The sequence below is a fragment of the Macrosteles quadrilineatus genome, unplaced genomic scaffold (genome assembly GCF_028750875.1).
Source record: "Macrosteles quadrilineatus isolate MER2022 unplaced genomic scaffold, UCM_ALF_1.0 Scaffold_9__3_contigs__length_116548681, whole genome shotgun sequence".
Taxonomy (NCBI): domain Eukaryota; kingdom Metazoa; phylum Arthropoda; class Insecta; order Hemiptera; family Cicadellidae; genus Macrosteles; species Macrosteles quadrilineatus.
In genome coordinates, this window is record NW_026542602.1 from 1,823,191 (window position 1) to 2,111,548 (window position 288,358).

Consider the following 288,358-nt stretch of genomic DNA (forward strand, 5'->3'; position numbering starts at 1 on the left):
GATTCTTGTAAGTCAAACAGTTTTATAGCTTTAAATATGTGTTATATATATAAAATAAAGTAACACTTAGTATATTACGTGTTCATTAGTTGTATTGATGGAATTTCATCTAATGTAGTGGACATTAGAATCACAGCACTATTTTAATTCAGTTAACATTCATTTGAGGTATAAAAAATATACATATAAATGAAAACAACGCCATTACATAAATAATTTGAGCTTTGGCCACTTTTAAAATTACCTAATTTTTTTAGTTATTAAAATCGTTTTAAGGTTTATTTATATTCCTTGATGGATTTCTTTAAAGATTCACGACCGTAAACATTAAATTGTAAAAACAATAAATCAATTTAATGAATCATAAATAGTTCTAAGCATATTTTAAACGTGTATAAACTACTTTAATTTAATAATAAATTATCATAGATTAACCATACAATTTAACTGTAACTTAAGTCATGAAATCGTCAAAAGTTCAAATCATACTTATATAATAATAGTTTCAATAATGTTTATATATATTTTGTGATATGAAAGGTAGCTCACGTAAGGTTAAACATAGCATTTAACTAATGAATAAATCCATCAAAGCTTTGCAAACACAGGGTATGAATTAAGGTCGAGAGAATTTCAAACACCAAGTCCGAAGACTGCATTGCTAATGTAGTAGACAAACTTGGAGGCCGCGAGCAAACAGTTGAAACTCGCTTATCACCCAACTGCATTATGTATGTCTGTTCTAGTTCCGGGTATTCTTAAAAAAGATATTGTTTTTTATCTATTATATATTATTACAATTAACTAATTAAAATTTAGTTTTTTGCGTGTGTCTCTAAATGTAATTATGTTTCAGTAACAACTAAAACGAAATAGCGAATTTGGTATTAGTAAAAGATAGGTAAAATAAAATAAAATATATTCCTTTAATATCAACGAGAGAGTGCACACTGGATTAAATGTGTTGTGCTCTTAAGCCTAGTTAGATTCCAATTTTCGTTAGTTTAACAAGGCTTGTAAAATATTTTACAAATTTTTCCAAGTTCAGTCAAAGTATTTATAATAAGGGTTTAAAGCAACCTGATGAAAGCTACGACTCAAATCACAGACTCAAAGAATATTAAAGGGGGCAACTATACTTTGCTATGCCGCATATACTTAATCTTCATATCCCTTGCAATACACCTAAAAGAGGTTTATTTAGGGGGTGCCTTTAAATATATCGGCGAATCACAAATGGATTTTATCAAAGGCCCCATACGCATGATCCAAACTAATGTGAAAACGATTCCGGGCTTGAGCCCAGCGTACTAGGAAGTTAAGTTGTAACATGAAATAAATAAGCTCGATTAAACGTTATAATTTTAATTTCTTAATCAAACAGTATGCTAAAGGTAAATAAAGAATTAAATTTAAAGTCTTCTTTTTATAAAGTACATGATTTCGCCAATTGTTTTAAATATCCGTTATTATTCATAAATGGGAAATACTCATACTGGGGATTACTTTTATTCATAAACAAAATACATGCTACAGGTTTTAAAATAATTACAAAAAAGAGATTAGAAAAAGTTGAACTTTGAATGATTTAAGAATAAATTTGACTTAAATATAACACATTATTTATTTAGTTTTCCAGTTGAAATTATTCCTACATATACTCCTTTATATACATCTAGCAATTAAAAAATAAGCTAATCAAGAAAGTAGACGTATATAATATAAGGAGTTTTACTATGTAGAAAGAAGATTCATAAATCAACGATAAACGACATCGCAAATAAAATAAAGGTAAACTATGAGATATAAGAGACAAGTAAAACGAAGATTTATAGAATACGTTGGTTTATACTTGCTTAAATCTACTTCGAACTTCCAGGAAAACCAGTAAAAGCTTTAATCTGCTTCGTAAACCCACGGATGAGTTATAACACAGACCATCGCCTTAACAGCTGTTTTTACGTGATTTAAAAATATCTTTTTGCGTCACTAGTTTCATTCTAATAAAACAAATTTTGAGGTTATGAAAACCGTTTTTGTTTTTGCTCAGTAAATACTAGATAATTGTAGAGTTAAGTCAGAAAATATAATCCGGACGATACAATATAGCTAAAAATCCCTACAAAGCAAACAATTATAAAATTAAAATACAATAACTCCTTCATTGAAACACCAAACATTATGAATTTTACATTTGTTTTAACTCTTCGAACAAAAATTTTATTGAAAGTTTTTTGGGTAAAATGTGACTGACCAACTATTCAGACCTCTTTGACACTCTTGTCATGGGTGGGATATAATACTTTTAATAAACATTGAACCCAGGTTCAATTTAAGTCCGTACCACATGTTTTGTTATCGTCTGGTCAACCAGTGCTAAATGCTTTGTTTTGTGTATCGTGTTATTTGTTTTCTTTTACTTTGTTACTAAACCTTTGCCGAACTCCACCACAAGGAATATTTAAATGAAGACTACTTGACATTCTTTCAACCTGATGTGGTCGATTCGAAGCATGATACAGCTGTAGTCATAACAAAATACAAAGGTTTATCAAGGTTTTAACTGTAACAAGGTAATATAAACCACTATAGTCAATTTAAGACGATTGCTATCGTAAAGGGAGTGGAATATAAATTATATTAGGACAGTAACACAAATGTTTATAAATATCTTTTTGAAACCATAAGGTGACAAACACATGTTGATTGCAAAGGTCAAAGTCCAATTAAACAGTATAAACAGAATAAGAGAAGGTCAAACCGCAACCACTTTTGCCTTTCTGTTACGTGAAACCACTGACCAGTGTGGTTTGGGACGACATTGTAAACCTTCATGTATCTTGTTGAGGAAGAAAACTACATTAATATCAAAAATACGTTTCAAAATACTGTGGTTTAGGAATAAAACATGAACGATTATTTTAATTATACTTTTCCTAACATAGACTTTTTCAAAGTTTATACTTTTTGAGTGGCAACTTTAAAAATAGAAAGTGGACATTGTGTCTATTATTAAAAAGCAATTTGTTTTGTAAGACGTTCGTATACTAATTTCTTATGTAAGTTAATTTACTGTGGGTTTATTTTTTTTTACATTAAACTTTAACACTTGTAAGATATTAGTATTATTTTTCCCAGTGTTAATGTAATATTGACAGAAATAACACTGTTAAATAAAACTCGAGCGAGATATAAATCTGCTTGTAAAATACTAATATTGTCTAAAGGAAGCTTATTCCGAGAGTACATAAAATGTATTACTTCCGTTGTTGAAGTTTTCTGCAAGGCCTAGGCTATCTCTTATTATAATTTTAAAGGAGTTGTGAATATGAAATTGCTCCAATATTTCAACTCAAAAGGTTCCTAACCAAATCAATTTTTATAAGGTTCTTATAATTCAGTGTTTTATATTAACTTTTTTATATTAAAAAATAATAATATTTAAATCACGAAATGGATTCAGCAATATTATGGTGAAGGCGTTTTAATTAATTTTTGACTGCTTGCTGAAATATTGACAAATAAATTTAAGTGGTTATATTTTATGTAATAAAAAATAAAATAATAATTAATCGTAATGATAAATTTTGAAAAAAAACACTTATTTTAAATTGATTTTTAACGACTTAAATCTTAATTTACAGGTGTAAATTTTAATAGTATTTCATGTAGGATAGTCAGTTAAATATATATAATAAAGATGTTGCACCCGTGATGTATTATACACATGCATTCTAGTTATGAAAGTGAAAGTATCATTTTCAAAGACAAAGAGTATAAAGCTAGTTATGACCTTTGGATTCAACACGCAAAAGCAATATCATGCTTGAGTTATTGCGAATGGCAGCACCAAGATGTACGTGACTTTAACTGGTAGCTGTAAAACGAATCATGTGAATAATATATGGTATGTACGTATAAAAAAAAAATACTGTGTCAAAGAGCTTGATTATATTTGTTAATCAAGTAAAATGTACATATATCCATTGATTAATAATCAATGACACTTTTAGCAATAAGTTAGGTGTGTTAGATCAAACTTTAAAAGTTTTAACATGTTTGTGCACAAGCTAGATAATTCAGTATGATGTTTACTGTACCAAATTGAAGCCATTCTAAATTAATAGTGAAATTGCATCTTATAAATTTTTAGAAACAAGTAATATAGGCTTACACATAAAAAATCATTAGTGGATTTTTTGTGTTGGTTTAACGTAAAAAATGCTTTCTTGAAAATTTCCAAATAGGTTGGAATAATTATTAGCCACTAAGGTATTTATGACAGAACAGTTAAGTCGTCTTCTCCCACAGTTTGTCCAAGCTGTCACCAACTTCTGACAGCAACTTTACAATTACGAAACTTCTTGAGTCCTTCTGATCATAAGACGATTTCCAGATGACAGCATTCCAGAATATGTTGCTGATCTTGTTAGCAAAATTAACATGATATTCATTGATGACAGTAATGGTGTGTTATTACGAAACTTTGTGTCAGTATATTGGATGTGTGTGGTCTTGTTAACTGATGTAACATAATCTTGCTAAATGTCTTTGCCTTATTATTGGTTCGATTGATAGCCATATAACTGTATCAACACTACTAGAGTTTGTGGTATGAAAAAGTGTTTAATAATACATAATTAATTGAGTTACAAATTTCCAACCACATTAGTAATATTTTAAAGTTAGAATTAATGGACTTTATCAAAAGTGTTTACCCAACCCGCCATGATAAACTTCCCTATCCCAAGCGTGATGTAAACAGCTTCTTTACTTCACTCGGTGAAGTAAGTATCAAAAACTCACTCGGTGAAGTAATGAAACCCATTTAAATAACATTGAGTGCTCAACTCAAAAAATATACCTTTATGGAGCCAACGACGTTCAACGCTAGAAATTGGCTGTGCGCTTGAATGTTATTTGCTTTGAAGTATTTTCCTAACCTAGCTTTTGTTTATAAAAGAACGTTACTTTTAGGAGATGAGTGAAATGAAAATATATTGTTGGGCCAGGTACGGGGGTTTTGTCATCACGTTACGAGCGTTTACATAACCTAGGTGAATTATACAAATCGCTTCGCTCGTTGCACTACATTCATCTGCGTGATATAAAAACGCCCTTACTACACTTGTAACGTAAATAGCTATTATTGGGATACAGTTGTAACAAGACCACGTTTTAACCGTTCCCCAGAATATGTAAAAAACACCAAAAATGTTAATGTACAAAAATAAATTAAATCTGTAGATAAACATTTCTCAGCATATGTTAACCTTGTTTACAATGCTATCAATGTAATGGACTATAATAGCTTCGTGTTTGACCTTTGCATCGATAGGTAGCAAACTTAGTAGTCCAGTTTGAAGCTTGTCTAACTCAGTCTGACAAGTCGAACATAGACAAACGGATTACTTGACCCTGACAAACTTATCTGTGTTAGAGAAGCGAGCTTAAAACTGCCCTTGGAGGTTACAGACATGATGGAAAGTAAAAAACTAAACATCTTACAACTAAATAGTAGTTTACACAACGATTGCGTTCAGTTAGTCGAGTAGAAAATTTAAGGCACGAGCCTTGGCGAGTGCCTTAAAAACTTCTACGAGTGTCGTAAAGACTATTAACGCGAGTTGCGTACACTACTTTACCTACGATAGTTTTTTAAGTACTAAAAATCTGGGTTTTAATTACTAACAATCATTACTCATAGACTTAAAGAGGTTATGTTTTCGTTGATTGTCATTGCCACTGAAAGTGATGCACCGAATTATTGTATTATCAGCTGATTTCATGTAATTACGTGTATGTAAAATTTTGTTAAACAATACGTTACTATTTTTCAGGCAATAGCTTAATTGCTGGTATGTAATTTCATACATTTGTTTCGATTTTGGTGGCAAAAGATTAGCACAAACAATTTATGCTCTCATTTCCATCTCGTGAACTTCACTTTCACTAAAACTGAAGTTTTTAAATCAGTTTAATCTACCTTCCTTTAACCACCAACTTAGGTTAAAATTACGCCAGTATCAACAGGAACAAGACGGACCAACAATTAATATTGTCAACTGATCAGCTGATCAGCTGATTGGTTGACGTTCGAAGCATTACAATTTTACTTCTTTTCTCTCAATCATTGAACCTCATTGGTCCGTTACCCGTGTTGTTATGAGAAAAACTTTGCTGTTATGAAATGAAACTATGCTGTTATGAAAGTAAACAGCTGTTAAGTGAATCTTTTCAATTCTAAGAACTGAACTGAAATGGCTACTTTAAAAAACGGTCGTAGGTAAATGAAATTTTCGTTGTATGGTCTGATAATGTTATCGAGTGCAAGATAGTCTCTAATATAAGATTCGCTCTTTGATTTCAAAAAATTAAAAACCACAATGTTGCTATATTAAAAAAAACTATTGAAACGTAAAATAACAGTTAGAAAGTTTGGATTTCCCAAGTTTTGTACGGCAAAATTATCAGTATTAGTCTGCGTAATGTAAGTTATTTTAGTTTATATCAGTAATTTAGTTTGAACATGAAGATGTGCCTAATATAATAAACTTTAAAAAAGAATCAAATTTTGTTTTGTATAACTTAACAGTTTCTTATTTTTAAGTTTGTTTCTCACCCTTAATATATTATAACTTAAGTTTATGTATTGTAGTACAAAGGTCATGCCATGGCTAATAGTTTCTGTAAAAAGATTTAAATAAATATCTTATTTATTTATTGATTTATAATTTATAATTGCCCATATTTATTTCTGAACTGTGGCATGCCATTTCCAGGGATTCGGGTAAAAATACCACTAACTATAATGCCCTCTCTGCATGTCATCTACGATCAACATTATATATGCTGTGTTGGTTTAACTTACAGGTTTTTAACTGCCAGCTATTTTGTTCAAATATTATTATTTGTAATTAACACGCTTATTAATAATAAGTTTATTAATTTAAAAAGAGAATGTAACAAAAAGTTTGTTAGCTGTGTGTTGTCTTATGACCAAAAAAGATGTAAAAATAGTTAAAATAATGTAATTAGCTTATTGCACTGATTACTAATTTGTTTACAGTTTATTCGTAACAATTATTCTGTTTGTCTTCCTTCATAAAAACTATAGGTCTCTAAGACAAATTATATATTTTTGGTCACAATAATCAAAGATGCTACTTACAGTATTCCAATATTAATAAACTAATATAAAATGCATAGCTCTCTAAATATAAAACAATAATATTTTTATCTCACTTCCAAATCCCGTGGTGGAAAGTTTAAGCACGTATTTAATCAATCTCGTTGTTGTTGAAGCAAGGTCTTCGCTAACTTTTGTCTGTAATATCCTTTAGCAAGAACACTACTGTAGTCTGCGACACAAGTTTTCAGGATATTACTAAAGTTTAAGAGTGCAGAAGCTCTACTTTGGAGATTGATATTTTAACTTTTTCTTTGTTTTGTGATACACATACCACATGAAGTTTTAAAATTCAAATAAAATTTCTTTGAAATAATTGATACTTCATTTTTAAAATCAAAAATAAAAGTAAAAACCCCCCTAGTGTTGCATCTAATGGGAATTGGTAATTTAAACATGTTAGGGCATTAGAAAATAATAGAGGAACGTAGTAAGGAAATTGCCAAATTTACTCATGGGGCTACTATAAAAAGTTATGGTAAAGTTAAACTACCAAATACCATTGATTAATATGATTTTAGTGGTGTTTTCAAGCTGTTTTAACCCCTAGTATACTTATTTGGTGAAGATAATTGCGATCATTATGCCTAAGCTGGGGACAAAATTAAACGATGCAAACCCGTAATTTTTTACTTTATATTTTTACTGGGACAACTCTGATTATTCAATTGTACGAACTACACCACAGACTGGTGACCGTTGTGTGCGTAAACACATTTTCCCACCACTCCCTAAAAACAAAAATAATTCAAGGGCAATGCATATTTAGTTTCTTGGGTCAAAGACCAATTAAATCGTGAAGAAGAGGAAATAAGGAACTGTCAAACCACAACTACACTAGTCTCTGTTAGTGAAACCACTGAGCAGGTCAACATTGTAACTTTAATGTATGAGGAGTAAAATCTTAACAGATTGTATAATGTTTAGCAAGGTTCTATATAAAAAAATATTATATAGTGGATACGAATCGTTTATGGGAAAACATGGTTCTTTATTTTCTCCTTATACCAAATATAATATCAAACTACACACATCAAACCATTTGTCGGGGTTTGATGCTTTATTTACTGGACACCCCGTATTATACATTTATTATTTTTACGTTTAACTTACGTGTCACCTACGAGGATTGATAATTTTCCATCTTGCTGAAATCAGCCATCCTGCAAAAAAGATAATTATTATTTATTTTTGTGTGCTGTAACATGAAATAATTTAGGATTAATCTTACACTTTTACCAGCCAAAGTTCAAAATAGTTTATATTCATATTATTTTAATAGTTTAAAACTAATTAAAAAGTCTCATACTTGAGAAACCCAATAACATATACATTACAACACATAGGCTTATTATTTGATTATATTTTCAAAAGTAAAATATCTTTCAAGACATGATTAATTGTTATTGCAAAGGTTTTAAAATAGTACGAGGATAGTATTATTGAACAATATTCAATATTGAGACGATTGAACAAATATATTATATAAACACAATCCGTTCAAGATATAAATCCAGAAAGAAAATACAAGGCTTCTGCAAAGGAAGCTTATTCCAAGAGAACATATTTATTACTTCCGCTGTTGACGTATGTGTTTCCTACGAGGCTTATTCTTTACTTTGTTGTAAAACTCATTCTTAAAAGAAAGTAAAATTAAATGTCCTGAACTACTATAGATTATATGGTTAACAATATGGTAATTATAGGGTAATAAAGCATGGTTAACTTTTTTAAGTTAAGTTTTAAAGGTGGAGGGATAATAATGTAAAGGTTTCAGTCATTATGGTATGATTTCATAATATATGTATCCAACTCATACTCTTTATAGTTATTTACCATTACCGGTACCTTTTTTATAATAGTGAAATTATATTTAGTTACCTAAATATTCAAGATCTTCTCAAGGTGAAAGTTATCAAGTTGAAAAATAAAAATAAAAAAGGACGATAGTAAAAAGACCTAAGTTCTGTTCGTTTCTTTAAAAACTTTAAAAAAATGATAATTTCTTTAACATGCAATATGCATATGCTTATACCTTTTGCATATATACCACCAGGAAATATACAATTTAAAGATATATACTTTTACAGATTATATTTTGTTGTTGGAAATTTGTCTTTTTATTATCTACAAAATAACAATACAATAATTTAAAAACTATATTAGAAAGATTTTATCTTTAAATAGTAGCCGAGTCACTCATAGCCATGAGTTTAACGCAGTTTAAAGGTTATATTTTAAATAATTTTAATCTTATTTTTTTATTATTTACTAATGAAAGGTGGGAGTATTTGAATAACCATAACGTCTACTATCTTTACATGTAACCAGTGTATAGTCAACTTCATATCACGTACCAAAAGTTATAAATCACAAGGGATCACGTTTCATATATTGTTATTACGTGTTGTGAAATTGGCTGGTCACTCTGTGATGCTGTATTCCAAAACAAAATGGATTTTATGGCTCACAAAAGTTATTATTTTTGTATTTAAATGTTTTTGCATTTTGGTTACATTTGACTCCAGGTTCACCAAGTTTTCACCAAGTTTTCCTTACAATCGTGGTTTAGTTTTTTTTTACTTTTCATTGCGTTTACGCATGTATTTCCCAACACAGAAACATATACACTAAACGAAAGAAATACAATTAATCAAGTCGAGTTTTGTGGAGGCTTCAACTTTTGTAATATCCTCAAAACTTGAGTCGCAGACATTAGTGTTGCTCTTGCTAAAGGGTATTACAAACAAAAGTTAGCGAAGTGCTGCGCTTCAACAACGATGTTGTAAAATAAATACGTGCCTGGCTTTCCATCACGGGATTTTGAATCTAGGAAAATTGATAACTTATTTAGTAAGAATCTGTTGTTTTATTTCTTAAATAAAAATAAAACATGAATTTTATTATTTTATAATATGACCCTATACTATTTATAACTGTAAATCTCAAATGTTGGCTTAGATGCGCAATGATGGAAATATAAATCATTTTTCTTCATGCAGAGTTTGTATTAGAAAAGGTATGGTAATTTTGGTTTGAAGGACACTTAACTCTGAATTAAACTGTAAAGGATTTCTCCCGTAGACCTTTGCAGGTACATTACATGGGACATGAAGGAGTCATGCGGCATAGCGAAGTATATTTGGCTTCTGTTTAACTATTCCCTCAGACCTGTGATTTAGGCCATAGCCTGCAGTTACCTTCTACATGTTTAAAATCCTTTTGATAAATATTCCAGCTAAACTAAAAGGGATGGGAATGCTGGATAAAGACTTGTAAATTTTAAAATAAAGGAAGTTGTAAACGTGAAGTAATAACCACTTTAAATAGTTGATATAGTCTTACCAGAATTTATTTAATACCGTCAGTAGCTTTAATTGCATACTTATTGGTACTACCACCTTAGAACGAATCATCTAAAAATATATTTGATACTCACTAAATATAAATAATTCAGCCAGTAGTTTTACTTATAAATAACTTCTTTATCAGCATCTTGTAATTAAAGAACCTGAAAAAATGGAAAAGAAATGTGTCTAATAACACTTATAATAATATATTTACAATTATAATGTTCACTTAAAAGACGGTAAATACATATAAAAGAGTGTAAGTGGTGATCAATTTCGATTGGGCACTTTAATCATCATCAGCCCAAAAGGAAAATGACATATTGGTCCAATCGAAATCAATTCACTTACCATCATCTATTAAATTTATTTACCGTCTTGTGACTTAGATAACTGTATAGTCTAGTGTTAAGAGTTAGCATTAAAAGAAATCCAATAATATAGGCATCCACTTATGATTTAATGCAAGAATGCTACAAATTAGCTTCCTAATTTAAATACTGAATAATTAATTTATTATTTATAACAATATTCTATTAGAAATATCCGGAACTAGAGCAGACATCCATAATGCACTGGAGTGATAAGCGAGTTTCAACTGTTTGCTCGCGGCCTCCAAGTTTGCCTAGTACATTAGCAATGCAGTCTTCGGACTTAGTGTTTGAAATTCTCTCGACCTTAATTCATACCCTGAGTTTGCATAACTTAGATGGAGTTATTCGTTAGTTAAATGCTATGTTTAACCTTACGTGAGCTACCTTTCCTACCACAATATATATATAAATGTTTGTACAATTTAAACATAATTGAAAATATATAAGTTATGTACATTAGCAATGCAGACTTTGGACTTGGTGTTTGAAAGTCCTCGACCATAATTTATACTGTTGTTCACCAAACTTTGAGGTAAAGTAATTCATTTGTGTAATACCAAACTTAACAAAGATTAACTCGTTGTAGCATTGATTGTACTGGTGATAAACTTAGTCGGGGAAATAAGTAGAATCAGGTTTGAAAAATTTTAGTTACTAGAAGTTTGATTTTGTAAGAATACTGAAAACCAGCTTTCGACATAAGCTATTTTTAAATACATAAGACTCAATAACACTGCATAAAAATCATTTGATGTATTCCTCAAACTAATTTCAACTCTTACATTTGTAAGATTAACAAAAATGTTTTGTAATGTGGCAATCAAGAATCACAGAAGCTAAGAAAATGACATGAGTCACGAATTTAACAATCAATAGCCAGGAATGGGTTTGTATATTCATGAGTTTTTTAACCTTTAATTATCAGTCAAGGGGATGTAGCGAGAAACAGCTCAATTGCTCTAAATTCACTTTACGAAATTGAGAAAAAAATTTAATTTTTTCTGAAATGATGTACATACGTATTTAAAAATATATTTAATTATTTATGTTGCGTCATGTGGTCGAAGAAGTACAATTTAATTTAACATACAACATTCGATATAATAGAATGTTCAAAAATTGTAGTATTATCTTCGACATTTCAGTTATAGACATAAATAAAAGCACACAAAAACATTTTATGTTTTAAATCCACAATAATCGGAGGTTGTATCCGAGAGCAAGCTTTTGTTGTTATTCCAGATGGTTCATTGTAAATATCATTGCATTGCTTCCTTCCCCAATTACATTTCTGTTTTATATTTTGGCATCACTTTACCGTTGCCTTTTATAACTGGTTAAAATTCCATTAATTTATAACTTAAAAATAGAATGTATAGCAAAAAGGTTTGATTATTTAAGTATACATTGAAATGTGTTAAATACCTATTCAAACCTTTATTTATAAGTTATAACTTTTATGTTCCTAAGCATTGTTAAGAATCTTATTTTTTATTGGAATCTACCAAAGAAATAAATGCGATTTGATGTTAAATTGTTAAATTATTAAATTGGTATATTGAGTGTCTACATGTATAGTTTTTTTCTACAAGAATATAGTTGCTCTAGCTAAAACAGAGGATTTGCAAATGATGTGTCAAGTCTTTCACCTCAAGGTGTCACTCTTAAGGTGACACCGTAAAATGGAATATCTTTGTGAATAAGAGAAAGATGTAATGCTTTATAATTTCATTCCTAAAGTACGTTTTTAGTTTACTTTTAAGCTCTATACTCAATTGTACTAAAATTTTACTTGGTTATTAATACATTTTCTTAACTGATGTGCTATTGATATTATTTCTCTTTTACTTTTATGTCTTTGGCATTTAAATAAGGTGACAGTCCAAACCCTGGTCTTATATCAAAATATTGTGTTCGGTAGCATAATTAATTAATAGACAAATGACAAATCGTATCTTGGTTTGGACATGGTTTGGAATTGAACCAGGAGCATTCAGATTTGGAGGCAGGAACTACATCCACTAGGAAATCCCTAAAATATGTGTTACTTTCAATGTTTTGTGCAAAAACTATTATCCATTATAAATGCATTTAAATTAGGAACCCTAAATAAGGGTTAAGTACTAAAGATTTGATTTTATGCTAGAATGTTTTTTATAAATATCACAGTTTGAGTTTTTTTTTTATTTTACAAAGTTTAGTGGAAATAAAAATGGTTCTGCTAATAAAGAGTTTAGGTTATGTGTGTACAGCTTTCTTTACGATTATAACTTTTATAAATAAAGTTTCAGTAGACAATAAAAAAAACAAGATTTTAACCCCGGTAAAATAGTTGAATACCTAAACTTATTTTCAACCAAAATAATAAATATTGAAGATAAATGAATTATGTTGAAATTGTCATGAAAATTATGTTTCTGCCATGCGTTAACTTTATTTATATGTTTCACAATAGTGTCCTTTCCGGAATCATTTTTATATTTAACATTTTCAGAGTTAAATATAAAAAAGACTAACTACAATTAAACGATTATTTGTTTACTGATGAATAAATATAACTTTTTTATTCCAATTTCAGTGTTATATCAATAGTACTTTCTAAAATGCATACATGTATAAAATACATTTTAAATTAAAATGTTTCAGTTAATAATAAGACATAAAAAATAAAATAATATAGAAACAATTTAAACACTGATGGTTAACAATATGTATCACTAATACTTACTACAATAGATGACTCGTCGTAAGTAGCTCGGTTAAAAATATATATTTGAATTTTTCTAACACTTTTTGCTTTATCTAACTAAAAAGATATGCTCACCAAACTCTTAAAAAGTAATTAATTTCCCAGAACCAAAAGTTCCACCAATGGCTTGACACTATGATTATTGCTATAAAGTGTATAATTATTTTATAATTTACTTCTACCAATCATTTCACTGCCGTAAATAATAAAGGTCGAATGGGATGATGTATGGTACAATTATAACGTGTTAATCATCACCGATATCTCATACATTGCATGTTATTAACGTTCACATGAGGAGTAATTTACTAGATCCTGATTATTTTGATTATAAACCCCATCACTTACATTTCTATTATGTATATTTATCGTTATAGATCGTTATATAGTGTATCTAATGAGATGCATGGTTTTTTTATAATAAACTTATCGGAACGTGTATTTCGTTAAAAGTGTTATCGTAATATAAACAGGTTAATTTGCGCATTACTTCCATCATATCTTATATTGGGACCAGTTTGCATTGAATATTTCCCTTTTAAAACAAATACCTTACAGTTACGAAGAAAACAAATATATTTTATAAATACATAGTTTAGGAAATGAGATACAATCATAGAAAAACGTATAGTTCAAATGCCATGAATAAAAATACCTACATTTCGATGATGGTACTTTAACCATAGATATTAATTAAGAAGTGTGAACCAACAATTTGATTAATTGTTATTGCGATAAATGTGAAATTATTTGGATCTTGCAAGAAAATTTCATTTTGGCGATGGGTACTAGATATGTGAAATTTGCATTGTCTAAGGCATATTTGAACTTTAATATAAAAAGTACAACGTGTTTAGGTTATAGTAATCATCTTCTCGAAAGTTTAAAGTTTACAGTGATTTTTTTATATCGAGATTGCTTTAAATCCTGTTCAATATTAAAAATCCTAGTGTATAACTTTATATCATTTTTTTTTATTTATTTATTTTTTACATACAAAGCTTTACAGGAATATTTATTAAAAACCAGGTAGACATTAAAAATGCCAAATTTTTCTTAATAAAATTGAACCAATCTTCGCCAAAACATTTTAACTTTACAAAAGATCTAAAAGATAAACATTTCATTGTACAAATTTTAGTTTTCAGGTATTTTTCAACGACCTTACTGTCATACCTACTTCGTTGGTATTTACAATATGAGCAATTTAAATAGTTTAATAAATACAAAAATGTTTTACTGTACGGTGAAAAAATTAATTTAATGTTATTAATGTTGAATAAACATAAGTAAATAGTTATAATGGTATGCTATACAATACAAAAATGCTTACACTTACAAGTGCTTACACAGTGTAAATAGGTGGAGGAGGGTCAAGAAATTATATTCATAGAAATTAGACTAAATACGTGCAAATAAATTCAGAATCAACTAAACAATCCAATATGAAATTCAGTGTATTCGTAGTAAAAGATAAATAACGTACTCATTACTCTCAATAATAGTTTCTGTAACTGAATATTTACTCTTTATCAATGCTTTTCAAAGGTACAAGTAAATAATTACATGTTTATGTTTTCATAAGTATTTTAGATTTGTGTAGTCTCATTAAACCATTTTGTAAACAAACCGTTTTAGATATCAATTAAAATAATCAAACAGAACCCCCCGTGGGTTGTTTACAATAACCCACACTTTCAATTGGAACCTTCCAAATTTGTCATTAAAATTATAACCTGTGTTAGGTTTGTTTTTGGACGTTCATAAAATTCTCGGAAATATATAATTAATCATCAATATAATTTTAGTGAATTTTATTTTATTGGATGTGTTGAATTTTATTTGATTTAGTGAAGTCCAAAGAAGTTTCAAATTATATTTTTTATCAAAATGTTATATAATTTGTTTTTAAAACCAGTTGAATATTTTATTACCTTCTACAATAATACAGTTTGTATTAAAATCAGTTTCACTTCTTAAGATTGATTTTGATTTTATACTTAGTGATTATATAAAATAAATACAGGATTACATTTTTTTGCTTATTATGAGAACAAGACATGACACATTTCAACGCTAAGAAAAACAATAACCTTATTGTATTTGCATGTTGTAATTATATTTGGCTGTAAATTGCAATAGTATTTACTAAAACACCATCATTACAATAGCATTTTAAATCACGAAGAAGTGAGATTCAACGCTTACAATAAACTCTGATTTTTCACAACAATAACAACTGATTTCACGCTCTTCATGTAAATTTTTCAAAACAAAAATCTTCTGCTTTCAATTTATGTTTCAAAGCATACTTAATGTTTTATCCCAATAAGGTGTTTATTATTTATTGTTAGAATCTTATTTCACTTTACTTCCTAAACGTAGCAATAATTTTTTTATGTTCAAAATTTAATCTGAGTTTTATTGAAACAAATAAGTAATCAACGACTTCTTGGTTTAACATATTTTCTGAAATTAATTGTCAATATAATATTTGGTAATTGAAATATGTTTTCTCTGTCTTAATACTACATGTCTACTAGGTTAATCTGGTGTAACCATAGAATGTTTTACATTTTACACTTGAAATTTAAATCTTATATTAAATCATAACAACGGTGCTCTATGAACCCAAATTTCCCTTGCAAAGGTTGAAAGATTCTTTGCATTTTACCGTTTAATATTTACCCCTGCAACATTTTTTCACAGGTACAATCAAGTTGTTACTTATATTACCAAAATAAACATTTTTTCTTATTAGACAAAATATTCCTAAGTAGGTCTCCAGTTAAATTGAATCATTTATGTAACTTATTCTTTTATATTTTTAAAATATTTTTTCTATTGACTTATCTCTTGACTACTCCACTAATCATCAACGAATGACAAATATAGCAAAAGTTAGACAACTGCGCAAAGGGAAACAAACAAGATTTCACAAGATTTTGTTGACACAATTTATCTCAACAATACTTAAATTAATTTGCACGCTGCTAAACATGTGTTTGTTTGTTGAGTAAATACTGTAGACTTAATAGCTTTCTGAGGGAGAATCTTGTTTCTCATTATAATTGTTAGAACTTCACAGTACAAATGAAAACACGAAGGTGTAGATCCATCTTGGTTGATTCAGGTAATTTAATATGTAAACAGAGTAATTTTGTCCCAAAATTCATGTATAAAACAGCTGTTTTTTGATGGAGTATGACGAAAAATATATTCTAAAGACCTGTAAATCACTAATAAAACAATAGTGATGTTAGGGTAACAATTTAAGGTACTTTCCTGTTAAAGGGAACATTCATTATTATCGATGATTTTTTTCTCGATACATCGATATTAACAAATTAAAACATATCAGCTGACAACTACGAAAACTATTTCTTCACTATTAACAAACATTAATGAAATGAGACTGTTCTAAAAAAATAACCTAACATAACTAATCAAACTTTCTGTAACATTAAAAAATTCCGTGTTTATAACTTGCCTTTTATATTCAAACACAAACAAAATTTTTTAAATGGTACAGCAAGTTTGGTTGGTTATGTTAGGTTAGCTTAGAACAGTTTCATTTCTTAATCCATATAACAGACTATTTTAGCCTAAACAAGATCAGTTAGTTGTTGTCAATTTGTAATGGATCGGAAAACAAAAACATCGAGAAAAAAATCATCGATAATAATGAATGTTCCCTTTAACAGGAAAGTACCCAATTTAATCATGCCGAAACATGTGTTATTTATTTTACCTGTACATAAGTGTACACAATGTAAAAATTGCATGAGCTACTATGTACACAAAACAAACATTTTCGCTATCTTATGTGTGAAGCTTGTAGCCGTGGAGATATATTGACGCCATTACAAGAGAGTAGTTAAGTAGCCTCGGTGTAGCCATTAGAGAAGAGTTACATCACTTGTGTAACAGGTTGAATCTCAGCTAGGTTGAAGTGAAAAATTTATCCGTATTAGTTCATGAAAAACACTTAAAACAAAATTGGATGCGAGTAATGAAAGCGAAATGGCGATCCAAAAATGTTTAGAGGAGTAGAAATGACAGCTAAGGTTATTCAACAAGTCTGAATTCTCCATTTTGAATCACTACCCTTTTGGCTATCCTTCTAGGGTTGGGTTTGTGGAACTGTTTTTGTCTAATAGATACTATTAGTGTCATGGTGTATTGCATTTATACTATTTTTTGAGATTTATTTCCAAAAAATTGTGAATTGCCTCCATTATAATCGAAAAATCATATTCCTTCAAAAAAGTACACTTTAAGTATGCTAATTATTTGCAAAAATACGTTACATTTTTGCAAACGTTCGATAAATAAAATATCATTCCTGACTATTTATTGAGTCCTGAATTGAATTTATATATACTGCAGCAAAAATATACTAGTTGATATTTATTCAACTTTCTATAATGAAGTGAACGTTAAGGAGCAAATTATCATCTGGTTGTTGGTGGAGAGATATCTCAAAAACAAAGAAAGTTCTCTTAGCCAAGGTGACTCTCTCATTTGTTTTTGTGATAGTTTCATTTAAAACCAAGTCACTACTGAATTGGTAAAGAGCTAAATGGCATTGGTTAAATTGGTGATTTGCTGTGTTTAATTTAGCGACTCTCAAAACACTAGGCAATTCTGCAACCAATGACTTAAAATAAATAGTAGAGTGGAAATAGGGTTGAAGTGATTATCTAAGTGTTGGAAAAACTAATCACGTATTTAATAATCTGAGGTGCAACTCTTTGATGCAGTTTTCTCTGTAATATATTTGAGAAATAACGCCACTATTATTATCTTTGAAATAAGCTTTGAAGATATTAAAAAAGTTAAAGCATGCGCCAAACTATACGTGAAGTATTCAGTTTTCATCTTACCTTCGGGTCTCAACTATTTTTGAATATTATCAAAGGTTTATGAAAAAGAGAAAATAAATGTTAATTTATTAGATTGGTAAAACTTTGTTGTTAATGTACACGTAATCCAATATCCCCTTATCACACATAAAAATAAAAAAATGAAACTTTCAATCCTTTAATGTTTTCAAAATAGTCTACAACATACTAATAAGATGTCCAAAACTCACAATATTTGTAATATATTGTGCAATATTGCATTGTTATTTCAACCCAAATGTTATAATTTGATAGCTGGGGATTATCGTTATTGTGCATCAAGTTTAGAGATAATAATATAGTATTTTACTTAATTCATTAAGCCTTAAGACGTTCAGACCATTACCGTAAATGTGAAAAAAAAGGAATCAGGTAAACAAATGAGTCCTCTTGGATAATAAGAAGGTTTCTGTGTTATTTCCAAGGATTCTGCTTTGTTCTTACCTGTTTAGATTGGGTTCCCTCTTTAAGAGAAATCTGTTTTCTATGAAATTTATTTTAAGAAAAGTATAATGTAAAAAAATGTCATTTTGGTAAACATGTCATTTTTAAAAGAAAGATTTCCAGAAGAAAATTAATCATCCATTTATTATTCTGGGAAACAAAGTTTAACGCATCACAAATCTGTATTAAATAAAAAACTGTAATCGCTTACAACATAGTTAATACAAATATAACTTCTTCCATGTTAATATGTTATAGTAATTAAAGTAGACAAATGATGTAAGTAACAAAGTTCTGTATGTTGTAATGAAGTATTAATGTTCGTACAAGTATCATTGTTATACAAAGATCTGCTAAGTTAAAGAGTTGCCAATTGTAAATTACATATATCATGCATTTTTATACATTTTGAAATACAAATTTGTAATGTAGGCTATATTATTATATATTTATTGTTGTATATATTTTATTAGATTTAAATTTATATCCTGCTTCACTATCCATATTTTAACTATATTCGACATAATAGCAACCCAGCCTTATGAAAGTTATCAGTTAAAATAACATTGGAAGGTTCAGATCGAATGTGCATTAGAAACATTTGTTATCCAAACACAGCCTAGGGGATTTCGTTTATCTCATTGCAATTAAAATCGTTTTGATTGCAAATTTGAATGTACTGCAATTTAAATTTAACTACTGGTATTTATTTATCTTTGGTATGCATTTCTACTGTCCCACTAATGTACGTCTTCAATTTATCAAGAATACTATGAATAGACGATCAAAAATACGTTTTTATTCACCGGTAATACAGCAATTAGTAGTAATAGTATATTTTGTAGAAGTGACAGCTCTATTTCTTGAAAGGCCTCGATTTGTTTACTTGTTAGATGTGGGTACTGGAAATAGTGTTGTACTTAAGATATATGAAATTTAAGTTTTGAGTAATCTAAAAAAAGTAATTTTATAAAGTCTTAATGATGTCGAAAGTTTGCTTTCCGGTTGTCTTCACATTTCATGTCAAGTTCATATATATATTGTACAACCTCAACACCTAATTTCTGGCTACGTTCCCGGCCTGATGCCCGGATGCATCACATCGCATATCAATTAAAACCAAATGTATTTTTCTTATTTTTTGCAATGACTTTATTACTGGTTTTGTAAACGAAAAAACAACCCTGTTAAAACAAAATAAAGGACAAAAAGAAATTCGAATGTCATTCTACTAGCCTGTTTGAAAATAAACTTGACTTCTTTAATAGTATAATAGTACAAAATCATTATTTATGGAACATGTTGTTGACTTTTTTGATGGTCAAAGTTGTAAAGGTTTTCGTTGAGACCAGAATCACATCTTCTAGAGCAAGTTCTAAGTGCGAGTTAAGAACAATAAAACATCCGGACAAGGCAAACACGGTGAAGTAAGAGGCTTCCAAAAGTCTCCAACTTCTAAAAGAATCTCTTAATGTTACGTGTTAAGTTTTACAAAGAGATAGAATATTTTTATTGTTATATTTTCTAACGTCCTACCTCCACATTCTAGGATGCTTTTTCCACATAGTTCCATACAAGAACTAGAGGGTGTGGCATTATTACTCGGGGGAAATTGGTGGTTGCTATTCTTTAAACCCAAGACCTCAGGGACCCAAGTCCCAGGCGCTACCACTAGACCACCTCGGTCTCGCACACTTAGAGCAATCAAAAAGCTCCAATATATTCCTTGTGCAAGAATACATCGTAATCTTAGAAATGTAAATCAAGATCTTAGGTTTCATTTTATTATTTTGAATCCATTGTTAATCTTGAAGATTGTACAATAAAGAATCTCTCTCTCTCTCTCTCTCTCTCTCTTAACTTATTATATAATATTGCCACCAACCAATAAAATTAAATATCATCTTATGTTGAAATATCATCTTATTAAAATATATTTATATTACTGTTATTGTTATTATTATTCTTTTGATTTATAAATTAAATTTAGCTGCTTTCTTCTATTATGAATAGTAACATTTTATGCAGAAAAGGTTAAATTATCAATTCTTCTGAAGTTTAACATTCAAACTTAATATTTGGATACATTATAAACACTTTTAAATGGTACAATGTATAATTATTGGTGTTTGGATACATGATTCAAATAATTAAACGTCGGTTGTTAAAGATAAGGCATTTAATAAAATCATAGGTTTTTTTATAGGATAGGTAAGGAAAATGAAAACATAATAACGCTTTTAAAACTCGTAACGACACCGAAAGTAAAATATGTTGGATTATTAGAGCTCTCACTTTTTTTAAATCTGTTACTAATAATAAACTTTAGTAATGTTAGACAATTCAAAAATATTCAGAACTGTACTTTGTAAAACCAGCCCATACATCGCATTAAATAAGGGAAACATACATAACAATTCCAAATCCATAGGGCTACTTTAAAAGTAAAAATACACACATAGAGCCATGCATTATTTGTTAAAGAGAATTTAAAATTAACCCGAGTTAACCTTTCTTATCGTCGTCTAATCTGTGTTAAGCACTCCCCAGAGAAAAGACTCCATTTTCTTCCTCCTTACCTGCTTCTGTGTTTTCTAATAATGTAAAAAATATATTGTAAGTTTCATTGTATAAAATTAAGGCTTTTGTTTTGGTTCGTATATTCGAAAGTGATTTGGAATTTTTTATAGTCCATAGAATTTTGTATTTGAATTTTGTCAAAATTCTTCAGTCAAAATGTTATTGGCAAAATAATAATCTAATGGGTTTATCTTAATATTAAATAATTTTGAAATCCATGCTGTAAAAACACATGAAGAGAGAGATGTAATATGAGCTGTAACTGAGCCATCTGGAATAACAACAAAACACCCCACTCGGAAACAACATGGCGATTCACGTCGTATTAAAATAAGCCTTGTTTGTTATTGTTTTCATTCCAGATTATGATTTTAAAAATTCATTGATGCCCATCACTAGAAAAATATTCACTTTTATATCCTTGCTTTCAACCAAGTGAGTGTTCGAACATCCAATAACTTTAAATAAACTTGAATGTCAAACGAAATTTTTATTTAGTGTAGCTTTTTATATAGTTGATATTAGCTTAACGAAACAAATTAATTTTCAATCAATGCTATGCATTTTTAAAACAACTACAAATTATACAGGGCATTTTCAATCATGATTTATAAAGAAAATTGGAAAACCTCCTCATTCTAATCGTGATATAAAATGTCAACAATAAGTTATTAAATACTATTGGTATAACCATAAAATAAAATAGTATTTACAACACCTTAAATAGTTCGGGTAGATGTGCATTGTATTTTCTCTTGAAGTAATTTTAATCATGTAGTTTTCTTATTTAATGTACAATTTTACTGTTTAGAATCGTAATTATTTCGTTATATTGTAGCCGTAAATTAATTTAAGGTTTACCAAACCTTACCTCTCAGTATTTTGTATCACACAAACCAAAAAGATCGTTGGAAATTAAGTTCTAACAGTATTCAGACAATGATATACACTGTTCTGTAATTGAAAGGGTCTCTCACCACTATGGTGTTTTCTAACCTTGGTATTTTATAATTTTTTTAAATTTCTGTACGGTTTCATTTATTGTATAAAGTAAGCTCTGAACTTCTGGGTTGTATGGTACCGTCGGATGACTCAACATTGGTGGGATTTGAGCCAGAGAACCGTTCTTTCAACTGCCGAATAAAAATATTTAAACCAGTGTTTCAAGCACACCCCCTCAACATAAAAAATAAATAAAATCCATGCAATTGATTTGTCAATACAAGTAAGGAACCTTTTACAGAAGGAAGCCTCAAGGTTCTACTACTTTGCTTGAAAAATAGCTGCGCACTATAGATTATCATTGATAATGTATGCTTTATTACTAAATAATTAATGACTGCATTACCAAACAGTTTTCCCCAGCTGCTTGTATAAAGGACACCCCTAGGAGAGTCATGATAGTGACTGCAATGTCCGTCACAATATACAGATCAGTCTGCAATGCAGTGTTTGTTGCATTAGTTCTGTTCACAAGTTTAATCTAGCTTGTCAGCTATTTTGTGTTTTAAGGTTGTGAACAGCTATTGATAGATTTAAGAAAATTGATTACAAATTGTAAATTTTATTTTTTATTTACAAGGTTTAATATGAAAAATATATTTGAAAATAGTATTTAAAATTTAATTTGACATTAGTTTTCCTACAGTCATTTACAAAATTACCCTAATTATATAGGGAGATTGTATATCTCGCATTTTTATTGTAAATTTGTTCATGAAAAAAATTTAATAACATTTTTGGTTACTATCGGTTGTGGTACTAATATAAATTGTGAAATGTACGTGTTTAGTTGTATTTAGATTTGTATTTTGTCATCCATACAGTTTAGTTTTACTGCTTCTAAGTAAATTAAATCACAAACAGAAAACATGTAGCCTAAGTAAAGCATTAAAACGCAAATTTACAACATTGGTAAAATGTGTTATTCGTCTTTTGCATTACTAGATCAACTCCTAATTTACAAAATTGCAAAAACATTAAAAATAAAAAAAAATTATGAATAACGAGTTTAGAATAAAGATATACCAAAACATTTGGGATATTGTTAAACACCTCACAATATAATTTCAAGGAAAATTAAGCCAATCATTGGAGTGGAGACCTCAATAAAGTGATTGTTGTTAGGTTTACTAAAAAGACAGGTTACGTGTAATATTAATATAGGTACAGCTTGCAATCCACTTATGCAAAACTGTGATTCAAGAAACTTTATCAGGTGCCAGAGATGCGTATAATGTTACGAGACACACAAATTCAAATTACGTGTTCAATTTGATCCATAAGAAATTAACGGGTGAAGGTAAAAATTAAAGGATTAAAGGTATAACCTAATCAAGGTAAACGAAAAACTGTAGGAAACAGGTATGCCATATCATAATCTCATAATTATTAGTTTATCAAAAAAACAGGTTATTCAATTTTAAAGACTTCCTTTCAATCGACTGGGCTTATAAAGGAATGGTTGAGTATTGAATCCTTTCCTATCCTATTTCACAAAGTGGTTTTAGTAATATAATGTTCTTTTGCTGCATTTACTTGTCATCGAATTTCAATTTTAGTCTCCAAACAAACATAATAGCACAAGGATCAGTTCAAAGAGGAAAGTCACTTTGAGTAAAACTATTTCTTAATCTATAAACTAAATTGGTTACAGACATGATATCTTAAAGGGTTCTGTTTTTTCTTAATTTAAAATACTTTTTTTGCAAAGGATTTTAAAATTAACATTTTTGTTTACAAGGATATTTAAACTGAAATCTTTTTATTAAAAATATTGTTGTTGATAGTAATTTGAATGTACAGTAATCGGACAATCTTTCGTTTATATATTTAATAACAACTATTCAATTACCTTTTAAGTGGATGTCGAAAGCACGCAACGAACCAAGGATCTGAAAACGAAAAAATCACGTTCTATTTTATTGTCTATTACTGCAGACCTGACATCTGGTGTATCTTAGTTTTTCTTGATTGATTATAACTTTCCTGTAGTGTTCAGTTTGTACAATACGAGCCACAATATTTGAAGAGGAAATTAATTTTAAGTGTAAACATTTTACGAAGAGAAGTGAGGTATAACTCTCCATATTGAGTATTTTTATCGCAATGTTCCCGAATAATAATACTTTAAAATGTTTTATACCAAACACACTGTATACTGAATGCCTTTTAATAATAATCAGTTTAATTATGATATTGATAGAATACACTATTTTGAATTGTGACTATAAGCTAAACATTACAAAGATATTGTGTATACTTAATAATTAAGAATAAAATAGTCTGTTAATCACAAGACAAATTATAAAATAAAAATCATAATTCAGATTTTAATTCTCATAAAAAATAATAATATTCTGTAATTGTCGTTTCGTTCATTATTTGAGTCTTTAATTTATAAATTAGGTTCTGTATAGGCATTTTCAATTTGTAAAACTCCATCCATATTTGCACACTTAAAATTCGGCTAATATCTAACCTTTAATTCTACCAATTCGTCCTTATTATGAACTGATACCAATGTAACATTTGGTTGTATCGTAACACTTTGTATTGTATAGCAACTGACCTAAATCAGTCTTCAGGGAAATCTGGTGATAACCCCACATCGATGAATCCTTAACAGTCATAAAGATGAAATATTTAGATACTAAAGTCGGAATGATTTGTAGTTACAGTCAAAAGTACTAAAATATTGACGTTAACTGTTCATAAACATTTAGCATCCTACATGAAACTACAGAATATATTTGTAGGATCACCTTTGTTAGTCAATAACAAGTAATTTATTATGTACTGATAAATATTTCAAACGTAAATATTTACTAATAAAACAATCTCTTCAATGATAGTTAGATCAAATAATCAGTAGAACCCTTAGGGGTTTTTAAGCCTTTTAAGTCCAAATTGGAGGCCGTGAGCAAATATTCGCAACTCGCTTATTACCAAACTGTATTATTAGCGTCTGCTGTAGGTCCTGTAACTATTCAAAAACTAAAATTTTAGTTAGGGCATTTGTTTCTAAATATTTTATCCTTGAATCTAAAAACCATTTTCGTAATATTGCACTGACATCGTTTGTGTTCAATTCATGCGTTGCGGAGCTAAAGAAGTACTTTTACTCCCTAGGATGATAAAGAATAAGATGGAGTTGATGACTTAGCTGTAGATTTTATAAGATTAAAATTATTCCGCTAATTCTGCTAGAGAAATTAGCCCCAATCGACAAAACTATTGTTACAAAAATACTATTATGTTTATCATCATGTCACACTGTATTTTCCACTGCAATTTCTACGAAAACTAATTATTATAGACATGAAGACAAATCTGATAAATTTAACAGTATTATTCTATTGGTAAAAAGAAAAACGTGTGTAAATAGCATGAGGGAAATCATTTGGAACCGATTTGGTAAGGTAATAAATTAACTAAATCTTCGTTTAAGGTTTAATTAGCTTCAATAACGACACCATATACCAAAACATATTGCACCTATCACGTACTTTAAGATTTGTCCAATTTAAGACAATTTTAACGTTTTGTAACACCCCTCATCATTGTACCATTAGCTGCCACAACAACAGTAAAGCAAGAACTACTTTTCCTGTATTACTTCCATTGTTGTGTTGCAGGATCTGTAGGCTTCGCAAGATGACGCCCTGCGGAGGTCTAAGATGGATTACTTTGCAGACAGAACACATTTCTCTGATTGTGACATACCTCTAATAGCCTCTGGTTGGTGAGGATGAAGTGAAATATAGAATGTACGTTTATATATCAAAACATTATTTCTAAACACATGTAAGCGAGTTTTTTCATAAAGAAATGTTTAATTTTGGATTTTGATGGTTGAATATGTGACACATTATTAGAAATTTCTGTTAAATATCTTTAAATGCTGGAAACCATGTTAAAGATTGTATTAATTTATTTTACCACTACCAACACCTTTTTCGTTAAAGTCCCAAATCCTGGTTTCTTTGTTATTTAATGTCAACATATCTAATGTCTTTGTTGATTTCTTGTGACAACAGTAATTGAAAGCCTGACAAATGTTATCTGAGTATATCTGGGCATGGTGTATCTGGGCATGGTGTATCTGGGTATGACATATCTGGGTACGGCATATCTGGGTATGGCATATCTGGGTATGGCATATCTAGGTATGGTATATCTGGGTACGGTACATCTAGGTGTGGTATATCTGGGTACGGTATATCTCGATTGGAATCAAATCAGTGACATTCAGATGTGAACGCAGTACAACTACTCTGTGACCAGAACAATTATAATGAATTCACGATTGGTTTTTTTTACAGAAATATTTAAGTAACGAAGTACTATGTGATCTAATAATCCTAAACTAGAATTAAGCAGAAAAATACGCACCTTATTTTTGTAGGGGCATTTCTTTACCACTTATATAATGAAATTATTAATTCATACAATGTAAAATAGTGTTACTTAAATTAGCCTACGATTTTTAATAGATTTAAAAAAGTTTACTCAAATCAATACATTGTAGGTATACAAATTGTTTACTAAAACACAAACCTACAAATCAACATTGGTGTTTGAATGAACATTATGACATAGAACAAAAAAAAATTTTTCTAAATTTGTTGTAGTTTACATGTTGAGAATAATAGTCCTGAATTAAAAAATATATTCACCTAGTGGTATTTATTTTCGACTTCAACCTAGCTGAGATTCTACCTGTTACACAAGTGATGTAACTCTCCTCTAATGGCTACACCGAGGCTACTTAACTACTCTCTTGTAATGGCGTTAATATATCTCCACGACTACAAGCTTCACACATAAGATAGCGAAAACGTTTGTTTTGTGTACATAGTAGCTCATTAATGCAAATTTAAGCATTTTGTATACCAAAAAGAGGATGTTATATTTACTTTGTCACGTTCTTACCAACTTTGGAGGAATGTAATTTTCCTAAACACAATAAATGCAGAAGAAACGTACTTTTAGATTATAAAAATTAATAATTAGTATCTCGTGGTTTTAAACATTAAATAAATTTATTATGTGTGCTGTATAATGGATTATTCCGCTATTTTACTATTTTAATAAAAATGTCGAATGAAACTCTTCAATATTGTAAAATGAACTAAGTGATCGAGTATATTTGTAGAAATGCATTTTATTGATTAACGTGTTACTTCAGTCCTCAAAATGGGACTTGATAGTTCAAAATCTTCTAATTGAATAAGTTAATCCCGAATAAAGTTAGCATGGGGGACCAGAAAAATATTCTTAGCTCAAATCGAATGCACAAACGATCACACAATATAAGAAATAAATCATATTTTATTTTTCATTCTCATACTTTGAGTAAATTGAGTTGAGAAGGTCTAACGTGATTTTTGAATTAAAATTGTGATTAGAAATCAACTTGAAACAGAACGAACCTGAAATAGTTTCAAAATAAATTCTGCTACTATAACTGTAATATTAGGTTTTAATTGTCATATTGGGGCACTAGCGTTGTTTGTCATAATGACTCTAAACAAACCATGTAAGGTGCTTCCCGTATTCACTCTAAACGCATGCTATTAACTCTTAAGTGTTTGCTTGTCAAACAATGGTATAAAACACAATTACATAACATGTGTTACAAAGATACATTATACTGTTCCACATATGTAGATTGTTGTTTGCACGTCCAAACGTCATTTCATTACCCAATATTTGTGTATTACATTCAACTGAGTGTATACTTTAGTTTGAGGCTTAGTTGATTATCTTATACAATGAGAGTGTATATTATGTAACTTGTATGTATTTTGGATTTGCAAAGAATAAATGTCTGGAACAAGAATGAAGTTTGAATTGTGATTAAGTAATGATTATGTAACATTATTACGACATTATGTAACATTATGTAACATTGTGTTACGTTATTGTGTAAGTTAATGATTATGTTTCACAAAATGACTTGTTTTACAATGCAACACATAATTGATATTTCGGGATTTTTGTGGATCTGGTATACATCTATTTGATGTTATGTTAAAGACCAATTTTAAAGTGCGACATAAAAGTGTTTGGATGTAAAATATACATAATGATGTTTCTACACCGGTCGTGTTAAGTGTTATTAAAAAATCTTAATTGCTATTATTCTATTCATATTGTTATTTTCTTTTTATCATGCAATTGTGTTTTGTAAGGTTATGGGGAGAAGAGTAGAATCACTTATTGTTTGTATGAATAAGTATAAAATATGTTTTCCATTAATTTATTGTATTTTTGTTATTTTAAACTCAGACGAAGTGAGGAAATACTCTATTGGTTGCAAAGCTTGGAAATTATAATAGTTCATTTTGGCTGAATCATTTTCGTTTCAGAGCTTTAAGTCAATCCTTAAATGTGAAGAAATATAAATCAATTACTGTACATAAAAAGCCATTAAATTACATAAAGCTAAAGCTATAGTATGATTTTATTAATTTGAAATATCTATGTAGCCTAGTAGGTACTTGAAATCTTGTATTTGCTTGATTTATAGAACTAATTAAAATATTTTCGAATGTCTTGCGTTTTTAGATATTTATTTATGTACAACTATTATATGTTACATATTTTTTTATCTTGGGTCTATAAATATGTACGCAAGGTCTTTATGGCGTATTTGATATAATGACTATGCGACAGTCAGGGACCCTGTTTGTATTCTTAGTATGTCGGTCGGATAATACAATAACGTATGCATGTCTGGTGTACGTAAATAAATATAATCCTTAAAAGACTCCTAAGCATTACGTGTCTTAAAGATTAAAAAATTTGCTAAATATTACCAACGTTTTTCGTGAAGAACTTTTATTTTGATTTTTTAGTTTATTTTAATATTAATATTGTTATTTATTCCTAGATGCGACAGCATTTCTTAATTCCGTAATTTTCATTGGTTTCACTGCTCGCCCTGACAGCAATGATAAGAATCATACATTCTCAAAATCTTTCTTAGTGAGTATCGAATTAAAATTACTAAATAAAATGGACAATAACCAACCCTTATTTCATTTAAGGGCAATAAGTTTAAGGTATCACTCCACACCTGATATTGGATTGGCTATCTTTTACGATTCATTTAGGGTCCAACCTGAGGCTGAGAGAATCAAAATTATGTCTTCATTCAAACCATCTTTCAATTCTTCACCTTAGGATGAAGATTTCATTCTATATATCCGTATACAGTGTAAGTTTATATTTCATATGTAATTTATTGTAAGCTCTAATTTTGTGGTGAGTCATAGACAACATATTTAAATATTTGTTAAGAGGCTCAGTATACGGAGGAAGAATGTTGTTTGTTAACGTGAAAACATAAATTAATGTGTAAACAACACATGCAAGAAAAATCCTAACAACATTAAAAAGTTGTATTTTAATTTTAATTTTGATCAAACAATGTTTTTTTTTATAAGAAGATTTATTGGCTACATTATAATATCAAAAATAAATATGCTGTCAAAGCTCATTAGGCTACTTTAAAAAAAAAATCACGTATTTATTTGTTATTTCTCTGATTGTAATATTACATGACTTTAAATAGTCAAAATCAAAATCAATCATTGAAGAAAAATCTACATAAATAAAAGAAAAAAGTCGAATGAAAATTAAATTAGCATTTAAATGAAACATAACTATGGACTACACATAAATACTGGTCCATCTAGACAATGTATTTTGTATTTTTAACACTAATTCGTTAAATTATTGTTAAACTGGTTTTACCTATAGTCCAGTCAAGGAATGATGTGTAGAGTGCGTGAGCAGGTAACTAAGCGATTCCTTCAGAAACTTGTTCAGGGGGCTTAGGGTGTTAACATACCAAAAGTCCTGACTCCTAGGTGGTGAGCCAGGGGGTGGAGGGGGGAAAAAGGGGAGAGAAAGGTACGCATTTTGGGTTTTTTGATTATATCTCGAAAACTATCAACTTTTTGTATACTATAGTAAATTATAAAATTGAAGAAGATTAAATTTTCTACAAGAAAAGTATATAATGTGTTTATTTTGGTTCAACAGATTACGAGTTATAACTTATTTCATTGATATCTTATTAAAATACTCCTTCCATAAGAAATACATGTAAATTAGTATGCGAAATGGGGCGAATCCTATCCGCCCAAAGGAAATATAAATGATATTCTGGAAATCTTGACAAAATTTCCAGTAATTTGACACTTTAATCATTAAAATTGATCCAAAATTAAGGCGAGGGCGAGGTAACAAAATGTCGAGTTTTGGTGTTTTTTTATTGGAAATATAAAAAAAAACCTTCAATCATCCCATTTTTAAACGCTCACCCTCGCTTTAATTTTTGACAAAATTTCATGATTTAAGTGTCAAATTACTGAAAATTTTGTCAAGATTTCCAGAATATCAGTTATATTTCCTTTGGGCGGATAGGATTCGCCCCATTTCGCATACTAATTTACATGTATTTCTTATGGAAGGAGTATTTTAATAAGATATCAATGAAATAAGTTATAACTCGTAATCTGTTGAACCAAAATAAACACATTATATACTTTTCTTGTAGAAAATTTAATCTTCTTCAATTTTATAATTTACTATAGTATACAAAAAGTTGATAGTTTTCGAGATATAATAAAAAAACCCAAAATGCGTACCTTTCTCCCCCCCTTTTTCCCCCTCCATCCCCTGGCTCACCACCTAGGAGTCAGGACTTTTGGTATGTTAACACCCTAAGCCCCCTGAACAAGTTTCTGAAGGAATCGCTTAGTTACCTGCTCACGCACTCTACACCTACTTTTGGATCATTCATTGACTGGACTACTAGGCTTATTTAAATGTTGATAAATTAAAAACAAAACACACCCACAAAAATAGTGTTCAAGCAAAACAGGATTCGTTTAATAAAAGAATGCAGATACATTGTAATTGGTCTGAAACAAACTGAAAATATCTGCTTAAAAACTGCCATTCAATCAATTAATTCTCGATAATAACACATAAACCTCGAAATTGGTTGGTGTGATACCTATTGTATGTAATAAGTAGCTTAATCATTTCATTTGACGTTCATATTGAATGGGAGTTTCAAATGTTATCTTCATTACATTAACGGTAAAGTTAATTGTAATCTACAAAAGCGTAGTTATTAACTTTAAGATTGATGTATAACAATTAAAGGGAAAAAAGGTTTAACCATCGTTATATGAGTTTTGTATGGGATTACTTAAATATTTACGTGAATTCTAATTTATTTGTGTTAGTGTTTTAATGTGCCAACTTCATGCAACTCTATGAAAATAATCATCGCTCTTAAATTTTTCTTAGTTTTTTCGATGATAAAATATTGATAAAATAGCATAATATTTCAAAACCCTAAACAAAAACCAAAGAAATATGCCAAAAAGCTGATTAAATATTCACACGGGTTTGAAATAGAATTCTTTAATAGTTTGAGTTATTCCCAGTCTTGGTACAATGTCGGAAAACGTCATGTAAATATTTGCTTATGAATACATTAAAATAAAGAATTAATTGTTAGTTCGTTTAACATTAATGTAAGCAATACACTTAATTTGTGATGTAAAAAACTTGTATTTGGGGAATAAAGTCATTATTTCATTATTTCACTAAACTAGATGAAAATATGGTTAAAATTTAAAGCATCAAAAAGGTGTATATGCAGTTTTTAAAGCAACAATCTTGCTTTTCTACAATATAGTTATAGAGCTTTATAAATTTATCTGCACCGAGATTGCTTTATTCAAAGTCGAAGGAGATGGTGAAGAGACTTCTGATATTACCTACTTCCGGGTAACACCGGAAGTCATTCTCAGCATCCGTTTCAGTATTTCGCCTAATTTAAGTACCGAGGTGGATTTTGATTTGAAAGTTTATTTTGCCCACGCTTTAACGACAATACTTAACCCAAGTGTCATAAAAAAACAAATTTTAGTATGTTTTCGTTTGGAAATTTAGTTTTTGCATATCAAAAACTATCCCTAATTTTAAAATTACCATACGTTATTTTTGTCCACGAAATATTTTATTGGACTACCAACGTAGTGGGTTAAATCTTTTAATTTTTTTCAAATAAACCAAAAATGCAATTTGCCCGATTTTATACATATGTTTGTGTTAAGTAAGTTCACAGCGATATATTAATAATTCCACTATAGAAAAGTACGTTTAATAAATTAACACAAAAACCTTCAGTCACTTAAGTTAGTCGTGTTGATGAAAAATTATGTAGCAGTCAATTCTAAAAGACACTTGAAAGCAAAGAAAATTTTTTTATGCGGAATAACAAATTTTTAATGGATTACCATTGCACTCAAAAGCAACTAATTCATGTTAAGTTAAACACTTATTAAATATTATTACGTATTTAGTACGATAATGTGAAAATTTCAGCAGTAAAATACAAGGGCATATTATCATTAATGTAATATTTCAAATCATCTCAAACACATCATAAAATTACACTTCGTTTTCTTGAACCTACATTTTAGCAAAACAGTGGTTAAAGCTATTTCTTTTGTAAAGTCTAAGATCGTTCTTGAACAAGTTCTAAGTAAGAGTTAAGAACAACCAAACACCCAAACAAACAAACATGGTCAAGTTTCTTCTTAACAGTTGAAGATACAGTGTGAATGGGGGTGGGGGGTAAAAATCTTAACCTCTGAGAATTAAATTTAGAATAGTTGAGTGTAAAACATTTATTTCATATGAATATAATTAATTCACACAATCTAGAGTAGCAGTAATAGTGTGTTACTTAGTTGTTTTAAGTTCCTTTTTTTAAAGAAGCTCTTAGTCTGTATATATTTTACTACTGCAATAACAAAAATATCGTTCCCAACACGACCATAAAACAGCTATTCTAACTCTCTCTCAGTATTCTGTGTATATTATTATCTCGTATTTGAATGTGTTTTATCTTAAACAATACCTTTGGTCCTTTATTCAGGAGGTACAAGGCTTAATGATTGTTAAGAAGGGAACCAAGCTAGTATAAGTGATACATTGCCAATTTAAACTACAAAACAATAGTTTTTATTCATTAAATAGTAATCAATAGTAATAACATATTTTTACCTATCATTTTTTAACGTCCACAATCATGTTTGTACAATAATTTTACTATTTAAAACTTTCTACTTTTAAAATATTAATTTTTTATAAAAGTACTCAACTTTCCTGTTTCTGAGTCATACAACCAGAAATGGAATTATGGAATTTTAGGCTGTTAAGACAATTAATTTTGTATAGCCCAATGTTGCCAATTAAGTAGTGAAACTTGGGTGCCAACCAAACAGTTGAAACTTACTTATCACCGCACTGCATATGGATATCTGCTCTTAGTTGCAGGAGAACTTTGATGAAGACACTATACCAAAATCATATTCTTTATTAAATGCATTCTGTTGTAATCTTAATTTACAATGAACTCGTTTTAATACTGTCTAACATAAATCATTCTTTCTTGAAATTCCCCTCTTCGTAATTATAAGAAGTAATATCTCTAAGAATTAGTTAGGTTTTAAAGGTATTATCATAAAAGTATTGGACATTCTACAGTAAGCAAACTAAATAAACTATTACGATATTAAGTTTTAAAAAGAATCATTTTTATTTCATTTTTATTTTTTATAAATCAGTTCTTCAAATGGATTAAGATACTAGCCAGCAGAAGGCAGCTTGAATCACGGGCCCAAGAGAATGTTTAAACAGAAGGCAAATGTACTCCTCCATGCCGCATGGTTCCTTCATGTCCCATGTAATGTACCTGCAGAGCTTCATGTGGGAGCTCTCATATTCATGAATATTGTTCGACACTACTCTCTTTATAAAATATAATTGGTAAAAAATATACAAAAACGTTCATTAGATTCTTCTTGAATACATGTATCGTTAATTTAAATCGTTTTACAGCATTTATTACCTTTTCGGATACTTATAACCTAACACATTCGAGGAAGTGTATATTAATCACACAGTCTATAAATAAAATTATATAAATTGTTTGATGTTAAAATCCTAATTGTAAGTATATTATGTATTGAATTATTATGTAATAAAGCTTGAAAAATAACCATCACTAGTTTGCCGCTGTACATAAAGCTACCTAAAGCGACATATTTTGTTCCCTTTAAATTGTCCGTCCTCGCTTTTGTTTAGTACTTTTATTACAAAATTTTGTTACCTGTGCATTAATTTGCTTAAATGCATCAACTAGCAAACTTCGTAGTCCAGTTTGAAGTTTGTCCAACTCTGACAAGTCAAACACAGGCAAGTGGATTTCTTGACCCTGACAAACTTATCTGTGTTAGTGAAATACATAAGCTTAAACTGCCTTTGGAGGCTATACTCACCAGGAGTTGGAAAGAGACATAGAAGATAAAATGTGAATTGATAATGTCATGATAAAAAAGTATTATGTAGCTCGATTTTGTTGGGACAGCAAATTGGTAGTAGAGTGAGGGGATTCAGTCTTCAAAGTTCCGGGTTCAAGTCCCACCAATGGACTTTATGTCTAAGATAATGCTTTGACTTATGAATAGCCTGGAGTTATGTGTAAAACCTTCCCGAGCTGGAACCAAGCTTCCTACAGTTGGTGGGTGAAAATCATGTAGATTGTTCAAATGATATTTGTTTTAGTTGATATGTGCTGCAGTGAAATTATCGTCTGTAGTTTCAAATTGTTGTTTTGTATTTTTGTGATCGTACACAATTTATCGTTTTGCACCACTTATAAAGATCTTATTTAAAGCAAGGGAATAATGATCTGCTGATACCCAACTTGTTTAGTTGTACTTTTATATTTGTCACAATATACTTTATGTTGTTATTAAACCATTAACAAATATTTTAAACAACCTTTTTACTATATAGTGGTTTAAATTGCCTTGTTACTGTTCATCTTTTCCAAGATGCATTTTTAGAGAAATTCAATTTAGTAGTTGCAACAACTTCGGCCACCCTACTTTGAAACCTATTTTGAAACCTTCAAATACTCCTAGCAGTCTGTGTTGCAAATGTAGAAGACAAACTTGGAGGCCGCAAGCAAACAGTTGAAACTCGCTTAACACTCTACTGCATTATGGATGTCTGCTCTAGTTCTTGTGACTAGTTTACTATCAATGTTATTCTAGGTTTGTTGGCTACTCATCACTAACATAAATTAATCACAATTTACAAACACAATTTTGTGACCAACAAATCAAGAAATATTGATAATGCCCTCAGGAAAAAAACATACTGGAATGAATTATTCTCCTATCAATTGGCTAGCTTAAACTAAAATCTGATTGTTTCTAATGACATTTCCCATTTGCTCTATAGCCAACTGAAACTGAAATTGATAAACGGTGAAAAACGAAAAAAAAATTAGATGTAAATTTCAACGTCTAGTAGATATGGTATAATATTTCTAGGTGGGTTTTTTTACAATAGCCTTTCATATGATTAGACACAGTTGAACAATGTAATGTACTAGAAAATCAACAATGACTAGCAATTCCTGTATTACTTCCATTGTTGTGTTGTAGGATCATCAGAACATCTGTAGGCTTCACAAGATGACGCCCTGCGGAGGTCCAAGATGGATTACTTTGCAGACAGAACACATTTCTCTGAATGTGACATTCTCAGGAAATAGTCATAGAATGAAAAATACCACAATAGGCTCATTTTACGATTTTGTAGTGGTTGCCAGAGGGTTGTGCCAAATAGAAGATAATATACCACAGTGATAAAGTAAATTTTTCAAAAATTGCGATTAAATACATAATTAAATGGTTAGATCGAAACTAAAGTTATACTTTTATCAGAAATGGTTTAGTTTTCAGTTCCTTCAATTTCAAACATATCTGTAACACGTCTCAAGTTATTACCCCACAAGGGTGGTAGGTAATGAAGCATATCAAGTTCAATGTACCAAACCAAGTGTCATTACTAGTGAGGCCACTCACCTTACTCTGTTGATGGCTGTTCTTTATATGATACACGTGCGTTGGGCTTAGAAATCTATTTTTATCTACATTTGTCATACAGGGTGTCGATTCGTTCACTTCAAATAACTTGCAAAGCAGCTGGTTTCGCAAACATTTTTTTTCCGAACACTACTAAAATGATCATTAGGTACTTGTTTACTCCGGATAACAACCGAACAAAACCAAATTTAGTCAGTTTATAACTTCGTAATATTGTAGCGAAAAAACCCATGCTAATAAATGCTTTGAGAAACTAAAAAAGCTCTTCCATCTAGGGAGTAAACACATTAGCTTATTTTTAACGTCATAGTCATTGAGCTTAATCTCATAAATATATCATTTGCGTTTAGTGCATATTTAAAGTACTGTACAGATATGTATCAAAATAAAAGAAAATGGAAATATTATACATACAGTTTTGTAGGGATATAAAATGTTATCAATGCGTAGAAAAGACATTAGGTAGGTTGGGTTGGAAAGGGTAGTTTATGGTTGGTGATTTACTAGTTAGTCAAGATTCAAGATTAAAAATTCATTATTTAAAATGTACTGACCCTTACGGACATTGACAATAGTCACTAAAGCTGACAAAAACCAAGATGCATTTCCTATTAACCCACATACCAATTGGTCCAAAGACTAGGCCATGTAAAAATAAATAAAAAAATATGACATGCAGAGGAAAGGAATTTTAAAGTTTTGTAAGACAGGAAAAATACAAATGAAAAAACAAACCGGGTCACTTGAAAATACGAGCAGTTTCTTTATCTGACTTAACGTAGTGTAGTCAAAAATGTTAGAGTACGAACATTCCATAAACTAAGGTTGAAAATAACATTTTATGTAATGTAAAGACAGAATTTCCATCACTGTTTGCGTAAGTTATTATGACATTAGGCTGGGCAAAAAGATTTAATTATAGATAACACTGGGACTCTTAATTGCGTACGTATCGGTCATCTGTGACTAAACATTACAACAATATTGATACATGAATAATTTTATACTGTTTAGCGATACATTGTCATGGTAAGTTCAAAGTATATTTATTAATTACCTCAAAAAATCTATGCTTTAGTGGAAAGCGCTAGGGACTATTTTCTGCAGGTTTGAATGGATTAATTTACATTTTGGTAAACTGATGATCATTTATTAATAAAATAGTTTAAAGCTAATAATTGTAAAATTTAAAAAAAAATTTAAAAAGAAACATATCTAAAAGTTATGATTTTTAAATTTAATAAAATTATTTAAAAAAAGAAAGGTAATTTTGTTACGGAAGACATGAAAACAGCTGCGTTTATACAATGTTAAATAATATTTCAAATGTATTTACCTGTTGTGCAATAAATTTACTTCAATCATATATATTTCGCAAAGGTAAGTGGACATGGTGATGTAGTAAAGGACAAAGTTTAATCTTGTCATAAGGTCAATAGGATTATTAGGGTCTCTATTCTCATGTGTTACAAAAGAAGACCTGATTACTTGATCAATTCCGTTAATGAAAACATGTTTAACTAGAATCATACACGATGATGAACCACTTAGTTCAGTATGTATAAGTAATATCGTTGTATAAACGAATATACGAACAATCGGATAAATGGATGATCGGATGAACGGATGAATGGATAAACGGATGAACGGATGAACGGATGAACGGATGAACGGATGAACGGATGAACGTATGAACGTATGAACGGATGAACGGATGAACGGATAAACGGATAAAAAAATAAATGAATAAATGAATAGATGAGTAGATGAGTAGATGAGTAGATGAGTAGATGAGTAGATGAATAAAAGAATAAACGAATGCAATAAACTAAACTAATGAAAGCCAAATCTACTTGTACAGATTTTTAACTTAAGTAGGAGCTTTACAATTCCCAAAACACAATTCAAAGATCAATTAAAAAAACCATAAATAAATTATTCTCCATGATACGAATTTCTCAACTCCTAAGTTAAATATTTCCCTCCTAAAATTATACTATTGTCATAAAATCTCAGAAGGTATTATTTCACAAGAGTGGAGGACGTTATGAAGCTAGCAAAGTTCAATGTACCAAGCAATGTGCTTCTACATCAGGGGGCGTTCACCTTCTCTTGAAGAGTATGTTCCTTATGATACACTAACTTGATACAAAAAAATCATTATATAAATAGTACCAATGTAAATGTCATTGCATAATGCATATAACTATACGGGTTGCATTAGACTTTCTAACAAACTTTATTTTTAACTGAACATTTAATAATTTCTTAGACTAATTCACTTGCAAAATTGATGTCTATATTTTGAATTTTATTGAAGATTTATGAGAATATTTCAACTATGTACTGCTTGTGAATAATATAACACCAGTATTAATTTGAAGTTACCAATGTTAGAAGATTTGTAAAAGTCTTTACAGACTGTTTTTGGGTCTAAATTACTCCCGTCACCAGAATTTAATAGTTTACGATAAAATATGTAAATCACACGAGTTATTGTCTTAATTATTATTTTATAAATTTCAATTGCATAAACAACAAATTTCTAGTCTTCTTAGTAGTTCAAAAAAAGTACTGTAATTACAGAAAGAAAGATGGCTAAGTCAATAAAAGCAGTATTGGAACCTGACATTTTATTAATAAAAAAAACATCTATCAACACTGGAATATCAGAAAGAAAACTCGATCAAGTCTTAAATTTCTGAAGTCATTCTCTAATGGTAATCAGGATTTGCTTAAGCGAAAACCAATTGGAAAAGAATGGATTTTGTAGAATGAGGTTTCTAGCCTTGAAAATTTGTTGTCGAAATAATTTGCTGTTTAGTATACAGCAAGAAGAAGTTTTGTAAAAGATTTATATTGAATTTGTATGATTTAGGTGAATTTTACTGTCAAATGAACTGTTACACATTACCATTCTTGTCTTTAGATTTTTTTACCGAAAACTAAGTAAGAATCAAATAAAATGTTTTTACCATGTCCATATAATTATACATAATAAATGCTGGCGAAAAGAGCATATACATGTATCATTGAATTTGTAATGATTGTTTACTAACAAGTTTATTATTAATAACTGTCGTTTATTTATTCAACACAATAACTATATTGATCAATTACAAATCGAAACCACACATGTAATCACCCCAATATGCAAATAAATATAAAATGTGTTCCTAATATCCTGAAGCGTTACAATCTTTTTTAGGAGGGAAATGAAATGAAAAATACTGTTCCATTAAAAAAGAACCAGCCGGAATAACAACAAAGCTTTGCCCGGAATAGCACCGAGATTACCTTAATATCTAAGAGGGCACTTTTGTTTTTCTGAACCCATTACAGGTTCGCATTTACGGAGCAAGAATAATTTGTTTAACCCTTTTAGGTTTAATTGAAATTTTATATTGCGAACCGACTAGGAATCTAGTTAACCCTGGTTTGTGTTTTAAACCCTTTTTGTAAAATATATTTTATTTGAAAGTGTTTACTTTACAAAAGCCTAGGAATTTAAAGAATTTAGATTTTATGGTACATTAGAAATTATTTGGTGGCTAAATTTATTTCTATGTTGCCTAGCTCTTAAGGGTTGAAATAAGGGTCTGTGGGTGTTAAGATAACGATAATTTGCTAGTTTTATTTTAAACGTTATGTTATTTTCCTAGAGAAACTAGAAAATTTAGTTAAGTACTTATGTAAATAAAAAACTAAAAAATGTATAACTGAAATGTAATTACATTTAGATCTTTTAGTGTGCTGCCAATTACTTTGTTTCAAGTTAAAGTGCCTGCCACAAACCGCCATAAAAATTGTATACTGTATTTAGGAATCTTTGTTTTTGAAAACAGGGGAAAAAATTTAAACTTTCTGTTTGTTGGCTTTATGCATCAATTGGACCAAGATAATTTCTATAATAAATATATTTGTATTTGATTTTGAATATTTGAAGGCCTAGATAGATCAATAAAATATCAAACTGGAATTAAAAATCATAAAAAGTTGTTTAAAAAAGCTTTTAAATCCGTTTAAATAAACAAAAACCATACTCAGTCTATAGTGATTAATTATTTTTAGAAAAGATATTGGAAAATAAAATTTGCATATTCTTGATGGTTGAATGGAATAAGTAGTTTTATATATTACTGCAAAAAATTCCACAGATTGGTTTTAGTTATTATTTCTGTGGCTTGCCTCTTCCCTAGAGTCTCAGGGCTCAAATCCGTCTATAACCAATAGAATTAAGATATATGAATAAGCAAAGACCCTTTAATTGGGGGGGCGAGCTGGTCTTGTGGTAGAGCACGGGACCTCGGTCCTTGAGGTCCAGGGTTCAAATCACGCCAAATCACCAATGAACTTTATCTAAGTGATGAGCCGCAACCCCTAGGTATAGCCTTAAGTAACGTGGGAAACTATCCCAGGCTAGAGCCTTGCATCCTAGCTCAAAAAGAAATAACCCTTAGTACGTATTCTCCTATAAACAATAAGTTAAACTATATCAAGAAAAATATATGTATTTTAGTCAAAAAGTTATTCATCTGCATCAAAATTTAATCTCTTAACTTAAATCCGTACTGTAATAATAATCATAAAAACATACTGTTTTTGGTGAATAAAAATGGATTTTTTAAAGCTTACAATATGCAAAAATTCAATTCCATGTTCCATGACTTCAGATTTTTATCCATACAATACTGTTCGGTTAATTAAAGAAAGAACTATGAACATGTGTGTGTTTTTAGTCTAGGTTTTACGAGAGTTTATATTATTTTATTCTAGAGGTTTGTAACCTTTTATAGACCTACACATTAATCATATCTTATCAAGTCAATGCTGCCTAAATTATGACTAAATAGTTAGAGTCATTAGGGGAGGGGAGGTGCTGTACTTAAGGCCAGTAGTAATCTCCCCTAAAGTACACTCGACCCAAGTGGACAATTATGCGAGCCTCACCCTTGTGTGGGGGTGGGGCGATTACTTTTACGCTCATTTGGATCTGAAACGTGCCTAAACGTATTAACGGTACATCACTTTAAAAATAAAATTATAATTTACAACTGCTTTCATTTGTGTAATAAATCTGTACCACTATACACAATAATTTACATCTTATTATTACAAATTTTTTTTATTACTAATAGTTTAGTACTATACAGGGTGTAAATAAAGTCCCGCACGGGCTTAATATTTTCTAACCGACAACAGATGAATCAATAAGAGTTGGTAAAACAAAACTGCACCTCAAAATCTACTTTTTGAAGGAACCGTCAGTTTTCTTTCGTCCCGCAAGGAGTCAGAAGGAAATCTTAAATAGGAGCATAGGTTGAAATGTAAATCGAATTAAAGGGCTTTATTAGCAGGGTGCAATGCTGCAAATTTTAACTCAAACGGACAACCGAGTCAAAAACGGTAGCCGTTAAAAGATATCTTGAATCTGCCATTTTCAATCTTTGAACGGCTGACAATTTTTACTCAGTTGTTCTTTTGAGCTTGAATTCGCGGCATTGTAATCTAAATTTGATGTGCATATCGACCTAGTTTATGATTTTCTTCCGATTCCTAGCGGCTGCCCTCCTCCTGAGGAGGTAGCATTGCAATTCAATGAATCTTTGAACTGCTGTTATTTTTGACTCGGTTGTCCGTATCAGTTCAAATTTGCGGCATTAAACTCTGCTAGTAAAGGCCTTTAATTTGTTGTACATATAACTATGCTCTTAACTATGCTCTTATTTAAGATTTTCTTCAGACTTCTAGCGTTCTTCAGACGTTCTCATGATATGACGGAAAACTGATAGTTCCTTCAAAAGGTAGATATTTAGGTGTAGTTTTGATGTACCAAATCTTATTGATTTTTATGTTGTCGTTTAAAAAATGTTTAGCCTGTGCGGGACTTTATATACACCCTGTATAAAATTTACTACATTTTTTAAATATCTTGATAACAAGTGTTTAAACTCTATTTTATTGTCATATTGGGTAATTTGAAATATCTAACAACTATTCCCTTTGTTAGTTTTGATCAAACCATAATTTAACCGGGTTTTCCCTCTTTAAATAAATTTAATATTAAATCAGTTTTGATTTATATTTATCGTTTAAGTAAATGTGTTTAGTTTTATTCCCACAAATGTTCAATGTAAGGTATTGGATTACGATTAAGAATCAATGATTAAGAATTGTTACCTATTATATTTGTAGTAACATATTTATATTTTCAACCCCTTTTAGCAGAATTATTGTCCAAATGCGCAATGTGCTCATGATAAGCACTAGATAAAAGTTATAATTACGTACTAAAGGGCCCGCATCTCTTGAAAGAGATTACCCTTCTTTGGCAGGGGTTCTAAACTGGGGTGGATGAGGGCTTTCAGTTCTTCACCCCTTTTGTCGTGTCATAAAATATTTCATACATGTTTTACCATCTGGATTTATGTTTATTGTGCATTTTTATTTGTTCTTTCAGCAGTTACGGAAAACACGAAATATACAAAACACACATCAATTACCCTGTTGACGTAATAAGAGGCCAGTTTCTCAACTTAACATTAATATAACAAATCTGAATCAGAATCAGAAAAAATTGTATCAATAATTTATATATGTCATCGTCAAAGACTATAAATAACCTGAAAATATTCTATAGACCTAAAAAAACTTTACTTTAAAAGTTAAAGTAAAAACAATTTAAATACGTTTTATTAAAGAGTGTGCTTACTTAAACCAAGAGAATTAGGACAAGATGACCATTGGTAATATTTTTAAAATTCGTATCAATGCTCGACAGACTGATATTTTTAGTTTTGGAAAACACATTTTTTCTTTCGTTTAAGGTTATGGTTAACTATTATCAATATTACACAACATATCTAACCTATTGTCACGCTTTTAAAACCATGTTATGATTAATTCCAGCAACTTTTGATTGGTTGATTCATTTATATTTATTATTGGCTTAACTCAATTACAAACAATTACTACATACTCAAATAGAAAGTTTAACTTTTAAATTTAATGCCTAACCCGTAGTTTATAATACAAAATGTAAACATGGGTTTTTTCACTCTGAATAAAGGCAAAACATTTAGTAAAAAATCAATCAAACATGGCCGGCCTTAACAACTGAAACAAGCTTCAGATTTTCAATAGCCTAGTTTTATGATAAATATTTTAGTGGTCAGTAATTTAACTAATTTAAAGTTTATAAGATTATTTTGCCTACAAATTCTGAGAAATTTAAGAGGATTTTCATGATTTTTCAACTGCACTCAGTAAACCTCTTAATGATTCTTAATAAAGCTAACCTTAGTCTGTAGCAAAGCTATGAAACGAAACTATTGTCTTATCTATTCGACTTTTATTATTTTATCATCTTCTTGTATCAAAACCTACTTTGATGTGCTTTCTAAGTATATATAACCTAAAACTCACGTTATTTCCAGAACTATTGACAAAATATTTATTCTAAATATTTCTAAAGACAATCCATTTCATTAATAGGTTCATGTAACATTTCAACAATCAGCTGTTTAAACCTGTAAACTGTGCATACACTCACCGCTAATGACCACTTAAGTTGCCAGAAATGACATATTTGGGCAATAAGGGGCTTAATTATAGCCCAGCGCTAGTGGAACATGTTATAAATAGGCGGCGTTGAAGCCTGGCCAAGCGCGCCAGCTGTTCACAATATTCCCATTCATACCGCGCTGTAGTGATCATTTCATTCATTGTTACTGGCGTAGTATTGTGGCTTGTTATTGTTGGCATGGTAACACCGTGCAGTCCAGATGATGGAATTTTTATTGCTTTGAATATTTTAGCTGTATTGCTGTGAGCGAGGGATTTGTTGTACGGTTGGGATGCTATTGCGGGGGTTTTGTATTTTAAAACTTGTGGATTTGAATATACAGGTTTATATTACCATTAGCTTAACGTGAGTTTATGGAATATTGATTATAATCATGTTAATTTGAATATTTACATTTTCTGGTCTTGAACCACTCGTTTATTTATTTTTTTTTCAAAAGCAATGTAAAAGCGTTTTTAATAAACCAGAGGTTGTTATAAAAATTTGTTAAACAATTTGGGCATCAAAATAAGTATTGATTTTACTGAGTAGCTTATTAAGTTTAATAGCATAACTCAATAAATAAATAAATTAATTCTTATTCCAAACTATTTTAAATTATTACTGTATATATTGAAACAAAATTATACTGTTTAAAGTATACTACATTTGAACAATATTTAACTACTTAAATTATGTTGTATTTACTAACGTTTCAAAATTGTACTAAACCCATTATCTTACTGTTGTCATTGTTACAATAAAAGTATAGTTATTTGTGCAACTAGTGAGCAAAGTGAGATATTGCCTCACTCGAGAGAAATCCTTACTTATGAGCCGTAGGTGAGTGAGGAATGGTTTCTCGAGTGAGGCGATTGCAGTCGAGTTGCACATTATATTTTTCCTACAGTTACCATAAAACAAATTAATTGGTACGTGCCTTCACGTTGCAAATCTGGAGTGAGATAAAGTAATTAGAGTGAGACAATGTTAACATTGTCTCACTGATGAGCGAATTGGCCTCTTTGCTTTCTCAAATCAGTGAGAGAACATGTACGTTAGGTACATTGTTAGGAAAAAGTTTCTTTTCAATAAAGTTTTTTTGTTGTTGCAATCGTATTAAGTTGGTATTGTTTAGTTATTTGCATATCAGAATTCGAATCAATATAACCAAGATGACAATCTAAGATCCTTTACAATGAGTCTCTCTCTCATGGGTCAGAGACGTCAATCTTGTTTGAAAGATCAAAATCTGTTCAACATTTATTCCTAATGGGGTAAGTATGTACATAGGCATTTACAATGCATTTGTAAACACTACAACAATAATTTTAAACAATAAATAAATTTAATGGACCAGCAGGGATTAGAGACTAAAAGATGCCTAAGGCGTTATTAAAAAATGAAAAATTACCTTTTTAAGGGGTTTAACATAAAAAAAGTTTGATAATCAGGCTAATGCAGGTTTTATACAGTTTAAAAATGTTTTTACAATCATGCGATACACAATTTTACACCTTAGGTTCATTCATAGTTAGTTGATTACCTTAAGATGTTTGGTTTATAATATAGCATTGCATTTTAAAATGTAACCACACTGAATAAAAATATAGTCTCAACAAATTACCCAAACCTAAAATAATTACTATATACTTTTATCAACGTTAAATATTTTAAACAAAATCGAACGTTCTACAATTAATAACCATCAACCCTCTCTCTTCATGGATAAATCCAATCCAACTTCCGTTAATTAAATTACGGTAATTGAAATTTCCGTTAAAATATTCCAGAGTGTAAGATTAGCCCTGTTGTAATTGGGGCTGATGGATTAGGGAAGAATAATTCAGCGTTTAAGACAACTCGCCGGGGATTTGACGTCGGCAGCTGTTCCGGAAAAAGAAATGATTAAGGCTTTAGGGCTACAAGATTTCAGCTGATGGGTAAAAGAGGGGACTTTTTAGTGGAGGGTTGGTAAGAAGTCGAGCACTTAACAGTGGAGATAAGAAGTGGGAGCAGATAAAGGAAAATATTATTGGTGAAGTGTTAGTGCGCCTGCCTCCCCCTCCCCGGCAGGAGGGATGGGAGGGAGGGGAGGGGATGGGAGCCTGTGTCTGGAGCAGTGTACGTCCGGATCGCACCGTGGCCACGTGCTCTCTTGGATACTGTGACTAAAATAGTGCGTCCCTCCTGATGTCGCACCAGTGAAAACGGTAGGAGCCAACGTCAGAGCTGCTTATAGCTTTAGTACTTACAATGTAGTTTTCGGTTAGAAAATTCGAAGTAAACAAAGAAGTATACCTCTCGTGTTAATTTAGATTACTTTAGTTACAAAAAGTTTAAAAGGTTACTTACAGACTATAACTTAGATATTTGTAATAATCAAAGTATTTAGACAACAAAGAAAAAAATCTCAGATAAACCAGTTATAACGGAATTTTATTTATGATTAAATCTTTAAACCAACGTCGACAAAGAACCGCACGTGTTTCGTATTTAGATTACTCTTAAGAATAATGAGAATTTTCTTGGATTGCTACAAACCACTTACATTTATGGTCGTCAATCACATTAAAAGATTTATATAAAAAAAAAAAAAAAACAATAGTCTGTATATACAGTATAGTTACTCTTTGTTGAATCCTTAAAAGTCTACGATAAGAGGTGAACAGGTAGCGTATTTAGATTGCATTTGGGAATTACAAAGATTTATTTAGACAGTTACAGACACAACTGTTATTTAGCAAAGTTTTATGAAGTTGTAAATGTATTGTGACATACGTTTCAGAAACAGAAAAATACTCTTTACCGATTATTATTTTAGATATCACCTTAAAAATAAATAACACCAATAAAAAAAATTTCTTAACCTGTTACCTGTTTTTACCAAAGAGCTGTATGTACGTATTGCTAATATAGATTAGTTTAACTAAAAACAACAATAGCATAAGCTTTGGGTTATAATTTTAATTTAAAAACTATCTGCATTATCATGTGCTTTAAATACCTTCAAATTATAAGGGAAAAAGTAATTTCTGAGAATGATTATTCCCAGTTAAATCTTTAGAGGAAAAGTATACGATTTAAAAGGGTTTTCGCCATGACCTTCCTTATGACTTAACATTAACAAAATAAAATTAATCTGTAGTTATATTATCACAAAATCTGTTTAGTTCGTATAGAATCGTCATATATTTGAATACATCTGCAAGGTTTTTTTCATCCTCCGACGTTTTATATTTAGAAACCAACATGTTTATGGCAGAACGCTATTTTTAGTAGACATGGAGGAAAATTTACATTACAATGTAGGCACTATGTTTAACTTGCATTCATTTTTTAATTTTGTTTTAAACTCGTTATTAATAGAACTAAGTCTTCCGGAACTTTTTAGATGCTTAGGAGGGAGTCCTCCATGGAAACTTACCTTGATAGACACCTAGTACCATCCATAATTTAATGGATTTGTAGGGGGATAGAGGTGGGGCCTCGGAGCACGAGGTTCTAGATTCAAGTCCAGCCAACCATCAATGGATTTTATCTATGTGATAATGCCACGACCCTTTTGGACTAGTCTGAAGTAATGTGTAGAACACTTCCCGTTCAAGGGTTCTAGCATGTGAAGGTGAAATGAAATGAAATGAAAATCCTTTATTTCAACAGGTTACACTTAACCAGCATACAATGTATGCTGGTTATGATATACTGGCTAATATACTGCATAGAGTATAAAATATTACTCTAGAATAGGATATAACTTACAAAAGTTACAAAGTGTATAATATATATTATTGATTATAATTTAAAAAAACAATTTTTTTATAAATAATCAAATAACAATGAATATGCTATTTTTCAGTAGATTTTATTTATTGACTTCATATTGTATCATTGTACCAAAATCATACTCTGTAAATGTTGAAGCAAAGAGTATTATCATGTTATGCTTAAAATAGGAACGAGTTATGTTTAGAGTGCAATTTTCTGTATGAAAAGGAGATAACAGTAGCAGTTATTTCTGATAACCAGAGCTAATATTCCACTAAGAACCTATTTGTATGATACGGTTCCATTAGGAGCAGCAAATTTAAATTAAATCCCCTAAGCTACTATAATGGCTTTAACCTTTTAGGCGACCGTTCATTTATATTTTACTTGGTTTTAAATTCATTAAAATTTGATCATAATACAATCTTATATAAATTGGTTTTATTTTAAGACATTTTTTGTTGTTGTAGTTGTTGTCTAATTTGTTTGTTTGAGATGAAAGCTGTTGTCATGACACGGAATTCAATAAACCAATTTAATTTTGTCTAAGTATAGTATTTTGAATCACTCACAGTCATGCGTTTATTTTTAATTAAAATTTATTGTTTTATCGTATAATTAATTGTAGTTTTGTTCTCTTGAAGTGGAATCTGTGATACATTGTGTATACATTTTTTGACCTGTTTCGCTTTATGTATCAGTTAAACAAGTAGTAAAATAAATAAAAATAGTAAAATACTCGTTTATGTTTTACAATAGCTTATATTCGTTAGTTTGACAAAATAAAATTAGGATTTGGGAAAATCATCGCAAGACCAATCGAACTATTATATCCCATTGAAGAATCCGATTTCAGTTATAAATAATAATTGGAGGGGTCAGAACAAATAACTTACCGGAAGTGTTAGTAACTACAATATCTTTAAGCAGCTGTAATTTGCATTTGCTTAGTTTATTTAGTTAATCATGAAATAGTAAAAAAAACTTAAAAAATACAAGCAAACAAGGTAAGGATAGTACAACTTAAACTCTCGTTTAACTAGAAATCATTTAACTTATTATATTAAAGTAAAGCAGGCAAACCAATGAATTAACAAATAACCCACGACCAAACACCGTTAATTCCGTTAATTTCGTAAGAAAATATACCATAACGAAACGAATAGTTTCATACATCGGCAAAGAATGTACAATTTCACTTTGTACATTGTTTAAATTTCTAGTTTTTCTGCTTTACTGCTATTATTAATTCCATACTTTGCAAAAAATCTATTTTTAAGACACTTGACTTTTAAAAAAAATTAACATAAATTTGGAGAGCTGAAACTTTCACTATATTTAGTCTAAAAAAACGTGTTCTACGTTGGTTCTGCGTTACTCCTAATAGTAAATTGATATTTTTTTGTGTACTGACATATTTCTATAACATTTTCAAATGCTATTATTATTTATAGTTTAACAAAATAATAAAATACCACTAATGATGTTTTCCTCACAATAAGAACTTAAATATTTTTTTGATAATTTACCAAGATGCAGGTCCATAATAGAAATAGCAACATAATTAAACAAACAAGTAAAGTAAAAAAACTTTCTTATTCTTCGAGAACTGCGCGCATAAGACCACATAAAATCTGAACCGTTTTGATATGGTAAGACCTTTAAGTGTGCGAAGGTATTTTATCGTAAGAAATTCTAAAAATGATCCTATTACATTCCTAGAATGTATAGTATGATTGTTATGCCCTAAGCGTTATGGATTACAAATTATAAGAGAAAATCAGTTAACTAAAAGAGATAGTTGAACAAAATAAAACTTTTGATTTAGTTTATCGGTAGGATCAAAGTGAAGAATGCAGTTTCATCGAAATCGCAAATGATTTTCGGGAATTGCGATTGAAAAATACCGGATTAAGGGAAATCCATCAAATCTATTTTATACATATTGGCAAGCTTTACTTTATCGCTTTCATTCCATTTAGATTATTAGAGGTGGAATTTCATCTCACCAATTAACGTCATTTGCTTTTTTTAATTATAATTTTTCCCCAACCAATTAATGTTAATATCATTTCTAATGAACAAGTTATAATTTGAGCATATCATCGAAACAAGTTCAAAAGTAATTTGATTCGTCTTTTGGTGTTCTAATAGAGCTTAAAAAATCCTTACCAAAGCTTTGCAGTTGGCTGCGTACATAAATCATTTATCTTAGACAACGTTTTTAATATTTGACTAATATGTTTTAAAGAATTTCTTCATGTTTCACTTAATGGAGGAGCGAGCTGGTGTAGTGGTTAGAGCGCGGGACTTCGGTCCCTGAGGTCCCGGGTTCAAATCCCGCCAAGTCACCAATGGATTTTATCGAAGTGATAAAGCCGCAACCCCTTAATCTAGCCCGAAGTAACGCGAGAAACAATTCCAGGCTCGTGCCTAGCGTCCTAGAACAAATAAGGTTTCACAAAAACATTTAGTAATTTTAAATATTTTAGAAGGTAAAATTTATAGTGCTTTCCGACGTTGATACATATTTAATTTAGCCAAAAGTTAGCGAAGTAAAAGTTTAATTAATGGTGTTTGATTAAAGTTTAATTCTTGTTTTAAAATACAATGTTTCACCTTTACAAATATTTACCCAAGTACAAAGTGACGATTGTCAGCTCGAATCATATTGTGATATCGATATTTAAAAATAACACTATACTATTTGGGAACACAAGAATCTTGTTCACCCAGCCATTTAGCAAAAAATATCATTTACTAAATATTATTGATAAAAATACCTAAATGTATTAATTAATTGTGCTAGGAGGGTTGAAGCTATGCTGGTTGGCAAATCCTTTCATTGTGCCAAAGTAAAAAAAAACTAGGTAGTGTGATACCAATTTTAATCATCAAACATTTCTAAAATACCAATAAATATCGGCGCTAGACAACTATTATAGACCATCGATATTCCTAAACAACAATATGTAGCAAAACCAAATATTGCTACCTGTCTATCTGAAGAACGCGGACGAAAAAACCATTCTATTTTCGTTGCGGGAGAGGCTGTTGCATCAATCTCAAAGAGAACGCCAAACATTCAAGTATTTCAGGTATTTTAAGTAAATCTTCTCTCCTGGAATTATAAGTGCTCTAGAGTTGTTATAATTTCCTAATAAATTCTAAACATCTAATAATAATTAAGAAAGCAATAACAAAACATCTAAGAGGGTGTATGAGTTTTTTTAGAATGAAATGTGACATTGTATATTGCGTTCATTTCAATAAAAACATACATTATATTGACATTCAATATTATGTTAAATAAATTTACTTTAAAAAAGCTATGATTGACATTGTAAATAAACGACCTTAAAACGGGTTTTAAATAGTTTGCCTACAAAGATGTGCTCAGTTGTTGTCATATTTTACCTAAATGAGAATTAACTTTAAGTAGCTCTATATATTCCAGACTTTTGAAATCGTGGAGATAGACTCTTTGAGGAAGGGAAGCTAACTGGTCTATTAGTAGAACACCCTTTGGTTTCTACGTTCATGGCTTCAAAATCCGCCAATCATCAATTTATTTTATACAATACGAAAAGGCTTCATTTGCATTGCGTCAGGAGTTAAAAAAATACCTAACATATTAAATATGCATTAAAAAAAAATTAAAAAGGACGGACACACAACAATACACAACAAACTTTTGAGTCTGCATAGATTGAAAACTGACGACCCGTTTTGTTACTGTTTAAGTAGACGGTGATGATAATAACTGGCAAACAATACCAGGTAGGATTCAAAAGAACGCAAAATTAATGAAAGATCCTTTTCAGCTCGTGTATGGTACATTTGTAGAGTTCGTTGAATATTTCAATCATTAAAGTGAAAAAGTTCTTACTTCCAAGTTTTAATACCATAATTAAGAAGTTAGAAGAGTAACCACAATCAAAAATAATAAATTAGACCGTATTGGTTCTTTTTGATTATTATTAATAACTTATATACAGTAACATTGACAGTAGTATTTAGCCTTATTTTCTAAGCTGATAGAAAAATTAAACAAATCTTGAATAACTTGCTGATTATATCGAATCTGTGTTTTCTTTCAAATACTTCATCGAAGAGCTACGTTAAAAAATATTTAGACTTGTATAGCCACAATTTATAAAAACAAAATTTTAAAACCTATGCTCAGTTCAGAAAACTGTTACTTTCAGATCTTGACTAGACATTTGAGTAGACTAATATGATATTGAGGAATGTATATATTAATATGACCAACCTAAACTAACCTAAACTGGAAACGGTTAATTTCACCCATGATGCTCAGTGCAGTAATGAACATAGCGAACTATATTTACATTTACCAACTCCAGAACAACAGTACTAGAGTTATGCAGTTGGCTACATACATAAATTACAGAGTCTACGACTTAAGCCTTCATTTACATTGCGGGAGTGGGAGATATTAACATTTGATAAATATGCTTCAGTGAAGGGTCTTTAGGTGTTTCATAAATATTCGTATTTCCTTTTCTTAAATTTTACTCGAGTACAAATTTATGATTTTCATTTCACATGCAAATTTTTTACTTGACTACGTTTATTAAATTTTAAGTAGTCACCAATGCCGGATTAAGACTTATATTTTAACCCTCAACGACTTTTAATGTTTAAATGTTCAGTACATTTTGTTACAATGTAATTTTCAGCAAAAATATAGTGTGAAGCTTTTAATCAAATGGATAGCTTCCTAATTAACAAAATAGTCAACAATGAACAATGAAGAAATGCAAAAAAAACTTTAACACTAAACACAAACTTATACAGCTCTATTCAATTTCATCATCTACACCATGCGTCTTTGCGAGAATGAAAAGTTAATTTCAATTGTGGTAGCTAACCTGATAATGAAAGTATTTATTATAGTGATTTTCAAACTGTTAGGAGGTAGGGGGGAGTAAGTAAAAAATCATATTATGGCAAACCTTTCTTGTTTTTTTAAATTCTGTTTTTTTATGTTCAATACTGATTTGTTATGTTACTAGAAACAAAAAAAGTAAACTTAATTAATTAACTCAGTGGTTAGCATGGATGTGAGCTGAACTAGATAGAGTTCGGGAGTTCATCTCACAAGGTCCTCGGTTCAAATCCCACCAATCACGAAATAATTGTCCTCTATGACAATATTACAACTGGCTGTTTGGCCTGTTGTTAAAGCGAATCCATGCTAGACACTGGGATGATAAGGTCGGACATCAAGGTAAATAAATAGAATGGATCACATGATAAAGCACCCTTAAACCACCCTAACCAAACCCAATTTCACTTTTACCTAATATTTACTGTGATCTGAGTAGCTAGGAGAATATATCAAAGAGCATTATCACGATTATTCCCCGAGAGATGGAGAGCATGGTGAAGCAGTTTGCGCGGTGTTTTGCATTGTAATGGGGTAGTAAACGTGTCTAGCCGCCAATTAACTCTTACTGTGTACAATGCATTAAAATGATTCATCTTGACATCTGCTACCAAACATTTAACATGTCGTTTAGTAAGCTCTTTTAGACACTCCAATGAGACCCAAAAGGTGAATATGAGGGTTTGAAATTAGTAATACGATTCTTCCTTTTCCCGGAGCAGCAAACCCAATTTTAGGCTTCTAAAATGAAACCCCAATTTTATTGGACTCATAATTTATAAAACAGGGTCAAATATGATATTTTTAAATAAAAATTGAAAAAAACTAGGTAAAATTATGGGCGATTTCCTTGTGTTGACATTTTAACGCATAGTTTAACAGTAACATAAAGCAGTGTGACTTAAGCCAGGTTTCCTTATAAAATTTCATTATATTGATTTTCAAACTGCTTTATTCATGGAATGTCCCTAATTTAAGTTTATTTTGTATGGCTTTTAGAATAACAATAATTATGTTATTCGGGTTTAATCCTCAAAATACAGCACAATATTGGGATACGTATGTTATTTTTAATCCCCCATAATACAAGGGAAAGGAACTGGGAATTATATTATCATAATTGGCTACCGTAAAGAAACATATTAAAACATTGACGCCAATTTCTAAAATCATGATTTTACGGTCTCTAACCTTTGAAATATATAATGCACATAATTATGTTTACTATAAGCAACAAAATACAAATAATAATGGTTATTTGAAAATTCAATCCAATTTTTACAAGCGTTATTTAACTCGTTTAACATCAGAAAGAACCTTAACAGTCATTTACGTAAGCTAACACTGTCACTAATGTTTCCACTAATCTCACTTAAATTAACGTAATTGTTCAAACTTAATATCAACATTATTTCGATACACCTATAGTGTCAAAAGAATTTATTTTCCAAGTAAAAAAGGAATGGAAATAACCAAATTTAAAAGAGGTTAGTCTATTTAAAAAAATCTTTCTATTTAAGATACTTTTTAGTTTTATCATGCCGTTAAAATGATTATTCTGTAACCCTTTGTTTAATTTGTAAACATTTAAAACCCATCAAGTAAATCATATTGGATAGAAGAGTTCAAATTACCTTCATAAATTAGAAAAGTATGACATAATTACACTTCAGCAGCTTCAGTAAATATATTTTCATTGGCTACGGCTATAATGTTCTTTATAGTGACTTAGACAAATCTTTTGACTGGAAGAATAGTTTAATACACTTGAATTCTTTTTTGCTCACTGATGAAAATTGAAATTAAATAATTAACATCTTACAAACAGGCAACGCAAAACATTTTTCATAAAACACAAAATCAAGTCCACTATGGTTTGTGTACAAAGTTACATGATACACACCATTAATTAGTAAACAGCACCACAAAGAAAACTCGCGACACAAATTAAAACTAGGGTTTATTAATCGAGAAGTAATTAAAATCTAATTTTCAATTTCCACGTGACAAAGTATTACAATGGAAATAAATTATATTAGGTGGGATTTTTGAAAACTCAAATGTAGGATACACGTTTTAGTTAATTAACTTAGTTTATTGTCAAAGCACTGTTAATATACCCGTTTAAAAAGTGTTACATTAAACCTTTTTCAAATTGCTCTCATTATTAGGGGGGATTTTTGAAAACTGAAATGTAAGATGAATGCTTTAATTAATTAACTTAGTTCATTGTCAAACACTGTTAATATACCCGTTTTTAAAGTGTTACATTAAACCTTTTTCAAATTGCTCTAATTATATTAACTTTACATACTTCAAACCTTGCTCTTATTAAATATACGGTAACATTGAATCTCCGGTTGCAGCATACCTATATATATATTTACGGTTAGAAAAGTGTGAGATATAACGAAATACGTTAAGTTCAGCACTTAAAATGACGTGGCAAAAGACATTAAACAAAAGATTAACATATTAAAGCGGTTGTCCTTACTGATATTTCAATATCTTAGTACATTTTTAATACTAATAAACATCTACAAAACTGATTATGTAGGCCTACCTACAAAAGTGTATTTTACAAATTTTCCCTTTCTATAGCTAGATTTGGTTAGTTAAAGCATGACAAATTATGGATACATAGATTTAAAGTGTAAACTTATATATTATATTTAAAAATAATGGATCGATGGCACCGAACTGGACCAGATTATTTTGCACAATACAGACAGAATTGAAAAAATCCAAGCCTATATTAAAGTTATTATTCATATAAAAGTTTCAGCCTGTTTTAAGCTCTCGTTAAGTTGCCTTATTAAACACAAAAACTCTTTCGTTTAAAAGCCTCTCCATCACGCCAATGTTAATGGCTACTTCCACTTTTTATGACGCCTCTTAATTCATCTGTTATAACGCAACAATATCTTCCCGTAAAGTATTTTTTACTAAGACCGTCTTTTAAAGTAGCCGTTTCAGTTCAGTTATCAGAATTGCAAATTTTTTCATCACATCATTGTTTACTTTCATAACAGTTACTCATAACACCATGGGTACCGGACCAATGAGGTTCAAGGATTAAGAGAGAAGAAGTAAAATTGTAATGATTCGAACTTCAAATAATCAGCTGTTCAGACCAATTTAATTGTTCAATGGTGCAATTAATTAGTGTTTTGGTACAATGTTTCGTTGCATCATTGTCAGGGGCAATGAGAAGTTAAACGAAAAAACATATCTTAGAAGTTATAAGTAATGATTTTTAGTAATTGAAACACTGTCGTGGGTAAAGTAGTGTACGCAACTCGCGTAAATAGTGTTAACGACACTTGTAGAAGTTTTTAAGGCAATCGCCAAGGCTCGTACCTTAAATTTTCTACTCGTGTCGTTAACACTATCTTTACGCAATCGTTGCCTAAACTAATATTACCATTACAAAAATCACAGCTATAGTTTATTGGTTTGCCTTATATAAAAAGAGATTTTCTTCTTACTATTTTAGTTGTTCGTCCTATTGTATATGAAAGGAAGTAAACAATAAAACTTGAAACATACACAAGATTTATTCTCCTAAGATATCAAAATACCGTCTACAATGGGATGTTTCCCAAACTGCCCTGTAAATTTAATTTTTTCTTTAAGTGTTTGAACTATACAGGGTGTTTTTTTTTAAACTTGCATCTTTATTTATGTAAAAACCGCAATAGATAGAAATATGCAGTTTGCGGGAATCATCTATTGACGTAGGGGGCCCAATGTTTTTGAATTCAACGTTACATTCACATTCCCCCCCTTTGCCCCCCTGCCCCAACTTATTTTTTTTAAATATCAAGGTGCCCCTTGTGATATATCAAATGAAAGAGCATGAAAAAAGAAAATGTTTGATGAAAAAAATTCAAAATCGGTTCATAAATTTGTAAGATATTACCCCCCTCCCTCCCTGGAACTTAATTTTTTTTTATAGCAAGGTACCCCTTGTGACATATCAAATGAAAGAGCATGACAAAAGAAAATTTTTGGTGAAAAACATTTTAAAATCGGCTGATGAATTTGTGAGATAATCCCCCCCCTTTTCCCCTACCCATAACTTGTTTTTTAATAGCAAGGTACCCGCCCTTGTGACATATCAAATGAAAAATAAATTTCACCAAACATTTTCTTTTTTCATGCTCTTTCATTTGATATGTCACAAGGGGTACCTTGCTATTAAAAAAAAAATAAGTTCTGGGAAGGGGGAGGGGGAAATATCTCTCAAATTTATGAACCGATTTTTAATTTTTTTTCATCAAACATTTTCTTTTTTCATGCTCTTTCATTTGATATGTCACAAGGGGTACCTTGCTATTAAAAAAAATTAAGTTGGTGGCAGGGGGCAAAGGGGGGAATGTGAATGTAACGTAGAATTCAAAACAATTGGGCCCCCACGTCAATAGATGATTCCCGCAATTAGCATATTTCTATCTATTGCGGTTTTTACACAAATAAAGATGGAGATTTTAAAAAAACACCCTGTATATTCTTTGGTATGATAACTAGTGTCTTATAGTGCTACAATGTTATATTTTCAATTATAAAACATGGAGTTTCAATTTAGCTCAGAACTTACTCCTAATCTTCAGTCTCGCATGGTATCGTCTAATCCTCATATCTGCGTTGCCGCAGCAATATAGAAGAGGGAGTACTTTCTTGAACATTGATAACAAGTTCGACTGTATTCGTACTTTAAGTGATTTTAATTTTCAAACAGTTTCATTCAGGTCACTTTTATTGTCTAACAAGAGTTTTAATAAAATTATTAACACACGATAAACTACTAACCACGGAAATAGAACTTCCAGAATAGGTTTTCCACAGTAATTAGGTTAATAAGTATTTTTCTATAAGTGGTGGATTCTAAAGAAAACAGTATATATTGAATTATAAAGTTAGTATACATTTTGTGTACCAATATTTTTTTGGAATAATGTGGCCTGGGGATTTTAAATTACCGGAGGAATACTTATAATGTATTGGCCCTAGTTATATATTGGCATTGCTAGACAATACAATTGGGTTATAGGCAATTAAATAGACAGATAAAAATTAAACTCTTTCTACAGTTATTTCTCTCTAAAATTTGTATTGTACTATGTTAACAGCAAATTTAAGGCATGAAAAGTAAATTGTAACTCAACCGAGCTTGAAGTAGTTTTTACCAATTTGGCAGTGTACGAAAAAAAATGTTTTAAACCAGAACAAGTATCGCTTCATAACAGTTTTTTTATGTTAGACCTCTAGTATTTTTTCACATACATTAAAATATTTAAAAAAACACGTACAAATTACATATTAGAAATACCCAACTGTAACAACAACTTACTTTGACTCCTGTGACAATTTGTTCCTTTACTCCTGTATTCATTTTGATTGAGGGGGTTTTCTTTTTCAGAGACATGGCTTTCTCTAATTTTAATTTTTACACTAATGTTTTCTAAATAGTAGTACACGTATTAAGGGTCTCTTAGGTGAAAGGTTGTGCTTTTTTATGAGAATAAAAAAGTCTAAAAGCCATAAGTTATTAGTAATTTCTTTTTTTTATAACTCTTTGATGGTAAAAACAACTCTAGTTAGTATAGAGGAAAAAGTATGATGGGGGCAAACAACCTTCAAAATGAGAATAGCCTAATGATGTTATCAACAAAGAGGTTTTTTTTGTTAAAAAAGGGTAATGAAGCGTAGGCTTGCAAAGACCAGGAAAGTATAAAATATAAGACCGACCATTTTGCCTTGATGGGAAGGCCTAAAAGCCGGAGATTCTCGCTAATATGAGCCTAATGAGGGCTTAAACTTACTTTTAAATCAACATTACTTTACGATTTTTGTTTAAGTATAGGCCGTAATTAGTTTTTTAAAGCCTCATCAGTGGTGTTTGCTACATCATATCTTAAAATGACATCTCTACCTTTTTAAAAATACCCCCTATAATGTGTTGTTACTTTGAGTAAAAATGTGTAAAGAGTAGGTAATTGAAAACATCAATAAGTACCAGTATACATTATTTTCTGTATAAACAATTGTTGTAAATTTGCAAAAACTATCAGTGGATTCACCTTTACAGTAAAGAATAAAAAATACAAAAGAAATACAAATTCATTTAATCTCTAACAAACACTAATCAAATGCTTGATCGAAAATGGTAGCTGGCCACGAGGACGTGTTTTTTTAGTAAAGCTTATTTCCAATTTAACTATGGTTGGTTATGTTTAATATTATTTTTATGGTCTCTGTTTATAAACACTAGTATGGAGTTTTTAAAGTTTTAAACTACTTTTAAACCTTTTTAAATAATATACACTTGCAAATTTAAATATCCATTTTAATTGATAACTAATGCATTTATATATATTTTATACTAATAATTAGTAAAAATTAGATTATTTTGTTTAACATGTATGTTGCATGTTTTACACAAATGAGTGGTTGATATTAGCTTTTCCTCTATTTTAACAAAAGTGCTTTTAGGTTCTGGCACAGAAAGGTCGCCAGGGACAATATTACTTTCCGTAAATGGTGTCATGCTAATGAAAATATGTTCGAGTAAAATGTTATTCCCAAACCAACCATTTTCAGTTTAAAAGTTTATATTTATATGTATGATTTTTTAGTATAAACATACGTATAAAGCTAGATGTACTGTTTTTTTTTTAATTTTGTATCATAAATAAGATTCATTAATATATATACTGTATATTTATAAAAAAATTTTTTGTCAACGCTGATTAAAATATTGTTATCAAGTTCTACACAAAAAATCTAAGCTTTCCGTAACCTATTTTATAATATAAAAATATCCATAACTAGTAAAAAATATTGAAAATTACTAAGATAATTTTAAGTGTTGGAATTAATAATATCCGTATCGTAGGTCAAAGGTTCATAAATAACTCAACAATTCTGCAGGGATCTTGTTTTCAACGAATGTCATCAGCGCTGCAGTGGCAATTAACGCCCGAATACAGACAACAGGTTTAGCTGTCACTAGTTTTTACAATATCCTTCTTTATTACGTGCGTTAATTTGGTAAGGGATTCAACTTTTTATGTTTTAATCCCTTTAATACAATAAAAGGAATATAAATTAGTATTCCTAAATTCTTTTTTATTCATTTAAAAAATAAATATAACAGTGTATGACAAATTATAGTGTGCATAATATGCCTACTTATTGTTTCTTATTGTTAAGATAATAGCAATAATAACACTTTTTGCTTATTGTTGAGGTGGAAAGATAAAAAAAAAATTTAATATTGGGAGGCAGTATTAATAAGAAAAATATCAGAATACACTTTGTAATTAAAGGTTTTTCTTCAAATGTCTGTTTAGGAAAATTGCTAAATAAAATAATAAAATATTGCAATAGTTATTTAATACAACTAAAACTATAAATTCAACATAAATTGTATTTGTAGTTAATCAACCCGCAATGAGATTCCAATCAGTAATGCTTGAGAAATTGTTACCTTTCCATCTTCTACAAAGAACAATTTTCGCCAAATTAGTTTGCAATTGAATTTGAATGTTGTAACATATTTTAAACTGGAAATTTTATTCGTAATTCATAAAAGTTAAAACACAAACTAGAAAAACTGCAAGGGCATTAATAAATTATAAATATGTAAAACGATTGAAACATTATTACATCATATTGCAAAGCATAGAACTATAGAGACAGTAGTTGACAAAATTGGTAAAGAAAATTTAATATAAAAAAATTTGTATATTTTGTGCCTAGCGTCGTAAGACAACTCAGGTTTCATAATATTGCTTTTGTGTTATTTTGCTCAAGTTCATTCAACTTTAATAATTGCAGATAAATTGCATACTAGTTTTGTGTCAGCTTCTAAATAACACTTCTTAACGTGAATCGAAAAAAAGTGATTTTTAATAGCACTATTATTTAAGCACTTTAAACAGTTGAACTGTTTATTATAAGATATATTTAGAATTGGGTTTAAACTTACAACGACAACAAAATTGAGGTAAATATTTATTATGTTTAATCTTGAAATGAGTAAAAAATGGATAGTTCCATTTCAAATTCTACCTATTGGGAAAACAAAATGTGTAATCAATGTTATGGATATTAATTAGTTAATTAATTAAATTGATTATCAAGCGATCGTCAAAATCTAAGTACAAATAATTGATTGTAATTGTCCCTGTAACAAAGCTAGACAATTCACAAAGTGAACAATCATGACTATACAAACAAAGACCTCAAGTGGCTTCAAGAGACGTTTCTGCAATTCAATTATGTTTATTAGGGTTTGTACCGCTTCCACACGGTTTGTATGCAAATTACTGTACGTAGTCTGGGGTAGTAAGAGAGCCGCGATATAGACTTTCTGAAAGAACAAATAAATGTTATTTGCTAATTAAGTTAGTTACGTTTATATTAGTTGTTGCATTGGAGTTTAAGATCAGTATGGGTTTTTCATGTTCAGCTAAATAGGCTAAGGGTTTATTTTGTCTTACTTTTTAAAATGTAAATCTTAAACAATTTGTATAAAAATACTAGATTTCACTATAAAAGTATAACATTACTTGTATATCTTTTTATCAATGACTAGCCGTAAATTTATGTTTACTTTACCAAATAAACTTCTAGTTTATGTTACTGTAATGTATACAATATATTAATTAATTAACAATGTAATTGAAAAATGAAGTATCTTAGAAATAAAGAAACGAAGAATTTTGTTAGATGATAAGAATCGACACCTTTCATTAGTTATTTGTAAACTTTGAAACTCAATAAAGTCTGTTTACTCCCTTAAACGCTTCTTTCTTGTATAATTGCATAAATAATTTATTTAAGGAGTTTTGTATTCTAACATATTATTAGTCTGTGTTCAACTATCCCATCAGTAATATGTTTGTGGTAATTAATGTATATATAAAAATGCATAACAGTAGTTTAAAAAAATCTCTATTGTAAACAATAATATTCAATTCTTATCAGTAACCTAATTATTCTTAAAGAATAATATAAAGAAACTGTTTATTTTACATACATGTAAAAACAGCCCAAATCCATAGGTTGGTCTATGACAATTAGTATGAAAGACATAAGTTCACCGATATGTTTTCCATACCTAATATTCTTACCAAAGATTTAGCTATGCATGAAAATACAACATGAAATATATATACGGAAAAGTAATACTACGAAGCAGACATTGTGATCAACAAATTTGCTTATATTTAATTATAGTAAATTAAATTGAATCGCCCAATGAGAAGTGAAGTTCCTCCATATCATATGAGAGCTGTTGGCTCTGTCAGATGGCGCTGTCTGCAATTCAATTAGGTTTATTTAGTATCTCGAGCTACTGTCTTGTTTGTATGTAAATGTTTGTGTGAACAGTCAAGTCCCTTAATAAACTTTGGCCGAATGAAACGTTGGCTGTGCTTGTTAAGGAAACTATAAAAAATACTTAACCCTTCAGTTCGGATTGTTGACAAGGATTTGTCAAACAAAATGATAAATCTGGGGATAGTAAAAATATGACATTGAAGAATACCTTTTATACGGGATTAATCAATCTGTTTTCTCAAAGGTATAAAGAAACTGTGATGGAATGTTAATTGCTATGTCAATGTGGATGGAGTGTGTGGTAATTCCTTGATAGTATAATTTTATAGTAAAATCAAAATTAAACCGTTAAATTCTTCTGTTTACAATATTAACCTTTTCATAATTCAAATTATCAAAACATCGGACTAATTGTAGTATATGCAATTAATTTTGTTTTAAATTCTTTAAAATTGTGAAACGTATCTTCCCTTGTACATGTTCAATTTACTTTTGCTCTTTTGTTATCATTTTAAAATTTCCCTTATCACTTTAATGTAATAGTATATATGATATTAGGACAATGTATAAGTATACTATTTTATTGATGACGTTTTGAAATGAAACTTTATCAATTCTACTAAAAAACTACTTAATAAAAGTTTCAACATAGTTTTATTAAATCTAAATATATTAAAACATCTACATAAACAAAACAGAGTACAAAGTGTTTGCCATTGAAGGCAGCCCCAGTGTAATGTTGTATACTAAATGACCCCAAGGAATGTTACAGTGCTGAATGGTAAATGTTTGTTCAGTTTATAGGTCAGACTCGAAGTGATATATGAACGATAAAGTGTACAGAAAATACTCAATAAATAGGTGTATAAATACAGTAGAACCTTGAAAACAAGACTCTCATGGGGATTATAAAATAAGTCTGGTTATCAAGGTTGACTTCTTATTGAGGTTTGCAATAACATGTAAGAGGTAAAATAAATTCAAGGGGATTTGAAAAATACACTTGTTATTATTGAGTGTGGGGAGCAGGTGTTGTCGAGGGGGGGAATAACTTAATAACTTAATAACTTTTCTTATCGAGGTTCCACTGACACTAAACCTACATGGTAACCAAATGAGGAAGTAATACATTGTTTAAAAACTTTGCAAGTTAAAAAGTTATTTATGAAAGCTTACTACGTTACAACTACAATGTCTGCTGATCTTATTGCTTATCTTCTCTCTGCACATTTACCATTTGCAGTTGCAAAGCTCTTAAGCTCTTCACAACACATATTGTGATAGGTTATCATCTTAACGTTAAGCTTTACCATTTGGTAACTGGTTTGGATTTTCTAAATGTTTTTTACTCATTAATAAACAATTCGATAGCGTCACAGACTTTATATATTTTAGGGTGAATATGAATGAAAAGTGGGTGTGGTATACTGTATGTGTAGCTTTTGTTACTAAATAAGATCAGCTGCTTGATTTTGTTAGGCTTATTTATTAAAAGCTATATTATCAAGGACATCTAGGAACAGTTTTCAACTATCAAAACCAATTTACTTTCCCCAGGATCGAACCGTTGAACTTCTGACTGAGAGGCGAGCACTTGTAACCACATACCAGCCTTGCTCAATAACCCTAGTCTATTTCAGGTAAGGAAATATAAATTTCTATGTCTTTAAAAAAAAAAAAAAACTTTAAACTTATTTTAATGCCTTGTATCAAAGGAAATAAAGCTCCACAAAGATCTGTTAGGAGTAACCATTAACATCTCCCAGTTAAAGAGGCTTTTAAACGAACGGGTTTTTGTGCTTAATAAACCAACTTAATGAGTGTTCAAAGCTGCCAGAAACTTTTATATGATAAAATAACGTTTGATATAAATTTCAATACATTTTAAGTTGTATTTATTTCTCGGTACTTTCGTATCATACTGACTATACATAAATCGGTCAAATAAAACCCTTAGGTTAGGTTAGGTTTGAAATATTTTGTTTTAGAAACTAAATAAATGGTATTTTGAAGTATATTTATCGATGTGGTTGGTATAATAGGAAAGTACTTTTTCTCGTTTCATTTATTGTCAATATACAAATCAACGCTTTATACATCATACAATTTCTAAGAGGTATTAAAAAACTTACTAAATAAATGGATTAAAGTACAAAACCTTTCTGCAATACTTCCTCAAGCATAAAAAAGCTATACTTATTGCATTAACATTGTAATATCAAAAATGTATTTTTAGGCTGGTTTAATAAACTCCTGAACTCTCCGGTAATAATCTTAAGCTGCATGTTCCATTGAATAAATTTTATCAGATTACTTTTACATAAATAATATAAGGTTTCAATTTAGCGAAATGTAGAAACTCCTAATCCTTGCCTCACCCGATATTTCAACGTATAATCCCTCCTATCTGCACTGCTGCAATAGAAACATTGACGGTAAACTCGATTTTCTTTTACTTATTTTTTTTTTGTTTGCGTGCAAAACTGAATATAATTTCACAAAAAAATATGAAATACACAATTGAAGGCAGCAATGATGCAGCAAAGATTAGTTGTTTCTATGAAAAAAAAAACTCAGGAAAGAATAATAAATTAATTTACAAAAAAAAATAAACAGAGGATACACTAGATGCTTAAAAATCATCAAAATACAATTTTACCAATAAATGAATAATATAAATCGATCATTTTATTTTACATACTAATTTTATCTTCTTTAATATGTATTTAAGAAATAAAGTGTTTAAGTTAAAGTTAATACAAGTATATTATGCCTCGTTTGTACAAAAAAAATTATGTCAATTATTATAGCTTAAGGTAAGGCAAATAGCAATGTATTGAAAATCGAAAATATGTGTTATCGCTGACAAACACATCGCTCTGTTGATGAAACTTAGTTGATAATACGTAATTAGAAATATTTGACCTTTCCCTTTAATTATGTGACTATCAAGGAGGCATTTATTTGGTAAAAGGTTAATGTAGCGTAGAACGGGATTGCTTTGTAAAGGATTCGGAGACATTATAATTTCCCTTGATGGAGAGGCATAAAGAAAGCTTTGCTAATTTGTGCCTAATGAGGGTATTACATTTTATTTTTGGATACTAAGCCGATATTCATTGAAAGTAAAAGTGCAAATACAAATGAAAAGTCACCTAGGTTGAAAAATGAGCGAGAGTCAAAATTACACTCCTGGCAAGTTTAATGGTCTAATGCGCAATTATTTTAGATAACTAAATCACAAAACTATAATTTGTAGATTTATGACCTTAATGAATCACCTCTCAAAACTATTCCTACCTCCTTTTGCTGTTTCATGAGAAACTGTTTTCATTATTGTAGATGAAAAGTATTGCTTCTGAAAGAAAATTTAAAATTAAAATATATCAGATTTGTATATTTCTATAAAGGGTAAATGTCATTGTTATTGTATAAAATCATACAACCTGACATAAAAAAGTAAACATTTTTATAACAACAAAGTAATTTTATTGTCATTATTTGTAATACTTAAAAGGTAATATGTGCAGCTGATGTCCCTGATCCCAGCTGACTATTTTTTTTAGGATTAATACGCCACAACAAATTTAAGGTGAAACTGAGTGTGGGGAAAAATCGTTCAACTTCTGGGATCATATAAATCTCCGGAAAAGGTATCTAGCTATGAGTTAAAGATATATCCTTGACCTTTGTTCAACCTCTGTTGATCTTAGTAAATAGTATCGACCTATGACTGTATTAGTTAATCTTATTATTTAAGTTCATCAATGTTATGTCTTGCCATAAAGATATCAAAACATTTTCACTCCCAATTCCTCTAAATTGCTACAACTGAGACAATTTCATCCTGCTAATACAAAATCCTATAATCACGATATTGTCCTGATACAAATTTTTCGTTTTTTTTCGTTTTGTAGTTCATGGTTAATATTTAAATAAAACATCAAAACAAAGTTATGTATGTATTAAGCTGAAATAATAATAATACATTTTTTAATATTATCAAGTTTATACATTTTCCTTTTGATACACAATAGTACAATTTTAAGCTTTGTCCGATATAAAAATCAAAAGTTCTACGTGCAAGATAATTAAATACATTACTGTAATGTCTGATTCCGTTGATATTTCCAATATCAATATGACAACACTATGATAGCCAACTAATATGATAATTTTCAATTAACTCATAGCAACAGACACATTGCAGCTTAGTGTTTTGTTTATTATTATAATTTTTGATTCATTAAAAACTAAAACTAACGCAAGACCTTCCTTTGCACTTTAATGAGCACCATCAAAGTTCTGCAGAATTCATTTAAGGATAATTAAATAAAGTTTCCGTAACGACACAATTTATTCGTTTTTGTTTCTTAGAATTTTTATTTTTGTAAACATGTTTTAACAATTTTATTTCCTTAAACAGAAAATTAGCTTCTTAAATTAAATTAACTTCAGAAAGTTTAATTATTTGGTGTTCGGAATCAAAATGTGATTTTAAATTTATGCATATATTTAATATTACTAAATATTAAGATAATTACTAAAGATAATGTAATGATTTAAATATAAAGATAGGACGTCTCAACTAAAAATTATTAGGGTAGGTTAAGGAAAGAATAACAATACAGTCTTATATCATTTAAAGTTTCTTAATCCAAAACTTGAGGTATGCATACATTTGTATCACATTCAATATTGTGATATAGTTTAAAAATTAACAGGCCGCAAATTAGAAGTACAAGTGGATGTTGGATATCCCTAGTTCGTTTTATAAATTAATTTAACGTAGGAAAAAAATATTTTTTACGAATTGTTTGGTGTTTATCTCGATAGCCATTGGATAGATAACATGTCAGCTCTAAATATTTTCTTTTATGATGGACCTTTAAATTACAAAGGAAAAGATAATGTGAGAAAGTTATTTAGATAGGCTTTAATTTCCTATCTTCTCCATACTGCATTGTAAAGCTATATTAGGTTAGAGTAGTTGTTTTGTTTTTATTAGAAGGAAACGGCGTATCAGCATTTAAAACATTATCAAACTGCTATGTTAGCAATTACCAAAGAACCCCTAACTGTTTTAAATCAATTTGTTTGATTAAATTATAATTGTTTGATGGATATTGAATATAAAACGATTCACCAGGATCTTGTTTGAAACGAGCGTCATTGATTAAAGAGGCTGGAGTGATAATTACAACGCACGTATTCAAGCAGGTTCGGATGTCTGGTCTTGGTTACCTCTTTCTTTACAATACTTCAAGAATAAAACTACAAATTTTCGTTTGGATTTCGTCTGTATGAGTTATACAATTTTTAAACTACTGTATAACTTTTATTATCTTGTTTCATAACCATTGCAGGCTATTGTCACAGTTTGTTCTGATTCCGTTTACTAGTACAAGTAAGTGTTTTTGTAGTATGTGATTACACTAATTTAGATACTTAAGTAATTTATATATTACTTAGTTTCATCAACAATTCATTTCATGTATTTTTAGCGAAGTTCCCATATAGGGAATAAGCTATTACCGTAGGTCTCATGGTAAGACCTAGACCCGGGACCGATTTACTTTTTCGTTTTGAGGTCCCCAGAGGCCAAAAACGCCATCCATTCAAATTCATATATATATATATATATTTATATATATATATATATATATATATTTATATATGTGTCTGTTAGCGTGATAACTCGAGCAAAATTGATCCGATTTTGATGAAATTTGGTACAAACGTGTAAACCTACATTTATTCGAACGAGTTCGCGAACCAGCATAATCCGACCATGGGATCAGGGGTTTATGGGGGGTTTTATGGGGTAAAAATGGGTTTTTCTCATTTTTGACCCTAAAAACTTAAAATTTCTAAATTTCTCTCTAGACCATTTTGAAGAGCTTAAATAAACAAATAATTTAGTATATTGAAGTGTTTTTGAATGTTCATTGACTACGGAGAAAATTTAAAAAAATTGTAAATTTAAAATTCCCATGTTATTCTTATGGAGAATAAATAAACTGTTCTAGTTTGCTTGTTTATGGATATATTTTAATCAAATTTGGCAATTTGGTTTATTTCATACTAAGCTATCAATATTTCAATTGAAAAAACACACCTCAACATCTTCCCCGTAGCAGCAAACCTAACTACTCACTAAAATTAATGTTATTTAAATAGGAAATAAATCTGAAAATTTATAGGGAATATTTTAGTAGAAATCAAGCCGGGTAAATGGAAATTCGCTTAGTATGCAGGTTTGCTGCGACGGGGGTATTTTATTAGTATATTATTTGTATGTAATGTTTTTACTTATATCCATTATATATTTTATTCTGACAAGTTAGCTCTTTAAAAACTCAACTAACTAATGTATTGGTAACGGGTTCTTCACCTATTTCAACCAAGCAAAGTATTTACAATAATAATAATAAAAATTAAATATTAAAATACATTCAGTCAATATTTTCGTTTTTTTACAAACTTAACTCGAATACATTTACTACTATGCAACCATAATGCATTAACTTTTCCCCTATAAATAAATATATGTGGTGTTTTTGTGTCTTATTTGCTTTCCAAATCATCATTACAAACATTAAAGTGTGTTTCATAAATATTAATACAGTCAAATAAAGTTCCTGTTAAAAATACAGAGGAACTTTAGGCGGAAATAGAGCAAATTAAGATAAAGCTAAACGTGGCGACGTTCGCCGCATAATTGTGACTTTATAATTTTACGCCTCCCCTTAACTGTTGCCTTCTTTGTGTCTTGCATTTAACTGTAATGAAGCGACCTTTATGTGATCTTAAAGTTTACTTTATTAGGATTTTGTGATAATTTATATGTTTTAAAATAACTACTTATAGTCAATTATGATTTAAAAAAATATTAATGACTCGATAGCAATCCAATTTTTATAGACAATGATTCTGTAAATGTAAGAAAAATTAAGAGTAAAATTTCGAGGTACTATTTCTCAGGAACAGTAGGATATTAAAACCGAGCTAATAACCAAATACAAAGCTAATGAGTAAGTCATTGTTAAGAATTTAATAAACCGCAACATAAAACTGCATATATCTTATGAAAACAAATACTTATTTTACTTATTTTTTTTGTATTATTACAATCACATACATTTTATTGTTTATAATCTATATAATTAAAATTCATTACTAATACTCTTAATTTATATGTTAAGTTAATACAATTGGTTTATAAGCTATGCATTTTGTAACGATAATGTACGAAGACTAATTGTTTCCATATAATAATAAAGTTAAAAGTAATTAATTTTTTTTCTTTTAATCCCCGGATAGTTAAGAATGAATAAAAGACATTTATTGAAACAAATGTATGTGTATATTTAGTACGAGCATAATAGTATTTGTTTTTATTCAGAGTATATTTTAAAGGTACCTTTATAAACCATGCTATTGTGTTCTAAATAATATTTTATTCTGTTGCAGGTAAGATGGTCATTTAAAAAAATGTAAGTATAGAGCTTAAATAAATATAAGAACTATTGTGTACACTATACAAAATATAGAGTGTAGTAGTAAAATTCTGTTAAATTAGTGATTCCTATGCATTCAACTATCCTTATATTAAAATATAGATGCAAGTTCAATTTGAAAAAAATTTTATTCATACGATGTTAACAGTTAATTTTAAAACTAAACAATATTTGTCAGACAAGAAAATGTGTAATTTAAACAATGAAAATGGATTATGAAAGTTTAAATTTATGATCATTTAAAAAGTGTGAGCTAAAGTTTATTAAGTGAAATCCCTTATAATATAAAAATTAAACCCTCCAAATAATAAAGTAAATGTAGCATATTGACCAGATACTAAAAGTCGTCGCAAGTAGGTTTTAACTAATGTTATACAAGAGCAACAAGATTGTTAAAAACAAATATAATCACATACGTTGTGTTGCAACGAATCATATTATTACACCAAAATAATTTTTAAACAAACATATATATCTACCATGCAATTATCATAGTAGTGAATTACTCTTTCCTTAGTTGCAAAGCTAGACAATTCACAAAGTGAACAATCATGACAATACAAACAAAGACCTCAAGTGGCTTCAAGAGACGTTTCTGCAATTCAATTATGTTTATTAGGGTCTGTACTGCTTCCACACGGTTTGTATGCAAATTCATATATAAACTCCATTGAACTGGGTAGGGTAAGACTTGTGTTATGAAGACCATTACCGACAAAACAACTTATAAGTTATTATTTCGTTACTTAATCAATGATTGAGCTTGGAGACCCCACAAGCCATGGAATCTAAAAAAAAGAAAAGCTATTGTCCTAAAAACGTTGTAAAAAGATTATTTTGTGGCAAAAGCACAATGGCGGGCATAAAATAATTGTTTGACGTTTCCCAACAGCAAAAAAATGTAATAAATAGTTTAAAAAACATGCAAACAAAATACAATTATTTCTTCTTTTAAAAAGCAAAAAAATATTATTTTTATTATTGATTTTGAATTTGGATACGGAAATGGAGGTTAATAAAACAACAAACGTCATGAAAGAGGAGTCGTTTTGTGCAACACTGTATACGAAATGACTCCAAGGAATAACTGTTGAAAGGTAACTTATGTTCGTTTAGTATCTAGGTCAGGCTTGGAGTTATGTATGAATAAATGCTGTACATTGTACAATTAAGAATTATATTATACTATGATAAAAACAATTACACAAAGGGACATTGGGACTTCAAGTAAATCATATTATTATCAGAAGTTAAACAAGGACACACTACTTTAGTGTTGATTCAAGTTATTCTATCTTACACATCTTCTAAGATCTTAAACTATAATATATTTTTTTTTTAAGTTCATACAGAAATTGTTCAAATTTCAATTATTTTAAACCTTATATAATACTAGAACCGAAAAATGTTCCAATGCGAAAATTGTATTTTTAAAAAGTTGGTCAGTTTGAGAACAACCTTTAAATTTTTTTAGTTTGAAGTGTACAAGAAAAGTATGGGGACCAAGCTTGTCTCGTGGTACACGAGGGGATTTCGGTCCTGGGTTCAAATCCCGCCAATCACCAATCGATCTTATTTAAGTGAAAATTCCGCGACGCTCTAGACTCAAACTGACGTAATTAAAAAACTTGATTCACAGTTGGAACATAAAATATTTAAAAAAATCTAAAATCCGTTGCTGCAACAATACCAACTAGTTAATAATACATACTAAATTCGTTTGTTTAAACACACATAAGCATACGTTGATATTGTTGTTATCAAATCATGTTTTCCCTTTCGTATAATCTGTGGCTCAGCTTGAGAACACTCAACCCAGCAAGAGGTAGCCGCGATAGAATTGGACGCTATTGAAAGGATCTTACAGTATAAACTGCTTTTAGCTCAGACTGTACATTGTTAACCACAGGGTCAAAATATGATAGTTTAACAACTTTGTAGCAACAATACACAAACATACGTATTTGTAATCCCAATTGTTTACATTACTATCTTAGGGTTTTTATTTAATCTGCTAACATAAGGTAATTCGTAAAAGGATTTTATTACAATATACAATATGGCATAACTAAAGCAAAACGTATTAATCTTTTACGAATACAACGTTATAACCAAATCGAATAAGACAAACATTTTACCTTTATGCCACAGTAATAAATTATAAACATGTATAAAAATGCTTAAACGCGTTGCTAGCAGTAACTGGGTAACATATTTCCGCCTGTATGGGTTGACAGAGTTAAATTTATTAGTTCCCGTTTACGTGCCTGGTGTTACACGGATAAACAAACAAGTAAAATATATATCCCACGTCATTAGTGAACATTTTATAGCTCAGACATAAAATTTGAACTGAAAGAAAGAAAATTTGTGGTCTTATACTTTTTGCTGCGTTTTTACATATTTTAGCTTAAAACATGTTAAATAACCTGTTTTCTGTTCAGTTAATAATCAGATAGTAAATTAAAAGATAAGGATAAGAAACAGTACTCTTGTGAAATTTCGTGAAAAAGTTTTTAATCGAAGTCAAATTGCAATGCAACTGCCTGAGTTTTTATGGTTTGTACATTTTGAGATATAGGCATAGTAAATGAGTGAGTGAGTGGTATTTGTATTTAATAAATATATAGGCTTATTTCTAAGTTATCTTACTGCAATGATATATTTTCCTTTTGTAACCATAGAACTAATACTGGACTGGCTTCATAGAGGAAACAATTAAGGTAAAAGTACCCAGGACAAATAAGCTGTCTGCATTTTGTGGTTTGAAAAGCCAATACCATTCAAAAGCAAACATTTTAAAGTAAAAGGATTTCCATGCTTTCGATTTAACCAACGCGACCCAATGTTAACTTAATTATTGGTCAATACAATACTGCCTAATGTATTAATGTAGGATTTAAATTAGATTACTCAACTTCCCGATTATTAAATTCAATTTGGTATTTTAAAAAATAATTTTGCTGCTGCCTATTAAGTTTTAATCCCTCTAAGCTGTAGGCTTATCAAATGCGTTGCCTATTTTTCCATATATAGAGTAGTTGACGTGTTGATTTAATCTATTTCCTACTGCATAAGAGGCTACGGGAAGAATTCACTGTTTCTAAAGGTGACAAATATCACCGTGTGTTTGTAATATTGCTGTGACAGGCAGTGACTCACTGTCACATCCGTTCAAAGTGAAATATCACACATAAAGTAGGCATTGCTAAGTAATCAACTAGAACATGGCGTGCGTAAAGGTTGAACATGGCTAAAATGCACCATTAAGAAAAAGTTAAGTGTGATGAAATCTATTCATATTTTTATTGCACGAACTTTCAAGTTTATGATAGGACGCAGTTTAGTTTTGAAAGTTTTGTAAGGAAAACATGTTTTTTAAATAGTTTACATTACGTGCTTGATATGGTTACATAAAATTTAACACATGGAATAACAAAGTAGGTTATAACTCTAATAATGAATCAATTCCCTCTAATATTGTTCTAGAAACTTGTGAATGCCCAATTATTTATAAACAATTTAAGAGTTCATATAGTTTCACAAATACTTTTTAATTTTTTGTAGGTTAAATCAATTTGAGCAGACTTATCACTATAATAGAATATTAAAAATTCCGTATTGATTTTATTTTTTCTAAGTTTACCTTTGATAAATTTGTTACGCAACGTTTTATGGACAACAGATGTTTAATATGTTGAGCTTAGTTCCAATAATTTATTTGGTTTTATAAAGAACAGCTCGAATAAATAAAAGAAATAATTTTTGGCTTAATGTTGTTTAGGTAAGTGATAAGTACAAATATTAAACAATGTACCCTAAATTTTACTCGTCAGATTCAAAGGCTATTTAACTTTGATACACGTATAAAAAATATTTTTCTTTTAATATAATCTTTGAATTTATAATTTTGTAATCTAGTTTTCATCACAACTTATATACAACTTAAGTCTTACAACTTTAATGTTAAACGTAGTTAAAAATATATTTGCCAAATTTGCTAGTAAAACAAAGTTTTTGACCAATATAAATTAACCAACTATTTTACTTGATCTGAAGGTATACTATCAGTTTCAATTTCATTAGGATAGCTGTAGAAAAACTATAAGCTCTTTAAAAGCGATAAAGCTAAGTATCGATAGCTTAGCTATTAAATTATATTAAAATAAGCAGCTTAACAGGAAATGAAATTTAATAGGTACTTATATTATTTGTTCTTGTTGAAAATGCATTAAATATTTGTCACGTATTATTTGACATATATTTCATATTTATCTTTAGTTCTGTACTCAATAATTTAAATTTAAGTAAGTCTATGTATAATGTATATTTTATCTTTTACTGCAACTCAAACACCAATATACATTTAATTCACCGTAAACTTAAATAAACACGCTGACATATTCTTCATAATTTGTGTTCCAAAATTCATGGTTGTAGAATTTTCTATTTGCGAAACAATACTTTGCAACGACTCAAATACGCAGAAATAGTGAGACAGATCACACTAGAAACTGTCAATGCCTTCTAGACAGCCAATACCTCAGTCACATTCAATTTACCGAGACATCTCACAACTCTTTTTGTGATACGTCACCACTTGCATCTGTTTCATCTTAGAAATGTTCTTTGTATGATGGCATCACAATCGAGGTTCTGTTAACATAGTTTAGTTGAGTTCAACCTGATGTTTAACCCGCATGACAAAATACATGCGACGATTCTTTCTGCACTGGAAAACAAAATATTAAAAGTGCAGTCGTCACAACCGTTTGCCGAGGATAGCTCAGCCTACAATGGCTGGGTAAAGTTCCAGGGTCTGCGATAAGATCAGGGAAACCACTAGGCCAAAAGCCGGGTCTAACCGGTATAGGACTGGCTCATACACGGGCACTGTGAACAAGTCAAAAACAAGTCACCAAAACAAACGTGCAATAATCACTACCAGGCCTACGCCGATTCTCCACTCTCCTAGAGGGTCGTTGCTGACTACGCAACTCGGGCTTCGTCCTAACTATCCAATAGTTAAGCCCAGAGTGCCTAAAACACGGTGAGTTACACGACGACTTGCCAATAAAAACCACAACGCGCGTTATCACCAGGCGGGGTCTACTAGGCCACTATAATCCAATACACAACTCTAATGCCCAAGCTAAGAATCAAACAGTTCACTCAATAATCGTACCACATAATAATATACAAGTACACTATAGGTAGGGTGGCTACACCACTAGTAGCTGGTCTCAAAAAAATACCAAGCCAAACAAGCAAAACTAAATGGCAATTGCACTATTAAAATATTGAGCTACTTAGTAGCAGATAAATAAATATTAACTACGTTCCAAACACTAGATAAATATATTATCTGATAGCCGGTACTCCGCTATCCAAGCTACCAAGATGACGTGTTGGACTACTAAGCAAGCTGTTCAGGTTAAATTAAAATAATCAAATGAATAACCAATAACAACCCTACTACTGCTACTGCTACTACCAACTTTATGTTACTTAGCTGGGCTTCTGTTAATAGGCTAATAAAACTAGCTACTAGCCTGCTGGCCTCGTGCTTCCAACTACGCACGCTAAATCGTGCAGCCTAGGTTGGTCGGGCCTCAGAGTTATTAGTAATATAACTAACTCTAGGTACAACGCAAAATAATATCTACTACAGTCAATTAAATTATATTATTTGCGCTCTAGCACCTGCCCAGAACCGTCAGGAATATACTTTAATATTATTCCTGACTAATAAATCCTAACTACCGTCGGGCTTCGACCAGCACGGTTACAACTCTAACTCTCGCAATAAAATCAGATATTAATATATTCAAACTAATAATATCAGCTTTTAACCAAAATCAAAGAACGTCGTCCACTCACCAGCAGTGGGTCTTAACACCCAACTTAACACCAACTGTCACACCTCGTACACTCTGTACCTCCAACGTACGCCAGCCGTCTCCACAGGCACAGGACACCAACACTATCCTCACTCTACGAGATCCACCACTAGAATGTCCTTCTCGGCTATCCAGTAGTCCCAGGATACCCAAGCTTATCCGAACTGATAAGCCGGGTCAAAGGGCGCTCGCTAGCTTCACCGCCGCCGCTTGCTGATGCCAGCAATAGGTGCGCGGCTAAATAGCAAATATTTACCCCCCTAGGGAAAATAACTCGTTACATCCCCCACTTACATCGGGATGAAAAAAAAAGAAAACGGCCAAAAAGAAAAAAAAAATCTTTGAACTACGGCCAAAACAAAATACTCCAACCTCTAACCCAATGGTGAATCCTACACCACAGGTCTCAAACTTAAAACAAAGAAAAACTCTTCTACTAGCCACTACCGGCCAACATGGTACTGAAAGATTTGGCATCAGGAACCAGACGGGGATTTCCATTGCAAGGGCCTTCGGGGTCTTCGTCACCAATTGTGACACTGTCTATGCAGCCACCTTGGCCAGAACAGTCATCACCCACGCCCATTCTTACTACCTCTGTCCCACATGTCACCAATCCGAGGTCTCGGATAACATCCATACCCAGAATCATGTCTATGGTGAGAGTGGGGACATACAAGGCATCTCCTATCCACCGTCTTCCCGCAGCTTCTCCTGCTAGCCGAAACGAATACTCAGCCTTCGACCGTGTCCCATCTGCCATCCTCAGAGGAGCGGTAATCTTACAAGGCTCTATCCCCTGGCGTTGAAGATGTTCGGCGACTCCTCGCCCAACCAAGTTGACGACGGACCCAGTGTCCAGTAACGCCACAAAAACGCTGCCCATCAGCACAACTTCAACGAAGGGCCTAGAGTCCAAAGTTAGCCGGTCCTCGTCTACTCCACCAACCAGGCTGTTTAGTTTTCCGAGCCACTCGGACCACTCATCTGAGGTCGTTCGTTTTGGATGGCCTTGCCCAGTTGACCTCCTGATGTCTGAGCTGGCCTGCCGTTTCCCGCACGACATCCACACTGGTTCACAGTAAAACCAGGTTTCCCACATCCAAAACAGGAGACGGTCCTCAGTTTGCCACAACCACTGGCAAAGTGACCAATCTCCTGGCACCTAAAACAACGCACATCCTTTGCACCATCTGCAACTTCCCTAGTCATTACGGGCCTTTGTTCACGGACCCGGTTAGAGTCAAAATCTACTCGCCGCCCAATCGACTTAGCCTCAAGAGATGGTCTCTGAAAACTATGTTTTTCAACCGCGGCCGTTTCAAAACACTTCTCAGCCTTCTTCTTGGGAACATAGGCGGTTTCCAAAACCAGCGCTACGTTTGGTGAAGGAGGAGGTCGGAAAGCGGCCTTCTCTCGCAAATAGGCCTCGTAGTCTTCAGCCAACTCCACCATCTCGGCCAGGTTGCTGAAGTCACGCCGGCGTACCATCAGCTTGTACTCTGGACGCATATTATTGTAGATTAGGTCCAATCTATTATGCTCCGACAACGTACCGCTACGCCTAAGCAAGGTACTTATGGCAACAACGTAGTCCCGGAAGTGCTCGCCTTCACCCTGTGTCCTTTTCCGGATCTCCTCATCCAAATTCCTCTGATAACCAGGTGGAAGGAACTGGATCTCAAATTGACGCCGGAAAGCTTCAAAGGAATACAGGAGCTCCTTGCAATTCCTGTACCATAGAAGCGCTGAGCCTTGCAACAGCTCCGGCAGCGCTCTGAGCAGGTCCTCTGATGTTATAGAGTACGAGACCATCAGCTCTTCAAGGCGCTCCAGGAACGACACAGGGTCTCGTCGGCCATCAAACCTTAAACCCCACTTCCGTACCGTGTTGCATACTTTGGAGCAATCCTTTGGCTCCACCCTGCTGGCCTCATTTGAGAGCATATCCGAGCCTCGAGGCAGCTCCAAGCTAGAAGGCCGGGCTGGTCTCTCAGAACTATCATTGGGCCGCTGCCATCCCTCGGGTCTACTAGGTAACCCAAAGGTAGGCATTGGAGCAGCCACAACAGGGGACGTAGGGTTGGCGGGTCTTTCGAACCCATAGCCAACCCCATTACTCGGCAAGCTCCTCGCCTGCCGCACCACCGATGCCAGATGTTCTCTAAGAGTACGGGTATCGGTCTCCGAAGACAACCCAAGGATCTCTTTAACCGCCTCTAACTCCCCGCTAAGTCCGAATATCTCTCTTTGGTCCGACTCAGTGCTACCCAGTACCTGAGGTACGGTTCTCGGGGGGTCAAGAAGTCCCATAGTGGTAATAGCCGGCGGTACATATGTCGGTGCAGCAGCCCCAGCCGTACACAGCCTGTCATCGCTGTACCGACGGGCATTCCGCTGCTTCCAAAACGACGAGAATCTCTGCCGTAATTCTGCAGCAGTCCCAGTGGTCACCAAACCATACTGGTCCATCGTCCTCATGAGCTCCCCTTTCGAGAGGTCATATATCCAACCCACGCGACCGTCCCGGGGCTGCGACCCCAAGGACATAGTCGCTGGCGCGGAATAGGTCAAAGAAGTTGTCACCGTCGTAGCCACGACCGATGAAATAGTCGGCCAAACAGGCGAAGACGCAGGCCACAATGATGACGTCGTCATCACCGACAGTTCGGAGCTAACCCCAGAACTAGTTGTAACAATAGCAGACGTAATAGGCGTACCGCCCAGCACAGACGTCGTACTCGTAGTGACAACCATATTTAAAATCCAAATACCACGACTAATCCGCAAAAATAAGAGCGAAACCAATTAAAATATATTTAACACCGTTATAATAAATCAAACCAGTTATAGGTGTGAAAGTCAAACCACAAATACACAATAAGGGTTCTCACTCAAATAATATTCGATGATAAAGCTCAATTAATTAGCAAAATAATTTTTACCAACTAATATCTATGTATACAACCACTAAATAAATTAGGGTTCACAACACACCACGCTGTAACAGAAAACAGGTTAGGCCTACCCAACCGACTATAAAATCACAGCAGGTCTGCCTAAAACTCTGCTCAACAGCTCAGGTCCGCAGCCAATCTGCACAAGTCCGCAGCAAATCTGCACAAATAAAATTATTTTGTTCGGGCGCCGTTAATACGTCAGCAACTCAGCACCACTGCCAACCTCAGTCCCTGTTCGCAGGCGCCATCTTGCGACGATGCTTTTCTGCACTGGAAAACAAAATATTAAAAGTGCAGTCGTCACAACCGTTTGCCGAGGATAGCTCAGCCTACAATGGCTGGGTAAAGTTCCAGGGTCTGCGATAAGATCAGGGAAACCACTAGGCCAAAAGCCGGGTCTAACCGGTATAGGACTGGCTCATACACGGGCACTGTGAACAAGTCAAAAACAAGTCACCAAAACAAACGTGCAATAATCACTACCAGGCCTACGCCGATTCTCCACTCTCCTAGAGGGTCGTTGCTGACTACGCAACTCGGGCTTCGTCCTAACTATCCAATAGTTAAGCCCAGAGTGCCTAAAACACGGTGAGTTACACGACGACTTGCCAATAAAAACCACAACGCGCGTTATCACCAGGCGGGGTCTACTAGGCCACTATAATCCAATACACAACTCTAATGCCCAAGCTAAGAATCAAACAGTTCACTCAATAATCGTACCACATAATAATATACAAGTACACTATAGGTAGGGTGGCTACACCACTAGTAGCTGGTCTCAAAAAAATACCAAGCCAAACAAGCAAAACTAAATGGCAATTGCACTATTAAAATATTGAGCTACTTAGTAGCAGATAAATAAATATTAACTACGTTCCAAACACTAGATAAATATATTATCTGATAGCCGGTACTCCGCTATCCAAGCTACCAAGATGACGTGTTGGACTACTAAGCAAGCTGTTCAGGTTAAATTAAAATAATCAAATGAATAACCAATAACAACCCTACTACTGCTACTGCTACTACCAACTTTATGTTACTTAGCTGGGCTTCTGTTAATAGGCTAATAAAACTAGCTACTAGCCTGCTGGCCTCGTGCTTCCAACTACGCACGCTAAATCGTGCAGCCTAGGTTGGTCGGGCCTCAGAGTTATTAGTAATATAACTAACTCTAGGTACAACGCAAAATAATATCTACTACAGTCAATTAAATTATATTATTTGCGCTCTAGCACCTGCCCAGAACCGTCAGGAATATACTTTAATATTATTCCTGACTAATAAATCCTAACTACCGTCGGGCTTCGACCAGCACGGTTACAACTCTAACTCTCGCAATAAAATCAGATATTAATATATTCAAACTAATAATATCAGCTTTTAACCAAAATCAAAGAACGTCGTCCACTCACCAGCAGTGGGTCTTAACACCCAACTTAACACCAACTGTCACACCTCGTACACTCTGTACCTCCAACGTACGCCAGCCGTCTCCACAGGCACAGGACACCAACACTATCCTCACTCTACGAGATCCACCACTAGAATGTCCTTCTCGGCTATCCAGTAGTCCCAGGATACCCAAGCTTATCCGAACTGATAAGCCGGGTCAAAGGGCGCTCGCTAGCTTCACCGCCGCCGCTTGCTGATGCCAGCAATAGGTGCGCGGCTAAATAGCAAATATTTACCCCCCTAGGGAAAATAACTCGTTACATACATTCGAGCTTCATGCTTCGAGATCGGTTAGGATTTTAATCATGGTTTAAAGTAAGCAGACAAATTGAAACTTTCAAAGAGCAGACAATTTGAAACGTTTCATAGAGGAATGGTCTGTGGATGCAAAACTTAATCTTATCTTGTTCCGTCTTGTGATAAACTACGGGAATTATTTTCGTTCATGAGTATGTTTATGGTCATATTTATGTTTGTGGTTTATGTTTGTTAGTCGTAGAAATACCATAGATGAAGTAATATGAATTATTACTGTAAGTTGCAGCACAATTATGTTAAATCAAATCAATCAATCTTTATTTTAACAAGTAATAATGCAGCATTGCAATATATGATACACTAAAATTATCACATGAGCTTCTGTCTGTGCGTGATACGAGTTCTACACTGGCTGTTTATCTTGCTAATTACCTTAATAGTATATAAAAATTATAAAACCACTCTTCTTGGTCTAATGTAAATATGTATTGGTAAATATGTTGCTCTAAGCTTTCATTGGATCTTTGATCATTGTAAACATGTTACCATAAACCCGAATTGATTTGTAATATACGTATTTCAGTAAATTTTATATTGCATGAAAACTTGACATCTTACTTTAAATTGCTCTATGTAACATTGTACATCTTTCCTAGTTGTTGATGAGGTGAGGTTGTTACTGTATGTCAACGGTGACGTTAATGTTTTTCACTAATATATACCTATATTAAATATTACCTCGTTTTGGTTATATTTTAAAAATTTTATTTATATATTTTTTCGATAATGTAGTTAAAAATATTGTTTGTAATTCGTCCTAAAATGCTTTTTTGTGACTTAATCGAATTTCCGGACTTGGCTCGTCTCAAAAAAGCCTTCTTTAGGGACTAGTAACGAAAACTACTATTATATGATATAAAACTTCAATTATTGGTGACGAATCTGCATATACTAGCATATCCAAATGTAATATGTCAATAAGGATATTATTTAACAATATCATACCAAAAATTCTGAATTTTTTTTATAAATATCTACTATTGCAACATACGTCAGTGACAAGGACGGAAACTAATTTAAACTTAGAAAACCGATAAATCTTTGAAACTCGAAGCAAAGCTATTCGTCAAGCGGAAAACTATATAACTGGAAAACCTTTTATCACCATGATCAAAAATAGCTTATCAGTTAAAAATTATAAAGTTTTTCCAATGAATGGTTAAATGTTTGTCCACAAACTAAATATATCCAAAATATTTTGCTTGAACTATTATACCTTTTGGTTATTGCTTGTACTATTCCCCTTCTACTAAATATGTATGCCAATGTGACCAATAATATTTTTATCTAGTTATCGTCAGGGTGATTGTTATTTTTTTTTTAAGTAACCTCAATAATGTACTGGAATTTTCATTCTTCGTGCGTTATCAATTTATTTAATAGTTTGTACTGTATATTAATAATGTACATTTACATACAGTATTTAATTTCACTACTTATTAATTCTTTTTAGTACTATAAAATATTTTAAATATTAAATGCACGTTTTCTTTGTATTTTATTAAACGTCTCTGCTTAAGAAAGTACCTGCTTAAGTTCAAACAAAATACTGAAAACGATATAACTATGATAAATAAGTTGTTATATTAAAACAAATACATATCTATTATATAATATTCTTTGCGTACACATTTTATATTTACAGTAAATGATATTATTTTTTCAAATAATTCCATCAAACGATAACGTTATACTACATCAGTTGTATAAACTATCATTTTATTTCTTCATTACTTCAGTCTGAAGACATGTGAGATTTTTTACATTATAAACTGTCTGTAGGTTTGAACTGTCACAGCAAGTAATGGCCAACCATTTCAGGCTAAAAGTAAAGTCATAAAACTTGTTTGCCAATATTTATTGTACCACAAGTCTTATTTTGTCAAGTTTGGCGTTGGGATACACACGGAAAATAATATAAATTATGTAACATTTTTTGTACTAATAAACTTTATTTCAATATTCAAAAGGAATTGGCAATAATGTACATAGTAACATTGCAGCCATAATACTTTGAACCTGAGTTCCTAACTGCTGTTTTGTAATAAGATTATGGTTATTATCTTAATTTCCCACAGTTTATACTCATAAATAATCATCGTTTACAAACGTGTGCTCTGTAAATCACAAAAAAATCCAGTAAATTAATAGTGCAGTATTCATATGCTAAAATTTACTACCTTATAATCAGTAAAAATTTAAAACATCAGCTCCAGAAAGGAATTATTGTTTTAGCATTTGAATTTTTTATTTACGGATAGAAGACTCAATAATAGATTTATTGCTTTTATGTATTATTTCTTGAAGGAAAATACGACCTTTATCTTTTCACTCAATACGTTTTCTATAGTAAAAATACAATAATCAAATACATTGATGTGATTTCAAAATACCAAAGAAGTGTTTCTTTTTTTTCTATTGTCATTTATGTAATTTAAAAACATTATAAGACGTAGAAAATTTCCCCTTTTAACAAGATTATGAATACGATAATTACTTCATTAAACGTCATTCCCTGTTTTTTTTTTTTCAGTTACAAATTATATGTTTAAAATATCATTAGCCTCTGCACCTTAACTAAAACATATAATGTTTCCAAAACAAAGAGAAATACTGTAGCTTAAATAACTCATTTAATAAGTATAAATATAAGTCTGAGCAGTCGATCAATATAGTAATCATGCTAATGATTCAACCAGAATCACCCGTCGTTTATTCCCTTTAATTTACGTGGCTTGAATAAAACTTCGTTGATAGTCCGGATACGGTTTGATGAATTTTAATTTATTTAAATCCAACCCAGTTACGTAGAGTCCAACGTTAATAGTACAATACAACTTTATTGATGTGGATATACAATATTTAAATACGTAATGTACATAATTTTTTTCTTCTTACATGATAAGCATAAAGGTTTATTTAAGAATAGGCAAAGTTGGAAGAATCCCTTGAAAGACTCCTTGGAAGAATCCTTGCTGAACATAATTTTGGTTGTAATAAAAATACAAAAATGGAGATCGAAGATTACTATCAAACATTAAATGTTAAACAGGTAAACACTACCCTTTGAATTAACTGTGTTTTGAACGTGTAAAAGAACCTAATCTTGAATAATTTTGGTCATTATTATTGAGTTACTTTGGATTTTGCAAGCTATTAAGTGAGTTATACTTTTATATACGTAGAGTGTGAGATTTTGGAAACCTACTGTAAATACAAATTATTTTAAGTAATTAAGAGATGAATTTATGTAGTTTTCATATTTTTAAATTATTTGAGTTTAACAATTAATTATTAAAATCTTACAAACCTAGAGAAAGAATATAGATATAGTCGTTGATAATTCACTAAGAACAAAGGAAAAGTAAAGATAAAAAGTTCAAATAAAGTTAGTAAACAATACCTTGCGCTCCAGGGTCTACTGAAATACGTTTCTTATTCAAAGTTCTTCCCACAGGTTTGTTAAATGAAATTGTACATTGCACTGTGTTCACTTGTTATTAACTTCAAATAAAAGATCTTTAGTTATGCTCAGTTATTTAGTCTGTATATAAATAATTAAAACAGCTGATATTTTTAACAATTCATTTTAAATCATGTGCTTAGCTCGCATATAAATCATTTAAACAGCTGATCTTTGTCAAACAATTTATAATTTTGTTAAAACACACGTTCTTTTTTTGTTCTTCTTATTAACATGGATTATTCATTTTCTATATTTTTTTTCATCAATTACACATAAACACACTTTAAGCTATGAAAACTAATTTTAGTTATATATATTTTTTAACTTTAGTAAAATACACATTGTGTTGTATATTTTTATGTATTTACTAATGTTCAAAACATTAGTATATTATACAAGATATCTAGAATTTCCAAATTATGTTGTATTTGTTGTAATATAAATATAATCCATGTTTTGATCTGAATTTAAAATGAATCTATTATAAACTTTATAATATCCGTATTACAAAATGTATTATTAATTGAGGGGAAGGTTAATTTTCGTGTGTGAATTGATTTTAACAATACAGCATACATTGAATATATTCAACCAAAATGAAACTTTAAATATGATGGAGAAAAGATTTAATCAATAGTGTATTCCTTGGTAATTACAGGTAAAACACCTGGAGAAAAGTATATTTTATTCCTTGTGGTATTAAGAATTTCTAAATTGTTTATAGGTAATAGCATTTTCTTCAACCCACCGACATAATAAATATTTAAAAACCTATTTATAAAAAAAATTACAAACTAACTGAAAAAACGTATTGGGTATAAAGCAAACGATTAAAAAAAATATGACTATGATACCGAGGAAAAACATTTGGTGTATTAAAAGTAGTTATACTTATGGTAGTATTATTTAGTTGTTTTTTGTTTGTGTAGGCAAGGGGGTGCATTTCAAAATACAGTGTTAAGCTCTATACAATACCCGTGGGGCTGTGTATACCCATTCCACTGGTCTTATCTCCACCTCAGGGGACCAGTTTGGTTGTACTGTATTGTGTTTGTTTATAAGGTCCGGATATATAGATGTTTGAAAAATCCCGAAGAAGGCTAAGTTTTCAAAATCACTGTTATGTTTAAATACCAATCTGTTTTAAATAACGAATTTATTGTCAAAACAGTTAGCTACATGCATTGTATTTAGAGTCCATACGAGCTGTTTGCATTAACCAAATTACGGAAAATTGTCAAAACATCTGATTTATAAAGATATGTTAGAGACTGCACTCGTCATTCTTAAACTTAAATACATTCTTCCACTTGGACTAGTTTATACTTTCATTATTTAATTTAAATATCTCGTCCATTAGAAAATATACTCTTTCCTCCATTATATTACTGTATATTATTTTATAAAATAGACGATTTGAATTGAATCTAAGACGACCATTTAATTTTAATTTTCTATGTAGTAATTTACTTGTTTAAACATTAAGAAAGTAATAGGGTTTTCGATTTGTGTTATATACATGTCTTACGCAAACCACATCAATTTCCCACTTCTGTAAAACTTAAAAAACATCGTAAAAAACTGTTAAGAATTTCCAAACTCAAGATTTTAAGCAATCATCTATTTTTTCAGTAAATTTAAGTAAAATATATCATTGCAGTCCTTTAATTTATCAAACTTTCCGAATGAACATACACTGTTTGAAGCCATTCACGGTTGTATTAGTGTGAAGATAAATGGTACAGTCACAAAATTGTAAAACAAACTACCTTAATAGTTATAAAATAATTTACAAATTCATTATTACCAAGATTTCATAGAAGTTTTTTACAAAGATAACAAAAACTTAGTGCCAAGGTACCCGGGTCATAAGGAGGTTAAGTTGTCCAATTGTTATACCCAAGAAAACTTAAATAACGACCTAAAATATCAGGCTTGAGAGAATTCCCACCGCTTCCATTATCACTCTCAATCAACAGACTATCTCCCTCTATCTAATGTGTTATTGCCATAGTTTATCTTAACGGTCGTACAAGATGATAACCATATTTCACAATGAACTTAGCCTTTTCTTTTCTGTATTCTTCTTCTTCATCAACTGAAATAGGCATGCAATTTTACGGACTACATTTCTTTTTTCTATCAGTTTTATTAATTATTGTTACTACAATCAATTGTGATGGGGACACTACATAGGTGCATAGTTAACTCCAAAATTAGTGAAGAATAAGTATAGAATGCAGTGTGATGATCATTGTAGCTATATTACTAATATTAGCTATTTCAATCACCACGATCATTTATTTAAAGCCCAATGCTAGTTCAGGAACAGCTGGGTCAATTTTTCAGCCTTTAAAAAGTTACCGACTTTTTTCAGGATAGAACAGGCACCGAACCTTTTGATTGTTAGGTGAGCACCATAACATTGCCAACATTGTAGTGAATTCGTATACTTTTCCAGATTATCATTCCAGTCATCATTGTTCAATTTATAAAGTATAATGTTTCTTGCACATAGTAAAATTATGGTTCATTTGAAAAATCTATGCTAATATAAATTTAAATTATATTTTTATGAGATTTTTTATCCATTAAGTTTGACATTAGCTCAAATATTTAACATCTTTATATGTCAAATCCGAACAATATTAAACTGGAATGATCTACTTAAACATTTTATGTTGTGCCAAATGAGAAATATCTAGGAATAATGGCAACAAAGCATCTTTTAGTAGGTCAAAGCAAGCAAAAGTCAGTAAAAGTAGCCTCACCTCGTCTTACTTCTTGGCGTTTTTACTATTTATACATAGGAGTCGCGTTTTAATGTTCAATGATATACTATTTTGTTTGTAGATACATTATGTTTTTTTAATTGGTAAATGTACTAGAATTTATTACTATTGTTTCGTTAGGTTTACGCGTTTTAACACATATTTTTGTATCTACTTAAAGGGTTTAATAATTTAATTAACCTAAAAGCCCGTTGAAACAGTAGGCATATATTAATTTCTCACTCACTCCACTATACGTGAAAAAGCCTATCATTGAAGCATGATTGATAAAATACAATACTTTACTTACAAATGGACTAAAAAGCCGTAAAATAATATCCTCTTCAAAAAATTTCCACTTACAAGAATTTTATGTAATGTAGTTGGAAATAAATTATTAAAATTCCGTCAACAGTGAAAACGCATTTTTCGTTATCCATGTCCAATTTTGGAGTATAAAATAGGTTAGGTCAAATAAGACAAAATTATTTAAGAAATTGTACATTTTTATATAATTATAGAAATGCACATTACACTAATTATTAAGATTGTAGATTTACGGTTACCTTATATATTTATTATGTACATTATATTGTAAACCTGCAGTATCAAACTGTGCAAATTTATTCCAAGCCCAATACTATTTATGACAACAGTTCTTGGTATTTACATAACTGTCCAAACGACCGAATTCAGGCAGCTTGTTACTGGACAAACAAATGAATATTCTGTCCGTGCCTTCGTTATTGCGATTGCAGCATAAATATTAATTTACTGTACAAAGAGTGTTCATAATTTTGAATGAATACAAAATGTAAGATTATTGTAAGAATGACGAGGTGCAAAACAGGATACAAATAGTGGAAAGCCCATAAAATGTTCCTTTACTTTTTAAAATATGATTTATGTTTTGGATCGGTTGCTATGCTTTCAATTATAGGTTAAATGTATTATTAAAATTCGATATTGTACCCAACAGCAGTTATTAATGTAACGTATGTTTACGTTTCATATTGGATTAAACATATTTGGATAATATTATTAATCTATTTGATCAAAAACTTATTTAAAAAACTCCTTTGCATAGGATACAGACTTGCGGCAATGTGGTTGTTTTATATTTTATGAATTGCTATGTCTTATTCATGCAATTAGCTGTTATTACTTTGTATTACAAACATATTTCAAATACTATTGCTCCGTATAATATTATAGAAAGATTCAATATTGTATTTAAGTATTTAGTCTTAGTTTTTTATAGCAGATAAAATTAAAAATTATAACAAAAACAACACCATAAAATAGTAAATTAACTTGCGTTTTAAAATTTAGTTACCTAATAAAACAGTTAGATACTGTTAAGTAATAACTGTGAGCTTAAAAATTACCAATTATTGTGCATCGTCTTAAGGCAGTTCGATCACGGTCGCTTGATAACGTTGTTTAATAACTTTAAAGTTTTACTATACTTTATGGACGGTATGTTTTTTAATAAGGAGTGTAGGGTCTAAAATGGATTGTTAATTTTTTTTTGGTTTGTTTTATAAGCTACAGCAATTCACTTTAATTTTTACATGTCAAATTAACCACTTAAATTCGAAAGTTATTATCCGTAATGTTAAGGAGTGCAACCATTCAATTGGTTAAAAACAGAACAACTTATGCCTTGTAGATTAAAATCAATACATAATACAATATATAAACTTAACATAAAGTTTAAGTTTGAAATTTCCTGGTAGATCAGCCAGTCGAGGCAGAACTATACGAAGACACATCACTTGTCTTTACAACAGCTGCAAGTTATTGTGAGAAATGTCAACCCAACCTCACCTGTCTCTATTGACAATCAATAACCGAGCTTCTTTCCTTATAGACTGCTTCGTCTTAGATATACAGTAAATTTAAAATTTACTTTTATTATTTTGGTTTTGTTGATGAATAAATACTTTGTATGTATCATGTCTGGTTAGAATTTTATTTTTATTTTAACCTTCCTTGAAATATTTATATAAATATATATTATAAGGACTAATACATTTGCTTACTATTTATTTATTATCTATAACTGGTTGCTATATGCATTGGTTTAGGTGGGAGAAAATGATCTGACGACATTTTAAAATCATTTCAATTAGTCAAATTCATTAGTTTATAGTTTTTTTCGACAACTCTACAGTGATTATATTTGTAATATGTGTCATCAAAACACTGCTGCGATAATTAACGGGCAAATTTAAACAGGTAGTTCTTTCATATCTTTGTTAATTTTTTATCTATAGTGTAACGTAGAATATTACTTTCTTTACTCTTATATATCTAAGGCTTTTAAATAGCTTCAATTAGTTAAAACCAGATAGCAAATATTAGGACAAAATTAAAATAGATTAAACTAGAGTTGATTAAAACATGTTTAACAAACGAAAATTAATTACACATGGACGTCATGTATTGTTTGGTTACGGTATATATACAAAGATCTCATTAATGAATAAACACAATAGCAAACTATAATCGACCGTGTAGGTATAATTGATTGCAATTGTCCCTGTAACAAAGCTAGACAATTCACAAAGTGAGCAATCATGACTATACAAACAAAGACCTCAAGTGGCTTCAAGAGACGTTTCTGCAATTCAATTATGTTTATTAGGGTCTGTACCACTTCCACACGGTTTGTATGCAAATTACTATTTAAACTGGATAGGCCTGGATAAGATGAGAGTTGTCAAGCATAACTAAACAATATTCACCTTTTTGCGTAATAAATGCATTTTCAGGATTGACTTAAAATATTTTTTTTGAGAGGAGGTTTTCATTGTACATTAGTTTTATAGAAGAATAGTTCCTTAACTAAATATTTGGGTAGAAAAACACTTTATTTATAGTATAAAAGTAGGTTTGAACTTTATTGATATCAATAAATATCAAAATAATAAATGATTCAAAAACTTACTTTGATAAAAAGTGTAACGGTAATATTTTATTTAACACACAAAAAATTAGAGGTTTGAGAAAACACATTGGATAAAAAGCATACAAAAGAAGTAAATGAATCTGAATTTGAATAGTTTTTTTCACAACAAAACCCAGCTTTTATTCAATTTTTATTTTACTATAGGCAACTGTTTAAAATCTTCCTTGACAAGTGCATGGAATATAAATTTTTAGGAAAGACAATTTAAGGGCGAGAATACTTGACCTTAAAGATAATTATAATTTAAATGGTCTTTGGGTCGTGTAAAAACAAATGAATCAACTAATAACAACGGACCAGTCTTTAAATCCATACAATAACTATAAGTTGTAAATTTGAATATACATGACGAGGTCTCACTTAAAAGTTGAATGTATAAAACATATGTTAGATGCAGTTAAGAGAGTTTTATGTATAAAGGTGTTAGCGATACAACCCTCAGTTATGAAGAGAAAACGGTTTTCTCATTTAGTAGTCTAATATTCCATATATAGGTCAGACTTGACCCTTTCTATGTAAATACTCATATAGTCTAAAGATCTAAAGAGGTAGTAAATATTAGTTTATTTGGTTGAACATTTAACATTTCACTTTGAGACGCATATTACTACGTTTAATTGCATGCTTGAGACAATTTTGGTGAACAACATACTTTGTATATCTGTTAAGTGATTGGTTTAATAAAATAATTTACTTTATGGGCTATAAATTGTTTTTTTGTAACTTTACGCTCAACCCTTTTCTGGTTACCAATTTTAATAATATGATGATCTTGTCAACAAAAGTGTGGTGGGTACATTAATGAGCCAAACCCGATTTTACCATCAGTAAAAGGGGTTTACTTTACCCATGCCGATTTTATATTCACATTTTGGACATTTAAAAAAATATAACCATTAGTTTTACGAATGGAAACACTCGTAAGTCTTTCGTAAAACCTAATGCATAATGTTGCATCTGTTTGATAACTGAAGCCATATAACACATAACGGATCTGCACCAAACTTCACACAAACCATCCTTAAATAAAGCTTAATAATGCATGAAAGTTTCATTACAATCTGTCAAGCGGTTTTGGAGTCCATAAGATACATACATCCATACATACTGTACATACATAGTTCCTCTTTTATAGATATAGATGTGTACTGGGGACTTAAGGTCTGGTGTTAAATATGATTAGGATAACAAATATATCATGCTAGCATGCCGAAAATACATATAAGCTCTACTGATGCACAAGTAATAATTGTATAATAATACACAATTATCAACAAACATAATTAAATAAATTATACCTTACAGGAAGTAAAGTATATTGAATTAATCAAACTAATTGAAGTGAAGTTCCCCCATATCACATGAGAGCTCTTGGATCTGTCAGATGTCGCTGTCTGCAATTCAATTAGGTTTATTTAGTGGCTAGAGCTACTGTCTTGTTTGTATGTAAATGTTTGTGTGAACAGTCATGTTCCTTCTTAACCCTGACAAAACTAAACCGTGTCTGAAAGTTATATTTAAACAACAATGTTTGCATGCATCGGTTTTAATAGGAAAACTTATTTAATAATTAATACGTTTCCCAATAATGCATTTAAAATAATGCAAGTATTGCGTTGAGCTAAGTCTCAAATATTAGATGTATTAGATAATATATGAAGCCGTACATTTCAGACACACTGTGGCTCGTGTTAAAAGCACTCAGCCCAGCTTCAGGGTGGAATTGATAGAATTGAATGCTTTTGATACGCTTGTACGATTTTGGCTGCTTCTAGTCAAGTCGGCACATTATAAGCTACGGGGTTGGAAATACTTTATAGGTATAATGTGGTTAACTACTGGCCAAGAATATTTGATGAGCTTAAATAGCCAATGGTGACTAACTAATAATGAATACCTAATGATATTCAAACTGCATATTTTAATACATTTAATGTTGGTTCGTTTGAATAATTTAGTTCATACTCCAAATAATTTGCTGTGACAATCATTTTTAAGAGGGGATCTACGTGACGTCAATTCCAATTTGTAATTAAAAATCAATATAAATTATTTCTTCAATATTTTCCCTTGTTATTTTAATTCGTAGCAAAAGATAAATTCAACAATATTGAGATTGAACAAAAGATCAAACAGTTGGTAGCTCAGTCTGTAGCACCACGACCTAAGTAAGTTCAGATTCAGGTATCTGCCACAACTTTTGACCAGTACACTTCACTCTTTTACTATACCAGCTCACCCCTTGCTTTGCTGGATACTTCCCACGCACAAGTCCATAGTATATGTGGACGAGCAAATGAATGTCAAAAGCTAACTTACAAAATCACAATAACTGTTTGTTCAATATCACAATAATCGATGGTAAGTTGTTATCTTTGTTGCTGTACGTGTTTATCTTTTGGGTATTAAGTTGTAAAACAAATAACTAGCTATAAATAATTTAGTTATTACATAAAACCAATTTAAGATATCCATATACAACGGCAAAATATGATTAGGTAACATATTTCCGCCTGTATGAGTTGACAGGGTTAAATTTATTACTCCACTGTTTACGTGCCCGGTGTTACACGGTCAAATAAACAAGTAAAATATGTCCCACGTCATTGGTGAACATTTTACAGCTCAAGAGTAAAATATTTACTGCAAGGAAACACGTATAACAATTTATTTTTAATACTTAGTAAGGATTGATTTTACTTCTATAACCCCAATCATAGTTACATGCCCCATACATGAGTCATTGTTGTGGCAATTATTAAATTATATTCTGTAAAGAATATTGCTAGTGAACTATTCCACAAATAGAATGTTGTTGTGGAAAACGTGATTCCAATTTATTTGAACAGTGGAAATTAAATATTGTAAAGCTATTTACTCATTTTAACACTGACACAAAACTATTAAACCTCATAGTTTATTACGTTATTTAATTATTTAAATTCATGATTACCATTAAATTGTTTTTTTTTTAAAATATATTTTAAAATGTAATAGACAATAATTATTAAGCATTAGGCTGTATTATTTTTCATCAAGATAACCAATTTGCAATTCAAATTAATGTAGTTCCAAAATAATAATCGGGGTTTGATACAACTAACAGTGATTAATATAAAACATAATTTCTTAACACGCAAGTTCGTATTTATCTTTTTCAAAACAGTAGTTTCTGCAAAGAAAAAGTCCAACTTCCGCAGTGATTATAAGGGCTTATCTTCCGGCAAGGGTGTGAATGTCCACTGCAGATGTTTTCTTACCTCCAAGTTGAAAATCACCGTACCTTCTTACATTTATGTATTTATGAGGTATTTAAAATATATTATTAGAATTTGATAAATATTTTAATGGTTCTAAAATATTCATCAGGTGTAAATTTAAAAATGTAATGCATTATAAATAACTTAACTTATTTTTTACGATTTTTAATGATTGTAAGGTTATTAAAAAACAATCTAAAAAAACAGTTCAAGGCATGTTTTAAGTCGAAACTTAATATTATAACTGATCTTTTCAATTGGAAAGGTTTAGGTTTTAATATAACATCATTTATCAGTATGATTAGCTCTGAAAACCTTTTTATTCTAGGCCTTCACTAACCGTATTATATTATAAAAGTGGCTTATAGACTATTGGGACCAGTCTCCTGACCATAGGTCTACTTACGACTGGTACGTGCATTAAGCCATTGGCCAGTCCCCAGGTATAAAAGAGTGTCAAGAGACAGGTTCTGTCATGTAAGGAACAATACATATATTGAAATAGTTATAGTACGGTACCGTAAATCAACTTTAAGCACAACATTGCATGATATCTTAAAAAAATATTACATCGAAGAGTGTGTGTTATTTCTGTAACAGACATACAAATACATTACTTTACAACCCTAATCTGATGTGTAAGTTATTGATTGTAATAGTAATTGATGGCAAATATGTATCTTAAATTTAGTTTTCTATTAAAGAGTTTCATGATTTTGCTCTAGAGCCTGAAGGTAATTCAGTCTAGGGGTTATGTTTACCAAAATACCATTTGTTTTTGCTATCAGTTAATGATGTGTTCCTATAATTGCCGAATCCCAGATCCCGGGTCCAAATCCCGCCAATCACCAATGAATTTTATCTAAGTGATATTGCCGCGACCATCTTTGAAACTAGTCTGAATAAATGTGGAAAACGATTCCAGACAACCTAGAAAATATAACGACTGCTATTTATTACATAAACCATTATCATATATATTTTTAGTTGCAAAAAATATAATACAATTAAATGTAGAGTAAAGAATTTTAGAGAAAAGGGTTCTGGGTTAAGTAGGTAATTCAATAGAAACTGTTAAAAATATAATTCATGTTGATTCTAAGCTGTAAGTGCACCAAATGCCTCACTGTCAGAGTCAATAGGTGCCAACATGGTAAGATTGATGACCATTTTTAGCTTGCGTTTCTGTATTTAAATATTTGTATGGACTATAATCGTAAGCAGTAAAAGGTTCTTAAGAACAGCGTGTAGTTTATGTAAACAATATAATTCTGTACAACCTGAAATTAAATTATAAGCTATTAAAGCTTTGATTAGTAACGGTTTTGTTTCCATGTAATGTTATACATGTTTCGGTGTGTTGAAACTAATTTTAAATCTAAAAGCTGGAGCCAACTTAAAAACATTTGAATGTTTAAGAATAAACTTTTAACAATAATATTTTTATAAAATAACACTCATGTTTTTATGTTATTGCCATCACGACCATATTGGCATATAGTGATAATTGATATATTATACATATAAAATATATTTTATATTTAAAAATATATTGTTTATATTAATGGTAGATCCAACGCAATTGTTCTTAGTTTTTATACCTAGAATTCAAAATTGATTGTGGTAGTTTCCCGGAATAAATAGTTTAGTTGAAAATATCCACAAGTTGTCTTCATTTTGTGGTTTGAAAACCAATATCATTTGAAAGCAGACCTTTTAAGGTAAAAGGGTTTCCATGTTTTCAATTCAATCAATGTGACCTGATTGTGAACTAATTGTTAGGCTAGTTATTGTGGGATTAAGGTTAACTTAGTTATTTTTCCTGTTTATAAAAAAGCAATTATATTTCGTGAATATCGTTTATAAAATCTATTTCCTCAACTTGATATTAAATCAGAAGAAAAACCCTATTGCCTTATTCCTAAGCTACTGTAGTGAAAGTATAGTTAATTAACTGTTTTCCTTGATTCTTGCAATTAATTTTACTTATTGTAAATATTAAAAAATATTTTTCATTTTTTTTAGCTAATATCAAAACAAGGATGAGAGTCACTACAGAAATGTAAAAATTTGTAATATTTTTTGTTCAATATAATTTGTGAAATGATATTGATTTATAATTGAATATCAAATTAGTTATTATTTTAGACATTACCTTTGGTTAAGGCCTATATCAAGTTTATTAATTATTTACATGCTCAATGTAAAATGACTCACTTATTAAGTGCATATTAGTTATTTAGGTACTACATAACTATTTTAATGTAGTTAAAAGGTAGCTTTGGGAGATTTTTTTTGCTAAGAAGTGAAGAGTTCTTCAATTCTAAAATTGTTAAACTTTTTTGTATTTTGTTCCTAAAAGCCACTAATTATATAATCATCAAATTGAATTTATTTTACCTAATTCAACAATGCATATTACATGTTAAATGTAACAGGCCGCTTGCACTAACTGCCTCATAAATTTTCGTCTCCGTTGACGCTTGTGAATTTATTACTATTACTGGTGTTTGTGTCACTTGTGTTACATGGCTGGGCAAATGAGAAAATTAAATTTTAGGAGAACTTAACAATTGACAAATTTTTTTCTTGATTTCTTTTGCAGTGCAAAGACCTATTCTGATTTCATGAACTACTGTCATATGTTCTAATCGTCAAAAAATTTTGTATATGTATTTTGCTATAGACTTTGTAATTTTACCTTTTAAATATAAGGGTTATTTAGAAATAAATTAGTAACTTAGTAGGGTCATTTGTTTACTTGAACTTTTCAATGCAATTTATTTTGTAATTTAAGAATTAAAAACTTGTGACTACTGTATTTTGTTTGATCACTCAGCCTCGTTAGTTTAGACTTAATTTTAGTCTACAGGATGTCCAATTAAAAGGCTGTAATGTTTTAATAAAAATATCATATGAATCTAGAATGCTAGAGAACTTGTAATAGTTAAGTTATAATAAATGAATAAATTAACAAAAAAGCGGAATAACAAATTAACAACACATTTGTTAAAATAAGTTTTCCATCGTGATAAAAACTGCTAATAGATTTTTGGACATTAGTTTGAATAAATGCTTATGAATCAATGTGCTACAGTCCTACTTATTAAATTAATCATTGATAAAATAAAACAATTACCTTAACCAACCACAGTTGTTTGTATGATGACTAGTTTCGTTCCTTGAACGTCATCAGGTCATTTTGTTTGCAACCACATCATCAATATATTAATACATTCCGGTATTAGAATATATTCTTTTAAAACTACAGTAATTGACCACTGACATAATGATATATACTTAAAATTGAATAAAAATTAATAAAACTGATTCAAACTGTACAAGTTGGCCAGCAATTGTCTTATCACTGTCACTGACTAAATGAAACTGACTGAATCATGATGTTTTTTCTTCTCTCCAGTATTTCAGTTGGTTTTGTTCTTCTTATGTTATGCTTCTTTGATTTTTAGCGAATTTCCCATATAGGGAATAAGCTATTACCGTAGGTCTCATGGTAAGACCTAGACCCGGGACCGATTTACTTTTTCGTTTTGAGGTCCCCAGAGGGCAAAAACACCATCCGTTCAAATTCATATATATATATATATATATATATATATATATATATTTATATATGTGTCCGTTAGCGAGATAACTCGAGCAAAATTGATCCGATTTTGATGAAATTTGGTACAAACGTGTAAACCTACGTTTATTCGAACGAGTTCGCGAACCAGCATAATCGGACCATGGGATCAGGGGTTTATGGGGGGTTTTATGGGGTAAAAATGGGTTTTTCTAATTTTTGACCCTAAAAACTTTAAATTTCTAAATTTCTCTCTAGACCATTTTGAAGAGCTTAAAAAACAAATAATTTAGTATATTGAAGTGTTTTTGAATATTCATTGACTACGGAGAAAATTAAAAAAATTGTAAATTTAAAATTCCCATGTTATTCTTATGGAGAATAAATAAACTGTTCTAGTTTGCTTGTTTATGGATATATTTTAATCAAATTTGGCAGTTTGGTTTATTTCATACTAAGCTATCAATATTTCAATTGAAAAAACACACCTCAACATCTTCCCCGTAGCAGCAAACCTAACTACTCACTAAAATTAATGTTATTTAAATAGGAAATAAATCTGAAAATTTATAGGGAATATTTTAGTAGAAATCAAGCCGGGTAAATGGAAATTGGCTTAGTATGCAGGTTTGCTGCGACGGGGGTATTAACTTGTTAACATGTATCAAATATAATATTTTACTGGAAAGAAGTATTATCATTTAGAATGTCACATTGGGTAGATTGTGAGTTCTTCTTTAAAGTCAAGTTTATAACTTTTAGGTTTTACTTCAACTACTTCAATGTTCTTATCAATAGATGTATAGTTGTGCGATTCTGATATTAAATAACTAATTAAATAGTTTGATTGTACTTACTTGAGTAACGTTTTATAGAAAATAAATGAAATCACTTTAAGCAGATTAATAAGTATCCAGGAACTCGTAGTTTTTCTCTTTGTTTTTGTTAGAGCTGGGGAGTTTCCAGTTAGTAGTGTGATCAATGTGTCTGATCTATTTAATAAAAATTTCAACTTCATTGTAGAACACCCAGTAAAACTTAGACAGTTAAACTATAAAAAAATGTGAAAAGCTTAACTTAAATTGATGGCAAAACATTTACCATATCGAATGTTTAAATTCACAAGGGTGACAAATCCCATATAAACTACCAATACACTTTTGACAGCCAATAACTCAATGTCACATTCAATATAGGTGCCCGGGTCGTATGATTTATGATTTTGGTTTATTTCACCAGTATAACTCGTTAATAGTTATTTTGTAAAGAGTTTTACCAAATAGTGTTTTGAACTTTAGTCAATCCCTAATTGAATCCATTTGGGAAATATGTAGATTTTATTTAACTATAAAAATAGTTATGACCAGAAAGACAATTTGAACTCAACGTGACTTAGTAATGTATGGGTAAATGTATTAGTTTAGACAAAGTGAAGCAATACAACCACAATAATCGAAGTCAATTAAATTTAATTGAAGTCAATGTAACCATATTTTTAATTGGAAACTTGAAAACTATCTAAAACAAACATTTAAGGTTTAAATGTTATCCAATTTAGGCCGATAATAGCCCAATGGGAATCTGAATATATTATATGAGTAAACTCTTAATTTTATCCCGCAATGTTTGGATTATTTATTTAAAAATACTTTATTTAATATAATTCAAAAATTTATAACTGTTCAGTTTTGGTTACAAAAACAGACTAAATTAATTAATCCTAGTAAATAATCTGTTTAACTCTCTCGTGATTATGATTTAAAAACTAATAACATCTTTAAATTATTAATATTTCTTTTATATTTCACTTTGTCATTAGTACTACTAGAAATAGGTTTGATCAAACGTCACCCACAAAAAATAGTATGGGTTTTATTAGTAAATGGATACTTCTAAAAACACTTTATGATATTTTATTGTATTGCAATCCTATGCTGGCAAGTATATTTATTTGCACTTATAATTTAACTATCAACCTTAAAATTGTAAAAAGAATGATAACTAAGAAATACGCATGTTTCAGTAAAACTTAATATTGTATGACAACTTCACGTCATGTTCACTTTAATTTGCCCAATGTAACATTGTCTACCTTTCTTTCCTACAGTTAACATGAAGTTATTACTGTTGTCAACTGTGACAAGTACATTTTCTGCTAAAAATGGACATTTATTTTAAACCCCCTTTTAAGTAAGAACTCATACTAAATTTGGAAGGTTTGTCGTAAAAGGAAATACGTACCGGTACTTGGCAAAAAAATACAATAATGGAATGTTTTTATACATTAAAATCTTGATACCAAAGTAGTACTGAAGGTAAAAATTTTCATTATTGTGACTTCAAAAAATGCAGTAAAATCATTTTGGTAAAATGGATTAAGAATAAAATTTTTCAAATTCATAAATTCAACTCTTAGTCCATTTATATAAACTAAGTTAACGAACATATTCAATTGCTTAAAAAAAATAATAATTCGTTTATATCATTTAAAGGTTTGGTAAGTAATTAAGTGATAATGTAAATGGTTCGATTATAACAGCAGACCCGTTATTCACTTTAATCTATGTGGGATGCATGAAACCAAGCCAATTATAGGAATACAGTTTAATGCATTTTAATTTATTTAAATCCAAACCGATTCTCCAGAGTTTAACGCTTATATAGCACTGCTAATTTTATTAATAAATTATTTATAATAGAAAGATTTGAAATATTTATTCTATAAAACCTTTTTATAAAATGTTATATGATATTCACCCTAAAGGAAGGATATATACCATTGATCCTACAATGAGTAACATAATAAATTATGTAAACAGATATAAAAAATAAGACCGACCGTTGAAATATTATTGAAAACGTACGTTAAAAAGTTAAAAACTGCCTTTAGGTTTAAAAAGGGATAACATTATTTAACGTGTTAAAAAGTACTCTCTGAACTGAACCTCTAAGGACTTGAAAAGGGCGTCCAAACTTCACGAAAAAAGACACATTAAATCAAAGAGTTTATGTTATGTTATGATATGTTGGTGTGGGTTTCTTTAAGAAAATTCTACTAACAGCTTAGAAAGATTTTGTCTTTTGTGATCGTTGGAAAGATCATACTTATCTCAAGAAATATTTTGAGCACTGTATTTAGTTTTTAATTAATAATCATATTTGTTTTTACAATGTTTAAATTTGTCCAAGTCGTCCACAATACAATAAGAAGAAAGGAAACATAAAGATACCAAGTTTAAATGAAGTTAGTAAACAATACCTTGTTCTCCAGGGTCTACAGAAATACGTTTCTTGTTTCAAGTACTTTAATTGGTTCGTTAAGTAAAACTTTGCTTTGTACTTGTTTGGTTGGCCAAAATAAAAATAAATGTTTTGTGAAATAACTTTTAAAATGTCCGTTTTGTAGCTTACGTTATTACGTGCGTAGGAGAAAATACTGAAATCTTTTAATAAACTAATATGAAATTTACTAAATTGTAATAGAACGTATTAGTATTTATAGTCTTACATATAATTCCCAGTATACAGGGTTAGTAAAAGGTGTGGAGACCCCCTGTTATTTTTTTAACAGCCCATACTAGAAAAACTAAACTCGGCACACCTTTATGGCATGTTATGAAGTACTTTTTGGGCATAACCGTCACTTGGTGTTCATCCCAAGCAAACAAAAAAATTTCAAATACAAAGACCCATCGAGTGACCCCTCATTTTGAAGGTCATAGGAAAAGAAAACCAAAAACGCAAACTAGAGGTCTTTATCTCAATCCAGTAAAAAATGGCAGCCAATTGAAGTTCTCAGAAGTTGAATTTAACTTGCAGCTTTCCAAGTCTGGAGACCCCCTGTAAATTTTCTAGTGGCTCACACTAGGAAAACCAAACTCTACAGACCTTTTTGGCATGTTGTGAAGTACTTTTTAAGCCTAATAGCCACTTGCTTACCAAACCCAAAATGGGGGATTTTGGGGGAAACTTAACAGTTTTAAAAGATAAGCCCCATCAAGTGACCCCTCATTTTGAAGGTTCTGGTAAAAGAAAACTAACAACGCAAACTAGAGGTTTCTATCTCAATCCAGTAAAAAATGGAAGCTGATTGAAATCTTTAGAAATCGGAAATAACTTGCAATTTTATATTCAATTGGCTGTCATTTTTACTGTGTTAAGATAGAGACCTATAATTTGCGTTTTTAGTTTTCTTTTATTATGACCTTCAAAATGAGGGGTCACTCGATGGGGCTTATCTTTAAAATTTTTGAGTTTCCCCCTAAAATCCCCCATTTTGGGTTTGGGAACTTATACGAATTTCAATTGGCTGCCATTTTGTACTGAACTGAGATAGAGACCTCTAGTTTGCGTTGTTGGTTTTCTTTTACCAGGACCTTCAAAATGAGGGGTCACTCTATGGGTCTTTGTATTTGAAAGTTTTTAGTGTCCCCCAAAATCCCCCATTTTGGGGATTAACACCAAGTGGCGGTTATGCCCAAAAAGTACTTCATAACATGCCATAATGGTGTGCCGAGTTTAGTTTTTCTAGTATGGGTCGTTAAAAAAATAAAAGGGGGTCTCCACACTTTTTACTAACTCTGTATAAAATTCTCATATATTTGTATCTTAGTTATAATAATATAAAAAATATCAAAATATATATACATTTTTATGTATATCATACCAGAATAATGTTCCATGTCGAAAAAAATCTGCCTTTACTTAGATGAATTCTTACAAAAAAAAACAAAAAAAAAACAGTTTCTGTTTAGTTATAGAAAGACATTTTTTATACATTATGTCCATGAAAAGTGTAATAACGAGCTAAAATATCAGGCTTGAGAGAATCCCCACCGCTTCCATTATCACTCTCAATCAACAGACTATCTCCCCCATCTAATGTGTTATTGCCGTACTTTATCTTAACGGCCGAACAAGATGATAACCATATTTACTTTATACTTAACCCCTTACAATATTTATTGTGTATTTCACTCCTTCTCAATATCTGTAAAGGACTGTGAATGTTTACTTGTTACGTGTATAACCCTTACCTAACGTGCAGTGTTTGTTATTATTTTTAGCTATATGATTTGTATTTTAATTTTACTCATTTATATAAAAATACACGCATATACAGGGTGTCCAGCTTCGACTGTGGCAAACTTAACCAGATTATTCAGGAGGTCAAAACAAGCAAAATATGCAATACAGTATGTGTCCTATCTCAAACCATTAAGCGTCTGTCTGTCTGTATGTGCTTTTTACAAAAACACTCATAACTCCTTAAAGGTTTGAGCTATAGCGTTTAAATTTAGCAAATATACGATTTGCCCACTACGTTTGTGCAAATTATGAATAAAAAATTTATAACCGTTTTAAATTAGTGGCTATTTTTGTTTTTAAGGCTTAAGCCTAATATCTTAAAAACTTTAAACAAAAAATAACCGCCATTTTTAAAAGGATACACATTTTTTATTCGTATTTTTACACAAAAGTAGTGGAAAAAACGATAAACATGTATGCTAAATTCCAACGCAATAGCTTAAATCGTTAATGAGTTATGAATGTTTTTCCTAAAAAGCACACATGGACAGACAGGCGCTTAATGGTTTGAGATAGGACACATGTTGTATTACATTTTCGCTTGTTTTGGCCTCCCGTAAATAATCTGGTAAAGTGTGTCCTAGTGGAAACTGGACACCCTGTATATTGTAGTAAAAACATTTTTTGTTTCGTAACGGACATTTTTAGAAGACAAAATTATTAATTTGTATACACATATTTAAAAAAAGGGAGATGTAAAAAGTCCATCGCAACGAAGCCATTTATAATAAACTTATTCGTATTATACTCGTTCGTTTGGTATTTATTAACTTAAACTACTCATGCATTTTTTTCTAAATGTGTGTTTATTTGGCTAAACTAGGCAATTCTAAACTCTTTTTTACCCTACCACTTTTGGGGCAAACACTATTGTTTTGAATATAATGGTAAAGTGATATTTTTATACAAATGTTTACTGTTAGTAATACAGTTACAAGGCAATCCAAGTATTTATTTTTAAATTTAAACTTTAACAAGAGTTTTCATAGCAAATAAAATTGAAGTAAAGATTAGATAACCTTAACACGATAAATAATATTGCTGTTTCAACTTCCAAGTAATATTATAGAACTGTTTTAAAATGTCAAAGCTGCATAATTGTGATCTTAGATAAACACACAATCGTTTTACATCGCCTCAAGGCAGTTTAGTGGTCGCGGTCTCTGGAGCATTGCGTTCTTTACTAACTTCATTTAAAGTTTTATCAGACTTTTTATTTACAAGACGTTTTTGTTTAAATTAACAATGATGAATGTCAGACATTAAGTAGAATTGCGGTGAAAATAATTTCAAAATTTCAATTAAGTTTTTCTGAGAAATATTAATGAATTTAAGTAGTGCAGCCTAAGATAAGTTGTACTTTTTTCTGACGTAGCTAATGCAATTTGGTTTTGTTAATTTTAAGCTGAATAAACGAATTTGAATTTGATTTTTTTTTGTTATATCAATTGCTAATTTTAAATGTTTAAACATAATCAGATTGTTAATGTGCATTTATGTGTCATAACAATTTCTATTGCGTAAGAAAAGAAGTTTAGAGAAATTTTACCATATTATCATACGGTACCTACACAGGACAAATACTAGACGTAATCTTCACAAATTACGTTTATTAGTGGAAAATGTGTGCAGAAGATGTAGAACATATATCGAAACAAAATTGAAACAATTTGATTTTAACGTGTTTCTGGATTTAATTACGACGTTCTTTAATCATATGCATACTGTTTGATTATGTTCAAACTACAGACGGATGCAATTTAAGGAATTTAGGGACTCCAAAATTTGTCACGGTTATAAACTAGTTTTTCCAGAACCATCTACTTCTAAAGGACCTAACAGTTCCTACCAGATTCAATTAACTAAATAGCAAAATAGCCTCCATCGTATTCTTGTCAAGAATATCTAGCTTCTAAGAATATATATTGTGGTAGTCAACAAATTGAACACACATACACAAACATTAACATGAAAAATTAACACGGTTATATGTCAAACCCTTATATAAACTCATACGGATAACGCAATCCGACAAAATATCGAAGAAATAAGTTTACGTTTGATATTTCACATGAGATCAGACAGTCGAGGCAGAACTATACGAAGACACATCACTTGTCACTACAACAGCTGCGAGTTATTGTGAGAAATGTCAACCCAACCTTACCTGTCTCTATTGACAATCAATACCTGAGCTTCTTTACTCATCCTATCTTTCTAAGCATCTTCTTACCTTTATAGACAAAACTCCATCCTTAATCATTGCGTTGTTTAAAACAAAAACCCATTCGTCTTTTTTATTTTTAATGATGATAAATTTTCATGATTCATTTTCGTTAGTTGGCAAAAATTACATATTTTTATTTTTAGAAATGTATTTTTTTTAAACTATAATGTTTTTTTTTAACAGTGACTTATTATTGTAGAGTTTAACAATAAATATTATTCAACATTTAGGAAACTAATAAAATATAACTTATCTTTTTTTAAAGGTAAATACAACATCCACTTAAACACGGACTCCATCGACGTAATACGTATTCCAAAAAAAAATTTTAGGCAGTGAATTCTAAAATTCTGAAGTATAGTAAAAATCAATAATACTAGCAATCTTTTGGTCATGAAAAGAATCCCTGGAATAGTTCCTAATTGCATTGAACACTCCAAAACCTTTAAGCTGATATTTTTTTTTTTTTTTTTTTTTTTAGGGAGAGGTGGGAAAATGCATTTATGCACACAGGTTGCTAGCCTGTAGTGTGGGACTCCAACGGGCTTAAGGCCCAGAGACTACCCACTAAAAACCTCCTCTACTCTTCGGACACTAGCCTGGGAACACTTGTCGCACTTCATCAGAACTAGGCCGAGTTTGCCTACGCCCGAGGGGCTTACGCCGTGTCTAGCCGTTTATTTCTTATCAAATCTAGACTATGTTCCGATCTAGATCATTCTTTTTAGCTTGAAGGACATTCCGGACAAAGTGCGACCAGCAGTCCCAGTTGTCCTCACCCTTCAGCAAGGTCTCACAGATCGATTCAATCGACAGCACCCCAAGATGTTGAATGGCCTCCTGGCGAAGCATATCCCATTGTGGACAGTGGAAAAAAGTGTGTTCCGCGTCGTCGGGAATGCATGGGCAGTAAATGCAGTCAGGTGAATTCGTTTTGGCCATCAAGTGCAGGTACGACTGAAAATAGCCGTGACCTGACAAGAACTGCGTGAGGTAATAGTCAACCTCACCGTGCCGCCGTTCTACCCACGGTTGGACCTGCCTGATGAGTCTGGCAGTCCAACGTCCTCGAGTCTCCCTTTCCCAGCTTTCTTGCCACATCTGAAAAGTGCGGGAGCGCTCTTCTGTTCTTGCAGCGTCCTTTCCAATGTAGCCTTGTCTCTGGTAGATTGCCTTCCTCTCCGCTGCCAAGAGTTTGACTGGGATAACTCCAGCGATCACCAAAACGGCCGGTTCGGACACCGTACGGTACGCGGAAGCGACCCTGAGTGCCGCCTGACGCTGCACTCGTGCGAGCCTCAACCTATACGCCTCCTTGTTAAGCGCGTCTGCCCACACCTCAGAGCCGTAGAGAAGCACGGACTGGACTGCAGACATCAGTAGTCTTCTACGGCTGGACCGGGGACCACCGACATTGGCCATAAGCCTACTAAGAGCAGCAACACTCCTAGCAGCCTTGTCCGCCGTACGGAAGATCTGGTCCCTCCAGCTCAGCTTGTTGTCCACCATGACACCAAGGTACTTGGCGGTTCGCGTGGTTTGGACAACTACGTTCCCAACTCGTAGCGGAACGATGGTTTCAATCCGTTTTTTCGTGAGGATGACGATCTCTGTCTTGCTCAGAGCGAGTGTCAGACCATGATCAGTCATCCAGGCGTTTACAACGCGCATGACTTGGTTCAGTTTCAGTTGGGCTAGCTCAACGTTGCGTGCAGCAATGAGGGCTGCGACGTCATCGGCGTACCCAACTAAAACGGTCTCCTCTGGCATCTCAGATCTCAGAAGGCTGTCGTAGGCAGCGTTCCACAAATCTGGGCCGAGTATCGAACCTTGCGCGGCACCGGAAGTAACATCCATCGTCCGCGAACCATCTTTAGTTTCGTAATTAAGAGTTCTGCAGCGCAGGTAGTCCTCGATCAGCCTCAACAGATATGCTGGTACGCGGAAGCTATTCCTCAACGCGCTCAACATATCGACCCATCTCGCCGAGTTAAAAGCATTCTTGACATCTAGCGTAACAAGAAGCACGATACGGCGAGAGTAATGATTGAAGCTCTCGGCACGCTCTACCGCTCTGTGTACCTCGGATATCGCGTCGATTGTTGACCGACCCTTTCTGAAGCCGTACTGACGAGGAGACAAATCTCCGGCAGCTTCCACGGCAGACGTCAGGCGGCAGCGGATCAGTTTCTCGAAGAGTTTTCCGGCCACATCCAACATACAGAGGGGTCTATAAGACGACGGCATATTCGGGTCACCTTTCCCCTTGCTGATTAGCACAAGCCTAGCCCTTTTCCAAGGAGTTGGGAAAACCCCTTCGCACAGGCATGTGTTGTACATTCTCAGCAGTAAGAGGGGGTTAACTGAGAATACCTTCTTGAGAGCCTCACTGGGAATACCATCAGGACCAGGTGCCTTTCTATTTTTCAGGGAGAGGACAGATGATTCCAGCTCTTTAATGCTAAAGAGTGGAATGTCCCCTACCTCGCCATAGTCGAAAAAAGGCCGCCGAGGATGAGACGGGAAAAGGGCGGTGACGATCCTGTCCATGGTGGTGCCCTCCATGACGGAAGGTGGTGATCGGGCGCCGAGTTTCTGGGTTACAACCTTGTAGCCCAGTCCCCAAGGATCAGAGTCAACATCCTCCTGAAGCCTCCTCCAACAGCTAACCTTGCTCCTGATGATAGCCCGACGAAGAGCTTTCTTCGCAGCCCTATAAGCCGCTGACTTAGCCTCGAAATCCGGGAATCTTCTGGCCCTCATAGCGGCACGTCTGGCTTTCAGACAAGCTTTCCGAAGGTTCGAGATCTCTAAAGTCCACCAGTACACAGCTTGCTTATCGCGACGGCGTCCCCTGCGTGGCATGGCCTGGTCACAAGCCGAGACAATCAGTTCCATCGTGGACGTTACCAATGCCTCGGCGTCAACAGGTGCAGCAGAATTCACCAGCGCTCCCCGTGAGATTACGTCAGTGAACTTCTCAACATCCAGCTTGTCCGTATTCCATCGGCGTGGTCCAGATCGTGATACAGGCGCCTGATTATGATGTTCATCCAGTATATCAAAAACGATGTACTGATGATCACTTGCCGTGAGGTTTTCTATGACTCTCCAGTTGGAGATCCGTGCTAGTAGTGATTCCGACGAGAAGGAGATATCGGGGATCGTACCTCTCATGCCGGGGCGCCGGAAAGTAGGCGTGTCGCCCTCGTTTAAGACGACAAGTCCGGCCCTGGCGGCAAAGTCCAGGATGTATTTCCCCCGGGAGTTTGTAGAGGTCATACCCCACTCCACAGCCCTCGCATTAAAATCACCAGCAACAACGACATGCCCAACGGTACCCCGTACACTGTCTTCTAAGCGGTCAATCTTCAGACGGAATTCCCGAATTGGCTCGTTGGGGGTAAGGTAGACACTAAAAAACGTGACGTCCCTACACCTGACCCAAACGAAGCCTCGGCCGCGTCCGTGATCTCGCACTGGTGCTTCCGTGCTGTTTCGAACCCAACAAGCGGCAGTACCAAGAGAATCTGGGAACCAGAAGTGTGGGTCCCTGTCACGGTACTGCTCGCTGATCAGAAGGGTGTCCGCACCGATCTCTTGGGCCAGCTGATCTAAGAGGGAGTCAGCCGTTCTGGACCTCTCAAGGTTACCCTGGAGAATCCTCACTTCCCAGACCTAGCCTTCTCAAGGTCGAGTGCAGCCTTGAAAACACTGCATCGCCCAGCCCCTGGAATGTGACCTAATGAGGCGTCCTTTTGGCCTTTCTCTGCGCAGAGAAAACAACGCTCTGCTGCGGTACAGTTCTTCCTGTTGTGGCCCGAGCCGCCACACCTGAAACAATTCTTGGATAGGTCGGGTCCTTTACAGTTTCGGGAAGAGTGACCAAACCCGAGGCAGCGAAAGCATCGCGGTACAACCACCCTCCGTCTGAGCCTGCAATTGACCCATCCAATTCTCAGGTGTGTGAGATTAAGCAGCTTGCTGGCATCTTGGTTTCGCATTTCAGCGATAGCTATGCGTTGCTCGCTGCGGTTGGGCCGCGTAAGCCATACTTTAAGGGAGTCGGCATTTTGGATATCAGGGATGGCCTTGTTGATAGCCTCCCTGACTTCAGCCTCAGTCGAAAGACCGTCAAGGTCCCGGATCTCCACCGAGGTCCTAGGCTCGAGTTCCCGAACAGTACCGTGGTCCCCCAGAGCCTCTCTGACCTTTGCAGCAAAAGCCACTCGGTCACCAGATTTCCCCAGCTCGAGGAGAACTTTCCCATTCTGGGTACACCTGATTGACTTAACAATCGTATCCGTCTCCTCTGGCTTGGCCTTAGACTTGAGTCGACCCAAGACTTCAGCAAAAGAGCGCCCCCCTAAGGGATTGATCAGGATTGCCTCAGCCCTGGGCTTTCTCGGCCTGGGTTTCTTTGAAACAGGGGGGGCCTTTCCACGAACCTCCCTCGCCGGAGCAGGATCAGCAATCTTTCGATCTCTTGCTGCAGGTTCTTTGTTAGAGACAGCCTCCATTCGTCTCAATTTCCTCTTTTCTTTGCGGGAAAGCCTCTTCTCCCAGTTACCCACATTTGATGGTGCCACAGCAGAGTTCATAGAGCTGCTTCCGTCAACCGTTGGGAGAGAGGCAAGCTCCCTGGTCTGCTGAGGGCGCTTCTTTAGAGCTGGAGTGTGCTCAGTAGGGGGTGTCATCTGGGTGGCCCTGTCCTCGACCTTCTGCTCAACATCTGACAGAGGCTGATTGGCCAATTCAGGAAGATCGGGGCTCTCCGCTGGTGAGCTCCTTGCCCGTTTCCTTTGATTCCCGCCCTTGTCGTTCAGTTTAGGGGCTAAAACTTGGTTCACAAGCTCCCGTTCATTAACTAAAGCCTGTCTCATCAAGCCTTTAATTTCGAGAACTCGGGCAACCCGATCCTTCACCTTTGGGAGACCGTCCTTGATTGACCGGTTTACGTTGGTCCGGAGCTTCAAGGTTCCCTCCATATTATTGATGAGGTCCATCATCTCTACCAGGAGGTCAGACTCCTCCTCATCAGCATCGTCGTATTGTTGACGGTAACGCTGAAGTTCAGGATCCGACCTCTGGGGGCTGATTTTCGGCGCTGTACTTTCCAGGAGGGTTCCCGTCAACGCCGGTTCAACGTCTACTTTTCCTTCTCCACTTGTCAAAGGAGATCTTAGTGGGGGGAACTCATTTGAGCCCTTAAAGGTTGCAGGTGGTGGAGTTGCCTTAACGTTGTTCGCTGGTGGCGACCTCTTGACCTTGGAGCTACGCCCAAAAGGGCTCCACTCCTTTTCCGACTTCGATTTTTGCTCATTTGAGCTGCTGTTAAATAATGTGTTGGGTGGGGGGTTTTGACAAGCCATACATGTGTTTACCAGCGCATCGTGCGGCAAGAGACGGCCCGGATTTAGTCAGGAGCGGGTATACCCTCGGGGACAATCCCCTACCCCAGTTCCCCGGGGCCCGACCTCCGTTTGCCCAGCACCGGATACCTGACGTGCCGGGGGTCACCTGTTGCAATGCAGAGCCCGACCTCTGCATCCATGCCGCACTTCCTGACCAAGGACCGAAGTGGCTGGCTCCTCACGACACACTGGGAATGCCCATCGGCAGTGCAGAGCACACATCAGCCCCTGCAACACAACAGGGGCACTCCCAGGGACTCCCAGTGAGGACGTCAGTCACCCTTTTAGTCGCCTCTTACGACAAGCCCGGGAGGGCTGCGATCCTATTCTAACCCCGAAACCGCAGGGGGTTTCGCTGATATTAATGATGCAACCTAATTAAAATCTGAGGATATATTACCTTATAGTTTCAATTGGAATGTGACAATCGAATCAAGCAAATCCACAAGGTCCTGCGGATATTTATTTGACGAAATATGAGATATCATAAATCATATGACACGAACACCTACATTGAATCTGACAGTGAAGTATTGGCTGTCGACTGTGGATTGGTAGTTTATAAAGGATTTGTCACCCTTATAACTTATCTCTTAGCATATTGAAAAACTAATATTTTAAAACAATACATTAATCTTAATTCTCTAAAAGGTTAAAAAAAGGTAAAGGTAAGGTAAAGGTCTAAAAGGTCTTGATTATAACGTTTAAGTACATATTATGTTAGAAGAAAATGTATTTATTCTTGCGTTTTTCCTAATTTGTGAGCATTTAGATTTTTAAAATACGTTTACTTTCCAGAGCAATGTATGTTCGCAATGGATATAAATAGTTGTAATTTTAAATACCATAAAACATCTATTACAGCTACGAATTGATAAAATGTTAATACATGTGTTAAACCTTATTTAAAGATTTTATTTATATAAAATAAAAAAATATTATTACATTAAATCAATCATTAATTAATAATTCGAAACAAAGTCATGTATTTTATTTTATAAATATAATGGTCAAATAAATAATGCATTTGATTATACAATCAATTCCACAATGACTTAGGAAACTATTAGCTTAGAATTAAGGAACGCTGATTCAATTGAAAACACAGAAACCCTTTTACAGTAAAAGGTCTGATTTCAAATAATGGTACTGGCTTTTAAACCACAATGTATGGCCACTCTTTATCGATATAATGCTATGAAAATTTAGTTATATTTAATGTAAATATAACAAACAAGTACTCAACCTGTGTTAACTTTTCAATAACAAAATTTTCTACAATTAGGTTACTTCTACAGTAAATAGGGGGGGGGGGGGTAAAATGTAAACATAATCCAGAATACTATTGAAGCTTGTTGGTTTTTATCAATAATTGATAAAAACCAATTTTAAGTTTTTTTCTGACTTAAAATCAGATAATAATTATTATTATCTGATTTTAAGTCAGAAAAAAACTTAAAATTCGAAACAATTGACTAATTATTAAAGTAATTAATGTGTTTTTAGGTTTATTTTTTATCTTTGCTTTAGTAAATATGCTACAAATATAAACGGAAGAAAACCTGCTCTAGGTCATCAATCTCACCACATTGGCACCTATATTGACTGCGACAGTGAGACATTGACTGTAGTGGATGTATTGACAGTTAAAAAAAACATTCGTCTCCTGCTTGATTATTGATAGGTACATTATTTATTTATAATATTCAATTGTAATCAATAAAGATTTGCTGTACTACGGTAAGTTCAGAGAGTGCCATGACTGGACATAATTATGTTAGATTTATTATAAATCTAGGCCCAATATCAAGATCAAGATATATTTAACAGAAAAACATTAAAATCGTAACAAAATAGTTAATATTGCGTATTTGTGTACTAAATTGAATTGGGCTTGTGGCTATTTAATGTATAATTGATCTTTTTTTTTTTATAAACTATTATGAAACTATAATTTTATATTTTTCAAAAAAGTCCTGATACAATGATAAACGTATACAGGGTGTTCAAAAAGGTGAGGACATAATTTACGTAGTGATTCCTTGGGTGAAAATAAAAATAAAATGAAGAATAACATTTGTTCGTAACGATAATGATTTTTAGTTGAAAATGTGGTATAATAATGCAGAAGCTAGTTAGGTTTACCCTGTTTTACGACCAAAAACTAAGCTAAACAATAATTAGAATCAAATATAAATCGGACCACTAATTCATCTTATATCTAAAAATGAGCAATTTCATATGAAAAAGGAACTAAATGGAAATTATATTCCTATTTCATTAAATATTCGTAATTATGATAAAATTACTCTCTCCAGTAATTCGATAAGTGCAAACCCTTTACTTTTGATCTTTCTTCCTTTGCACGTTTCTGTGACAAATTAAAATGTCACTTTTACAAATATATCTGTTATTAACGGTAATTAACCTAACTCTGATAATCAATTAGTTATTTCATAAGTTAGAAAGATAAATAAGTAATTATATTGCACAGTCAGTCACAGACTAACCAACAAGTTACAACTCAGTTTGGATGTGTTTGTTCTGACACATGTTTCAACATATCAGTGGAGTTTTCAGTAGTAAGTTCATACAACATTTAAAGTCCAGACCATGGACACAGGCTGGTATCATTTTGTTGTTAAATATTGAAAAATACACCAATTAAAAAAAAAAAAAAACTTACAAATTCTTTGATGTTTTATAGGAACTTACTTACAGAATCATTATTCTCTGTCAAAACTTCAAAGACAGAACAGAGTTTGGATGATAAACCTTTCATGATTTGTTTAACCAAAGCGTGCAACAACACTTAAAATGCATTTTGCCCAGTAAAGTATTCGAAAAAAATTAAATGCTTTGTAACCATGTGTGGTTAGTTAGGTTTTCGCATCGTGTTAAAATAACTGCATCGCATACGTCCATTGTACTTGAGGACAATGTTCTCCATAGAAAATGAAAAATGAAATAGTTTACCTTTGTTTATAATTGAACTGCATTACAATTTGTATAACCTGAAAAATAAATGACGTTGTTTACAGATCAATATCAAATAGCAACAAAGACATACATAACAATTAACCTTGAGATTTTTAATGGTGGACAAACTGAAATAAAAATGAACATTAAAATCACTACTTCCAAATAGCTGTTATATGTCAGATTTATTTAAACAGTACTTATTAATTATAAGAGTTTCTATATTGTTCAAGTAACAAGACAAAGAAACGTCATATATATAGATTTAAATATTGAATAACGATTTTAGAGACTTATAATAAAGCTACCAAAAAACAGTTGGCATTTAAAAAAAACACACACAAAATCAACCATTTATATTTATAGTATTTTATACCTTTAAAATAACACCTTACAATCCTCAAGGACTTATCAGTTGTTTGTTTATTAATTGATTATTAATTAGAATTGGATAATAGATAACATAATTATATTTAAAAAGTTTCTTTACAATGGTTCAAAAATGTTCTTTACCAATATTTACCATGGTGTTTAACATTTTAATAATTTATTATATTATTAACTTACATAATATTCTGTGTTCAGTACAATAAAATCACTACGTTTATAATAGCCACTCCTTTACTGGTGATAAATTCTAAGTTCGTGGATTTCTGAAAACTTATCCAAACGAAACAATTCAACACTAGTGGACGAACCATGGTTTTGTTCCGCAATTAATAAAAAGAACGAGCTGACACCGGATACGGAAACACCTCAACAACTCTCCCTTCAGAGAAACCGGAAACAGTTCTACAAACAGAAATTTACTTCACATTAAGAAACCTGCCATGTTGTATTTAAAATATATTTCTGAACAGTGAAACGTTAATAACAGCAAAAACAGTATGTTAACTTGTTTTACGCCAAAAAATTACAGTAGATTAAAGCAATGGTTTAGTGAGAGCTGGAAAATTAGACATTACTTTCTTTTTACTTTTAGGTATATCCATTGTTGAGTTTCCATTTAGAAATTTACCTAAAAGTCTATTTACAATTTAGAACGTTACTTTTTTGAGTATTGAAATTTGAGTTTTTGGCCAAATTTTCCGATGTCCATAATTATGTCAAAAAAAATAACAGTAGGGCTTAATTTGTATAATATGAACTGCTTATTTACAACAAAAGCGGATTTTGCATATTTTATTAAAGTTTTTCTTTTTATTTATGTATTAATTGACATTTAATAAACTAATTGTCAGACAAACAACATAGTTACATGTTATATAAACATCATACAGGAAACTCCACTGATATGATGAAACATGTCAGAACAAACACAACCAAACGAAACTGTTAACTTTCTAGGTGGCCTGTGACTGACTATGCTATATCATAGCTTTGATTATAACTTTATAATTTTAGAGACGACTAAAGATTTAATACAAGATGTTTTCATCTTTAGTTTTACTACGGATGTTTCCATCAGACGTGTTCAGCGTACAATTCTCTTATACGTTTTATTATTTCAGTACTTAGTACAATTTAGTAGTTTTTAAAATTACATTTTAGTCTAATATAAATGTAGAGGAGGTGCAAACTAATATCGGATTGTGCTTTCAGTTTTATAGATAACAAAAAACAGTTGGAGGATTTAGAGTATATTAGTCTCAATCATGACAATCTATCACAAAATATTTCCTCGAACCTGTACTACCAATCATTTTAATAATTTCAAACCTAAACTCTTATTATTAGAAATTTGGATTAGAATATAACTTGTTTTTTTCGTTTTTTTAATAAATCTAGAAAGAAATGATATTGTTAATGTAAACTTACTACCCCAAAGCAAAGTTTTTAAAAAACTACCTAACGGTCGTTTGAAATAAACCAGAGTGAAACTTTAAAGCAAGCAGATATTTTGTTTATTCTGTTTCCAATATGTACCAAATTATTCTATTTTTTCACTTATTATATCTTTAAAAATTAAAAATGAAGTAATTCTTATAAATTTAGAAATGTATGTATTCAGGAAACAAGTGGTGTGTATTTTGTGGTTTGAACAACCAATGCCAATCGGAAACAGATATTTAAGTTAAAACAGTTTTCGTGTTTTCAATCTAATCAACGAGGATCGATTGTTAACTGTTTGTTTGCTTAAGCCATTGTAGGGTTGTAAAACCTATTTTTTCACTCACTTAACACAAAATGTAATATATATCTATTTGAAATTGCACATTTTTTAGTATTTTATTGGAAGGAATCGTTGGATTCATATAGTTATTTGTTAAGTGAACTACTTGTTAGTAAATCCACACAATTTTAAATATATAATTAGGTTCAAATTAATTTTTAAATTGAATTTAAGTCATTTGCAATTACATCACAAATTAGAGTTTATATAACCTTAAACAACGTGTTTTTTTTCTTGTTTTTTTTAATACACTCGTGATGACCATTTATATTTTATAATGTACTTGTCAATCAAATTAAACACCAATAACCGATTGATTTTTTTCATCTTCTTTATTCAACAATTATTACATAAAGTCAAAGTAAATTCACAGGAAATTAGCCTGTGTACGTTTCAGATTAAATGTACGAAATTGGTATTTAATACTGTAGTACTTATAAAAAAAATTTTTGTTTGAATAATGGCACTTAAAGCATTTTAAATGTCGATTATTCAATCGATCTTAAAGTTGACATACTCCTTATGGGCTTCCAGTTCCCTCTTGACAGCCAATAACTCAACGCTAAATTGAATTTAGTTTCTCGCATAATGTGTGGTTTTATGTGATATTAAACAAATTTTGTATTTATCTTAGCGCCTCATGTATATTAATTTAAAATCTTATATGTAGACTAATTTTGTGTAAAAATATTTGTTCATAAAAGGTTTTACCTAATGAACTGTTGAAGAATTTTTAAAATCCATTCATCTATTTGCACGTAAAACGAAGATATTAAAATAGTTCAGAGATCAAAAATATTAATGGTGTGCTGATTAAACTTGAATAAAGTCCTCTTCAAGACACAAATTTTGTTTATGTCTCAAGGATGCTATAAACACAGTGATATTAAACTTTTGAACTAATACAACTTTGAAGAATTTGTATCACCCCAATAATTAACTTTAATAATGTTAATATATTATAACTACTTGTAAGGAAAGATATGCTTAAGCGAATCAAAAGTAGCCAAATTCATATTTTCATTAAATCAGAAGATATTCTTATAAATGTTCATATTCCTTAATTATAATTTTTTATAACCTTACTTGAAATAATTTAAAGATTTTTAGAAACTATGGGAATATAAAACAAGGAAAAAGTAAAATTTTCTTTATATATTTAAATTTGTCATCTCTACTTTTCTTTTATTTGTAATGCAATTACAATTATTATCAAAGGTAGCTTTAACTTTAAACAGCTAACTTATAAGATTTTTGAAAGATAATATCATTATAATAGGAAACATAGGATTGAATTAAAAGTAATATGTTTGCTTGCATCTTTTTCTCATCCTGCATGAAGACACTTAAATGAGAAGGTTACAAGTTATAGTTTACTTTACAGACTAATAATTCGTACGACGTTTATATTTCAACACATTCATCCAATATGTGACAGCAGTCGCTATCGGAGTCTAGGAAGGAAACTAATTTAAACTTAGAAAACCGATAAATCTTTAAAACTTGGAGCAAAGCTATTCGTCAAGCAGAAAACTGTGTGAATGAAAAACCTGTCACAGCTTAGAAAACGACATACTTCTATTCAAAAAGACAATTTTCTCTAGTATTATATTTGTGTAGTAAAATAAATTATAGATGAAATATTTGTTATATCTTTAATTTATTCCAAGTTAACAGTTTCTATAAGCAGCTTTTTAGTTCATGGATAGAATTTGATGAGGTCTAATGTATCTTGTTCATATATATATACAGTAGTAAACAAAGTAAATTCATTCATCTTAAAATAAATAAATTATCAAAAAGAGTAAGACATATTGACTGTATCGTAATCAACCAAACATATTAGATATCAAAGAGTTAAAATGAAATCATGATTTTAAACTGTATATATTTGATAAGGTGTAATTTAAAGGGTTGCATTATTTTTATGTTAGATAACTGCATTGCGTTGAAATTAACTTCTAATAATAAATAAGTAAAGAGCTTTTAGTGGACTGTAACTGTGTATATTAAGAAAAAAAAATTTATATAACGGATGTTAAATGAATCATTCTAAATAAAAATGGCATAGAGGAAACAAGTAATTATGGGAGTATGACAAAGAGTATCAAACAACCATGGTAGTATTTTTATAATTTTCTATTGCAAATTTAGCTTTATCAAAATTACAAACAGTTCTAGGGCATGGAAAACTAAAGTTGGTTGGAACTGTCACACTAAATATAACCACCCATTTCTGGTCAGCGGTAAAGACATAAAACTTGTTTGCCAATATTTACTGAACCACAAAGCTTATTTAGGAAGGTTTGGTTTTGGAATATGTGTAACGAATAGTGAAAATTATTTCTCGTTGGCACTCGTTAGTAAGTTTTGTTGTTGAAATTGAACTCAATTTAGGAAATTATAAAAATAATTCGGTATTTAATAACGATTCCTTAATATAATAATTAATTAATAATGTTTTAATAGTAACTAATTTTCTATATCAATGTACCATTGGTAATTACATAAAATATTATATAGTAAACAGTTATGCAATGAGTAAATTTTGTATGCTTTTTTAGTTTGCCAGTGGTCTTTAAAAAACGGTCAAATTCTAACGTCGATATTAGTAAAATGTGCCTATGTTGATAAATTAATGTTGTGTGGTAATTAATGTTGTGTAATGATAGTTGAATAATATAATAATAGGTAACTAATAATAGCTAAAAAATCATTTAGTTTTGACCTATTTAAGTGACACGCAAGACAATTTTCCAATCATAGGTAATTATGAGCCTTAATTGATTCAATTGAGTCCACGTTAATTTCATATTGCAAATCTATTTAATGAGATTGTTGGAAGAAACCGGCGTTATATTCATATTTTATGTTTTCACATATAACCTTTTAATTTGTTTCAACTCATTCAGAAGTTAGTTTAAAGCACGAAATTTAGTTTGCTCGTTACAAATCACCTAAAATTAATATTGCACTTTTATGTTATATGAAGAACCGTTGTCATAAATGGAAAAATAATGGTTAAATGTGATACCATATTATAAATTCCTTAGGTAAGGTTTGCTATTAAAGTTAACACATGTCATTGAAATACTATTGAACTTAAACTTAAATAATACAACATCTATATTGTATTGTGATATTAAATGCGTACAAATAGTTGTGTAAATTTAATGTTCATCAAACAAATTCATAAACACATAAAAATACCTACATATAATCTACAAGAACCTTTTCATCAAAATATCCTAGATGTTTTTTGGGTGATTTCTTATGGACAAATGCTATAAAATATGGCGAGTTCGCGTAAGTGTATAGTAGTTTTTGCTTGCTTTGGCCGACTTAAAGTTCATTTATGACATTTATTACTAGATATATTTTCCTCTCTTTTATTAATTTCGTGTCGATAAAAAAAGAACAAGGCAATAGTGTTGTGTTAGTAATATATTGTTATGATCGTAATCTATGTTTGTTGTTAGTTTATTATCAATGTTTATGTCCTGCTGGTATTTGTGCCATCTCGTCTAAAAAGGAAATATTGCTTGAACACATATTAGGCTACACATTTTCTAAATTTAGTTTTAAGAAAAGATAAATTAAAATCGTATGAATTGAGTTTACATTTTCAGATTATAAGATAGTATTTACCTATTTGATCTTATCTAATGTGATTAAAAAAATATTGTCTACTAATGTAAAATTTCGTACAAAATAAAGCTTAATTACCTGACTAAGGGAGTCTTGCAAAAAACATATTTTGTATCCTGTATTTTCACGTAAATACAATACATTTCCATAAATAAAAATATTTCTAAATACAAATATTGTATAAGATGTGAAGGTGGGACATAAAAGCTACATTCTAACGAAAAATAATACAAAAACAATGTCAATGCATTTAGTATATTTCAATTTTAACACTATTGTTGATCAGCCAGGATTATAAATTATCCATAAAACAACACATACAATGTTTACGCCCAAAGCCTTACTAACAATGTTAGTCCCATACGGCAAATCTGTGTTTATGTTCTCCTAAAACTTTGCTCGGGATCAGATTGCCCTGTTTATTGTTTTGTTTCATTCATGCAAACCTAAAACTAACTTACAAAAAACGATTTGATATAAGAATATATCCATTGAGAGTTTAGTTCCTTCAAATACTTTGTAAAAAGAGTTATTTAAATGAATTTCTTTCTCATTTTAAAATTTGAGCCATGCAGATTTCCTTTTGAAATCCATTCAAGCTGATATTGTGCGTAGTTTAACTGCAGTTAATTTCTTAAGGAATTAATTTCTAAACATAATACTCTAGAAATAGACTGATCTTGCATCATTGCGCTTTCAGCTTAGTTCCTGTAAAATATATCCTTTTTATTAAAATGAAACACTATACATATTGTTGATACTTTAGGCTTAATAAGTCATAGGCTTATAACCTTGAAAGATACTCAATTATGTAACCCACAATGATTTCCTTGCCAATAATACAAGATGTAGGCTGTGATCTACGTTATTTTTAGTATAAAACATAACTTTATAATTAAAGTTTAATTTAATTAACAGAGTATTCTGTATTAAAAGGTCTGCTACCCAAAAGATAAAATTATTTATTGTATTGCCTGGTATATTTTTTTATGTAAAGGAAACTTTGAATACCAAAATATCTTACGGTTTAGAATATCTTTGTACATTTAAGGTGCAACAAGAAAACAGTTTTTTCGATACTAGTTAAATTGTAAATTATAATTGCAATTTCATTTTTAAGTAATACGCATAGCTACTGTACCAGTTAAGAGACAGACTTTGTAAACTAAAAGTGATATTAGAGGCAAAAGGTATTCTAAGAAGTGTTTAACATTTGAATTATTTTTTCCGTAACAAAGTTATTTTTTTTTCTTTTTTTACGTGAAATTTCCATATTAAAAATCATTGAAAGTTAAAATTTTATGTGTAGAGATATACCTATTTTCAACTATTAGTTTTTGTGATTTCGCTTCCACAAATGTATATAAATAGTTTTTGTTTCATTATAATAAAATAATATTTTAAAATTAAAATGAGACAAGTATAATTGTGTGCTTATTGTGTATTTACTATGGGTTACCAGTACGTAAAAATGACAGTGGATAACCATTTAGGAAACTTGGTATGAAATCATTTAAAATTATTAACAAAGTCCTTTTAAAATAAGATTTCACAACTAAACATTTAATTACATGAGTTGTAGTTTTCAATTTATATCCATAACAATGTTGTCTTATAATTTTCGATGATTGATTCGATGCTTTTTTATATTATAAATGTATTTATAATATGAAAATTACTTTTTTGGCAAAGTGAAGTGCATAGAAGTGGTTACAGTTCAATTTAAATGTACACCCATACACATAACGGCATCAATAAATCTATAAATGTATCAATTTTAATGTAATTTCTATCATAACTTTATAATCCCAATTATTAAAGGTGTACTGCATTTGTGTTTAAAATAGCTGCATATGCTACGCAAAAACCATTATATAGATTAAACCATAAAAGTTAACAACAACATTAGCAGTTTATCAAAAACCAAACATTTGATATAAGCTTAACAAGAAAATTGCAAAGTTGTACTCGAGAAACCTGTTACAAGTCTTTTAAACAAGAAAGGTATTGTTCCATAACCCCTGGAGCAAACAGTATTGTTTACCAACTTCATTTAAACTTTGATCTTTTCGTTTCTCTTCTTATCTTTATATTACCGGAGACCAAGATCTGGATAACGTAACGGTTATATACAGCATATTATTTTGAATTCAGAATAGATGATCCAATTTTAAAAGCGCTATAAAATTAGTTATCCTACTCCATGTTTAATAAATTAAAATATATAATTGTACTTATAATTGCAATTGATAAGGGTACTTTAAATAGTGATCGTCAAACATGTTTTTAGAAATAAACCTAACCTAAAAGGGAAAGATTTTTATAAATATTTTATTTTATTTTTTTCCTTATTTTCTTTGCTTACATGATTTATAGAACCTTCTAACAAATGCATTTTTATGTTTCAGAAACGCTAAGGGATCGTTTGGTAAGTGTGAGTCAGATTAATTTTAACCTTAGCACAAATAACAAGTGTGTGTGATATCTTGTCAATGACATTTAATAGTCTAATCCATAAACATCCATAAACAGTTCGCTTATTGAATCTTTTTTTAGTGTGACAAATGTTCAGATTTTCTAGTTGTTGGTAGTTGCCATTTATTTCTTAGTGTGTGATTTTGTGAAAAAAAGAACACACAAGAGTTAATAAATTGAAAAAGATACAAACGTTTTTATTCGTTTGAAATATATTACAATGAAAACAATTTAGGTTACATATTTAATACTCTTAGCATTTTCTAAGTGATTATTTCAAGCCAACAATCATTATTGTCCCAGAAGTATATAAATATTATCAGCAAACTTAATGCTTCTTACAACACTAAACGGTAAGTAAAATTTCGATGGTATACTGTACCATACAGTTTTATAGGCAACGTGTAAACTATTCGCCAGTACACAGATAAATGTTGATAAAGAACGAATAAAAAAACTGTATAAATACCTGAGACCCACCTACAGTAAACGTCGTGCAGATATTGAGATGTATGAAGGCCATAAGCAATATAAAGTGTCGCCTGTCACCCTACAAGGGGGGAGGAACCATTGTCATCCGTTACACTTACAGCGCGCTCTGTGGGGTTGTGATCGGGACGTTTGTGTTTAGAAAACGGCACAACGCTAAAGGACAAAAAATACACGAATATAATAGTGTATTATGTATTAGGACAGAAAGTTACTGTTTTCGACCAGAACCCAAGTCGTGTATATTTTTCGTCATACTGCACCAATAAGCCAAATAGTTAAAGATTGTACATAATTTATAACATTTAAATCTAAATCCTAAAATATTTTCGTTTTTGTGTTTATCATGAAAAGTTCTTACTGTTATCTAACTGAATCAAAAACTTCACCAACATAATAATGTAGAATCTTGATTACCGAAATTCTCTTACATATAAATGTATGTCATTTTTTTAGATTTTTTTATACCGTAGTATAAATTACAATATGACACGAAAATCAACACGAAATAACAATGACAGTAATATAATATTTTTGCAATTTCGCAATTTTTCCTTCGACAAAACCATTGGTCGAAATCAGAATTCAGAAATCAATTTCAATTCCGTCAAAATTATACAGTAGACCTTCCTACACTTCAGCTATTTTTACCCTAGGGAGAAAAGGAGAGAATTTAGCCCCGCAATACATATCGTAATAGCAGCTAAGTCAATCTCTTACTTTCTGAAGCTGATTTATCCAAACAAATAATTCTGATAGAGAAAATTCAATTGCTTCGTTATCGAAATATTTTGGGTTTAATATCATTGCTCATTGTATTTTAATGATCATCACATACCTAAAATAAATTTAGTAAATGTAGCACATCTAAATTAGATAGTTGGATCTTTAAGTTTTAGAGTGTGCTTACAAAAGTATTTTAACTGACGTTGCCCTTTATTTATTGAAACTAGGGTTAGAATATAAACGACCCAACGAAGGTAATGAAATGATTACTTTTAAGTATGATGTATTTGATATTTAACAGGTTTAGTGACGAAAGAAAAATAAAGTAGAAATCCGTTGAAACAAAAGGAAAAGTAGTTTATGAAAATGGATGTACAGTATTAAATCTGAAAATAAACATTAAAATTTCCTAATCTCTAAAGTGAAATTACACACGCAACCGGTGTACATCTCCTCAAGGTATTTTAGTGGTCTCAACCTCTAGAGAATCTCAATGTTTACCAACTTCATTTAAAGTTTTAACAGGCTATACTTCTTCCTACAAGGAAAAAAGGTATCTTGTATAAGTATTGAATATCCTGTAATTAATTTTTTGCCTTGAATGCAAAACGTTTTTTGGTAAAAAAAATACACATTTTGGGAATGAATTATTCACGGAAATTCTCTTAGTCATAAGAATCCTAATTTTTATCAGATTTACGTACTGTGTTTATTTACTTCAATTACAATACCAAACTGGAATTCTATTACCTAAACAGATAAGTTTACCACCTCTAATTGCTTGGCAAATATCAATTTTTAAATACATCACTCGAATATATAAGGAAGGTATACGTTCCTTTGTTATAAATGCCTCCTAGTTATTTCTGAACTAATTTGTGTTCCAAAATAGTGAGCAGATTTTTCCAGTAGCATTCCTTTATAAAAATAAATCAACATTGAAATATTATAGGAAGTATATCAAAATTACCACGCAATTAGTTAATGGTTACTATTTTAGAAAAAAAAAACTACAAAACCCCAGTATTTGTCTCAAAAGTCGTCACGAATCAGGTAGTAGAGGCAGAACCATACTAAGACACATCTCATGTCTTTACAACGGCAGCTAGTTGTTGTGATAAATGTCAACCCAACCCAACCTGTCTCGACTGACTATCAATAATAGCTGAGCTTCTAACCTTTGTCTATAATTCAGTCTGCGTCGTTTTAGAAATAATCTTAGTTCTTCTTATTTTAGTTGTGTTGATCAAATTAAATCAACATATATAAGTAATCAGAATATTTTTTCGTTAACAATTACATATTACATAATTTTAATTCTGTACAACAGTATTTACAGTATTTTTAGATCTGATGGTGAAATGCTACACAATTTATTCATGGTATTCAAGTAGTAATATTAATGTAGGGGTATTTGAATTTTGTATCAACTAACAGTTTTTTTTGTTGTTTTTTTTGTGATAATAAGTGGTAAATAAGACCTTGAAAACGGAAACGCCTCAACAACCCTGACTTCAATAGAACCGAAAACAATTCCATCAAATGTGTAGCTCCCACTAAAACAACTACATTTACCATTTACCATTTACCACGTAGTCCTCGCCGCAATCTTCGGATCGGGGAGTCGTCAGATTTCTTCCCTCTTGGAGGAGTCTTGAAGAAGTTGCTCATTTGAGGTGTTGGTATGTGTGCTGTTCTATGTAGTCTGTGGTTTTGTAATATGGCCTGTTTATTAAGTATTCTTTGAGCTTTTTAGCGAAGCTTTTGATTGTGGTTATTGATTTTAAATGTTCTGGTAATAAATTATAATAATATGTACCTGAGTTGATGGGTGTATTGCTGGTTTTTTGTAGTCGATGTTGCTTTGTGTTAATGTTGTGTTTGTTTCGGGTGTTGTAGGTGTGTAGGCCTATGTCTGATCGTGGGGTGAAGGATGATTTTTTGGCTAGGAGTATTGTGTCAAATATATACTGGGAGGTAATTGTTAGGATTTTGAGTTTGATGAAGAGGGGTTTGCAGTGTTCAAGGTAGTGAAGTCTCAAGATTGCACGGATTGTACTCTTTTGTATGGTTAAGATCTTTTCAATGTTACCAGTGCTTGCTAATCCCCAGGCTGTGATACCATATTTTATGTGGGAATGAAAAAGCGAATGGTAGGCCATTATAGCTACGTCTTCATTCGTGAGTGTGCGGATTCTTTTTATCACATGCCTTGCAGTTGACAGTTTTTTTGATAGGTAATTTATGTGATCTTCCCAGTTTAGGTGTTTATCGACAATTATGCCAAGGAATTTTGTGGAGTTGGTCGTTGGAATGTCTAGGTTGGTCCAGTCCTCTTCTAATCTGTTGTTGTTGTTGGGTGTGAATTTTATGTGGGTCGTCTTGTTTTTATTTATACTCAGGTTTATTGTGTTGCAGTATGCGGTGGCCTTATTAAGAGTTTCATTGATGAAATCGGTGTTATCTGTTGTTCGGTCAGTGGGAAGTATGATTGTCGTGTCATCTGCGAAGAGTATGTATCTGAGTTGTTGTCCAATTTGTTGTCCAATTTCTTCCGGGAGGTTATTTATATATACTGTAAAAAATACTAAAATACAACTTTATTTAAAATTTTTAGAGGTTAACGTCAACACATACCAGCATATAAATTATTTTATTTTGCAAAAAGGACATTTTCTATTTTGTTAAAATTATACATATGTTTTCAAACAATTGTATTCGTTCTTAAAAGTATAAAATTTATATTTATGTGTGATTCCCTCAGCAAAACTTAATTATAAACTGTTATTATTGACTTACATTACAATATTAGAACACGTCTTGATTCACAAAACTTAAATCACGTTTCCCTCTTTGGGAAAAACGATAATTAGGCTGGTTACAAATGCAAGTTTAATTGCAAAAGTTGTAGGATATCTGAAGCACAAGACTGCTTTATTTAGTAACCGTATAACAATAACAATTACGCATTTTGTATGAGTTATTTTTAGACATATCATCATCAATCTTATTGAGGAATTTGAGATGTATCAAATGTTATGTGAAATTAACGTGCCCACCTCAAACCTTAAATTTCGAGTATTGTTTTCATCAGTGAACAATAATTCCATTTTAATGACGGTAATTATTAAAACCTAATATGCTAATAATGTTGACCAAGTTCATATTGGCTGACCAATGTTGGTATTGTAAACATCACTACCATGTTGAAACATCTGTTAACAAAATAAACAGTACCAGCTGTTAATCTTCAGAGTTCACACGTTCTAGGGAAAAATATCATTGCTTCTTTATCTGAAAAATCTTGCAAAATTGTAGATATTAAATTTCTTGAAGGTACGGTATGGTTTACATTTTGACCTAACGCGAGTTAGGGTTAAAATTATTTAGCTTTTTGACTCCTACTTGTTTTAATTTCAGCATTATAAATGCATAAATGATACACGACAAATAAAGAGAAATTTTAAATTTGTTTCAAATGAATTTAGATGCTTTTTTTGTTTAGGATACCTAATTCATTTTCATTGTATATCCTCTGGATCACTGATTTTTACAATAAAAGGTTTAAATTACCAGTATCCGTCAAGTGATCCTGGTTTGTAGTTGGTTGACTACAGCTGTTTCATGTTAACATTAACAGATCTTCAGGTCAAATTGTTGCATTGATTTATTCCATAGAATGGTCGTCATAAGCTTTAAAGTTCACAAAAAAATTACACATACACGTTCAGGGAACATTTAACACTGATTGGCCAAAACACAAAACGAAAAAAAACGCGTAATAATCATCGGACATGTTAAACCTTTTACCTATATTTCATTGATTAGTTTATGATATTTCAATCTCAATATTTACCAAATTAACTGATATGGAGATCACTACTTGATTTTTAAGACATGTTTAATTATTTAAAAATAAAAATGAAATACGTAAAAATTAATTCAAAAAGTTGTATTAATAAAGTTATAAACTTCCGAATCTCAAGATTCTCTTTTATTAGTTTCAAAAACTTTCCTCACAACCCTATAACCGATTGAAATCTGAGTAGTTTCAAAACTTTCTGAACTTCATTACTTTTCTATCTAAGACTGTTGATTAAGCTCTTGTGCATTGCATTTTATTTTATATTTAAAAATATTAAATATGCACATTCCAAACCAAAGAACTTAAATGAATAAATCAATACGTGGAGTCTAGGTAAGTGACACCATAAATATTTAGTAATACTAATGGATGTAAGATTTTTAGTTATTTTTTTGGTTTCAGTCGTAACCTCAATCAATGTTTATTATTTATAACGGACATTCAAAACTACATTCGATTGAACATTTATCCATACCAGCGTAAAAAATATATAAAGCAGATGCATAGCATATCAAATATACCTTTAGTGTACACAATATTTTAGTGGAAGTTGAATTGCAGCCATAAATTAAAATAACAATGAAATAATTTAAGCATAATGTTATGTATGACTTTATTAAAGTAACAATGCATGAACAAAATTACAAGAACCAGATGGAACCCTTACATACATAACGTACATTGCATACATAGTGCCCATACATCTTAATTTCCTATTCGATAACACCTTACTCAGAAATAAATGAAGATATTAACAATTATTTGTAAAAAAAAACAGGACTTTTTTACTGTAGTAAAGCCAGTACCTTAGGAATGCTACAATTGTATTAATAAAATAATACTATTAATAAGATAAAAACAAATGTTTGTATTTTTAAAACTATTTACTGTATTTTTCTCATTGTACATTACAAACACAAGTTTAGAAGAAGTACATTGCAATAGTTTTTACCGAGATAGTGTAAATGTACTGATTATTATTTTGTGATACATTAGAAAGGGAAAATATTGGTTTACTTTTGATTGAAGGTTGGGATACAAACGGGGCAATACAGAAACAAGCAGGATTACAAAAGTAAGCATGAATGCTTTGTGGTTTCAATCACTGTTCCAATTTTAAGAGTTGCAGTGTGTTTTACAAGTTGAAAGTTGAAGCTAGAATTTAAATACCAAACATATTTTCATTGATATTCAAAATTCGAAAAATATTTTACCATTTAATGAAGACAATTCGTTGTTTCGTTCAACGAAAAAGGTCCATCCTTATGGATGTCTTATGGATTTAAAAATGGAGAAAATCATGACTAGTGGCAGAACATAAGTGTTGTACTTGCAGTCTAATATTGTATCCCTTATTATCATATTTCAGACATTTGCCCTTCGCTCTTGACTAATTTTCGACCTTAGCCCTTTTTCGTCCTTAGCCCTTTTTCACCCTTGGCCCTTTTTCGCCCATGGCCCTTTTTCGCCCTTGGCCCTTTTTCGACCTTGGCCCTTTTCGTCCCTAGCCCTTTTTCGCCCTTGACCCTTTTTCGTCCTTAGCCCTTTTCGTCCTTGGCCCTTTTTCACCCTTGGCCCTTTTTTGCCCTTTGCCCTTTTCCGCCCTTGGCCCTTTTTTGCCCTTGGCCCTTTTCATCCTTAGACCTTTTTTGCCCTTGGCCCTTTTTCGCCCTTGGCCCTTTTTTGCCCTTGACCCTTTTCCGCCCTTGGCCCTTTTTTGCCCTTCGCCCTTTTTTGCCCTTGGCCCTTTTCGTCCTTAAACCTTTTTTGCGCTTGGCCATTTTTCGCCCTTAGCCCTTTTTCACCCTTGGCCCTTTTTCGCCCCTGGCTCTTTTTCACCTTTGGCCCTTTTTTGCCTTTAGCCCTTGTTCGCCCTTGGCACTTATTTGTCCTAAGCCCTTTTCGTCCTTGGCCCTTTTTCATCCTTGGCCCTTTTTTGCCCTTGGCCCTTTTTCGTCCTTGGCCCTTTTCGTCCTTGGCCCTTTTTCACCTTTGGCCCTTTTTTGCCTTTAGCCCTTGTTCGCCCTTGGCACTTATTCGTCCTTAGCCCTTTTCGTCCTTGGCCCTTTTTCATCCTTGGCCCTTTTTCGTCCCTAGCCCTTTTTCGCCCTTGACCCTTTTTCGTCCTTAGCCCTTTTCGTCCTTTGCCCTTTTTCACCCTTGGCCCTTTTTTGCCCTTTGCCCTTTTCCGCCCTTGGCCCTTTTTTGCCCTTGGCCCTTTTCATCCTTAGACCTTTTTTGCCCTTGGCCCTTTTCCGCCCTTGGCCCTTTTTTGCCCTTGGCCCTTTTCGTCATTAAACCTTTTTCGCCCTTGGCCATTTTTCGCCCTTAGCCCTTTTTCACCCTTGGCCCTTTTTCGCCCCTGGCTCTTTTTCACCTTTGGCCCTTTTTTGCCTTTAGCCCTTGTTCGCCCTTGACACTTATTCGTCCTTAGCCCTTTTCGTCCTTGGCCCTTTTTTGCCCTTGGCCCTTTTTCGTCCTTGGCCCTTTTCGTCCTTGGCCCTTTTTCACCTTTGGCCCTTTTTTGCCTTTAGCCCTTGTTCGCCCTTGGCACTTATTCGTCCTTAGCCCTTTTCGTCCTTGGCCCTTTTTCATCCTTGGCCCTTTTTTGCCCTTTGCCCTTTTCCGCCCTTGGCCCTTTTTCGCCCTTGGCCCTTTTTTGCCCTTGAACCTTTTCCGCCCTTGGCCCTTTTTCGCCCTTGGCCCTTTTCGTCCTTAAACCTTTTTCGCCCTTGGCCTTTTTTCGCCCTTAGCCCTTTTTCACCCTTGGCCCTTTTTCGCCCCTGGCTCTTTTTCACCTTTGGCCCTTTTATGCCTTTAGCCCTTGTTCGCCCTTGGCACTTATTCGTCCTTAGCCCTTTTCGTCCTTGGCCCTTTTTCATCCTTGGCCCTTTTTTGCCCTTGGCCCTTTTTCGTCCTTGGCCCTTTTCGTCCTTGGCCCTTTTTCGCCCTTGGCCCTTTTTTGCCCTTGGCCCTTTTCGGCCCCGGGCCATTTTTTGCCCTTGGCCCTTTTCGTCCTTAAACCTTTTTCGCACTTGGCCCTTTTTCGCCCTTAGCCCTTTTCGCCCTCGACCCTTTTTCTTCCTTGGCCCTTTTTCGCCTTTAGCCCTTTTTCGCCTTTGGCCCTTTTTTGGCCATTGTTCACCCTTGGCCCTTTTTCGTCCTTAGCCAATTTCGCCCTTGGCCCTTTTTCGCCCTTGGCCCTTTTTCGCCCTTAGCCCTTTTCGCCCTTCACCCTTTCTCTTCCTTGGCCCTTTTTCGACTTTAGCCCTTTTTCGTCTTTGGCCCTTTTTTTTGGCCCATGTTCACCCTTGGCCCTTTTTCGTCCTTAGCCAATTTCGCCCTTGGCCCTTTTTCACCCTAACCCATTTTCATCCTTAGCCCTTTTTCGTTCTTAGCCCTTTTTCATCCTTGGCCCTTTTTCGTCCTTAGCCCTTTTCGTCCTTAGCCCTTTTTCGCCCTTGGCCCTTTTTTGCCCATGGCCCTTTTTCACCCTCGGCCCTTTTTTGCCCTTGGCCCTTTTTCGCCCTTGGCCCATTTCTGCCCTTGGCCCTTTTTTGCCCTTGGTCCGTATCGTCATTAGACTTTTTTTGGCCTTGGCCCTATATCGCCCTTTGCCCTTTTTTTGCTCTTTGTACTTTTTCGTCCTTAGCCCTTTTTCACCCTTGTCCCTTTTTTATTCTTAGCCCTTTTTCGCCCTTGGCCCTTTTTCGTCCTTAGCCCTTTTTCGCCCTTGGCCCTTTTTCATCCTTAGCCCTTTTTCGCCCTTGGCCCTTTTTCATCCTTAGCCCTTTTTGTTCCTAGCCTTTTTTTGCCCTTGGCCCTTTTTCGTCCTTAGCCCTTTTCGTCCTTGACCCTTTTTCACCCTAGGCCATTTTTGCCCTTGGCCTATTTCCACCCTTGGCCCTTTTTCGTCCTTAGCCCTTTTTCGCCCTTTGGCCGTTTTCCGCCCTTTGCCCTTTTTTGCTCTTAGGCCTTTTTCGCCCTTGGCCCTTTTTCGCCCTTGGCCCATTTCTGCCCTCGGCCCTTTTTTGCCCTTGGCCCTTTTCCACCTTTGGTCCGTATCGTCATTAGACGTTTTTTGGCCTTGGCCCTTTATCGCCCTTTGCCCTTTTTTTGCTCTTTGTACTTTTTCGTCCTTAGCCCTTTTTCACCCTTGTCCCTTTTTTATTCTTAGCCCTTTTTCGCCCTTGGCCCTTTTCCGCCCTTTGCCCTTTTTTGCTCTTGGCCCTTTTCCGCCCTTGGCCCCTTTTCGCCATTGGCCCTTATTCGCCCTTAGCCCTTTTTCGCCCTTGGCCCTTTTTCCCTTTTGGCCCTTTTTCGTCCTTAGCCCTTTTTCGCCCTTGGCCCTATTTTATCCTTAGCCCTTTTTCGCCCTTGGCCCTTTTTCGTCCTTAGCCCTTTTTCGCCCTTGGCCCTTTTTCATCCTTGGCCCTTTTTCTTCCTTGGCCTTTTTCCGCCCTTGGCCCTTTTTCGTCCTAAGCCCTTTTTCTTCCTTGGCCCTTTTTTGCCCTTGACCCTTTTTCGTCCTTAGCCCTTTGTCGTTCTTAGCCCTTTTTCGTCCTTGGCCCTTTTTCGCCCTTAACCTTTTTTCGCCCTTAATCTTTTTTCGTCCTTAGCTTTTTTCATTCTTAGTCCATTTAGCCCTTGGCCCTTTTTCGTCCCTAGCCCTTTTTTGCCCTTGACCCTTTTTCGTACTTGGCCCTTTTTCGTCCCTAGCCCTTTTTTGCCCTTGACCCTTTTTTTGTACTTGGCCCTTTTCGTCCTTAGACCGTTTTCGCCCTTAGCCCTTTTTCTCCCTTGGCCCTTTTCCGCCTTTGGACCTTGGCCCTTTTTCGTCCTAAGCTCTTTTTCACCCTTAACCCTTTTTCGTCCATAGCCCTCTTTTTTTCTTAGCCCATTCTGCCCCTGGCCCTTTTTCGCCTTTGGTCCTCTTTCGCCCTTGGCCCTTTTTCGCCTTTGGTCCTCTTTCGCCCTTGGCCCTTTTTCGTCCTTAGCCCTTTTCGTCCTTGGCCCTTTTTCACCCTCGGCCCTTTTTTGCCCTTGGCCCTTTTTCACCCTCGGCCCTTTTTTGCCCTTGGCCCTTTTCCACCCTTGGCCCTTTTTTGCCCTTGGCCCTTTTTCGTCCTTAGCCCTTTTTTACCCTTGGTCCTTTTTCATCCTCAGCCTTTTTTCGCCCTTGGCCCTTTTTCGTATTTAGCCATTTTTTGCCCTTGACCCTTTTTCGCACTTGGCCCTTTTTTGTCCTTAGCCCTTTTCCTTCTTAGCCCTTTTTCGCCCTTGGCCCTATTTGCCCTTCACCCTTTTCTCTGAATAAATATATTACCATCTAATGAAGTCCAGTCAATTTGTTCTTTCGTGCAACGAGATAAGCCAACCCATACATAGTCAAATGAATTTTAGGAAAAAAAGGTTAAAAGTAGTTAAATGAAAAGGTTTTTATTTATAAACGATAATTAGATTGTTGAGAGCGTTAATACTAGTTATTATTTTGATTCTAAATAATAATAATAATGGAAGCAAATACAATGAAAAAATAATTATATTTTATTTTGAAATTGAAATAAAACGGTTTCATGTTGACTAATCTAGTCTAAACAAAGTTTCCAGCAGATGAGTGAGCCGTGACTTGTACGCCAAGCGTCCCACCAATGTCACGCCTCAGTGTTTTTGTATAGTGCGAGTGCTGGCCTTGCGCCGGAACTCGTTTGGTTTGGGTCGGGCAGCAAACCTGCAACCCAGAGTGAATGTCCGCTTGACTTGTGAACCAGAAGACGTGCGGCTGTCATAGGTTACTGTCAAGATTTGTGTTTAAGGTTATGTCAAATTATCTCTTACCATCCTTTCAGTTTTTCTACTGTGTTGCATACAAACCTAATTTTCAGTAACATGTAATTAAACGGATTGCCAGTCGTCAGATGAGTAAGTTGATTGATTATTTTTGATTTGTTTAGGTTAGAAAGTTTCTTGATTAGTTTTGGCCTTCGGCCACATGTTGAGCAGGCTTTGAGTGGGTTTTGGCTAGTGAAAAACAAGTATTAAGCACCCTCTGTGCATTGGAATTACTTTTTTAATTACCAATTACTTGTTTTTCAAGGCGCTAGACCCATTTCTGAGCCTGGAATTGTTCAGAGTTTCAATGGGCCTTTGGCCAAGCTTTGTGTGGTCAAACCACAAGTTTTTCTGGTTAGTTTTGTAGTTTTCTTTGTCGTCAAGTTTTCAAAGCTTTCCCCGAGACTCTAGGCCAGATATTACCCAAGAAAACTCACTTTGAAACTCACTTTTGTGCGGGCTAGGGTCCGTTTGTTCTGTGTCCCTGTTAACTTACTATTAGGCCTAAGGCCTAGTTTGTGCTCATTTTGGTTTTGTTATTGTGGCCTACAATTTGTTTAATGTAAATTTTGTCCCTTTGTCCCCTGTAAAAGTGTTTTTTTTGTTATTTGTAATGTAGGCCATGTCACTCAGCCTAATTTTTTTTAGTTAAGTAATGGCGCCTCCTGGGGGCCAAGCTCGGTCATAATTAGTTAGTATTAGTGCTCTTACATGTCCCCTGCAATTTTCATTAAGTTTGGTTGATAAATGACCGAGTTATTTAAGTTTTAGTTTAGCGCTTTCCTGTTTTCTGAGTGACCGTAGGTAACTGACCCCCTACCTAGCCTCAGGCTAGTTGGTAGGCATGGGTATGTCTTTTAAAAGCTGCGGGCACCTGTGCCACAGCTTTTAAAAGCAATTTGAGCAAATTTGGTTGGTAATAACCGGAGTTATTACCGGTTTTACCTGAAAATGCACCTCCAGCCAAAGAATTTTTAAGATTTTGTGTAAACTGTTTTTTGAAGTATTTATTGTAGTATTTATGTAATTGTTTTGTGTTTGATTAATGTGTTTTACCCTTCTGGACCAGATAATTCATATTTTTTATTGTCAATTTCAATTTTTATGAAAAATGGCTGTAAGAATGTGTTGTTAAAGTTTGTAAAATTTAAAAGTCTATTTATTGTTATGTTTTAGAGCTTTATTGAACTGAATTAATTTATTTCTAGTAATTTTCTCTTTATCACTCTTAAAAACTGTTTTATAAAGGAAAGCCTAATTTAAAAGAAGAATATTTATTAATAAAATCTTTTGTAATAGTTTTGGTCAGTAAACGAGTGGGGCGGAAATTGTTTTTTGGAATTTTTTGCTTAAAAAACTAGGTAGGCCTAAGGTTACACTCCAGTTATATGGACTTTTATTAGTTAGGCCTGGAATATGTTCAAAGGGTCCCGGATGGGAGGCTTGTTTCGGCTGCTGTCTTCGGAGAGGGTCGCCCGGGGGAACACACCATCTTCGTCCTCCTCGGGCTGCCAATGGCCCAGTTTCTCCGGAGACCATTAAGCCACCATCCGCTTTCTGCCACCACCGCCTAAGGACAATTGCCACCAGGAAGGACAATCGTTGTGCCGCAAGTTAATTTGAATCTGGCTAATGAACATTTAAAACAAGACTGCTATTTAATGGGGCCCCAAAATGATTTATCACTATAGGCTAGCTATTTATCCAAAATATTTATTACACCGTTATTTATCTTTATAGTATTTATTATTTATTTATTGTTATTCTATTTAAAGTTTAATACTGATCAGCTACCGTCCTTTAATTGTTAGGCCAAACTTTTTCCCAGTTACCAGAAAGTATTATGTAAGTTCAGGAGGGTAGACAAAATTAGATTTTATTTAAATTTCTTAAATATATTTTGGAATATTTTGATAAAATAATTCTTTGGATGGCTGCTTTGTTGTTAATTGTTGATTGTTTTTTTTGTTGAATTTTTGATAAAAATATATAGGCTTTGTTCACTGTTTGTTTTGTTTCTGACATTCACCCACGGCCTTTCACTTGTTAGGGATGTGGGGTGGCCACTCGCACTGTCACTATGGGGGGCATGCTTCCATTAGTTGTTCGTCTGGGGGCGGTGCGAGGGGTCGGCTCAGATGGTAGCAGAGCGTGGTTTTTTGTGCTCTATCCACGAAGGGCCGTGGTTGGATTTGATTTTTGGGTGATTCTGGTCTGGCAGTCTTAGGAATTTTTTGAAGAAAAGTTGTTGTGGTGGGGTAAGCACACTGTTGTAGTTTTTTTATTAGGCGCTCGCCCTTGGCCGAGTCACCGGGTGGAATCTGGTTAATGACTTGCATCCTTTGGGAGCAAGAGTGTCAAAAGCATGGCCAAACCCAAAATTGAAACTGTGTGTGTGTGTTTACCTCATCACACAAATGTTAGGTGTTGTCGTTTAGTGTATGTATGTATGTGTGTATGTGGTGAGTGTAAGTCCGTGTTTTGTTTTGGTGGCTAAGGCGGTGTGTATGGGCAGGTTCTTCTGTTTGGGACCTCATCTGACTGTAGGCATTTCAGTCCAGAGTCTTTAGTTTAGTTAAGTTTGTGAATTGTTCGTTGTAAAAAAAAAAAATTTTTTGTGTGTGTTTTGTAGGTAGGTCGACTGACTGAGAACAAAATGGGTTTGTTTGCTCCACTGCCCAATCCCATTGCTGGGGTTTTGAGCGACATTCGCCCGGTTGATGGTTTAGAGGTGGAACCTTTGTTAGAGTTTTTGGGAAAGGTGTTGCACCTGAAGGAGTTCCCAGGCATGGAGGACTCAGTAGTGTTGGAACTGCTGGTTCCACTCTGCCTGAGACCTCTTGGTGACAAATTGTTAGACTGTTTGAAACGGGGAGTTAATTTTGACAATTTTCACAGTGAAGTACTTGAGCTCTTTGTCCCCTTCAGGGTCATGGAGAGATTGAAGGTTGAGAGAGTGTTTCGACCTCAAAAATTTGATGAAACTCTCAGTCAGTATGTGGGTGACATTCGTGGCGTGTGGCGTGTCCTACGGCTGGGCATCCCTGAAAACCAACTGGTGGACATTGTCTTGCAGGGGTTGAAGCCTGAGGAGCGGTCCAGACTGATTTTTGCTCCAAAGCCTTCTTCTTTTGCAGACCTGGATAGGTTGGTCATCCTTTCACGGAGCGTTCAAGACGCTGATTGTCAGAGGGAGCACGTTGCGGGGCATCTTCCCCGGACTGGTCCCCATCCCGCTGTAGCATCCGTGTGTCGAGGTCCTGAAACACCGCAGAGACAGAGGCATCCTATCGTTTGCTTTGGCTGTGGTCAAACAGGTCACATGAGACGAGTGTGTCGTCGGAGGGTTAATCTTGGGACTTTGTCCAAAACCCTGAGTAGCTCACAAGGGGAAAGTTTGCCTAAACCGCCCTGTGAGAAAGCTGTTTTGGAGAAAGTCAGCAAGAATTTGGTTTCTCTGAGTACTGCCCCTTCAGGGAGTGCTGGTTTTGGGGAGCCTCTGTCGCGGGGTATGAGGGAGCTTGCATGCATGGGAGTGAAAGCGGCGCGCTCAACTTGCCCACGACTCAACATCTTCTTAGGTAAAACGGTGCAGAAGGCCCTTGTGGATTCTGGGTCAGCCCGTTGTCTCATTTCCCTTTCCCTGTTTGAAAATCTAAAATCTTCTGGGCTAATCAAGCAAGTGGAGCGAAGTACCCACATCTGCTGGACTGCATCGAAATCCCCACTTCCTATCATCTATGAAGCCCGTTTGAAATTCAAGATTGAACATTTTTCTTGGGTGTGGAGTTTTTGGGTAGCCAAGGACCTTTGCATACCTGTCATTTTGGGAGCGGATTTCATCAAGCATTGTGGCCTGATTTTGGATTTAGGCAGAGGCCAGTGCTTCTTTCGTTTCGCAAGACGGGTGCTCATTCCTTTTGCGGATGAAATTGTGGATGGTGCAGCTGTGGTCGAGCCTGAGACACCCAGCAAACCAAAGGTTGATCCATTAGGGCATCTGACTCCTGGTGAGGCTGAAGCTATCAGAACTTTGTGTTCTCGTTTTCCTGAGGTGCTAACGCCAAAGCTTGGAGTCACCAATCTTTTGGAGTACGAAATCCGTTTGACTGACACCCGTCCAGTTCGTTCTCATCCTTACAAACTTGCTCCACCCAAAATGGAGACACTCCGTGGAATCATCAATGAGCTTCTTGAAAATGGGGTAATTGAGCCTTCTCGCTCAAGTTACGCAAGTCCAGCTTTTCTAGTTCCAAAGCCAAATGGCAAGTCTCGAATGGTTCTAGATTATCGCAAGTTGAATGCTCAGATTGAAATTGACTCTGTCCCTCTCCCTGATTTGCACTCTGCGTTCGATTGGTTCGGTAAGGCCAAGTTTTTTTCCGTCTTTGATTTGAACCAGGCTTACCATCAGATTCCCTTGAAACCTGAATCTCGACCTCTCACTGCCTTCTGCGTTCCGTGGAACTTGTACCAGTTCACACGTGTTCCCATGGGCCTAGCTGTGGGGGCCCAGACCCTCACCAGACTTCTGGACTCCATCTTTCATGACGTCAAGTTCAAATTTGTGTTCAACTATCTTGACGATCTTTTAGTGTACAGTGAGAGCTTTGAAGACCATCTGGTTCATCTTGAGGAAGTCATGAATAGGTTGCTTAGGGCTGGCCTTACCGTAAATCCCGAGAAAGTTAGTTTTGCTCAGGCTGAGATTTCTTTCCTAGGTCATCTAGTATCATCTCGAGGTGTCTGTATCGATCCGGCTAGAACCCAGGCTATCAGGGAGTTTCCTCCTCCTAGAGATGTCAAAGGCATTGCCCGTTTCATCGGCATGGTGGGTTTCTACCGGCGCTTCATCCCCAATGTGGCTGAGTTGGCGGCTCCTCTCAATGAGCTTCGGAAGAAGGGCGCCAAGTTTGTTTGGGGTGAAGCACAGCAGATGTCTTTTGATCTTCTGAAAGAAGCTATCATGCAACCTCCAGTTTTGGCGATGCCAGATTTCAGTCAAAAGTTTGTTTTGCAAACCGATGCTTCCTCCGTTGCCATTGCGGCTGTGTTGTCTCAAGAGGTAGATGGTGTTAGGCAGCCAATTGCGTATGCCTCACGCACTTTGAACCCATGCGAAAAGAAAAGCTCTTCTGTGTATGAGTTAGAGTGTTTGGCTGTCGTGTTTGGAGTGAATAAGTTCAGACGTTTTTTGGAACACAAGGAGTTTTTGCTGGAAACCGACAACCAGGCACTCTCGTGGCTCCTTGCACATCCTCGCCAGCTTGGGAAAATTGGTCGTTGGGTGGTCCAAATATCTTCCCTCAAATTCCAAGTGCAACATGTTCGAGGCACGCAGAATGTGATTGCTGACACTTTATCCAGGATGTATCACTCACCTGACGACCAACCTTCTGATCAGGAGGAGCACACTGGGTGTGCTGTGCTCCTGGAGTTTCCCCTCGCCTTTTCTGAGTTCATCCCACTTCAGTTAAAAGATCCCGAGCTGGCTAAGATCATTGGTGAGCTTCAAAATGGGGGAGCCCACCCCCCATATTTTCTGTCCCAGGGTGCTCTTTGTTGTCGAGACCGACAGCGAGGTAAACCCAAGGTTGTGCTGCCTAGTCTTCTTGTACCCATGGTCTTTGCGTACTTTCACTCTTCCCCTGTGGGTGGGCACTTAGGGATTCACAAGACCATTGCGAAGGTTAGGGACATGTTCATATGGAAGGGTATGGACAGGGACATTGCGGCACGAGTACGTTCTTGTCAAACATGCTCGCTAAGCAAACCTGCTCAGAATACCAAGTATGGGTTGTTGTCATCTGAGGTGGCGGAGAGACCTTTGGAGAAGGTTTTCATAGACTATGTAGGGCCTCTCCCACGTAGCAAGTCAGGAAACAAATTCTTGCTTGTTTGTGTGGATGCCTTCTCCAAGTTTTGTTGGCTTTTCCTTTGAGGAACGCCACTGCACAGCTCACCGTGCAGGCACTTCGTACCCATTTGTTTCAACACTTTGGAATACCCGCCACCATTGTTTCCGACAACGGAACTCAGTTCGTTTCTCACCTTTTCAAAAGAATGTGCTTTGGGCACGGTATCCGCCATGTGACCACTTCCCCTTACTATCCACAGCCTTCCCATGCTGAGAGGTTCAACAGAAATCTTCGATCCGCTCTCATAGCTTTTCATGCTGACAAGCAGACCACCTGGGATCAGGAACTTCCTTGGATTCAATTTGCTTTCAATACTGCACACCATGAGAGTCACAAGGCGGTCCCTTTCGAGCTGTTGTTGGGCTATCCACCCAATAATCCCTTGGCAAATGTGTGGAAAATTGGCGACCTTCTGCCACCCCCTGGTGCTGCCAATGTCAAGGCAACTTGGCAGGCGGCTAGGAGGAACTTGCTCAGAGCTAGGGAATTGGTACGGAGGAAGCACAATCGAGGTCGGTTGGACAATCCTTTCCAGGTGGGGGATTTGGTTTTCTGTAAGGCTCATCCGGTCAGTTCGGCCGTGGACAAGAGAGCCGCTAAGTTGTCTCATCGGTGGTCAGGTCCCCACCGCATCTTGAAGTTCTTGACTCCTGTCTCCGTGCGGCTGGGAGATCTGCAGACTGGAGAAGTTTTCCGGAGGGCTCACATTTCTCAGCTGAAGCCTTTCCGGGGAACAATTCCGTAGGTCATCTTTCTTTACTCTTGTGTCTGAGTGGGAAGTGCACTGGGCCAGAGAGCTTGATCACCTCTTCTGTCCCTTGTGCGCTGCTGAAGATTTTTCCCTAGTAAATTTTCCAGCACTGGCCAGTGCAAACCCTGGGGGTGAGTAGTCCCTCCAGTTGAAAGACTTTTGGCGTTCCCCACTTCAGACACTTGAGTTGATCTGTGGTGTTGAGATCTTCTAGAATTGGGAGAGGTTGTTTTTCTTTTTTTTTGGAGAGGAAGTCCTCCTTTGGGGGGGGAGGTTGAGCCGTGACTTGTACGCCAAGCGTCCCACCAATGTCACGCCTCAGTGTTTTTGTATAGTGCGAGTGCTGGCCTTGCGCCGGAACTCGTTTGGTTTGGGTCGGGCAGCAAACCTGCAACCCAGAGTGAATGTCCGCTTGACTTGTGAACCAGAAGACGTGCGGCTGTCATAGGTTACTGTCAAGATTTGTGTTTAAGGTTATGTCAAATTATCTCTTACCATCCTTTCAGTTTTTCTACTGTGTTGCATACAAACCTAATTTTCAGTAACATGTAATTAAACGGATTGCCAGTCGTCAGATGAGTAAGTTGATTGATTATTTTTGATTTGTTTAGGTTAGAAAGTTTCTTGATTAGTTTTGGCCTTCGGCCACATGTTGAGCAGGCTTTGAGTGGGTTTTGGCTAGTGAAAAACAAGTATTAAGCACCTTCTGTGCATTGGAATTACTTTTTTAATTACCAATTACTTGTTTTTCAAGGCGCTAGACCCATTTCTGAGCCTGGAATTGTTCAGAGTTTCAATGGGCCTTTGGCCAAGCTTTGTGTGGTCAAACCACAAGTTTTTCTGGTTAGTTTTGTAGTTTTCTTTGTCGTCAAGTTTTCAAAGCTTTCCCCGAGACTCTAGGCCAGATATTACCCAAGAAAACTCACTTTGAAACTCACTTTTGTGCGGGCTAGGGTCCGTTTGTTCTGTGTCCCTGTTAACTTACTATTAGGCCTAAGGCCTAGTTTGTGCTCATTTTGGTTTTGTTATTGTGGCCTACAATTTGTTTAATGTAAATTTTGTCCCTTTGTCCCCTGTAAAAGTGTTTTTTTTGTTATTTGTAATGTAGGCCATGTCACTCAGCCTAATTTTTTTTAGTTAAGTAATGGCGCCTCCTGGGGGCCAAGCTCGGTCATAATTAGTTAGTATTAGTGCTCTTACATGTCCCCTGCAATTTTCATTAAGTTTGGTTGATAAATGACCGAGTTATTTAAGTTTTAGTTTAGCGCTTTCCTGTTTTCTGAGTGACCGTAGGTAACTGACCCCCTACCTAGCCTCAGGCTAGTTGGTAGGCATGGGTATGTCTTTTAAAAGCTGCGGGCACCTGTGCCACAGCTTTTAAAAGCAATTTGAGCAAATTTGGTTGGTAATAACCGGAGTTATTACCGGTTTTACCTGAAAATGCACCTCCAGCCAAAGAATTTTTAAGATTTTGTGTAAACTGTTTTTTGAAGTATTTATTGTAGTATTTATGTAATTGTTTTGTGTTTGATTAATGTGTTTTACCCTTCTGGACCAGATAATTCATATTTTTTATTGTCAATTTCAATTTTTATGAAAAATGGCTGTAAGAATGTGTTGTTAAAGTTTGTAAAATTTAAAAGTCTATTTATTGTTATGTTTTAGAGCTTTATTGAACTGAATTAATTTATTTCTAGTAATTTTCTCTTTATCACTCTTAAAAACTGTTTTATAAAGGAAAGCCTAATTTAAAAGAAGAATATTTATTAATAAAATCTTTTGTAATAGTTTTGGTCAGTAAACGAGTGGGGCGGAAATTGTTTTTTGGAATTTTTTGCTTAAAAAACTAGGTAGGCCTAAGGTTACACTCCAGTTATATGGACTTTTATTAGTTAGGCCTGGAATATGTTCAAAGGGTCCCGGATGGGAGGCTTGTTTCGGCTGCTGTCTTCGGAGAGGGTCGCCCGGGGGAACACACCATCTTCGTCCTCCTCGGGCTGCCAATGGCCCAGTTTCTCCGGAGACCATTAAGCCACCATCCGCTTTCTGCCACCACCGCCTAAGGACAATTGCCACCAGGAAGGACAATCGTTGTGCCGCAAGTTAATTTGAATCTGGCTAATGAACATTTAAAACAAGACTGCTATTTAATGGGGCCCCAAAATGATTTATCACTATAGGCTAGCTATTTATCCAAAATATTTATTACACCGTTATTTATCTTTATAGTATTTATTATTTATTTATTGTTATTCTATTTAAAGTTTAATACTGATCAGCTACCGTCCTTTAATTGTTAGGCCAAACTTTTTCCCAGTTACCAGAAAGTATTATGTAAGTTCAGGAGGGTAGACAAAATTAGATTTTATTTAAATTTCTTAAATATATTTTGGAATATTTTGATAAAATAATTCTTTGGATGGCTGCTTTGTTGTTAATTGTTGATTGTTTTTTTTGTTGAATTTTTGATAAAAATATATAGGCTTTGTTCACTGTTTGTTTTGTTTCTGACATTCACCCACGGCCTTTCACTTGTTAGGGATGTGGGGCGGCCACTCGCACTGTCACTATGGGGGGCATGCTTCCATTAGTTGTTCGTCTGGGGGCGGTGCGAGGGGTCGGCAAGCAGCATTTATTGCTCTCCAGGTGCAGATAATAGATACTTAAACTTTACGTGCTTTAGCTATAAGAAACAACACTCTTACCTGTTACAGTTTGTTTTGCAGGTAAATCGTGTATGAGCGATAGTTACATATTTTAAAACATCATTAGCGATAGTTACATCCTTTACTATCAATATAAACAACAGTTTAACACTGAAACAAGCGATTTACCCCAGTTGCGAAACATAGAGATTTTAAATTACAGTAAATCTCTCTTCGTTATAACAAAACCCATTGATGTATCCACGATCCAAGCTAGGCAATGAGTCACATATTACATTTTACAGTAAGAATAAGTAAAATATAACATAAATAAACCATAAAAGAAATCTTATAAATATCTAGTTCATAAATAAATTATCAAGGTAATCAAGAAGTTTTATTCAGGACGAACGATATTATTGGGGTGAACTACGTGAGGTATTGATTATATATTTTTATAAATCCAAATACTTCATGTTTTTTTTTCAATAGTTACAATAAAATAAATAATGAAACTTTCCACATTTTACTCGAGTTTTAGGGAGGTATCTACTTCATCCAGAAGTGGTATAGAATTTGTGTCACCCATGAAAATTATCTATCGACTGGATATATTAGATAATATAGGACACAAAGAATATTGGTTCAAACTTAAACTGGTGTAAAATCAAATTTACAACCCCTAGAGTCTTTTGTTGGGGATTTAATTGTGATTTAAATCGATCTTAGAAGTGATTTTAAATGCACATTTGTTCAAGACAAAGGATTCCATTTATCCTTAATTATTTGTTAATTAATTAATTAATTAATTATTTGGGTTAATGTTCAGGACTTTATTTTTCCTACCATAAAATGATCACAAAAAAGAAACTTTATATTACGCAACAAAAACTATTAATAAACAAGTGTAAGGGCTGATATGGATTCAAATTTACCATGTCTTTCCACACATAACAAAGAAAGTTTAAAAACACAGTGCAGTAAAACAACACACAGTACTGTAATTTGTATGCAAAATAATCAAAGCGATGTTAACTAATATCATCAAGCCTATTATTTTTTTAGAAGCCGTTCCGTTTATTATTAAACGTTAATAAATGTAACCTAAAGAAAACGTATTTTCGATCATATCGATATATTCCAATAAATTATTGTATTTGTATTAATTTAAGAATAAGAATAAGAAAGTTTATTGTCATTGACCAAGTTGAACAAGGAATAAGCATTGTCAAATTACATTAAATAAAATATTATTATATTACTAAACATGTTCATTTAATCCGATTCAATTCAATAGAGTGCATCGTTAATGGAATAGTGCAATTCTATTGAGTCAGAAGGAGGAAAGAGCTCAAAGCATTATTGTTTACTTTATTACTGGAAACCCTTGTTCTTTATATTATAAACATTTATAAAGAAAATAAGAAAATGTTCTTCAACAAATAAAAAATTAACAATGTACTTACTAAAAACCTTATTTTTGTTGTTTTTGTTGTTGTTTTTGTTTTGTTTTGTTTTGTTTTTGTTATTATTGTTGTTATATTTGTACTACCAAAAGTTCATCTAACCTATTTATTAGCACAGAAAGTATAATAAAATCTGTGTAAAAACTTAAATCCATTACAATCATACTGGTTTAGTCTAGAAATTAACACAGACATTATATTATGGTAGTTGAATACTGTATTTTTGACGCGCACAATTGTTTATTTGGTAAGTAGCCTAATAATTCGTATTTCCCAAATATTCAAGGATATCTAAAATAAAATTCAATTTAATATAACCTAGTACATTTACACAGTACCAAGTTTCCTTTCAACCAGCTTCCCAATTTATGAAGCATTCGATAATTGGATATCAGTGTTTAATTGCAATTAACAATGACTCTGGCTAAAAACTAATTTGTTTTCTCTGTAACAATCTGTTTGATGAAGTAAACAATTGTTAGCAGTTGTTGACGTTATAAACAATTGTCATTTTCTATAAAACAATACTAACAGGTTTAGACCTTTTTAGTATGTTCCTTAGAATTTGATAACCAATTTACTAAGCCTAAATTCTGCAGAGTGGCATGGGTAAAAGGAGTAGGCCTATTCTCAAATTGTGATATTCCACAATCGTGCATATAAAAACGCTACGTAGATTTATTGTATTTTTTTCATTATTGTTGTACCCTTTAAGAAATCTATTAGTTAAACTAATTAGGTCATAAAGAGAATTGTTGCCAAGCGCTTTACACAAAGAAAACTATAAAATAGCGAGGTGAGACAAGGTTTATTGAGTTTTTTGCTTGCTCTGACCCAGTAAAAGTTCACTTTGTGCATTTATTACACGATACTTTTTATGACTTGACATAAACTACAGCTGAAGGGAAAAAATACGATAAAAATAGTAAATATTTCAATAATGTTGTAAAAACCTTATCATTTATAATATCATTCGTTTATGTATTAAAATATTTTCTGCTTTTTTGGAAAGTTAGTTAGTGGTTTTATGGACTATAAGGTTTTCATAGTGAGGTAGTGGGTTCAAATTATGGTGACAAAAAGGTTATTACAGTTTAGTGTAATTATATATTGTTCTCATTTTAAATCTTCTTGTTTATAACCAAAATATAATATCTGAGTTATTTCCAAATAGCTAGTAATTTCTAGGTTAAATTGTACAAAAAGCATATAGAATTGCTAACGCTTTTAACAACAAATTAGGGAGACCGGTTATTGGAAAATGTATGTCAATCTGAATTTTGTCATTGAATCAACAACCAATATTGGCTTTCCGTATACAAACATCTTTCAAACAACGGAAATAGCGACAGTTTCGTTGGAACACAATGAGATAGACTACCTGTCCTGACAATATTGGCATTTTATTGGGAGATTTGTTGCCATTCTTACTTCTGTCTCTAGATAGACTATCGACATATATACCTTCTGATATAGACATCTTCCTATGCACCATATAATGCTTCCCTAAAGACGAACCAAGTCAAAGCATTTGGTTTCTAAGCGTTTCAAACATTTATCAATGTACGACTATGATTTTGACAAAAAAATTATCAGGATAGTATTTAAAGTTTTTATAAATAATATACAAGCTTTTTAAGCTTTAAAATTATCCATAAGGCAATATAGAATGTTAACACCAAAAGCCTTACTAACCATGTTATCCCAAACAACAAATCTGTGTTTATGTTCTCCCATAACCTTAATCCGGTTCAGACAGTTTGTTATCCATTGTTTTTATTTATTTATTTATTTTTTCGTAAACTTAATTTACAGTACTCTACCAACAAGTCCATCAAATAATTAGAATTTTTTGCTAGTTAAAGATTTTGTATTCCATAACGATACTAGGCTTTAATACTTAGCATGTTTATAATACAACATCCTATTAGAATACAAAAAAAGGATATTTCTCAATAATTTTATTTATGAATCTTATAATGTGAACAGTCATTTTTAAACCCAAATCACAATTTGAGCAAAATGTATAATATTATCTAATTAACTTTTTTAACATGTTATACCCCTAGCAAGATTTCATAAACAAGTACAATACAGTACTGCCAAACTGGCCCCCAGAGGTTAGAGATAAGACTAGAGTGAAATTTGTATTCATACTCTACAGCCCCATAGGAATTGTATGGGGATTAACAATTTTTTTTTAGAATTTAGTCTCCTGAAGTTAAGACATATGAAATAACTATATTGAAATTGTGGTACTTAGTGGGGGTTATTTTTAAATAGACCTTTTTGAAAGTTTCACTATGGAAAATCGAATTAAAAATATCGTATTTTCTGAAACTTTATTTATCTGGAATTTTTCATGAAAATGAAAATCTTTGTTACTAAAATGTCAATGACCTAATTATAAGCTTAGCTAAGAAAAGATTTCGTTCGTAAAACTTTTTTACTGCGAAAGCACGTGTTATAATTATCTAGGCCCCAAATATTGTTTCTTGTAACATTATAATGTTAAAATAAACCAGTATAAAGTTCCACCACCAAGTCCAGTAAGCGTTGTGCAGATATTGAGATGAATGAAGGCCTTAACCAATATAAAGTGTCGCCTGTCTGCCTGCAATAAGTAAGGGCCAACTGACAATTGTATTCATGAAATTGCACTATGCCAGAGGTACTTTACCAATAAATATAAACGAAAAGGAAACATTGTTATTTTGTTAAGTTGTAGGCGCATATATAAACATTAATATTAAGGCATATTTGTAACGTACTTCAATATTTTATTCATTGAGGAAAATTTTTCAACTGTATTATTAGTCTTGACACGTGATTGTAATTAGTACATTCCCAAAATCAAGAAGAATATAAATTTTTTTCGAAATATGGCTATTTGGGTGTCAAAATATTAATCTAGACAAAATTCCGTGGTAGGGAACATTTTAATAATAATTTAGGTTAAAAATCAAACTTGGTCAAATTGGTTTACTATCGGCTTAGTTTTCTTTGATACAGTGGTATTTCGGGGAGTCTTGAAACACTTCTTGTTCTCTTGCATTATATTTTAATTTTTCATACCATCGTCATCAATGGGCAGGGAATAATACCACAGGAAGTAATACAACTATAATGTCTATTAAAATGCAGCAAAAAGGATCAAGTGATTTTAATTTTGAACTTAAATAAAACACACAATCGTTGTACATCACATCAAGGCAGTTTAGTGGTCGCGTTCTCTTGAGAATTGCGATGTTTACTAACTTCATATAAAGTTTCATCAGACTTTTCGTTGTCTTATTCACGGGATATTTGAATTTTCTAGTAATAATCAAAGGTAATTGCTTCAATTATTTCATATTTATGTAAACAATCTCATAAATTAATATTTTAGTCATGAAGATTAAAGAGAGTACATAACAACATAATTCGTAGCAGATATGAACTTTCTAAATGTTTTTCTGCACCCAACTTGGATCTCTTGAGTTTTACAGAGTTATGTTGTAGAGTGGTATTTATGTACTAAATGTTTAAAATTGCACTCAAATACATAAAAAACACATCATGCAAAAGTAAAGTTTTGAATAAAAAAAAACAACAGTTTATATAGTCAGTAAAAATACCACCTCTACAACAACATAATCCGTCAGGATTTCATTATGGAGAGATAAATTAAGTGATTCAGTTATTAAAATCATACACATTTCAGCTATAAACCTCTAACTCTATTACCTACTTTGACTTATGTTCGTGTTTTGGATACCATAATATATCACGACATAAAGTTTACGTTTGATATTTCACATGAGATCAGCCAGTCGAGGCAGAACTATACGAAGACACATCACTTGTCAATACAACAGCTGCAAGTTATTGTTAGAAATGTCAACCCAACCTTACCTGTCTCAATCGACAATCAATATCTGAGCTTCTTCCCTTCTTTTGAATCACCTAACTACTAGTAATATACTATACTATACTATGGCTATACTATACTATATTAATATATAATATAGTATACTAGTAAAGTACTTTGTTTTAATTGCAAAGCTGTCAAACTTTACATTAGTTTGTTCTTTTTAATGTTTAGTAAAGTGTATTTAGATAAATTACTAATTTGAAATTGTGTATACATTTGATCTAAAAATAGAGTTTACAGTTTATACGCACAAGCTAATTTTTCAAATGGATGACAAAACCTTCACATCATAATCGTTTCTGACCAACTCTTTAATGTAGCCAGTGTTAGTAAATATTATAACAAAATACCATGGGAAAATGTATTACTAATAAGAAAATAATAACGAGAACGAAGGACATCAACAAGTTATAAGATAATCATAGATGTGGTGCAACCATTATTTGTCTATTTAACAAGGTTTTAGGCTGACTATTTAAATAATTCCTTAATAACTATTGAACATATCTTAAATAATTACGATTTAATAAACAATAGCCGTAAAGCTGGGGGCAGAACACCACAGAACCTCTTCCTTAGAATCAACCGGAAACATTGATTTAAACGGAAGTTAAGTTAAATTACCACTGCTATAAGCTGATGCCGTTTTTATTTTTGTGCGGATATGAATGGAAAAAAAGAACAAACGAAAAATAATTAAGTTTTGAAATAAGTGTGTCCAAAGATTGGAACACACCCGTATGATAACTAATGTATTTCAACTCTCAGAATTTAGCAGTAATTTTAGTATTGAAATATTTATAAATTAACAAACCGAAAAACACATCTTGTCAGTTGTGGTGGAAGAAAGATAATTAGGTTTGTTACAAATGCATAAAGTTTAATTGCAAAAGTTCCAAGGTATCTGAATGACAAGACTGCTTTATTTAGTTAGAAAGCAGCTCCTTTTCAGTTCTAATATTAAATGAAAGTGAACTTTCAGGTCTCTCTTATTCTGGGTTTCGTTTCGCGGAATAAATTGTTATAATATTAATGCAGTGATATATTATTGTGATGTTTTTTTTTTTCAATTTCGTCAACATTCAAATCCATTAAACATGTTTTTTTTATATTTATATTATTGTTTATTTTTGTAATTTTTGTTTTTATTTATATTAATTATATCTCTGACCAAAATCTCTCCTTGCTTTATAGTGATTTTATCATCTATCTACTAAACAAGGTTACAGTATCATTATATTATTATATACAACTTTTTAAAATCTAAAAAACAATTATACACAGATGTATTCATACCTTAATTTGCAAGTTTTCATAACTATCTTTGTGTAAGTACTTAATTTCCTACTAAAATCTATTATTCGCAATACAGTAAATCGAAGATAGAACGTGTTTCGCAACAACTGCAGTATATATAAGACACATATCACGGCTGTGTCATTTGTCTTCTCCACAGCTCATTTCCTCTTTGTCGTGAGAATAACAGACACCTTTCAATAACACTGAACCTAACACAAAGTCACTCTAGTTACTACTCTTAGTAACTTTTCACAACTCTTGGTTCTGGTGTTAACAACCTATTAGTTGGATGATTGTTCATATGGTGTTTCGTAGGTTTAATAATTATATTTTTTAGTGTAAGTAAGCTAAATTCATTTTATTGTTTGCTTAACAATGACAAACCATTTAAGGCATTGGATGTACATATACATCTAGTGCGTGAGCTTATCTAGCAGTAGAGTGCAAGCTTTTGGTTCCTAAGTCCCCGGGGTTGAACCCCTCCAATCGCCATTGGGTTTTATCCATATGATAATGCCACAAAACCCTATTCCCGGTACCCATTAATTGGTTTAGTCTCTTATAGTGCTAAAAGGTCATATGCTAGTGCCAAGCGTCCTAGGATGTGAAGGCAGAACAAAATACTACAACTACCCATAAAAAAGTCTAAAGGTTGTTATAGCTAAACATATTATTTGTGTATGTATATGCAAGATTGTTGCATCGTAAATGTTTTCAAAATCGTTTCTTAATTTCTTGAGATGCTTTAAAAAACAATAACCTAAAACCGAGATAGTATTCATGTATTTTTAGGTGAAAGCAAGTGATATTGAACTAATAAAATCGGTTGAATTTAATTTATAACCGAGCTCAATCATGAATAGGTTTGTTATGGATTTATTTTGAACTAGTTCTTACTGGTAATATTCATGGGATACAAACTGTTCTAGAGGTAAATTGCCAGGCTTTAGAGCTTAAAGTTCCAGGTTTAAATCCCGTCAATCACCAATGGACTTTATCTATGTGATAATACCGCAACTATCAAGGACTAGCCTGAAGTAATGTGTAAAACAATCCCGGGCTAGAACCTTACGTTATAAGGACATAAAAATACATTTTTTTTAATACACCTTAATGAAGCAGAAGCATTAACTATATTTAATATATTATATTTAACTCTCATTATCAGCATCATTATTTTAATAACATTAACTAGTATATTTAACTGCTTATCAAACTAACTCCTATTTATTGGTAAATTTCATCAATTCAAATAATTTCTTAAACCTCCAAAGGATCTACAGTTGAAAAGGTTTAAAAGTTAGAAGTATAACTTTAAAAACTAAATAAAATTTACGTCAACAAAAAAATTAAGTAAAAGTGTATTAATCTTTAGTTGATAAGATACGAGGTGTAAGATGAAAAATGCTCAAATTTATGTGATTTAAATAGATATGTACCATAATGCCTACTCACATGGTTGAAAGATATGTTATACATTCCATTCAAGGAGACTCCATATTCATCTCTTTGACAGTCCATTTCCCGCACGCGACTGGAATAATCATGTTTACTTTGCATACAGAGTCATGCGATATTGAAAAAATTCTAATAACAGCACATTAGCTGATCAAGTAATCTTAAATACGTCTGATTTGAGTTTTTATGACTTTTAAGAAACGGTAACATGGAAAATAAATATGCAAAATTAAATCAAATAAAAATTATTAAATTTATATAATGGAATGAGGCTAGACAAAGGTTTTTGTTTTATCAATATATACAATATATATTGCCTTTCTCTTCTGTGTTTTTAAATTTCATTAGGCCTAAAATAACCCGTGTTTGTAATAAGCCTAATTAATTGCTGTAAAAGTGAATATAAATGGCAAGTTGTTGATGGAAAGCTTGGATGTAGGAAGAATTAACTCCGAAACAAGCGAGATTACAAAAGTATGCATGAATGCTTTGTGGTTTCAATCGTGGTTCTTATTTCAAAAGTTGGAGTAAAATCCTACGTTTTACGAGATGAAAGTTGAAAATTGCGTGTAAAAACTGTAATTCCATCCATCGTTCATAAATTTAAAATAAATAATTTTCTGGGTGAAAATTAAATTACGCAATTGATAATGTTAAATTTAATCATCTTGTTTGATTTTGCAAGTATACGTTTTTTGGATAAGAATATTTAAGCTAATCGAATATAACTATAAAAACTACTGCATTATTCAGCTATTTACTGTTAAAATATTTACAGACCCACAAACGTAATTTAATACCTAGGAAATTTAAACCGATCCTAAAGGTTGGAGGTGCTAGGGATAAATAGTTCTACAAAAAAAGAGTTTAAAAATAGTTTTACAATACAACAGACACAACGTTTTCCAAGTGTACAACTAGATATTAAATTAAGGTGATAATAAAACTTACTTGTATACTAATCTAGTACGAATAAAGTTTTCAGTAGATAATGCAAGCAGTATTTACTGCTCTGAAGGTGCAGATAAAGGACGTTTTTACTCAACGTGCTTTGAAATTGTTTTGGGAAATTACTCTGTATTCAATAGTAAGGATATTTTTTCTAAGTGGTATTTACAGAATCACAACCTATAAAATGATAACTTAATAATGTACCCCACCAGAATAATTTGTAGACTTATTCTACATAAACATACAATTAAGTTATCAAAGTAATTGTGAGCTAATTCTGGAATATGTAATCCCAATTCTGGAATTTAGAGCTCTTATACTTGGTTAATGTTTTGTAAACACTATGAATTAATAAATTAATGTAGATTTAAAACTATATATTTTCGGTATTGTAAAAAAAAATGGTTACTAACGGAATTTAAACTTTAAATTGCTTACAAAGGTTCTAGCAGGCCTTTTTAACAAGTTATCTAGCTTAGATGTGTTTTATGAAGATAACGTTTCTCAACCTATTAAACCTCGTCAATGTTATTATTTCGGATTTTATTAATTATCTTGTCTTCGAAATATATGAGAAAAGGGTTATTCTAAACGACGTTTTTTAATTAGATTGCTAAATACAATATGCCACAAAATCTATAAAAATAACAGCAATTTATAAATGTATAAACATCATTTTTTACTTTAAATGCTCTAATTATGTCATAATAGTTTTACTCATATCAATCATACACACTTCAAGCAAAATGTTTAAATAATGATTTCAGATCTTCAAATTATAATAATATAAATCCTAATCTTCCAACTCGTTTAACATGCCCTATGGATTCGGTTTGCAAAGGTTTCAGAGTTTTAAGGCATTTTTTTAATGCTCTTTTACTATTTCCACGTTGCTCATAAATTATTATTCTAATTTTCTCAAAAGGTATTGTAGGTATAAAAAAAAGGATTATTTGATTTATTACTTACAAAACTGTAAAAACCTTTAAAGAATAAAACTTTTAGTTGGAAACAAACATGAGTCAAATATATGACAATAACAACAAAATTAAGTTTAACTATCAAATGGTTAAAGTTTAAAGGTCACCTATAGCTACAAATTAAAGGTTTTAATAAATATATATTCTTTATAAATATTTACTAATACATCATGTGTATAAATTAACTGCCACATAAAAATAATATGTTGCATAAAAATCTTATGGAAATTGACAAAAAGTAAAAAACTGCTGGATAAACCAATAGTACGATTGTAGTATCTTCTGTTATCGAGTTGATCAAAACAGGATTTGTGGTAAGGGATGAGATTGGGTGATTGGTTGTAGGTTACATGGGATCAATGTTGATTGGGGTTCGCTCTGTCAAATACTATAATCAACGATACTGTACATTGTACATTGTACTTTGTTATAAAAGCATTCTTGGTTTTTTCCTTGCTGGATTAAAAAAGCAAATAATTCAATGAGCTGACAAGATTATGAATAATACTATCAGTAGTTTTACACATAGGTTAAGATTTTATTTAGAGATCTGGTTTTGGGTTTTGAAACGAAAAGATCAATTTTAATGTGCAAATGGATTTGGTTTTACTCAGATTATGTTAAATGTTGTGTAAATTTTTTGTGTAAGAGTATAAAGAGTTTGAACTAGGTTTGGAATATTTATTAACACTCGACTATAGATTTCTTTGACGTTGAATATGGTGTAAAGTAAAAGGTAGCATACACGTATAATAAAGGTGTTCCAATAAAAAATTCAGAATAATATCTGGATTTTATGTTGTTCTTCAAGAGAATTCAATCAATCATTATGATAATTTATGTCAACCGTTAGATATAAAATGAAAGTTAAACGCTTTATTTTAAGGTTAAATGCTGGGTGTGTTTTCTGACAGTTTTTTTTTCCAAATATAAAATTGATGTTTACAATCCCTTATTCACCAGACGTACTATTTTCATTATATTCTTATTTTTTATATTCTAAAACTTTCCGACAGGATAAAGTAAAACTGTTTATGCTGTAGCTATGTGTGGACAGAAAAATATTGAAAAGATAAATGTTTTATTTTGTTGAGAAGAAACTGCTGTTGAATTTCTCAAGATAAGATTACATTTGTTAAATATATTTCCATTTTTCGTTTTAGTATTTTAGTATAACCCAGCTGCTAAAGCTTTAAAATAATATACGAATAATTTTCAATTATATGTAATTCATTTTTGAAATTTTCCACATATTTCATACGACCATTGTTGTATAAAAAGACACGAATCATTGCAAGAACACTTTAAACGTACAACGTTAAACAACTGAAGAAAGCAAAGATTAACGTTACTAACTACTCAATGTCAGACTAGCAATTTTCTTAACGGTCTTGCTGAATCCTCGGCTAAAGAATCGGTTTTGAAAAGAGGTTTCCCTCACGTTTCAAGGTTTATTCTTAGAATTTTTGTTAATTCTAACCTACATAAAATTCTCAGACTCGTGGATTGCATAATGATTGCAGATAATGATTACAAATAATTACATTAATACAATTCATATTTCGTATTAATAATATTTACAATTAATTAATAAATAATATTTACAATTGATTAAAATAAAATTTGGAGCTTTGATGAACACAAAACATGTACCATGACTAAATAAACGTTTTCTAACTAATTTAAATTTTTCCAGAAACTAGGAACGGTTCACAAGGTGTCAAAAGGAAAAAGTAAACGACATCATAGTTCGTTGTAATGTAGGTAGTTTAAAATTACAAGAAATAGCAACCTAGGTTTGTTAAGCGAATTCAAATTCTTAATTTTAAACCAGCACCATTTTGACTTTGATTTAACTGTTGCGGTCGTGTGGACAAACCACAATATGTAGATACTTTATTTATGAATCACAATTTACAATACTTTTGCCTATTACTGAAGTAAATATCTTGGTTCAACATCATGAAACAGATTCCTCAAATTATACAGATCCATCAAACTTAAAAATATCATAATTTTATATTGAATTCATTAAATTTCTATGCCATGCATAACTTCTACTTAGTAGGGTAAAGCGAAAGTTAAATAATAATTTCTGAAATTGTATGAAATAGTAATAATTCTGAAGCGGTGGAATTCCATCATATGTGGAACCTCGGTTGTTCAATGTAATTTGAATCCGGAAGATGTGTTATTGGACGATTCATGTTGAACAATGTGTTTCCCGACATGTTAACTATTTCACACATATCTTGTTTGCTATAAAGTAATTATAAAGTTTTTATTGTTAAAATAAAGAGCCGATGCTACCTATCTTTAGATTTTTATAATTAAATAATTGTTATTTAAATAACTAAACTATTTACAAAAAGATTTTTATTATATTTTATTTTTTGGGTCGTTTTTACTGGCAATTTTCTTAATATCCACATTTTAACTGTGGCATTTAATGTACATTGTAATCATATTCCTTTAAACATTGATTTTAAGAAATATATTTCATAGTTTTATAAAATACAAATTACATGTTAGCTATGCAACTCTTGTATGGATTTAATAGTCATTAGGTTCTTATAATTTTTATTGTTCACTAAAACTTTGTAAAAGTACAAACGCGCGTTTACAATATGCTGTCATTAAAAAAAACATCAAACACTTAGTTGAAGAACAAAAGTGACGAGCTAATTTCACCAACCAAACATCAAACGTTTTAAATTATAGTATAATTTAATGTATAAAGATTAAAAATGCAATCCGCCACTGAAGTTTTACCAGACAAAGCATGCGTGTAAAATGGATATTATCACTATATCAGAAAGAATTATGCTGGTTAACAAAAGTAGTTTTTCCGGTTCCTTTAAAGTGAGAGTTGTTGGGGTGTTCCTTTTTTGTTGAAACTTGTACTTTTATTAATTACGTCATAAAAAGCTACAATTTGTTTCTTTCACTAATTTGTTTTCTTTTTATAGCCTATTTTCTTTTTTGTTACAACTGGATAACTGTTACATCCAGATTGTCAATAGATTATACACCTAAATTTATTGCTCATTACGTAAATGCCCGGGGTTTTCAATGATTTGTGGTTTTCTTCTACATGGGTAACCTTATGTAGGTATTCTACTAAGACTTATTAACCATATTTAGCTTACCATTTTAGGTTAAAAATTGTAAGCTGTAACCTCTACACCAAGTTCAGAAGGTGATGGAATTTATTGCAATTCTATGTACTTTAACACTCAGCATCAGGGGACCAAGCTTTGCTCGGATTGAACTAAACATTAAATTTATTATAAAAAATGTTAATTAGCATAACTAAAAATAATGATTATGCACGGTAACCAATATGAAAACATAGATGATACAAAGAAAACATTTTTACACCTTTATAAATACATACAATTATATCGCAATATAAATAACTAGTAAATACTATCAACTACTAGTAAATAACTAGTATCAGCCGTTTTTATTGACTGCTACGAAAAAATATTGACATGGGCACTTTCAAGGGCTGGATGGTGGAAACTGGATTTTTTTCCAGCCCAAAATACCCCCTAATAAACAAACAAATTTTAAAACCCTTGAACGAAAATAAAAATTTGTATCAGCCGTTTTTATTGACTGCTACGAAAAAATATTGACATGGGCACTTTCAAGGGCTGGATGGTGGAAACTGGATTTTTTCCCAGCCCAAAATACCCCCTAATAAACAAACAAATTTTAAAACCCTTGAACGAAAATAAAAATTTGTACATGTACGTACTTGTTTACAGTATTAATTAATTATATTAATTAGATTAAATTATTTCTGTAAAATCCACTAAATTTCAGTTTTGCGGTAATTTACAATACACATGTTTAGGGAATGTAATGCAGTAACGTCGTTTAGTTATATCACAGAACCATTGAACATTACAACGACAAACAGTGCAATATCATTGGAATGCTGTGAATGCGTTAATGAGTGATGTATTGAGCAATGTGTTACCAGGAGTGCCAGTGATCTTGACATAACTTGTGTTAGACTGTGTTATCCACGCCTATGTTATTGATGTTTCCGTTTCTATTTGATAAATTATTAGGTATTTTAAATAAATAAAGGACAAACATTAAATCTATATTGAGCACCCAAACCGTTGTGTAAAACATTCTAGATCTATAATTTTCTTTGTTAATATTTGTCTTCGCATATGATCTTTTGACAATTTTTCTAATAGATCGGTTCAATTCTTTCTTTACTATCTAACTACGGGATTTATTTGATTCATATTTTCATTAATTAGATAAGACAATACCATCTTGCATCTGGAAAGATTCCCGTAAGGGATCGAACCAGCGACCTTCAGATTTGAATGCGAGCACTATAACCACTTAGGTACTCAGACAATCATCCTTATAAAAGGTTTGAAGCATTTAAAGGAAGAAAAAACTTGAAAAGTCGTATAGCGTTATGCCATTAGCAGTTACACTAATATTAAACTTTTGGTACAATGACATGACAACCAGATAGCTAGATATGTTACCATTTTTTTTAACATACATTTTTAAATTCCTAAATATAACGCGGGTGAATCTTATTTTCGACGTTAATTTAAGGTGGTCTTAAGGCGGTAATTTAAGGATGATTCAATGCGTGAGAATTTCGAGAAGTTTTATACGACCAATAATATTTTTAGCGATATAAATTATTATATTAAATATTTATAATACATAAATGATGTAAGCTTATATTCAACATCTCTGTGGCATACTGTATCGCTTATCTCAACACCTCTATTCATTGAATTAGGCAATCAAGCAGAAATCCTTGATAATCAACCTTAATCTTTGAACCGGGTGGATTCCTAATCCCTAAATTGTTCACCGTAAACACAATAAGGATATTTGGTCGTGCCCATAGTGAAATGTGGATATTCAAGCCAATATTTAATTGTGATGTGTCTAAAGTTATTAACATTAAATTTAAATATTGCAAAACAGATTTGTTTATATGAAAATGTACTAGTAAAATATGTACTGTAGTTAAATATCTTTTTGTCAGTTCAACCAATTATTAAATTACTATAATATTTATTTTGGCAGTCAAAATATCCATACAAACTAAAAGGAAAACTCGGTCTTCAAGTCAAAATAGATTTATGTTTTGTAAATGCAAGGCTGTCACCTAGGTGCATTTTCACACAAGGGTGCCAGTGTACATACTACTTTCACATCATCAATCTATAAGAATTAAGGGAAAATTTCAACCAGCTAATAAATATTCTGAAGTAAGCTACAAGCGAGTAAAATTTACAGCTCCCATGGAGACAACTCATTTCCTTTGTTTCCTTGAACAGATTACATTCCTGTCACCGCCAACAAATAGAAGATTGTAAACTCTTAAGGTTAAAATATGAAATTATAAACTATTCATGGAATAAAACAACGTATGCCTAATATACACTCTAATTTATTACCAATATGAGGTAACTATAAATAATGTATAACTATTGTTTTCTGTAATATATTAAAAAAGAATGAAATTATGTAAGTTTTTTGGAAAGTCTATATATTTGTAAATACAATTTTTCGTAGATACTTTAACCATAATATTTTGTACGGAATATATCTATTGAAATAAACCGCTTAGCATGGACCTCTTAACCTTTATTTTTACAGGTGTATTTTAGACATCTTTTAATATTGAAACATAATGCGATGCAAGCAAACATACAATTTTAATAAAGAGAGAATGATAGCCACTTCGATGAGGTAAAACAAAAATAAAGTTGAAGTATTTAAAAATATTTGTTCATTTAATGTAAATTTAAGAGAAATACAATCAAAGTTGAATCGTAGCATTGTAAGTATATTTTAATTTGCGTACTATATATATATATACAGGGTGAGTTTTAATTGTCCCCCCCCCCAACTTTTTTCTACATTTTTTCAAATATCAATCCCAGACCACTTCCAAACATTGTTGGGTAGTAAGTACTTCATTTTGACAAGGTGGCCATTTCCGGCCGCCATCTTGGATCCGCCATATTGGATGCAAAATTTTTTTTTCAAATGTAAAGGTGGGGTTGTGACCCATTATTTCGAACTAAATTTTTACCCTGATTACAATGCCGTAAACCGTTTAAAAAAATCTTGATTCATTCTAAAGTTATGAGGGCTTTTTAAAACTTTATTTTTAGCCCATTTTAACATTGTGCATTTACAAACTAAGACCATAATCTCAAAATAGTGCTAGATAAAGATAAGTATACACTACCAGTAATTGTCGACCTATTTTCACTTGGTTATGACTGATGTATTTTTTTCGGCCGCCATCTTGGATCCGCCATTTTGAAATGTGATAAATTATTTTAAATATGAAGGGGGTGTTGTGACCCATCATTTCGAACTACTTTTTTAAGCTGAAGACAATGCCGCAATCTATTTTTTGTTATCAAGTTTTATTTATGAAATATTGAAATTTTTTTGTTAAAAATGTCAATATTTCAAAATCAAAAAATGAAAATGAAAAACGGATCATGGAATTAAGTTCAGCTTAAAAAAGTAGTTCGAAATGATGGGTCACAACGCCCCCTTCATATTTAAAATAATGTATCACATTTCAAAATGGCGGATCCAAGATGGCGGCCGAAAAAAATACATCAGTCATAACCAAGTGAAAATAGGTCGACAATTACTGGTAGTGTATACTTATCTTTATCTAGCACTATTTTGAGATTATGGTCTTAGTTTGTAAATGCACAATGTTAAAATGGGCTAAAAATAAAGTTTTAAAAAGCCCCTCATAACTTTAGAATGAATCAAGATTTTTTTAAATGGTTTGCGGCATTGTAATCAGGGTAAAAATTTAGTTCGAAATAATGGGTCACAACCCCACCTTTACATTTGAAAAAAAAATTTGCATCCAATATGGCGGATCCAAGATGGCAGCCGGAAATGGCCACCTTGTCAAAATGAAGTACTTACTACCCAACAATGTTTGGAAGTGGTCTGGGATTGATATTTGAAAAAATGTAGAAAAAAGTTGGGGGGGGGGACAATTAAAACTCACCCTGTATATGATATTTAGCCTACATATATATATATATTTGCGTTTTAATCGGTGAATTTTTCCTATGGGTGACTTGAGGCGGAATCATGTATGATATCGATCTATGGGATAACCTTTGTAATTGTATTATGAACAACTGATATGTAATAGTTTTACCATGAACAACTTCAGTTATTTAATAAGATTGCCCAGAGCATAAAGTACCTAATTAAGCTAAACTCAAATTACACATATTGTAAAATAAAGTAAGATAACTTTGGTTAATTTACTACCAACAAATTTTGTCTGCTTATTAAGCAAGGACCAACTACTGCATACAATTATCTGGGATAACCGTGTGGTCCATGTTTTATAAAACGCAACACAAATTATAAAGAAAGAATATCACTGCTAATGTAGAAAAAATGTTCTTAAATGTAGCAGATTTACTCTAGCCTTTCACCTGATTTGCATTTTTTTCAAACTTTTTCGTATGGTTAGGTGTTATTAAAAATATATATTATAAATAAGACTCAACATAGGAGTTACACAGAATCCACGATCATTTATTTTAGAAGAATACATTACAATCAAACCATTCGTTTATGGTATGGTTTTCAAATAAGTTTACAGTTAAGATTCCAGAACCTAATAATTAAATACATGCACAGACAATAGACCATTAATAATTGGTCTATAGTCTGTGATACAGGCTATAAGATGTAAAATGAATTATACAATAGTTTTTATGATTGGGCACAAATCAATCTTATACATAGGTTCCATTTTAGACCTAACCAACAAGTGAAGCCATATTCCAAATAAATTCCCAATAACACTCAACCGTGTAAACAAAAATGCAACAATGCATAACAGCTGATCGCTAATGAAGTGAAGGAAGCAGGAATACCAACGTATGAGCTCGTTCTCTCCTAAGTTATAGATTCTTTGTACATGTAATTTTTCGGCTTGCGTTTAGTAATAAAACAACCTGTATTATATTGGATCGTTGGATGTGATAATCATTAGTTTTCTTAGATCACGGTAGTCAATAATAAAAACAGGTTTGTAAAAAAAATATTTATTCAAACTATTTTTAAATAAGTTCTTCACATTACCTTCCGCGTTCTTGATACTGTCATCTGCAGAATTCCGAGTTTATTTATGGTCTTTAACTCTATTTGGTTCATGATATTCTGTTGTTGTGTAATACTTTGATATTTTACCATACAAAAGGATTTTTACACGAATAGAAAATACACATATCATTAAATATTTTTAATAAAAACGTATAAAAATAAACCTACTTTTTCAACAACGTGTTCTATAATACATTGAGAGTTAAGTTCAATCCTGATTTGCCTTATGTGACAGACTTTATATAACATTAAGATTTACAATTTGGACAGTTATTGTTGGTAGAAATCATTTCAGTTTTGTTCGACATTATTTTGAACATTTAATGTATTATAAACTACAAAATTTAAACGTTAATTTAAATATAAAAATTTTAAAGAGTGTAAACGTTAATAGGTAAGAGGGCTACAGTTTTGTTTTCACCAACCATTGAATTAGTAATCTCAAAAACTAAAATAATGAGAAAAATATTAAGTAAACTTTTTTTGCATATAAAGCACCAATGAAGTTATACAAATGAGGTGTAAAATATCAACACTTTAAACATAAGCGCTTTTTTATTACCTATGTAAAAAAATTGATGTTTAAATTAATCTCGTGTTATAAAACTAGCATCGAAATAAGTTAATAAACACGTAAATGAATGATACCAACAGCAACAGTTAGTTTAAAGAAGTGTTTCCATTTCCTCTAACGTGAGAGTTGTTGAGGTGTTTCCGTATCCGGTGTCAACTCTCGCTGTCATTAATTACGTCACACAAAGCCACTGGTTTGTCCACTCACACTGATTGTTTTCTCCTCACTGTCCGTTGTATTCTTTCATAGTGGACATTCTCAGGGACGAGTTGTAATGTTATCTTCAAATATAATGATTGTTAGTTTGATTCAGATTCTATATACAAATTAGCTTTGTCTATGAGCGTGTCAACAACTCCCTTGCAAAAGAAATAAATGCAAATTGTATGTAAAAACTCAAATTAAATTCAAACATTTGTATATACAGACGTACAGTGTGATACTATTTTTCCATTTATTAATATTTACTTAACTTATAAAGCTGAAAAGTTGTAACTTGTTTATTTATTCATAAACACCACGTTGTCTTATCTGCTAAGTTAAAAAAAACACATTTTTCGTATATACTCAATCACGAATAATTATTTTACTTCGATACAGGGTAAACATTTTGAACGAGCCTGTGTCAATAATAATATTCCCCTTAATAATGGTGCTTGTGCTATTATGGTTAAACCACGATAAGAGTGTAAACTTAAATATAACTTTATATTGTTTCACATTGAAAATAAACTAACATTGATCATATTGAGCAAGCCATTTACAAATACATGTGCGCTTTATAATTAGGATTGTTTTATTAACAGTGAACACAATTTCTACGGTCTTATTCCAAATTCACAAAATCTACATAAGGCATACCGAACTGTAAATAAACTACAAACAGAGTGGGCAAGTTCTTAGATCCTTTAAAATGGTTTAACTTAGGAATGTTTGATAAAATTGTAAAACCACTAAATTCCTTTGACTCAAAAACTAAAAGATTCTCCATGATGTAATTTTACAAAATTAGGTATAAGATTAATTATGTTTTCTTTAATATGAATTTTATATTGTAAGTGTCTAGCCTGACAGCTTTTCTTGTGGTAACAGATAAAGAAATAAATAGCAAAATTTTTGAAAAATCTAACACATTATCTAGATTAAGAGTGGCATTTTCAAAATTGTAAGCTAAGCTTACAAGAAATTGAAAACATAAATATTATTTAGAATGGATTTAAAGCTAACGTTCCACAAATACCGTTCTTGTAATTGATGGCAACTGACGAGGTAGTTTTTCAACATGAAACCTCGCATTTTCTCTCTCAGTTGCCATTATGTTGTTATTGCTTTGATAAAAATTTGCATTTGTTGAATGTTACTGAAATGCGATCTAAAAATTACAATTTTACAAAGCGTTTTATTTTTTCTAGGCCCGACATTCTTTTAAGAGCCTTTAACATGATTATTGAGTTTGTAAATAGTTAATAATTAGAATAAACAATTTGTCTTGCATTCATATACTCACGAATGTCAATACAACATTAATATATGCAACACACTTCAATAATATATTTTGGCCACATACTCCTTATCTTGAACTCAAAATAAACACTAAAACGATTTAAGATTTTTTCCAGAACTATTCACGAATATTAATAAATCATTTTTTTTCAGGTGAAAAAAGAACAGCCACAATCTTCAATAAGGTACAGTAAAATTAAACACTTTCAAAACATTTCAAAAGTAATATAGTATTATTATAATAATTTGTAAAACGTTGTTTATTTATAATTTAAGACTGTTTGTCACCTGGAGGTGTACAGTAATGTTTTTGTATAGCATAATAAAAACTGTTATTTTTTATTATTTGATTTTACTGCATTGAAACTATCCCACAAATAATTCGGCTTAACAAAACCTCCTTATTTTGATATACCCAATATAAAATAGAGTTTTAAAATTGTGGAATATGTTTAAACCAAATATCATACACTGAAACTAAATATACAAGAAAAAGTATAAATTAAAAGGTTGCACAATGTTATGTCGAGTAAACAAAAGAGAAATTAACTTCAAAATTGAGTTAGCAGGTGGGATTTATTGTTTTGTTCCCAAAGACTTTGAAGATTGATTTTACTTGCGAAAATATTTTAAACTAAGCACAACACTATTTGGGCGCATGGAAATGACAGTTACCCCTAATGATAGAATTAGGAAAACTTTTGTAGTAAATACATTTGTAAATATCTATAACTACTAAAAGTTGCAATTAACGAAAATAAATTTATTTATTTTTTTACAAATCTCGTTAATACCATGGATGTTTATTCTTGATTACTTTGGAAACTTAGTATATCAAAAGGTTTCAAGGTTTTTACAAAGAATTAAAAATAAATAAACTGAAAACTATGTTGTACATGTAACCGATTAAATATTTAACGATATCAGCAATCAGGCACATACTTTAACTCGTTTGGCTTGTCAACAACTCTTATCATTTGTAAGCGGAGGGAGTGACTATGATATTTCATCGGGAAAAGAACAATAATTGAAAATAAAGAACTTTTGAATCGTGATATTTACATAATTTGGGGCTGAACAATCTTTGAGAGTTAAAGGGACCAGGGACCATAACATACTATATTTGAAACAAAATTGTACGAGCCGTTGCTCTGAATATCCCGTTCTTCGTTATCCTATGGGTTTTTATGAAAAAATCACATTCAAAAATGTACATTACAAAAAAATTTAGTTATTATACGAGATATTATGGATTAGTACTCAGATACCATATTTGATCTAAATCAGAAACCCAAATGTTGTCTGTAACTCTGTACACATACATACACTAACACATACTTATACAAACACATACATACACAAACACAAACATACATGGATCAATTCGAAAACTTCTTTTTGGGTCAGAAGTGCCCAAAACTAAGATTTCCACACAAATCTCAACTTTTAATGTATAAGTGTATACTTCTAGTGTGTATCTTAAACTAATGTTTATAAAAAGAAATCTTTCCTCATACACTATGTATTGGAGGTGAAAGTAAATAGCTTGTTTTGTAAGATGGTAGTGAGAAGTAGTATATATAGGGTAGGTTGACAATGGAACATGAGTAGCAGAGTTTGTTTATATCCCTGAGTCGACATTTGTCTCTTCAGCAGCTCATTTCCTCTCTGTCTAGTGGATAACATCTGTCAATATCACCACCTTATACCTATCCAACTTTCATTGACTTTCTAGTTGCCCTCCCCCATTTTGTATTTTTATACATCACTCTGCGATTTTTGACGGGTACTTGATACAAATACACGTTAAAGAAAATACATGTGATGAAAATAGTTTTAAATTTTAAGGATGTTAAAACGATAATACATAGAAAATACATGGACATTTTGTAACAAGAACAGCAAAAATCTTATACCAAGTTATAGGTAGAACATTTGGAATGTCTAAATACTTTACAAGCTAAGAAGCTGGGATAATGGGAATCTCAAAATAAAACTTTTAGAAATAACCGTATTTTTTTATTAAATAATCTTATACCTCACTGGAAACACATATTGTTATTATATCCTTTGTTGACACGTAATATTCAGTTCTCTGTAATGGATTTACACTTATAAATTATTTAGTATAAAGTTAGTTTATTCTTAAATGACATATTTAAATTGACAACCCACGGAATCCACGTGTATTTAGATTTTCAAGGTTGGCTGTATATTTTAATATGGTTCAATTAGAAGTTAACTCATTTTGTTAACTGTTTCAACATCAAACATTTATATGACAGTCCTGTATTTTCAGGCACTTTAAAGAGTTTTTCATTTACTTAAGTCTTTTAGTTGACGGTATGCACATGTAATTAAATTTACTTTGTTAAGACATTCTAGCGTTAATGGTACGAACATTCCAAGTTAGGCTTAACACAGACCAGTATGGATATGCAACGCCTTCAATATTTAAAGGCAACATAGGTACTGGATTTATTTGGCCTGTCTGTGAACTCGTAGGTGCGGAGCAAGAGCACTGCTATTTTACATCTAGTAATTAATTTTGTAATTTCATAATAATATAAATCATCAAGTTGACATACAGTAAAAATAATTAAATTAACACAACTAAATCATATTAGCATTAAATGATTTGAAAATGGTAATTTTATACATTTGGATTAAATACCTAACTAGGACTATTTTATTAAATTGTTTTTTTACCAATTGTAAATTTACTAACATTAAAATCAATTAAACAGTTAGAAATAAATATTAGGTAAACTAATGAAAAATATATTGTTGAAGATAAAACCCGTTTTAGTGTATTTAATCAAATTAAAAAAATGAAATATATTATTACAGATTCAAGTGTGTTTTCAATACTATGTAGGGAAATTAAAGAAATAGCTGCAAGGTATTTAAATTCATTTCAATTCAAACTAGTGTACATGTTGCTCGAATTCGAGCAATTGCAATGTATTACAGGAGTTATTTCAAAACGAATAACAGATATTTACAATGAGTTTAAAAGAGTAAACTCAAAAGATTACCGGTGTGTAACTCAGACCATGTTTATCATCGTTATTGATAAACCTCCGGTTTTCTCCTTCTCAAAATGCCTCGCTGTACAGGCACCACAGGTCATTGATAGAGGGCCAATTGAGAACGAAATGTCGTTTTGGGATTTAGGGCGCATTTGTAACCTAATAGTTGAGATTGTCCAGGGTCAGGGGCTGACTGTGATGATTTAAGCCCATCACCATATCCTTTTATCTATGCTATTACGCACCACTGTTCTGTAGCTGCGGTCGTTATCACGATTACGCCTCCTGTCTATGTTTCGTTGTCGTCACGTCGAAGGCATTTAAAAGAAAAAACAAAAAATAAACAAAATTATAGCTACACAAAACAACGATAAATGCACAAATTTAAGTTACAATCGTGCTAACACGATCCGTCATATAGACACAAAACAACGATAAACACACAAATTTAAGATACAACCATACTAACACGATCCATCTTGGGGGTTATGTTTACACAAACTCAAATAGTAAATAAATAAATAACAGCAATTAAAGTATACAGCTGATCAAAATGTAAACAATTATGTTCTTCATAAGGATAACATGGAAACTTTCAAAGCCACTGGGGCAGAGCCCAAGGGACTTTTTCAAAAATGTAAGGCCAGTTTGCAAATCTACACGACACGCTCTTTCCAATGAGACGCCAACGAAAAAAATCGGTTAAGAAATGGCAGAGGAGTTCAACCGACAAAGTTTCATGTAGCGTATTAATTATATAGATTGTCCCAAACACATTTCTAGTATTCCCTCACATTGTAATTAGTTTAGATATTTTCTTTGGTGTTTTATTTCAGTGCCTCGTTAATAGGTTAATAGGTTAATAGGTTAAATAATGAAGCATTGTATGGACTTGATTTCTTTTATTTTCAAAAAACACATTTACTGCAGGGTTATGTTTACAATTTTTTTTTTACTAGATCCATAAAATCTATATAATCAAGTTTATTGGCGATATAGTAACATTTAAGTTAGCATCTTACTTCAATATATTATAAACTTATTTATACTATAACTGAAAAGCGCCCCGTCAAAACTATCGCTATGGTCACACAAGTTTTGCCAAAAGTTAGAGTCATATCAGTTAGTGTCTACATTGTCTGACCAATGCGGGTATTGTAAACATCATAAAGACAACATCACTGACATGTTGGAACATCTGTTGGCAGAACAAACACAACCAGCTGTTAACTTTGATAATTCACATGGAACTTGATATGGTTATTTTACAGTGTCCTTATAAACAATGTTGTAACGGTGTTTCCTGTTAAAGCTTTATTTACTGAACGAGTTGTTTTAGGTGCTTTGTTTTGCAAAATTTGTATAGTTTATGAACTCGAAATTGTTAAGCTTTTTTTTCAATTTTAATGTTGTTAATTTTATGCTTGTTTACCTAGGTTTGTGTTTTTAACCCAAATCTGAGAGAAGGATGAGTGTATAATGGTGTTGGATACACTTATTGACTAAGACTAGGTATTTAGTTAGCCAGGACAATTTATTAAATGCCCAATAGTCAAGAACAGCTGGGTATACTTTACTCAGGATCGAACCGGTGACCTTTTGACTATCAGGCAAGCACTAAATTTACAATATTTGTGTCAAAAGATCTTCATTTTCGTGCAACAATATTTTGAAACATTTTAACTACTAAGTTGGCATATTTAATTTACATGGTTAGCGTCCTCATGAATTTGTCAATCTTGTACCGTATTTAAAATATAAAACTTTATGTTTTGACGTTTACGTGGAAATAAAAGTGGAGAAATTTGAGACAGCCTCTAACACGTTATTTTTAGGAGCCTTTTATATGTACCTAGGGACCAATAAAACAGTTTGTCTTATATCCTTCAACCTATAACTCCGTCGTTTACTTGTTCAAACAATTATTTCAACTAGGTTTTTTCGGTGTTTTTATTTCAGTTTTTAATTTAAAGTGAATATATTTTAAATCACAACATTAAGGTTATGGACACTCTCCTTTAATATATATATAAAACTAATTATATAAATTATATAGTCCTAAGTACCAGTAGAAGTTATTGATTTTATTGCTGTACAGTTTTCTTATTAATTTTAATAAGATTGTTGGAGAAAAAGGGCTATTGAATTATTCTTTAGGTAATTATAAATTACTTTTAAATGGCAACTTCATTGATGTAAAAAAGTATTTTTGTAATAGTTGTTATTGAGAATACATTGTATTCCAACTATGAATCAACGTGACTGGTGCTTTTTGATGTCTTTGTATGATAAATGATTTTAGTGCTAAACTACCCTCGATGCATAAAATCTGCTACGAACATCAGGTTAGTGTTTCATTACAAAAACCCTTTTGCAAGGCACAAATCACTGCAAAAAAACCTTACTAGAAAGAAAGCAAAGATTAACGTTAGGAACAACTCAATGTCAGGCAGTAGCCATTTTCTTAACGGCCTTGCTGAATCCGTGGATAAAAACGCTGCGCAAAAAAAAACGTATTCCCTTCCTTTTGGGGGTTTTGTAACGAAACATTGAACAACAAGGAAATTTTCGTCAAATGGTTGTCCACGATGCATGTGTTAAGGTCTAATGAAATACTTTTATTCCCTATGTGAAAATAATTAGCTGCGGAAGAATTAGTTCAGAATGATATAAATATTAAATCATCATTTTTATGTACTTACTATCGTCCAACATTGTATATTTCGCTAAAATAAAGTTGCCATTTTCCTTACTATATAAATATAACGTGCTAGAATACTTGAGTACAATACATATTATTTTAACATACAGAGCTAATACTACTAGGCTCAGGTTAATTGTCAAAGCATAAATTATCGGAAAGAGAAATATTTCTGAAACGATGGGATTTCATCATATGTGTAACTCCGGTTGTTTAATTGGAATGTGGACGTTTTATGTTATTGTTCTGTTAGAGTTGAGCAATGTGTTTCCAGTAGTAATGTTTGCAATTTTCAGACATCTCTCGTATGTTTTTGATCAGATATAAATAATTAAATATTACTTGAACATAATTCGTGCCTTCTCTGTAGCAGCAAACCTACGTACTTCTTAAAATTAATATCATTTAAAAAATAAATAAATCTGACAATTATGAGGTGACAATTTAGTAGAAATCCAGTAGTATGAATGGAAATTTGATTAGTCTGCAGGTTAGCTGCGGTGGGGGTGTTTCCTGTATTATTTCCTGTATGAGAAATTCAAACTGTGGCATTTTTGCACTCGTTATATATAATAAATCGTTATTTCTTAACTTAACGCAACGATGCATACAAGAAGTTTTCTCGCAATTCCTGCATTAAATGCAACTCGTTATACAATATAACATGCGGACGTTACAACGACAAACAGTGCAATATCATCGGAATTCTGCAAACGCACACCATTGAGTGATACATTGGGCAATGTGTTATCCAGGAATGCCTGTGATCTTTACATAGCTTGTGTTTCAACAAAATGTTTGAATTGCCCGTAAAAAGTATTGCTGATTTTTTCCCCTTTAATGATCTTAAACGAATTGCATAAAAGTAATGTCGGACAACAGTTTAGATAAGGTGAGGACACCTCAATTATTTAATTGTATCTTTTAGGTTATTTGGAAGTTATTCTGAGGGATTACCGTACACGGTGATAATATTATACAATCTCTAACTAAATATTTTGCTAAAGTAAACCGTTACAAGCGAGTGCAATTTACAGCTCCCTTGGAGACAACTCATTTCCTTTGTTTCCTTGAACAGATGACATTCCTGTCACCGCCAAACACTAGGTTGTTGAGTCTCAAACAAAAGAATGTTTTGTGATGCATATACTAAAGTAAGCATAATGGATAATTGCGTAAATTGGGCATTTAAAGTGTTTAAAACTGTTTTTCTGAGTCAAAACAAATCCACTATAATACAGTTTTAGCTTTCAAAGGATTCTTTTGTTTAAAATAGATATGTTTATAATCTCATTGTGGTTATTCAAATAAAGGGTCATATCAAATTACAATTCATATTTAAAACGTTATTAAGAAATTGGGCCGCAGTACTAGATCTTTGTAAGTCAACTCCTAAAATAGATCAACCGCTAGGGGGTGAAGCTTTAAAGGAAATTACCTTTACTTTGCTATTCGTCCCTCAGAGTATCAGCTTTAAAACGACACCTCCATCGTACGAATTGGTTAAGTAGCACACGAAAAAAGGAATGTTACCAGACACCTTTATTATATTAAGGATATAAATGTTTTAAAACTCTATACCTATTTAATTTAGGTTAAATAGTTATTTTTTCACCAATAAGAATCAGGGTTTTACTAATTAAGGTTGTTAATGTGCAAAAGAAAAATTCTTTACGCTATGTAAACTCGTCCTTTCTATTTACTTCCACATCCTTAAAACGTCGTCAGCAGAGTTGCGAGTTCATTTATGCTCTTTAACTGTGTTTGCTTTAGAAAAAAGATGTTGAGTGTTTATAAACTTAAGTTTCAATACACTAAATATTAATCACTGTTACACATATTAATTTATTGTTTTGTATGGAACAAGAAAAATATGGATGGAAAAATTTATACATTTTAAATACAATTAAAATAATAACAATAGCTGAGATATTCCATATTTTAATAATCAAACACGATTCTTAAAAAACCTTGTTTCTCGGCTCGTTTGCATCGCAGGGAAAATCTACGCATACTGTAAGAAAGATATTTTCCTGTAGATGTGAAGAATTTCTAAAAAAAAAATAATAAAAAATTAACAAAAAACAGAATTTAAAGTAAAAAAATAACATGGGCCTTATGGGTTGCTTTAAGGAATGACAGCGAAATTTTAACAGAATATTAAAACAAATTCCAATCACTCATTTTATAGCGTGGTCAAATAAAGAAGTCTGTACATTACATCGTTTTGGTCGAGTTTTCAAACACTGGACGACCTCTAGTACATATATATTTTGTAATAAAATTAAATATCGTAATAAGACAACCATAGACGCATTCAGTTTTTTTATCTATTTTTACTTATCATATCTTTGAATGTAAGAATTGCATTAAATTAATATTACTTTTATATAAATGATAGGTACAGTATTCAATTCATGTAGAATAAGTTAAAGCCAATTGAATTAAGCAAATTAACAATGACTTTATATCTGTCAAAGAAATGTTTCCCGTTCTTCGGAAGACAGTTGTTGAAATGTTTCCGTTTCCGGTGTCAAGTCGTCTTGTTCTTAATTACGTCACACAAAAGCACCATTTGTCCACTCTCACTGATTTGTTTTATTTCCACTGACTATTGTGATTTCGCAAGTCCCTAAAAGTTCATAAAATAAATATTCTAGCAACATTTTATTTTATATGTAATAGACCTGCTAACTTGCCAAAGGTTTTTAAACCATTAAATAAACATCTGGTATTCAAGTTCATAACATATGTTGAAATGCAATCTTTGATGTTAAAATAAAAGTACATAAAAAGCTTAACCATATTCCAAATAATATGTTAGTAGTGGAGAACTGCCGGTTTTACCTCACTTTAGACACGTTTTTCCCATGTTATTCTTATGGGGATTATTTTTGGCCACCAAATCTAAAATCCTGATCTTTGCCTACAAATCCCTATAAAAATTGTCAAACCTTATTTCTTAGTTATTCCCCATAAATATATTCGATATTAAGCAAAAATAAAAAAAAACATTTATTGACCCATGTATGTGTATATGTATAGTAGTATAGTTTGTCGCTGCCGTTTTTTCCGCATCGAGGTTTTTGGGCCAACTCCCCCCCCCTCCCCGTTTTTGTCCTCTTGTCCTCTAGTGGTGACGTGGTGAAAACGTCACTCCCTTGGGCTTGCTCCTTGCTAGTCTTGGATCTGTTGAAGTAATTTTTAATTTCTAGCTGAAAATTTTTAAAATGTTCGAAAAGTCTATAAATAGAAGTGGCACAAATTTTTTTTGTTATATATAAAAATGAGGCCCACCTGTCAACACTGCTCTGTGTCGCTCTCCACCAAAAGTAACCTGATTCGCCACTACAAGGTAATTCATCAAATGAATGTATGTAAAGTTTGTAATTTAATCTGTGATAGTAACATTGCTCTAAAATCACATATATTACAAAGTCACAAGAGTTGTAGTTTTTGTAAGAAAAATATTGTTGGACATTTTAGAAGACATGTAAATTCTTGCAACAAATGTCCATACACGATGATTAAATTTGTTGGTGAATCAATTAGAGCTGAACTTGAAAATACTCTCAAGTCTTGTCCTCTGCCGATAAAATGGACTTTAGTAAGGAGAATTAAATTTATAAAATATTCAATGGATCAAAATGGAAAATTAGTTAATGAAAAAGAATGTATAGCAGATTTTAGAAGTCTTACTACCTTAACTATTGAGAAGAGAGATTTAAAGCCTCAAATTGAAAATGCACTTTTAAAGATTGATGCTTCCATACACAAATATCAAGCCCAAGGCAGTGGATGGATATATGACCATACTAAATATTGGCAGTTGCATGTTTACAAGTATAAGCCCCTAACTCCAAAGTCATATATTCCCACGCCAAAAAGTATTCAATCAAAACATGCAGTTCTAAATATAAAGAATTCTGACAATAGATGCTTTCTTTGGTCGATTTTAGCAGCTTTATACCCAAGGAATGCAAACAATGCTGAAAGGGTCTCAAACTATACACCCTATGAAAATCAGTTGAATATGACAAACATAAAGTATCCTGTGAAAATATCTGATATTGATCAATTTGAAACACAGAATAATATAAGTGTTAATGTATTTGGAGTTGAAGACCAGAATTGTATATATCCATTAAGAACGACTAAACTAAATAGTAATACTCACATAGATTTATTATTATTACAAGAAGGTCGTAAATCACATTATTGTTTAATTCGTGTTTTTGATAGGTTAATGTTCCACTCTACAAAACATGGCCATAAGCAGCATTTTTGCAAGTTGTGTTTACAACATTTTTACACTAATGATATATTAGAACGTCATGTAACATATTGTAAAAGCTTTGATGCTCAACGAGTGGAAATGTCTAAACAAGATACATTACAATTTAAAAATTATAAATATCAACTTAAAGCCCCATATGTAATTTATGCAGATTTTGAATGCTTTATAAACTCTAATATACATATTCCATCGGGATTTGCATTTGTCGTAGTAAAAGATTCAAAAATTATTTCTGAAGAGTTGTACAGTGGCACAAATGTTATGGATGTGTTTTTTGAAAGATTATTTCAGGCTTATGATTATATTAAAAATCAAATGGCAATATACAGGGTGATTGATATAAGTGTGCCAGCCGTTTTATTCGAAAACCATAAGAGATATCAAAAAAAGTTAAATGGTAAGTGCCTTGGACTTTTTATTTAAAAAATTGTAGTAAAGTCGAAAAAATTATTTTAGCCGCCATTTTTCCAATATGGCCGCCAACTTTGATTTTTCTTATGGAACACCCTGTATTTTATGATGTATTCTGGTAGAAAATGTAATTTTAAGAGGATTTTATTCTTGTAATTTTTTTCATAAACCTAACCGTTTCAAAGATAATAATGGTTTAAGTTGTGAAATTTTGAATGGTTTTCGAATAAAACAGCTGGCATGCTTGCTTAGGCCTGTATCGAAACTCTTTCTAATGCAAAAATTTCAAAACTTTAACCATTATTATCTTTGAAACGGGTAGGTTTATGAAAAAAATCACAAGAATAAAATCGTCTTAAAATCACATTTTCTACCAGAATACATCATAAAATACAGGGTGTTCCATAAAAAAAATCAAAGTTGGCAGCCATATTGGAAAAATGGCGGCTAAAATAATTTTTTTGACTTGACTACAATTTTTTAAATAAAAAATCCAAGGCACTTACCATTTAACTTTTTTTGATATCTCTTATAGTTTGCGAATAATACGGCTGGCACACTTATATCAATCACCCTGTATATTCCTCTTCAAATGACCCCTGAGCAAGAGGTATCTTTCCAAAACTCAACACATTGTCACATTTGTGAAAAGCCCCTATATTTTGATAGGGTGAGAGATCATTGCCATTCCTCTGGCCAATACCGTGGAGCTGCCCACAATGATTGTAATTTAAACTATAAAGTAACAAAGAAAATACCAGTATTCTTCCATAACTTGAAAAATTATGATGGTCACATAATAATGCAACATTTGGGAAAGTTTAATAAACGTAAATTAAATTGTATAGCTAAAGATATGGAAAAATATATATCATTCTCTGTTGATGATTTAGTATTTTTAGATTCATACAACTTTCTGTCCCTTCCATTATATAAATTGGCTTCCAATTTGAACACATTTAGATTCATACAAAATCCACTACTACAACGTAAAGGTGTATATCCCTATGAATATATGACGGGACCAGATAAGTTCGCAGAGTCTCTACCCCCAATTGAAACATTTTACAGTTCTATAACTAAAGAACATATCTCTCCCAATGAATATGAACATGCTAAAAATGTATGGACCCATTTTAATATAAATAATTTACAAGAATATCATGATTTATATCTTAAAACAGATGTATTGCTACTGGCTGATGTGTTTGAGACATTTAGAGACCTGTGTTTAAAAGATTACAAACTTGACCCTGTACATATGTATTCACTTCCTGGACTTACATGGGAGGCCTGTCTTAGAATGACAGGAATAAAATTACAATTATTCAAAGATATTGACATGCATTTGTTCATAGAAAGTGCGATCAGAGGAGGGGTTAGTATGATTTCTACACGTTACGCTAAAGCAAATAATAGATATATGGGTGAACACTATGATCCCAATCAAGAGAGTGTCTATTTAATATATTTAGATTGTAACTCGCTATACTCAACAGCGATGTGCGAGCCGCTACCTATGGATGGACTTTGTTGGTCGAATGAGATAGACTACAAATATAATCAAAATGATGAGGTTGGATACATTTTAGAAGTTGATTTAAAATATGATAAAAGCTTACATGATTTACATAATGACTATCCATTAGCACCAGAGAAAATGAATGGCAAATTAATGCCAAATTTAAATGACAAAACTAAATATATTTTACATTATAAAGCATTACAAAAATATGAGGAATTGGGTTTGATTGTTACAAAATACCATAGAATTTTAAAATTTAGACAGTCTAAATGGCTTGCGCCCTATATTAATTTTAATATTGAAAAACGCAAATGTGCTAAAACTGATTTCGAAAAAGACTTTTATAAATTGTTAAATAATAGTCTCTTTGGTCGAACAATCATGAATCAACGCAAGTTTCGTGATATATATCTCAAGGATGAGTCACTATTAACAAAATATGTCACTAATCCAAGGTTTGACTGTAGCAAAAAGTTTGATAACAATTTACATGCTATACATTTAAATAAATTAGTTGTAAAGTTTAATAAACCAATATATTTAGGAATGACCATTTTGGATATCAGTAAAGTAATAATGTATGATTTCCACTATAATTATATGTCAAAATTTAAGAATAAAAGATTTCTAATGACAGATACAGATTCATTAATGTATGCTATAGTTACAGAGGACTTTTACAAGGAAATAGAATGTGACTTACACTATTTTGATACCTCTGGATATAGTAAAGACCATTTCTTATACTCTGATAAAAATAAAAAAGTCACTGGAAAGTTTAAAGATGAATTAGGTGGTCATATTATGTATGAATATTGTGGTTTAAGACCAAAGTTATATTCTTACATTCCTCTAAAATGGTTATATGAAGAAGACAAGCAAGCTTTAGAGGTGAAGAAAGCTAAAGGAGCTGATGGTGCCACTGTTAAACATCTCCTCAGACATCAACATTATTTGAACTGTCTTGCAACTGGGCAAGATTACTATGAGAATGTGACAAGAATTAAATCTATAAATCATCATCTTCAAACCTTAACCATGAATGAAAAAGTACTATCCTTTGACGATGACAAGAGGTTTATTCTAGAAGATGGCATCAATACTCTTGCGTTTGGTCATTATAAAATTGATGTTCAAAATGTGTAGATATATAATAAATACAAATGTTAAAAAAAATCTTTCATTTATTTACCCTTACCATCCTCTTGATAGAATTGGTCAAACATAAATCTATATTTGCCATTATTCTTTGGCCTTTCTTTGTCTATTACGAGAAAGCCGTATTTAGTTTTATCCCAACATTGATGACAGAGATTTTTAAATTGGTCAAATGAAAAGTCATTACCAACATGATTGTGATATACATGTTTTAAATTTAAATCATCTTGTTTAAATAATATTAGGAAATTTACATTATCACGTAAATGTTTGTGTACTTTGCTGTAAGATTGACACAAGTAAAAACAGTTAATATTTTTATGTCGACCCATTGAGAAAAATTGTGTAATATTTGGACTATTTATGTCATCAAATACAACAACTGACTGTGATTTTACATCATTTGGTGTGATTTCACAGTCAGTAAACGTGTGTAATTTCACTTCATCACACAAACTAAATATTTCAATTATTTTTTTTATATTTTTTCTTGTTCTAAAGATTTAGATATTAAATATAAGTTTGTAAATTTTAATCCTTCCTTTCTTACAATTAAGTTATAAATTACAACCGTCTTCCCACTTCCGCTTGGACCACAAATAACACATCGAATATTGGTAGGAAATAGACCCAACTTCTTTGGTATATTTTCCTTAGTATGTACTATTTTAAATTTGTGTTTCTGTTGAATAAAAGACATTTTTTATATAATAAAAATGGTAAAAAATGTTAATAAGAAAACATGTAAAAAGGGCAAAGGTTTATTCCTAAAGCCATACAGGGGTCGAGGGTTATTGAATACTCTTATAAATAACCTTCCATTCCCACTTCACATACCATCATATCGATACTGTGGACCTGGAACGAATATACGTGAGAATCTAGCTAAAAATGTACCTCCAAAAAATAAACTAGACTCTTATTGTAAAGAGCATGACATATTCTACATGAATAATCCCGATACCGCTGCTCGGAACAAAGCAGACATGAGATTAGCAGACTTAGCTTGGACTAGAGTTACAGCCAATGATGCAAGTCTTGCTGAAAAAGCTGCTGCTTATGCAGTGACAAATTTGATGAAGGCAAAAGCAAAAATGGGAATGGGATTAAAATTTAATAAAAAAGATGGACAACTACCAGCTGTTAGAGGCCGCAAAAGACGTGCCTCACTTCAGAGGGGTGTACCTAAAAAGCGAGCTAAAAAACTCTAACACCAAGAGTAAAAGAGTGCGGAATAGTTAATTTAGACAGTTCATCTGGCACACATTGGACAGCATATCGTAAAAATAAAGATATTGTAATTTATTTTGACCCATTTGGAATCCAACCTCCAAAAGAAGTAATTAAATATTTTGAGGGATATAAAATATTCTATACAACCGATCAAATACAAGATTTAAATAGTTCTATTTGTGGAATTTTATGTTTATCATTCATAAAAAATATTTCTTTATAAAAATGGATTCATTTACTATAACATTTTCGGGTACAGAGCCAGAGCTAAAGTCAGTGTTCTTTCCTCCCATAGAATTAAATGATGATTATGTAATTGGATTAGTAGATTTTCAAAGTTATAATTCTATATTTAATGTGAAAAAACCTCTAAATACTTTAACATATTACAAAGTAGAGAAAATAACATTACCAAAAGGAGATATCTCAGTTGATGATTTAAACCAGTTATTAAATGGCAAACTTAAAGTTATAATAGATAAAAATGGAGAAGCATTAATTAATACTAAATCCAAACTTTTATTCAAAGGGCTTATTCCAAAATTAAATCAACTTAAAGGCAAAAAAATAACCATTAGTGAAGGTGATGATGTTTTCTATTATGACCACAATGCTCCAGTTACAATAGAAATTTCTGAAGGAACATATGAGGTGGTTGAGCTTGCAAAGGAAATTCAAAAGCAAGTCCCAGACTTTTTCCTTACAGCTAATAATAAAACTATGAAAGCTACACTACTTTCTAGCCACGTGTTTGATTTTACAAAACCATGTTTAGGGTCTGTTTTATTGGGATTTAAAGGTGTTTCTACTCCTAGTGTTCAGTTTGAATCTACAAATAAAATAAACATTAATAATGTAAATGTGATTAGAGTAAAATGTAATATTGCAAACGGGTCCTATTTAAATGGCAACAAATCACACACCATACATAGCTTTTATCCAGAAGCTCCTCCTGGCTACAAAATTATTGAAGTTCCAAGAAATATTATATATTTTCCTGTAAATAAGAGAAGTTTAGATGTTGTCAGTATTACATTTGCCGATCAGCATGACAAGGCAATTGACTTTAACGGAGAAGAAACTACAATTACTTGTCATATAAAAAAGATATGAGAATTTATAAGAATTTATCTATAAGTGTACAAAATGCTAGGTTCCTAAAGTCAATAGGACTAAAGTTAAAATTTTCTATTAATAAAAATGGAAGATTTTCTAGACGTTACAGGGAAATCCCAATTCGACGATAGTGTGGTTAAAATTACAAATCACTCCTATGTTCCCCACAACACTTTAGCAATAAATAATTCTGATGAAATTCGAATATGTATTAATAATCAAGATTTGCTAACTCTCCCATGTAGGAGTTATCTGTATATTAAGGGAGAAATTGAAAATCATGATAAAGGTCATTTTATAAATAATGCATTTGCGTTCTTATTTGATGAAATTAGATACGAAGTCGCAGGTAAAGAAATAGACATTGTAAGAAACCCAGGAATTTCTAGTCTTATGAAAATATTGAGCTCTTACAATAAAACTACTAAATTGTCAAATGTAGCATTTGATTCTGACACGAATTTAAAAGAGTTCCATAAAGGTGGCAAGTTTAGTACATGTTTACCATTAGAGTTGTTAATGGGTGTATTTGAGGATTTTAATAAGGTATTAGTAAATGTCAAACAAGAATTGGTGTTGAAAAGATCCAAAAATGATTTGAATTGTATATTAACAACCGCTAGTGCTCCAGTCAGTGGCACTGCTGATTTGATTCCTAAAATTACACTTAACTCAATTCAATGGGTTATGCCACATGTGATACCATCAGATGGGGAGAAGTTACAATTACAAAAGATGTTATTGCAAAATAAAAATTTGCAAATTGCATTTAGAAGTTTAGAGCTGCATGAACTTCCATCATATCCTAATACCACAAGACATACATGGTCAGTAAAGACATCTTCAAGTTTGGAGAAGCCTAGGTATATTATATTTGGTTTCCAAACAGCTAGGGATAATAGTGCACGAAAAAGAACTGATGAATTTGATCACTGTAAATTAAAAAATCTCAAAGTATTTCTAAACTCTGAATATTATCCTTATAGTGATTTAAATCTCGACTTTGAAAATGGAGATGTCTCTAAAGCTTATGAGATGTTTATGAGGTTTAGAGAGACTTACTATAATACTATCCCAGATCCTATGATTAGTAGGGCTGAGTTTATGAAGAAATATCCACTAATCGTAATAGACTGTTCTAGACAGAACGAAACAGTGAAGGAAGGAATCGTTGATATTAAATTAGAGATTGAAACTGCAGAAAATGTACCAGCAAATACATCTGCATATTGTTTGATAATACATGATAAAGTGTTTGAGTACAATCCTTTGTCAAATGAGATAAATAAAATGTAAATAAAAGATGAAAAACATTCAACAAGAATTGGTTGACTCTGCAAATCAAATACGAGAAAAATATAGAGCTTTAAAACGTGGCAAGTTTCTAGAGGCTGAAGAGAGGTTCCAAACATTCCAACCTTTAATAGAGCCATTACAAGAATTAAAGAAAATCACATCAGAGAGGCCTCGAATGGAGATACTCCCAATGACTCCATCTAGAATATCAATGATACCAAGATATCAACAACAACAACCATTACAACCATTACAACCATCCACCCCACAGAAATTAGATTTTGGTCTTTTAGCATCGGACTATTTAGGAAATTACCTCAGTAAAAGTAGTATGACAGACACTACATATGGTATTAGACGAGAAGCAAATAAATTTTTTATTGGAAATAAGGAAGTTGATATTGCCAATGATGATGTTACAGTTGCAAATAAAACCTACAAGGGGACAAAAGGTTTATGGGAATTGTTAACGTTAAAAGAACCTGAGAACTATACTCAGGCTGATTTGCAAAATTATAAAGAGATTTTGGAAGCTACAAATGGACATTTAAAGAGTTACAAAGATGGTGCACCAATTTAAAGTAATAGACATACAAAATATCTTAATATAATTAAACCTCTATTTAAATCTGTTGGTGAAGGTTTGAGACAAGTGACTGGTAATAAAATAGACTATATTTATTGGGATGATCCTAATGAGCTTGTAGATAGGTTAAGACTTCTTTGGCTAAGTCGCCAAGCCGGTAACTCAGGAGTGGATAATGAAATAGATTCTATTATTGAGGAATTGAGAGAAAGTGGAATTATTTATTAAATAAAAATATGTTTATAGATAAATTTTATCGTTTATATAATCCATATAATAAGCCTGCAGAATTCAGGGCGGCAACCATGAGTAGTGAACCTACTTTAAATTTACAAGATGATAGTTGGAATTGTTTAAACCGTAAAATTGGTAATGTTAAATATGGGGAGTTTGTAGATGATGTATCAACTTTGGGACAGACATTAACTAGAAAAGGTGATGTCTTTTTACAAGGTAAAACTAAATATGAGTTTTTAGAATCTAAGAATAAAAAGTGGAATGCTAAAAAACAGAAAATTACTAATGTGGAAAAGGGTGAAAGTTTAGATGATGTGCCCACTTTACAACAGACTTTAATACGAACAGATGGTGGTACATTTGTACAAGACAATAATAATTATGAATTTTTAGAATCAGAGAATGGTGTTTGGAATGCTAAGAAACGGAAAATTACTAATGTAGAAAAGGGTAAAAGTTTAGATGATGTGCCCACTTTACAACAGACTTTAATACGAAAAGAAGATGGTAAATTTATACAAGATGATAATAATTATGAATTTTTAGAATCAGAGAATGGTGTTTGGAATGCTAAGAAACAGAAACTTAGCAATTTGATGGAAGGTACAGATAGTAAAGATGCTGTGAATGTTTCACAAGTTCCAAAAATGGAAGTAGGCTATTGGAATTTTAATAATAAAAGGTTAGTACGTGTTAAACCAGCCATTGATGACAATGACTGTGTTACAAAAGAACAGACTATAACTTATAATAAAAAACTACATTGTTGGGATGCCAAAAAACAATTTATAAGAAATCTACCAGAGGGGGAACATTCGGATGATATTTGTCTAATGTCACAAGCTATGCATTACGATGGATCAAAATTTGTATATGGAGAAAAAATTTTTAATTTGATGGAATATAATCCTGATTTATTAGTTGCTGACCCCACATCTTTGAGTGGATTTAAGTATATAGATAATAGACCATATATACCAGAAAACTATGTATTTAAAAGAATGGAAGATAATCTATTGATTGGGGCTAATGGTGATGTATTTAGAGTTACAGGAAAGGATGATGTTATAAAAAATGAATGAAATTGCATACGAACTTCATAAGCCTGCAAGAAAGAATTTCATTAGAAGGTCTTTTAAAGTATTGGGTATAAACGAAACTGTACAAATAGATTTAATTGATATGCAAAACTATGCTAGAGAGAATTCTGGCAATAAATATATTTTAACTTTAATAGATACATTTTCTAAAAAAGCTTATGCTGCTCCACTAAAGAATAAGACAGGGTTGGTGGTTACAGAAGCCATTAAAACCATTCTACCAAAGGGGTTAAAAACATTCAATCCGACAATGGAAAAGAATTTTTTAATCAATATTTTAGCAAACTAATGAAAAAATTAAATATTAATCACTATCACACATTTTCTACAACTAAGGCTGCAATTGTGGAGAGGTTTCAGAGAACTTTAAAGAATTGGTTATATAGAGAATTTAGTGCTCAGGGGAGTTATAAATGGTTGGATTTACTTCCAAAGTTAATTCGAAAATATAATAATAAAGTGCATAGATCTATAGGAATGAAGCCTAACCAAGTGAATATTAAGAACAGTAAATATGTGCATGAGAGGTTGCATGAAAGGACTTCTAAAGTAGTGCAAGTTAAAAAGCCAAGATATAAGGTAGGTGATAGCGTGAGAATTTCCAAGTATAAACATGTTTTTAGTAAAGGATATACCCCAAATTGGACAGGGGAACTATTTACAATATCAGAAGTTAAGAATACAAAGCCTGTGACTTATATCTTGAAAGATGAAAATGGTAATATAATCAGAGGAGGCTTCTATACAGAGGAGTTGTTAAAGACCAAATATAAAGACATGTATTTAGTAGAAAAGGTAATTAGGAGAAAAGGTGATTTATTGTATGTCAAATGGCTTGGGTTCCCAAGTAGCCAGAATTCATGGATTTCCACTAAGGATGTCCAAGGGAGCATGCCCGCGACCAGGAGCGCGCCCACGCCATGAGCCGAGTTCGCACATACATGATTTTGAAATAGAAATATAATATATCAACTGGAAAGGGGAATGGTAGATGTACTAGCAATTGTGCATGGTGCAGAGGGGAGTGGTGAGGGGGTGATGGGGGGGAGTTGGCCCAAAAACCTCGATGCGGAAAAAACGGCAGCGACAAACTATACTACTATACATATACACATACATGGGTCAATAAATGTTTTTTTTTATTTTTGCTTAATATCGAATATATTTATGGGGAATAACTAAGAAATAAGGTTTGACAATTTTTATAGGGATTTGTAGGCAAAGATCAGGATTTTAGATTTGGTGGCCAAAAATAATCCCCATAAGAATAACATGGGAAAAACGTGTCTAAAGTGAGGTAAAACCGGCAGTTCTCCACTACTTATGTTACAATAGTTAGTGTAACTCATAAGATAATTTATTTTATAAATTACCGGAACGATATAACTTGAACTTTAAGGTAACCAAGATGACAATAGCCAAAAATTTAATAGAAAAGAATTTTTTTGAAGTGATGAAATGGATTAATAACCTCGTCTAACCGCTGTGATCCAAGCTTACAAGGAATTGAAAACATAAATATTATTTAGAAGGGATTTAAAGCAAACATTCCACAAATACCGTTCTTGTAATTGATGGCAACTGACGAGGTAGTTTTTCAACATGAAACCTGGCATTTTCTCTCTCAGTTGCCATTATGTTGTTATTGCTTTGATCGAAAATTTGCATTGTTGTTGAATGTATAACAAAACCTTAATCACCATACAAAATTTAGTCTATAAATAACGAAAATACAGTACCTTCATTACAAAATGTTTTAAAGATGGGTTATCCGATTGTTTCTTAACTACCAAGCACATAACACACAAATTTTTTTTTTAATGCATGTAATAAATTTATTATATTGATGGAATTATTTTGTATATTTTAACGATGTTACCTTGTAGTGATCCTAATTGACCACCTCGTACTATAGCAGTTTTTATTTGTATTTTTATCCAACTTAGTAACAAAAAAACCTTTTTAATATAACCATTCACTAGATTTATTTCTTTTAAATCTAAAATAAAGTAAAACTAAACCCTAGTAACGAACTTTGAGTATTTTAAGTTTATACTAAAGGAATATTCAGAAATATTCTTGAAGCCATGTGGTTTGTTGTAGGCACAAAACAACATCAAAAATGTTCTAAATATGTCCTACAAGTTACATAAGGTCATATTAACTCTCTGAAAACAAATTAAAAAAAAATTATCATAGTTATTAAATTAACTTTTTGGATTCAATTAATAGACTGAAATAGTTGGCTGAGGTATGACGCCACAGTTAAATTATGTTTCAAGAATAATAATAATTAGAGATATTATGCAGTGATAACCACATCCACATCACAGCTTTTCATGCTGTTTAATAAAGAAGCTTTTTTTGGTATAACCGTGAAGATTTAAAGCTTTAAAATCCTGAAGTGCACTAAAATCTGTGTACTTTGACCAAAATATACATTTAAAAACACAATCTAAAAGTTTTCACAATGTTATGCGGAGTAAACAAACGCGAAATGAACTTCAAAATTGAGTTACCAGGTGGGATTTATTGTTTTGTTCCAAAAAGTTTGCGGATTTCTTTTGTGCCGAATAACCTCTCAAATGTAATTCTATCTTTTTAATTATTTAACCTCAACAGTAACCACCAAATACTGACATAAAAATATTCTTGCTATATTATTGTTCTCAAGAGAATCGAATCAACTTTTTGGTCACCGTTGAGGTTCACTGACCTTCATTTTGACCCTTAATTAATTTGAAAGTTAATTTGAAACTACAGTTTTATTCTCAATGACAATTTTTAAATAATGAGATGTTTAAACACATAGCACCATGGAAAAAGGCTACTGTTTACCTCGATTAAAACAAAACATGAAAAGTTGACTTGATGAATCTGAAGAACAGTGTGATTCTAAAAAATATATAATATAACTACAATATTATAAATTATAACAACTTAAAGGTAGTTTATCTTTCGATTTCAATTGTTTTATGAATATTCGTCTATGGACGTTGTAAAGAGAATAAATTATGTTTTTTTTAAGTTGTGTGAGTATCGTATTATAATATATATATATATAAAATATATATTTTAAATTTAGTACCAATTTCGTAAATTGGCAGTGCCTAAATTTTGTTATAATTGCAATCATTATTATTAAACTGTCTCTATACAATTGCGATAATTTACGTTGAACAATGAAAGAAAAAGAAATTTTTATTTTGTTTTATGTGTTTCTTATAAGAAATTGATTATTTCGTATATCTATAAATCCAAAGAAAAGGGAAATTGATTTATTTCATTGGCAATGTGGTTTAAAGACGTGTGTAAGATAGAAGGTTGACAATGGAACTTGAGTGGCAGAGTTTGTTTATATCCCTGAGCCAACATTTGTCTCTTCAACAGCTCATTTCCTCTCTGTCTAGTGGATAACATCTGTAAATATCACCACCTTATGTGTTGTATCCAACATCATGTGGTTTAAGACGTGTGTAAGATAGAAGGTTGACAATGGAACTTGAGTGGCAGAGTTTGTTTATATCCCTGAGTCAACATTTGTCTCTTCAACAGCTCATTTCCTCTCTGTCTAGTGGATAACATCTGTCAATATCACCACCTTATGTGTTGTATCCAACATCATGTGGTTTAAGACGTGTGTAAGATAGAAGGTTGACAATGGAACTTGAGTGGCAGAGTTTGTTTATATCCCTGAGCCAACATTTGTCTCTTCAACAGCTCATTTCCTCTCTGTCTAGTGGATAACATCTGTCAATATCACCACCTTATGTGTTGTATCCAACATCATGTGGTTTAAGACGTGTGTAAGATAGAAGGTTGACAATGGAACTTGAGTGGCAGAGTTTGTTTATATCCCTGAGCCAACATTTGTCTCTTCAACAGCTCATTTCCTCTCTGTCTAGTGGATAACATCTGTCAATATCACCACCTTATGTGTTGTATCCAACATCATGTGGTTTAAGACGTGTGTAAGATAGAAGGATGACAATGGAACTTGAGTGGCAGAGTTTGTTTATATCCCTGAGTCAACATTTGTCTCTTCAACAGCTCATTTCCTCTCTGTCTAGTGGATAACATCTGTCAATATCACCACCTTATGTGTTGCATTCAATTTTCATTGGCTTTCTAGTTGCCTTCCCCATTTTGTATGTTTATACATCACTCTGCGATTTTTGACGGGTACTTGATATAAATACACGTTAAAGAACATGTGATGAAAATAGTTATAGTTTTAATGATAATGAAACTATAATACATAGAAAATACATGGAAATGTTGTAACAAGAACAGCAAAATTCCTATACCTATGTAGTTATAGGTAGAACATTTGGAATTTCTAAATACTTTACAAGCTAAGAAGCTGGGATAATTGGAATCTCAAAATAACACTTTTTAAAATAACAGTATTTTTTGTATTATAAGCTTATGCCTTAGTAAAAATGGGTAACACATATTGTTACTAAATATACTCTTTATTAACACAATATATTCAGTTCCCTGTAATAGAATTACACTTATAAATTATTTAGAATAAAGTTTGTTTATTCTTAAATAACATATTTAGATTGACAACCCACGATTTCCATGTGTATTTGGATTTTCAAGGTTGGCTGTATATTTTAATATGGTTCAATTAGAAAATTACATATTTTGTTAATGTTTCAACATCAAACATTTATATGCCAGTCCTGTATTTTCAGGCACTTTAAAGAGTTTCGTCTTTTAGTTGACGGTATGAACATTTAATTAAATTTACTTTGTTAAGACATTCTAGCGTTAATGGTTTGAATATTCCAATAGTGGGCCTAATACAGTAGAGTATAGATACGCAGCACCTTCAATATTTAAAGGCAACATAGTTACTGGATTTATTTGGCCTGTCTGGGAACTCGTAGGCGCGGAGCGAGAGCACTGCTATTTTACATCTAGTAGTTAATTTTGTAATTTATAATAATAAAAATCATCAAGTTGACGTACAGTAAAAATAATAAAATCAACACATCCAAATCATATTAGCTTTAATGATTTAAAATTGGTCATTTTATACATTTGAATTAAATAACTAGGACTATTTTAATACATTGTTTTTGTAATCAATTGTAAGTTTACTAACGTTAAAATCGATTAATCAGTTAGAAATAAATATTAGGTACGTAAACTAATGAAAAATATATTGTTGAAGATAAAAACCGTTTTAGTGTATTTAATCAAACTTAAATAATATGAAATATATGATTACAGATTCAAGTGTGTTGTCAATACTATGCAGGGAAATTAAAGAAATAGCTGCAAGGTATTTCAATTCATTTTAATTCCAATTGTCCCAAACACATTTCTAATATTCCCTTACATTGTAATTAGTTTACATATTTTCTTTGTTGTTTTATTTCAGTGCCTCGTAAATCATTTTAGGTCAAATAACGAAGCATTGTATGGACTCAATTTCTTTTATTTGCAAAAAGCACATTTACTGCAGGGTTATGTTTACAATTTTTTACTAGATCCATAATACCTATATAATCAAGTTGATTGGCGATATAGTAACATTTGAGTTAGCATCTTACTTCAATATATTATAAACTTATTTATATAACTGAAAAGCACCCCGTCAAAAATATCGCTATGTTTTGCCAAAAGTTGAAGTCATATCAGTTAGTGTCTACATTGTCTGACCAATGCGGGCATTGTAAACATCATAAAGACAACATCACTGACATGTTGGAACATCTGTTGGCAGAACAAACACAACCAGCTGTTAACTTTGATAATTCACATGGAACTTGATATGGTTATTTCACAGTGTCCTTATAAACAATGTTGTAACGGTGTTTCCTGTTAAAGCTTTTTTTACTGAACGAGTTGTTTTAGATGCATTTGTTTAGCAACATTTGTGTAGTTTATGAACTCAAAGTCGTTCAGCTTATTTTCAATTTTAATGTTGTTACTGTTATGCTTGTTTACCTAGGTTTGTGTTTTTAACCCAAATCTGAGTGAAGGATGAGTGTATAATGGTGTTAGATACACTTATTGACTAAGACTAGGTATTTAGTTAGCCAGGACAATGTATTAAATGCCCAATAGTCAAGGACAGCTGGGTATACTTTTCTCAGGATCGAACCGGCGACCTTTTGACTATCAGGCAAGCACTATAACAACTCAGCTACCCAACTATATACAAATATATACATAATATTTGTGTCAATAGATCTTCGTTTTAGTGCTCTACAAATATTTTTAAATCTAAACTACTAAATTGGTATATTTAATTTACATGGTTAGCACCCTCATAAATTTTTCAATCTTGTATTTAAAATATAAAACTTTATGTTTTGACGTTTACGTGAAAATAAAAGTGGATAAATTTGAGATGGCCTCTAACACGTTATTTTTATGAGCCTTTTATATGTACCTAGGGACCAATAAAACGGTTCGTCTTATCTCCTTCAACCTATAATTCTGTCGTTTACTTGTTCAATCAATCATTTTAACAATTTTCTTTCTATTTTTTATTTCAGTGTATATTTTAAAGTGAATATATATTAAATCCCAATATTAAGGTTATGGACACTCTCCTTGAAAATGCATATAAAGTATTTAATCCTAATCACCATTAGAAATCATTGATTTTATTACTGTAAATACTATACTATAGGTAAAATATATATCTAAAGGTATATAGTATATATTCAACACCGGGAGCCAAAAAACCAAATAATTAAATGAATTTAAATATATTCTATACTATGTACAGTAAGCTGACCATTATCTTTTCTAATACTTGTTCAGTTTACCATATACTACTGTATACTCTAAAAAGGTGTAAGACAGGAAAAATGTATAAATCGAATATTAAGAGAGCATATACTACGATGGTCACAAAAAAAAACTTACTTAATTCAAGTGCATTATATCATATTATAATTACTAAAAATTGTTAATCCTTGTCAAAAATTTATGGAGGCCGTATTTTCCACTCGTTTTATAATTAACTTTGCCTGGATTGATCAAGAAAGCAAGGTTATTTGATTATTCTTTAGGTGATTAATATTTTTTTTTATGTTAATTTACTTGCTGAAAAAAATAGGTTTTCTAATCTTTCATTTTGTGAATAAAATGTATTCCAACTATGAATAAACGTGACTGGTGATTTTTATGTATTTTTGTATGATAAATGATTTTAGTGCAAAACTACCACCGATGCATAAAATCTGCTGTCTAGGTTCATCAGGTTAACGTTTCTTCTAAAAAAAACCCCCTTTTGCAAGGCACAAATTACTGCAAAAAAACCTTACTAGAAAGAAAGCAAAGATTAACGTTAGGAACAACTCAATGTCAGGCAGTAGCCATTTTCTTAACGGCCTTGCTGAATCCGTGGATGAAAACCCTGTGCAAAAAAAACTTATTCCCTTCCTTTTGGGGGCTTTGTAACGAAACATAGAACAACTAGGAAATTTTCGATAAATGGTTTGAGGTCTTATGAAATACTTTGTTTTCCTAAGTGAAAAGAATCAGCTGTGGAATAAATAGTTAAGAATGAAACAAATATTAATGTTATGTTGTATGTATGTTCCGCTACATTGAAGTCGCCCTTTTACGATCAAAATTCAATTTGCTAGAATACTTAGCATACTTGAGTACAATACATATTTAAATTACATAGCGAATACTAATTAGGATACTAGTCTCAGGTTAATAATTGTCAAAACAGAAATGATCGAAAAGATAGATATTGATGAAACAATGGGATTTCATCATATGTGTAACTCCGGTTGTTTAATTGGAATGTGGACGTTTTATGTTATTGTTCTGTTAGTGTTGAGCAATGTGTTTCCAGTAATAGGCCTAATGTTTGCAATTTTCAAACATCTCTCGTATATTTTTGGTCAGATATAAATAATTAAATATTACTTGAACATAATTCGTGCCTTCTCTGTAGCAGCAAACCTACGTACTTCTTATAATTAATATAATTTAAAAAGGAAATAAATCTGTCAATTATGAGGTAACAATTTAGTAGAAATCCAGTAGAATAAATGGAAATTTGATTATTCTGCAAGTTTGCTGTGGTGGGGGTATTTCCTGTATTATTTCCTGTATGAGCAATTTGTGTTTGTTTTTTTCCTGTGGCATATTTGCACTTGTTATGTTAATTAATCCGTTATTTTATAACTTTACGCAACGATGCATTGATACAAGAGGTTTTACCGTGATTTCTGCCTTATCTCATTACTCGTTATACAATAGAATGTGCGGACGTTACAACGACAAACAGTGCAATATCATCGGAATTCTGCAAACGCACACCATTGAGTGATACATTGGGCAATGTGTTATCCAGGAATGCCTGTGATCTTGACATAGCTTGTGTTTCAACAAAATGTTTGAATTGCCCGTTAAAAGTATTGCTGATTGTGTTCCTGAAATGATCTTCAACGAATTGCATAAACAACAACAGTTTAGATAAGGTGAGGACACTTCATTATTTAATTGAATCTTTTAGGTCATCTGAAAGTTATTCTGAGTTACAGTGATAATATTATAAAATCTTTAACTAAGTATTTTGCTAAAGTAAACCGTTACAAGCGAGCACAATTTACAGCTCCCTTGGAGACAACTCATTTCCTTTGTTTCCTTGAGCAGATGACATTCCTGTCACCGCCAAACACTGTTGTTAAGTCTCAAACAAAAGAATGTATTGTGATGAATATAATAAATTAATTGCTAATGAATACTTGCGTAAATTACGCATTTAAAGTGTTAAAAACTTATTTCTGAGGCAAACAAAAATCCACTATAATAAAGTTTTAGCTTTCAAAGACTTCGTTTGTTGAAAAGAGATATGTTTATAATCTCATTCTGTGGTTATTCAAATAAAGGGTCATATTAAATTACAATTCACATTTAAACCGTTGTTAAGAAATTTTGACTGCAGCACTAGATCTTTGTAAGTTAATCCTAAAATAGATCAAACGCTAAGAGATGACGCTTTAAAGGAAATTACCTGTAGTTTGCTATTCGTCCCTCTTTGGTTAAGTAGGACACAAAAAAAGGAATGTTACCAGAAAAGCTTTATTATATTAAAGATATAAATGTTTTAAAACTCTATACCTATTTAATTTTGGTTACACTTGTTGAAATGTTTCCGTTTCCGGTGTCAGCTCGTCTTGTTCCTAATTACACAAAAGCACCATTTGTCCACTCTCACTGATTTGTTTGATTTCCACTGTCTATTGTGATTTTGCAAGTTGCTAAAAGGTCATAAAATAAATATTCTAGCAACATTATATTTAACAGAACTGCTAACTTGCCAACGGTTTTTTAGCCATTAAATAAACAATTGGTATTTAAGTTCGTATCATATTTCAATTAATGTCGAAGATGCAAACATCGATGTTAAAAAAAAACTTTGAATTTGTATTTCTTTGAAGCTTAACCACCTTCCAAATAATATATTACAATAGTTTATTCATAAGGTAATTTATTTTATAAATTATGTGGAAGTACGATGTAACGTAGAACTTCGCTAAGCGAGATGTCAATGGCTAAAAATAGAATAGAAAATTTTTTGTTTAAAAACTACTAATTCTTGAAAGGGATTAATAACCTCGTGTAACCGTTGTAATCCAAGCTTACAAGGAATTGAAAACATAAATATTATTTTGAAGGGATTTAAAGCTAACGTTCCACAAATACCGTTCTTGTAATTGATGGCAACTGATGAGGTCGTTTTTCAACATGAAACCTCGCATTTTCTCTCTCAGTTGCCATTATGTTGTTATTGCTCACATCGACAATTTGCATTGTTGATGAATGCGTGACAAACCGTTAATCACCAAACTAAATTTTGTCTATAAATAACGAAAATACTGGACCTTCATTACAAAATGTTTTAAAAGAGGTGTTTCTGATTGTTTCTTAACTACCAAGCACATAAACTTGATATTTTTTATTGAAGAAAAATGTATTTATTAAATTTACTATCTTGATGGTATCATTTTGTATATTTTAACAAAATTACTATGTGGTGATGATTTCTAATTAACCAACTAATTATAGCAGTTTTTATTTTTATTTTCATCCAGCTTAGTAACAAAAAACCTTTTTATAACCACTCACTAGATATTTTTATATTTAAATTTAAAATAAAGTAAAACCAAACCATGTTGTAACAAACGATTATACTATTTTGAGTTTATACTAAAGGGATATTCAGAAATATTCTTGAAGCCATCTATTTTGTTCAGGCCCAAAAAAACAGGCACAATATTCCACATAAGTCCTACAAGTTGCATAAGGCCATAATTACTCCCTGAAACCTAATTTAAAAATTATCATAGTTCCAAATTAACTTTTTGGATTCAATTAATAGACTGAAATAGTTGGCTGAGGTGTGACGTCATAATAAAATTATGTTTAAAAATAATTATTATTTGAGATATCATGCAGTGATAACTATATCACAGCTTTTTATACTGTTTAATAAAGAAGCTTTTTTTGTATAACCGTGAAGATTTAAAGTTTTCAAATCCTGAAGTAAACTAAAATCTTTGTACTTGTACCGAAATAGACATTTAAAAACACAATCTAAAAGTTTTCACAATGTTATGCGGAGTAAACAAACGCAAAATGAACTTCAAGATTGAGTTACCAGGTGGGATTTATTGTTTTGTTCCAAAAGGTTTGCGGATTTCTTTTGTGCCGAATAACCTCTCAAATGTAATTCCATCTTTTTAAGTATTTAACCTCGACAGTAACCCCTAAAGACTCACAGAAAAGTACTCTTGCAATATTATTGTTCTCAAGAGAGTCGAATCACCTTTTTGGTCCTCACCTTGAGGTTCACTGACCTTCATTTTGACCCACTGAGTTAAATTGAAAACTGACTTACAGTTTTATTCTCAATGATATTTTTAAAACAATGAGATGTTTATCAATGGCACCATGGAAAAAGGCTACTGTTTACCTCAATTAAAACAAAAATGGAAAGTTGACTTGATGAATCTGAAGAACAGTGTGATAATAGAAAATATAATACAACTATAATATTATAAATTATAACAACTTAAATGTAGTTTATCTTTATGACTTCAATTGTTTTATGACTATTCGTCTATGGACGTTGTAGAAAAAATATGTTTTTTAAGTGGTGTGAGTATCGTATTAAAAAAAATATATATATGAAATATATATTTTAAATTTAGAACCAATTTCATAAATTGGTAGTCCCTAAATCTAGTTATAATTGCAATCATTATTATTAAGAACTTCTTTACAATTGCGCAAATTTACGTTAAACAATGAAAGAAATATAATTTGTTATTTTGATTGATGTGTTTCTATTAAGAAATTTATCATGTCGTATATATATTTCCCAAAGAAAAGGGAAATTGATTTTTTTCATCGGCAATGCGGTTTAAAGACGTGTGTAAGATGGAAGGATGACAATGGAACTTGAGTGGCAGAGTTTGTTTATATCCCTGAGTCCACATTTGTCTCTTCAACAGCTCATTTCCTCTCTGTCTAGTGGATAACATCTGTCAATATCACCACCTTATGTGTGCATCCAAATTTTATTAGCTTTCTACTTTCGTCAACATTTCCTGTTTAATTTCTATCCTTTGATAATTTAAAAAGAATTCACATGACATAACCAAATTGATTCGTTGGAATATAATTGAGTATTTTGGGCAAATAAAAGAAATATTCACACAATTGTTTATTCAGATAATAAAAAAACCTTGTAAAAACAAGTCAGTGACGAGCTCTTTGCAATATGCTTTACAAGCCAAACGTAAATGATTTAAAGGCAGATGAAAATCTAAAATGCATGGAAAGCAGCAATTACAATTATTTAAATAAGTAAACGTGGTTTGCAATTGAATAAGCAAGTGAATATCATTATACGCGATTGTATATTTTAAATACATGAATATGTTTCCATCTCGAGCTACAGTCATTATCCTTTTCTAAGTTACAGACATATTCAGTAGTTAGTGTCTACATTGTCTGACCAATGCGGGCATTGTAAACATCATAAAGACAACATCACTGACATGTTGGAACATCTGTTGGCAGAACAAACACTACCAGCTGTTAACTTTATACAGTTCACATATGAGTTTATTTGAATTTTATTTCTAATTTTTTTAAATATTATTTTCAATTTTATTGTGATTTAACTGTATGAACATGGGTATTTCACTGATTTATTTGCATCTATTAAATATTGTTTTGATCTCAACATTTTACAAGTCAAGATTTGTATTGCACATGTTGTTTGTGGGCAAAAAACATAAAACATGAGACAAAATTAGCAAATTGCATTGATATGCTACTCAAAGAATTCCCCCCATCAGTCAAATTTTATCTGATAATTATTTATAACTATAAACTATTTATAAAAGATTCAACAGATAATTTTAAAATCCTATTCGGTTGACCTGGTATTTTATATACCTGTTTCATCAAGTTTAGTTATAAATCCACGATAATAGAAAGGCCAACGTGTTGGTCAGAAATTGCATAGAAATATTTACAGCTTCTATATGCTTCCTTTAATTTGGGACCTCCTTTTTGTTCCCTAAATTTTTTTACACCTGAAAAATATAAAAAAACATACATCTTGTATACATAAAATAAAAACTTATCGACAATTCACGTCCCAACATACTTACCTAGGTTCTTGTCACTTAAAAAAAAATTATTTACTATTCTATAATTATTATTTTTTAGCATCATGGTGTGGTTTTTGTTTCATTAGACCTAGTAAATAACTAAACCAAACGTGGAATATTCTAACGTTTGCTCAAGAACTACACCGAAGAGATCCCAGTTGTTAGTTTCAAAGCACGTTACTTTTAGGAGTCTTTTATCTGCACCTGGAGAGCAATAAAACTTGCTTGTCTTATCTCCTTGAACCTTCAACCTGATTGCTTGCTTGTTCAATCAAGAATACAAACAACCTTGAATTGATCAGTTCAATTGCTGAATTTTCAAAATATAAACACGTTTATCCAAGTTATAGTAAGCCTTCTTGATAATTTCAAGAGTAAGACGATGGCTAATAAAATAATTTTTAAGTATGGTTCAGCGTACTATTAGGAATAATTTAGTTTATTATTGAATAGTTGTGCAATTTCACATCAATAGACAGGTAAAATTTATTCATAACGAAACCAGCAATATGGAATACTAAAAAATAATATATAAAAAATTACTAAATGTGTCATGATTAATGTGCATTTAATCATATAGGATTTTAATATCATTTGTTATACACAGTTAGCTGCAGACCTAGTGAGGCTTTTGTAGCTTGTTGTAAGCTAATTTGTAAACCTTAACGCACTTGAATGGACTTAAATTGAAATAAAATAATATGACAGACTTATACGTAAATACTTAATTGCTAAGTTTGTGAACGACATTCATTAATCAAATAGAGACTCGATTTAATTTCTTTATTCCAGGAAAATAAGATGATTAATCACAATTCATTGATCGCTCGTCTTAAATTTATTGAGGTAATATTTTCATTTAATTTCCTCATTGAACTTACATAGATTGATGAAGAGAGTAGGGTTATTGAGTTATTCTTAGGTTGATAATTTATTAACTTTACATTTTATGTATATTAAATTAATCAATGAACTGTAAAAAAGGCACATCAACATTTTTAGAGCCATTTTATTTAAAATACGCTCTATAACACGTGTTTCTTAAAGGATTCTTTGTATGTTGGATTAAATAGGTACCAGCACACCTACTGTTACTGATATATGGCTGGTATTCATTTTCACAATTAAATGTCCTAAATTTGTTCTAAATGTTCTAATTTAAAACACTGGACTTAGTAATTCAAGTACTTTTATATGGTATTTGCAATTTGAAATCATTTTTGTAAACATTTTAATAATAGTAATAAAATACAGTATACAAACCTATTTTGTTCGATTAGGAATTTAAAATGGAGCATCACGTTATTATTTGTGATCAAGCTTTAACTACAATTTAAAACACGTAAATTATGCAATATCATGAACAATATATCACGAAATGTTGTTTAAATTATTGGAATTTTATATAAGGTACATTAAGTTTCCATCATCACTCTAAGATTTAAAGAATGGATGTACTGTAGTGACATTTGGATCTGTAACAAGTCATATAATTTGTTGTCGGGTAACATATTTGTCAATAACAGTTCTTCCCTAACATCTGTCATCCCTTAATAGTCATGGTTTAACTCTTCAAATCTGTCTGTTTCAAATATTCCCTTTCATCAGCTGACACTTGAACGTACATTTTTTGCTTATTCATGGCAAGAATTCCTTTTAGCGAATTTCCCTTATAGGGAATAAGCTATTACCGTAGTTCTCAAGGTAAGACCTGGACCCGGGAATGATTGACTTTTTCGTTTTGAGGTCCCCAGAGGCCAAAAACACCATTTGTTCAAATTCATATTTATATATATGTATTATTCTTGAGAAGGTCTTGATAGAGTTTATGATAAATGAAACATGAAACATAGCAAATTTTCGTTTTAATACAAACGTTTTCAAGCAAAGAGAAAATTAATGATACGTCTAATATCACTCTTGAAACATAGCCTACATCTACAGTGTTAATAGATGTATTTTTTATACTTGTAACTTTTATTAGTAAAATCAAAAGTTATATTATTCACATCTTTGTTTTTAAATTCATTTTTCTATGAAAAGTAGATAGTCAGGCAGTTTAAACTGTCATGTTGTTTGTAAATGGCAGAACAGTAATTAACAAAACAGTTTAGTTGAATGATTAGTGTGACCGATTACCTCTAACAACCAATAGGAGCATGACAAGTGTGTGAGCAAATTGTCAATAACTGTTCAACCTAAATTTTAAAAAGTTTCCGCAGTACAAGTCTTGGATCCGCCAAAACAAGATGATTCGTTTGGTTCTAGTTTCTTCTTTCGTTGTGATCTTGGTAAATATTACAGCCATAGATTTATGTTTACTTTAGTTAGTTAGAAAAAGAAAAAAATCTTTGTAGTAGATTACAAGTGAAGTACCCCCCGCCACAGCAAACCTGTTGACTAACTTCAACTTGTCTGATAAAATGTTTACTAAAATATTTCCATGAATAAGACATAAAAAGCTGTGGTACACAATAAGAACTTTACTTTTTTATTTGGTTTAAGTGCAGTGGTAGAACATTATGGCTTTGGTCGATGTGCTATACTATAGCATACCGTTAAATTAAAAGAAACAAATTTTCTTAAACCGGGTCCTCTCCCATAACTGCAATAAGCATTTTATACTTATATGCCACCCCTTACGAAGGTCGGGTACTCTGCTAGTATTCCATAAATCTGCGTATTAACATTTATTGCCGTTTCTTTTCCGAGTCGGTTTGGCTCTCCTACTAGACAGTTTTTCACAATGTTGGTCTTAAATTAAAGGTCGCACGCATAGATTTGCCATCAAGCATCATCATTCATGTATCTACACTATTACCCAACCAAAACATATAAATAAGATATATTTCACAATTTTTACTTCAGATTAAATGTATTTCACTAGTTCTAACTATTTCGTCCTTTATGTTTTGGTTTAAGAACCTTCAGTGAAATATCAGCTTTCATTCGAGCTGTTGATTAATAAGATGGATTGAACGTACCTGCAGCACGCTGCTCAGTCACGAATCAACAATAATAATGATCGTTTTAGGACTTATCTTCAGTCAATTAAACGTAACTCCATTTTTATTTTAGTTATTTTATACGTCTTGGTCTTAAAATACTATAAATAACGGCTTTTGTTTGAGATAATGATTGTTTGAATCAGTTAAATCCAAGAGTTGTAATACTCGATCAAAAACAAAAATTATATTATTTCTTGAATTTTGAATTGAATTTTAGATATATCCACTCAATTTGAATTGCGTTATCCTATATTTTTTTCTAAGAACCTTCAGTGAAACCCCATATTTTAATTGATTTATTCATTATTAAGATTTCGACGGGTTTCATCTAGTTATACATAACATTATAAATAATGTGAAAGTTTTTGTATTTGTTTGTTTGGGGTTCAATCACGCATTAACTGGGCATTTTTTATAAAGTGGAATTCCTATTTTTGAATATCATTATGAAACTAATTGAAGCCCCCTATTTAATGTTTTCTCAAAATCTAATAGTTTCTGAGATACCTATACAAAAATAAATAAATATTAAGTAAATAAATATTTATAATAATAATTAATATAGAGTACTACAGTCAGTACCGGTACTTAAAAATTGTATCCTGGCGACTTTCTAACTTTTCAGGGCTTCTACCAAGCCAAAGGTGCACCAAATGACCTCCCACTCAAGAACGACGAGACCCGTGCTCTCTACAGATCAATTGGTAAGTAACTATTGTAGACATAATTCCACTTGACCGAAATATTTTAGCAAATTATTTCCTTATTAAGAGATTTCATCACCAAGGCCGTAAGAATAGCGATGGATCACCAGGCTCTTACGGTAAACGTCAATGGTAGCCAAACACCGAAAGCAAAACACAAATCAAACCATCGTTTATTCCCTTGCGATTCTAGACAAAACTCACTCGAAACTGTTAACTGTTAGCGAAACTACAATAATGCTACAAAATATATAAACATAAATTGCTCGAACACATATAATACATATAATGTTACTTCTATTAGGCTTATGAATAAGTTAGCCGATGACATAAGAAGTAGTGATAGTTATCATGTGTTTAACAAGAAGTTAGAACCACAAGTTGTAATTTTTTCAGCCTGTCACAGTGGAAGAGTAGAACCTGTGACAGGCAAAATAAAATAAATTATCAATTCTCTCTCTCTCCGCCCCCTCTCACTCACATTCTATGTCATATTTGCCTTAAAAACGTACTTGTGTTTAAAAATTCAAGTAATTCAAGTAAAATTTCAAGTAAGTATTCTATGGAAAGGGAAGGTAACAGGTCCGTGACGTAGGAAGTGGTGAATGAAGTAGTAGAGGCGAGTTGTTCGGTATGTGGGATCTGTTTAAGACCAATAGATTAAGGTATTTGCAATCCAATAATGCTAAGGGAAGGAAGGGAAACAGGTCCGTGACGTAGGAAGTGGTGAAGGAAGTAGTTAAGGCGAGCAGTCCGGAGTGTGGGAACTGTTTATGACGATTAGATGACGGGATCTACAATCTTAAAATGCTATGGGAAGGGAGGAAAACAGGTCCGGGACGTAGGAAGTGGTGAAGGAAGTAGTCAAGGTGAGCTGTCCGGAGTGTGGGAACTGTGTATGACGATTAGTTAAGGTATCTACAATCATAAAATGCTATTGGGAAGAGAGGGAAAAAGGTCCGCGACGTAGGAAGAGGTAAGGAAGTAGTAAGGTGAGCAGTGTAGAGTGTGGGACCTGGAAACCGTTTGTAGCAGTTAGATTAATGTATCTGCAATGCTGAAATGCTATGAGAAGGGATGGAAGCATGCCCATAACATAGGAAATGGTGAAAGAAGTAGTAAAGGCTAGCAGTGCGTAGTGTGGGGAATGTTTGTGGCAAGTAGATTAACGTATCTAAAATACTAAAATGCTATGGAAAGTGATGAAAACAGGTCTATGACGTAGGAAGTGGCTTAGGAAGTAGTAAAGTATGAGCATAGTGTGAGAACCGTCTGTGGCAGTTAAATTACTATCTATCCTAAAATGATATGAGAAGAGAAGGAAACAGGTCCACGACTTTGGCGGTGGTGAAGGAAGTAGTAAAGGTGAGCAGTGTTGAGTTTGGGAATGGATTAATGTATCTGCAATGCTAAAATGCTATGGGAAGACTGTAGGTTAAAATGATTACGAAGCACGAATCGATACATATTTTCGATATATTCAATTGTTTTCAATCGGAATTTCCGGCTGAGTTGACAACAGCTGATGATTACTCCATAGAGGCTAAAAACGATTTTTACTCCCTAAAGAGCAAAAATCCTACTTTAGACCCACAACTTACGCATTAAAACGACTGTTTTTACTGCAGTATGACAAAAACAATATAATATGGACCCTTGATGACTCCGGTCAATTTTGGATTTTGGAAGTGGATGCCTCTGCGAACGCCACCTAGTCTTATCTAAAAACACATCCTTAACACATTCCTTTTATCAGGGTAAACATTTAAATTTTTAACTACGTACTGTTGTGAATAATTATTTAATGCAAATTTGTGTTTAATGCGTTACTTATATTGCAAGTTATATTACTATTACTACTAATTTTTGTTAAGTTAAATCTGCATCTCTTCGATTTCAGTCTGCATATCCTTGTATTTTGGTTTGTAGTTCTATATTTTCTTCCTGTAGTTTCTCTACATTTATGTCTGTAGATGTTATTTTACTCTTCACGTCATCATAGTAGTTTAACTTCACCGAGGATTTTATTGTAGGTTGTTAGGATATTTATATCACATTTGACTTTATCTAACTTATTTTGTGTTTGCTGCCACATTTCAGAACTTTCCTTCCGTAGCCCGATGAAAGATTCATTAGTGTCTTTACGTAGCGCGGCTATCGCATCTAGTATAGTCGCCGTATCGCGATCGAGACCAATCTTGCTGTTCGTCGATGAGTTTTCGGATTCACAGCCTTCGAACTTGTATGAATTTCTAGTCAGCCTCTTCGAAGAATCTCCATAATGTTGAAAGTTGGCCTAAAAGAGGCAAAATTTAAACATATTAGTGTTGAAAAACAGGATATTTCATCTTCTTTTATTGCGCTAGGAGTGATATAAAATATTTACTCATATAAATATACTAAAAAGTCAACATCGAAAATAATTTTGGTAATACGGTCTCTACAATAAACGATTCATTTACACCCATAACTCAAACTCGAAAATTTGTACGAAAACAAAACTTTCTGCATGCACTATGTAAACGGCAAGAAAGTAAATATTTGGGGACTTATCTCATGTCTATAAACATATAGTTGGCGCTTGAATTTATCAGTGACATCAAATCATTACTTTGTATTGTGGTTTCAGAAGAAAAAGGGGACGATTTAGCTGCTGGGAGACTCGTTGAAGGGAAAGATGGTGGGATTGGAACTTTTGTGAAAGAACATCCTTTGGAAGTAGCTAAGGTGGTGCTCTTCGGGCCTGTGTTAGCAATTTTGAGGGACATTGACATTGCAATTCATAACTATAATAACAGACGAGAAAATAAATATAAAGGGTAAGTGAACTGTGTATCAGTCATAAACGTAAAAAGAAGAATAATAATAAAATGGTGCCTTCTAGTGTGAAACCCTATAACATTAAATTGTGTTAAACAATTTAAATGCGCTTATTATTCAGTCCCTGTCTTTATTACAAATGAGAATGCAGTGTTTTCAGGTGTGTCACATGGAGCAGGATTATGTCAAGAGCTTTCATTGATTTCCCAACAAACGTGATGTGATTGTGACGAGCCAACTGGGGGTGTTATACTGGGCCTTATCACTCTAATTATATAATTTATATATATATATACAGGGTGAGTTTTAAATGAGTTCCCCCCCTACTTTTTTCTACATTTCTTAAGATATCAACTCCGGACCACGTCAGATCATTGTAGAGTAGTAAGTGCTTCATTTTGACTGGGTATACATTTTTGGCCGCCATCTTGGATCCACCATATTGGATACAAAGTTTTTTTTCAAATGTACAGGTAGGGTTGTGACCCATCGTTTTAACAAACTTTTTTATGCTGAATACGATGCTGCAATTCGTTTTTAAAAATCTTGATCCATTCTAAAGTTATGAGAACCTTTTATAACATTATTTTTAGCCCATTTTAACATTGTGCATTTAGAAACTAAGAACATAATCGCAAAATTGTGCTAGATAAAGATAAGTATACACCACATAATATACATAAATCTTTACTACCTACCTTTACATTTGAAAAAAAACGTTGTATCCAATATGGTGGATCCAAGATGGCGGCCAAAAATTTATACCCAGTCAAAATGAAGCACTTACTACTCTACAATGATCTGACGTGGTCCGGAGTTGATATCTTAAGAAATGTAGAAATAAGTGGGGGGGGACTCATTTAAAACTCACCCTGTATATTACGAGTTAATGCCTCCCTAATAAGTCGCTAGAGGGTAAAAGAGACACAAGATTTCTAAGGTGTTACTGAACGCATAATTTTTATCAAAAGAGAAATTCGCTGACGAAAGAATTTTAAATTAGAAATTTAAATCCAATCAACAGCTTGAAAAAAATCAACCTTGGAACAAAAATGTATTTAGAAAGGCTACATTGAAAAAAAGTAGAGGAATCCAAGGACGATTAAAATGAAATAAAATATATGATTTTGATTTTATAACTTGCTTATAATACATCATACACCCTAAGCTGATTATATACTCAATTCTTAATAGCATTTATAGGAATGTCCTTTTATGTTTGTACTATATTTTTAGTAATTTGCTACTGTGGTAACTATGATGATCTGTTATAAGCATTTGCTAAAATTAATTCATTTACATTTTCGTAAAACTGCCATTTGTCAGTCTATAAAGCTAATACTAAACATTTTTATATTTATTTTAAGTTTTTCACAAAAAACTAATTTTTCCCAGAACATAGCCTGAAATAGATTTAGCATGGGATTTAGTTCAGCCTAAAACTAAGATATTTATAACAATTTGCAGGGAATCTTAGGAGCCTTTTTTTACATTATTGCGTGCAACTTTACTCATATAACAGTTTAGATTCACCGGTCATTGTTTAGGATGGTTAGACTGGTCAGGAATAGAGTGTAAATTCGAAAATTCTTACAAGGAGCAGCCGAGTGTGGTAGTCCTCGGCTAACGAAAAATAAATACGGCACTCTATTAAACTAAGGATTATTATTATGTTTGGAGGTTGAGAACGTCGAAGTTATATTTTTAACTTGAAGTTTCATTCAGTAAGAAGCGTGTCCAAAAAATTATTAAAAGAGACTCTCTTAATATAGAACTGTTAAGTGATTGAAACTGTAACTAAGTGTCAAACCTACCTATCAAACGATAAAATACCAATAAATCACATTTTAATTTATAAATATAACTGCAAATAAAAGTTGAATACATAGGCATAACAATAAACTGTTTATACAATTAGGTTGTTCTCATTGACTAAAATGGGTCTACGAGATAAAGTAAAAATCCACATTAACAAAAATAAATTTAATAGCCATCATTAAATTATTTTTATAATGATAAAATGTTAAATTGGATTGTGATTGCATGATTGAAACAACGAAATGATGCCAAGACGGCGGTTGTAGGAGAGCTGGGCCACCTACAGTGTGCTTAAAGTCTACCTGCAACCACCACCGTAATATAGCACAATATTTTAAAATATCGTTAATTTGAAATTGTCATGTTATTCTTATGGAGAACAAGCAAATTGCTGTAGTTTGCTTGTTTATGTTTTGATGAAACTAGGCAAATTTAATTATTTTATAACTAAGCTATTAACATTTTACTAAAAGACAGACTTAAATACCCTCCCTATAGCAGCAAACCTAAGTACTCGCTAAACCTAATATATATTAAAAAAATTAGATTTTTGTCTGTACATAGCTCAGAATTATATATTTTTCGGTTATTTTTATGTTCAATACATTAAAGAAGCCGAAACAAGTCTCATCTCAATTTCTGTCTGTCTAGTGTCACGGCCCAGAAGGCATTTTACGCGGACTTCTCCTGAAAACGAGAGTACCGTACCTACCAAGATTCAAACCATTTTAATGTATTCACTGGATTGGCGAGAGTGTCTTAAGCCATTAAAATATGGCCTCACTACTTTGTAAATCAAATGACGGACGTTTTAAAACCTTATTTTGTGCGATTTTTGTCAAGTTTTCTCCCAATGTTTATCACATACGTCATCTATGAAATAAGGAACAGCTGTTTGAATCAAGATTTTTTTCTAGCTGTCACTGATATGTTTACATTAAATGTTGTATAAATATACCGCAACCATTTCCGATCACGTTTTGAGAGCAAATCCAAACCAAGTGAGATTAAAAAGGGTTTTCCTTACATAACGGATGAAATTAATCGCAAGTGCAACCGTGATGATAATCAATGTAATCAATGTGTAACTGTAATTGATATTAAATAACTAGGCATCATCCAGGCCAGGAACCATATAAAAAACAGGTCCGAGACGTAGGAAGTGGTGAAGGAAGTAGTCAAGGTGAGCTATCCGGAGTGTGGGGACCGTTTATGACGATTATATTAAGGTATCTGCAATCCTAAAATGATATGGGATGGGAGGGAAACAGGTCCGTGACTTAGGAAGGGGTGAAGGAAGTAGAAAGGGCAAACAGTGTGGAGTGAGGGAACTGGAAACAGTTTGTAGCAGTTAGAATAATGTATCTGCAATACTGAAACGCTATGAGAAGGGATGGAAACATGTCCAAGACTCAGGAAAGGGGGAAAGAATTAGTAACTGCTAGCAGTGCGGAGTGTGGGAAATGGATTCATGTATCTGCAATACTAATACTGCTTTCAGAGTAAACTAATGATTTTCCTCGAGCAAAGCTTGGTCCCCAGGTACTGTTATTTAAATTGGGAATGAATATGTCTTAATTATGGAAATATGTTAGTAAATATGTAATCAGACAATTTAAAATTCGCTTAGTCTTCAGGTTTGCTGCGGCGGGGGTATTTCATTATTTAATACCACATAATTGAAATAAGTCATTTCAATTATGAGTGGTATTATGGTTCAATTAAGTTGGGATTATTATTCACAATCTGAAAAAAATATACGACAAATAAATAAAAAAGTAAATACTTTGGGTTATATATCCAGGGGTTTTATGTGATCAAAAAAGTCGTAAACAGAAATCTTTTCAGTTGACATAGTTTATTATTCTGAACCGGACCTTACCTAACCAGTCCGCAATCAGGTAACTCAATCTCCTGACCAGAAGTCAGTTGTTGATCAACTTTGTTACAACAGATTCAGGAACTAAAAGTAAATACCGCCAAAACGTAACCATGCTGTAACCATATAACTTCTAAGCAAGCTATATTATTTACTCACTTACTACCAGAGTGTGTATTATTCATTTTATTTCTCCAAAAAATATACTTATGGATAAATTCTTAAGAAAATACTGTATAATTTAGTCTAACTACGTTCTTAGATAGTTTTTAACCATGTACCTTAAATGTTTTATGTTTACAACTGTACACTCGTATCGTAGTTTGTGGAATATAATTTGGGTTAGGGGTATTTTATTTCACCTTAGCAGTAATAAAACCTGCTTAGCTTATCTGCTGAAAAATTTCCTTCACACATAGGCCTACTCAAGTAGGTTTAGAAGATAATATCTTAGTAAATATCTTAGTAAATGGTGTTCATCCACACAAAGAATTGATCAAATCTCTCCTTTTATATCGTTACGTCCATTGCTTTAACTACGGGTTATTGAAATAATGTCATTTATAATATTTACTAATAGAGTTTTAACTTCTTTTGGAAATTTCGAGGCATTTGTTCATAATTTCATTTCCTAGTTTTCAATAAGTTTTAGTAAAACATTTGGTCGTTTTTAATACTTTCGTACGGTGTTATTGTTTGATCTTTAATCCACCATTAGATAATTTTAAGTATTTCTGATTCTGTTGCAACAATAAGACTTTTAACACTTAGCCAAAACTAAACAACGAAATGTTCAATTAAACTCAATCATTTAAAGGCTTGAAGTATTAATGAAATTAAATGAAAGAAAATTACAACCTGAGTCTAATTAAGATTCTAAGGGGTTTTATTCAAGCATTGGAGTTATTTGTATATGCGATTATTACATATTTCACTACATTAATATGCCGTTCAGAATTAAGAGACCAAACAGTCTATTCTTGTAATATATTCAAAGACTGCTTAGCATTCATGTGCATTGATTTGGTGATATAGCCAAGAGACATGTTGGTAATATCCTGATTAAACGTGGAGCTCCTCTTATCATTAAAATTATACAAATATGACGAGGACCACTTTGTTTATGAGACATCCCTCTCCAAAAAGCCGGGCAATAAATATTCAAATTTTTAAAAACTTTCATGTAGTGATATATTTACCGTCGTGTGACTCTGTATACAATGTAAACATGATTATTCCAGACGCGTGCGGGAAATGGTCTGTCAAAGAGACGAATGTCGAGTCTCCGTGAATGGAATGTATAACATCCCTTTCAACCATATGTGTAGGGAAAATCTAAAAGTGTGGTTGTATGTATCCCATCGACATATTTTTCAGTTAGTCTATTACAGTATATTTTCAAAATTTATAACTTAAAATATTTTTAATGACTTAAAAATCTATAATAATTTTCAATACAGTTTTAGGCTTAAGGTACTTTATTAATAAGTCGTTAAGTATGGTTCTATTATATCTTTTATGCTGAAAAGTGCAACTTATTATTGAATTTCAAAAGAACTTATTATCTTTATTGAAACAAAAGTTAATGTATTTTTGTAGCAATTCAAACAATATTATTTTATAGGTTATAGAAATGTAAATTGTTAAATTGAATTTATTAAATATAAAACAAGAAAACTGGTCACGCTTAACTACAATCTGGGTTATTTAGGGAAAAACGTAATCGAATTCCTTCAACGATATACAGATTCGGAGCATTTAAATTAATCCAGGAATTTTTTTACGATGGGAAATTCAAACGGATTTTCATATTTAGTCTTCACTAGAAAAAACCTTTAAAACACAAATGAAAAATATACAATTCCATTATGGTATAGTTTGCATTTTGTTTTATTTACATCATACACTACATAATAATATATAGCATTTGAAAGATCGGTTAGTCATTAATTATTTCAAATATGATAGTTATTATTATTAAAGGTTGTTTGGTATTGGTATTAGTCTAATCATATTTAAAATAATACAAAATCTAATCAAAATAATACTCAAAACCGTATTAAGACACATTTATCCAGTGATTACTGAAGATTGTTAAGGAAAACATGTCACATATTTAGTTCTAATGCATCAACGTGTTCAGGTTGTTCTGTACCATTGACACTCTAATGCTATTCACCAGACAAAGATAAAGCCGCTGTTGTAAAGACAAATAACACCTGCGTGATCAGGGTATACACTGTAGATGTTTTGTCAGGCTTTCATCTATACATTCACATGCTTCACACTAAGTGCTGCTTTACATTCTATCGTAGCTGTTAATAAGCCATCTTCTAAAACAAAAAATTCCACCATGTAACTCTGTAAACTAAAGCGTCACTTGTATACAAGAGGTTAAGTTACCTTGATTCTGTCCAAGTAATCCTTAAGTCGTCATTAGTGCGACCGGTTTCGATGTCTATGGCATCATTGTCAAGCTGAACGTAAAAATCGCTCCTAGGAGGTCGTCATGAGTCTTGAAACACACGTAACACGTAACACATAACACGTACACAAACAAAAAACGATAAAATGCATGGCCACACAACTAATTTACAGCACGGCGGCGGGTACAGGGTGTAGGTCTAGACTGACGCCGTGTCTTCCTCTCCCCACCTTCCCCCTCGAGTTATCAGCTGTTGATAATATTTCGTCGATGTTTAAAGCTGTCTCATAAATTATATTTGATTCAAATGAGGATTTATCATTTAGGATGTGTTGGGGGTGTTTTTTGCCGGCCTTGTAAATTTCGTATTCCTCAATAGTATCTAATAATCTTCCTCTTCCTTTATGGGATCGTAGAACTTCTAGATTGGTGTTAAAATCTGTATATTCATGGTTGTTATCAATTAAATGTTCAGCAAATGCGGAGTTAGGTTGGTTAACAGATGGTTTCGGGAGATGTTCTTTAAAACGTGTTTTAAATGGGCGTGAAGTCTGACCAATATAAAAACTTGGACAACTGTCACAATTCAGTTTGTATACACCTGAATTTTCTGTTTGATCGTCACGGTTTGTTTTCTTATCTTTTAATACTGATGAAAGTTTATTCGAGGTTTTAAATGAGACGATAACTTGGTTTTTAGACATTTCTCTGCTTAATGTATGGTTGAGATAGCTGCCAAATTCGGTGGAAACGTATTTCGGTCTGTCTAAGGTTGTTTTTATGCGGCTATTTTTGTTCTTATGTTTCAAGATTAGTTTGTCGATGATATTGCTCCTGTAACCGTTAGCTATTGCAATATATTTAATGGTATTGACCTCTTCGTTGTAGTTTTCTTCAGACATCGGGATTGATAGTAATCTATTAACAAAACTGTGATAAGCTGCCAATTTCTGGTTTTGAGGATGATGTGAACTATTATGGATGGTCTGGTGTGTGGTTGTAGGCTTTCTATAGATTTTAAAAACGAGTTTGTTTTTATCAGAACATCTTGAGATACTAAGGTCTAGAAAATTCAGTGTTTTATTGCTTTCGGTTTCGAGAGTAAACTTTATGTTTTTATGTAAGCTGTTCATGTAAGTTAGTAGCATTCCCAACTGTCGCTTTGTGCCATTAAACAGGACAATAGTGTCGTCTACATAACGATGATAAAATACCATTTTTTCTCTCAGGCGGTTTTTATCAGACCATAAATGTTTATTCTCAAGGTCGTTTAAATATATCTCTGCTAATATGGATGATAGCGGAGAACCCATCGCTAACCCTTCTTTTTGTAAAAATATTTTGTCTTCAAACTGGAAATAATTCTGTTTCATAATAGTTTCGGTGAGTCTTATGAGGTCGTTTACAGCTTCTTTGCATAAAGATGAGTTTGTTAATAAGTTCTTTTCGAGTATTGAAAGGGTTTCATTTACTGGTACATTTGTGTACAGATTAACTACATCGAATGATGCTAAAATGTAACTATCTTTTAGAGTTACATGATTTATCATATTTACAAGATCAGTACTATTTTTTAGACTAGAACTTTTGTCAAATTTGACCTCGCGTCGTATTATGGAGTCCAATTTCTTTGCAACTTTGTATCCTGGGGATGGAATGAAATTTACAAGTGGCCTTATGGGTATGTCCGGCTTATGAATTTTGGGCAACCCTCTAAAAATAGGAGCCTGTGGGTTGGTTACTTTTAGACTTTTCATCTCAGTTTTTGTCAGTAGCTTTGTGCTAGCATTAATTTGTTTATTAATTTCTTTAGAATATTTAACTGTCGGATCTTTGCTCATTTGGTTTATGTCGTTAGCCTCGAAAAATGCGTGAACTTTGTTTAAGTAGTCACGTTTGGGAAGAATAACTATCGAGTTTCCTTTATCAGCTTTGCAAATCACGGCATGGTTCTCCGCGACCTTATCTCTAATGCGTGTAGCTACTTTCCTCAGTGACCTATGTTTGACATGTTCAGCCCTGTCAAATTGACTACCTGCTACATTCCTGGCTTTTTTAACAATTGTGGCTCGAGCTAATGTTCTGGAACTTTCGTCTTTTAACATTTTTATAGCGGATTCAGAATGTAAAATTTCAGAAACCAGGGACTTTTTTCTGCCATTCGAAAAATTAAAATTAAGTCCTTTACTAAGTAGAGCAATTTCGTCATCATTAAATTCGATGTTTGTATGGTTCAATACTACAGGGTGAAATTTGTGATTACATTTAATCATCTCTTTCTGTATTTGGGTGTCTGAGAGATCTTTGATTTTTTTCCTTTGTGTTCTCTTTTTAACTACAATTTTTCTGTTAATCTGTGAATCTAAGTTGTAGATGATGTCATCTCTTTGGCTAGCATGTAATGTGCTTATTAATTTCAAATGTATGTTAAATAGTAATTTATTTAACATGTCTTTCTTAGCATGTAAGAATTTAATTTCATGTTTCAACCAAGCTTTTTCGGCTATTGCTTTGGCTTTCAATGCAGCAAAACCATAGTATTGAACCATACAAACATCGAATTTAATGATGACGAAATTGCTCTACTTAGTAAAGGACTTAATTTTAATTTTTCGAATGGCAGAAAAAAGTCCCTGGTTTCTGAAATTTTACATTCTGAATCCGCTATAAAAATGTTAAAAGACGAAAGTTCCAGAACATTAGCTCGAGCCACAATTGTTAAAAAAGCCAGGAATGTAGCAGGTAGTCAATTTGACAGGGCTGAACATGTCAAACATAGGTCACTGAGGAAAGTAGCTACACGCATTAGAGATAAGGTCGCGGAGAACCATGCCGTGATTTGCAAAGCTGATAAAGGAAACTCGATAGTTATTCTTCCCAAACGTGACTACTTAAACAAAGTTCACGCATTTTTCGAGGCTAACGACATAAACCAAATGAGCAAAGATCCGACAGTTAAATATTCTAAAGAAATTAATAAACAAATTAATGCTAGCACAAAGCTACTGACAAAAACTGAGATGAAAAGTCTAAAAGTAACCAACCCACAGGCTCCTATTTTTAGAGGGTTGCCCAAAATTCATAAGCCGGACATACCCATAAGGCCACTTGTAAATTTCATTCCATCCCCAGGATACAAAGTTGCAAAGAAATTGGACTCCATAATACGACGCGAGGTCAAATTTGACAAAAGTTCTAGTCTAAAAAATAGTACTGATCTTGTAAATATGATAAATCATGTAACTCTAAAAGATAGTTACATTTTAGCATCATTCGATGTAGTTAATCTGTACACAAATGTACCAGTAAATGAAACCCTTTCAATACTCGAAAAGAACTTATTAACAAACTCATCTTTATGCAAAGAAGCTGTAAACGACCTCATAAGACTCACCGAAACTATTATGAAACAGAATTATTTCCAGTTTGAAGACAAAATATTTTTACAAAAAGAAGGGTTAGCGATGGGTTCTCCGCTATCATCCATATTAGCAGAGATATATTTAAACGACCTTGAGAATAAACATTTATGGTCTGATAAAAACCGCCTGAGAGAAAAAATGGTATTTTATCATCGTTATGTAGACGACACTATTGTCCTGTTTAATGGCACAAAGCGACAGTTGGGAATGCTACTAACTTACATGAACAGCTTACATAAAAACATAAAGTTTACTCTCGAAACCGAAAGCAATAAAACACTGAATTTTCTAGACCTTAGTATCTCAAGATGTTCTGATAAAAACAAACTCGTTTTTAAAATCTATAGAAAGCCTACAACCACACACCAGACCATCCATAATAGTTCACATCATCCTCAAAACCAGAAATTGGCAGCTTATCACAGTTTTGTTAATAGATTACTATCAATCCCGATGTCTGAAGAAAACTACAACGAAGAGGTCAATACCATTAAATATATTGCAATAGCTAACGGTTACAGGAGCAATATCATCGACAAACTAATCTTGAAACATAAGAACAAAAATAGCCGCATAAAAACAACCTTAGACAGACCGAAATACGTTTCCACCGAATTTGGCAGCTATCTCAACCATACATTAAGCAGAGAAATGTCTAAAAACCAAGTTATCGTCTCATTTAAAACCTCGAATAAACTTTCATCAGTATTAAAAGATAAGAAAACAAACCGTGACGATCAAACAGAAAATTCAGGTGTATACAAACTGAATTGTGACAGTTGTCCAAGTTTTTATATTGGTCAGACTTCACGCCCATTTAAAACACGTTTTAAAGAACATCTCCCGAAACCATCTGTTAACCAACCTAACTCCGCATTTGCTGAACATTTAATTGATAACAACCATGAATATACAGATTTTAACACCAATCTAGAAGTTCTACGATCCCATAAAGGAAGAGGAAGATTATTAGATACTATTGAGGAATACGAAATTTACAAGGCCGGCAAAAAACACCCCCAACACATCCTAAATGATAAATCCTCATTTGAATCAAATATAATTTATGAGACAGCTTTAAACATCGACGAAATATTATCAACAGCTGATAACTCGAGGGGGAAGGTGGGGAGAGGAAGACACGGCGTCAGTCTAGACCTACACCCTGTACCCGCCGCCGTGCTGTAAATTAGTTGTGTGGCCATGCATTTTATCGTTTTTTGTTTGTGTACGTGTTATGTGTTACGTGTTACGTGTGTTTCAAGACTCATGACGACCTCCTAGGAGCGATTTTTACGTTCAGCTTGACAATGATGCCATAGACATCGAAACCGGTTGCACTAATGACGACTTAAGGATTACTTGGACAGAATCAAGGTAACTTAACCTCTTGTATACAATTCATGAAGTAATCCGGAAGGCAATACACAAAATGAAGTAAAGCGTCACATTAGTTTCATTGAGACCTTGAGATATTATACAGTCTGCAACATTAGTCTTTAACAATACTAACAATTTCACAAACAATTTCTAATTTACTTGTAGTAGCTAAAGGTGTTCATTTTTATTTTCACCACCCAATGATAAATACTTCATCAAGTAAAAGTTTTTAAACAATGCATACGGCACCGATTGGGTTTTGAAAGTAGGTTTTGTATTTTTAACCGACAAGCAAACCTGTCTACTTAAAAAAATATTTAACCAATATATATGAATATCATGATTACTATAGTGTTATTTTCATTACATTGAAAGTATAGAGGATAAAAAAATTGCCTAAGAAATGTATTTCTCAACTTTCACAATGTTGTGCCGAGTAGACAAAAGCGAAATGAACATTGAGTTAGCACATGGGATTTATTGTTTTGTTCTCAGAAAGTAGGAAGATTGTTTTCACTAGAACTGTTTTACAACAAGCGTTAAAATAATTAGATAAGACACTTTCTATCAACACAAAATTTACTTGCCAAACCTTAATGGGGGTTTCTTTTGACCTTGACTTATTAAGATATAGTTAAAATTTTTTATATATTCTTATCTCTCTATTTGTCAAAACTTTCAATTGTTGAAAATTTTGTTAAATTATATTTTCCCTAGAAATAATTCAAAAAAAAAGTAACAACATTAATATAATGATAATGCTGGCACGTAAAATAATGTCAAGTTATTAAAATCGTTGAATTTGACATACATTAACTCAGCCTTACTTCACTTAGGCTTTGCATAATCCTCTTTGGTTATAAAAGAGTTGTTAAAAGGAACCTTTTACAGTGAGACAGCCGCCTCGCCGAGTGCAATGTCATGGAAGTGACATTTGTCTTTTCAACAGCTCATTCCCTCTACGTCTGATGTCAAACTTATGTCTATCTATGGTAGAACTTGTCAACGATAACATTCATTTAACAATTCACATAGGTAGCTTAATAACTTTATAACTTGCGAATATTTCTTAAGTGATTTTTTTCAGATTAAAGTACTTTTTGTATGTTTAAGGGTTTGAAGAAATGTTCTTCACATAAGGCATATAATATTTTCATATTAACACGATAATAAGTAAGTCCCATATATACTATATGTATGCTTATACGAAATCCTTTAATGAGGTTGTGGGTAGTAAATATTAGTTATAACCCTTTTAGTTGTACATTTCTAAAACATTAGTAAAATCATACCTCCACTTTGGTAATTATTCTTTTTACAACTTACTGAAGTATATTCACTTATACAATTAAAAAGTACAACTTAGTAAAACGAAACTTGACTTCAATCATGTAATAACTAACTGACAACAAAAAGTAAATAATCTTGCTATTTGTAACATATGGTAATAAATGTTGTGAATTGATACAGACCAAAAGCACGAACACTTCACCTTCTCGCCGAGATTGAACTACTGTCCTTGTCTTCAAGAAGGTTTTTATGTTTTAGTTGGTCGGCGTGTTTTTTAAAGGTTCTTCCATTGTTACCTTCAACTTTCCAAACGTTTCGCCCTAGTCTCTTCAAGATTACTCCGGGTTTCCACACAACATTTCCGTTTCTAGTTTCTGCCCAAAACACAGGCTCATTTATTTTGAAGTTAAGGCTAGTAGTGGCTTCAGTTGCTTCTTCTTTATTCTCTTTCTCTTTTGTTTTATCTTCTTTAACCTTGTCCCTTAAAGCTAAAGGAACAGGCCTTGCCTTTTTAAACACTGGTGTAGCGCCCTCTTTTAAGTACAAATAAGCTGTTGTCTTTGAACATTTATTTTCTTTGGGTTGAAAAACGTCAGAAAACTCATCTACAAGTTTGGCAAGTTGTTGATCCGTATTTTCTACTTGTAAGGTTTGTTTATACGGTTCTGAACATATCCTTTGCAAATCGGAAAGTGATATTTTGTGGAGAAATAAAGGTAAAATCCAATCTCTTCCCAAAATATTTTGTTTGACACCCGAAGCAACAAAAGCTCTGAGTTTCGTTTTAACGTTTGCGAAAGCAACTTCTACATCCATCTCACCAAGAAGTTTAACACAATTGCCCGTAAATGAAGTAAAATTCTGCTTACTTAACAGAAGGTTTGGTTTTCCTATCTGTTTCCAAGTATGATCTGAGATGATTGATGCGCAGCTACCTGTATCAAACTGCATCCTTACGATCTGGTTATTGAGTAAGATGTTAAGATTAAGTATCGGGTAAAAAGTTGCCTGCTTTCCGATTGAATGAATGTCCTGTATTCCTCCCAAAGAGTTCGTGTCACTATAGCTAGTTACAGCATTATCAACAACGTTACTCCTTTCCTTTGACTTTGGATCATTCTCAACAATGTTGCTCCTAAGGTGTTGTTTCTTCACTTGCCCCGTTTTACATATTCTAGTTATGTGATTCCTACTCCCGCATTTGTAACATATTGGATTTTTGATGTTACAATTCCTTTTAAGATGTTTACCACCACATATAAAGCATGGTCCTGGAGATATAACGTTACAATATTCCCTCTGAGAAAAACTATTTAATAAAGCATCTTTTACTGAGAAAAGAGAATTAGCTACGTTAACGACTTCTGAGAACGTTTCATAATCCTTCTCCATGAGTTTGGATTTTGTATTGTTGTCACGTATTTCCATTACAAAAGCGGTAACAAGTGCTTGTTGGAAAAATTGAATGGGAAATTGACAATCATTTACTTTATGCCTCAAAAGATTGGCAAACTCCGTCAGACTCTCGCAGCCCTGACGGAGTGAAAAAAACCTGACTCTTTCCGCAATAGCGATTTTTTTAGTTTTAAAGTTGTCCAACAACAGTTTAAAAAGTTCTTCATACTTAAAGTCATTTAAATCATTAGGTCTACAAAGATTAACCAGTGTGCTTAACACATTAGTACTCAAAGAGTTTATGAATAGTAAGCGTTTGGTTTCGTCATCGTTAATTCCATTGAGTTTAAGACCTGTAGTAAACTTAATGTGCCACACATCAATCTCTACTGTGTCCGGGTCGAACAAGTCACATTTAAAATTACTAATACTTTTTTCATTACGAACTTGATCGGTACCTGGATCGTCTTGATGTCGTCTCGGCATTGTGTGAGTTCGAATTCCTCGTCGCCAATGAAGTATATTCACTTATACAATTAAAAAGTACAACTTAGTAAAACGAAACTTGACTTTAATCATGTAATAACTAACTGACAACAAAAAGTAAATAATCTTGCTATTTGTAACATATGGTAATAAATGTTGTGAATTGATACAGACCAAAAGCACGAACACTTCACTTACAATGCATTTAAAGTGTTTTTAAATGAAACACACAAGCACACACGCACACACATGCACATACAGACACAAAATTTTACTCCATTTAGGAATCAACAAACATACAAAATGCGTCAACACTAAACCCACCCTCATCATTGAAAAAGTCCATAGATGCAAAACGCGTTTTGTTTTTGAAAAGGCGGGATGTTAAAATACAGACATGCAAACCTACATTATTTATGTATATTCCAAGTGAAAGACTGAAACATATTTCCTACAACAGAAATCCAGAGATAAATCAAATTTACGCTGTGAACGCACGAGATCTCGTAGGAATCTAAATCCTTTATTTTGTTTACTTACTGAGGAATGGCTACATGTACAACCCTAGTCTTTATGTCGGTTTCGCTTTAGCAGCAGGTAATTTATACACCCACCAATAACTTTAAGTCCTCACACACAATTTTTTATTTCAAGCTAGGATATTTTTCCTTAGCTTTTCAAAACACCCTCCTACATTTTAATTCTTTAGAATTAATAGTTCACATTGCCATTTCAAATACTTTTGTTCAAATTATCTATGCGAAATTCTATATACAGCTAATGGTAAATTAAATTGCTTGAGGGCAATAAAGGTATGAGAATTAATTGTTATGAATTGAATTTATATTGATATTTGTATTTTTTTTTTCATTTTAAAAAAAGTGGTAATAGTGGCATTTCCTCTTGGAAGTCTTTAATCAAATTCGGTAAAACACTATTAGGGCTTGGCCATGTTATTTCGTAACCCCGTGGTTCGGAACCAAACTTATGCTATAGGACATTATATATAGAAATAGAGATCTTTCACTGTATTGAAAAACTACTTATGATGAATTCCAGTCCAAATTGACAAACAATTTCCACTTAAGACACAAATAACAAATATTCTACTTAACAGGTTTTTACAATGAGTAGAAAATATATCGTTTTACTAATAACCAGGCTATATGGCTCAGTTCTGTCTTACTTGGACCATATAGATAAGAGAATGCTGGTTAATGCTGGGACAGATATCAGAAACCAATATGTTCCTGGAGAAACAATATTGGGACTCTTCCACCTCACTGCACTGTCAATGTAGTTTGCCTGAGAATGTTTAGCTCAATATAACCTGTAAATGGTCTGATTTTTAAGCTACCAACAAAAAAAAATTAAATAAAAAATAAACAACAATATCAAAACAAACAATCAATCCCCACATTGACACATACAGGTTGAACAACTATACCGTAACACATTATTCACAATGATCATTTAAACTCTCCATTTTATTGTATACTAATTGTACATAGAAGTTAAGGGTAAATAATTTTGATTAAAACGAAACAAGGAACATTTCCATCTCCGTTATAACAACAGTGATGTTCATCCGAGGTAATCCATCTTTATCTTTCATCATAACAACAATACAGTTTACAATTGTGATCTCTTATTTCAACATTTACTGCGTCAACCCTTAAGTTTGATTATTCTTTTGCTTCAAGTCCATGTATTTTGCCATTAGTGGAAATGGTTGCAAAATTTAGTAATTGAATCATATTGAAATAACCTATAATTATATTTTTGTTTTATTGTAAAACTAGACTGCATACATCATTTCGTAGCGTTCTATTTAAGGACAGTTAGTATATTTGGTAAAAGTCTCTGATATGGTCTCTATATTTCAAATTCACACTTTAATGCTGGTGGTAAATGTATTAGCATTTTTACTTGAAACTTTGTTGTGAAATTATAAACGATACATAGGAAAATTATGTTATATGGCTACATTTTAGGAATAGAACCCTACCCATGATTATTGTCCATTGGCAGCTCCAATTGCGTGGTTATAAGGTTGGATAGGTTAAGGGTTATTACTTACTTACTTAATCCCGTTAACTTCTCCTAGAGCATAGAGTCTCTACTGTCCCTCTCCACATGACCCTGTTGTTTGTTTTTCTCTTAAACCCTTCCCAGTTTTCTCTTTCTCCTTCAGCTCCTCGACCAACGTCTGTTTCCACGTGTTTTTGTCTTCCCACTCCCCTGATTCCATCCAGGTTCCACCCCAATGCCTATTTAGCCACATCCCTATTTCCCTTCCGCAAGGTTTGCCCATCCCATCTCCACTTACTTATTTTGATTTGAACGTCAATTGGTTCTTGGTTCGAGCAATGTCATAGTTCTTCGTTTCTTACAGTTTACGGGTTATTGTAAGCTAGAATCCAGCTATGGCTTAGCAATCTGAACCGTTTTCTTTAGAGTTAATCACTGTAGGTTCAGCATTAAATCCCTTACAATAACCATTCCAATTACTCTCTCTTTATTCAATAAAGCATTTTTGTTTCAGATTCAAGATGTCAGCCGAAGTACCAGAACCTGTCCCGAGCTGGTCCTCCTCTAAGATCTCTCAGACTGAGTATTCTGTGTGAATAGCTTCTCCCCGTCTAGCTACGATGACTTTCTACCTTTCAACCTTCGCCCTCGTCGTACCTACTGTCATCACTATAGGATACTCAGCCATAGGTTGGTTTAATTTAAAATGATATAATGATTGTTTTTCATATTTACCTCAGTTTTAACGCTGTAGTTAAAGACTTGTCTTTTTAATTTGAGAATACAAACCAGCGGGAAAAGGTAGTTATATAAAAATACTTTAGAAGAGTAAAACACTAACCTAATTAAAAACGAATAATAATTATAGCTTATAATTCTAGAAGCCATCAAAATAGAAAAATATTATCTTTATTTCTAAAAATAATTGCAATTAAACAAATTATCACCCATTTTCGTGTTTTACCATTTGAAATTTGCCCTTAAAGATGCATTTATTTTTAAATAGCAAAAATGAAATAAGTTTTAAGGCTTTTAGATACGTTGAATTTTAAGTGATCGATTTCATAAAATACTGTTCAAAGCTCACGAACTGTGTTTTTTTTTGTCATAGCCTGGATTACTATGATTATTACAATGGTAGGTTTTATACTACCTTATGTCCTTAATGTTAAGTGATCTTGATCTTGTAGTTGTCTACCATTGTTTCTAACTCTTTGTAGATTCCTTTTTGTCTCATGAACCTAGTAATAAGATTATAGTAATTCGAAAGATATTTACTTCTTAAATTTCCAAATTACAAGATTAGGTACTAATGAAGTCTCCAATGTAATTTAAGTTTGTTTAAAGTTGTGTAATATTTCCTCCTCTCTTGACTTGTGAATATGATTGGATTTTTACAGATTTCCCACAGACCAGATCGTTCCCAGGGGTCGAGGACGAGCCTGACTTCGAAGGCCCGATCAACAACGTGACAGTAGCCTTGGGCAGAGAGGCGATCCTTGTGTGTACCACCACAGAGCTGGGGAACTACAGGGTACGTGGGGGACGAGCTTGGCTCAGGGAAGAGCCCGGTTACATTTAAAATAGTAGTTTCTAGCCATTGTCCCAGTAAGTGGGTTAATCTGTAAAAGCGTAGATTGAAACCAACGGTAACCATTCCAGAAATACAGAAAGCAGTAAAGTATATTATTTGTTTTATACTAAGCATTTCCTAAAAAGTTGAAGTTTTATCACATATCGTTTTAAATTGTGAATAAAGTAGAGCGAAAATGTTATCAAACATGCTAAACGACGAAACACGGATTAACACTTCAAACTAAATCCTCCTAAATGAATCAAATCCACACGTAACTTCAGCTAGAAGTTAGTAATTGCTTAACTTGTGAAAGACGCCTCTTACTTCCAAAGTGTTGCTTTCGTCAAAAATGGGTTTTATAACGTTCGTGTGGTGAACATTATAATGAGTATTTATTACACGAGAAACTACTATAAGGCACCTATCCAACCCCTAATTGTTATATGTTATTTATAATCTTGTTTGTGGGTATTTACTGATGAATATATTCCTTTCAACCGAATTATCATGGTTTTGATTCGCTAAACAGTATGCTATTGTTCTGAATTTGTCTTATTTATCACACTCAATCAATAATTTCTAAACTAAGCCTATATGTAACGGTAAAGAGGAAAATTTTGCAATGTAATTTCTAAAAAAGTAGAAAGTGGAATCGTTGGAGAAACTTTTCTAAATAATGACTTAAAATTAAACAGCAACATTTTTTTTTTTAATATCGCATTATTTATTCTAGGTCGGATGGATGAAGGCGGACGACCAGACTATCCTCAGTCTTCACACACGTCTGGTCACTCACAACCCCAGGATAGGTATAACCTACGACCACAACAACTGGGGTCTTCACATTAGACAAGTCAAGGCCTCTGACAAGGGCTGCTACATGTGCCAGATCAACACCAGCATCATGAAGAAACAAGTCGGCTGTATAGACGTGCACAGTAAGTTTTGCAAAGAAAAACAACAATCACTTCTCTCTCAGGGTCATTTGTATAGGAGTTGATGATTAGCATCACCAGATATTTTCACCAAGTCATCCGATCCTCTGAATTCTCCTAAGATGTTCCAATTATTTTCATTCCCACTACATCTGCTTGGATCTTACTGGGGGTCATCTTCCATCAGGGTTTAATATTCCCTAATATCTTTTCAGTTGACCTTCCTCAGACCTTCTCAGTCCATGTTCTGTCCATTTAATTCTTCCACGCTTATTTCTTCAATCTTATAATATGCTGTTGCATAGTTCCCTTATCACCCTCCTCTTTTTCACATGTAGGCCCATGTATATGTCATGGTACTTTATTTTCAAATAATTTCTGTGAAACCTAGATTTAGAGTTGGTACTAGAATTAAGTTAGATATATATAGCCAAAAAACATAGGAACTACGCACGATTTTTGTGTGGTCAATAGTTCTGATCGCCATAGTTAAGTCTGCTGGACTTCTAGGCCTTAACAATAAAAGGACAGACATCCATAATATCCGTAAACAGAAAATGGAGCCACCATTTATTGGCTAAGCAAAAAGAAAGATAGTTTACCGATGAAGGCTGGGAGGCTTTACAATGTTCTCCCAGTACAGTTCAAGGTGCGAACGATGGATTTGAAATTGGACCTAGCACATTTGTCAGGAGATACGCTTTATATTCTTTTTTACTAACTGAGGTACGATTTGAGGGGGTGAACCTAAAACTTAGTTAACTCTTCAACACAATGATTGGATTATATTTAATCCACAATACGGTGTATACTATTTTTTCACCAAAAGATATACATATATTATTTCAGTAAAATTAAAACTACATTGTTAAGCAGGAGTATATGCAATGCTGTTCTTTTAACACCCACAACAAAAAATATTTCTCCCTTGTTTTAACATTTCAGCTACATCCAACCTTTCGAAATTGTTATAAATTAAAGGTAATTATTATAGCTTAACTTAAGTTGACTAGAATACCCTCTCATTGCAGTACCTCCGGACATAGAGGATGTAGGGACGTCATCAGACGTTACCGTCCAGGAAGGGGAGAATGCAACTCTCACTTGTAAAGCTAAGGGACATCCTACCCCGAGAATAACTTGGAGGAGGGAGGACAGTGAGCAAATAGTCATCAGGAAAACACCCAAGGAAACATTCAAAGGTATATACATATAAAGTAATGTATCATTTCAAAAGAAAGTTGGTAAACAGCACCATGTTGTTGTAAATATTGATTCAGTTGTAGCCAAGAGGTTAGAGTGCTTACCTTCGTATTTGAAGTTAGACTCCAATTCAGGGGATTCTGAAACAAGTATGATTAGTCAGTTTTTACATAAAATAATATTATCTAAAATTGAGTCACTTAAGTGTATTATAACACCAAGGTTTGAGGCACAACATAAGAAATTGAACGAAAATAGTGTTAAAACAAATAAAAAATATTTATAATGATTGATTTTAATTAAAATTTCAAAGAAAGTTATGTCGTGTGCCGAAGAATGAGTATATATAGTTAAAGCTTAAATGAAGCTAAATGTTATGAGTAAAATTCTAATTATTTCTAATGTTACACACTAAGTTTGTCGAAGTGGTTTCTCTAAGAGCCCAATTACCATAGTCTGAATAGTCATACTCCACGCTAAAACATCCTAAGCAGACATTCAGTGTGCCCTTATGTATCCATTATTTCATTTAAACTCCAAAGCTGCACAAAGAGAGATTACAAATTTGCTCTGGTTTCAAGTTTCCGCTATCTGCGTCGTAATCCACAGCCCAAACATACAAAGGGTACTTTGTTGGTAGCTTTACAATTAGATGATGACTTTGAAGCGCTCGTAAAATTGTGTTTGGTGTTAAGCTGTTAGACTATAGCCACCAGAATCTAATTTTCTTAAATGCAACAGACTCGGAAAGTTATCTTGTAATTGTAGTGGTTTGCTATTAAACAGAGAATGTCAAAAATTATGTGATTCCGAAATGTTGATAAGATTTAGGAATTGGCAGTTTAATTTTTTAGTAAACGTTACAATTTATATGGGTTAAAATCGTAGCGAGTTCCCACATTTGGAATTCAAATGAAGTTGTGATTGTAGATATTGGTGTAACCTACTTCAAAAATGCATATATTTAACTCGGTCGAGATGATTTAAAAAAAAAAAACATTAACAAATACTATTACAATTATTCAAATTCTGGTATGTTAGCACACACTTGTTCTAAACTTCATAAAACTTTAAGGATGTTTTCAGCAATGGGAAACCCATTATTAGCACAAGTACTTAAAATGTACTAACATTAACCTAAACGTAAAACATTTGAATATTAAGAGTCCTTGGAGCCTACAAGTTAAAACTCATAATACAATTACAAAAGTAGGAAGACAATTTCTAATCTCACAGTGCACTAGATATTTAAATTACAATCACTTTGGTATTTGAAAATTTTTGGATGGTAAATAACCCTTAAACAGCTGTTTGAAATAATCCAAGATGACAGCTACCCTGAAAGACTCTTAAATGTGTTCTTTCTGAAATGGGTTGAACGAGAAAAATTACATATTCATTTAAAGTAATAAAAACAATACTTATTTGCCTGCGTTGTTAATTTATACCGTTCATATAGTTTAAAAGTGTTATTTATGGATTTACTGATGTCTTTCATGCTTTTCTCACTTATTCATGATTGATATTCATTGTTTTTTCAACATTACAGTAGAGTCGTTCAGTGGAGACAGCCTACATCTAGTGAAGCTGGACCGTAAACAGATGGGAGCGTATTTCTGTATCGCCAGCAACGATGTTCCACCAGCTGTCAGCAAGAGAATAACACTAAATGTCAACTGTAAGTAGGAATATTAAATATTTTATTTTATAAATTACCATATAGCATATACATGGAGAATCGTATAAGATCTCCAGTATTTAGACGAACTGTTAATTCTGCATTGGTGAAATAAAATAGATTCACACTACATCAAACCATAGACAAAAATATTAAATTAGACTGTCAGCCCTGCTGTAGTTACCATGGTTACCATTGGTTCTGGCGCACACCACTAGGAGCACCGTGTAGTTACGTAGTGCGTATGCCGTAACTACATGGTGCTCCCAGCGGTGTGCGCCAGAACCTACGGTAACCATGGTGACCTTGGCATATCTGACGTGTCTATGACCAAACCCAAGCAAAATGATAAACATAACATCAAAGGTTTTTTATAAGGGATGTTCCAAAACTTAGGTATTTTTAAAATATTTTTTAGAAATATCACGTACATACACATCATACTATCACATACTATACATTATTTCTTATTTCAATATAAAACGACTCACTCCCACGCATGGGTTTTCCCATGTGGAATTAATTTCGTATACTTTTAAGGTATTCAGTTATATTTCTATTGTAATATGATATTTTGTAAAAAATTTAAAATATAATTATTTTATACGAAATAAAAGGAATTTTTATTTGATTTGATTGATTTGTTAGTTTTTAAAATATTTATTAAAAACAATAAAGTCAATAAGAGTTCAATCATTTTCATTCGTTTTAGAATTTAGGATTTTTGTAACCATCATGGTTTATTATTTTAAAATTAAGGCATCTCTACACTGATTAAAATCCAACCCCTGAGATATTCACCCTGTTTAATCCTATGGCTTAGCCTAGACATTGTAATTACGAAAATCATCTATTTTTTGTGGACTGATTTGTATGGTCACTAATAACTTTCTTTAATTAAGTATGCACTGTAATACAGGAAAACAATTATGTAATAACCAGGTAAATGTTAAGCTATAAACAAAAGACATAATGCTACGGAAACTAACATTCAACTTTTTATTCATAATATTAGGGCTATACGTCTATACTACAGGTTAACTTATAAAACAATATGTAGTAAGAACTATTAACTGATAGTCTATTTGAACTAAATTGAGTAAGTAATGTTTTTTCTTTGTAAAACTCAAACAGAAAGTAGACGCTTAAACGATGAAGAGAAAGATGGTAGTTATTATTCGAATCACGCAGCCATAATTGTCGATTCTATAATACAATCCTATAAGCCTTTGTCATGATAACAACTTCTTCAGCCCGAATCGTTACTTTTACGTTCATCGTTTTACTTTATGTTCCAATGTTTAAGTATTATTTGCATTGCTTTTACGTTTCTTTGAGAGTTATACAACGTTTTTTACATATAGCTTTTGAAATTTAATTCACGGACGATTACGAAATTTCATCCTACGTTGTGGGGTTAATCTATCATAAAACATGTATAAATGCAGACAAATTATAAATAAGTAACAATCAAATTAGTAGTTACAAATAATCATCGACGGTTCACTACTGATATTTTTGGGATGTTTTTGTAAATCTTCATACCCCCACCTCTTAGTATTACTGATACTTAAGAGAAATATTTTTACCACAAAAAACTAATTCTTTTTTATAGCATTTCAGGACCAATTATTTGCAAATAAAAATTATAAATTACCTATTGTCACCTTATGGGCGAAATTTCATCCTTGATTAATTAACCTTTTTGTTTGTCATATAAGGCAAACAATATGAAAAAGGTCTTAACATAAATATAAGGCAATATGTGAAAAATGTCAATTGACATTTCCCAATCAACTCTCAATGTTTCCAGCAAAATAAAGTTTAAAATTAATTTTTAGGTTAAAACAATGCATGAACACAGACATAAAACTATGTGTAAGTCACTGATCGTGGGTTACTGATATTTGACAGAAAAACACGCCAATAAACATGAATTAAACATGTTACTTGTTATTGATGGATATGAATTAACATTACAGCTGTTGTATTATTTAAAAAATTATAATTCAATTTTATACTAGCTCTTAGCCCTTATGTGATTATGTATGGATAGGGATAATATGTTGCACTTAAAATCACAGTTAAAGTAAAAATATGTTGCAGCTAGAGTAACGGCTGGAAATATAATAAACGAGATAATCGTTTTGTAGGATACTTAGTTCGTCGTATTAAGCTCTTAAAGCCATCAAGAGGAAACTATTGTTTTCCGAATGAACCTTCTCACAAACAGATTAGAAGTCGACTAAAGAGTTCTTAATCCTATCCTAACCCATTCTCTTAATCGTTTTAATTTTTTCTTAGTTAATTATGCTAAAACAATATTTTAACTAAGAACGAAATTGTATGATCCTTGTTTTAAATACATAAAATATAGTTTTTAAGAAATGAGACAAAAGTATTGAATATATCGATTCTTTTTTTATCTCATCTAATTCAATTACTAGTTAATCACAAAGCTACAATTACAAAGGAGACAAATCTGGTATTCAATGTCCTGGCACGATAATCTAGTTCTAGTGGTCTACAAAATTGTTGTGTGTTAAACTAAGCCACAAAAGCGCGTTCGGCAGTTGAAGCGATCATTCGGAAAACTTCAGGAGCAATCGGCAGACGTTGAATGGACTGAATAATATTTTTTTTTTTTTATTTCATAGTAGGTACAATTGTGATTGTAGACAGTAAAATAAAATGTGGAATACACCAACCAACAGTTTTCTGATAACGCTAAATATAGAGTAGTGTGTTTGCCTGCCTCTTAATGAAGACTATTTTTAGAAGACTTATTGTAATCCGCAACTGTCTAAGCTCCTAACGTGCAGGATTAGCGAGTATCTACTATAGTCGGATTTTTGGATGGTTCCCAAACACATTCTTAAAACTTACTATACCTTTGGTTCGATTTGGGACCTTAATATATCCATATCACACAACTATTAAACATATAATAAAATATAAAAATCGTATTTTAAAAATACGTTAAACATATCCACAATTAACATGCATATAGCTTCCTCATATTCACCTAGTTTTTCCTCGGTTAAAAGTCTATTCACGTTCACCATATAGCTCAGTGATGGGCCTTTTGTCATGGAAATGCGTCTATCCTTCCACTTATCTGGCCTGCTTCGACAAGCGTTCAGCGTTTCGGAATATCGATATTATAATGAAATTTACAAAACGATATTATTGAAACATGTGTTTAACTAATGGTTATTCTCTCCATTTTCAAGTTAGGTTTTTTTAGTAGGTTCGTAACATACGATGAAATTTTAAAAGTGTTGTTGCTCTACTTGTTTTTTATGTTGCCGACGTTTGATTAAAGTGACATTTTCTTGTTATGTTTTATGCCATTTGTGAACTTTTTTAACATAGCTTAAATTTGATCTGGAATAGTATTTAAACCCCACTTAAATTATTCCAAGATATCAAGAAAAAAACACAGCTTAAAAGGTTTCACAGAACACAACACAATTTAGTGTTTTTTTACACCAGCATGTTTAAATGTAGGGAGGGAAACGTAATAAATAATATCCTACCCACATAAAAAAAGTATAGACGAGAAGAATTGGTTATTATTATGAAAATACGAACAATTATCATTAAGATGGCCTAGCTAGTCTGGTTTATAAAATATTTATGACCAACATGTTAAACAAATTCAGGTTATTCACTTAATTAACTTCATATAAAAAATTGGAAGGTTATAATTTCAAATATATAGTTACATGAATTTATTTTTGAACTCAATAAAACGAAACTAAACACCACAGTTCAAGAGCAGTTTTATTGCATAAATTATCCACTTGATCTAAGCAGTTACATTGATTCCTTGTAATTTCTAACTTACTTTGTTATAATTTCTTTACATTTTGTATTTCAGTCCCTCCAGTCATCAAGGTGCCAAATCAGCTGTTAGGAGCTCCATTGGGGACAGATGTTCAACTGGAGTGTTCAGCCGAAGCTTACCCGAACACTATCAACTACTGGAAAAAGAACATGGACCAAGTTATTTTACCAGGGTGAGTTTCTCAAGTTATACGAGTTGTTATTAACCAATAAGTTCCAACTTTTGATAGTAACATGAAATATAAAATAAAATAAATAACGATTACTTGCTGAAAATTGAGAAATTAAATACAGTTGACAATTTATTAATACAACCCATTTAAATTTGAATTTAGTTACTGTATGTTTGGTTTTTATGTTGACATATTTTTCAATGGAATTTGCTTCTAAAACGTTTTAGCACTAGTAAATGTTGTATGCCTTGAAGATTTTTAGTTATTGATCAGCAATACATTAGTGCATATACAAGTATAGAGATTATTCCTAAGATAATTTACAAAGGTAATGTAGCTTTCGTTCATTTTTGTGCACTGACAGTAAACACAGTAAGAAGTGCAGTAAGAAGTAAACACGGTGTCAGAAAGGTTTACATGCAAATATTCTCACTACATTAAAAACAAAGTTATTATTATTTCTTGCAAAATGCAGAAAAGAAATGTTTTCCAGCACGTTTGGAAATAAGGAAAAGTGTAAAATGTAAAAGTTTATTTATTACTGTAATTATCAAACATGTAATGCACCTAAAAGGTTTCTATTTGCTTACAGGCCTAGGGTTCAGATAGAAGAAGTACGGAACTCGTACAAAGTCCACATGAAGTTGTCCATAAAGGCTTTCAACCAAAGTGACGTAGGAACTTATATGTGTGTATCGTCCAACTCGATGGGTAACGCAGAGGGCATTGTTAGGCTGTACGGTGAGTAAATGCAGTACTATATATTTACCAAGCTGTATGATTCAATTACTAGATATTTAACTATCAGTAAGCATCAACTAGTTATCAAAAGGTCGTTTGTGTAATCTTGAAAATGGTCAGTGGCTTTTTTATGCTTTAAAACTAGACCAAACTGTCCTTTATCATTGTGTTTTCAGTAAATAATTCTGGTTAATGAAACAGCTGATTATGGTTATTGCTGCACAGAGCACAGATCATCTCACACCATTATACACTCACTGTCATTCACATTTGTCTTTAAAAACGCACAAAAGTGTGCTGTCTAACAGAACCGATAAAAAAATACTTTTTTAATCCCTTAATAAAAATCCCTTAATCGGTTCAGTAGATTTGATCAAATTTAGCCTTAATAAAAATGTAGTATGTGCACACAATGATGGCAAATATCAACCCGTTGATACGAACAGACAATTTGACTAATGTGATTGAATTTGTACTTATTTGTAGCTTCTAAAAGTGTATTAGCAGATGATATGTATGTTTTACCATAGTAGGTTGACTATTAAACCACTGATATTTTCTAATGTAACTCGAAGGATACATTTGTCCAACGTTTTGGAAGACTTGCTACGTTTTTTATCTAAGATTACAAGTTTGCTTTTTAAAAACTATTATAATTAAAGATTCCATTTTTTTTTTTATTATGTGTTCTCTTCTTTCAGAAATCAAAATCCCGACAGTGCTTCCAACTACTACTACTACAGAGGCAACAACTTTTACAATTCCACGTAAGTTGTCACTTAATTTATATAAATTATTTAAGCATTAATTGAAGCCGAACTTTTTTGTACGGTCACGTTCAAAGATGACTAGTTATTCTTTTTTTTTTTTTATCCATGTGTGTAGCCCCTGAGCTGTTGGACATAATGTAAGACTAAATTACTTACGTAATTCCCGTCACAGCTCAATAAATTGTGTCTATTCAGGACATGTTTCGGTGTTAAAACACCATCGTCAGCTTCAGGTACATGTTGTAGAGTTGATCAGTTGTTAGCATCGTCAGAAGAATAAAAATAAACACAGTACGGACTCGAATAAATAAATAAAACAGTTAAACATTTAAAAAACAGGCCTGTTCTAACAAAGATGACCGACCGCACAGGTAGCAAGTAATTTAGTCTTACATTATGACTAGTTAGTCCGTAGAATATATATTCATACCAAGAATTACTGTTTTAATTCAAAAATAAACGTAACGGGTAAATATATTAAATAGCGCTACTCCAAATATATATATATATTTAATTTTTAAATACGCACTGAAGAGTTTTTTGCTCGATATTATAGTTATAGCATATACCGTAATGCCCGTAATATTCTGTTAGGGTGATGTTACAAATAAAAAAAAATCTCAAATCTACAGGCTTTTAAAGTAAACCTCAGCAGTACATGAAAAAGGAAATAATGCTTATGAAATCGTGTTTTTATATTGTTTTAACCTTTTTATGTCCTTTAAAAAAATATGTAAAATCCTTTAAAACGATATTCACGATGTTCTTCAATTTTATCTATATGGTTATCCCTTAAAGTAGGATCATAATAAAAAAGAAAGATTGTTAACTTAAAGTCAAAAAGACAAACACATATTTAAATCTTAAAATTTAAATACGATGTTTTTCAATGAAGACGTTAATATTAACCTCCTCCATCAATAAATAAATAAAACGAATATCCTTGCAAGGATTCTGTATTTATGTGTTTGATTATTTTATATCAAACTGAGGATTCATTGCATTTTTCTAGGATTGAGTCTTTCATTTTTATTTGTAATAATTATTAATATAGTTTGGTGTTTGTGTATAGTAATAAATTTCCTTTCCAGGGAGAGAGACAACCACTACTACAGAGATGACCAGGGTAATACGTACAACAACACAAGGTGAGACTTGTCATCTTATCAGTACAGATCCAGCACAGATCAGTGTTACTTGTCATGTGTAATTACGTATTATCATTTCATTGTATTATATACTTTATATGATACGAAATATCTTTTATTCATGAAAGAATTGTGAAAACGATACTTAACCACCAAACATTAAAGTGTTGATTTAGATGATAACACCATTTTCAATAAACGTAGGCCTACAATACTTTTACCACCTAAGATGGTTTGGCTAAAAAGAAAACATAAATATATGTTCAAACCAAACCGCCAAACTGTGTAATGAATTACGAAATAATAACGATCAAAATTTGCCCCAGTTTAAAACCTCTTAGTATTTTAAACAATGAATGTATAAACCTCACAAATTAAATAATAGTTTAACTTCTGTACTCTTAAATAGTAACCACGATATTTAATGGGGCCTTGAGTAAAACACTTATTAATACCTCTGCAAAATTTACTTTTTGTGTAAATTTTATATTGGAAATTGTTTATAACATAGAATAAACAACGAGATTAAAATTTATAAAACGTTTATTGTTTTCCAGTGACAGTAATTTTGCAACTAACAATAATAACAAATACTTACTCCCTATACTTCATAATTAGAGTTTACAAACCTTCGTAATACCAACTCATAATGTTTTCACTCGCCCCTGACCTCCATAGGCCACCCCCTCCCCTGATGCACAGAAGATGTAGAAGGCCTCTCACTCTAACTACTTATTTCTAGAAAAAATATAAAGAATACTAATTATATACAACTCTACTATACTTTTCCTGAAGTAGGCCCGCTACAAACGCCTTCCACCTTAATCTGCGCCACTTGTCCGATCCTAACTCTTGTCCTCTCTTTGTGCATTTAACTTGCAAAATACAAAATTTCACTTTCCCTCCAAAATGTTACAGACCCTCTCAACGCGACTCCGTCAAGAACGCGGGAAATCTACGTGGACCACAACGAGCACGAGGTGTCTGGTATCTCCAGCAGACAGCACATCACGAGCGGAACCTCCCTCCACTCTCAGCAAACCTGTGTCCTCCTCACCCTCTGGATACTCTGCCTCTCCAGCAGATGACGCCTGTAGTCCCTCCTGTACAACTACACGATGCTCACATAGGATAGACTAGTTGAGGTTCTGTACCAGAGCCCCCGTTCTGAGATGTTAGTGTAAATGTAACATGAATTTTGTACTCGTTGTTCATGTTGTAACCGATTTGTTACCTGAATATTTTCAATGCTTATTTTTTATAAGAGCGTTAAGTAGATAAATAATCATTGAATAGTAGCTTACCGCGTTATATACAGATGTTTATAATGGTATTAGTGTAATTATATGTAAATATTGTATAAGTTGAATTTGTAAAATAATGTAACTTTAATTTACAGTGAGTTACGTTTTTTTGTAAGTTATGCAGTATAACGTAAGCTTAACTATTGTGATAATTTACTTCCATTTACTTAATAAGTTAGTGAACAGGTTAGTTGATAAGGTCATGATAGATAATATTAAATAAATAGTCCATATCAAGATACTAATATTAGTTATAATAACCTATATCTGTTGATACATATCTCGTAATAAATCTGTTATTTTAGTATCAATTTAAGTAGACGTGTTGGAGGTAAAAGATTTAAAATATCACAATCTTATATTACTTTATAATGATATTACTTTTTAAAGAAGCATTTAAAGATTAATACAAAGGTTAGAGCCTGGAATCTGCTTTTTAATCAATAATTTAGAAAATTTTATTACATGTAACATATAAAACCTGAAACTTTACATGGATTAGGAATGGGATATAAACTTGTTGCTAAACCCTGCTAAACCATGAAGCTACAATAAATGGAAATAACCAAACGGATTCATTAGTTATTTAATATTTAAAACTGTTATGAGTACGGGTAAAATCCTTTTACATACCGTTTATTGTAAAACTGAAAATGTGATCAGGTTTTCAATTTAAAATGCTAACTTAATTTTAGCATAAGGATGAGGGACTGAAATAAGAATCTTCTGTAAGCAGTGATGATTTCTTCTTTGTAATCTTTTCCTTTAAACTGGAACGATATTGTTTACAATGTTGAAGATGTATTCATGTAACAATAAATGGATTTTAATGTTAGATGTCCCTGGTGGATGTAACTGTCAATAAGTATTGAGTAATTTATATTGGGACAGAAAAACGAATTGTTGTATAAACAATTTGGCCTTTTACCTTTGCTTCATCGTAAAACTGATCAAACTAAATGAATTTAAACCCTTAATGTTTTAATCCTTAGAGTTTGTAACTAATGAAAAAACATTAACATTCTGAAGTATGCGGTTTATTTTATATTTATATTGAGTAAATTTTATATTTACACAAATATTATCTTCGAAATAACAAAAAAATATTTTTCAACCTTGGTTATTTTAAACACCGAATTCATGGGTTTAGAAATACAACTAATTATGTGTAATTGGGAATTTATTTATATATATATAAATAACACTTTTTCGTTTTGAAATATTATTTTTGTGTAAGCATTAAATTAAGAAAAGAAGTGTCTCGACAAAAATATACATGATCATGCTGTTTTTTTTTTAAACAACCGTTAATTGAATCAGTGTTTTAAAACATAGCTCTTGTATAAAACAAAACTTTACTATGTTCCATGATATAATTTTTTTGGTAGATAGTTATGTAATAAATATTAAGATTACTACAGCTTAAAAATTGAAGAATACTGTAAGGACATAATATTTGTAACTAGACAAACAAGTATAAGTTTGATTTATGAAGATGATATTGGCAACAAATAATACAGGTTTGTACAGGAAATATTTATGTATTGAAATATAAAAATATATGGATTCTATTGAATTTGGACCATTCTTATAACCTATGGCTTGCTGTTTTTATGTTTTAAACAAGAAGATATATATATAAAATATGAATGATTTTAATACTGTAATATTTACGTAAGGTGGAATGAAGCATTTAGACTCAAACAACATGGATTATGGTTTTAATCGTATTTTTGTAGCTACATATTTTTTATAACATACTTATTGTATACTCATGTTTGTTTCATTTCTGAATATAACTCCAAAAAATTATTACCATTGTATATATCACACGAAGATTAAAGAGGATACATTTATCAGAACTGAAATTGTCTTATAAATGTGATAAAAGTAATAGTTTTTCATCATAACTTATTTAATTAAATCCAATCTTAAAGAAAATGATATAGAAGAAAATTTTAAAATACGTCATATGACTTTTAAAACTTCTTAGTTATTATATCAAGTTTATATATTCTTAAAAAACTTAAATATATTGACGGAAACACTACGGTTTAAACATTTTAAAAGTTATAATATTATTAATTTTTGTACTTACATTTTCTGTGGCCTGCAATTTAATATTAAACTTTAGTTATGAAAATCATCCTACTCTAATGTTGCTTGTAAATGACTGAAATACAATTAATTGATTAGAGATTTTCAAAACTGCTTGTTAGAATACTACAAAGTTTGCCTAATAGAGTTTGTAAATAATTACAAAGTAAGTTATGTTTAATTAACGATAAGCATATTTTATTAATTATACATTTTTGCAATGAATTTATTTCATACAATATTGGTGCAAGAATGATGTACGATATAGTTTGGGCTAAGGTTTTATTTACCGTTTCTCTTACAGAATAAATCGTAGCTGTAAACAATTCTACTATGACAGACTAATTTTGCCAGAAAATGAAATTTCAGTAATAAACAATATTTATGTTCAGAAGCGGAAAGCACTTGAAACAAAACAAGATGAACTTTCACCTGGAATTGTTCTGTCATGAGGCTCCACCGAGGCCATCCATTAGCTTTATCTTTCATCAAAACAACAATACAATTTACGGTCGTAATCTCTCTACTATTCCCTGTTTAATTTGTAACATCTTTAATGGATTTTAACGCAGAATCATGAATGATCTATGATCAAACTGTAGGGTGTATTAATATTATAAAAAACAATTTAAGAATTTTAATAGATATAATAAATAACTTGGTTACTTTGGTATTATACCGACCACAATTAATATTTATAACCTAACCTTTTGGACTATGGTTTAGGTTAGGAAGATTTTGTTATTTAAACTAATTAAAATCTTATATGGAAGTCCATTTATCGATCTGGTCAGTATACCAAAGTAACAATAACTTCATTATCGGTATAGCAGGTTTTTTTTATTTACTGAAAATAAGTAAAAAATATGGGTAAAATATTTGGAATCATTTTACCACCTACAGATTTGGCTTACAAGATGGTGAATACAGTTTAATGAGTAGCTGACCAATTTTGATTAGGCTTTCTAATCATTATTACACCCAGTAGGCAATTATTGAAATGTCCAATCGAAATATATCATGAAAATTCTAGTATTTCATAACGTCTAAACAATAAAATATATATTTCCATTATAATTTTTCCGAACTAGGTATCGTATCGGGTTTTAAATTTTATTATCCTAGTTTCTTTATTTGTTTGTACTTGTAAAAAATTTCAACAATAAATTATACGTTTAAAAAATATTTAGGTTTTTTTTAACTTAAACATTATTTTATTGATAACTATTATGTAGTGTATCATTCTGATGTATATAAATCAACAGTGAGAAATTATAAAAGACGCATGTATCAAATTTTCTCCACACGAGATAAATTTAAGATACTAAACTTAATTTAAAACTTGTCTTTCAGTATATACGCGCATATATACATGTTATGAAGAGCAATAATGCTCAGAAGGAATCTTTTATATTCGTACAAGCGTGAGATTAAAATTGCCAGACAAGCTTTGATGACGCATTTAAGGTTCTATTTTTGTAAACATTTATTATAAGATGAGAACTTCTTATGAAGCGTATAACCTTAGGTGAGAGATAAAATATATTTATTATGTTAAAGTTTATTTATTTCTAACAATCCTAAACCTAATTTAAAAAGAGTAATACAGTATAGCTATAAAACAAGCTGTCGCGTGATAATATTGAAAATCATAATATCAATCAGTTTTTCAATTATGTTAAATACTTGCTGTTGGTTTTTTTATAAATTATAATTGTTGGAAATGATAGTGTAAATATAATACTGACAGCCTATCACATACACCACTTTAACACGTTCCTTCCGAGACCGTAATTGATCCAAGATGGACATTATCCAATGCTAAGCGATGATTCCGACTTATTCTATTAATTTACAGCAACTTTTTTAATTGTACTGTTTGCTGATTCCTTGTAGTTTTCTTATATAATTATGAACAAATAGACTAATGTTTAAATAAACAAGAATTCAACTATTTTAAGTAATTTTATTAGGATTCATAATATGTTTAGGATGATAGTATATACAGGGTATTTTTAAAAACTTTCATCTTTATTTATGTAAAAACCGCAATAGATAGAAATATTAAGTTTGCGGGAATCATCTATTGACGTAGTGGACCCAATTGTTTTGAATTCAACGTTACATTCACATTCCCCACCTCCCCCCCCCCTGCCCCCAACTTATTTTTTTTTTAAATAGCAAGGTACCCCTTGTGACATATCAAATAAAAGAGCATGAAAAAAGAAAATGTTTGAAGAAAAAAAATGAAAATCGGTTCATAAACTTGTGAGATATTCCCCCCCCCTCCCCAACCCGGAACTTAATTTTTTTTTAATAGCAAGGTACCCCTTGTGACATATCAAATGAAATAGCATGAAAAAAGAAAACTTTTGGTGAAAAAAATTTAAAATCAGCTTATGAATGTGTGAGATAATCCCCCCCCTTTCCCCCAAATGAAAAATAAATTTCACCAAACATTTTCTTTTTTCATGCTCTTTCATTTGATATGTCACAAGGGGTACCTTGCTATTAAAAACAATTTAGTTCCGGGGAGGGGGGGATTATCTCGCAAATTTATGAACCGATTTTCAATTTTTTTCATCAAACATTTTCTTTTTTCATGCTCTTTTATTTGATATGTCACAAGGGGTACATTGCTATTTAAAAAAATAAGTTTGGGGCAGGGGGGAAAGGGGGGGAATGTGCATGTAACGTTGAATTCAAAACAATTGGGCTCCCTACGTCAATAGATGATTTCCGCAAACTGCGTATTTCTATCTATTGCGGTTTTTACATAAAATAAAGATGCAAGTTTTTAAAAAAACACCCTGTATGTTACATTCTTACAATGTTTACATTGCAACGTAAAAATGGCTTTAAATGTGTACTAGTGTCCTTCTTAAAACTTGCAATCTTACATTATTTAGGAAATAAAACAAAGCTTTTCGCTTGTAAACGGTTACGAACGTAACCGAACGAAAGCTAAAGCTTGTCACCGATGAATTACAATTATGATTCAAACAATGTTTTTGCTGATGATGTTTAGAAACAGCCTGACTGTAATATAGAATGCAATGTAAAGAATTCACGAACACAGGGTATACATTAACTACTACCGTGTGGTTTGTTACAGTAATACAAACATAAAAGCAAATACGATTATCGGGTCACAAGTCATACAATTTTCGATCAACAGACATACAGGCAGTCAAGCAGCTACGTAGCCGTATCAGAAGATACAAAAGGCATGTCAAGTCTCCGAGACAGCTGATTCATCTGACAAGACTGCTTTGAATATTGCCAGTTCTCCTTGAGTGCGTCAGACATACAGGCAGTCAAGCAGCTACGTAGCCGTATCAGAAGATACAAAAGGCATGTCAAGTCTCCGAGACAGCTGATTCATCTGACAAGACTGCTTTGAATATTGCCAGTTCTCCTTGAGTGCGTCAGACATACAGGCAGTCAAGCAGCTACGTAGCCGTATCAGAAGATACAAAAGGCATGTCAAGTCTCCGAGACAGCTGATTCATCTGACAAGACTGCTTTGAATATTGCCAGTTCTCCTTGAGCGCTTCAGATATACATAAATGTACGCTTCCTACTCCCCAATATATAATTTATTCGTTATTTTCAGTTCTTGGAACGGAAGTGCTTGTAATACATCTCTTTCCTTTTAATAACGTACTTTCGGTAACAATCCTTTGACCAAGATAAGTACTAAATAGTATAAAAAAACAAGACTCTTTTGTAAGTTATCAAACAATTACTACTTTCAGAAATGTCCTGAAAGCTGGGTACATCATAGGTAGCCAGTTCTATGCTGTTTTAGAACTTTTTATAAGTTTCTTTCAAGAGGAAAACGATGTTTCGGAAACCGAAAGCAACACGAAGGAAAATACTTTAAAGGGCGTTTATACGTCATATCAGAAGATCAATATATTTCATATTTTAAATTAAACTATACCAAAACCTTTATGCATACATGTGTTATATCTGAAATACTAAAAACACCATTTAATAAAGAAAATTTAAAACTTATTTTGTTCAGGAGATTTTAAAGATGTCATTCAATAAACACAGTTGAAAATTCTCTGTTGCTTCTTAATATATTTGTAAGAATTTTATACCAGAAAAGTAAGTTTGGAATGTGAATCTAAAACAACGGAGACTCGATGAAAGTAAACCACTGAAAGACAAAGATTGATTTATCCATTTGACATCACGTCCAGTTGATGCCGTAAAATAGAATTTACGACAAAGTCTTACGGTTTCTATAAAACACATCTAAGATAGCGGTCGAGCTGAATTTGAAGTACGTGTAATTCAAGAAAATAGTTTTCGATGAATTTTAAAGCAATTACATGTATTAACAAAACAAAGTGTTTAACTATTCGTAAATATCTCTCTCATTTAAATAAATCTCAACTCTTTCTTATATATTACCCACATTTCTTAAAACTATAGTGCGTTGCAGTGTATTGTTTTATTTCTGTAAATGTTTTAAAGTAAAAATAAATGTATGTAAAAGGCAGTAATCAAATAAATATAAAAACACAATCATGCCAAAAATTACTTACGTCAAACGAAATACGAAGCTTTTAAAAACATGTCTCCATTATTTTTTTATTTAGATAAGACTAATCGATCCGTTTACAACTTTATTTCCAAAGTATTACATAAATAGATTACAAATAATTGTTAAGTAGTGGCGAACTACCGGTTTAAAGGCACTTGGGGCACGTTTTCCCATAAGAAATAACATGGGATCATTTTTTGGCCACCAAATCCAAAAATCCTGATCTTTGCCTAAATATCCCTATATAATTGTTAAACCTTATTTCTTACTTATTCCCCATAAATATATTCGATATTAAGCTAAAAAAGCTATTTCTTATATTTATTGACCCTTACAAGTGTAAATGTAGAGTAGAGGCAATAGGGCAAAGAGACGACGCTTTAGGCACGTTTTCCCCATAAGAATAACATGGGGATCATTTTTTAGCCACTTTTTCAAAAATCCTGATCTTTGCCAATACAAGCCTATATAAATGTTCAATACCATTGTATAACTCCATTACTATTTCAAATCCACATACATTCACATGTATATTCTCAAAATCATCAACTTGACAGTGCGAGGTTTGTACGCGAACTCGGCTCATGGCGTGTGCGTGCTCCCGACCCATGGTCCTGCTCCTGACCCATGGTCGGTCTTCTTGTCTCTAGTGGTCTAGTCCTAGTTGGGAGACCTCCTGTTGAATTAATTTTTAGTTAAATTGTTTGAATTTTTTTAATTTCTAGTAAAAAATTTAGAAAATTTCACAATTTCTGGTAAAAAATTTTGCAAATTTCAAAAAGTCTATAAATAGAGGTGGCATCGGCCCAAGACCTCATTCTCGTGCATGATGCCGACCTGTCAACACTGCTCCGTGTCGCTCTCCACCAAAAGTAACCTGATTCGCCACTACAAGGTAATTCATAAAATGAAGGTGAAACTGTGCAAAGTTTGCAATTTAATCTGTGATAATAATGTGGCTCTAAAATCACATATATTACAAAGTCACAAGACTTGTAATTTATGTAAAATGAATGTTGTTGGACATTTTAGAAGACATGTCAATTCCTGTAACAAATGTCCATACACAATGATTAAATTTGTTGGTGAATCGATTAGAGCTGAACTTGAAAATACTCTTAAGTCTTGTCCTATGCCAATAAAATGGACTTTAGTTAGGAGAATTAAATTTATAAAATATTCAATGGATAAAAATGGAAAATTAGTTAATGAAAAAGAATGTATAGCGGATTTTAGAAGTCTTACTACCTTAACTATTGAGAAGCAGGATTTAAAGCCTCAAATTAAAAATGCACTTTTAAAGATTGATGCATCCATTCACAAATATCAAGCCCAAGGCAGTGGTTGGATATATGACCATACTAAGTATTGGCAGCTGCATGTTTACAAGTATAAGCCCCTAACTCCAAAGTCATATATACCCACACCAAAAAGTATTCAATCAAAACATGCAGTTTTAAATATAAAAAATTCAGATGATAAATGCTTCCTTTGGTCAATTTTAGCAGCTTTATATCCAAGGAATTGTATCAATGAAAGTGCTAATAGAGTCTCTAATTATGTACCCTATGAAAGTCAGTTGAATATGACAAACATAAAATATCCTGTGAAAATATCTGATATAGATAAATTTGAAATACAAAATAACATAAGTGTTAATGTATTTGGGGTTGAATATGATAAATGTATATATCCATTAAGAACAACCAAACTAAATAGTAGTACTCATATAGATCTATTGTTATTACAACAAGGTCGTAAATCACATTACTGTTTAATTCGTGATTTTGATAAGTTAATGTTCCACTCTACAAAAGATGACCATAAGAAGCATTTTTGCAAGTTGTGTTTGCAACATTTTTATACTAATGATATATTAGAACGTCATGCAACATATTGTAAAAACTTTGATGCCCAACGAGTGGAAATGTCTAAACAAGATACATTACAATTTAAAAATTATAAATATCAACTTAAAGCTCCATATGTGATTTATGCAGATTTTGAATGCTTTATAAACTCTAATATACATACTCCATCGGGATTTGCATTTGTCGTAGTAAAAGATTCAAAAATTATTTCTGAAGAGTTGTACAGTGGTACAAATGTTATGGATGTGTTTTTTGAAAAATTATTTCAGACTTATGATTATATTAAAAATCAAATGGCAATATATATTCCCCTAGTAATGACTCCTGAGCAAGAGGTATCTTTCCAAAACTCAACACACTGTTATATTTGTGAAAAGCCCTTATATTTTGATAGGGTGAGAGATCATTGTCATTCAAATGGCCAATACCGTGGAGCTGCCCACAATGATTGTAATTTAAACTATAAAGCAACAAAGAAAATCCCAGTATTCTTCCATAACTTGAAAAATTACGATGGACATTTAATAATGCAACATTTGGGAAAGTTTAATAAATGTAAATTAAATTGTATAGCTAAAGATATGGAAAAATATATATCATTCTCTGTAGACGATTTAGTATTTTTAGATTCATACAACTTTCTGTCCCTTCCATTGTATAAATTGGCTTCCAATTTAAACACATTTAGATTCATACAAAATCCACTACTACAACGTAAAGGTGTATTTCCCTATGAATATATGACGGGACCAGATAAGTTTGCAGAGTCTCTACCCCCAATTGAGGCATTTTATAGTACTCTAACTAAAGAACATATCTCTCCCAATGAATATGAACATGCTAAAAATGTATGGTCCCATTTTAATATAAATAATTTACAAGAATATCATGATTTATATCTTAAAACAGATGTATTGCTACTGGCTGATGTCTTTGAGACTTTTAGAGACCTGTGCTTAAAAGATTACAAACTTGACCCCGTACATATGTATTCACTTCCTGGACTTACATGGGAGGCCTGTCTTAGAATGACTGGTATAAAATTACAATTATTTCAAGATATTGACATGCATTTGTTCATAGAAAGTGCGATTAGAGGAGGAGTCAGTATGATTTCTACACGTTACGCTAAAGCAAATAATAGATATATGGGTGAACACTATGATCCCAATCAAGAGAGTGTCTATTTAATATATTTAGACTGTAACTCACTATACTCTACAGCTATGTGCGAGCCACTGCCTGTGGATGGATTCCGTTGGACTAATGAGATAGACTACAAATACAATCAAAATGATGAGTTTGGATACATTTTAGAAGTTGATTTAAAATATGATAAAAGCTTACATGATTTACATAATGACTATCCATTAGCACCTGAGAAAATGAATGGCAAATTAATACCAAATTTAAATGACAAAACTAAATATATTTTACATTATAAAGCATTACAAAAATATGAGGAATTGGGTTTGATTGTTACAAAATACCATAGAATTTTAAAATTTAGACAGTCTAAATGGCTTGCGCCCTATATTAATTTTAATATTGAAAAACGCAAATGTGCTAAAACTGATTTCGAAAAAGACTTTTACAAATTGTTAAATAATAGTCTCTTTGGTCGAACAATTATGAATCAACGAAAGTTTCGTGACATATATCTCAAGGATGAGTCACTATTAACAAAATATGTCACTAATCCAAGGTTTGATTGTAGCAAAAAGTTTGATAACAATTTACATGCTATACATTTAAATAAATTAGTTGTAAAGTTTAATAAGCCGATATATTTGGGAATGACCATTTTGGATATTAGTAAAGTAATAATGTATGATTTCCACTATAATTATATGTCAAAATTTAAGAACAAAAGATTTCTTATGACTGATACAGATTCTTTAATGTATTCTATAGTTACAGAGGACTTTTACAAGGAAATAGAATGTGACTTGCACTATTTTGATACCTCTGGATATAGTAAAGACCATTTCTTATACTCTGATAAAAATAAAAAAGTCACAGGCAAGTTTAAAGACGAATTAGATGGTCATATTATGTATGAATATTGTGGTTTAAGACCAAAGTTATATTCTTATATTCCTCTAAAATGGTTATATGAAGAAGACAAGCAAGCTTTAGAGGTGAAGAAAGCTAAAGGAGCTGATGGTGCTACAGTTAAACATCTCCTTAGACATCAACATTATTTGAACTGTCTTGCAACTGGGCAAGATTACTATGAGAATGTGACAAGAATTAAATCTACAAATCATCATCTTCAAACCTTGACCATGAACAAGAAAGTACTATCCTTTGACGATGACAAGAGGTTTATTCTTGAAGATGGCATCAATACTCTTGCGCTTGGTCATTATAAAATTGATCAAACATGAATTGTATGTGTAGATATATTTAATGTTGCAAAATAAAATGCAAATGTTAAAAAACTTCAGTCTTTCATTTATTTACCCTTACCACCCTCTTGATAGAATTGGTCAAACATAAATCTATATTTGCCATTATTCTTTGGCCTTTCTTTGTCTATTACGAGAAAGCCGTATTTAGTTTTATCCCAACATTGATGACAGAGATTTTTAAATTGGTCAAATGAAAAGTCATTACCAACATGATTGTGATATACATGTTTTAAATTTAAATCATCTTGTTTAAATAATATTAGGAAATTTACATTATCACGTAAATGTTTGTGTACTTTGCTGTAAGATTGACACAAGTAAAAACAGTTAATATTTTTATGTCGACCCATTGAGAAAAATTGTGTAATATTTGGACTATTTATGTCATCAAATACAACAACTGACTGTGATTTTACATCATTTGGTGTGATTTCACAGTCAGTAAATGTGTGTAATTTCACTTCATCACACAAACTAAATATTTCAATTATTTGTTTATATTTTTCTTGTTCCAAAGATTTAGATATTAAATATAAGTTTGTAAATTTTAATCCTTCCTTTCTTACAATTAAGTTATAAATTACAACCGTCTTCCCACTTCCACTTGGACCACAAATAACACATCGAATATTGGTAGGAAATAGACCCAACTTCTTTGGTATATACTCCTTAGTATGTGATATTTTAAATTTATGTTTTTGTTGAATAAAAGACATTTTTTATATAATAAAAATGGTAAAAAATGATAATAAGAAAACATGTAAAAGGGGCAAAGGTTTATTCCTAAAGCCTTACAGGGGTCGAGGGTTATTGAATACTCTTATAAATAACCTTCCATTCCCACTTCACATACCATCATATCGGTACTGTGGACCTGGAACGAATATACGTGAGAATCTAGCTAAAAATGTACCTCCAAAAAATAAACTAGACTCTTATTGTAAAGAGCATGACATATTCTACATGAATAATCCCGATACCGCTGCTCGGAACAAAGCAGACATGAGATTAGCAGACTTAGCTTGGACTAGAGTAACGGCCAAGGACGCAAGTCTTGCTGAAAGAGCTGCTGCTTATGCCGTGACAAATTTGATGAAGGCTAAAGCAAAAATGGGAATGGGATTAAAATTTAATAAAAAAGATGGACAACTACCAGCTGTTAGAGACCGCAAAAGACGTGCCTCACTTCAGGGGGGTGTACCTAAAAAACAAGCTAAAAAATCTAACACCAAGAGTAAAAGAGTGCGGAATAGTTAATTTAGACAGTTCATCTGGCACACATTGGACAGCTTATCGTAAAAATAAGGATATTGTAATTTATTTTGATCCATTTGGAATCCAACCTCCAAAAGAAGTAATTAAATATTTTGAGGGATATAAAATATTCTATACAACCGATCAAATACAAGATTTAAATAGTTCTATTTGTGGAATTTTATGTTTATCATTCATAAAAAATATTTCTTTATAAAAATGGATTCATTTACCATAACATTTTCGGGTACAGAGCCAGAGCTAAAGTCAGTATTCTTTCCTCCCATAGAATTAAATGATGATTATGTAATTGGATTGGTAGATTTTCAAAGTTATAATTCTATATTTAATGTTAAAAAACCACTAAATACTTTAACATATTACAAAGTAGAGAAAATGACATTACCAAAAGGAGAGATCTCTGTCGACGATTTAAACCAGTTATTAAATGGTAAACTTAAAGTTATAATAGATAAAAATGGAGAAGCATTAATTAATACTAAATCCAAACTTTTATTTAAAGGGCTTATTCCAAAATTAAATCAACTTAAAGGCAACAAATTAACCATTGGAGAAGGTGATGATGTTTTCTATTATGACCATAATGCTCCAGTTACAATAGAAATTTCTGAAGGAACATATGAGGTGGTTGAGCTTGCAAAGGAAATTCAAAAGCAAATCCCAGACTTTTTCCTTACAGCTAATAATAAAACTATGAAAGCGACACTACTTTCTAGCCACGTGTTTGATTTTACAAAACCATGTTTAGGGTCTGTTTTATTGGGATTTAAAGGTGTTTCTAATCCTGGTGTTCAGTTTGAATCTACAAATAAAATAAATATTAATAATGTAAATGTGATTAGAGTAAAATGTAATATTGCAAACGGGTCCTATTTAAATGGCAACAAATCACACACCATACATAGCTTTTATCCAGAAGCTCCTCCTGGCTACAAAATTATTGAAGTTCCAAGAAATATTATATATTTTCCTGTAAATAAGAGAAGTTTAGATGTTGTCAGTATTACATTTGCCGATCAGCATGACAAGGCAATTGACTTTAACGGAGAAGAAACTACAATTACTTGTCATATAAAAAAGATATGAGAATTTATAAGAATTTATCTATAAGTGTACAAAATGCTAGGTTCCTAAAATCAATAGGACTAAAGTTAAAATTTTCTATTAATAAAAATGGAAGATTTTCTAGACGTTACAGGGAAATCCCAATTCGACGATAGTGTGGTTAAAATTACAAATCACTCCTATGTTCCCCACAATACTTTAGCAATAAATAATTCTGATGAAATTCGAATATGTATTAATAATCAAGATTTGCTAACTCTGCCATGTAGGAGTTATCTGTATATTAAGGGAGAAATTGAAAATCATGATAAAGGGCATTTTATAAATAATGCATTTGCATTCTTATTTGATGAAATTAGATACGAAGTTGCAGGTAAAGAAATAGACATTGTAAGAAACCCAGGAATTTCTAGTCTTATGAAAATATTGAGCTCTTACAATAAAACAACTAAATTGACAAATGTAGCATTTGATTCTGACACGAATTTAAAAGAGTTCCATAAAGGTGGCAAGTTTAGTACATGTTTGCCATTAGAGCTGTTAATGGGTGTATTCGAGGATTTTAATAAGGTATTAGTAAATGTCAAACAAGAATTGGTGTTGAAAAGATCCAAAAATGATTTGAATTGTATATTAACAACCGCTAGTGCTCCAGCCAGTGGCACTGCTGATTTGATTCCTAAAATTACACTTAACTCAATTCAATGGGTGATGCCACATGTGATACCATCAGATGGAGAGAAGTTACAATTACAAAAGATGTTATTGCAAAATAAAAATTTGCAAATCGCATTTAGAAGTTTAGAGCTGCATGAACTTCCATCATATCCCAATACTACAAGACATACATGGTCAGTAAAGACATCATCAAGTTTGGAGAAGCCTAGGTATATTATATTTGGTTTCCAAACAGCTAGGGATAATAGTGCACGAAAAAGAACTGATGAATTTGATCACTGTAAATTAAAAAATCTCAAAGTATTTCTAAACTCTGAATATTATCCTTATAGTGATTTAAATCTCGACTTTGAAAATGGAGATGTCTCTAAAGCTTATGAGATGTTTATGAGGTTTAGAGAGACTTACTATAATACTATCCCAGATCCTATGATTAGTAGGGCTGAGTTTATGAAGAAATATCCACTAATTGTAATAGACTGTTCTAGACAGAACGAAACAGTGAAGGAAGGAATTGTTGATATTAAATTAGAGATTGAAACTGCAGAAAATGTACCAGCAAATACATCTGCATATTGTTTGATAATACATGATAAAGTGTTTGAGTACAATCCTTTGTCAAATGAGATAAATAAAATGTAAATAAAAGATGAAAAACATTCAACAAGAATTGATTGACTCTTCAAATAAAATAAGAGAGAAATATAGAGCTTTAAAACGTGGCAAGTTTCTAGAGGCTGAAGAGAGGTTCCAAACATTCCAACCTTTAATAGAGCCATTACAAGAATTAAAAAAAATCACATCAGAGAGGCCTCGAATGGAGATTCTCCCAATGACTCCATCTAGAATACCAATAATGCCAAGATTACAACCATTACAAACACACACCCCACAGAAATTAGATTTTGGTCTTTTAGCATCAGACTATTTAGGAAATTACCTAAGTAAAAGTAGTATGACAGACACTACATATGGTATTAGACGAGAAGCAAATAAATTTTTTATTGGAAATAAAGAAGTTGATATTGCCAATGATGATGTTACAGTTGCAAATAAAACCTACAAGGGAACAAAAGGTTTGTGGGAATTGTTAACTTTAAAAGAACCTGAGGATTATACTCAGGTTGATTTGCAAAATTATAAAGAGATTTTGGAAGCTACAAATGGACATTTAAAGAGTTACAAAGATGGTGCACCAATTTCAAGTAATAGACATTGTAAACATATTTATATTTTAATTAAATTCCTAAATTTCATTCATGCTCATATTTTTAAAATTCGTATTAGGCCCATTTAAAACAATTATATTAATCCGAAGTAAATCAAATATTACAATTTTCTAATACAAAGAGACATGTTGAATGGCACCGACGAGTCTACAAGTATCATATTCAAGGTCCCGGGCAATGGACGCACAACCTGACGTCTACAGTGAACTGCTGATCGAAGTGGCAGCCAATCACAACGTTGAGCACCAAAGGGATCAACTATGATTGGACACTGTAGGCGGGGTTAATAAGAATGATGGGAAATCTGGAAAAAGGAAGGGACAGGAGGAGCAAGATGGCATCAGTCTGGAAGAAGATTTGCGAGGCTTAGGACGGGGTCGGATCGAGTAGACCCCACTTAATATATCAGGATTGGTAAAATCTGCCACCTGAATACGTCCTAGGCCAAACTACTTCACCTACTCAGCCCACGCCGAGAGAAGAGGTTCCAGGGGGTCGTCATCCACCATCGAGGACCAGGATCAACCACCGAGTCATCTGCCAACGGAGACAAGGGGAGGCCTGGACATCACGAGACGTTACCTCGGGGAATTCATCTACCCTCAAGATCTTCTCCTCGGTATGTCAAAATTCAATTATAATTCCCAGGACAACAAATTTTAGAAGAAAGAAGATATATTTAAATTACATAAAAAAGGGCCTAAGTTAAATAACTACAATTCATTCAAATTAAACCTAACTTAAAAATAAAAATTTAAAACCTAAATAATCGATGATATAAATCATAAATAATAATAAAAATATTATTTCCTGCTAAATAAAAACAACAACAATATAGCCTTAAAGGTTAAACCTGTAAAATAATGTTTTTGAAATAGCCTAAGTAAGTTCTCATTTAGTATTTTATTTTCAAACGTGTATATTTGGTAGCTTGCTAAATGTGAATAGTCTTTGTTTGTTAAGTGTATTAATTTTATAGAATTTCATATTAGCCTTGTGGTTTAAGTTTTGTGAACTGGACTTTGGCCAAATGGCAAAGATGTAGATTAATAACATTTTATGAATATCTATATTTTTTGTAAAAGGGTTTAATTAATTAAGATCGAGTCGTTTTACATATGTATTATATCTATCACTTTTAAACTTATATACGTGTTCAATTCTCTTATTTTGATACTGGGGCCCCAAAATATTTAATTCCTTTGGTAAATACGTCATTTGATTTATTGATTATTATATAAATGTATTGTGTTTTAAAGGGTTGTAGATTAGAGTGAGTGGTCAAATAAAATTTAGTAACTCATACAATGGTGTCAGTTCAATCAGTTCCTGAGTATTCTCACATATGCAAAGCGAGTATACTGAGCTTAGTTGTAGTCATTTTGTGTTTTTCACATTTAAAGTAAGAGCAAAACCCCATAAGTTTACATGGTGGAGGCTGCCGATTTGATTTAATTATCAACAATGATTGGACTGGCACAGATGAGTTATGCATGTTAAAATAAGTATTGTATGATTAATATGTTTTAAGAAAGTGACAATCGCATAGCAGGGATTTTGATTTAGCAAAGCGACAAAACCGTGTATATGCTTAGATTAAGTTAAGACTTTGTCAGGTTGTAGATGTTCAACACATAAAATACCTTAGGGAACTTATAAACGATCTAATAGGTAATTAACACAAACCGTTAATAGCAAAATATAAATACAGTAGTAAAAAAATAAACATTTAGTTTTAATTAAATTGCAGTCAAGTAACTAATCATAAATAACATACTCTGTTTAGGAAATTTTAAACATAAAAAATGAAATGCCATTAACAGAAGTTGATCTACCTTCAGACATATATAGGGTTAAAAAGGAGCAATTACAGATTATTTTGTCAAAATTTAACATAAAATATAGGGATGAGGACCTTGTAGCCGAATTGAGGCCCATTGTAGCTGACCTTAAAGCTTTTGTAAAAAATAATTGGTCTGAAGAGAAAAAGTTGATTTTAAAGAAACTTTTAAGTAAAAGATGTCTTTCGGAGGCTGAACTGTCAAAACACCCTTTATTGAATCGCATTCACAAATTCATCAGTGATAGGGAAAACTTGTATGACACACCAGCTAGTGACAGTGAGGAGGACGAAAATTACGAGGACATTGAAATAGCATCAGAGGACTTAGGAGAGATCCAATTAGCCGGCACATCTTTAAACGTACATTTACCACAACCCTTAAACAATACGGTTTGTTACGTAAATCAGCCACCTTTAGCAAACAACATGGCACAACCCAAAGAAAATTTACCATTAATTTCTGCTGGTACATACCACGGTCTAGTCACGGAAAACCCCAGCGATTTCATAGACAAATACGAAATCGCAGCTCAATCAAACAATTGGCAGGAAACGTCAAAATTAAATTTATTCCCAGCCCACTTAGCGGGAACTGCACTCACTTGGTACCAACACTACATGAAAGGGAGACTAATTAATAGTTGGGATGAACTTAAAAACACCTTTATAAGTACATTTACACCCGTTGCGCAAGCACAAACACTGCAAAACATTTTGGATAAAAAAGTACAAGGGCAGGATCAGCCGGTGCTGACGTATTACTTAGAAGTACTAACACTATGTAAACGGCATGACCCCGAAATGTCAGAGAAAAGGATAGCTCAATACATTATACAAGGTCTACGACCTGAATTTTGTGACAGGGTTTTGTCCGAAACGTGTGAAACATTAGAACAACTAGAACAAAGCTTAAGAAAAATTGAACTACAACTTCAAATCAAATTAGTTAATAGGGAAAAGTACAATAGAGCAGAAAGAGAGGGATTAATTCGAGGGGACACTGACAGTAGGGAACAAATAAACAATTTACAAGAAGAGATTAGGTCCTTAACTCAAATAGTATCCAACATGACCATGGCAGGACCAGACTTTTATCCACAAATGCAGCAACAACAAAGATCTTTCCCCAACAACAATGGAACAGGACACAGCTTCAGAAGTTCAGCGATCTACAGACCTAGACAACAATATGGAACGCCTGCAGAGTGGAATCCGCAACACAACGTACACAGAGGAGCAAATCAGCTGTTCCAGAGTTCACGGAGTTCACCGACTACCTCCGTTCATAGACAGCCAGCGCCACGCTACTACAACTACGGGACACATCAACCACCAACTACATACATGAGAAGAGATAATGTATATTGTAGTATCTGCAGAAGGAACAACCACAAAACCCAGGACTGCAGATACAGGAACCACAACGATAGAAATAACAGTTCACCTACAACAACTAGGTACTGCGACCACTGTAGAATGACTAATCACAGCAGAGAACAATGTTTTAGACTAAATCCCACCCACAATAGGCCAAAAAACGCGTAAAATGGGGAGTTCCTTATACTAACTACACAAGGCAACCTCCCCAGCCGTTTAGCATAAAACCCACACACAGTAACACACACAAACAGTTGTATATAACCAATTATGATAGTGAATTTCCCACCTTAAATGAAGCTAGATATAGAAAACAGTATAAACGTAGATGTTTTACTCAACCTACGGGACAGGAAAATAACTATGGATTTTCCAGAGTAACTGTACATAATACAAACTTTTGTAAATATCAGACAAGGAAGATACGAGACCATAGTAATGGTTTATCTTCACCAAAACCTAGAAAACCCCATGAGCAGAAGACTAATGAAGAAAGCAATGTAGAAGAAGAACTGACTTCAAGAGAAGCGCAGGAACCCAGGAAAATTGAAGAAAAGGAGTTAATAGAAGAAGATAAGAAGAACATTTGTATAGAGTTAAACGAACAAGAAACCAAACACATGATCCATAGCTGTGATATTTCCCTAGTCTCAGACGGAAGGGTACACAAGCCAAGGAAAAAGGAGAATTTAGGGAGAATAGAACTACATGATACTCTTTTTAAGATACAACAGACGGAAGATAAGAGACTATCAGTGTTAACACTAAATGCTAGGTTAACTCAAAATCCTAACAAAGTAATTAACTGTATTGTAGACACAGGCTCAAATATAAATTTGATAAACTCTAACTTGTTATCGGGAAATAAAATTGAGACCGAAAAGCTACCAACTGTAGTTTCAGCAAACGACTCTCCTATAAATATTATAGGGACAACGGAGATTGCGTTAGAGATAGACAACATAATCATTAGAGACAAATTTTATATAACACCTGATACCAATAGTGAAATAATCTTAGGTAATAAATTCCTAAACAAAAACCGAGTTGAACTAAACTTTGACACCAAAGAGATTATCATGAACTTAGGTGGATATAAACACAGAATAAAAATGCAAAAACAGTGGTTAATTCAAATTGAATCTATTAACACTAATGCAATAGTCCCTAAAAGTAAAATTACTGACATAAGAACTGAAGAGGATATGGTGATTGCACCTCATCAACATAGGAAAATTAAATTAAATGTTGAAATAAATGACAAAACATATTTTGAGTCGGAAAAATCTTTAAAGGAAAAAAAGAAATGTCACGCATACTTAATTGATAAAGATAATGATGGTAATAGCTATATAAACCTATACAATGCATCAAACTTTCCCAAACACATTAATGCAAACACTCTACTTGGCTACCTCACTGAGGAAACAAATACTAACATTACGAGTGCTAAAATAAAACATGAATCCCAAATGGATCCCAATAAACGGCAATTATTTGATAAAGATGGTATACCGTTTAACATATCACCCCATCTCACGGTAGAACAGCACAATAAAGTAATAGACTTATTACAAAATTATAAGACAATGTTCACTACAAAAATTGAAGATTTAGAACCAGCTAATTTGCCACCAGTAGCTTTAGAAACAGTTCCAAATTACAAAGCGGTAAACTCACCCCCATATAAACAAAGTACTCAAGAAAGACAGGAACTTAACCAACTTTTGGACCAACTACTAAAAGCAGACATTTTAGAGGAGTGTCCCGACTACTGTGAAAACTCTTCACCCGTATTTATTACAAGAAATAAAGATAAATCGCCAAGACTTGTAGGAGATATGCGTAAAGTTAATAACATATTAAAGAACTGCGTATATCCAACTCCATCAGTTAACCTAGTCTTAAATTGTCTAAACAAAGCCAACACATTCACAAAATTAGATCTCAAAGGAGCCTTTCATCAATTGTTAGTAAGAGAAGAGGATCGAAATTTACTTGCTATAAAAACTCAAGACAGGCTTTTAAGATATAAAAGATTAACAATGGGACTTAAAGTTTCCACAGCTTTATTCAGTAAGGCATTACTGGCATTATTAAACAAACACTTGTACAACAAAGTTATAGCATATATAGATGATGTGATAGTTTATGGGACAACTTTCAATCAAGAATTAGAGAATTTAGCAACTATTTTAGAAATTTTACATAAGGCAAATTTAAAGCTTAACACACAGAAATGCAAGTTTTTATTTGAAAAAGTAGACATATTAGGATATACCGTGTCTAAAGAAGGAATTTTACCACAAGAATCTACGGTTAAAGCCATCCAGGAATTTAAAAGGCCAGACTGCATAAGACGCGTACGTCAATTTCTAGGAGCGTCATCATTTTTAGGAAACACATAAAGAACTATGCTCAAATAACGTTACCCCTAACAGAACTAATAAAACAATCAAATCAAAATTTGCCTTTTGAATGGAAAGATGATTGCGAAAAAGCTTTCAATGAAATCAAACAAATTTTAACAAATCCACCAATCCTTTCACATTTTAGGGAAGATTGGGAAACAGTAATATTTGTTGACAGCTCATTGTTTGCACTTGGTGCTTGCATGCTACAAATTAACCCTGAAAATAATCAAATGCATCCTATTGCATATCTATCCAGAAAATACACTGACACTGAGAAGAGTTACACTAACGCGGAGAGAGAAATACTAGCTCTAAGTTATGCGGTTAACTACTGGAGAGAATTCACTTTAGGTAGACAAACTACAGTTTTCACCGACTGTCAAGCACTCATACATTACAAGAATTTCAAGAACACTTCTTCACGCCTAAATCGTTTAGCTCTTTCTTTGGTCGATTACGACATCATTGTAAAATATAAACAAGGAACTTCAAATTTATTAGCAGACAGTCTTTCAAGAAACCCACCCGAGGAAATAATAGATCAGGGACTAATTGAACTAACTTTAAATACACAGGAAATTAAAACCGAAAACTTTGAAGAACTTCAAGCAAAAGATCCGTATTTAAAACAAATTAAGTTAGCTAAAATATCACCAGATTCAGTTCCCAAGAAAATAAGACATGAATCCAGAAAGTATATAGAGCGAGATAACATATTGTATTACAAGCATTTTAACGGAAGTAACACTGAACATTTATTAGCAATACCCCAGGAGAAGGTTAACGACATATTGAAAACTTTTCACGATAACATTTTCTCAGGAGGACATTTTTCAAATTTTAAAACTGGAAAGAAAATCAAATCTCGTTATTATTGGCCTAACATGAATCAAGACATTGAACACTACACAAAAACATGTGAACAATGTCAGTTAAGGCGATCTCCCACGTATAAGCAATATGGTAAATTAAATCCCCAAATACCTCCAATAACACCATTTGAAAGGATTATTATATAGTCTAGTAAAATTATGATTTGACCTGGGCAAAATTGCTTTATAAGCCATTGAAGTGGTATTCGACTCAACAAATGTTACTTTACAACATATCAAAAATCCGACAAAATCCGACCATGGGAAAGTGTCTAAAAGTAAACTTTAAAATGGTGGCTATTTTTCTTAAGAGCCATTTATTTTAAAACACCTATAGTCAGATAAATATGGGATATGGCCTTAAAACAATGCAAGAAAACATTGTACGGTTTTATTTGGTATAGTGTTAGGTGCGCAGAGTGACGTACTAAAAGTTGCCAAAAATCGGTCTACAGGAAACCCCCTCTAATGACGATTAAAAATGGCAGTTATCCCCAACATTGGACACATTAAAAAATATATCACATGCATTTTCATGCATATTTTTGATACATTCACTTATTTGTTATTTATTATTTGAGATTACCATCGATATTTATTGTGTGGTTAGTCCTTTAATATGATAGGAAACGCATTTTGGCCGCCATCTTGGATCTGCCATATTGGTTCCGCCATATTGGATATAAATATAGAATTTTAAACGTAATGATAGTGTTGTGACACATCATTATAAATTAGATTTTCACGCTGATTTCAATGCTAAAATCCGTTTTTAAATATATTTTTTCGTTTTGAAGATGTATTCAAACTAAAATTCTCCCTTATCTATTTCTTATGGAAGTTACGTAGTTTGAACATTTTTTAAGATAATTTTTCTTATATCTCAAGTTTTTACTAACGCTTGCAATTTGTTCTAGCCTTAAAATATTTAGCGATAAAAGTATTTTTATTTAAGCCATTGATCATTAAAATCGGACGTGTTATAGACAAGCTACAAACCCTGACAAAATATTAAATTTAACTTTTTAAAAATAATTTTTTATTAAAAGATGTATATCTTGGGTTGCTAATATGTCACCAAGTTCTTTCTTGTCTCAAATTACTCAGTGGATGTTTAGCTTTAATTTTATGTATCACTTAATAAAATCCGACATATTTCAAATGAGTCATGAATCTTTATTTAACAGTAAATTATTCATTTTACAAAATTTGTCTTTAGTTTAGGGCATTTATCCCCAATTCTAATAACTCTCAATAAGTAATACATAGCTAAAACAGAAGTCAATAATGTTACTATTTATTTAAGACAGTAAATATTTTTGGAAGTTATTTAGAATTGGGGATATATGTCTAAAACTGAAGACAAATTTTGAAAAACAAATAATCTACTGTTAAATAAAGATTCGTGACTCAATTAAAATTCATCAGATTTTAATAAATTGTTAATAAAATTAAAGCCAAAGATTCACTAAGTAATTTGAGACCAGAATGAACTTGGTGACATATTAACAACCCGAGATATACATCTTTTAATAAAAATGTATATCTAAAAAGTTAAATTTAATATTGTTATAGGGTTCGTAGCTCGTTTCTAAATCATCCGATTTTAATGATCAATAGCTCAAATGTAAACCCTTTTATCACAGAATATTTTAAGGCTAGAACAAACTGCAAGCGTTCATGAAATCTGGAGATATAAGAAAAATTATCTAAAAAAAATGTTCAAATTACGAAACGTTCATAAGAAATGTATGGGGGTACGAATTTTTGTTTTGTAGTCTTTTGCATTGCCTGTTTTGATGTTGCATAGTATAGTATTCATGTTTACTGTTTCCTATAATAGTTATTTCTCACATATTTGTTCAAACGTCTGCGAATAATGTCCTTCTTGGTGCAAAAACTCGTACTACCGTACAGTATCTGAAATACCGCCAACCCTAGAGTGATTATTGAAACTGGTCCATTCTTCTTTTATAACCCATTGTGCAACTGTGGATGTAAACATAATGGCCTGTCTTGTTCTGCTTTTCGAGGGGAGTGCCAGATCAATGAATGTAAGAACATTGAAACAAAATGATAACAGTTATTTAAATGAATAGTTTGTCCAAGAAAACCTATTAAATTTAGTTCTTTTTAAGTAACTATGGAAACTAAAATGTACATACAAATATGCCCTTGTCGTTTTAATAAAGTCTATTCTTGTAAATATTAGATATTTCAACATTCAATCTGATATTTAATTTATGTATATGTGCTTTCCGTCATCCCATACCGCCAAAAGTCCTAAAACAAATATCTCAAAAATATTAAATTTTGCCGCCTTTTTGAATTTGATTTTTTAGTAATTTCCCATGGTCGGATTTTGTCGGATTTTGGATATGTTATAAAGCATTATTTTCTGTGTTGAATACCACTTCAATCGCTTGTAAAGCAATTTTGCCCAGGTTTAACGGTAATTTGTCGTATTTTTCCTGGACTAATAGACTTTTTAGGGCCAATAACGCAAAGTCATGGATACAAATACATTTTAATCATCACAGACCCTACCACTAGAATGGGTTACACGCGTGCAACACGAGCCGCGGATTGCAAAACCGTGACTAAAGTACTGCTAGATCTGTTTTGTTTATATGGTGTGCCAAAAATCATAACCCACGACCAGGGAACACATTTCATGGGACAAGTTCTTAAACAGTTGTTACAAAGTTTAGGGATTGAGCAAAAAGCTAGCCCGCCCTATGCACAAAGAGTTCAAGGTTTAACCGAAAGAGCCAATTTAGTTATTAAAACAGCAATTTCCCACTACATTGAGGAAAATCCACACAATTGGTCCGACATTTTGAAGTATGTTACATTTGCCTATAATACTACCATAAACAAGAGCACAGGTCACACGCCCTTTTACTTAAACTTTGCACGGGAAGCTAGACATCCATCTGATTACATCTATACGCACGAAGATCAGGACACGGACATCATAAAAGAAATCAAACTAATTCACAAAATTAGGACAGAGGTTCCCAAAATCTTAGAAAAGGCCCAAAATAAGCAAAAATCTTTCTTTGATCAAAATAAAAGAGATTTAGACTTACAGCCAGGGGATGAGATATTAATTAAATATCCTACTGATCACACAAAGAAATATAGCAAATTTCAAAACTGTTTCAAGGGGCCATATCACATTACCGGGAAAATAAATGATTTGACCTACATGGTAGCTCTAGAAAAAAGAGGTAGATTGTGTGAAGAGCCAGTACATGTACAAAATATTAAGCCGTTTCATAGAAGATAAATACAAATTATTAACGTTTAACCCTCACTAGCATCTTTATTAAGCTTGTAAATAATCATCATGTTGGGAGAGAAAGGAAAATATTATTTAATTTGCAATAAATTCTGAAGAGTATTATAATTCACAGCGTCATATTTAATAACGACACATATAAAAATGTTTAATTAAGTCATAAATAGAAGTTACTGTTCAAGAATTTATAAATAAAATACGTGACATTACGAGAGGAATACATTTATCAACTCATAGCAATTATAAAACGATCAGCATAAACGAGAATAACAATAGCCTACCCATCGTGTGAATATCCAATTGATACACAAGAAACAACACAGCAAGAAACACGAAACCAGAGACACAAACAATAAGAAATCAAATAACGCACATAACTTCACACACGACACGGAACAAACATCTCACTGAGTTCTCAAGCTTGGACGACAAAGACAGCAGCTTCATGACTCCAGCAGAAAGGTGATATCAAGCAGACTCAGCATCTAGGTGCATTGCCTTTGTACGCAATCTCATTCAAACATTGTGCGATTGTATCTTTTCCGAGTACAAAACTAACATCACCACTTCTATACGAAATTATATTCAGATCAAAAACATTCCCCAATTTATATTCGAACTAAAGATACTATCAAATTCAAAATAATTTTATGACTATTACATCTTGCGAAGATATCTAGTCTAAGCGCGCAGTCTAGATGCTTCATGACATTTAATAGGGTATAAAAAGAAAGAGTGATTAATTACAGATATAAACAATCAAACATACAAATGGAAAGCTGTTCAATACACAAATACAATTAATTAATATGTCAATTTACACCAAGCTTTTAAGTAACATCTATTAAGAAAATAAAAATTATCAAACAACGAACTTGATCTACTTATTAGCACAAATTTACACAATGAGTACTGATAGGATCTCCTCTCGATCGTAATTTTAATTATGGAATATATGGTTCTTATTCAATCCATTACAATTCAAATCATGTAAACCAGTGGAGCAACAAGAGGCTACACAACAGGCTGACACCGCACAGTAGCACAATCCAATGGACGATGCGAAGACATCTTCGAGTAACTGGGGCACTAAAGATAATTTTTCGGGGACGAAAAATTTTCCCGAGCAGGGGAGTGTAAACATATTTATATTTTAATTAAATTCCTAAATTTCATTCATGCTCATATTTTTAAAATTCGTATTAGGCCCATTTAAAACAATTATATTAATCCGAAGTAAATCAAATATTACGATTTTCTAATACAAAGAGACATGTTGAATGGCACCGACGAGTCTACAAGTATCATATTCAAGGTCCCGGGCAATGGACGCACAACCTGACGTCTACAGTGAACTGCTGATCGAAGTGGCAGCCAATCACAACGTTGAGCACCAAAGGGATCAACTATGATTGGACACTGTAGGCGGGGTTAATAAGAATGATGGGAAATCTGGAAAAAGGAAGGGACAGGAGGAGCAAGATGGCATCAGTCTGGAAGAAGATTTGCGAGGCTTAGGACGGGGTCGGATCGAGTAGACCCCACTTAATATATCAGGATTGGTAAAATCTGCCACCTGAATACGTCCTAGGCCAAACTACTTCACCTACTCAGCCCACGCCGAGAGAAGAGGTTCCAGGGGGTCGTCATCCACCATCGAGGACCAGGATCAACCACCGAGTCATCTGCCAACGGAGACAAGGGGAGGCCTGGACATCACGAGACGTTACCTCGGGGAATTCATCTACCCTCAAGATCTTCTCCTCGGTATGTCAAAATTCAATTATAATTCCCAGGACAACAAATTTTAGAAGAAAGAAGATATATTTAAATTACATAAAAAAGGGCCTAAGTTAAATAACTACAATTCATTCAAATTAAACCTAACTTAAAAATAAAAATTTAAAACCTAAATAATCGATGATATAAATCATAAATAATAATAAAAATATTATTTCCTGCTAAATAAAAACAACAACAATATAGCCTTAAAGGTTAAACCTGTAAAATAATGTTTTTGAAATAGCCTAAGTAAGTTCTCATTTAGTATTTTATTTTCAAACGTGTATATTTGGTAGCTTGCTAAATGTGAATAGTCTTTGTTTGTTAAGTGTATTAATTTTATAGAATTTCATATTAGCCTTGTGGTTTAAGTTTTGTGAACTGGACTTTGGCCAAATGGCAAAGATGTAGATTAATAACATTTTATGAATATCTATATTTTTTGTAAAAGGGTTTAATTAATTAAGATCGAGTCGTTTTACATATGTATTATATCTATCACTTTTAAACTTATATACGTGTTCAATTCTCTTATTTTGATACTGGGGCCCCAAAATATTTAATTCCTTTGGTAAATACGTCATTTGATTTATTGATTATTATATAAATGTATTGTGTTTTAAAGGGTTGTAGATTAGAGTGAGTGGTCAAATAAAATTTAGTAACTCATACAATGGTGTCAGTTCAATCAGTTCCTGAGTATTCTCACATATGCAAAGCGAGTATACTGAGCTTAGTTGTAGTCATTTTGTGTTTTTCACATTTAAAGTAAGAGCAAAACCCCATAAGTTTACAACATACTAAATATCTTAATATAATTAAACCTCTTTTTAAATCTGTTGGTGAAGGTTTGAGACAAGTGACTGGTAATAAAATAGACTATATTTATTGGGATGATCCTAATGAGCTTGTAGATAGGTTAAGACTTCTTTGGCTAAGTCGCCAAGCCGGTAACTCAGGAGTGGATAATGAAATAGATTCCATTATTGAGGAATTGAGAGAAAGTGGAATTATTTATTAAATAAAAATATGTTTATAGATAAATTTTATCGTTTATATAATCCATATAATAAGCCTGCAGAACCCAGGGCTAGTAGTGAACCTACTTTAAATTTACAAGACGATAGTTGGAATTGTTTAAACCATAAAATTGGTAATGTTAAAGATGGGGAGTTTGTAGATGATGTATCAACTTTGGGTCAGACATTAACTAGAAAAGGTGATGTATTTTTACAAGGTAAAACTAAATATGAGTTTTTAGAATCTAAAAATAAAAATTGGAATGCTAAAAAACAGAAAATTACTAATGTGGAAAAGGGTGAAAGTTTAGATGATGTGCCCACTTTACAACAGACTTTAATACGTAAAGATGGCAAATTTGTACAAGACAATAATAATTTTGAATTTTTAGAATCAGAAAATGGTGTTTGGAATGCTAAGAAACGGAAAATTACTAATGTGGAAAAGGGTGAAAGTTTAGATGATGTGCCCACTTTACAACAGACTTTAATACGAAAAGAAAATGGTAAATTTGTACAAGACGATAATAATTATGAATTTTTAGAATCAGAGAATGGTGTTTGGAATGCTAAGAAACAGAAACTTAGCAATTTGATAGAAGGTACAGATAGTAAGGATGCTGTGAATGTTTCACAAGTTCCAAAAATGGAAGCAGGCTATTGGGATTTTAATAATAAAAGGTTAGTACGTGTTAAACCTGCCGTTGATGACACTGACTGTGTTACAAAAGAACAGACTATAACTTATGATAAAAAAGAAAAATGTTGGGATGCCAAAAAACAATCTATAAGGAATCTGCCAAAGGGGGAATATTTAGATGATATTTGTTTAATGTCACAAGCTATGTATTATGATGGATCAAAATTTGTATATGCAGGAAGAAAATTTAATTTGATGGAATACAATCCTGATTTATTAGTTGCCGACCCCACATCTTTGAGTGGATTTAAGTATATAGATAATAGACCATATATACCAGAAAACTATGTATTTAAAAGAATGGAAGATAATCTATTGATTGGGGCTAATGGTAATATATTTACAGTACAAGGAAAGAGTGATGTTATAAAAAATGAATGAAATTGCATACGAACTTCATAAGCCTGCAAGAAAGAATTTCATTAGGAGGTCTTTTAAAGTATTAGGTATAAACGAAACTGTACAAATAGATTTAATTGATATGCAAAACTATGCTAGAGAGAATTCTGGCAATAAATATATTTTAACTTTAATAGATACATTTTCTAAAAAAGTTTATGCTGCTCCACTAAAGAATAAGACGGGTTTGGTGGTTACAGAAGCCATTAAAACCATTCTACCAAAGGGGGTTAAAAACATTCAATCTGACAATGGAAAAGAATTTTTTAATCAATATTTTAGCAAACTAATGAAAAAATTAAATATTAATCACTATCACACTTTTTCTACAACTAAGGCTGCAATTGTGGAGAGGTTTCAGAGAACTTTAAAGAATTGGTTATATAGGGAATTTAGTGCTCAGGGAAGTTATAAATGGTTGGATTTACTTCCAAAGTTAATTCGAAAATATAATAATAAGGTGCATAGATCTATAGGAATGAAGCCTAACCAAGTGAGTATTAAGAACAGTAAATATGTGCATGAGAGGTTGACTTCTAAAGTAGTGCAAGTTAAAAAGCCAAGATATAAGGTAGGTGATAGTGTGAGGATTTCCAAGTATAAACATGTTTTTAGTAAAGGTTATACTCCGAATTGGACAGGGGAACTATTTACAATAGCAGAAGTAAAGAATACAAAGCCTGTGACTTATACCTTGAAAGATGAAAATGGTAATATAATCAGGGGAGGTTTCTATACAGAGGAATTGTTAAAGACCAAGTATAAAGACATGTATTTGATAGAAAAGGTTATTAGGAGAAAAGGTGATTTATTATATGTCAAATGGCTTGGGTTCCCAAGTAGCCAGAATTCATGGATTTCCACTAAGGATATCCAAGGGAGCACGCCATGAGCCGGGAGCGCGCCCGAGTTCGCGTACAAACCTCGCACTGTCAAGTTGATGATTTTGAGAATATACATGTGAATAGATGTGGATTTGAAATAGGAATGAAGTTGTACAATGGTATTGAACATTTATATAGGGGTGTACAGGCAAAGATCAGGATTTTTGAAAAAGTGGCTAAAAAATGATCCCCATGTTATTCTTATGGGGAAAACGTGCCTAAAGTGTCGTCTCTTTGCCCTATTGCCTCTACTCTACATTTACACTTGTAAGGGTCAATAAATATAAGAAATAGCTTTTTTAGCTTAATATCGAATATATTTATGGGGAATAAGTAAGAAATAAGGTTTAACAATTATATAGGGATATTTAGGCAAAGATCAGGATTTTTGGATTTGGTGGCCAAAAAATGATCCCATGTTATTTCTTATGGGAAAACGTGCCCCAAGTGCCTTTAAACCGGTAGTTCGCCACTACTTTGTTATTTTATTAATGGGAGTTTGGGTAACTAAATTCCTTCGCTGTAAGTTATAAAGAATTCACCATAGACTACACTAGGGTTTTTTGAATGTACCAAACATTCCGCTTACATATATTATTAGTAATCCTCTTTTAATTTGAAAAATTATAGAACTTAAGTTGCAATGTAATAACACTGTATTATATCAGGAGTAAAACCTTTTTGTCAACTATATTGCGAATGAAACACCAAAAACTTGTCATAATAAAAAAAAGATGTCGACTAATTTCTAGCTATTTTTAGTAGATACTTTAGGACTTTGTCACCAATAAAGAACGGTTAGTGTAGAATTGGTTCTCGCTCTCAATAACAATAAAACAGTGGTCGATAACGCGTCACCTGTGTTCACAATATTGCATTACTGGAATACTTTATACCTTAGCAAGGGTACCATCAATGCCTTATTTGTTATAGTTGAACAAAAGCTACATTATTTTTAGAATATCCATCCCAATATTTACATATGCATTCAAACACCTATACATATTTACTTCAAAAGATCGAAGCAAACGTATACCTTAAAATGGAGCCACTACACAACATTCATAACGCTATAAAATTCAAGATGGAAATTGAAATCTGCAGCGTCATTTATGTATAGTATACGACAAGCAGGAAATTTTACATGAATTTTGTACAGTAAAGTTGTACGGAAGTTGATAGCGTTTAGCAATTTATTATGAATTGTGAAAAATTAAAATCTACTAGGAGTTTCAACAGTATCAAATATTTTTTTTTGGAAAACTAAATTATATCACCATTGTCAGAAAAATATTCTCCAAGCAAAACGGCTTACCCAATAATTGGGTGCTTTCTGATACATATGTTTATTTAAACTAGCTACAAAAAAAGATTGTTCAACCTATTGAAATGTTGGTTACAATGCTTTTCATTGTTTGGGCACAGTTGAAATTGGGCATTTGTTTTATGACGGTTTTAAACTGGTTTCAAAACGTAAAAACCTCATAAATATGTTTACTTCTACATGTACGTCAACATTATTATTTTATATACCACTATAAACTAAGCAAATTATTGTACACATCTCGTTCATAATAATAAAAATATATACAGTATACGACATTTAAATAATAATATATTTTAAGTAAACATATTTAAAAACAAAAAAACATACAGAATCTTAAATCATATGCTTATAAAATGAATATAACAAACAAATCGAATTGAAACAATAGAAAAGGCACCCAAGCGAGAGCGTTATTTTGAGAAATGACGCTTTAATACATCCTGAAACAGACGAATTCCTCTGTCTCTGTTGCGAACACTGATTATTATTCAGGAGCTGATAAGCTTCTGCTCAGCAACCGTAAATCTTAGATATTACGTAATGTGATGGAGGAATTGTTACTTAAATTATTATATTTGTAATTAGGTTTTGCACTTAACAAAATTAACTTCATTCTGTCACATATTGTTTTTATAGTCTTATAATATGTATTGTAAAATGTAAAAAAACAATATAGGAAGTAAGGCTATGGCTATGTAAACGAAGATTAAAGTTTATGAGATAATTATATAAACCTTGATAAGAATAATATATTGTATACAAATAATACAATATTTTAAAGTAAAAACATACGATTTATGGAATAAAAAAAATATAGTTATATATATATATCTATAAGTTAGGTTAAAATTAGTATACAAAATAATTTTTGTCTTGTAATCAGTATTGAATAAATTTTAGTGTTATATCACGAAAGGACCACTTTAACTACAAATTATAATTTGTTTCCTTTGGCAGGACAATTAATTTAGCTCGACGTGGCACATGCCAAATATATGCCATTTTGGAATGTCGATAAGGTAAAACAATAATTTACATATTTAGATTTTAATCTGTTTCTATTTCGCATTCTACTAGAAAATCAATATTTTGTTGTATGTACTCTTTTTAGTAAAGTACTCATATGGATAATGGCTCGGATATGCTTTACGGCAGACCTAATTTAAAAACCCATACGTTAACATGTGCTTCATAATAAATCAGATTTTTCAAATGGTTTTATGAATTTAATATTTGTAATATGATTAACAAATACAGTATAGGATTTTTGGGAATTACAAACCATTATTTGAACTATGACAAATAAAAAGACAAATTCCACGAAAAATTATTTTAAAGAAAAACTCAAACGATGATTTCCAATCTGGTAATGGATCCACATTGGCAGCTCCCAGGCGGAAAGTGGTTAAGGAATTCCACCTTTTAGTGAAATGACACTTCGTTTTATAGTAGAAGTGGAGGTGGGAAAACAAAGTACGTTGTTTCTTGTCTCCTTATAATGACTCTACCTCAATTTGGATTTTAAAAAAATAAAGTTTTCTTATCCATAGAATTTTATGTTCCTGTTGATGAGCCTAATCTTTTCATAGTAAATTAAATCCTTTGTCTTTTGAATTACATTCTTCTTAACTAAAATAGTAAGAAAAGTGCGTAGATTCTGCAAGATTAATATTCGTTGAGTTTTCTAAATCCTAACTAGTTTACTAAACATATAAAAAAGAATAGATGTTTGCTGTGGGAGAGCTAAAAAACGACCGAACTGAATAGATTAAAGTTTTGTATAAAGCTATATCCTGAATCAAGTCCTATTGTTCAACGGTGCACTAAAGAAACTTTGAGGAGAATCTGTCGTAATAAAACAATATAGACTAGTGGTCGTTCAGTGGTCGAAAAATTTACCAAAAATATGTAATGTGCAGACTTCTGTATTTTTACCCCACGCTGTAAATACAACATGTGATTGGAATTTCTTCAATTTGTTTTGATTTTCTGTTTATATTCCGTCGTTATTTCGTCACCAGCATAGCAACCCATAAGGCCCATGTTAATTATTTATTTTAAATTCATGTTTCATCTTTATTTTGAGCCTCTGTTTATTTAAAGGGGGATTCTGCACATCTACGGGCAAAAATCTGTCTAACTGAATACGTAGATTATCCTTGAGATGCACACGAGCTGAGAAAAAAGGTTTTAAAGGAACTTGTTTGCCTATTTATATGTACTGTACTTTGGTCTCGATAACAAAAATAAACTGAAAGCCGCAGTGATATGTATTGATTACGAATATTCTAATATTGACCTTATTTAACCTATAAGTTGAAGACTATGAAATGTTTGGTATTATATCCAAAAACAAATAGTCACAAATCACAAATAAGGAGTATATTGAATACAATACACAGCGTAGAAGATAATAAACGAACCCTTGTGAACTCTTTCATTACTGAAGAGTATGTGAGTCGAATTTAATATTATTCTCCATTAACAATGAAAGCTTGGCCAATATAACCTTACCTGCAAATACGTTATTTCTTTCTTCATTGCAATTTTTTACCTTTGATCAAGCTAAATAATATTGTTTTAACTTGCCTTGCCATCTATTTAATGTTGTGTTAAAATAAAAGAACACTAAATATTGTTCAAAGGCCTTTGTTGTTACTGTTTCAGAATTCGGCTCAAGAGAGGTGGGTTCGTTAATGTTATGTCTAAAATATAATGTGGTTTTACTGCTTCGCCTAAAAAAGTCATTATGTTACTCTTTAATAAAAATAAATCTACAACCCCTTGCTTGTGAAATATTTATTTATAGCCAAGTTAATATTTAAATTTTCATTACCGTGTGGACATAAGAATAGGGAACTACTAAAAGTATGTTTTTTAACAGTAATATGACAGTAAAGAGCTAAATGTGGTATGTACCCTAGAGTGAAACACGTATAAACTGCAGTTACCTTATACATTGTCATTTTTATATGTTTACATACCATTATGATCCAACATGCACTCGTATGTTAACCTTCTCACCACCGTCCTGGTAATTACTGTACATCGTTGGAATACCTAAAACACATTGCTAAGTTAAGTTCTGTAACTAAATTTAAAGAATACAATGTAAAAGGCCTATTAATTTATTTAAATCTATATTTATAAAGTTGCTTGTACTTTTTTTGTCCTAAGACGCTAGGCACGAACTCGGAATTGTTTTTCACATTACTTAAGGCTACACCTAGAGGTCACGGCATTATCACTTAGATAAAATCCATTGGTGATTTGGCGGGATTTGAGCCCGGGACCTCAGGCACCGAAGTCCCGCGCTCAAACCACTAGACCAGCTTGCTCCCCTTGCTTGTACTAAGGAACTATGAAACTAAAGATGAAACGTTTTCATCGAAAACCACGTATTATTTTTGTTACTTCTCAATCTGAATGATGGACTAGTAAACTAGTAATTGATGTATACAATCGCATTGTGTGTAGGTGTTCTCCTAATTGATTGTTCTGTTGAGACGCCTGATTGTTGCACTAATGGGTCACGAGATGCTTAACCTGGTAGACAATTAACTTGTTTGTTCTCAGTACCTACATATAAATGTACGATAGGCAAATTATATGAAATAGGCAAATTTGTATACCTATTAAATGAACTTTGGTGATATATAGTAAAATTTAGCTAGTTTGTATTCACTAAATTTTGTTGAATTTATGAGCAATCGAATCTAAATTAATTAAATTTTCTTTACATGAATATTTCAAATTCTTAAAAGAATTACTTGCCACAAAATTAAAAATAGTCAATTAGGTAAGAGTAGTATTCAAGGTTTTTTTTGTATTGATATATTCGTTGAGATAAAGTATTATAAGTCACTATTCAGGGAAAGATGTGGCTAAAGTACATATAATGGTTTTTTTTTTTCTAAGTAAAACTCAATATTGTTCCTAAGGCACACGTGAGGTTGCTAAAGTACACAAAATGATGTTGCTATGTTGCAAGTGATGATGTTGCTCAGGTACACGAAATGTTGAGGCTAAGGTCCACATAATAAATTTGCTTATGTACACATAAGGTTGTTACTATGCTGGAAGTAGCCTACAGTTAAAAAAAATCCTTTTATGTATGCAAAGAAATCTCCTACCTTGGTTTGTTTACGTAAACGTACAAAATTATGATGGCAATAAAAACCACAATTCATGCAGTAGTCCTTATCAATAGATTGTTCCGTAAAAATATTTGAATGAACAATCAATGGGATCAGATTAAGCTTAGTATAAAGGGAGGAATCAACTTTCCATTCCCTAAGCAACTCAACTCTCTGAGGTAACATTGAACGAAGGAATCACTTTATGGAGTAAATGCAAACAAAACACAAGTACAACAGCACAGGAAAATAAACAGGTTTACAGCTGTTTACATGTTTACGACTTTTCTATGTACATGTGCAAGCTGTGAGACTAAAGGTGATTTTAGATTCTTCCTTACACTTGAGACCCTTAAATTCACAATAACGTTACTCGTTTAGCTTTACTTCAACAGTTTTCTAAATCACTTTTCTGTTTCTATAATAATAGTTTCGATAATTTTTCCACAAACTTAATCTTATCTAGATTTATTGTTATAAGATATCTTTAAAAATACGTAAATCATTATTGATTGTTTGAAGCTTAATTATTTGAGTGTGTTTCCAATTTGAGTAGGTTTTATTAATTTGACATTGCTTTGGCCTATTGGTAGGGAACGTATCTTGGTGTAGGTCCACAAATCCATACACGAATTAGATCATATAGATGTGAAGGACTTTCTGTAGGTTTGTATGCCCCCCTTAATTTGAAGTTAAACGACATTTATTAACACTAACAACAGATGAAATACTATCGTAAAGATTTTATTCAAATACACATAATTCTATTAGAACTCAAAAAAGTTGCTTCAGATAAATAATTAAGGTTTAAACTAAGAAACGGTCCAGAAAGGTGGGCAGGATATAAATGGACGGTGAAGGGCAAACTGTTTTTTAACATCGTCCAAAATAAATTGCAAAGTAAGAAACCCCCTTTCTCCAAATAGGGAACAAGAGCTTTATGAAAATTTTAACATTTTTTGTTGCTATTGTTTGCTAACTTTTTATACTGCCTATCTATGTGCAATAAAAATGACATTATACTATAAAAGATCACTATAACTTTGAAATGCCCTTAATCCGTAGTATAAATTACCAACCAATTAATGGAGTTAATGGGTGGAAACCAACAATTAAAAGTGATCTTCTTGTATCAGTTTTTAATGAAAACCATACAACATGCATAAGTATAAATTTCAATTATAGTAATGGATTAACTCTTCGAATAATTAAACAAGAAACTGTTAGGTTTTCTTTACACTGGTAAACCGTTTGAGAACATAAAACATTTCTCCGAACTTGAGACCAGTGTTACACCACACTCTACACCAACACGTTTTGTGGTGGGGATTCAATCCACGCGTCGTATCTGGTGATTTAATCCTTTTTAAGCTGAGATCTGGCAGATTTAGGCTACTTAGAACATTATTTGCTTTAACGAATACCACACCTACATTTAGGTTTATACACTTGTAGTAAGTATATAATTAGTAGGATGTATATACCTAGGTCCTTTATTGACTAATGAAGTCTATTGTTCAGCTCGTGAGCTGCTCTAGTAGTAGAGAACTGACATTGAGGTACTGGGTTAAGATCCTACTATTCACCAATGAAATAAGTGTGATAGTGCTAAAATTCTTTAAAGTTAGCTTGAACTGATGTATACAATAGTTACGGGCTAGATTCTAGAGCCCTAGTATGTGAAAGAAAGACAAACAAAATGAAGTGTTTTACAAAATAACTTTTACTGCTCTACCAATGCTAAAACAAGTGTTCTTTACTTTCGACTGGCTTATTTTCCAGTTGAATTAAGAAATAAGTTCACTCTCAGGGAAATAGCATCACCAAATAGTTAAATCCATTGGTGATTTGGTGGAATTTGAACCCGAGACCTTAGGTACCGAAGTCGCTAGCTCTACCACTAGACTAGCTCATTTTCCACCAAGAATATTTATTAAACCCCCTCATATTTCACCTCATTTTTGTATTGTCTTTGTAACCTAGGTAAAGTTGCAGTACATAAAGTACTTAACTAACTTTGATCATTTTCACTCTAATATGTATGTATTTTATTTTGGTATAGGCCTTCACAGTTATTCCAAGTTATTTATAGTACGATAATCAAAGGGTTTTGTTTTCAAAAAAATCCGTACAATATCCTCTTCTCAACCACGAGTGCTAGGGGAAGTTGTCAACACATTAAATTCTCTTGTTGACCTGTAAAACAATATAAAACACAATAAAGCAGTAACTGCAAGCATTAATGGTCTCACAAGTAGTATATGACTTGCCGTAGATGACTCAACACTAGTTTATGACCCTTACTTTACATTCACCTTGTTTTAGGTGTAACAAAAATTAATTGGTTAAATATCGACTTGTGTTATGCATAAACAACAGTTCCATCTTATTACAAAAATGTTGCCTTGTGTATTTGTTCTTAGAATTGTATAGTCTATATATGAATTCTACGGGTTTAATAGTGATATAACGACTGATAGTTTTAAACCTGAAAAATACAATTAAATTATGGTAGTATAAACCAATTAATCTTATTTTTTTATACTGCACATGTTTATAATTAAATTTGTTGAATGATTATTTTATGTAAGCAACAACTAATAAAGTAGACTCTAAGCTATATTGAAACTATTAGAGAGGTCATATAAATGTTAACTTAATTTGCTTAAACATCCTAACTAAGATTAGCCTATTTGAAATTATTTATAAACATATTAAGATCACGTTTATAGATGAGGCTCTATAGTTCAGCACTTTATTGTTTTATGAAGATAATATCCTCGAAAATGATTTGGAATAAATTGTGGTTTTGAAGTGTAAAGAATTTAAGTGTGCCATTCTTTCTCTTAAAAACCAAACAATACGAACTAAGTAACAATATGGAACTAAGTTAATAGTTTAGCCTATATGATATAGAGTAGACATGTATTGCAAATATTCCCTTAGTAAAAGATTTATTAGTAATCTAACGTTTACTAGTTATTTTCCGATGTTTGCAGAATATTGTTTTGGAAATAGTTTAATGTAAAAGGCAAATCTCAAGTTGTTATTACAGCTATTGGGAACACAAACCAAACATATTTTACAAGAACAATGTGCCATACAATGTAAACAGGAATATTATTTTAAAATTGTTACACAACCTAAGATTGGTGATAAAAAAATTCTCAAACCATATTGAACTGTGAGTATAAGCTACATTTTTTAATCATAAAGTTGATGTATTCTAGTATATCTACTAGGACGAAAAATTTCTTTTCAACAAATCGCATTTTCCTTGTTACTTACGCTTACCTCATTTGAAAACAAAACTGTAATAACGTGAAACCTTTTTCAAGCTCAGTAATATTTTATTCAGTGTCCCCAACACTGCTATAACGAAGCAAGCTAGGAAACATGTTCGAATTTATTCGTTGTCTTTGAAAACCCAACTTAACAGGATGAAGTAGTTACTTTAGCCTCCTGGGGTACACAGCCGTAAACATCATAAACGCTGTAGGTTATATGACTGTTTGTAGTAAACCTTTTATTTTACACTTACATTCCACGACACTTAAGGGCTACAACAGCATAGAACTCTTTATGTTCTTTGTCAAATACCTAGTTAAAGTGGAAAATACATAAAAAATGTAATTTAATATTTGTTTGGATCTAGTCTTTCCTAAAGTTAAAGGTGTGCAACAAGTAAAATTGTTGGAAATGTAGTTTTTGTAGAGTGTAAATTACACCACAGATATTTATATTCCCAGTATTAATTTCCTAAGACTTGTTAAATAATCTATAAGATTTACGGTTACATAAGCAAAGCTTATCAGCTCAAGAATAATAATCAGTGTTGCCAACATAGGCACTCAGCTATTCGTCTCTTTCAGGATGTATTTAAACGCCATTTGTTAACGTTACGTTCGTTGAAGTGCTATTTCATTTTTTTGAGAAATTAATTTTAAATACATTTTTGAAACTATTCTTAAAAATTATGTATTTTGAGTTATGCCTATTTGAAATCGTGAAATTAAAATGTACATGTCATAAGCTATCATAGCTATTCAGGGCCCTTTAAAAGTCCTAAAACGGACATATAAAATGCACCAAAGCTTTGTATTTAAGTAGCCTATGTTACAAAAAACCTGTTGAATGAAATGTCAACGATTCAATCATATTGAGGTTGATCATTAGAATTATTTCAGTACATCATAAATTAGTACAAGACGAGCAGTACATGAAATTAAATGCCTCCATTTTTAGAGCACAGTACACAATAAAAACAATAACAAAAACCGATGGTGAATCCATATAACAAAAACTACAGCAAATTAAAAATTGTATTTTCTACCTTACTAGCATTTCTGGACATACGTATATAAACTATACGGGTTTAATCTTAAATGAAATGAATGAAATGAAAATGATTTATTTAGTCAGGCAAAGTTAGGGCCACATGGCCCTCTCTTACACTTAACCTGTGAATACTGGTCTTACTGAAATCATTGACTTGCTAAGCGTAGATTCTATCTTAATTCAATTTTATTTTTATTAATAGTAAAATGTACAACAAGTAATAGTAAATATAGTATTTAGTAGTAGTATTTAACAATATATAATGTAAGTATTTACATTCACAGACAATAGTATATTTAATTACTTATCCTGCACATAAAGACTTTATAGATTTTTTAAGGAGGCTTCTGATTCAATAAATATATGAAGAAGATCCGGATGACGCCTCTGAGGGATAAAGATGAAAGATCAGCGATATCTTATTGGAAACCAGATATTTGTGACAGGCCGAAACGTTGGTATGAAGCTTTTATTAATACTGTAACACTTTTCGTCGGATTATCGATATATTTGTTGAATGTTTGGCCTATTTGGAAAGTGGCTAGCGTTTTAATTTTCTAAAATTGGGGTTTTATTTTATTTACTGGATACTCGGTATCTTGATTAAAGTGGTATTATAAATCCCAGGTATTATCAACTTTTACCTTGCCCTTAAAGTTTTACCGTGACTGTTTCGCTGATCAGAAGAACTTTTTCTATTGGTATATAAAATTATTATTAGCCACAAGAAATCACGTAAGCCTTAACACATAGTATTTTTTTAAATATTGAAGGAAATATAAAATAAATTTATTGTACCAAGCAAACACTATACAATTGGTATTACCTTCTACAAGACGATTTTGTAAAAGGAATAGGGCAATGAGCAATTTCAAGGGTAACATGATATTATTCAGTTTGAGTATTGCGTTATATGGGCTGGTCACTATAACGTTTGAACATACCAGTTGTTTTCGTAACGTAGGGGTTAATACGTTTAATATTAAATTTTCTGTTCTCTTTCTTACTCTAGGATACAGATAACTAGTTCAATGTGAACTACAACTTTGTAATGTGTCTTTGCTATTCTGCATACCTTATGGCTGTTTATTTTATTTATATTTTATTATTTTGTGTGTTTACGCCAGTGGCATTTTTTACGTTTTGAAAAGGAACGGTCCAAACCTTGGTCTTGTTATCTAACGTTTATGTATGAAACAGACGATAACTATGGTGTAAGTATTATATGTATGATTCCAAATCTTGCTCAACGTGTAAGGGATTAACAAAATGTATCTGTTGGGTTCAACCTAACCGAAGGATTACCAATACGATTCCCACTGTGTGTCAGCTGTGAGGATTAAGAACGATTGATCGCTTTTATTGTTTTTACCACAAAGTATTTATGTCGGAGTTAACCCTGACCAATTGTTTAAGCTTAAACTTAATTTTACGCTAAAAGGGTTAGTTTTTTTCCATATATTCTGTTGTAACTTATTTTATTTAATCCTACTATCAAACAAAGATTGTCTAATTTATGAGCTATGTTTTGTAGATTATGTACCTTGAACATATGAAACTTATATTTTTTCCATCAAATTAGTGTATTGTTCCGTAGGAGCTCTAATAATGCTAATACGTTACTAACAAAATACAAGATGACTTAAGGAGATAAAAAACTAAAAACTTCATTACCTCTAAACAATCGAAAGATCATCTGGTTCAAAATGATAATTGGTACCAAACAAAGCCACAGCGACTGCTTAATGAACAACAAACGATGTGTAATAGCTTTGATATAATCTCTTTGGTCATAATGTGATTTTCATTAAAAACTCAAACGTTTTGTTATTTTTGATCTCTTAAATGATCCTGATCGCAGATAACTAAATTGTGTGGTTATTTCATTATATGATTAACACGTCATATGGTTTCAGCAAGATTAAATCTGTGATGAATTAATTTAGCGTATATCTATGTACCAATTATCCGGATTTTTGTTTAATACAATCAATTGAAGCACACAATAAGCAATGTTATTTTTACATAAAAGTTAAGGAGATAATTATACAATTGAGGTAATTGTTTATCATCTTCCATGAGGTGTACTATATTTGTTAGTCGTTGTAAAATGTAGAACAAATCAAACTTTAAAAAAACTCTACCATATACTATTCCATCTATCTATATAATATTAATATAATTAAACAAAAAATCACTTCCAATTGAAAAATAAAAAGTTAATACTATTTTATTTTACTTAAAATATAATTTCTTCCACGTTTTACTGGTAAATTATATTCAGATTTGTAATCTGATTTCTCTTATATTTATCCACATTCTCAACATAACTTCATATTTTTTTGAGTAGCCTAGAGACCTTTTGATATAAATTATATATATAAACTATGTTGCTTCAAAACATGAAACTTTTGAAACCACTTTCACTAGATTCTTATTGTTTTAAATGCATATTATTTATCAAATATAATCAATGTTTCATACCTGCTATTTACTATTTACAAATATTTTCAATGATGTTTTCTCAATTCAGTATTTTAAAATATTTATTAAGTAACCATAAAATGAATATAGCAAAGACATGAACTGTAAATAGGCCTAATATGAAAAAGGCACTTTAGCAGGGTCGCAACTAAAACAAATGATGGTTTAACACATCCTGAAAGAGACGAATAGCTGAGTGCCTCTGCTGCGTACCATGATTATCATTCTTGAGCTGATATACTGTTGTTTCGCAGCATCATAAATCTTACATATTATTCAACGTGACTTTAAGAATTATTACTTTGTAAAATAATTAATTGTGCTCATAGTTATACTTGAAGCGTACAACATTTTTTAATTATCCTCAGCTTTTTTGTAGTGTTTTCCTTGCAATATTTTTATTTCTTTTGTTAACGAATGATGATTAACCATTTGTGTGTTTTGTAAAATACTAGGGCAGAAATGATTGAAAAACCTGTTGTTTTAAAGAATATTTTATTGATTATGTTGAAAAAAACTATAGCAAACAACAATGCGTAGAAAACATTCCTAGTTTAAATTTTTATTTCTTTTATAAAATTATTATAATTGAGACCTATGAACTAATAGAACATAAAAATATAAAGTCTATAGGGATTTGGTGGAATTTGAACCCAAGATTTGAACCCAATTTGGTACCGAAGTCCCTAGCTCTACGACTAGACGAGCTCATTTCCCACCATGAATATTAATTAAACCCCCTCATATTTCACCTTATGTTCGTATTATCTTTGTAACTTAGATATATTTGCAGTACTTAACTAACTTTGTAATTTTTCACTCTAATATGTATGTATTTTATTTTGGTATAGGCCTTCACAGTTATTCCAAGTTATTTATGGTACGATAATCAAGAGTTTTCTTTTCAAACAAATCATTACAATATCCTCTTCTCAACCACGAGTGCTAGGGGAAGTTGTCACCCCATTAAACTCTGTTGTTGACCTGTAAAACAATATAAAAAACACAAATTACTCGTATTTTAGGTTAATGTTGACGAGCATTAAGGGTCTCGCAAGTAGTATATGACTTCCCGTAGATGACTCAACTCTAGTTTATGTCCTTCACTTTAAATTCACCTTTTTTAGGTGTGATAAAGTTTAATTGGTTAAATATCGACTCTTTTTATGCATAAACAACAGTTCCATTTCATTACAAAAATGTTGCCTTACGGATTTTGTGTATTTTTTCTTAGAATAGTATAGTCTGAATCAGGTCTAAATATAAATTCTACGGGCTTAAATGGTAAACGGCTGATGACTTTAAACCTGAAAAATACAATTAAATTATGAAAGTATAAACTAATTAATCTTATTATTTTATGCTGCAAATGTTTATAATCAAAATTTGTTAAATGGTTATTTTATGTATGCAACAAATAATATAGTAGATTCTAAGCTATACTGAAACTATTAGAGAGGTCATATAAACTTTAACTTAATTGTGCTTAATAAGCTAAGATTAGCCTATTTGAAATTATTTATCACATACCAAACATCTTTTACAAGAATAATGTGCCATACAATGTAAACAGGCATATAATTTTAAAATTGCTACACAACCTAAGATTAGTGATAAAAAAAATTCTCAAACCATATTGAACTGTGAGTATCAGCTACATTTAATCATAAAGTTGATGTATTCTATTGCACTAATTTAAGCATGTCTTAAATTGTATGAACACGTTTCATAAGATAAATACATTGTAGATCTACTAGGTTAAAAAATACTTGTAAAAAATCGCATTTTCCTTGTTATTTACGCTTAGGCCTACCTCAATTAAAAACAACACTGTAACAAACCGAAACGTAAAACCTTTTTTTCAAGCTCAAAAATATTTTATTCAGTGTCCCCTACACTGCTGTAATGAAGCAAGCTAGGAAACATGTTCAACTTAACAAAAAAACCCAACTTAACAGGATGAAGTAGTTACTTTAGCCTCCTCGGGTACACAGCCATAAACAGCATAAACGCTGTAGGTTATATGACTGTTTGTAGTAAACCTTTTATTTTACACTTACATTCCACGACACTTAAGGGCTACAACAGCGTAGAACTCTTGATGTTCTTTGTTAAATACCTAGTTAAAGTGCGGAATACAAAAAAAAATAATTTAATATTTGTTTAGATCTAGTTTTTCCTAAAGTTAAATGTGTGCAACAAGTAGATGAATTGTATGAAATGTAGTTTTTGTTTAGTGTAAATTACAACAACCACAGATATTTATATTCCCAGTATTAATTTCCTAAGACTTGTTGAATAATATGTAAGATTTACGGTTGATGGGGAGCAAAGGTTATCAGCTCAAGAATAATAATCAGTGGCACAACAGAGGCACTCAGCTATTCGTCTCTTTCAGGATGTGTTAAAACACCATTTGTTAACGTTACGTTCGTTGAAGTGCTATTTCATTTGTTTGAAAAATAAATTTAAATACATTTTTGAAACTATTCTTCCCAAATTCTGTATTTTGAGTGATGCCTATTTGAAACCGTGAAATTAAAATGTACATATGGTTAGCTTTCATAGCTATCCAGAGTCCTTAAAAAGTCTAAAACGGACATTTTAAATGCACCGTAGCTTTGCATTTAAGTATGTTACAAAAAACCTGTTGCATGAAATGTCAACGATTCAATCATATTGAGCACTGATCATTAGAATTATTTCAGTATATCTTAAATAAGTATAAAATGAGCATTAAGTTCAATTAAATGTCTCCATTTGGAGAGCACAAAAAAAAAACAATAGCAAAAGCCAGAGGTAATTCCATACCGGTATAACAAAAAACTACAACAAATTAAAATTGTATTTTTTACCTTACAAGCATTTTAACAATAATGTTTTATTAACAGTAAAATGTGCAACAAGTAATAGTAAATAGTATTTAGTAGTAGTAGTTAACAGTATGTAATGTAAGTATATACATTCATAGACAATACGATATTTAATTACTTATCTCGCACAGAATGGCTTTATAGATTTTTTTAATGGGCTTATGATTCAATAAATATCTGAAGAAGATCCTGTTGACGCCTCTGAGGGATAAAGATGAAAGATCAGCGATATCTTATTGGAAACCAGATATTTGTGACAGGCCGAAACGTTGGCATGAAGCTTTTATTAATACTGTAACACTTTTCGTCGGATTATCGATATATTTATTAAATGTTTGCCCTTGTTTGGAAATTGGCTAGGGTTTAAATTGTTTTTCTAATATTAAGGTTTTATTTTATTTATCTTGATAAAAGAGGTCTTATAAATCCCAGGTATTATCAACTTTAACCTTGCCCTTAATGTTTCACCGTGTGACTGTTTCGCTGATCAGAAGAACTTTTTCTATTGATATTTAAAATTATTATTAGCCACACAAAAAAAGTAGGGCTTAACATATAGTGATTTTTTAAAATATTGATGGAAATATAAAATAAATTAATTGTACCAAGCAAACACTATACAATTGGTTTTTCCTTCATCAAGACGATTTTGTAAAAGGAAGAGGGCAATGAGCATTTTAAGAAGAACATTATTTTATTCAGTTTGAGTATTGCGTTATATGGGCTGGTAACTATAACGTTTGAACATACCAGCTGTTTTTGTAACGTAATACGTTTAACATTGGATTTAAATAAAACTATACGCAGATCTCTTTCTTACTCTAGGCTACAGATAACTAGTTCAATGTGAACTACAACCTTTTAATGAGTCTTTGCTATTCTGCATACCTTATGGCTGTTTATTTTTTTATATTATTATTTTGTGTGTTTTTACGTGGCATTTTCCACGTTTTGAAAGGTAACGGTTTGGACCTGGTCTTGTTACTATCTAACGTTTATGTATGAAACAGACGATAACTATGGTGTAAGTATTATATGTATGATTTCAAATCTTTCTCAACGTGTAAGGGATCAACAAAATGTATCTGGCAGGTTCAACCTTGCCGAAGGATTACCAATACGATTCCCACTGTGTGTCAGCTGTGAGGATTAAGAACGATTGATCGCTTTTATTGTTTTTACCACAAAGTATTAATGTCGGATTTAACCCTGATCAATTGTTTAAGCTTGAACTTAGTTTTACGCTAAAAGTTTTTTTAGTTTTTTTTCAATATTAATTCTGTGGTAATTATTATTTAATTTAAATATAATCGTACTATCAAACACGAGTTGTCTAATTTATGAGCTATGTATTGTAGATCACGTACCTTGAACATATACAATTTGTAGTTTCTTTCCTTACACATTAGTTCCGTAGGAGCTCTAATAATGCTAATACGTTACTAACAAAATACAAGATGACTTAAGGAGATAAAAAATAAAAACGTCATTAACTCTAACAAATCGAAAGATCATCTGGTGCAAAATGATTAGTAATAAACAAAGCCACAGCGACTGCTTAATGAACAACAAACGATGTGTAATAGCTTTGATATAATCTAATTGGTCATAATGTGATTTTCATTAAAAACTCAAACGTTTAGTTATCATTTTATCTCTTAAATGATCCTGATGGCAGATAACTACATTGTGGTTATTTCATTATATGATTAACACGTCATATGGTTTCAACAAGATTAAATCTGTGGTGAATTAATTTAGCGTATATCTCTGTACCAATTATCCGGATTGTTGTTTAATACGATCAATGCATACAATAAGCATATTATTTTCACATAACAGGTACACAGCTAATTATACAATTGAGGTAATTGTTTATCATCTTCCATGAGGTGTACTATATTTGTTAGCCGTTGTAAAATGTAGAACAAATCAAACTTTAGAAAACTCTACAATACACTATTCCATTAATATAATTAAATAAAAAATCACTTCCAATTAAAAAAAAAAGTTAATACTATTTTATTTTACTTAAAATATAATTTCTTCTGCGTTTTACTGGCAAACTATATTCAGATTTTTTGTTTAATTCCTTCGATATTTATCTACATTCTCAACATAACTTCATGTTTTTTGAGTAGTTTAGAGACCTTAAATATGTTGTTTTAAAACATGAAACTTTTGAAACCACTTTCATTGGATTCATTATGTTTTAAATGCATAGGATACTCTTTGTAATATTTATTAAAAATATACTAATAAAATATTTATTAAATATTTAAAATAGGTATTAAATATTTACTATTTACAAATATTTTCAATGATGTTTTCTCATTGTAATATTTTAAAATATTTATTAAGTAACTATTAAATGAATATAGCAATGAATTAGGTCTAATATGAAAAATTCACTTTAGCGGGGTCGCAACTAAAACAAATGATGGTTTAATACATCCTGAAAGAGACGAATAGCTGAGTGCCTCTGCTGCGAATCATGATTATCATTCTTGGGCTGATAAACTGTTGTTTCGCAGCATCATAAATCTTACATATTATTCAACGTAACTTAAAGAGTTATTACTTTGTAAAATAATTAATTAAATCGCTCATGGTTACACTTAAAGCGTACAACATTCTTTTAATTATCCTCAACTTTTTGCAAAAAATATTGCAGTAAACATCTTGTAAACTCTGTTATCAGTGAATTTTGTGAGTGTAAAGTTACTGATATGATTTGATAGATTTGATTTTATACCTACCAAACTCTTCTAATTGAAAGAGTGTATACTGAACACATGTTATTGTTTAATGGGTATATTAAGGACTCATATTAGTAGGTAATCTATTAGTCCAATAGAGTTTTAAAGATAACATACCATGCAGTATCAATAATGATTCTTAATTTTTTTTTACCAGTTTAAATTTTAGGTATTTTGTAAGACAGATATTTTAATCTCAGTTATGTTACTGTAAAACATGGACGAGTTTGCTAGAATAATTGTTAAGTTATAGCGCGATGGCACGTCGAGACTTAGGTTGGCTATACTGTAACTTTCTCTGCAACATACAAACATTTCATTTTCAGATTTTGAAATTGATCCAGCTAAAAAACACAACTACTAATAACTGGTTTTGTATACTTCGAATCTGAAATCAAACCATATAAAGGCCTGAATGAGGTGTTACATTTTATATAAAGTATGGCTAAACAATGGACTTTATCAGGCCTTTGAACGCAAAGCCTTGTTATTTTACTTAAAATATTTCCATTTTATATACCAAACTTGGTAACAATTAATATCAATCATCAAGTTTTGAGATGGAAGCCACCTAGGTGCCCAAATAGGAGTGAAGGATGAATGTAGAATGTTGTGAGATGACCTTTGTAGCTTTGTTATTGACTAAGATCATCAGTTGGTTCATCAGTCACGATCATTTATTTAATGCCCAATGATCATTAACAGCTGGTCCCGGTAAAAAAAAACTAACTTTTCCCAGGATCGAACCTACAACCTCTTGATTTTAAGGTGAGCACTCTAACTACTCGTTTATACTATACCAGTTACTTTGTATCATACATTCAATGATAAAATGAAAGCAGAAAATCGTAGTTGTGGTTCTCGCTTTCACTTCCACTGAGCACTAGGTGTCATCTCAACAAAAGGTGGAATTCTTTAACCACTTTCCGCCTCGAGCTGACAACGTAGATCCATTACTAGATTGAAAATCATCGTTAAACATTTTATAGAACTATTCTTATATTAAACATTTAAATGTATGTTTCATAAGTAAGTAAATATCCAACAGCTTAGAAAATCCATATTAGGTGAATTTGAATATTACTGATGGATTTGTATACAAATTAGTGAATTTAACCACTTTTGAGTACATTTAAATAAGTTTTTTTGTTATCTTTTTAGTAATCATTCCAATAATCATTTAAGTCAGCTTTCCAGCAAACGTGTATTCTTGATATGTGATTATATTTGGGACAATTTCCCTAAAACCTTGTATGCCTTATATTATCTAAGAACTTACAAGAACTACAATAAGGTCAATTAAGGTACATAGTTTGCTACTCACGTAAATAAGAGTTTTGAAGTTTGTAATACTGTTACCCATTGATAAGTATAATCAAATAAGTAGAAGAACAATTTGTTTTGTGAAATGTTTTGTTGAAACCAAGAGTTTTTAGTCAGCTGGTAAAACTTTTTTTTTTACTGGTAAAGATTTTGTATACTACTATACTACCTACTACCTACATTATTGTTACTTTATCTTCTATCAATTAACTTCTAATCTTTTAGAAAAGTGTTAGCTCTCGAAATATTGTATAAGTAATATTTTATATTTAAAATAGTACATATTGTTTGAAGTCTTTATTAATGTATTCATTTAATTTGTGCAACATATTTAATAGTTTGAAACAAATCTTAGCTTTGGAACTAAATTCCTAAATGAGATATTAACAACTTTGACGTCATATGTATTTTTTTACACTTCTTTTTGCCATAGTTACTATATAGAATATATATTTTAGGTGAATATTGCCATAAAACCTTTATGTGCCAGGCACATGTATTTTTTATTAGTGTCTACAGCAAAAACCTTTTCCAAGTTTATATGAAAACATACCACCAATGTGTGAGAAGAATGTTTTTTTTTAAAAGCTCATTGTTAATTTATGGCGTTAAAATTTTGTGATAATTTCAAAAGCCACGTTGAATTATATTTAAGATTTATGGTTACTGAGAAGCAAATACTTATCAGCTCAGGAATGATAAGCAGGCTTCATAGAAGGAGACACTGAGCAATTAGTCTCTTTCAGGATATTTTAAACAGTAATTTGTAGTATCCTCCGAGTTTCTTTCCAATTGTAGGTTTAATTTGTTTGCCATTCGTTATTCTTTATGTGTATAAATAATCTGTATATTATATTGGACACTATTTTAATTTTGATCATTAAGTGTTAATAGGTTCTTTGTTTTTTTAAGTTGGTTGTAATTTCTTTCTTTTTTAAACCCATAGAACCATTTCCTGGAGTTTGGATATTTACGCCACACCCTATACAACTGAAACAAAACGAAGAAAAAGTACTATATCATTTGCTAAATTTCCGCCAAAGAAAGTAGGTTTTCTAGTGATGCAATGTGAAAACAGGTTCTATCGACCGCTGTTTTATTGTTATTGGGAGTGAGAGACCCAATTTGACAATAGCCCATCTATATTTATGACAAAGTTGTAAAACGCTCCGTCCAAATAGATTAAAATACAGGGGGTTTCAGAATTTGTATCGTTATTTTTGTGTATTGTTTCTGAGTAATGAAAGGTGAAATGGAAATATTGTAATAACTATTCCAATTTAGTCTTATTATTTTAAGCCTTTTTCCTGTTTAAACGTATTATTTAATACCATATAACACTATCATTAATTTCACAATTTATAGACCTAATAGTGCTTGCCTGATCGGGACTAATTTTGTAAAGGCCATTATGATTTAAAATGGTTTTCAAAAGTTGAAATCCTATATTTTTTTTATAACTCAATTTTAAAGATAATGTACTAAAATATGTAGTTAACTATTCGTTCTGTAAAACCTAGCCTACTTACTACTTAATATTACGATATTAAAGTGCAAAGATTTAAAAACATTATTGTTCTTTTTTACGGTTCATATAAGAAATCTACTCCACTATTTGTGGCTAAGTATATAAGTTATTAATTATTTGATAAAGTTTATACAAGTTTTATACAAGGTTACAATCAAGTTTGATACTTCCTACCAGAAAAATATTTTTTTCAAAATGTACATTAACATTGCAGTCTATATGTAGGCTAAAGGGATCTTTTTTATGTTTACAATCACTCGTTCATTTCAATTCTACAGAATTTTCTGATGATTACTTACTTGGTGTTAAGAAAACAGCACGATTTATATAAAAATTTATGATTTATTATAGAAAACACTGCAATGTTCGGCCCTTTGTTCTAAAGGTTTCTGAATTCGTTAATCATTTATCATTTATTAATCATTCGTTAAGCATTAATGTTCATACAATATTTATTTATCAAACGGTATCAACCAAATGTCTATATAACTTCGCTTATTAACGGTATGAAAAAGAAAGATTTATTTTTGGAAGACTTGCCGATCTAAGTCAAAAATCCTTTAAGCCTCCAAGATCGGTTAAAAGGTTGATTGTTTTTGACCGAACAGTGGATTTAGTTTCCTTCAATCTTTATCCTACTCGTAGGTAGCCTATTATAAATATTCATACAATTTAGTGAACAACGTTTGATTTTGCAATAGTTTCTATTAGGCCTTGTCTTAAAAGTAGTTTCGTACCATTAACTTAACAATACTTGATACGATAAATATTTTGAGCAACAAATAATTTACAATATATCATCTTAAAACAGCGGTTATTATTATGAGTAACTGAAAGAATAGTATAATGTGAAGAATTAAAAATAAGATAACTATACAACATTTTGATAATTCTACGTAATTAATTATGTTTTTTTCGTATGTGTATTACTATTATCTAAATATAAAGGAAAAGGTAACATAAAGAAGGAAGTTCGTAATGAAGAGAGAATTCTGTACCTCCAAAACTAAGTTTTATCTAGTTAAAATTTTTGGGACACTTTAACTTCCTATCGTAATTACTACCATTACCAAATGGGCTACAATGCTGGCGAAGGACTTGTGTTTTAACGTTGTATCCTATTATTAATTTCAAAAACCGTCTTTATTCAAATTACGAAACATATTTGTTTCTTCTAATATTGTTTGATTTACTGTCGATAAAGAGTTGTACATTATAAAGTAAGTATCAGAGCAATTATTGTACATTAATAATATTTCGTGTGATATCAGAAGAAATTAGAAGTGATAGTAAAATAAATGTTAGTACATTGTTTTGCGTTAACTTCTAAGGGTTAAAATACGATTATACAGTATATATTTTTAAGAGCTATATTTACATTTTTGTGTCTCCTTAGAAATATGGTGTTTGCTACCTTGTTGACTAATAATTAAAGAAAATCCAAGTCGAGATGTATGGAGAAGTCCCTGAGGGACGCTGGAAGACTTTATCGTAAATTCTCGTTTACGACGTAAACTGGACGTGATGTCTACTGGCTGAATCAATCTTGGATTTTTTGTAGGGATTTACTTTCACAACCTCTGTAGTTTCCATTTCCATTTATTGCAAGATGATATTATTTATAACAAATAAATAGAACAGCGTTTGAGACCTCAATCACTGTCTCGCATACTACTGTTTAAATACCTAATCTATAATGTAACATTTATAGAAGTCAATATACTGATTAAGTGTGTATGCTTAGAAAATTATAGAAAAGAGAGTCCGATTTTTAAGTTTAAAGTCCAAACCAATTAAAGAATTCAGTTCACAAGTAGCGTTCTTGTTTAAGTAGCTGAATTGCTCACTACAATGTGAAAGTGGATTTCAGATAAGGGTTAAATAGAGTTAATCTTCAAAATAGCCCAGCAAAAAAAAAACTTTTTTCCACAAAATGCCCAAAGTGATAATTATGATTTACATTTTCCTTCACGTGGTATAAGTGGTTCTAATATAGGGAAAAGTTGGGGTTTGCTTATCTGTAGTAAACTACTGTCAATATGTAGTACATTTTTTACTGCAGATACGGAACGATTATTAATTATAGATTCAAACTGGTTTCACTACAAAGAATGTGCAGGCCCAGGAAGTTAGAGTGCTGACTGTATCTTGATAGTTCTTTTAAGTTTGGGTCAAAGATAAAGGCACAGAACCATAAGTTTTTTTAATGTTGCCAATGTTTTTGAAAACAGTTTTCATGTGTTTAATTATCATAGGAAACACTGTATGGTAGAGGTTAGTATGGTAAAATATTTAACATAGTTTATACTATTATAGAAAATACTTAATGGGGATTAGCGCTGTATCCTGACCATTTTTGTAAGTCTAAATAGTAGTTATGCTACATTACTTTAATATTTTGTTTATAACAATTTTATTAAGTTCGTTGTGTAAAAATTTGCAAATTTATCTCTTTCCATTGTAATTTAAACTGATAATTGGATTTTTTATTAATCTAAAATACTTTCGTATTAAGAAATTTAAAGGTATTTCTATGTACGTATGTAGAACAATGTATAGCTGAAGCATTCAAGGAGAACTGGCAATATTCAAAGCAGTCTTGTCAGATGCTGGAATCAGCTGTCTCGGAGACTTGACATGCCTTTTGTATCTTCTGATACGCCTACGTAGCTGCTTGACTGCCTGTATGTCTGAAGCATTCAAGGAGAACTGGCAATATTCAAAGCAGTCTTGTCAGATGCTGGAATCAGCTGTCTCGGAGACTTGACATGCCTTTTGTATCTTCTGATACGCCTACGTAGCTGCTTGACTGCCTGTATGTCTGAAGCATTCAAGGAGAACTGGCAATATTCAAAGCAGTCTTGTCAGATGCTGGAATCAGCTGTCTCGGAGACTTGACATGCCTTTTGTATCTTCTGATACGCCTACGTAGCTGCTTGACTGCCTGTATGTCTGAAGCACTCAAGGAGAACTGGCAATATTCAAAGCAGTCTTGTCAGATGCTGGAATCAGCTGTCTCGGAGACTTGACATGTCTTTTGTATCTTCTGATACGCCTACGTAGCTGCTTGACTGCCTGTATGTCTGAAGCATTCAAGGAGAACTGGCAATATTCAAAGCAGTCTTGTCAGATGCTGGAATCAGCTGTCTCGGAGACTTGACATGCCTTTTGTATCTTCTGATACGGCTACGTAGCTGCTTGACTGCCTGTATGTCTGTTGATCGAAAATGTTTTAGGGTTGTTACGCTAGGAAAGATTTTGTATTTTATAGAACAAATATCACACATTACCAACAAGGAAAAGTGGCTTTGTTCCTAATTTAAATAATGATGTATTCACAAGTAAACGTCTTAAGTAAAACTAGTGTACATGTTGCTCGAAATCGAGCAATTTCAAATAAGTACATGAGTTGAGGAGTTACAAATAAACAAATGACTTGTTTAAAAACTAATAACAGTCATAATTTCCGATGATTTTAAAAGAGTCAACTAAAAGATTATTAACTGATAAAAATACTCACAATTTACATAACAGTCCTATTCCAGTTTAAAGGGTTAATGTTTAACTATCAAACTGTCCATGGACGGGAAAAGGTTTAAGCTTACAATTTAAGTCAAAGTAAAAAGGCTGTCAGCTTTTATAATGTACCGTAGGCCTACCTAAGTTATTTAGCCAATTTGTAGGTGAGGGTGTAGGCTACTTTAAACTCTACAGAACAGAGTTAGGCAAAAACTGGCAGAACTCTGAAATGGAGTTATTTATCATAGACATACTATGCCAAATCCTTAAAATAAAAATTTAATAATTAATAACTTATATCATTAAACACAAACCAACATCCAAAACTATACACATTTTTAATACAACATCGATAATTTACACATTGACTGTTTACAATTAACAACATGTGTTCTTCTTCAGGCATTTGACAGTTCTGGTTGTTTACATTTAAATGTCAAAGCAAATGTAATATTTAATTTCTGACAACAGCTGGAGTTTCAAAACAATGTTTGTTTCCCATGTTAATCTTATGGGGAAATACGAAACTTTAAAGGGCCCCAGGGACTCACTCTCTAATTATTTACCTAAAAAGAAAGTTTCCTGCGCAACTTCACGTTACGCTCTTTCCAATGACACCAAAAACATGTCAATTGGTTCAGTAGTTTCGGAGGAGTAATTGTCACAAAAATCCTGCTTGCGTATTAAATAAGTATAGATTTGTTTCTTGTACTATATTTCCACACAAAAGTTGTCAGAGGGGGTTTCAGGTTTAAATTACACCATTGTTGTTTGGTTTGTTACTTTCACCAACACATTTTCTCTACACATTTTCTCTTGACGAATGCGGTGTTTATGTGTCTGATATATGATTGTTTAAAATACTGTTTAAGAGCATTTTGTATGGTTACATCTACTAATACGTCAGAGGTAAATTATTGAAACTATAATAAATTAGTTAAATGTAAAAAAGTGGATTGCAGTGAACACCTAGATTTTTCATGTTTATGTTCCCAAGTGACAAAAACACCACTAAAAACACAATTGAGTAAAGACATTCATAAAACGTGTGATCACATAAAACCAAGCGTAATCAAAACTCGAACATATATTTATAAGATTGTAGTTACAGTAATTAAATTATAGTTAACTTTCGGGGCTACAACACAACACTAACACACATGCAAAATATATTATACGTCTCGTAGTAAAAATATGGCAAGTATCCAGCTAATTTATTTGCTACTTAGTGAAGTCTTTACAAATTACGTTTAAATACATCTAGAAAGTGACAAACTACCAACCGTCCCAACTGTGCATCTTAATTGTAATTCCTCAGTGATAAGCCTTAGACTCGTCACAACCATTGTTTCCTCAGCGAGAACCTTTGTTTGGATCTCTTGAGGGTTGAACAATGGTTCCCGTGCGAATTAAATTAGTTGTATTACTGTTAAGTTATTTTTTGTCAACAATAGTATTCATAGTAAATAAATAATTTTAATTATTGTTTTAGTTTCATTCATATGTCGCGAACAATATCAAACGGTAGACAAAGATAGATTTGACAAACATTTAATTGAGAAAATTTTGGTATTTACATATTTTTTATAAAGCTTATAAGGATAATGAACTTTTGGGCTTAAGTCACATACCTTTAAGCCGCATGCTTGAATAATAAAAGGTCTTGAAGTGAAACTTCACAAAAAAAAACTGTTTTCCCAACCCCTCTCCTAAGAGCACGAACCTCAATAAAATGACTGTGTGAAAACAATTTAATTTTAAATATTGAAGATGTATCATCTGTTAGATTATTACTGAACAAAATGGTTGAAAGGATTTTCACATTACACCAAAACTATAATCTTATCAAAGTTAAACCTTCTGAGTGTTTCTTAGATAAAAGTAAATACAGGTTTTATTTCCGATATAATCTTTACACCGAATTTTGCCACAGGTCTCGTGTTATACAATATATATAAAGAATTAAACTTGCAAGAATAATTTAACAATTAAATAAAAATAAACACTATACATTAGGCCTATATTAAGCCAAATACAAAAAAAAACATTTAAACATTCATTCCCTTTTGAGATGTACAAAATTATTTATGAACAAAATAAAGGTTTTAAAACTCGGAGTTACACAGCTGCTGGGATTAAGATACATAATAGTCGCATATTTTATTCTTAGCTTATTTCAACTTTCAACTACAATAAGTCAAGGATGATGTTTCTATTACAATGGTAGTCTTTATTTATGCCCCATTTAAGTTCTTTTCTAAATTAACAGGGAATATAAGAGAGATTACAGCCGTAAATTGTATTGTTGTTTTGATGAAAGATAAAGCTAATGGATGGCCTCGGTGGAGCCTCATGACAGAACAATTCCGGGTCAAAGTTCATCTTGTTTTGTTTCAAGTGCTTTCCTCTTCTGAACACAATTATTTTAACCCTGAGTTTTTTATTTTCTTACAAATATGCTGTGGTCTTAAACCCTTTTCAGTTTTTCTCAATAATTTTATGATTTTTATGAAATTGACGTGTTTGTTTGAACTAATACGAAATCGACCGTCCACTTCCAGGTAGGCTACTAAGTCCTTAAAATAAATACTGGTTGTTCTTCCATGTTTCCTATTTGTCGTAATCTGGACATACATTTATGAGGTTGAAATTATTATATTCTTTGCATTGTTATGATCCAACCGATTAAGACACATAGAACAGACATTAGTTTTTGTATCACTAAAGAAGCTTCGAAAATTCAAGTATTCATGTGAAATCCCGTTGAAAACGTACGTGAAATAAAGGGATGTATAAAACAGATGTTTCGAGGATATCGTTTTACAAACATTATTATAATATCGATATCGCTGAACGGGATAAGCAGGTTGTCGAAGCAGGCCAGATAAGTGGAAGGATAGACGCATTTCCATGACAAAAGGCCCATCACTGAGCTGAAAATATGGTGAACGTGAATGGACTTTTCAAACGTACAAAAACTGGGTAAAGATAAGGGCACAATAAATACGAAATTTCTTAAGGATGTTAAGGGATTTATTATTACTAAGCTTAGGGTGATTATTTGAAAACAAGTTGGCAACAGTTAAGGATACTACGACTACGATCAGCTGATGCAGCGTTTCACATCCTTTTCACAGACCTGTTGTTTCAAATTAACATTCTATTTTCCTTCAACGCTTGGATTAAGCCTTATGATTAAACCAAAACGTGTTGTTTAGTGTTTTAAACACTATCCTTTATATGTTTTATTAATGTAAGAAAAACATAATGTGTAACGCGTTACACAGATAACTATGTTTATGGATAAAAACTAAAACATTCAGTTAAGTTGCTAATAATAGGGTGTTTACAAGTATAATGAAAAAGACACAAAATTTCAAAGAACTTATCACAATAATAGTATTACCTTAATTTTGGTAAAAAAAAACTTCTCTCAAGTATTAACAATGTTATATTAATAATGTTAATGTTAATGTTATTACCTAAACGATATTTAACTTACGTACGTCATTATTAAAGAGATTATACATTAAACCCTCTCTCATCATGGAAAGTCTTAGCACTGCAAACTTTCTAATCACACTTTTCAATGTACATTTACTACAAAACAAAATACAAGTGTATGTATTCAAGCTCTTATTATATTTATGGGTATATTTTTTAAAAGATAAAGGGATGGAAGTCATACTTTATAGATTAAAACATGAAAATAAAATTACATAAAATAACGATCTCGTTTGAAGAGGGCCTCTAGGATTGTATTATCGATTCGACCATTATGGGTGCGTGAGCTGAATCTTAACCGTCTTCTATTTTCCTTCTCCTTTAATCGACTACTTTCAGTTTAGGTTGGAATGTGAATAACTAAACGTAATTTCATATTTACATATTAATGGATACAAACAAAGAAAACAGATTTAGAGAAATGTCAAATAAGTGTTGCCAATATGTCATCCATTAAACATGTTTAGGTTCTTCCGCATATTGCATAATAACATTTTTTTACTCGTATTTTTTACTATTTTTATACTGGAAAACAAGTATTAATAAAAGAATTGGGACCTGTGACTTTAAAATGTTTTGAGTGATTGTGTTTTGGCTGTTGTATGTTCTTAAGACCTTCTCATAGTTATGAAATTATCTTAAGTTTGAACGCAAGTATTCGTATATGTGTAGGGGTTAACAATAACGAGAAGTATATAGTATATATACGAGAGTAATAAGAGTAATAATTGATAGCAATCTAAAGTTTCACAGCCATATCGACAAAATTCACAATAGGCTTAGTACTAGTGCTTTCCTTCTTAGTAGGCTCTCCTGTTATCAAGACAGACGCGTCCTTCTGACATCTTATTACGGTCTTGTTTACCCTTTTCTTACATATTGTGTGCCTGTTTGGGGTAACGACAAGCTCCAAACTAAGAAAATATTCAAACTGCGAATACCCCCGCCGCAGCAAACCTGCAGACTAAGCGAATTTCAACTCGTCTTATTACATTTTTGCTCAAATATTTCCATAAATAAGACATATTTTTATTCCCTATTTAAATAACATTAGATTTAACGAGTGCTTAGGTTTGCTGCTACAGGGAAGGTAAAAAGTGTTTTTTGACTATACGTCAATAGTATAGGATGAAATAAATAAATTTGCCAAATTTTATCAATATATATCCATAAACAAGTAAACTACAACAATTTTCATTTTCTCCATAAGAATAACATGGGAATTTTAAATTACACTATTTTTGAATTTTCTCCGTGACCGTTAGGCATACAACAGCGCTTCAATATACTAAATTATTTCTTTTTTTAAGCTCTACAAAACGGTCTAAAAAGAAATTGCAAAATTATTTTTAGGGTCAAAAATGGGAAAACCCCATTTTTACCCCATAAAACCCCCCATAAACCCCCGTTCCCATAGTCCGATCATGCTGGTTCGCGAACTCGTTCGAATAAACGTAGGTTTACACGTTTATACCCAATTTCATCGAAATCGGATCATTTTTGCTCGAGTTATCGCGCTAACGGACACATATATAAATATATATATATATATAAATATATATATATATATATATATATATATACATATGAATTTGAACGATTAGTGTTTTTGGCCTCTGGGGACATCAAAATGAAAAAGTAAATCGGTCCCGCGCCCAGGTCTTACCATGAGACCTACGGTAATAGCTACTTCCCTATAGGGAAATTCGCTAAAAAGAGCAATCAGATTAATCTTCAACTTAAAATACAGAGAGTCTTGTAGATCCGTTTTTCGTAGAAATAATATGCTGACCTTCCCATCAATTTTCATTTTTGAATCCTTGTCATTCTTAAAAAGAATTCAACAATGTTTCATTTTCACGAGTCATCTCACCACAGCTTCAATCTTAGAAATAAATTAGACCTACCTATTCCAAAATCCCGTACCGCTTTTCATAAAAACACAGGCATTTTCCATGTGTATCCATCTTTTCAATTCTCTTCCCAATTCAATCAAGGGCGAACATGATTTTAAAAAAATTAAGCATGGTTTGAGGAAATATTTAGTTGATAAGGAATTTTACAGTGTTTCTTCGTTTTTAAAATGTAAATAATATGTACCTCTTGAAGTTTGTATCTTTATTTTTTGGGTCTGGTTTTACTTGTTTAGTTTTAGTGACTTTTGCCCTGTACATTTCTGTATTATTATGGCAATAAACAATAAAAAGAATTATAAGTATATTTAGTATATAAGCGTTGACTGTAAATCCTTAAGGATATACAGTCAACTATATAAGTATATATAGGTTTGTATAATACATTTAGCTTGGTTGATAGAAAAAAATATACATTCCAAGATTTAAAGCCAATATTTAATAACCTAGTTATGATTTATATGCATATACTTTTTTAATTTCGAAAAATAAAACCGTGTCCTCCCAATTTTAGCAAATGTTTGACAAGAAC

General features: G+C 31.9%; 2 protein-coding genes across 2 annotated transcripts; one reads left to right on the plus strand and one right to left on the minus strand.

Moving 5' to 3' along the window:
- Positions 1-46,310: 46,310 nt before the first annotated feature.
- LOC129002267 (lachesin-like) lies at positions 46,311-228,617 on the plus strand. The gene is made up of 14 exons (XM_054429945.1): positions 46,311-46,366; positions 63,739-63,821; positions 120,332-120,351; positions 161,091-161,122; positions 215,479-215,654; positions 216,365-216,498; positions 217,274-217,478; positions 218,507-218,677; positions 220,228-220,356; positions 224,240-224,378; positions 224,971-225,119; positions 225,821-225,886; positions 226,981-227,037; positions 227,956-228,617. The coding sequence occupies exons 5-14, from the start codon at positions 215,585-215,587 to the stop codon at positions 228,123-228,125; spliced, it is 1,290 nt and encodes a 429-aa protein (XP_054285920.1). The 5' UTR covers positions 46,311-46,366; positions 63,739-63,821; positions 120,332-120,351; positions 161,091-161,122; positions 215,479-215,584; the 3' UTR covers positions 228,126-228,617.
- LOC129002234 (sperm protamine P1-like) lies at positions 128,070-128,471 on the minus strand. Its single transcript, XM_054429885.1, has one exon. It carries the CDS (start codon positions 128,469-128,471, stop codon positions 128,070-128,072), a length of 402 nt encoding a protein of 133 aa, XP_054285860.1.
- Positions 228,618-288,358: the final 59,741 nt, after the last annotated feature.

Bases quoted from the DNA above. Each gene is read 5' to 3' on its own strand.
- LOC129002234 (XM_054429885.1), bottom strand. From the start codon at position 128,471: ATGGCCCGGGGCCGAAAAGGGCCAAGGGCAAAAAAGGGCCAAGGGCGA.
- LOC129002267 (XM_054429945.1), top strand. From the start codon at position 215,585: ATGACTTTCTACCTTTCAACCTTCGCCCTCGTCGTACCTACTGTCATC. The intron at 224,379-224,970 runs GTGAGTTTCTCA...ATTTGCTTACAG, and splicing joins GACCAAGTTATTTTACCAGG to GCCTAGGGTTCAGATAGAAG. The intron at 227,038-227,955 runs GTGAGACTTGTC...AAAATGTTACAG, and splicing joins AATACGTACAACAACACAAG to ACCCTCTCAACGCGACTCCG.